This window comes from Heptranchias perlo, chromosome 27 (assembly GCF_035084215.1).
Source record: "Heptranchias perlo isolate sHepPer1 chromosome 27, sHepPer1.hap1, whole genome shotgun sequence".
In the NCBI taxonomy this organism is placed as follows: domain Eukaryota; kingdom Metazoa; phylum Chordata; class Chondrichthyes; order Hexanchiformes; family Hexanchidae; genus Heptranchias; species Heptranchias perlo.
Genome location: NC_090351.1, coordinates 34337869 through 34552127, shown reverse-complemented (window position 1 = coordinate 34552127; position 214259 = coordinate 34337869). Strand labels below are relative to the sequence as shown.

Sequence of the window (214259 nt, the reverse complement as noted above, 5' to 3'; positions counted from 1 at the left end):
CGGGGGTTAAATTGGTTAATCCCCGAATCCGGGCGTGGGCATCGCAGGGCGCGATTAACCTGCATCCGGTGGATCCTATGCGGGCAGCACATGAGATTTGTGCTGCCTGGTCATTTACCTGACTGTCGCGCAGCGGCCAGGCCTTTCTGCATTGTTCTCACTTCTCACCAGCAGGGGGGCCCAGATATCGCGCGAGTTGCTCGCACCTCTTACGAGGTGCAGGCTGCCTTTATGTGCAAAATATAAGATACGGGTCCAGACGGAGTCTGAATGGAGATCAGACATCGCACTTGTAAAACACAGATGCAGGTCCTATTCCTTTGTTCTCAAACTGTTGAGTTATGTTAAAACATTGAATAATGGTTGTGCACCACTAAATCCCACATCCTCCAATCTGCACAGCAGACCTCACCAATCTGCCGATCTGAGTTGGTACCAGGCCTGCGGGAGTGCATGCACCAAGGTTCTCTGTTGATGCACTAGAGGCCTTAGTGCAAGAGGTGGACAGAAGGAGGGACATCCTATATCCGCAGGGGTGCACGAGGCCCCTCCAGACATATGCTCAAAAGCCATTGGGAGGTAGTAGGGGACAATGTCAATGCTGGGCACACAGCACCACGAACATGGATGCAGTGCAGAAAGAAGTTCAATGCTTTGACACGAGTGGTCAAGGTGAGTGAGGTCAACTGTCAAGTGGCGTCTCCTTCCGACTGCACCACTGGCCGCATCCACTGCTCCGCACACTACACCCCCCATCACCCACATACCAACAAACTCTTTCCATCATTACTCAACTCTTCCAATCAGATGCTTCCTCTCACCCTCACACATTACCACTGTTGCAAGCCGCTCACCCACAGCTCACAGGTCACACAAGCTGGCAGCTAATTAACCATGACGGGCACATCACCCAAACATCCTGCAGGACACTCACCGACACACGTCCCGCTTTCTTGCAGGAGAAGGTGGCGCGTGACAGGAGGCAGCGAGTGGCGGTGGCATTTAGCCCCTCGAGCCTGTTCCGCCATTCAGTGAGATCATGGGATCTTCTGTGACCTATCTCCATATCCCTTAATACCTTTGGTTAACAAAAATCTATCAATCTCAGATTTAAAATTAACAATTGAGCTAGAATCAACTGCCGTTTGCTGAAGAGAATTCCAAACTTCTCCCACCCTTTGCCCGAAAAAGCATTTCCTAACTTCACTCCTGTCTCTAAATGTTAGGCTATGTCCCCTAGTCCTAGTATTCAAGTATAGGAGACCTCCAAAAACAGGTACAAATGCATCAGCAGCCAGGAGCAATAATACAGCAACTAACCTGTAAATCCTGCATGGTCCCTTTAAATAGCACTGGCGGGGAGTCGTCCAGGCCGTCTACGACTCGTTCAGCAGGTCGTGGTTAAGACAATGCGTTGGCCGGTGCGTTGAGTGCCAAAATGATATTGATTCCTTTAAATCAGCGTTGCACACTGATCTAACGTATATTCTCCTTACTTTACACGCTGCTGGCGTTCATTATCTGCGCAAACCCCCTCACCAAGATGGCGTCCGGCACATGCCTCGCTAGAAGCGTGCACGTGCCCTTCCGGACGCCAATTTGGAACTTCAGGAGGCCGCACAGCGCCTTCACAACGAATTTCTAGCCCAACATGTCACACTCAGGAGTTCCTATCCAAGGTTCTCCAAACGGTGAGCTCCCCGTCTAAAGTCTCCACAGCGAGTGGCATAGGGGAACTGCCACACCACACCATTGGCAGAGGATTAGAAACAGTCAATGATGTGAGAAGACGACTCTCACATTGAAGGTAGGTTGCCAACTCTGGTCAGATGTATTCCTAGAGGGTTCATCACATGAATTCCCGCCCCCACCATTGGTCATTGGTCGCCCGACACATCCATCCTCGAGATGCCCTGGCTTCCCACAGTCAATTAGTTAGCAAACAGACTCTACATCACCCGATTGGATAATTCTTGATTAATTGGGATGTTTTACTACGTTAAAGGCACTATACAAATGCATATTGTTGTGAGCAGTTATATGCAGAATCTCATCGCCAAGGTGCGAGATGTGAACAACTGATTGAAACTGCTTGAAAACCCGACTTTGCCTGAAATCAACACAGCCTTTTAAATGGGTAATTACAGGGTAAGGACGTATTGAACTGCCCGAAATAGTCGGCGTGTTTAATACATTACAAACAGTGCCTTCGTCATGGACACCTATGGTACAGACTGGGCCTCGGTTTAACGTCTCATCCGAAAGACGGCACCTCCGACAGTGCAGCACTCCCTCAGCACTGCACTGGAGCGTCAGCTGGGATTATGGGCTCAAGTCTCTTGGAGTGGGACATGAAGCCACAACTTTCTGACTCAGAGGAAAGAGTGCTACCCACTGAGCCTGGGCAGACGCCGTGAGGGAAAGTGATGGGGAATGTATATCTAAAGCAAAATACATTTTTGAGGCAATCTCTGTCCATTTTGTTCATTCTTTGAGGTATCTCAGAGCATTCCGTTCATGCTTCAAGCTGTTGCAGACACCACAAGATGATGATAATACAACAGGAGCAAATAAGGTCAAATGAAGTTATTATTAAAAAAACACATTCCCAAACAACACATGACTCGACTGTTTCCCCCCCGAAGGGTTCAAGGTCTTGCTTGTTTAAATACTGCTACAGCGTGAGCTCGTGTGGCATTGCCCTACAATGACTGGTTTATATTCCAAAAATAATCTGTGATACGAAAAGACAGTATTAATATTTTATTTTGAAGCTTTAATTACAGCGTGAAACCTTCCGAGATAATAATCACTGGACTCCAAATGTTTCAGACTAATGAGTAGGAATCATTTCTGGTGCACTGCTCTTAAAGGAAATAAAGGAATTCGATTTATAAAGCACCTTTCACAACTTCGGGACATCCCACAGCCAATCCACGTACTTACTTTTGAGGCGCAATCTGTTTCGCGAAACTTGGCCGTCAGGCTGCTTAGTTATTGAATTGTCAATCGAAATCAGTAGAAAGGCACAATGGGAGCATCCCATACGATTGGGCAATGACATCCAGGTCTGTGATAGTCAGGAAATGTTAATACTGACACAGTGTGAGCTGGCTCCAGTCACAGTATCTCTTTACCCCATCAATCAATTAGCAGATCGAAGATTTGGACCTGACCCTGTTCTCATCCGGTGATCTTGAGAGAATAAAACAGCATTTATTTCAACACTAGCTGGTTCATAGAGCTGGTTCAGCTATTCCCGACAGGTGGAATTAAAGAGTAAAGGAAGAAAATGGCAATACCACAAACTTGAAATATCTTTGTGGGATCTTGCTGAGCGCAAATCGGCTGCCACGTTGGTCGACATAACAACAGTGACTACCCTTCAAAAGTAATTCATTGGTTGTGATGCACCTTGGGACATCCTGCTATAAAAATACAAGTTCATGATTTTCCCATTCCAATCACCAGCTGCGAGAACCCAGATTTCCCACAAGCACTCCTCTCAGGTGAGGTTCTCCACCAGCAGCCAGACTTGTAAAATTAATCCCTAAAAGTCACTGTTTACATCAGGCAAGTCATTTAATGGTAAGCCACCATGGACTAACTGGGGACAGCCTCATTATACGTAGGAGAGATGCATTCGGTTTACGCCATTGCCGACCCATCCTGACCCAAACAAGGGTTTAGAACTTATAACTAATTTGCTCAGTAAAAAAATCCAGACTGTTACAATGTGCATATTGGACTTATTTTTAAAATTATTTACTCTACTCATTTTAATTCTGAAATTAGTAAGCAGCACTTTGGAAAACTAGGGGAGCATCTAGTAAAGATAATATGGTAACTTTTAAACTAACCATATAACGTGGTACCATTTATTGAAAGTGTCTGATAGATACAACCCTACTTTTGACAACACTGAGATAACTGGCTGCCAGTGAGCTGCATTTACAGGTTGTCTTGTAATTGACTACACTACCCACCAGAGGTCAGCATTGCCTCAGTCCCTCAGTCAGCTCTGCACCCAGCATTGGAAAGAAAAGGAACTTTTTTTCTGAACTCTATTCTGGAGTTAACGGGTCACATTAAGGAGTTCAGATCCAAGGTTCTCTGAATGGCGAGCTCCCCATCTGAAGTCTCCACAGAGAGAGGCGTGAGGGAACTACCATTGGCAGAGGCTGAGAAACAGTCAATGACATGAACAGACCATTCTGCACAGTGAAAGTAGGGTCGCCAACTCTGGTCGGGCATATTCCTGGAGGGTTCATCACATGACCTCCCGCCCCCTCCATTGGTCGCCCGACGCATCCGTCCTTGTACCTTCCCATGGCCAATTGAATAGCGAACAGACTCTTCATTATCCGATTGGATGATTCTTGACTGTCAGTCAAACAGCCTATTCTCCCCCACCTCCAATATTTTTATAATTAATAAACAAAAGTGATAAAAAAAAAACCACAATTTTTTTAATGCTGCTACGATTTTTCTCCTGGGCTGCTCACAGCAGTGCCCATGTGATCGATCTTTAATTTTTTTTTTATTATTCGTTCACGGGATGTGGGCGTCGCTGGCGAGGCCAGCATTTATTGCCCATCCCAATTGCCCTTCTCAAGGGCAATTAGGGATGGGCAATAAATGCTGGCCTCGCCAGCGACGCCCACATCCCATGAACGAATATTAAAAAAAAATCCTGGAGGGTTGGCAACCCTAATTGAAGTTCATCCCACTCATACCCTAAAGAAAGAAGGAACTTGCATTTATATAGTGCCTTTCACAACCTCTGGATGTCCCAAAGTGCTTTACAGCCGATTAAGTACTTTTAAAGTGTAGTCACTATCGTAATGCAGGAAAAGCAGCAGTCAATTTATGCACAGCAAGGTTCCACAAACAGCAATGAGATAACTGACCAGATCATTTGTTTTGTGATGTTGATTGAGGGATAAATATTGGCCAGGACACCGGGGAGAACTCCCCTGCTCTTCTTCAAATAGCGTCCCGGAATTTTTTTACGTCAACCTGAGAGAGCAGACTGAGCCTCGGTTTAACGTCTCATCCGAAAGACGGCACCTCTGACAGTGCAGCACTCCCTCAGTACTGCACTGGAGTATCAGCTTCGCCACATGCAGAACAATAGTACTCCAATCACACCTGCATAACCTACCCCACTCAGTCCTGTTGTATCTGCACTTCTACGTACACATCGTGTGCCCTCTCTGCTTCACTCTAATTGCACCTCTTCCTTATCTGCTTTCTATTCTGATCTAGATTTCTATTCCCGGCGCATTGGGAAATAGGTTAACAATAGTTCATCTCAAAGAGGCGGGTTACTTGACACCGCCTTTTATTTTAAACACGTTTATTAATAAACAATACTTACAACAAAGAACATGTGGGACTAGATCAGACTGGCAGAGATTCCTGTTTTGGTCGACAGTGATTTTTCCTGGAGCTGTGTTCCAGATGTGTACTGTAAACTAACATCAGGAAATGGCCGTGTCCTCAAACAGAAACAGGTGCTCACTCTTTCACTTCTGTGTAAATCACCAATTTGCTTTTCATTATTTCACCAAGTGTCACACAAGCACAGTATTGAAGAGAATTTATGATGGTCATTGTGTTAAAGAGATTAAATACCCATTTCCAGTTTCTAGTTCAGCCAGAGACAGAGGAACAAACAAAATAAAGACAGAAAGAACTTGCATTTATATAGCCAGCTACATAAACTAAAGTGAAATTAACACAGCGTCAGTATCTTAGCGATTCCCCTAAATGGGGGAAAACTCCCCTGCTCTTCTTCAAAATAACGCCACATGATTTTTTACATGCCACATGTTGGTAGAAGTTTGGAACTCTCTTCCGCAAACGGCAATTGATACTAGCTCAATTGCTAAATTTAAATCTGAGATAGATAGCTTTTTGGCAACCAAAGCTATTAAGGGATATGGGCCAAAGGCAGGTATATGGAGTTAGATCACAGATCAGCCATGATCTTATCAAATGGCAGAGCAGGCACGAGGGGCTGAATGGCCTACTCCTGTTCCTATGTTCCTACATCCACCTGAGGGGGAAAACTGGGTCTCATCTGAAAGACGGCACCACCAACAGTGCAGCACTCTCTCAGTACTGCACTGGGCGTGTCAGCCTAGATTTTGTGCTCGAGTCTCTGGAGTGGGGCTTGAAACCACCAATTTGATTGAAAGCGCACATCCTTGAGGTCGACAGACACCCTCGATATATTACTCATGGCAACGTGACCGTCACCTTCAACAAAACCACCGGGACGGAATTGTTCCAAAAGCCTGTTTACAAGAGGCGAATCGGAGGAGAAAATATTGGGAGCAGTTTAGATCACAGCCAAGATATTAATTGTTAATAAGTCCACCACATAACCAGAGAAAACAACCCCCTTGAATAGTGGAAAATTTCCTTTCTAAATAAAGGTGTCAACCTCCCAGATCCTTCACCGAGGTCTTGACACTCCACAAAATGTCAGTTGGCCACCTCTTGTTATCTCAAACCAATAAAGAAGGGGCCAGAAGCCAGGGTCACACAAACCACTCCCCTGCTATAGTTACTGAAACCCAGGGATCTCGATTTGTTAGCAGTAAAAGGACGGCCATTTTGCCTCAAACGGACAGGTGGCAGTTCTAAGATGGCGGCCTGTACTTGGCCACCCTGAGCGTTTCAACCCTAACTTTCCCTCAACTTGTTTCACTAAAAAGCCGTTTCGACTTGTAAGGGAACTGAAACGAGCTTCATCTTAAGATCTACCAGAACTGGATGTGCCGGAAAATGGAATTCCCTCTTTATACATGAGCATAGGTGGTGAATGTTGTCAGCGCTGCTTTAAACCCAAAATTCATAGATGGGCCCACAGAACTGGCCAACTAGGGCACAGCAGCAACTGTATCGTGGGTGGCATCTTAGGCTCAATCCTGGGGACTGGCTGCTAACCTGGACTGCTTTGTGTGGACAGGGTGTGATTTGGAATTAAAAACAGCACCACAGCCCGATGATAGCAGGTCTTAAAGGGTTAAATGGCATAAACGTGGCTTGTGTTCTCCAGTTTAGAAGATCGAGGGGGTGATCTGATCGAGGTGTTTAAAACGTTGAAAGGATTCAAGAGGGTGGAGACGGAGAAACTGATCCCCTCTGGTGGAGGAAATCAAGAACAAGGAGGACATAGTCTTCAAATTAGAGCTAGGCCATTCAGGAGGGAAGTCAGGAAACACTTTTTTGACACAAAGGGTAGTAGAAATGTCGAATTCTCTCCCCCTCAAGCCTGTGGCTGATTCGAGCTTTCAAGACTGAGATCAGTAAGATTTTTGTTAGCTTTATATCCCTTGATAGCAATTAGCTACGGCAGGTCATTGGAGCTGAGGTACAGATCAGCCATGATCTAACTGAATGGCGGAGCAGGCTCGCGGGGGCTGAATGGCCTCCTCCTGTTCCTATGAACAAATGCAGTGGCTGGTGTGCTATTCGACCATACAGATCAGCGGTTCCAGGGTCAATCCTTGGGCCGTGCTGGGGCAGGCGAGCACTGCGATTGGGCTCGACGTCGCTGGGCCACAGAAGAGGCAAAAACGAGCCAAGCTTCCCGTTGCTGATCGTTCTACGGCTGGAGTGTGAGCGTGTAGGCCAAGTGAGGACAGGAATAATACACGGTCGCTCCCGTGGTCAACACTTACCGTCGAGGCTCGTGTAGAAAGAAGTCACTGGGACAATGGACCAGAGGGCTTCCAGTACTAGTGAAACTGTTCCACAGAATAAGTCTGAACTTTCACGATAGTGAAGAAAACGAGAGGGGGAGTAGCACATTCGGAAGGGGAAAGAAAATGCTACATTTGGTGAAGGGGAAAGTAGTTCATTTGGAGTGAAGGTGATGGGGGGGGGCAGGAGGGAGAGGTGTTTCTTACGTTACAGAGAAACATAGGAACAGGAGTAGATCATTAAGCCCCTCGAGCCTGTTCTGCCATTCCGTTAGATCATGGCTGATCTGCACCTTAACTCCATCCAGCTGCCTTGGTTCCATAAGTCATGAAATAAAGAGAGTTGGGATAAATGGTTCATTTTCGGACTGGCAACCAGTAACCAGTGGTGTTCCACAGGGGTCGGTGCTGGGTCCCCAACTCTTTACAATCTATATTAACGATTTGGAGGAGGGGACCGAGTGCAACATATCAAAATTTGCAGATGATACAAAGATGGGAGGGAAAGTAGAGAGTGAGGAGGACATAAAAAACCTGCAAGGGGATATAGACAGGCTGGGTGAGTGGGCGGAGATTTGGCAGATGCAATATAATATTGGAAAATGTGAGGTTATGCACTTTGGCAGGAAAAATCAGAGAGCAAGTTATTTTCTTAATGGCGAGAGACTGGAAAGTACTGCAGTACAAAGGGATCTGGGGGTCCTAGTGCAAGAAAATCAAAAAGTTGGTATGCAGGTGCAGCAGGTGATCAAGAAAGCCAACGGAATGTTGGCTTTTATTGCTAGGGGGATAGAATATAAAAACAAGGAGGTATTGCTGCAGTTATATAAGGTATTGGTGAGACCGCACCTGGAATACTGCATACAGTTTTGGTCTCCATACTTAAGAAAAGACATACTTGCTCTCGAGGCAGTACAAAGAAGGTTCACTCGGTTAATCCCGGGGATGAGGGGGCGGACATATGAGGAGAGGTTGAGTAGATTGGGACTCTACTCATTGGAGTTCAGAAGAATGAGAGGCGATCTTATTGAAACATATAAGATTGTGAAGGGTCTTGATCGGGTGGATGCAGTAAGGATGTTCCCAAAGATGGGTGAAACTAGAACTAGGGGGCATAATCTTAGAATAAGGGGCTGCTCTTTCAAAACTGAGATGAGGAGAAACTTCTTCACTCAGAGGGTGGTAGGTCTGTGGAATTTGCTGCCCCAGGAAGCTGTGGAAGCTACATCATTAGATAAATTTAAAACAGAAATAGACAGTTTCCTAGAAGTAAAGGGAATTAGGGGTTATGGGGAGCGGGCAGGAAATTGGACATGAAGCTGAGTTCGGATCGGTCAATGCCCTGTGGGTGGCGGAGAGGGCCCAGGGGCTATGTGGCCGGGTCCTGCTTCGACTTCTTGTGTTCTTTAGATTTGTGGTTGGGATCAGATCAGCCATGATCTTATTGAATGGCGGAGCAGGCTCGAGGGGCCGATTGGCCTACTCCTGCTCCAATTTCTTATGTTCTTATGTTCTTAACCCTTAATACCCTTTGCCTAACAAAAATCTATCAACCTCAGTTTTGAAATTTTCAATTGACCCCCCCAGCCTCAACAGCTTTTTGGGGGGAGAGAGTTCCAGATTTCCACTCCCCTTTGTGTGAAGAAGTGCTTCCTGACATCACCCCTGAACGGCCTAGCTCTAATTTTAAGGTTCTGCCCCCTTGTTCCAGACTCTCCCACCAGAGGAAATAGTTTCTCTCTATCGACCCCATCAACTCCTTTAATCATCTTAATAAAACCTCAATTAGATCACCCCTTAATCTTCTGTACTCAAGGGAACACAAGCCTTGTCTATGCAACCTGCCCTCATAATTTAACCGTTTTAGACCCGGTATCACTCTGGTGAATCTGCGCTGCCCCCCCTCCGAGGCAGATATACCCAATGCTGAGGTGCGGTGCCCAGAACTGAGTGCAGTCCTTCAGGTGGGATCTGAGCAGAACTTTATACGACAATTTTACGAACATACGAAAGTGATGGGCAGGAGAAGACCAGCTGGTCTATCAAGCCTGACCCACACCCCCTGACGGCTGGAGCATCATCGCTAAACATTCCTCCCCCCCCAACAGCCAAGTGATCTCCGGGGAGGGGTAACATTTTTAAAAAAAAATCTTCCAGATACTCAAGGTGGGTCTCGCTTCATAAAGTCATGAAATAAAGACCAGAGAACCAGGCAGTGTGATCGGGATATTCCACTTTATTCTGATGTACTAATAAATTTAAATCACCCCTAATGGGAGATCTTCTGTCCACTTGTTAACAGAAACATGGTCATATATTACACTGTATAAATCAAAACAAATTCACATTGTGTTTTTTTTTAAATTTCTTTCCTAAACAAAATCCCATTGCACCATAATGGTACTTGAAAAAGAATTCAGTACGATCCACGTACAGCCATATGTCTGGGCCAATGGGGACCAGGTCACTCAAAGAAAGCTAATGTACACTGAAGGTAACTTAAATTAAAGTTCGATAATATTGTCTTACTTTAAAGGAGGAATCATGATTTTCCCTCCCAACTCAATATTCCAAAACGAGGACCAGATTCCAAGGTACGTGAATTACATTTCACAATTTCTTTCCAATTCCCCACCCCTCAATTAAGAAAAAATAAAACACTGAAAAAAGTTGATTAAAAAAGTATTACAATAAAAGTTTCACACTTTTGTAACATTATCCTGCAATGACTTGCATTGAATGGTCTCTACATCACTATTGCACACACCTTGGACAGGGCGATTAGTGTGCAAACACACACACGGAAGAAAAGAAAATGTGGTCCATGAACTTGGCAACTTTGACACGGAAGAAACGGGGATGAAATGTGCATCAAGTTTTACCTTCCGGGCATCGTGTGCGGAGGACAAATAAGATTAATGGGTCTTTGAAAACAGAGCGATATCCAACAATGGACCACTCGTCTCCAGGGTTCGACTCAGTCCCGTCAGGTGGTTGGGAAACAGTGTAAGAGCTTCTTGGTGGTTTTCAAGCTCTGTTGTGTATCACAGGATCAGCGCAATTGTTCACGCTAAGGCAGGTAGGTGTGATGGTGGTGGGGGTGGGGGGGTAAGAGAAGAGAGAGAGAGCGCGCCAAAGAGAGAGAGAGAGAGATAGAGACCAAGCCAAAGAGAGAGAGAGACAGAGACCGAGCCAAAGAGAGAGAGAGAGAGAGACAGACAGAGACCGAGCCAAAGAGAGAGAGAGAGACCGAGCCAAAGAGAGAGAGAGAGACCAAGCCAAAGAGAGAGAGACCGAGCCAAAGACAAAGCGCGAGAGCCAGAGAGGGTGCCAAAGAAAGAGAGAGAGCGCGAGAGCCAGAGAGGGGCCAAAGAAAGAAAGAGAGAGAGAGAGAGAAAGCGCGAGAGCCAGAGAGGGTGCCTAAGAGAGAGAGAAAGAGAGAGAGAGAGAGAGAGAGCGCAAGAGCCAGAGAGGGTGCCAGAGAGAGCGCGAGCGCGCCAGAGAGAGAGAGAGCCAGCGAGGGCGCCAGAGAGAGAGCGCGAGAGCGCCAGAAAGAGAGCGGGTGTGAGAGGGCGCCAAAGAAAGAGAGGGAGAGCCCGTGCGGGGGAGGGGGATACATGACACAATAGAATGGTCACATGGCCCTGTGCGACTTTCCTGGGTGCCTTATAGAGCTGCACTTTTACGCCGTGATCTGTGATTGGTGCATCCGCCATTTCCAGGCTGCTACTCATGCCAGTGCATCACGGACGTAATAAAAAAAAGCCTCAACAACAACAGCTTGCATTTATATAGCGCCTTTAACGTCCCGAGGCGCTTCACAGGTGCGCTATCAAACAAAATTTGACACTGAGCCACCCTTCAAACGACAGCGCTCTATATTTGTTAATTACCAAGTCATTTTTTAACCCCCATTTTCCCTGAAAATATCACCAACCAAAAAGGGGGGAAGAGAGAAAAAAAATAATTCGGAAAATGCAGAGCGCGGCGAAAACGACCCGCTCGACAGGAAATCCCTCTCAAAGGGGCAGGTGACTCTTACAACCATAAAACACAGGCAACATTGGTGACTTCGCCGGTCAGCACTGCGGATCAGGAAACAGCGACTTTAATACGGTCGAGGACGCCCAGCAGTCAACGTGAGGAGCACCCGCTGTCTTTTGAGCCCAGTTTGTTCACTTAAAGATGAATTCAGGGCGTCTCCGGACACTTGTCAATCATATTATGTACCTGTCTTATAGTACAGCGCCACTTCAGAAACTGTCCCCCGGAACACCTTTGTCGAGATTTTTCTTCAAAATGGAGCCCCTTTTCCCCTTTTACTACATACGCCCTTCAGTGTGAGGGACTCCGAGGGTTTCACTAAGTAGCTCGAAGCAGCTGCTCTAATTGCAGCCACCCTCATCTCCCCTCCCAATTCCAACTCATTTCAAAAAAGGACTGGTCAAACCCTCAATCGTTTGAACGCACTGGGAGAATTTCCCATGGCCAAACTCTCTTGGACTCTGATCAAAAAAAATAAAGTCTCGAGGCAGGAAAGAAAAACAGTTCTTGGAAACAAAATAAATTATACGTCCTGAAACACGTCACCAGTCGTTTCTCAGCTGAGATCAGCGTGACCTTTGATGAGAATCTCGAGAATATTCATGCTATTAAAAAACACACACTCAGTAAACAGATTGTAATGTTAATTTTTTTTTTCCTTTATACAAATATCGACATCTATTTCAAAACATACTACCGAGTACCTGAGGGAAGAGAAGTATTTGAGAAGAGTCATCAAGTCTGGTACAGCTAAAACCTTTCCCTCCCAGGCGGGCCAGCCTGTCTCTTGCGTAGAGTCACCAACAGGGCAGGTGCCCACATCCCGGGGCAATTCCCGATCAGGCAGGGAGCAGGCCGTCGACTAAACTGCGCTGATCTGTGCAATCCATTATTGCAAAGACGGGCTGGTCCCTAGATTGCAAGTCTGATGAGAGAATAGCAATGCTCATTTATCACGTGTGGTTTTTTTTTGTGGGGGTAGGGGAGGAGCAAAATTGAATTTGCCCAGCGCCTGAAAGCTATCAATGTATTAGAATCGGACACAAACAGTTGGACCGACCTGAATTAGCTCATTAGCGAGAGAGTCGAGTAGGAAGTGTCTAGTCCTGATGCACCGGCCATCGTGGTGTGGGGCAGGCTTGATGGACCAGCTGGTCTTTTCCTGCCTGTCAATTTTCATAAGTTCATGTGGGTGTGAGTGTGAACAAGTCTCTCTATGGTGTGAAAGAGTGAGTTAAGTGTTTTCACTATCTCACTTGGGTTGGGGCAAGTGAAAGGACCAAATGTGACTGCGATTTTACAACCATCTGAATTACCAAAATTTGTTTTGGGTTACTAAGATCGATGAATCAGTAGTCAGACCATAAATATCCAACCCTGATCCCAGCGTCCAGACTGGTGCTGAGCTTTCATTAGCTTGCGGCTCAGACAATGAGATCCCCTCGCTCACATCCAGCAAGCTGAAAGTGGGAATTGTCCACCTGGTCCACAATAAGTGCAGTTCCCGTTAGACGAAGACGGAATCTCATCAGTGTCTCAACTCATGGGGCAGTTGGATGGGTGGATGGCCCGCCCACCCCCCTGCCCGCCATCAAAACCGCCCGTTTGACCCCCACCCTTCAGCGCACTGCAGTCTGAGCCCCCAATCCATCCTCGCATTCTCTCTTCTCTTCCCACAGTAGCTTATAACGGGAGGGAAGACAGGAGAGAAACAAACGACTCCCAACCTTATTATGGAGATCCTTTATCTCAGTCGCTATATTCCGTGCCCAAGAGAACAAGTCAGCAATCTACTTTTGGGAACCCTGCAGCTCAGCAACAGCGACGAGCTATCCAAATCCCCCCCTTATAGAAACTGCAGTACTAATCCTGCCCCAAGGAGACCTGAATGATAATGCACTGGATTTGATGGCATACATGTTAAGAGAAGCTTCTTAAAGGATTGAGCCTTTAAGGGTTTTGATAGAGTAAATAAGGAGAAACTGTTACCACTGGTGGGTGGGTCGGTAACCAGGGGACACAGATTTAAGATAATTGGCAAAAGAACACAGAGGGGAGACGAGGAGAATTTTTTTTTGACGCAGTGATTTATGATCTGGAATGCGCTGCCTGAAAGGGCGGTGGAAGCAGATTCAATAGTAACTTTCAAAAAGGGAATTGGATGAATACTTGAAAAGGAAAACAAAAAGCAGGGCTATGGGGAAAGAGCGGTGGGGGATGGGACTCATTGAGTAACTCTTTGAAAGAGCTGGCGCAGGCACAATGGGCCGAATGGCTGTATGATTCGGTGATTAAGGAACGGAATCTGAATCAGTGCTGAAGGCAAAACCCACAAACTATTAATACACTTGGGCAGTGTGTACTCTCTTCCACCCCCTCAAAATAGAACTGGTGACAATGGAACCGTGACCTGAACTGAAGGAGGACAATGTAGACCATGGTGGCTGCGCCCTTAGGGGACACGTATTGTGAAGTTGCTGAAGTTCAGTGTTTGTTCCCTATAGGCACTGATACCATTCACATCGGTCCAGTCCAGCACAGGCTTGCTCACCTCTACCTTCCACCCTGGTGAATTTTAGCAAAAGGTCCGTGAAACGGGCACCTTTGGGACGAGGCCTAGGGTGGTCGCCTTCTCCCCACCCCACCGTGCTCCCAAACCTGAACAGCGAGACTTCCCTCAGTAGGTCCGCTCAAATGGTTGGCCAGAACTCGACAGGACATACGTTGGCCCATCTGCGCGGGAAAGGTTAAATTCTGTAACCTTGGCGGACAAAGTCACGGGTGCGCGTTAGTCGGCGAGGACCACCAGCTCGCCATCGCTGCGATATTCCACGTCCGAGTCGTCGTCTTCACCGTACTCGTACATTTCTCCATTGGCATCGTTGAGATGCATTTCCTTCATGTCTGCCTGTTCCGATTTGAGACTCCGTGTGTTGAGGATGACAGGCATGTTGGGATCGGGGCTGCAGGGTCGATAGTGTTCAGACACCGGTGCCTGTACGGGGATGGAGGTCATTCCGATCTGTCCGGGGAACATCACTTCTGAGGGGTGCATGTGAACTTGGCCCTGCTGCCTGCACAGGGGGAGCAATAAGAATCATGATTAATTCTTCATGTCAAGGTTGAACAACGTGTAATGCAGAGCAGAACGATGGTGGTTCTGTGCCGAACAAACATTTCAAACTTAAAAAGGGGCTTCTCGTCTCATCGCACGGTGTGCCAGCCATGGCTCAGTGGTTCGCACTCTCACCTCCGAGTCAGAAGGTCATAGGTTCAAGTCCTACTCCAGAGACTTGAGCACAAAATCCAGGCAGACACTCCCAGTGCAGTACTGAAGGAGTGCTGCACTGTCGGAGGTGCCGTCTTTCAGATGAGACGTTAAACCGAGGTCCCATCTGCCCTCTCAGGTGGACATAAAAGATCCCATGGCCACTATTTCCAAGAACGGCAGGGGAGATCTCCCTGGTGCCCTGACCAATATTTATCCCTCAACCAACATCACTAAAACAGATTATCTGGTCATGATGACCTTGCTGTGCACAAATTGACTGCCACGTTTCCTACATTACAACAGTGACTACACTTCAAAACGTAATTGGCTGTAAAGCGCTTTGGGACATCTTGCAGTTGTGAAAGACGCTATATAAATGCAAGTCCTTCTTTCTTTCCAGGAGGTTATTCAGGAAGAGCCCTTTGGTGACATTTTTGTAATTGCAGGAGCGGTTCTGATAATAGATTAGCACCCGGGGTACTAGCTTTCCACTGCCAACAGTGTTAAACAACATGAAGTCTCTTACCATTGGAAGGGGCAAAGCACTCCACTTGTAGCCAGCATGCAAGTCACCAGAGCAGGGAGACAGCACAACCATTGAAAGGAAGCTCTCTCTGCACTGCAACCCCGTATGCCAAGGACACCATAGGGAGGTGCCGGAGAGGGCCCTTCATGGAAAACTCAAAACTGTGGGAATTCCTTACCTTCCTTCCTACAACCAGCAAGATTTTAAGGGGTAAAGTCCAACTCCCAGTGATGGAGCTATCGGAAAATCTGGGACGCACCGCACGTGATTTTTAAATGGAGCAACGCGAGCTGGAGTTTTGGTGGGGGAGGTTCTTGGCCAGGACCACGAAATTGGAAACAACTCCATTTAATGCCCAAACTTCATACCACCTGACTGCCACTTCTCTCCTCCTTCCATCCAGGTTGGTCCAAGTTAGCTTCGAGTCTGCCGCATGATTGTGGGACAGTGATGATGATGATGAAGTTGTAGTTAGTTCTTTGCAAACGTAGCTGCACGTCCTCGAGCATTAGAGCAAGCACAAGAGGAGGACCATCTCCAAACCACCAAAATTATAACTCCTTGGCGAATGAAGTATCACCGAGCATTAATACTTTGTGTGCAAAACCCTATTCTTTACTAAGTTGGCATACAGAGGAACATAGAGCATTCAGGCCCCTCGAGCCTACTCCACCATTCAGTTAGATCATTTACTAGAATTGTACCAGGGATGAGGGACTTCAGTTATGTGGAGAGACTGGAGAAGCTGGGGTTGTTCTCCTTAGAGCAGAGAAGGTTGAGAGGAGATTTAACAGAGGTGTGCAAAATTATGACGGCTTTTGATAGAGTAAACAGGGAGAATCTGTTTCCACTGGCAGGAGAGTCAGTAACCAGAGAACGCAGATTTAAGGCAATTGGCAAAAGAACCAGAGGGGAGATGAGAAGGAATTTTTTTTAGGCAGTAAGTTATGATGATCTGGAATGCGCTGCCTGAAAGGGCGGTGGAAGCAGATTCAATAATAGCTTTCAAAAGGGAATTGGATAAATACTTAAAGGGGAAAAAAATTGAAGGGGAAAAAGAGTAGGGGAGTGGGACTAATTGGACAGCTCTTTCAAAAACCAGCACAGGCACGATGGGCTGAATGGCCTCCTTCTGCGCTGTAAGATTATATGAAACCATGCAGCTGTAGTTGCCACTTGACCACCGGAAATACTTGCCCAACAGAGTAACACTGCTGCACTTCCTGCCGTCGGTACTTCATCAATGCTTTGTATTCCCCAACCCGCAGTCTCTTCCCGTCCACGATGCAGGTCCGCTTCGGCCTAGGCTTGTACTTGTAGTCTGGATATTTCTCCAGATGTTGTCGACTCAGTCTCGCCTGTTCCTCGTAGTAAGGCTGTTTCTCAACATTTGACATCGATTTCCAACGGGACCCTAAAAGCAGAGATACCACAACGTTAGCATCAAACAGCGCAGGTGTTAACGAGACCATGGCATAACTATTCATTAAACAGCACTCATCCAGAGAACAGCTGGGAAAATTAGTTCGATTCCGACCAGGATATCACAACAGACAACAATCACTAGCAGATTTCTATTGACTGCAAAATTACTCCCAGCAATTTTAATTGAGAGCTTACTGCAAGTGTTGTAAACTGGACATACCCGGGCCAGCAATTAATAGATGAGGTTATCTTACTTCTAGTCAGCTTGGCTCAATTAGTAGCGTGCTCATGTCGGAGTCGGAAGGTCATGGGTTCAAGCCCCACTCCAGGACTTGGGCGCATAATCAAGGCCGACACGTCAGTGCAGTCCCGAGGGAGTGCTGCATTGCCACAGGTGCTGCCTGCCTTTCAGATGAGGCATTAAGCTGAGGTCCCAGTCTGCCTGTTAAGGTGGATGTAAAAGATTCCATGCCAGGGCAAGGAGTTCACCCAGCACCAGTCAATATTCACCCCTCAACCAACACTCATGGTCAACATTCTCCCCCCTCAACCAACACTCAGGGTCAACATTCTCCCCCCTCAACCAACACTCATGGTCAACATTCTCCCCCCTCAACCAACACTCATGGTCAAAATTCTCCCCCCTCAACCAACACTCATGGTCAAAATTCTCCCCCCTCAACCAACACTCAGGGTCAACATTCTCCCCCCTCAACCAACACCCATGGTCAAAATTCTCCCCCCCCCCCCCACCAACGCTGCCAAAAACAATTTCAATGTCCATTCACCTCACTGCCACTGGAAGGACCTTGCTGTGCACAAAATGGCCACTACATTTGCCGAAATATCGGTGACTCTACTCCAAAAGTAATTCATTGGTTGTGTAGAAAGTTGGGTTGCCTGAAGTTGTGAAAAACACCTTTGTTTCTTTCATGTGGTAGCAGGCGTATCTCAGCTGGTAAAGAGAGCATAATCCACTGCCTCACCTTTGCACATCCTGATCATGTCCTTCATGCACAAATATACAGATGCATGCAATGACTTCACTGACGTGCACGTCACACATTATTTTTGAAGTAATCTTTCTAGTTTCTCCCCAGCTCCCTCTGGATCACGTACTGCCTGGAGCCAACAGGACAAGTGCCCCAGCTCCAGACCCATGGCACTGCTGCTCTCATCCAGCCACTAGGGGGGCATGTGACAGTGGCCAAGCGATGACTCCTTCTCTCCCTCCCCTGGAGGGACACTTGGCTGCAGCAGCACCCCCCCCCCCCAAAATTGGCAACTCCGTGCCAAGGGGGAATATCAAAGTAGTGATGCTCCCACTGCCATGGCACTGCATGTTGGCACTTTGTCTCCTACTTTAATTCAGTCTTTTCAAAATGGTGGAAGTGCTAACCTCCATCAGTTTTCCAATGCTGTCGTACAAGCTTGTAAAAACCACGCTCGGTCTCACAACAGTGACTACACTTCAAAAAGTACTTCATTGGTTTTTAGGGGCTTTGGGACGTCTTGAGGGCGTGAAAGGCACTATATAAATGCAAGTCTTCCTTTTTACTTAATAATTTATCTACTCTTTACATCTTGCTAGTGTCCTGCACTATGGGCTTTAACCCTTCACTTAGGTTTCTACTTTTTTTTTAAAAAGGGACCAATGTCGTGAGACACCTTTGCTGCATTCTCATCCACATAATTCCACTCGTCACAAGGGAATGGAATAGCTTTGGGCTAATGTGAACTCACAGGGGTAAGAGAATATCCGTCTTAGGGGTTTTACCCACAGGAACATCCCCATCCAGATGGGATTCTTATTTAACCATTTCCTAGAATCTCGAGATGGGTTAGCCTCTGAAAGGTAATGGCCCCTGATAGGCAAGGAACCTAGACAAACCCGGAGCACGCTTCTGTTCAAATGGTCTATTTAATTCAGGAATTCTACAAACTGCAGATAAACAAAGGCAATTGGCAGCTCTTTGTATTCAGCCCATTAATCATTCATCCCAGCAGCTCGATGGGAACAAAAGCCAAGGGAAAATACCGCGCGCGCACAAAAAAAAGAAACAGGTTCTACACAACACTGATTTGATTTCTAAAATGTGCAGTTGCCTCCGGGCACAGACAGCACAGGTTAGATGCAGGGTAAATCTGCTGTAACATTGCGCTGACAAAAGTGCCTTAACCTCCAGCCTCAGTGGAGCACTCCTTACTACATGCGTCTTTGAAATAGTAAAACATCTCAAGGTGCTTCACAGAAGCGTTATCTGACAACATGTGACGCTGAGCCACATAAGGTGGTACCAGGGCAGGTCCTTGGTCAAAGAGGTAGCTTTTAAGGAGCGTCTTAAGAGGAGGAGAGAGAGGGAGGCACAGAGGTTTAGGGAGGGAATTCCAGAGCCCAGACAGCAGAAAGCATGGCTGCCAATGGAGGGGCGAAGGAAATCGGGGATGTGGAAGAGGCCAGAATTGGAGGGGCGCAGAGATCTCGGAGAACTGTATCATAGAATCATAGAAGTTATAACATGGAAACAGGTCCTTTGGCCCAACATGTCCATGTCGCCCAGTTTATACCACTAAGCTCCTGCACTTGGCCCATATCCCTCTATACCCATCTTACCCATGTAACTGTAGGGCTGGAGGAGGTTAGAGAGATAGGGAGGGGGCGAGGCCATGGAGGGATTTGAACACAAGGATGAGAAGTTTAAATCTGTGGCATTGCCAGACTGGGAGCCAAGGTAGGTCAGCGAGCATAGGGGTGATGGGTGAACAGGACTTAGTAAGATTGGCAATTTAGTGCCAATTTGTAGGTGGTTTTATGCTGTGTCGACCACTGCCACAATGGAATCAGATCTATCCCCTAAATTTCAAGGACTGCCATGCCATTGGGCTGGATTCAACCCAGATCAGAGAGGCAGCAGAATGTCATGCAATAACCAGTATGCTACACGATCCCTATGCAAATATTAATGGATTGACACCACTTAAACTATCTACATAAATTACAAAGTAATAGACTGCACATCCTGAACAAAGGCCGGAACAGGTTTGATGACTTGATCTTGGGCTGATCGACATGCTCACAGCAGCCAGACATTGATCCTCGCACATTAGCCGACTGCAAATAACGTTCGTCCTGTTTGCCTATTCCTGTCACCGGTTGGTGCTGGTATATTCTGCTTTCTGCGCAGTGCATCGATGTGGTACTTACTCGGCTATTATTAATATATTTTTATAATATTTCACTCTCCCCCTTTTCTATTGAAAAAGCAGAACCAGAGACACACTTGGCAGGAACTCAACTCTGGAGGATTTAAAGGAAACAGTGTGGAGGAGGGGAAGAGAGTGCTCTCAATGCCCCTCCTCCAGCGGCATGGCATAAGTAACATTCCATTCGTACCCTTGTGTCTTCACTCATCTATTTAACCTTTGATCCTCTTCATACTCATTTATTCACCCAGTAATTTTCTACTGACATAGCTCCTATTAGTAGGGAGTCCTTTCGCTTATCAAATACTCTTTCAGGGAGGAGGTAATTTTGCTGATCTCTCATCTCATTTGTTCTCTTCATCATCCCGTTTTGCGCTGTCCTCTGGTTGCCATTTTAAGTTACACCATCTGTTTGTACAGGCTCCGTTGGTTGTTAGTAAAGGATGTCCATGGACCCTCTATTGCAGAAAGATCTCGGTGCCCCCGCACAGCTCAGTTACTAATGACACCCCCCCCACCCCCCCAAACCTGGGTCCCCTCTTAATTCTAATCTATTGCAAACTGACCCACCTCACCACTCTCCTCAGTAAAGAAAGAGTTTGTATTTCTATAGAGCCTTTCACAATCTTAGGATGTCGCAAAGCATTTCACATCCAATGAAGTCCTTCTGAAGTGTAGTCACTGTTGTAATTTAGGGAAATGTAGCAGCCAATTCGCGCACAGCAAGGTCCCATAAATGGCAGTGAGATAATGACCAGGTAATCTGTTTTAGTGATGCTGGTTGGCCAGAACATGGGGAGAACACCTCTGCTCTTCTTCAAATAGTGCCATGGGACCCACCCGAGAGGGCAGACAGGGCCTCGGTTTAACGTCTCGTCTGAAAGACGGCACCTCTGACAGCGCAGCACTCGTTCAGTACTGCACTGGAGTGTCAACCTAGATGGTGTGTTCAAGTCTCTGGAGTGGGGTTTGAACCCACGACCTTCTGACTCCAAGACGAGAGTGCTACCACTGAGCCAAGGTTGATGTCTAAGAGCCACCATTCCACAGATATACTTTCCCTCAAGTGACCAGGTACACAACCAAAACACATTCATCCCTCAACCAGCACGACCAAAAACAGAATAACTAACGATTCATCTCACAGCTGTTTGTGGGATTGTACTTTGCATAAAATGGCTGCCACTTTTGCCTACCAACAACAAACAATGCGCTTCAAAGTTAATCATTGTGTATGAAGCACTTTGTGATGTTTCTGAAAGATGCATTAAGCAGCGATACAAATACAAGGCTTTGTGCTTTCCAAATAGAGGAAGAAGGTCAGACTTCTATTCACAGCAGTGGCACATTGGCAGAGGTGGTTTTATCAGACAATAGAGAGATTTGGTATCCATGGGAGAGGAGGGAAGTCTCCTCAAAAGGTCACACCCAAAGATAGACAACAAGGTAACACAAATACCTTTCTGCAGTTGTGCAGTAAGGCCATGGAAAAAAAAGTTTACATTCGTTAAAATTAGCATGGAATAGGTGTTGATAAAATAATTTATTGCACTGATTCATCACTTATGCACATTGCACCCAATTGGAGCAACTCCAGCAACTGGCTTCTAAAATCTTTCCAAAGCCACAAGCTTCACAAACTTAGAAACTGCTTTTACATTAGTGGGTGCTGGGGCTCCCAACAACTCGAGACTTGAGCACAAAATCTAGGCTGACACTCCAGTGCGGTACTGAGGGAGTGCTGCACTGTCAGAGGTGCCGTCCTTCGGATGAGACGTTAAAAATTGAGGTCCCGTCTACCCTCTCAGGTGGACATAAAAGATCTCATAGCATTATTTTGAAGAAGGGCGAGGGATTTCCCCCGTTGCCCTGGCTAATATTTATCCCTCAACCAACACCCAAACACAGATTATCTGGTCGTTGTCACGTTACTGTTTGTGGGATCTTGCTGTGCGCAAATTGGCTGCCACGTTACCTACATTAAAACAGTGACTGTACTTCACTGGCTGTAATGCCCTTTGGGACGTCTCGAGGTTGTGATGGGCGCTATATAAATGCAAGTCTTTCTTTCTACATTGGAATCAAACCCCTAACTGCTGAAGCTGCCACCACTCATCCTCTGCAAACCAGAGAGTTGCCGAAATGCCTTCACATCGCATCAATCCTACAAAGCAACATCCAATTTTAATGAAAGGCTATGTCTGATAATGTCATTGTCCGGAACCTGTCTTTGTACAAAGACGCTCAAATGTAGAGTTAATCACCACTCATCGCAATACCCATTAAGTTATCGGAATGGGAACGGTCTTGGTTTCCCGTTCACCATCCTGTGGAGGGACACTGTTCTATAGGTGCGGAGCCCCCTGCGGAGAGAACTGTGTGCTCAGAACCCCAGTGGAGGGGACTGCGTGTTCTAGATTCAGATTCCCATGGAGAGGACCAATTGTTCCATAGGTTCAGATGGTATAGTGAGTTCTACAGGCTCCGGGCCCATTGGGGAGAGGAATACATGTTCTATTGGTTCACAGGCCCGTGGGGAGGGGCCCGTGCCTTCCATAGGTTTGTGTCATTTCTAAGTTTTATAGCAAAAGCCGCTAGATTCCAGGCTGCCCTCTTACCCAATATCTTGCTGATGCTGGAGTTGTGCATGTCAGGGTAAGTCTGAAGAATCTTTCTTCGCTCGTCCTTTGCCCATACCATGAATGCGTTCATTGGTCGCTTGATGTGCTCGTGGTTGCTGCCACCTCTGGTTTCGTAGCCTTTTGACCCCGATAGAGTCAAATTTCCTGATGCGAACAGATAAACAAATGAATGAACACAATACCACTGGGCTTTCTAAAACCTGGAATGGAACAGACATTCACCGTGATAGGGAGATTAAAATAACGAGTGTTATTTCAGAAAGAAATACCGACTAGCACAGGTGGATATTATAGAAATCAGTGAGGTGTATGGAGCAGCCATTTTATTTAGCCTCCTGCGCATGGAGGCAAATTAAAATGGCTGCCCATACACCTCATTGATTTCTATCACTGGGAAGAAGGATCATGTTGCACACCTTCAGAGTCATTGCTGCTGTTAAAATCTTCATTTCCACTTGTGGCTTTTCCATCATCTCCTTGTTTTGTGAGTGGCGACTCTGTTACTCTCGAATCCTGAAAAGGTACAAGCAGGAATGTCACGGGATTAGAGTCAACGATTTCAGGATTAGTTGACAGTGAAGGGAAATTGTTGCAGGAACACTGTGACCTCCAGCCCCCACACCCACGGACAAAACAAAAAAAAAATCAATAGCGCCACAATTATGCAACAACAACTTGCATTTATATAGCGCCTTTAACGTAGTAAAACATCCCAAGGCGCTTCACAGGAGCGATTATCAAACAAAATTTGACACCGAGCCACACAAGATGATATTAGGACAGGTGACCAAAAGCTTGGTCAAAGAGGTAGGTATTAAGGAGCATCTTAAAAGGAGAGAGAGAGAGGTGGAGAGGTTTAGGGAGGGAATTCCAGAGCTTAAGCCTAGGCAGTTGAAAGCACGGCCACCAATGGTGGAGCGATTAAAATCGGGGATGCGCAAGAGGCAAGAATTAGAGCAGAGCAGAGATCTCAGAGGGTTGTAGGGCTGGAGGAGGTCACAGAGATAGGGAGGGGCGAGGCCATGGAGGAATTTGAAAACAAGGATGGAAATTTTAAAATCAAGGCGTCAGTGGGAGTCAGTGTAGGTCAGCGAGCACAGGGATGATGGTGAATGGGACTTCACCCATCACCCCTGATGCGAGTTACGATACGGGCAGAGTTTTGGATGATAAAATAAAGTTCTTTTTTTTTTTGAAACAAACTGAATGGTTATAATAATGAGAAACTGAGCTCACAGTGAGGCCTGGTGGCCTGTTCCCAAACTCCACTACACAGCAGAATCCCTCCAGGCAAAAATATATCACCTCACACCGCTCAATAAATAATAACATGTCCTTCCTCACTGGGCGTCAAGTGGAGGTTGCCAAAGGCCTCACTGTGAGCTTAGTTTCTCATTATTATAACCACTCAGTTTGTTTTAAAAAAAAAACTTTACATCATTAGAAAATACTTGTAGAAATTTAACCCCTAAATTCTGAAAGAGTTTCAGGTAAGTTTGTTTGTTTTTACTTATATGCTTTTATCCTTCCACTTCGTATAACTCAAGCTACCGGGCATTGCCGAAAGGACTTTTGAGGCTTTCATTCCGCTGGTACCATACGGCAGTGGCGAGGGAATGAATCACAGAGGGCAGACAACACAAGGCACTCAGGGTGAGAAACGGCCGAGCACCTGGGGAAGAGGGGGCCCAAGGAGGGAGGGGTTAGCCAGTTGTACTGTGGGAGCAAGCTACAGAACACTTGAGCCTGGGGAAAGAGGGCTTAGGATTGAGCCAGCTGTAAAGTGACGGTGTACCAGGAGTAGGGGGGAGAGCAATCTGCACAGAACCTTGCATCCGGGTAATTGAAAATGAGTGGGTTGTGGGGAGGGGATGACGGGGGTGGGGGAGGAGAGAAAAGAGACTTTGGGAGAGCAGGCATCCAGCCGGAGAACACACCCTGCTCCTCGGAGAGTAGCACTGACCCAGTTGCACAGCATCTTGCTCCAAGTGGTGGTGGGGGGTTGGGAGGAGGAGGAGAATGGGGTAAGATAAATGAGCTGCACAGCACTCTGGTGGGAAGGGCGTGGGGGAGGATGTAGCGATTAACCTGACACACAGCGCGAACAGTCATCGTTAAGAGTAAGAGTTTTTCCTCAGTCGAACTCTTCCTTGTCTGCCCAGCACTGACCTTGTCCTTCTTGCTATTATTTACAGCTGGACTTTCCATAGCCCGGCTCTTCCCAAGAAACATCTGCTTTGGACTCTGCATGGCCTTCCCGATGGCATCCTGGTCTATTGGATAACCTGGAGAAGACAAAACAAACCAAACATAAAGTCAGATAGACATTTCACGGCCAGATTTTATCATTCCAAACAACTCAAATTAAACTCATTAGAAGAGGGAAGGAACACTCCCAATCCTCCCACAGCAGGTGCGGAGACAGAAGCTTCTGGGAACCACTTAAAAGATTGATTTCAGTCAAGGCAGTAGGATGGATTTTACAGCTGGGCCATGGGGATCCTGGGGCAGGAAGGCGGTCCTGATCATTACGCAGTGACACGTGCTGGAACGTGCATGTCTATGGACGGCTGTTGAGGAGGGGGGTCAGGCTGCAACACTCTCCACAGTTCAACATCCTGCTTTACCCACTGTGTAGGCTCACATGTGAAGGACGACCACTTAGCACTTCCTGGCACCTGTGGATCTGTACCCCAGTGGGAGGTAGGACTTTAGAAGGGGGCATGAGAAAGGGGTGGAGTAGGGAGAAAAAGCATCAAAAAATGAAACACGTGCCCAGATTTGGTAGTGCAGTGGTTATGTTACCGGACTAGTCATCCAGAGGCCCGGACTAATAATCCAGAGGACGCGAGTTCAAATCCCACCATGGCAACTTGAGAATTGGAATTCAGTTTCAAAAGAAAAAAAATCTGGAATTAAAAAGCTGCTACCAGAAAAGGCACCACGAAGCTGTCGGATTATCATAAAAACCCAACTGGTTCACTAATGTCCTTTAGGGAAGGAAACCTGCTGTCCTTACTCGGTCTAGTGTATAGCTGACTCCAGTCCCACACGAACGTGATTGACTCTGAAGTGGCCTAGCTAAGCCAGAGTTTTATCAAAATCGCTACCAGTGGTTCAAGAAGGTGGCTCACCACCATCTTCTCAGGGCAACTAAGGATGGGCAATAAATGCCGGCCTTGCCAGCGATGCCCACATCCTGAGAATGAATATTTTTTTTAAAAACTGAAATAATGCAATAATTTAAAAAGGTCCTGAAAGAACAGGCCCACGAATGCCAGTCATCCAAAACAACCCAACAATCAATCAAAGTTACCAGCAGCACAAATATTGCTAATCTTTGGTGCCAATTACACGAGTAACATTTTCCAAATGTAGTTTATATTTTACGATGAGCATTTCAGCAAAGATAATTCCAAAAAGAACCCAGTGCCCCTCAGGAGGGCGGGGTTGGTTAAAATCTGGGGAAGAATTTTGGAAGTTTATACTGGAGATTGACGAATGGGTGCTGCACTCAGGGGGGGCGATGGGTTTGTGGTTGATCTCTACATTAAATTATATATATATTTATTTCATTCATTCTCAGGATAAGGGCATCATTAAGCAAGACCAGCATTTATTGCCCATCCCTAGTTGCCCTTGAGAAGGTAGCGGTGGGCCTTCTTCTGGAACCGCTGCAGTCCTTGTGGTGAAGTTGCTCCCACAGTGCTATTATATAGGGACTTTGAGGATTTTGACCCAGCGACGATGAAGGAAGCAAGTCGGGACGGTGTGTGACTTAGAGGGGAACTTGGAGGTGGTGTTGTTCCCATGCACCTGCTGCCCTTGTCCTTCTAGGTGGTGGAGGTCGCGGGTTTGGGAGGTGCTGCCGAAGAAGCCGTGGCGAGTTGGGGCAGTTATATTGTGATTGATCAATATATAAGCTCCATTTATTTCTGATTGAAAAAATCTAAGCAAAGGAACACAATACAATACAGGGCACCATCAAGATTGAAAAGAGCAAGAGAGAAGACAAGGTATGTCAGGAAGTAATGGCCTGTTGATACCAAGTTTGGGTTTCAGAAGCCTGAAGATTGTCGGAGCATTTAGGAACTAGAGGAGTCAAGTTGATCCACTCTTTCGAGGTCCTGAGGAAGAATGAGTTAGAGTAGAAGGGAGAGCAGTGAGCCGCGATCTCAACACAGTGAGGATGGGGGAGGAGAACGTGTGTGCAGAACAGCATATTTACAGCGGAGGAAGAACAGAGGGAAAGTTGTTCCGAAACAGTGACCATAATAACACTGATAAAATAGAGATGGTCAGAAAAATGTGTGATGGAGGCAGAGGTTGGAGTGAATGTTAGAGGCAAGAGAAGGAATATCCATCAGAAAACAAGCTTTTTCTTGTACCTTGTCCAGGAGTTAGTGAGATTAAGAGAGCCTCTTCAGATATGGGAGCCAGGCTCAAGTCCTTGGTAGATTGACTTATGCTTTACAGAGAGTTAATAGTGGTCGAGAGAAAATGTTCAGGACTAGAAAGGAAACCAAATATTTTGGAGGAAGCATTCGGATTAGAGATTTGGGTTTCCATTGGCGATCAGAGACAGTAAGGTCAGTCGGACCAAATCCATATAACAGAACAAAAATGAAATCGCATTCAACAGTTCAAGTCTGTACTTATAACCATTTTACACTCAATCTCATTATCAAGTTCTCCAGTTATAAAGATGTTGATATTAGTGAATGAGTTGCCAGACCATGGTAGGTGGTGAGTTGAGGAGAGGGGGAACATAGCGAGGGGGAAGACAGACGACAGAGACAGACGACACCGACAGAGACAGACGACACCGACAAGGATTTTGCAACAAACACATTTTACTGTCTTGTACATCTTTTACAGTCATGAAGGGTTTAGATAAAGTAAGTATAGGGAAACTTCCCTCTGGTGGAAGGGTCGAGAATCAGAAGAGACAGATTAAAGGTGCAAAAAGAACCAAAGGCGACATGAGGAAAAACTTTTTTTTACGCAGCGAGAATTTATGATCTGGAATGTGCTGCTTGAAAGGGTGGTGGAAGCAGATTCAGTCGTGGCTTTCAAAAAGGAATTGGATAAATATTTGAAGGGAAAAAATTTGCAGGGGGAATGGGACTAATTGGACTGCTCTTTCAAAGAGCTGGCATGGGCTCGATGGGCCAAATGGCCTCCTTCTGTGCTGTAACCATTCTATGATTTCCAGGCTAGAAGTTTCCTTTGTAAAACTTGAGAAATCCAGAAGACCGACCCAGGCCTATAGTTGAAAAGAATAGGAGAGTAGAGGAGGGCAAATCAAGAGGGGATTAGGCCACACTAAGTATGCACAATGATGAGCAGTGTGTACTATCTGTTCAAGTTTGTGGAGTCACTGCCTTTATTCTTCTCCCACTTTCCTTCCCAATGCCCCGTCTGCCATATTCCCGCAGAACATATAACTCCCTCCTCCTCTCTATCCTGTTCAATTTGGCTTCATAAAGTTAGGCCTGTTGTTACAGCCCACATTTCTAATGGTTTCAGACTTTTCTCCCCTCCCCAGCGCCCTTGCTGGGAAAGTCACCCATATTTGGGGGTAATTGGTCGGTACAGTAGTTTAGATGATGGCCTTTGATTTGATGTTGGGGGTTTGTGCTACATTCCTAATACATCATCAAAATAACAGCCAAAAGTTGATCTGTCCAACTGGCTTTACACACAAGGTTAAAACATAAAAATGAAAACAGTTACTGACCCCAGTGATTCCTCCAGAAAACTTCTTTACTTATAATTTCTATTGAAGAAAGGCAGTTGAAAAGGTGAGTTAGTATCCTATTAAACACAGAGCTCTGAGCTATTCCCCACCCAACATATCAGCACCTCGGTCACGTACAAAGGGAGAGCCACGTCTGTTGGGCACACTGATGGTCACTTGTACATTCGACTTTGCATCTTCTCTGAACATGGTTAAAGCTCGTGACTCCAGCTTAGCTTTATTTCGAGAAAGGATTTGAAAATATAATGAACAGATTTAAAGACACAATTTGTGTTTTTAACTGTAAGAGCAATAACCTTCCTGTGGGGATTGTCTATGTGCATTATGGGGAGCAAACGGTGATAAAAGGGGTGATTTTAAACCCCAAGAACAGATGGGTTGGGGGCGAGTGGGAGTTGAAAATAGTTGTTTTTTGGGTCGCGACCGCATCCCGGCTTTATTTCCGGGTTTAACGTCGGTACGGAAAAGTACAGGCTTCCCACTGGGAATGCAAAGTCCGAAAATTTTGCAGTTGGGACCTAAAGAAACAACTATTTTCAACTCCCACCCGCCCCCAACTCACCCGTTATTGGGGTTTAAAATCACCCCCCCCCACAAGAAAGAGGTTTGCAATTTCATTACACGCACAGAGGAAACCTCCTCTCTCTCGGTGAACGATAGTTTTAAAGCGATGGGATGTGGATTCACGGCCACCAGCCCCTACACAGAGACGTCACATCAACCGTGTGTCACTGCATGGTGATTTATCAAGCACAGAGCAAGCACTCTCTGAGGGAGGATGGAAAAACATTAAGAACGCCAGTCAAGTCCACGGGCATTCGTTTCCACCTGGAGGAACAGAGTGCCCTGTATCCAGCGCCGAGTTCGACAAGCAGGAGAAATAAATTGCAGGACAGCCCATCAAAAGAAACCCGCCAACCAGCCACAGTAGGTCTGAACGATGACGTTTGAGATCATTAGCATGCAGCAGACCAGCTTCAACTGAAAGAATCCAGGCCCTTGGCAAAGCAGTAACGTTCAGCAACTTTCAACACACCTAACTAGCAAGTCTACACTCTGTGGGCAGTTCCCCTGGACTGCAACAACATTCCCCACATCATTGGTTAAACGTCCCTTTCCCATGCTGCTCGTTTCTTCTTCCATTCTCCCTCCCAATTCCTACAGAAAGGAGGTGCCTTGTCTCTTGTGTTCCTGCATAACTCAGTCTGTCTTCAGAAAGGTAGGCCTGTTAATTATTCCTTTTTCTCCCCTCCCCAATGACCTTGGGAGGAAGGTCAATAATTATGGAGAGGGGCTGGGGGGTGGGGGTTGGTGGCACACTGGGTGTTACAGTTGGTTAGACAATAGCCTTTAAACTCTCAAACCAGAGTTCAAATCCAGCCCAGACGGATAGGATGAAAGTTTCCTCTGTATTCTGCCCTCGGTGTGAAATCAGTGAGACGTCTTAATACCACCATGGATATCTCTAAACGGTCTCTAAATTGACTATGAATTGGAGAGACTATAGAACGGTTGGCATGGGAAATGGAAAAAAAAAATCACACTGGTTGGGCTCAAGTACATCAGGGCAAAACAGACTTAGCTTTACACTGCATCCAACAACGACACACTTGATCTGGGAGTGCCTATTCCTGACACTGGGAACCGTAAATGGAAATATTCCACTTCCCAGTAATAATGGGGGTAATTTTAACCTAACTCGCCAGGCGGGAAACCCACAGAATCAGGTGGAACGCCAGTTTTACACTTCAATGGAGAGTGAAAATTGGGTGGGGTGTAAAACTATCTTTATACCTGAACTCGGCAGTTTCCCGACAAGCGGCCGAGGCTAAAATTGCCTCCTCTATCTCTCACCTTGATGAGCACAAAGGTCGCACAAAATATATGTTTAAAAAAACAGTTACAAAAGACCATTTATCTTACCATTCCAGGGGAATCAACAGAGCATGTTTCTTTTTTCTACAATTAACCTCGGTAAAGACCCATAGTCCAGGTACCATCAAGATTGAAAAGTGTGAAAGATGAGTTAAATCAGAAAAAGTGATTAGGTGACACCAAGCCTGGGTCTTATAAGCCTGAAGAGTGCACAAGTTTTGCGGTCCTAGGAAAAATGAGTTGGAATTAAAGGTGCAATGAACATTGACTTAAATACAAAGGGGTAAAAAAAAGGAATAGGATTCAGGTCCGTGCATTTACCGCAGAGGGGTAACAGGAGAAAAATTCAGAGGAGCATTGGATATAACATCATTGATAAAACAGGAAAGGTGGAGAGAGAAAAAGAGTGAGTAAACAAGAGAATGAAAATGAGCGCGAACTAGGGAAAGAGCGAGAGAGACACCTCAGGAGACAGAATTGTCTATCACCTGACAAGGTTTTTCTTCCATCCTATCCAGGAAAACGTGACCGAGGACTTTAAAAGAACCTTGCAAGATTTGGTGCAGTGTTCAAGTCCTGGACGGATCGAAGAGCTTTTGAGGGAAAGTAAGTGTTATGAAGGAGGAAATGGATCTTCTTGAAAGCAACTTTAGCAATAGAGGAGATGTAGGAGTTCCATTTGAGATCAGATGAGATAGCCAAGAATGTCAAAAGACATAAGAAATATGAGCAGGAGTAGGCCATACGGCCCCTCGAGCCTGCTCCGCCATTCAGCAAGATCAAAAGATGACTAAAAGGTGGATTTCATCAAAGACAAGAAAGATGTTAGTTAGACTTGTGAGAGACATGAAGAAACATGTCTTTGAAGGACTGAAAGAAATGCAATTTTCATTGTCCCAAAGGGAACGAAGCAGATCAAGATTATAGTGATGTGGCCATTACACTGTGAGAGAATTGGAGATCTTGAGAACTGAAGGTTTGTGATCTAAAGGAAGTTGATGAGAGTAAGGAACCTAGATGTATGCTGGTACTTGGAGTGTGGATGTCTCTGGTGAGAGACTTCATGTTCCAACTCTGTTCAGTTAGCTGACGTATTGTAGCAAAACTGCCTTTTAAGCCAAATCTTCTGAAAGGGTCCTGTTTAAAACTGACCATTATTGTACTGGGCCCTGCTGCAAACTACTGCAACTTCACCCAGGGAAGCAACATTGTTTGCTTAAATACATTTTGACAGATTTTTGAAGTTGAGGTTCAAGTACACATAGTCAGAATGAGTGAAGTTTGCGTAAGGAGCTGTTTTATAATGGGCCGCTCTGTATAAATCAGTACTTTGATGATCACTAAGTTTGCCCCAATCTAATTCAAAGGCTGCTTTTCAGAAAGGTTATGTTAAGCCAGCTTGTTTTTCAAACAGACCCAGTGGCCCTTTTCTCACTGTGCTTCTCTCCGCTGCAGAAAAAGAAATTTAAACAGTGTGCAGCTGTTTAAAGCACAAAGTGAATGTTTTATTTAAACATGTGTAGCAATTTCTCTCTTGGAGGCACTGGCTAGTGTTGGGGTGCTGGTTCCACAAGCCCTTCAGTACCTTGCCCACACTGTCCACTCTTCATGTGTGAGCCGAGTGACGGGGACAAGCTATTTGACCACAGAGGGCATCACAGCCAAACCATCTGGCTGAATGCTCGTGCAGTGGTCAGCAATGATCTCATGGCCAGGTGCAAACGCCCCCTCCTCCCCAATCAATCACTCATCAATGGATCAAAATGTCTTGATAAACAGCGTAATAAACCTATAAGAATAGAAGACAAGGAATCGTTCGTCATGAAGACCTGTGCAAGTCTCCCCTTACCTCTGGTTAACAAGGATGTTGGTGTGCTGGATTGTAACTCTGCTGGGATCACAAAGTTTGACGGCGAGGGGCCTCTCCGGAGTTTGGCCTGTGGCGACGAGGGAGACTTCGAAACGTCTGTGCCTTTGGTCTTTGCGGTGAGATTCAACGGCTGAGACGCTTCCTCCTAAAGAGGGAGAGGGATTAAAAGGAAAGATTACATTTTCCACCCAAAGCACGGCTTTTTCACAGATGTACTGGAGTTGAGGGATATTGGAGAGAGTCAGTCTGTCAAAAAAATTCCTTCTCAACACTCTAGAGAAATCTCCCTGAATTTGAGGACCTCTCACAACTCAGCACCAAATTCTACTCAATTTCCCCACGATCAGAATCACCCTACCAGTGAGCTTACATTTAAACAGAGGACCATCGGTAACTAGACTACAACAAATGGATCAACTGCAATGGGACATCCTGGATGCAGCTGGGATGGGGGGAGCACAGACACTGAAGGAGGAGAAGACAGTAACTCTGACATTCAAAATCTTACTTCGGATTAAGACAAGCGGTAATGGGGTTGGGGAGTGGGGAGGCGGTGGCCTCTAAGCAAGTCATTCAAATCAAAAGCATAACAGTTTCAAAACACTGTTCCGACACAGAGTGGTCACGGTCATTTCTTCAGCACTCAGCCAATATATTTAGGACAGAAGTGTCAGATCAGCCATGATCTAATTGAATGGCGGAGCAGGCTCGAGGGGCTGAATGGCCTATTCCTGTTTCTACGTTCTTCCCATGTGTCAGCGGAGATTATGTGCAGAAGCCCCACTCCAGAGAGTTAAACCCTTCATTTCATGCTTCATGGCAGTACTGAGGGAGTGCTGCATTGTCGGAGGTGCCATCTTTTGAATGAGATGTTAAACTGAGACCCAGACTGCCTGTTCAGGGGGATTTGAAAGATCCCATGGCACTATTCGAAGACAAGCAGGGGAATCCTCCTGGTATCCTGGCCAAAATTTATCCACCAACCAACAGCATCGAGATCGATTATCTGGTCATTTATCTCATTGCTGTACGTGGGATCTTGCTGTGTGCAAAATGGACGTCGCACTTGCCTATATAACACTTAAAAAAGTAATTAATTGGTGGTGAAGCACTTTGGGATGTGAGAGGCGCTATAATAAATGCACGCTGTCTTTCTTTGACAGTTATCTGTGCTAACATGACAGGGATGTGTGTGGAAGCAGTTAGTTCCTTCCATGCTTGAAAAAAAACATGAACCAAAAGCAAACCCACAGTTTGAACTATGGACCAAACACAAATAATGCACAATACAACATTGTGTTTCTGTTTAAATATCCAGAGACTAAAGCAATTTAATAGGAGGTGTTCAAAATCATGGACGGTTTTGATCGAGTAAATAAGGAGAAACTGTTTCCAGTGGCAGAAGGGTTGGTGACCAGAGGACACAGATTTAAGGTGATCGGCAAAGGAGCCAGAGGCAACATTTTTTTTTTTAAACGCAGCGAGTTGTTATGATCTGGAATGCACTGCCTGAAAGGGTGGTGGGAAGCAGATTCAATAGTAACTTTCAAAAGGGAATTGGATAAATACTTGAAAGGAAAAAATTTACAGGACTATGGGGAAAGAGCAGGAGAATGGGACTAATTGGATAGTTCTTTCAAAGAGCCGGCACAGGCACGATGGGCCGAGTGGTCTCCTCCTGTGCTGTACCTACTATGATACTATGACATTTCTGATCCTAAAGGAGAGCAAGGCTTCAAGTAAACAACATTGCCAGAGGCACAGATCTGGTGTGAAGGATTCTCTTTTATAAAGGAAACCAAAGCCCACAGCATTGATCAACATCACATGGAAATATCTCAATTTTTCACACAATTAATTACTTTTGAAATGCCAGACAAACTGGACAGCCATTCTAACACAGCACTGTCCCACAAACTATAAGAGAGGCCATTCATCACGTTTATTTTCTGGTGGTGTTGTTTGAGGGAGCAACGCCAGCCAGATCGACAGGAGAACTTCCCTACTCTTCCAGGATCTTTACTGTCTATCTGAACAGGCAGACAGGGCCCTGATTTAATACCTCATCTAAAAGGATGGGAGAAAGATTCTTGGTTTCAAGATAGCAGTAAAGGCACAGAGAGGAGGATGGGGAGTAGGAAAATTGGATTTGGAGTCTAGGAAAAATGAGCTGGGTTTCACCCATTTATAGTCAATAGGTGGATAATCAAACCAGGTTACCTGAAAAGCTCAGTTTCCTCACTTTTCTTGAGCCACTGCAACATTTGGTACATGCGGCTAACCATCACTGCCAATTGTTTCACCCCAGGGCTTTTGGTCCCTTTGGCTGACAATAGGAATGTTCCCTCTAGTAAGGTCCTATGAAGCACCTTGGGACGTTTTACTACGTTAAAGTCACTGTATAAATGCAAGTTGCTGTTGTTGTAGTGCGAGGGAGATGGGTTATCAGGAATGATTTATTTTTAAAAACTCAATCTTTACGGACTCCAGAGAAGAATCTCACATTATCCCACTTCAGTCACAGCATGGATTACCTACTGAACTCACCTGTGTATGGGCAGGGCTCGGGCCTGGAGTCCTCCTGGCTACTGGGGGATTTGGCATCAGTTGCAGCCCATAGTCACCTGGGGGTAAAAAAAAAAATCAAATTTATAAAAGTGGCATCATTAAATTTCATAACATGAATAAAGAAGCCAATGAGATACCCAATTACCGATCATCAATTATACAAATTAAAAGGAAACATCTAAGCTACTGAACTTTTTTTTTAATCCAATCTTCTCCCCTTTCGAAGGTGCTAGGTTAAAAATTCCATGGGCAATGGTTGTCCCCAGTACCTCACCCAATGGGCCAGCTTTAAGCCTGGACAGGGAGGCCATTCCAAATTGGGTCATCACAAATTGAGCTCAATCCTGGTCCTCATCCAACACTTTCCAGCAAGAGTCACTGGATAATAATCATCAGGAGTGGGAACCCTTGCTGATTTCCTTCTCTCTGGTCCAGGAGCATTAGAAGTCCAATTGTAACACCTCAAATACCACCCCAGCTGAGATCAGCTAACTCAGCACAAATTTGGAACCTTCCTGGTCGCTGTAGTTCATTCCGCACTGGGTAGAGAATTTACGGCTTGAATCACCAGTAGAGCTGTGTAATCTCTTTTTAATATTCATTTGGAGCCACTTATATGGGGCTCAGTTGGTTTGGCAGTAAAACTGGGCCTTGGTCAGTGTAGTAGTTACAAAGCAGCTGGTAAACCTGGGAGTGTGAGGATTTTGAATGTTTGCATAAATCCATCAGCGAGGGCAGTGGAATTAAGATACAGTTGGATGCTAGGGGTGAGCATGATGGACCAAATGGCCTTTTGTTTGTTTCCATAAGTTTTCAATTCTGGCACATAAGAGGTCATTTTAAGAAATTGCAGTCTCAATGCAGAATGTCACACATACTGAAAAGTCCTCCCTCCAAGGCGGGACCGCGCAAAACTTCTTCCAGTTGGAGAACAGGAATGCTGCTTCCTTCTGGCATGTTTATTCTAAATTTCAGCCTTCAATATATGTATTAGCCTGTGATTTTCTACTCAAAACAACTGTATAAAATTTCCTTATTTGCATTTGTACCCAGAAAAATACACTTGCCAGGCTTCCATTTTCCCTTCTTCCACAGAAAGCTTTTTGCCACAGCTCAGGAGAGGGTCATTGCCAGTCTTCAAAAAAGGGAAAGGTGCCATTCATCATGTTTTCCCTCACCACGATGCTCTTGGACACGCTCTGACCTACTGCAACGCAAACTGTCCATAGCTCCCTCCCTAATGGTAGAACCCACAGAGAATATGGTCTCCAACGTGCCCTTTTCTGGGCAATTATCTCAAGATATCACAATTACAGATATAATCTACATTCTTTATGACTCCCTCACTATTAACTATGTAAACCAGGGTCCTCGTCACAAGAATCATTTGTACTCTTAGAGAACAGCATTTTAAGAGAAACTCTACTGTGCAGGATGAGTTAAGAGTATACTGGGACTTCACATCAGTTCTGCTAGTGAACAATGTTTGAGCAGAATTACCAGCTGCCAAGATGATCACCATTAAGTAAAGGACACAATTGAAGGCCAGAAAGCTGCACATACATTATAAATGAGATCTGCTGCGAGAGCCAGATCTCCAGACAGCCTGCCGTGCCTTCATTGTAAACACACGGCCTAATGTGAGATTGAAGTGAACATACTTGGCTTACAGGAGAGTCCTGGTTGCAGTTGAAGTCCGAGCTGGGGGTCACTTGTGACTGGAAGAGGCTGCGGACTATGAGGAAATGCTGGAATCATCACAAAAGGCAAGTTGACTTGCTAAAAAAAAAGGAGACAATCCATTCTCAAACAGAGCCCAGCCATAATCAACAGTAGTAAAAGAACACGACTCACAATCACTACAGAAAGTTCAATGCTGTTTGATTCTACAAACATCCAAAGAATACTACTAAATTTTTCATCACAATTAAAAAAGGCTTTGGCTCTTTCTATGCTCTGACCCAGAATCGTGCATCTCTGGCCTCAAGTCATGGGCAATGCCTTGTGCCCCCACCCTCTTGGGCCATGACCACATTGTGCAGCTACAAGTTCCTTACTGAAGCACTCAGGTTAGCGAGCTATTGGCAGCCAGCTTCACCAGTACATCTCCAGAGGTGGCAAACTGGCATCAGAATCGCCCAATACCATACCAAAACTAACAGGAAAGAGGCAGGTCAGCAGGACATCCCCAACAAACCCACTGGACATCCTCAGCAAAGCCCACCAGATGCCCTCGGCAAAGCCCAAGCCTGAAACAACACCGTTACCAAATGCCGCTTGAAGTTTTCAATGGAAACAAGCACCTAACTAAGAAACCGAAGAGCAACTGTCCACACGTTAGTTTTAGGGTGAGCTGGAATGGTTTTTAACCTATTTGCACAATATCCTGTAGATTGCATGCTGCTCAAGCAGGGGCTAATTAACCCTTGACATAAACCAGTCAGTCAGTTACCTCCCCTACCCCCGCACCCCCCCCCCTCAAACAAACCAAATCTTAGAAACAAAGGAACAGGAGTAGGCCATTTAGCCCCTCAAGCCTGTTCCACCATTCAATGAGATCTTGGCTGATCTGTGACCTAACTTCGATATACTCGCCTTAACCAAAGGTATTAAGGGATATGGGGCTAACAAAAGCCTATCAATCTCAGATTTAAAATTGACAATTGAGCTAGCATCAACTGCCGTTTGCGGAAGAGAGTTCCAAACTTCTACCATCCTTTGCGTGTAGAAGTGTTTCCTAACTTCACTCCTGAAAGTTCTGGCTCTAATTTTTAGGCTGTGTCCCCTGGTCCTCGACTCCCCAACCAGCGGAAATAGTTTCTCTCTATCTACCCTATCAATTTCCCATAATATCTTAAACTTCAATCAAATCATCCCTTAATCTTCTAAATTCCAGGGAATACAACCCTAGGTGGTGTAATCTTTCCTCGTAATTTAACCCTTTAAATTGCAGGTAACATTCTAGCAAATCTACGGTGCACTCCCTCCAAGGCCAATATATCCTTGCTAAGGTATGGTGCCCAGAATCTTAACACACACTAAAATGTTTAAAGCCAGCCTTACAGGTAGCAGCTGAACAATCACCCACCAAAATTCTATACCGGGTCAAACTGTCAAGAGGCAGAGAGCAAGCAGAAACTTGGTACTGTCATCATGAATGAAAAGTACATGGGGGGAATCCAAGGGACAGCACTAGTACAGTGAGTGTGTTTATAGCCCAGCACAGGTTCAGGGATTTCAACATCAAACAGTAGCTGTTGGGTCTCTTACCTGAATCTGTTGTTGGAGGAGGTTGATTTTGTGCTGCTGTTGGATAAGTTGCTGTTGTTGCCTTGCTATCTGTCAACAGTAGAAACTGGCAATGATTTTAATTCTCAATGGCACAAGAAGAGCTTTAGCTCTTCAATCAAAACTGCTACGTAGGGCTGAGCTTTGTAAGAGGAAGCTGAGTGTTAAGGGTCCTTTGCTTTCACTGTCATGGCAGACTCACTCATATCCCATTTCAGCGCTCGACTCCTCACCTACTCAAGATTTTATTACCAGCGTAGTTCTTTTCCAAGAATTCTGGACATAAAATCACTAAAGATTGGAAATCTCTATAAAATTTGCCCTGTGAAAAAGGCTTGCATTTACATGGCGCCTTTCATAACCTCAGGACGCCCCAAAGCACTTTACAGCCAATTAAATACTACTTTTTTTTTTGAAGTGTAGTCACTGTTGTAATGCAGACAATTTGCACACAGCGAGGTCCTACAGATAGCAACGTGACAATGATCAGATAATCTGTTTTAGTGATACTGGTTGAGAGATAAATATTGGCCAGGACACTGGGGAGAACTCCCCTGCTCTTCTTTGAAATAGTGCCATGGGATCTTTTACATCCACCTGAGGAGGGAAGACAGGGCCTCAGTTTAATGTCTCATCCAAAAGATGGCACCTCTGACAGTGCAGCACTCCCTCAGTACTGTACTGGGAGTGTCAGCCTGGATTTTCTGTTCAAGTTTCTGGAGTGGGACATGAACCCACTTCTGACTCTGAGGCATGAGCGCTACCAAAGTCATGAGAATAGGAGGAACAAGTCCTCAGTGATGTCATGCTCAACACAAATGCGAACAGAAACAGCAACTAAAGAACTTGCATTTATATAGCACCTTTCACATCCTCGGAACATCCCAAACCACCTTATTGTCAGTGAAGTACTTTTGAAGTGTATTCACTGTAATGTAACCAAATACCTAAATTCCAAGGGTAAATGATCAGTCCCCCTTCCCACCCCCCCCCCCAAAATAAAATTGGCCTGCTTTCAGTTACTACCAGAGTTCAACTTGAGCGAGAACATCACATAACACTTTAAGCCGTGCTAACCAGTAATTTTCTTCTAAACTCATAAATGTACACCTGCCGCATGCTGCTGAAACTATTCAAGAAGGCATGAGTGTCGAAGTTCATCTTTTTTTATATAAAAGTGTTACTGTTCTGGGTTATAATTAAGGCCACTTGTGTATACTGCATTATGCTGCATCAGAACCAGTGCTCTTGTGTAGAGCAGGATCCAACTATCTACATTAGGTGCGTACAGTGTACTCCAGCATCATTCCAACTGCATCCACACTAATATAAATGAATTATTTATGCACCAGGACCAAATTCCTTTTAAAAGAAAGAAACACCTTTCACAACCTCAGGAAATCCCAAAAGCGCTTTACTGCCAATGGAGAATTGAGGAGAAGCTTCTTTATGCAGAAAGTGGTTAGAAAATGTGGAAATCGCTACCACAAGGAGTAGTTGAGGCGAATAGCATAGATGCATTTAAGGGGAAGCTGGATAATCACATGAGGGAGAAAGGAATAGAAGGATATGCTGATAGGGTGAGATGAAGTAGGGAGGGAGGAGGCTCGTGTGGAGCATAAACATGGACCTGTTAGGCCAAATGGCCTGTTTCTGTGCAATTCTACGCAAGTACTTTTTGAAGTGTAGTCACCGTTGTATTGTAGGAAACAATGCAGCCAGTTAGTGCATAGCAATGTAATAATGACCAGATTAGCTGTTTTAATGATAATAGTTGAGGGATAAATATTGGCCAGACTTCCAAATAGTGCCATGGGATGTGCCCACCCAAGACGACAGACAGGGCCTCGGTTTAATGAATCGTCTGAAAGACGGCACCTCTGACAGTGCAGCACTCCCTCAGTACTGCACTGGGAGTGTCAGCCTGGATTTTGTGCTCAAGTCTCTGGAGTGGGGCTTGAACCCACGACCTTCTGACTCAGAGACGGGAGTGCTACCCACTGAGCCACAGATGCAGATGACCTGGAACGAGCTGTTGCTGGAGCATGCGGCGGTGCTGCATCGATGGGACACATCGTTTGATTCCTTTCCTTGCATCAATGCATTGGGAGGCAGTGTGGACCACAGAGGAACTGTGCTGTGCTGGGCCTGCCCGACAGGTTTTTCATGATTTTGGAATGGGGTTGGGGGGGTAAAAGAGGTGGGGGAAGAAAAATCTATTTTCAAATTAGTGATTTACATATGCAAATTTGATTCAATTAGCACACTATCAGCAGACTCCCTCTTTTGGACAACAGTGATGTGTCGAAAAGAGGGGAATCAGAGTACAGTTATTAATGAAAATGAAAGAATTTTACACAGCTGTTCACAAGAACACTCCCCCCTGTACTTCATCATTATCCAGAGAGAGAGAGAAAAAATGAAACCAACATAAATAGTAGCAATGATTAGATCTTCTCCAAATCTAAAAGAAAGACTATTGTACAAAGCTCATCTTTCTGGAGCTGCCGTTGGTATAAGATTAGGTTGAGTGTTGGGCCCTGGCTGCTCATTAACATGAGGGGCAATGATATTTGATGGTTGCATTAGGGAATTCTATCCAATAGAAACAAATGGGATGAGCTCCATTCAACAGCATTTGCTGTTCAATCAGGTTCTATATTTGGAATCAACTTTACAGAAAAAAAATTAATGTTGATGACAAGCTGTATATCCACATTGAAGGGCTTGGATTAGCTGTGAATGGTGTTGGGAACATAGGAACAGGAGTAGGCCATTCAGCCCCTCAAGCGTGTTCTGCCATTCAATAAGATCATGGCTGATCTGTATCCTAACTCCATCCACCAGTCTTGGCTCCATATCCCTTAATAACCTTTGTTAGCAAAAATCTACCGATCTCTGATTTAAAATTATTAATCGAGCTAGCATCTACTGCCTTTTTAATGGGAGGGAGTTCCACACTTCTATCACCCTTTGCGTGAACAAGTGTTTCCAAACTTCCCTCGTGAAAGGCCTGATTTTAAGATTATGTGCCCTTGCCCTAGATGCCCCCACCAGTGGAAAAAGTTTCTCTCCATCTACCCTATCAATTCCTCTCAAAATCCTAAAAACCAAACCAAATCATCCCTTAACCTCCTATATACTGTTAAAACCCACAGCCTCCTGGGTCAATGGACCAGGGTGCTCTGTCCCAGAGTGGGGGCACCTGGGTCTGTGACTGCATTTCGTCACAGGGAGGTTCTGAGCAGAGGATCGTCCATACGTTAAGGGGAGCAAGTTAGTAGAGAGTCACCCTGCCCCACACTCTCACACCCTCTGGTGCTGGTGGAGCAGCAGCACCAGCACTCGCTTTGGAGCAGTTATCTGGTCAACTTGCTTAGTTGAATGGGGTTTTGAGGGGGGATTTTTCTTTTAAAGACATGTGGCGCAAGAGGGAAGGGGGGAGGGGGGAGAGAGAGAGAGGGAGAGAGAAATAGATAGACTGTGTGCACGTGAGGCTTGGCTAAGTTTTAGCCTGTTTCAAGTTTCAGGTCAGCCCAGCGTACTCTCAACCCAAAGTCATAATTGGATTCAAGCCCCGCCACACAGATTCAGCACATAAACTAGGCCGACACTTGAGAGCAGTACTAAGAGAATGCCATATTGGTGGGAGGTGCTGTCCATCAGATGAGATAGTAAACTGAGATCACTTAATGATTCAGATGGACACTAAAGATGTGACACTATTTGAAGAAGAGCAGGAGTTTTTCTGGTGTCCTGGCCAACATTTCTTCCTCAACCAAAGACAAATGAACTGGCCATTCGTTGTTTCATTGTTGTTTGTGGGATAAGAATGCTCACAAAATGTGGCACATTGACCACATAACATAAGAACATACAAAAATGACCGGCAGGAAAAGACCAGTTGGTTCATTAAGCATGTCTCAGAGTCACGTGGCAATTAAGCATCACGACCACCAAAAGTCACTTGGCTTAAAAATAAGTTAATTGAATGCGAGGCCATTTGGGATATTTCTGAGAGATGTGTTAAGATGCTGTATAAATGCAAGTCTTCCTTGCCTTCCCCCAAAAAAAAATCTTGCAAAGAAAATTCAATCTTTGAAGTGAATAATGAAATGATCCAAAGTCAGTGCCAATTCTGACTTTGACTGAGGCCATGCTGATCTTTTCGGCCTACCTGCTCCTGTTGCTGTCTGGCGAGTTCCATCTGTTGCTGCTGTTTCTCAAACAACATGGCCGCCATGTTCTTCTGTTCCGCATGGGCCGTCAGAAGCTGCTCACGGAGACTGGACAGCTGGTTTATCATCACCAACAGCTGCAACTCTTTCTCTGCCAGACTCTCTGCGGTTCCTGGCTCATCAGAAAACACACAAATACGGAGTTACTCCAGGTTAAAAACCAACAGTACAGCAGGGACCATAAAACCTCTCTTTAATGGCTTTAATTAACAATCTACTCTCGCCAGTTGCCCTTCAAACTCATTTTGGCGTCACCATTGGTTCCAAGCACAGTACACCTAGAGCTAGGGTTGCCAACCCTCCAGGATTGTCCTGGAGTCTCCAGGAATTAAAGATTAATCTCCAGGTCACTGCTCTGAGCAAACCAGGAGAAAAATCATACGGGCATTAAAAAATGTTTTTAAAAAAAATCTTAGAACACATTTGTTTATTAGTTATAAAAATAGTGGACAGTCAAGAATCATCCAATCGGGTAATGGAGAGCCTACTCGCTTTCCAATTGGCCGTGGGAAAGCGGTGCACCACGAGGGTGGGCGTGTTGGGCGACCAATGGCGGGAGTGTGGGGGGCGGGTCGGTTAGAGGCAGGTCATGTGATGACACCTCCAGGAATATGTCCAACCAGAGTTGGCAACCCTACCTGCAACCATTTTACCGAGGTTATCCATATAACAACCTCCCATCAAACAGGATGAGCTTACATAAGGAGAAAATGTAGAATGCTGGCATCAGAAATAAAAGACAGAAAATTCTGGAAATGCACAGGTCAGTCAGGATCTAAAAGAAAAGCAGGATTAACAATCGTGTGTGACCCTTGAGGGAGTGAAAATCAGGCTCTCTTCCATGCGTCTCTCAGAAAAAGGCAGTTTCTATAAGCAAACTTTGTCTCTTATGAACTGTACCCTTCCTTATGGGCTCAATGAAAGGAAATTATGTGCCAAAAAAACTAGCAATTCATTTATTAATCACTGTATTAGGCACCGGGCACCATGTGGAATGCCTAGCCAGTAAGCATCACTATCAAACCATTAGGGTCTGGCTAACACAAATAAACAGATTTATTTACAAGTTGGACAGAAGCAGAAAACCACAATAAGTTACTGATGGAACAATTACTTAAAAGACAAAGACTGAATCATTCCACAAGAGTTCAAACATCTTCTTCAGAGTGTATTTCTTACAAGGTCCAATTACTGTAAGACTTTGAGGACACAGTCGATTGTCGACTTCCTACTGCGATTATACTTGGGTACGGCGATATTCCTGCCCATTCCATGAAGTCCAGGTGTCAACTAAAACTGAACCAAATATTACAGGAAAGACTGCAGTGTGAAGCAGATTAACAGGCCCTGTCAGTCAAGCCATTTTAAAAGGCACGATTAGTGCATAGAATCACTCGATGAGTCACACACACACAAATCAAAATGGCTCGCCTAGCCCTGGCAGATGGTTCTGCTCTAGCCCACATATTATAGATGACCAAGTGAAGACAGCTTCCATCTTAACCTTAGATACTGAAATGAAACACATTGGCCTACAAATTCAGGCGCGCCGGCTACCTCAAGGCAAACCAATATTGCAGAGTGGGGCCTGTTTCAGGAGTGGACACCACACGCCGATTTTTTGGCCTTTACCAATATGGTGGGTGGCGCACTTCCGGCTCGTAATGAGCTTGCGCTTCCTGCCCGCCATATTGGAGGCTTCAGAAACCATTTAATGCCCGAAAAACAGGTGTTGCATGGCCGAATGTATAGGCCATTAACCATATACCATCTTCAGCTAGAAGTGTCGAGTGGATGATCCATCTCGGCCTCCTCCCGATATCCCCACCATCACAGAAGCCAGTCTTCAGCCAATTTGATTCACTCCACGTGATATCAAGAAACGGCTGAGTGCACTGGATACAGCAAAGGCTATGGGCCCCGACAACATCCCAGCTGTATTGCTGAAGGCTTGTGATCCAGAACTAGCTGCGCCTCTAGCCAAGCTGTTCCAGTACAGCTACAACACTGGCATCTACCCGACAATGTGGAAAATTGCACAGGTATGTCCTCTCCACAAAAAGCAGGACAAATCCAATCCGGCCAATTACCGCCCCATCAGCCGACTCTCAATCATCAGCAAAGTGATGGAAGGTGTCGTCGACAGTGCTATCAAGCGGCACTTACTCACCAATAACCTGCTCACCGATGCTCAGTTTGGGTTCCGCCAGGACCACTCGGCTCCAGACCTCATTACAGCCTTGGTCCAAACATGGACAAAAGAGCTGAATTCCAGAGGTGAGGTGAGAGTGACTGCCCTTGACATCAAGGCAGTATTTGACCGAGTGTGGCACCAAGGAGCCCTAGTAAAATTGAAGTCAATGGGAATCAGGGGGAAAACTCTCCAGTGGCTGGAGTCATACCTAGCACAAAGGAAGATGGTAGTGGTTGTTGGAGGCCAATCATCTCAGCCCCAGGACATTGCTGCAGGAGTTCCTCAGGGCAGTGTCCTAGGCCCAACCATCTTCAGCTGCTTCATCAATGACCTTCCCTCCATCATTAGATCAGAAATGGGGATGTTCGCTGATGACTGCACAGTGTTCAGTTCCATTCGCAACCCCTCAAATAATGAAGCAGTCCGAGCCCGCATGCAGCAAGACCTGGACAACATCCAGGCTTGGGCTCATAAGTGGCAAGTAACATTCGCGCCAGATAAGTGCCAGGCAATGACCATCTCCAACAAGAGAAAGTCTAACCACCTCCCCTTGACATTCAACGGCATTACCATCGCCGCATCCCCCACCATCAACATCCTGGGGGTCACCATTGACCAGAAAGTTAACTGGACCAGCCATATAAATATTGTGGCTACGAGAGCAGGTCAGAGGCTGGGTATTCTGCAGCGAGTGACTCACCTCCTGACTCCCCAAAGCCTTTCCACCATCTACAAGGCACAAGTCAGGAGTGTGATGGAATACTCTCCACTTGCTTGGATGAGTGCAGCTCCAACAACACTCAAGAAGCTCGACAGCATCCAAGATAAAGCAGCCCGCTTGATTGGCACCCCATCCACCACCCTAAACATTCACTCCCTTCACCACCGGCGCACTGTGGCTGCAGTGTGTACCATCCACAGGATGCACTGCAGCAACTCGCCAAGGCTTCTTCGACAGCACCTCCCAAACCCGCGACCTCTACCACCTAGAAGGACAAGAGCAGCAGGCAAATGGGAACAACACCACCTGCACGTTCCCCTCCAAGTCACACACCATCCCGACTTGGAAATATATCGCCGTTCCCTCATCGTCACTGGGTCAAAATCCTGGAACTCCCTTCCTAACAGCACTGTGGGAGAACCGTCACCACACGGACTGCAGCAGTTCAAGGCGGCGGCTCACCACCACCTTCTCGAGGGCAATTAAGGATGGGCAATAAATGCTGGCCTCGCCAGCGACGCCCACATCCCGTGAACGAATAAAAAAAAAAGCTGGATATAAATTTGATGTAACAGACATTTTCCTTATTTGATGCCCAGCGAAACTCTGCATTTGTCACAAAGACTTGAGCCCGAATAAAAAATAACACCACCTTCTTTCCGACACTGCCTAACCTCCTGTGCAGTTCCAGTATTTTTTGTGCGTATTGTAGGAACGAGCAGTTACCCCTGTTTGACTGCCACGTGACAATCACAGCAGGTTTCCACGTACCCAGCTCCCTCTCTCCGGTCGGCAGCAGAGACATCATTCGTCAGAAACACGTCAAACCAATTTACAGCCAACTGTCTTTGCGCACCGACAAAGGGGATATTACGCAGAGAAGAGTTTTCAAACGCAAACAGCTGGAGGGACTGCACACAAGCAGAGTTCAAAAGTTCGATCACAGTGCACAGAAAATATTCGACAGCTAACAGAGGGAGCATACGGCAACCGCAAAAGTTACGATGCTCTTCACTGAAGTTGTACCTTTGATATCTTTGGAGTTCAACGAGCATTTTTCCAGCAGCTTGTCTTTCCAATCGCTGGACAGCAACTTCTCAATATTTGGCATGACTGCAGGAAGACAGAGGAACAGTTAGAAAGGATCCTCTCAGTACTGGGTCATAATTAATGCCGACAGAGGCTCCTGATATTCCCGACATCCCTTAAACAAACTGGGGGGGGGGGGGGGGCGGGGGGAGAACAGACAGAGGAAGAGGAAAAGCAGACGTTCCAAGTGTTTTGACTGCTGGACTTTATAAGGAAATTAGTTCATGGACCTCTAAGTAGGGGGTTTTGGGAGAGGGCCAGGGCTGGTTATAGGTTATGCTTTTAGGACCCTGGAACCTACAGGAGCCAACTCTCTGGGAGTTCTGCATAGGAGCTCCTTTGGCAGCAGACTTCCTGGCCTGCATTATGTTGTCAAGGACTATAACCAGGATGCATGCACATGGATTTGCCAGGGAATTGTTTGTTAGTTGGCCCTGTTCCAAGCAGAGGTCCCAATGGACCTGCTGTCCTGCATTTAATTTAATGGAGACAGTTCAAAGTTCATCCTTACCTTCCTCTGGTCATGATTTATTGTTTGGGCAACAAGTGGTTGTTATCACTTAGAAACCACCATCCTTAGGATTTATTATGCAAAACAGAAGTACAACAGCAGCAAATCACACATCATGCAGCAAGTGTTGAAGTTCCCAGGAATCCCTGCGGGATGTTGCACATCACTGACCTCCTGTCAAATACTTCATCAGAATCAGGAGGTTGACCTTTGGAATTTATGTTCGAATGCACGATGTCACCATTGGATGGCCTTGCCGTTGATTTTTGGTTGCACTGAATTCCGTGTATTCGGCAAAACAGAAACAATCTCCATTGCTGTGAAGACCTCACTATAATGGACAATTGTAAACAATTTTACAACACCAAGTTATAGTCCAGCAATTTTATTTTAAATTCACAAGCTTTCGGAGGCTTCCTCCTTCCTCAGGTGAATGTTGTGCAAATGAAATCCTCAAAATGAAATCGCATTTATAAATCACAGAACAATGCTTGGTGATTACAGACAGTCTTTTCAACTGCCCGTTGCCAAGGCAATCAGTGTGCAGACAGACAGGTGTTACCTACAAGGTCTCCGAATACACAAATCACCAAAAAAAAAGATAGAGAGGTAGAAACATAGAAAAGACAGCAACTGACCCGTTATATTAAAAACAGATAACATTTGTTCGCTGGTGAGGTAACGTGTAGCGTGACATGAACCCAAGATCCCGGTTGAGGCCGTCCTCATGGGTGCGGAACTTGGCTATCAATTTCTGCTCGACGATTTTGCGTTGTCGTGTGTCTCGAAGGCCGCCTTGGAGTACGCTAACCCGAAGGTCGGTGGCTGAATGTCCTTGACTGCTGAAGTGTTCCCCGACTGGGAGGGAACCCTCCTGTTTGGTGATTGTTGCGCGGTGTACGTTCATCCGTTGTCGCAGTGTCTGCATGGTGCGACAACGGATGAACAGACACCGCGCAACAATCACCAAACAGGAGGGTTCCCTCCCAGTCGGGGAACACTTCAGCAGTCAAGGACATTCAGCCACCGACCTTCGAGTAAGCGTACTCCAAGGCGGCCTTCGAGGCACACGACAACGCAAAATCGTTGAGCAGAAATTGATAGCCAAGTTCCGCACCCATGAGGACGGCCTCAACCGGGATCTTGGGTTCATGTCACGCTACACGTTACCTCACCAGCGAACAAATGTTATCTGTTTTTAATATAACGGGTCAGTTGCTGTCTTTTCTATGTTTCTACCTCTCTATCTCTTTTTTTTTGGTGATTTGTATATTCGGAGACCTTGTAGGTAACACCTGTCTGTCTGCACACTGATTGCCTTGGCAACGGGCAGTTGAAAAAACTGTCTGTACTCACCAAGCATTGTTCTGTGAATTATAAATGCGATTTCATTTCGAGGATTTCATTTCACATCGTTCACCTGACGAAGGGGGAAGCCTCCGAAAGCTTGTGAATTTAAAATAAAATTGTTGGACTATAACTTGGTGTTGTAAAATTGTTTACAATTGTCAACCCCAGTCCATCACCGGCATCTCCATATAATGGACAAGGATTCGAACCCACTGTCTTGCTGCAACTTGGGCCTTCCCCCGACGTCCTGCCAAACATGCCCCCAACCTCCTGCCACGTGGTGCCTCTCACCACCCGCCCCCCACCCCCACCCCAACTTCCGGCCACGTAGCCCCTCTCACCCTCCCCACCAATCTCCAGTCACGCGGCCCCTCCCCCCCCCAAACCTACAGCCACGTCTGTTCTCCCCTCCTACCCCCAATCGCCAGGCATGTGGGTTTCCCCCAAATCACCAGGCACGTGGGTCCCCCCCCTCCAAATCTCCGGGCACTGTCAGCCGCCTAGTTTACTGAGCACTGCGGGATAATCTCCAGTTTCAAAGCCCTCATTTTTTTTTTGTTACATTCGCAATCACGTGGACAGATCGATTTAGAAGTTCAAAGGGATTGAATTACAGGTGAAGTTGAAAGGAAGCCAGGCAGGAGACAACTGGAAAGGCAAAGGAAAGGCCAGAAGAGCATGTATCTACCCACGGTGGAGAGACACAGACAGATGAGAACTCGGAGGCGTGGGCACAAAACTAAAGCGAACAGCAGCCCGTCAAACATAAGCAAACAAGAAGTGATGCCTTGGAGTTAGCACTTGACTTGAAATAATTGCCTCAAAGAGGAGGTGCCACAACTGCCAGCTTTCACATCCTTTTGCGATGCTGGCATGAACAGCGGCACAGAATGACCAGATATTGGGTGGGGGGGGGGGGGGGGGGGAGAAAGAGAGGAGTTGAAAGAGAGAGAGAGAGAGAGAGAGAGAGAGAGAAAGAAAGAAAGAAAAAGAGAGAGAGAGAGAGAGAACGAGAGAGAGAACGAGAGAGAGAACGAGAGAGAGAACGAGAGAGAGAACGAGAGAGAGAACGAGAGAGAGAACGAGAGAGAGAGAGAAAGAGAGAGAGAAAGAGAGAAAGAGAGAAAGAGAGAAAGAAAGAGAGAAAGAAAGAAAGAAAGAAAGAAAGAAAGAAAGAAAGGTCAGTTCAGTCAGTTTTGAACTAGTAGTTCAAGCACAGCTTGCCAGATTTACCAATCACATCAGCTTAGAAATAACTGCTTGCGATATTAGCATATGAACGCTTAATGCCTTCATAGGACATTCACTTACCCGTTATTTTAATGATGATGTTAAATATTCAGCTGCTATTATTGCAATAGTAATTTCTTTAGGAATCATGTGATCTATCCCCTCCATTCTCTAACACAAATGGATCGAATCTGCGCAGTGCGGTACAGTGTGAGGATGTGTTAATTCCGCCATCTGGTATTTAAACAAGGGTATTAACCCACTTAAAGATTTATACCAGTGCCACTGTTCTCATTGCAATCAGAATAATCTGTACAAATAGTTGTAGAAGTTTAAAGTGATCGAAATACAGGTTAAATAGAAAGGGAGTGATACGGGAGACAATCACTGTTACACTGCACGATTTCACCTCAAAGGAGTGGCTGTGTGGGTTTCTCTCTCTCTCTCTTTTCCCTCCCTTCCCCTCCAAAGTTAGCTAATACTTGGGCCACCTCCATCATCTTCCACCCCTTCTCCAAATTAGTGGTCAGTCTGGTCTTCCTCGACTGCTCATTCAGCAGCGGCATGGTTAGTCTGTCTCTCTCCCCCCTACTCGCAGCAGATACCTGTGACATGGAGTGAAGTACAAACAAAAACTAAAATCCAGGAAAAGAAAAAGGTTGAGAACAAAGAACAATGAAGTTGGGTTTTTTTTTGGGGGGGGGGGGGCGGAGAAAAGAAAATCAGAGATCGGAAAAAGTCCGAGAAGGAAACACGAGTGGAACACCGACCAAACCTTTGTGGAATGCAAGGGAACCTCTGCACCCAAAGAGACTCCCACTTTTCTTTCTTTCAAGAAACTCGAGAAATTCAGCAATGGTTTTGTTTCGTATGTTTGCTGCCCCTCCCCCTAATATATTTTCAAACCCAAGGAGTTTATAGGCCCGACACGTTGCAGAGAGTTTGGACGGGGCTCCATTCTGCTGCACGAACTTTCCCTTCAGCTGAGTTTGACCGAAATGCGGGATAGTCACATGACCAGTTGTTTTATGTACACGATATAGAATATTATTTTAATATCTTCACAGGGAGAAGTTATCTTCATTTGCAAAAACAAAACAAATATAACCAAGTAACGTTGTCCATAGAATTACACAGAGCCGACAGCACAGAAACAGGCCATTCGGCCCAATTGATCTATGCCGGTATTTATGCTCCACACAAGCCTCCTCCCACCCTGCTCCATCTAACCCTATCAGCCAACCCTTCTATGCCTGTCTCCCTCATGCGCTTTCTAGCTTCCCCTTAAATGCATCTATGCTATTCGCCTTAACTACTCCTTGTGGTAGCGAGTTCCACATTCTCACCACTCTTTTGGGTAAAGACGTTTCTCCTGAATTATCTATTGGATTTATTAGTGACTATCTTAGATTTATGGCCCCTATTTTTGGTCTCCCCCACAAGTGGAAACATCTTCTCTACATTTATCCTATGAAACCCCTTCGGAATCTTAAAAGATCTCTATTGGGTCACCCCTCAGCCTTCTCAGTCCAAGAATGCAAACACTCATCAGCCCATCAGAACCAATCTAGAGAAAAGGAGCAGATAAATCGACGAGACTCACTCGAAGCGGTCGGTTTCTCGGGATCAGTGAGTGGGCTGCCCCATTGCGAGTGACAATAACTCGAGCATCTCAAAAAGGCCAAAGCGGCCCCCTAAAACGGCTCAAAAGGAACATGTGCCTGTCGATTCACATCTGTCTGCTGATTCATCACTCCCAGTTTGTTCACAATTAAGTGGCACAGCGCACCACCAGGCTGGTCGCACCAGTGATTCCTCAAACAAAGCATTCCCAGGGAGTTATCAGGAAGGGAGGGATAACCAGCTACAAATCACCGAGGGCTGCCTCCTAACGCCCAGTTACAGTGCAGCATTGGCAGAGGTCTTGATGCCAGATGCAAGCTCTGCTCCCTTGACCAAGCAATAGCGCACATAAGACTTGAGGAGGAGGGAGAAAGGGAAAGAAAGATGAGCCTTTCTACAATTCCAAACAACAACTGAAGCCCAATGGAGAATTACTTTAATTACTGATGCGAATTCTCGATTAGCTTCCAAGCTTTTACACCCCTTTCTGGGTCTCTGTCAGAGTCCGTACTCACCCTCAGTTAAATTCTTACTGAAATCCATTCTTTCTAGGTTGCTCAATGCAATTGTGAATTTACTGTGGTCCTGCTGCCCCTCGTCCCTTGGTGAAGATGAAGCCTGGGTTACAAATAGAAGAGCTCAGTTAGTTTGCAATTGTCAAGACACAGTACCCTAAACAGCACAAATGCAACACTAGATCCCAGTCACAAACATGCACAGCAGCAACCAGCTTAATAGATCACTGTTGGGGTGGGAATATTTTCAATATGAACTACTCTTCCTCCCTAAAAAACAAGTACCCCTACTTTGTAATCTAAATGGCATTTGCCCATGCAAAGGACACTCAACCCAAAATAGTACTGGTGTTGATTCATGTGACTTCCAACAGTAGAGTTTCATGCCAGAGCTCATACTAGACAGTTAGACACTTCCCCAAATATGAAGACCCAAAAATGGCATCTTCCTCCAGGAAATAGGAATACCACAAGAACCAGGAATATTTCAGTCAAGGTCGGTGCAGATATCTATCAGGGGAGGAGAGGGGGGAGTGGGGTGAGGGAGAAGGGCCTATTGAAGGTATCCCTTTCTCCATTTATTTTGTCCTTTAAGGGCAAAATGCACTCTATTCTCTCAGACGCCTCACATATTCGTCCATCCAAAATCTAGTTTGCTTGGTTACAGAGCCGTGACGGGTTTCCAAACTTAAACTTCCATGATGCACAACATTCATTTGTAAGATTTACGGCTCGTGTTATTCAGTGACAGATGGAAAAATAGTGTCAAAGAAAGTTGTTAATTCAGAGTCTAAGGAGGCTTCTTGAAACTTTACGGCAGTTCAGAACCTCTCATTGAAGTACTCAGGATTCTCCAGCTCCAACCACCCTCAGACCAAAATAATACTGCAGAAAATGAGTTATATTATTTTGTACAACTCTACAGGAATGTATGTTAGTCATTAAATCAGTCTCTTCCCCCAGTGGCTTGTACACTCTTTGTACTTCAAACAGACTAATTAAAAGGGAAGGAAAGTAGTAATCCAACATATATTTAAGGACTATATAGGTGTATGCCTGTAGTACGTGTTTCTCCCGAGCCAGGTGGCTCAAAGTTACAGAATAGAACCACAACAGGACTTGGGGACATTGGACCCCTTCAGTGTCCTCAAAGAGTGACAGAGACAAGGAGACACAAAATGGCAGGGCTCTGTTGGGATAAGAAATTTGTCATTTAAATATTTATTTTAGAAAACACCCACGGGGGAGCACCGAAAACAGCCAGGACTCCCTTCAGGCATATCCTCTCTCCATCCGTGAACTTTCCTTTCTCTTTTAAGTGAATGCCCGATGTATTCTGGAAATTTCCAATTTACCAGGCAACACTGGCTGTTGTCTAATGTAAGGACCAGTCACACCTACAGATATAAAACACAAGAGAGACAACACCTTGCTTACTTAATTGTTGGGGATGGTCTTCTATTATTAGTGCTGCATCCAGACCATGGCCTGTAAGCTGAGGCCCATTTTAAACCGAGGGCTAAATAGACTGAGGTGGAATGAATAGAAGGAAATTTCATTTAAAAAAAATAGAAAAAAAAAAGTTAAAAACACCATGAAGATGGTAGAAAAATGTTCAACTGATATCATAACTCAGACCCCTCAAAAGAAACAGGGTGTTATCCTTGTTCAGTGACTGCACCAATTGAAATTAAAGTTACTTATAAAATACTCACCATGGCAACAGGAAAAAAGAACAGCCAAGTCTTTCTTAAAATTAATTTTAAAAATCACAAAATGAAAAAAATACTGGGAAAAAAATATACTTTAAATTGAAAACTATTTCAATTTCTCTTTAAACATACCGAGAAACAGAAAAAAGGCCCGGATATTAATCTGCAGTGCCCTGGAGCAACGAGATAAAACTTTATCTTGCAATTTAACAGTCAGACTGTTTCACGTGGCAGCTGGGTTGTAGAAATTAACATGCCGAGTATTGTCTCATACTCTATGAAGGATGTCAAGGCCTTGGAGAGGGTGCAGAGACTGGAGAAGCTGGGGTTGCTCTCCTTAGAGCAGAGAAGGTTAAGGGGAGATTTAATAGAGGTGTTCAAAATCATGAAGTGGTTTTGATAGAGTTAATAGGGAGAAACTGTTTCCAGTGGCAGAAGGGTCAATAATCAGAGGACACAGATTTACGATAATTGGCAAAGTGTTGGATGGGGGGTGGGGGAGTGGGGAAGGTGAGAAAACATTTTTTTAAACTTAGCGAGTTATGATGATCTGGAACGCACTGCCTGAAAGGGCGGTGGAAGCAGATTCAATAGTAACTTTCAAAAGGGAATTGGATAAATACTTGATGGGGAAACATTTGCAGGACTGTAGGGAAAGAGCAGGGGGCAGTGGGACTAATTGGATAGCTCTTTCAAAAGAGCTGGCCCAGGCACGATGGGCCGAGTTGCCTCCTTCTATGATTCTATCCAATTTTCTATGATACTCTGTTTTTTGAAAGAGGGGGCAGATTGTGGAGGGAATGAAATGGCCTTGTGGAACCAATGTTCTAAATGCGCAGTAATTTGGCGTGTGAACATTGATGGGGTGGCAGCACAGTTTTTCTTAAACCCCTGAGGCGATACATGCACAGATCCCACATTAACTTCTTTTGAGCTCATTAAGTACCAACTGCAAGGCAAACATGCAAATTTGCTCATGATTGGCTTTCCAGCTCAAAGCACATAAATGATACCTCCTATAACTGTTGTGTTGAGGCAGTGGAAAGAATTATAAAGCAGGAAAGGAGATATTGTAAAGGGGTGACTCAGCCGGTTCAGTCCACGCAGCAGTATGGATGGAACAGCAAGTCTTACTTATGATGGAGATGGAGGTCCAAGTCCATAAGTGAAGGGCCACCAGGGTCCACTATTACTTCAGGTAGCATGCCTACTGCTTTGATATGGTTACCCGTACCTCACCCAGAAATTGACTGAACTGTCCCAACTTCTTGAACACAAGTGACGGACGAGCAACCGTCAGTAATGGCGACAGGAATGAGGACACTCAGACGTTATGTCACAGGCCCTTACGCAACAGCAGGAGGCCTGTCGAGGATCAATCAGTTTGACGTCCATTGCTGCATCACCCACGTCTCACATGCCTAGTTTCAACATACTATTGAAATGCATTAAAATCAGTACTCCATACAGCAACGAGAGGCAGACAAGTTTTCTGACTATGCTGTGGTATTCACTGGGTACAAACGCCCTCAACTGCATCCAAGTGGTCATTCAAGGAGCTGTGCAACATCCTAAAGCATTCATCAACAGAAAGGATTTCATTTGATGGGCATCCAAATGGTCTGCCAGCAGGTCATTATGCACATGAATGTATGGTTTCCAGGGAATACCTATGATGTACAAATCTTGAGAATTATGGGTTCCAGGGTGAGAACAAGGTGAACATTTGGCAACTCAAGAGATATGGGTTACCTGCTCAAAGCACAGTTCACGGCATAGCTACTCAGTCGCCATACCATCCAGCAAAGAGCAAAGCACAATCAAGTGTGGATTAATAAAGGAAAGCCAGCACGGCTTTGTTAAAGGCAAATCGTGTTTAACTAACTTGATTGAGTTTTTTTGATGAGGTAACAGAAAGGGTGGTTGAGGGCAATGCAGTTGATGTTGTGTATATGGACTTTCAAAAGGTATTTGCTAAAGTGACACATAATAGGCTTGTCAGCAAAACTGAAGCCCATGAAATAAAAGGGGCAGTGGCAGCATGGATATGAAATTGGTTAAGTGATAGGAAACAGAGTAGTGGTGAACGGTTGTTTTTCAGACTGGAGGAAGGTGTACAGTGGTGTTCCCCAGGGGTTGGTACAAGGACCACTGCTTTTTTTGATATATATTAATGACTTGGACTTGGGTATACAGGGCACAATTTCAAAATTTCCAAATGACACAAAACTTGGAAGGGTAGTGAACAGTGAGGAGGATAGTGATAGACTTCAAGAGGACATAGACAGGCTGGTGGAATGGGCAGATACATGGCAGATGAAATTTAATGCAGAGAAGTGCGAAGTGATATATTTTGCAGGAAGAACGAGGAGAGGCAATATAAACTAAATGGTACAATTCTAAGGTGGGGGGGGGGTACAGGAACAGAGAGGCCTGGGGGTATATGTGCACAAATGTTTGAAGGTAGCAGGACAGGTTGAGAAAGCGGTTAAAAAAGCATACAGGATCCTAGGCTTTATAAATAGAGGCATAGAGTACAAAAGTAAGGAAGTTATGTTGAACCTTTATAAAACACTGGTTCAGCCACAACTGGAGTATTGTGTCCAATTCTGGGCACCGCACTTTAGGAAGGATGTGAAGGCCTTAGAGAGGGTGCAGAAGATTTACTAGAATGGTTCCAGAGATGAGGGACTTCAGTTACGTGGATAGACTGGAGAAGCTGGGGTGTTCTCCTGAGAGCACAGAACGTTAAGAGAAGATGATAGAAGTGTTCAAACTCATGAAGGGTTTAGATAAAGTAAATAAATAAAGAGAAACTGTTCCCAGAGGCGGAAGGGTCGAGAACCAGAGGACACAGATTTAAGGCGATTGGCAAAAGAATCAAAGGCGACGTGAGGATGAACTTTTTTTAGGCAGTGACTAGTTATGATCTGGAATGTGCGGCCTGAAAGGTTGGTGGATGCAGATTCAATCGTGGCTTTCAAAAAGGAATTGGATAAATATTTGAAGGGAAAAAATTTGCAGGGCTACGGGGAAAGAGCGGGGGGATGGGACTAGCTGGACTACACTTACAAAGACCCGGCACAGGCTTGATGGACTGAATGGAACCCTTCTGTGCTGTAATGATTCTATGATTCTAGGTAGGAACCTCAAGCAGACATCTGGCATGACAAAACAATAGCTCCACTGCAGTGGAAAGAGACGACAGAACGATGGTGGTGTTCTACATGCTACGCAACATAAGACAGCGAAAGAGGCATGCATACGTTTGAAGAAGAGGAGCAGTAACAAGCCATGGAATGGGGATATAAGAAGTGTGCCCAAACAGTTCTCCTTCATGGTCTGGATTTCCTAAGCTTTTAAAGATCTACATGGGAGGTTGTTTTGCAGCAAAAAAAAAAGGAAAACGGTTGCAGTAAGGGATGGCTCTGGCGTATACTGACCGGTCCCTCAACACCCTGGTGGGACGAGTCAGCCTCGTGGTGGGCAGGCAACTTGGTCAAAATCCCTCACAGAAGGACCTGAATTAAACAGGTGGTAAGTAAGCCTGGTATGTGACATGAGACTTGGATATCTGGATCAAGGTGGCTGCCACATCACAAACACACTGAAGGCTGGTACCAGGTATATAGCTGATGAGGAAACACTGAGGTAGTTTACTGTAGGCTGGTTCAGAGCTCATTCTAATTGAGTTTCAGAGTGGCAAGCAGTTGCTGCTAAAGCTTCAGACCTCCAACTGGTGGGGCTGCCATTCAATGAGGTATTGTGCATGTCAATGAACTCACTTTGTGTCATTTTATGGTGAATTGTGCTGTCCACCATGCCACTCGTGACAATATCCCAGTACCTGCTGGAAGTCAAGTTTTCACATCGGACACTGCACTGTTTTAGTACATTGAGTTGCACTTCTACGAGGTCTGGAATTGTTCATTCGTGGATTCTCTCTCCATAACACTGAAGCTGGCGTTACTGCGTAATTTAGCGTGGACGTCCAATATCTCCAACTGTGCTTGTTTGCCTCAGTGCCTGAGGTCTACCTTACAGATGTCACTAATACTGAATGCTGTTTAATAGCAGCGCTCAAATGAACAGTAGTATCCACAACACAGTTTGCGCCCATGAAGTACTCTTCATTTGACAGCTGGCCCCATCAATGTGAACCAAACTCGATAGAGCCCATGGGACTGTTATACTTCTGTTCTACGGCAGCCAGCCCTTCTTCAGCCTCCATCTCCGCCACTTCCATACAAGAAAGACGATTCACCCTATATTTCTCCCGCCAAAATCTATAACGCTCTCCAGGGTGCCCATCTCTGGGCTGCTGCCTCCTCCAAGTGCTGTGCTACAGCTTACTCGTAAAGAAGCCCCATTTGCTGCTCCTGGTACTGTGCCACATCTGTAACATGAAGGTTAAGTCGATGTGTATAGTAAGGTGTGTTCTTCCTGCGCAGATTGTATCTGCCACATTTTGTGATGCCACAGTTCCTATTTTATACCCGCTATAACGTAAGGCACAAAGACAGCTTGCATGAATTATACAAACCAGTAGTATATTCATCTCCTCCAGCTCGTAGGAGACCCATGCTGAGTTCAGCGCCCCAACTGTTAACCACCATCTTCAAAGGGCGAGAGAGGCTGATCTGCTGTTGAAGGCAGCTTTTTGCGATAAGAAGATGAACAAACAATTGAATGAGCTGATATTTTAGGCTCTGTATTTTAAGTAGTTGCCGTTTTATTGCCTTGTGCAAAAGTTACCTGAATACAAAGTGCTATACCTACAGAAAGTCGGTGAGGATGTGTGCGAGCCGACTGACTGCATCGTATTGCCGGCTGTACTACAGTCAGTCGTCAGTCTTCTCAGCTGCAACGTTGTTGTAAAGAAGAAAGACTTACATTTATATAGCACCTTTCATGACCTCAGGACGTCTCCAGATGCTTTACGGTCAATGAAGTACTTTTGAAGTGTCATCACTGATGTAATGTAGGAAACGTGGCAGCCAATTTGCGCACTGCAAGGTCCCGCAAACAGCAATGTGATAATGACCAGATAATCTGTTTTTAGTGATGTTGGTTGAGGGATAAATATTGGCCAAAGCACCGGGGAGAACTCCCCTGCCCTTCTTTGAAATAGTGCCACGGGATCTTTTACGTCCACCCGAGGAGGCAGACGGGGCCTCTGTTTAGCGTCTCATCCGAAAGACGGCACCTCTGTCCAGTGCAGCACTCCCTCAGTACTGCACTGGAGTGTTAGTCTAGATTTTGTGCTCAACTCTCTGGAGTGGGGACTTGAACCCACGACCTTCTGGCTCAGAGGCAAGAATGGTACAATTGAGCCACAGCTGACACCAAAGCTGCAACATTCTAGATTCTCTTCTATTGGTCCTGCTGTGCAAGTTCTCGGCCATGTTCATTATCTCCTTTTGTGTTCCATTTGCAGGTTATTGGACTCATTCAGGTTAGATGTACCATGAAGCTCAAAACAACTCTGCCTGAGAACTGCAACTTGGCATCACTGGCTACATATAGCCATGGCAGCTTCGATATAGGGCAGGCTTAGTTTTACATAGAAACAGGCCATTTGGCCCAACAGGTCCACGGCGGTGTTTAAGCATCACACGGGCCTCCTCCCTCCCAAGTCATGCTCAATCTCATTCCGCATCTTGGCATTTTTCAAGTGTGACACCTTTGTCCAGATATTCTACCAGTATCTTCTGGTATGTGTCTCCTAAGCGATGACCTCTCTCACCTGTTCCACCATTGGTTCCTTACCCTCCTGCTCCACGCCCTCACACCACCTACCATGACCTGTAAACTCTTGTGCTCTCCCTCCATTTCTCACAGTAGTTGCGCGCTCCACAGCTATACTGGTTAGACCACACCTGGAGTACTGTGTTCAGTTCTGGGCACCGTACCTTAGGAAGGATATATTGGTCTTGGAGGGAGTGCAGCGTAGATTTAATAGAATTATGCCTGGACTCCAAGGGTTAAATTACGAGGAGAGGTTACACCAATTAGGGTTGTATTCCCTGGAATTTAGAAGATTAAGGGGTGAAGTTTTCAAGATATTAAGGGGAACTGATAGTTTCTCTCTATCTACCCTATTTTCGCTGGTTGGGGAGTCTAGGACTAGGGGACATAGCCTAAATATTAGAGCCAGGACTTTCAGGAGTGAAATTAGGAAACACTTCTATACGCAAAGAGTGGTGGAAGTTTGGAACTCTCTTCCGCAAACGGCAGTTGATGCTAGCTCAATTGTTAATTTTAAATCTGGGATTGACAGATTTTTGTTAACCAAAGGTATTAAGGGACATGGGGCCACGACGGGTATATGGAGTTAGGTCACAGATCAGCCATGATCTCACTGAATGGCACAACAGGCTCGAGGGTCTAAATGGCCTACTCCTGTTCCTATGTTCAATGAAGGACCGGCTCATAGTGAGTTCTTTGACTGGTAAGTGGCTGGTTGGTTAGCTAAGCAAAATTATTCCAGGTTGGCCACTCAGTTGTGCATTACCTTTACCCCATATTAAAATACTCGAGTTTCCAAAACGTGCACAGATTAAAACCGTCTGTTAATAACAAAACCTGGTGAAATGTTTAACTCCCATTTAATGCATTGCCTGTACAGTAAGAGGAATTTCACTCACCAGTTGTTTTAGGAGATGGTGATGGGTGCATTAAGCCCTCGCTCCAAGTCTGTGCGAGATTTCCGGAGTCAGAAAGTATCAATGTGCTCATTCCCACCCCCCATTTACTTTCGATTTGAATATAACATTGATTAATTCTTGGCTGCCTGCCACCACATGACGAGCCTCACCTGCCACTTGTGTGAAACAGTCCAGACTTCAACTAACGTTTGGACTGTTTCAGGGCTTTAACCAAAATTTATTCACAAGGGAACAAAGGTCTACTTGACTAGGATTCAACTCAAGTTCAAGTCAGGTTTGACTAGAGGCCACGCAGTCGCGTTTGTAACTTACATGCGTTTGTTTCACGACCCCTGACCTTTCAAGGTCAGTGTTCTCTCTCCCCGGTTTGTTTTGAAGCCCCTCGGAGTGAGGATTGTTGGGAAATGAAGCACTGTGCGATCCGTAACAGCTCCGCTCTTCCTCCACCTCCTCCACTTTCACCTGGTCATGGACCATGATCATGTCTCCATTCACTTCCATGCAACAAGAAGCCAGTTGTCGTGCGGACATTCTGCAGGACGAAGGGAAAGAAAAACGTGACATTTAGCTCAATCTTGGTTGAACTCCACGCTCAAACCTGAAACCAAATCGAGTCCACCTGAAAACTGACACGGTCAACCAAAACCACAGAAACGGAGAAGTGGGGGGTCCCCATGTAAACAGAGAGGAAAGGGAGAGGGGGCTGCACCTCAAGGAGTCAGTCATGTGCATTTAGAACAACTAATCAGAAAGGTTCTCAAGCGGCGAACTAGAAGGTGGCGGTTTGCCTTTAACTTCTACAAACCCAACAGCTCAGGCAACAAAACACTTCTGTATCCAACTCCCCAGGCATCACCAGAATTCTTTTGGAGCTGAGGATTCTGTAAGCGAGAGGCCGTCCACGAGAATGAATGCGAAATGGATTTTTTGCTGGGAACACACAAGCCCATTCTGCACTCAACAAAAGGGAATATTGGATTCATCTCCTCACAGATGACAAGAGACCATGTGATGTTCTTCAAGCAAACGGTGTGTAGGTGCGAAATCGATGTGCAAAGATTTCTGGCGATAACAATATCACTGCAAACAAAAGTAACTCAAATAATTCAACCTACAAGTCAAACAGTTCTACGCAAAGTGGCAGTTCGAGGAGCTTCAAACAAAAGGTAGTAAAACAACAGAATCTATTTTGTAATGGAAAGGGAACGGAGAGAACTGGGGACGAAAGGAAGTGGAACAATGGGCCCCTGGACAAAAGAAATCAAACAAAAGGGAAATGTGACAAGGGGACAATGGCATACAGTTTGCTCCGTCGTTCCTGCTTTCACGGCAGGTTTATCTCTCTTTCCTTCCCTTCCCAAAGCCTCCTGTTTGGATTTCATCATTATCTCGTTTCCTTTCAACAAATTTCTTTGTCCGCTGGACTGGATTTAATCTGTGATCGAGTTGATGCGAGTTTTAATTTAAGCTCTGTGTGAGTCAACAGCAACCACGGAATTGAAGGCAGTCATTAACTCTTTCCGTACCGAAATGTCTTGTGTTCAAGAACACATAACTGAAACGCAACCCCTCAACACACCACATCCCCGGCCCCTTTTTAAGCTTTTTAATATTTCCTCCAAAACCTCCAGTGAATGAAGGGCCTAGGTTTTGGATTTTCCCACCCTTTTACTATCTACTTCTGCCCATTCTGGTCACTAGACATTTCCTACATTACAACAATGACTACACTTCAAAAGTACTTCATTGGTTGTAAAGTGCTTTGGGGCGACCTGAGGATCGTGAGAGGCTCTATATAAACGCAAGTTCTTTCTCTCTTTCTTTCTTAAACACCAGGCTCTAAAAACGGAAGACCTTTTGCTGCAAAACCCTTTCACTCACACGTTTTCCAAAATACTGCAGAGCTTCAAACTGGTAACCATACCACACTGTAGCTGGTGTAAACAAGCACAATAGAAAAAGACAACAGACTTGTACTCATCAGGACGTCCCAACTTGCTTCACAGCCAATGAAGTACTTTTAAAGTGTAGTCACTGTTGTAATGCACAGAAAAGCAGCAGCTAATTGGTGCACAGCAAGGTCCCACAAACAGCAATGAGATAAATGACCAGTAATCTGCTTCAGTGATGTTGGTTGAGGAATAAATGTTCACCAGGAGACCAGGGAGAACTTCACCTGCTCTTCAAAAAGTGCCAGGTGATCTTTTACACCGTCCTGAAAGAGCAGACGGGGTCTTGATTGAACATCTCATCCGAAAGACGGCACCTTCGACAGTGCAGCACTCCTTCAGTACCACACTGAAGTGTCAGTCTTGATTATCTGTTCAAATCTCTGGAGTCTGGCTTGAACCCGCAACCTTCTGACTCAGAGGCGAGAGTGTTACCAATGTGCAAAAGCCAACTCAAAAGCAGATTATGGTATCAAAATTAAATTGAATATTTAAAAATAAAAGCATTGCAATTAATTCCAGTAACCAACCACAAAAAGAACATTGGAACAGCTAGACAAAAGACCAAGGTCCATCTAGTTTGCCGTCTGCCATCCTGGTGGGTGCAAGGACATGGAGAAGTTGCTAGATTCTCATATGACTTTGATTCAATGTTTCCAGGATTCCCAGAGCTGAAATGTAGCCTTTATCCGTCCTTTAGAAAATTTTCAGTACAAATGCAATATATTTGTCCTCTGCCAACTGCACCATCATGATACAGTTTGCATAGTAGCCTGACTGCACCTAACCAATTGCCAAAACAGATGCAAACTAAGAACTGCACAAGCTGCAAAATAACACCAAGCAATTGGCACGGCCATTGTATGTCTGTTACGACGGTTGTGATGTCCGAGGCTAGTGTTCGAGTTGGATCCTTCAGTATGTTGTGGAGGGGCGACGACATTCCTTGGTGAGGTAACAAGGACAGTGATTCTAAGGTTGGTGCAGGGGCTGGGGAGTAGATGACAATGATCCAAGCATTGGGAATATGGAGGGAGGGGAGCAGAGTGCACCAGAGTCTGTACTATCCAACAGAAGTAGTGAAGGTTCTCCAACAATATACGGCATTCAAAAGATTTCTCTCTCCATGGATGATGTAGAACCTGAGACCAGCTTGAATCCAGATCATGGAGAAGGTGGTAGTGATGGCTGTTACCCATCATCTGGAGACCGAAAGGGAACTAATCTGAATCCAGCCCAGAGTGATGGCATCAAGATCTTCTCCTTTCATGCTGCAGGAGTCCTACAATGAAATCAGTGTCATAGAATCACAGTAAGTTACAGCACGGAAGGAGGCCATTCGGTCCCTCGTGTCTGTGCTGGTGGTTGTCAAACCAGTTGCTAGTGAGAAAGAGCCCAAAGCAGAAAGACGTCCATGATTCTGCAGTAGTCAGCAATCTCCTTTACATAGGGCCATAATAGGAACTTGTGTGAGGAATGAAACTGTCATACTAGTGCAGAAGTAAGAACTCTACCAAGGCAAACACTGAGGTGCACGGTTACAGTAAAACAGAGGAAGAGCTAGTCTGCCTCAGCCAAGCCATTGCTTACCCGACATTACTTCATGCAGACACTTGTGCTGGAATTTCCTCGGGAGTCTCCCGATCCCACGCTGCAACTTCGGCAGAAACTCCGTTTACGCCCCTATCCAGGGTTTACAAAGCTCCAGCTGCCGACCTTGAGAAGCCCCCCCCAAGAATTGGTACCAGAGGTGGGAAAGTGTTCCCCAGCACCAATAGTCATTAATAAATCCAATAGGGAATTCAGGAGAAACTTCTTTACCCAGAGAGTGGTGAGAATGTGGAACTCGCTACCACAAGGAGTAGTTGAGGCGAATAGCATTTAAGGGGAAGTTAGATAAACACATGAGGGGAAAAAAGAATAGAAGGATATGCTGATAGGGTGAGATGAAGTGGAGTGGGCAGAGGCTCGTGTGGAGCATAAACACCAGCAAAGAACAGTTGGGCCAGAAACGAATGGTCTGTTTCTGTGCTGTAAGTTCGATGCAATTCTATTTCTTTCACCTCGATGAACATAAAACTCAATCCCTCCGAACATATAAAATGCAGAATGATATAACTCGATTTTAATTTTCCCCCTTAGGAACAAGAGGAAGGAGTACTCAGGAGTATAACCGAGAACAAGCTTCCTTGAGCAGAGGTGCAGGGAAATTCAAGGAAACTGTTGACAAGGCTAAGTGGAAAAAAAAATGTTTACACAGCCAAAGCAGCTCAAACCTACGAACAAGAGAATAGATTTGCCATGAAGAACTTGCTCAGTTCCTGGAATCGCCTGGTCATAAATGTACAATCTGCCTCTACGTTCTTTCCATAAATTGGGATAAAGTTACTGTTTAGTCAAAATCATTGCTAAAAAGACAGTACTTTGCGGCTGAAGAGAAAGGTTTCCTTGCCAATGATCACTCAGCTCGTGTGAAAGGGGAGCTTCCTCTCACCCAGGGGCACTTTAGCCATATGGGAAATCGGGAAATTTCCCAAATACCCTGCGAAAGGTTCCATCACGCTGTATTATCGCACCCCTCTCCTCCTCCTCCTTTTCCCATGAGAATCTTGAAGGATGCTGCACTTTGGGGCAAGCCAGTGCACCCCTGCTCTCACCCTCCCCCACACTCTTTAATCAGATCTCTCGCCTGGCTGATGGATAAATGACAATGACTGTTGTCTGTGACAATGTCAGAAAACTGAAGTCCCAATGTGAGGAGCAACGTGGGTACTATGTGCGCGTGCGTAACTGCACAAAATACGTTACAAGATCAAACGCCATCCCTCCAACCAAACTGGAGGTGGAACAAAATTCAGTTCTGCTTCATTGTGAATTTTGTTTGGTGAGATTTTTCTGGAAAGAAAAATAACCCAACCCAAAAGGTGAGTTTTGACATCATTACCAAACCTGGGGAGCGGGCAGAAGTTTCAAGTTTGGTGATCTCCATCCTTTGAATGAGGCATTAAACCAAGGCCCCATTTGCCTGATACGGCGGACGTTAAAGATCCCATGGCACTTTTCAAAGACGTACAGTAAGGTCCCTTCATGCCCTAGCCAACTTTCCTTAGTCAACCAAGAACAGTTCAACTGCTGTTTGTGGGGCCTTGTTGTGCACAGAATGGCTGCTGTGGTTACTTGCATAACATGGATTTTCTTCAAAAAGTGCTTTGAGACATTTGAAAAATGTAATAAGTTGTTATATAAATGCAAGTTTTTATTGTAACGAGCCAGTTGGGATTCAAAATGAGGTGTTACTCAGACTGTTTGAACATCACTATTCCAAACACAGACTTAATGAATCCTGAGAGACGAACGAGACTTAGAAATCAAGGCCCCTACTCCAAGAAATAAGGTACTGGTGACCATATTAGAGATAATATGGTCACTGTGCCCAACATACGAGCTTTGTAATGAAAGCTCAGGGTTGACAATATGCTATCAATCCTTTGTGAGCACCAAACAAAACAAACAAAGAGCAGGAGAGAGGAATTTGGCAAGAAAACACAATGGCCTCTCTCTCATACCCAGAACTTCCATTCAGTGCAGGACAATCAGGCATTGTCAGGGAAGCAAGAAAAGATGGTCTTCAGAAATGGACTGAAACAGAGGGTCTGTTCTGTGCAGTCAGTAAGAAACTCATCAATACTCTGAAAGCCTCTCGCTCTTTAGAAGAGCAGTCAGCCAATCTTCGGCTACAGAGGAGCAAATTGAAGAGAGACTCGCATTTCTGGTCGGCTGCGCTCACTTTAACGAATGGCGAAAAATGGAAGTTCAAATGTCCGGGTGTCTGTGGAATTGCGAGGAGCTGGAGGCGGTGAAATAATTTTTATCAGAACAGAGTCCATCGAAAGCTGCTAACTGCATTACAGAATCTGCCAAGCTCCCCGAGAATAATCTCTTTACGGTCTGCACTGCAGTTCCAATATTTCTAAATGAGTGGCACTTGTTTCATTGAGTGACAATAGGTGCACATTTTCCTGATCGATCGGCAAAAAGGTTCAGGCCGGCAAAGGATGTTGTTTAAAAACAAACAAAAACACACACCCGCACTTTTATAAACAACAACAGATTCATCTTCTGCAAGATTGAAAGCATCCAGTCACAAAATGGTGGCCGTGTCTTTGAGCAGCCCTCGTGACCAGCGAGGAGGAATTGTGAAGAGGAATCTTTTATCTCCTAAAATGTTTTCAGTACAAACATCCTTTTGCGCCTCACTCTGGGATGAAAATTCCTCATTGCAACAGGCAGGCTTGCTATCGTTCTCTCACGATGGAGAATTTGGCCTGGTGTTGGGAAGCTTACAAGTCTCCACGGTGAGTTCACAATCTCAGCCAGGTGGCTGGGCGGTCGGGAGGAGGGATCAGAACGGAGATAAATTGTTTCCACATGATGGGAAAATAGGAGATAGAGTTAATCCGACAGGCAGGCAGGCAAGTCAGAGGCAGAATAAAACAAGAACATTTGTTAAGATATTTTTTAAAGTGGATGGGAAACGTTTTTACTCCTCCCCACCCACAGACGGATCATTCCCGAGGGAACGAGGGGAAGGTCATACTTCAGCAAGGTCGTTATTTTAGTACTAAAACACAAAAAAGTGTATGCCCAGACCCGACTCTACTGCTTCCAATTTATAAATCCAATGCCTTTAAATGAGGCAGCAGCAACTTATAGTTAAATAGAGTCTTTATCTTAGCAAACATTTTCCATGGTGGATGAGAGAGGAGAAAATGGACAGTAGTAGAAGAATTAAAGGGATGGTGACCAAAGGTATGGCCACAGAGATAGGATTTTGGTACCGGGGGTGGTGGGGGGGGGCAGGGAGGACGAGGAAGAGGAAGGATGCAAACAAGACCAGTCAGAAGAGTGGAGGGCCAATGCTGCAACAAAGGGTTAGAGAACGTTGCAAAAGATAGAGTGGAGCAAAGCAGTGGAGGCATTTTTGACAAGAGTGACTATTCCGAATTCATAGCATTGGGGGGGGGGGGGGGATTATTTTTTTTTTGAAGTGGTGTTGGCTGGGTCTCCAACACACACTGAAACCCAGCACCATCTTTATAGAGTCTCCAGGGCAAATACAGAGGAGATTCATTAAGGTGATACTAGGGATGAGATGCTTTAGTTATGAGGCAGATTGTAGAAAATGGGGCTCTTTTCATTACAACAATGATGGTTAAGAAAAGATTAATAAAAAATGTTCAAAATTCTGAACAGTTCAATAAGGTAAATGAGGGGAAAACTATTTCCATTGGTCAGTAACATGGGAGCACAAATTTAAGATCAGCGTCAAAAGGATGAAGGGAAAGGTCACAGAGGGTTGCTAGGAGTTGAAACACTACCAGAAACAGTGGTGGAAACAGAATTTATAATGGCTTTTCAAAGGAGTAATGGGTAAATATTTGGAAAAGAAAAATGTAAAGGGTATCGGGAAAGGGCAAGGGACTATTTGGACAGCTCTTTCAGAGAGCCAGCACAGGCATAATGGGCCAAATGGCCTCTTTATATAAGGTAAAATTCTATGTTTCTAGAGGTCTGTTTGCCCAATATGGGCGTGCATTGCTGCCATGGGGACGTGCTCCACCAACTTAAGGCCAGATAGCTTAGGCATTGATTGGCAGAGTCATGGCTTAAAGAATCCCAAGGGATACTGCTGGAGTTAAACTAGCTTAGACCATCCAACTCACCAGCACAGAGCACTGGGAAGCATCCCACTGCTTATCCAAATAGGACCACCTTACCCATTGGGGCATTGGATTGAAGTCTTAGCTGGAGTCAAGTGGGAAGGCTTCTAGCTCCTGGTGGTGGGCCTACTCCTCTAGGTCCCATTAGTGAACCAAGCTGTCTGTTGAATCATCAAGGGTGCCATGGAGTATCGCAGACCTGCCTGGATTGGACATCGGATTACCGAATCTGCTACGTATAGAGTTGATTTGGTTCTGAACTTCCACTATTAGATACGTCATCTTGAAGCCACCTCCTCCCCACCAGCCCCCACAACGAGTGCGAGATGGGATGTGGGCAGTGGAGTTTCAGAATGAATTGGGGCAAATGCAGTTTTTATCACCTGAGACGATTGAGGGGAGTTCAAAAGAAGTTGAGCCTGGAGGTAAATGAGTGGCTGAAGGTTTTAATAATGGTGGTGGTGGTGAAAGCAGTGGGCGAGTGTGTGGGTAGGCGGTTAAAGCTACCTTCTGGTCTCTCGTCTTCCTGCTGCGGTGGTACAATGTGAACGACCTTTAGAACACCAAAATGCTGCAGGAACAGTTTTCCATCTGCCACAGATCCAAGAGTTAAATAGAACCTGCCCGTCAGACAAGAGTGAGAATACAACTGGCTGTATTACAAAATCCCACACAAGAGTCGGCTTAAACCGGCTTTATGTCAATTAGCTAATTAAAACTTAGAATGAAGCAGAGCCGCACAGTTAGACCTGCCACATTGCAGCTCAGTGTGTTAGGAAGTCATGACATAGTTCAATATTATAATGCAATGTCTGAGTTTTACCACAATATTAAGAAGGGGTGAGATCTGCAAACTGCACGGTTCTAATTTCCCCACTCCATTGGTGATAATTGGACTGTACCAATCAGGACTGTTGTAGGGAACTGGAAGTATCTTTCTTCTCAAACATTAGGTCCAAGTACAAGACAAAAGGCTCAACTGCATCATATTGTCATTTTTATATATTTTTGTACACACCTCAGATTTAAAATTCTCATCCGTGTGTTTAAATCCCTTCATGGCCTTACCCCACCCTCCATCCCTGTAAGCTCCTTCACCCCATAGTCGCCCCGAACTCACTGCTTCTCCGAGACCGGCCTCTTGAGCATCCCCCTCCCCCTTCACCGTGCCTTCAGGCGCTGTGGCCCCACGCCCTGGAATTCCCTCCTTAAACCCCCGTCTCCACCTGCCTCTCCTCCATTAAGACCCTCCTTAAAACCCACTTTTTGGACCAAGCTTTTGGTCACCCCTCCCACTATCTCCTTCTTCGGTGTGGCATCCATTTATTTCTGATTATGCCTCAATGAAGCGTCTTGGGATGTCTTTCTACATTAAAGGCGCTATATAAATGCAACCTGCAAATATCAAAGACAATTCTATCAGCACCTTTCTTGGCTGTTATAAAGAGCCTATATTTCTATCTCAAACTGGATGGATGTTTCATGGTGGGAGGGAGCTAAATCTTCATTTAAAAAAGGGGAGGATTTACGAATATCACAAACCCTTTACAAATGTTCATCTGTTACGACCTTTGCTACCACCAGATGTCACTATCACACTATTTGCACACAACACTATCTGGCTATAAAGACCATCACATTCTAATAATTGGAGAGTGCAGGCCAGTGAAGAACTCTGAATGATACACAGACAATGTATGGGAGCACAGGGGAAGTGCTGTCCCCAGATTTGGAGCAAGTGTGCACAATCATAGTAAAGGCTCTTCCCATACAAACACAGCTGAAAAGGAAGCTCAGGATCAGTGCTGCCCCGAGCTACACTCCAAACCATGCGGTAGCATTGTATCAGTGCTGCCTCAGGCTTTGCACAGCCATTGCAGGGGGCACAGAATGGGCAATGCCCTGAGCTGCACAGACACTTTGCAGGGTGAGGAAAGAAAAAAAAAGTACAGCACCAATACTATTGTCAAATTGTAGCCAAGAGCAAGGTTTGACCTTTCAATAAACAACATTTTTCCTTGGCAGTTAAATGAGGAATTTAGCTCGGTTAACTTCAGATGAGTTTGCAATTTAGTCTGAATTCCTTTTCTCCATAAAAAGCGCACTGTTGCTAACGTTCTAACCTTGGCCACTGCATGGTTCAAGGTACCTGGATATCCCTCAAGGCGCTCCCTTCGTTACCTCGTTCAGTTTATCATCTTATTCCTCCCCCTGAAAATAATTTTTAAAAACTAATCAAGGCCACTGAGACCACATGACCTTGAAAAGAATAAATCACAAAGAAACCTCAAAGACTGTCTTTCACCGGCAGATGGTTCTGTATCGCAAAGAACAAGGGTGCCTCATTCATGGAACGGATAACTGGGCATCAATTTTCCCAAATCCATACCCGGAGCACAAAGGATTATTTGCCAGGTCTGCTTGTCCTAAGCAACAAAGCTCAGTGCGGCACTAGCAATTCATCACCAAACGGAAGACTCCCAGCTTTTACTATCCATAGTCCACAGGTGTAAAGCGTTCAATGACAAAGGCTATCAAACACGTAGACAAGAAGCTCACGCTTGACAGTTGGTTATCACACACCAGCACGTGTGTGAAATTAGACCCGGGGAGGGAGGGAATGGAAGACGGAAATCCTCAGGCTTACAGGGACAGGTAGACTAGTCACACCACCGTGTTAATGAACATACCTCTTGAAAAAATGTGCTCCACATTCCTAGCTGGAATTTTGCTTTGGGCTCCCATTACACCCAATCATGGAATGCCAACCTTTGCAGGCCATTTTCTTCGTGGGGGGGGGGTGGGAAGGAGGAGAAGAGGTTCTTCTCATCATCTGCTCTAACTTCAGCGGGAACCCTGGATAAACCTAGATAGTGGGGGTTTCCATGGATCTCAGGCTGAAGTTACGACGGCCGATTAGGAGAACCACCAAAGAAATTCTCGCCATTAGTGTCCAGTAGCCAATTTTCTTTTAAATAAAACCAGGTCTTCAAGATAATTCGGAGGAGGCAATGTTTTCTAATGATGGGAGAACCATACCATGTAACCCACAAAGTGTTACTCTACTGCTACGGCGCATATGTTTTTAATCTAGGCTGTGCCTTTAAGGCCACACAGTCTAATTGCTATTAATAACCACATCCTGAAGTCCATTAGCGTTTAACTGCTGTTGGTGAGGGAAGTTTGTAGATTGGCAGGTGATTGTAAATTCCTGGCTCTAAGTCAGAAGAAACCAGCACAAAATGACTGCCTTTCTTTCTCTTTTATTTTTGAAACCTTGAAATGTGACAGACATGCCTCGATGTAAGATGGATAGATAAATACATTCTTGGTAAAAGTCGGAGTTCAAATTAAGGGGAACGGAACATTGTTCCCCCTCTTAGTACTCAGCACCCTCAAACACTCCCGGGCTAATTATGCCACGAACAGTATGAAGTGGAAAGTTCCTATTACACTAAGCCAGTGCACGAGCACTCCACTTTCCACACTCTCTTATGGCATCTGGGGAAGAGTCCCAATTAGTGTTTGGGCAGTTTTGTGCCGCGGACTCGAGCACAGCAAGAAGTAGATTTCGGTTGCCCCAAATTCACCATCACAGGATCCAGAGGGCTGCTGACATGGTGCATTTAGATGAAGTTCCTGGAACAACAGGGCAGTCAGGGGGTAAGGGAAAGACTTGAATTTATGCAGAGCTCATCGCTTCGCTCAGAAACACCCAAAGTGCTTCACGAACCTCAAATTATATTGGAGTGCAGTCACATGTTTTTAATGTGGGCATCATGGTAGCCATGTTGCGCACAGCAAGATCCCACAAATGACAATGAGCTGAATGACCGGTTAATCTGTTTTTCATAGTGTTGGTTGAGGGAGGACTGTTGGCCAGGACACCAAGAAATCCTTTGGGTTCTTCTTTGAATATTGCCAATGGGGTCTTTAGTGTCCACAAGAACAGGCAGCCAGCTCCTCATCTTAACATCTCATCCAAAGAATGGCACCCCCAACAGTGTAGCCATCCCTCTGTACTGCAGTGGCGGGTCACCTTACATTGTGTGCACAAGCAGCAAAAGAGCTTCCTTTGGTACTTAACATCGCAAAGCAGCAGCTGCAACATCTGCAGCACTAAGACTACAACTACAAGCATTGATAAAGTACCTATAACATAGGTAATGCCCCAAAGCCCTTTGCAGAGAAGAAGCTGACAGCCAGCAGTAGAAGAGGAGTCGTGAGGCCGGGTTGACAGGAGGCATCATCAAAGCGAAAGGTTTTGAGGAGACTTTGGAAGGAAGGAGGAGAGGTAGAAAAGCAGATGGGTTAGGGCGAGAAATCCTGAAGGCAGGGCGGAGATGTCTGAAGGCTTTGTCAGCAATGACGGGAGTTGAGAGAGGGAGAGGACATATACAAGACCTGTATCAGAAGACGCAAGCTTGCACATTGGGCTAGAGGGCTTGCAGAAGTGAGGTGAAGTGAGCTTGTGGAAGGATTTGTAACTAGAGCAAGGATTTTGAATTCAATATGCTGGAGGATGGGGAACGAATGGAGGTCAATGAGGATGACAGAACTTGGTGTATGGCAGGATGGGAGCAGCAGAGTTTTGGGCATGTTGGAGATTACATAAGATGATGATCAGGAGGCTGGTGGGGAAAGCATTGGGGAAGTTGAGCGTGGAATCAATGGAAGCATGGATAAGGGTTTCCTAAACAGTGGAGGCAAGATGAATATGGAGGTGGAGTGAAGTAAGTGGCCTGGGTGATGGGTAGAATGAGGAGGAGAAACTGAGAAGAGCAAGTAGAGCTAACACTCCATGGTCACCACCATTGGTCACAAAGGACACCAATGGGAGATTGACCCGGGTGATGTTGATGTTGTCGGCAGGATAGAAACCAGACGGAAGGCATTCCAACACAAAATGGTTGGAGAGTTGAGCACAGAGCTGGGGTGCAACAATGCGTTCAAGTACTTAAGAGGGAAGGGAAGTTAGAGATGGGACAGTAGTTGATGGGGATAGTGGGAATGAGAGTGTGCTTTTTGAAAAGTGAGGAAGTTGATAACAGCAGATTTGAAGGGGAAAGGAATCAAAGTGTGTGTGAAAGGAGTCATTCAGGCAGCTTCAGATATTCTCAGACTGCAAGTCAATCAATGATAAAAATAGAACAGGTCACAAGATAAAACATCTTCACTCACGAGTTATCCACTCATCATCACTTGCTGATATATCATACTGCAAGCTACAACACTATCAGAATTTAGTTACAATATTCATTTCTATGTCTGATCAGGGAGTTACCCTGTCGACTGAATGCCTTCCAGGATTTCAGACTTAGTGAAATCAGATTTTCTTCAAAAAAAAACTCCCGATCCAAAATGTTATTTCATCAGCTGTAACAATATTGGGAGGTTGGAAGGGGCTTTCTTTTTTGAGTGCCGTATTTAACGGCTACTTTCCTGTGGCTCTGACTTTTTCCATGTATTGGCTGGTGGAGCAAGTGCTGATGCCTCATAGGGTTGCAGTCACTAATGGTACCATTTTCTGCTTTCCGGCTAACCCAGGAGGTGCAGAACCACAAGCTCAGCTTCCTCCCCCACGTCGTCTCCATTACCCAGGCCACTTGCTTCCATCTTCACAACACTGCCCACCTCTGGCTCCGCTTCACCCCCTCAGAAACCATAGTCCACTCGAGGCCCGACTTTTCTGACGTACTTCTACATGACCTTCGTGTCTCCATCCGCCACAAACTTCGACTCATCTAAAATGCCATAGTTCACGTCTTTCCCACACAACATCTTGCAACCCCTTTTGCTCAGGTCCTCTCCAAGCTCCACTGGCCCACAATGGCATAAGTGAGTTTAAATTTAAAATTCTCATCCTCACCTTCAAGTCCAATCAGAGCCCAGCCTCACCTCACCTCAGCGATCTTCTCGTGCCTTATGTTTCCACACACATCATCCACTCCTCTAACACTGGGCTGCTTCGTATCCCATACACCACCACTGGTGGCCACTCGTTCAAGTACACTCCTGCCCTCCCTGCCTACCTCCCACTCGTTCAGCCACTACACTCCTGCCCTCCTTGCCTACCTCCCAACTATTGACAACCTCCAGAAAACAATTTTCCTTTAACCGCGTCATCGAGGCCCCAACCCAACCCTCTCCACTTCTCCCTTTCCCTCTCCCATTCAGCATCCAACATTACTTGCCCTCTAACTGTAAAGCATTTTGAGAACACGAGGAGCACGATTGAAATACAAGATCTTTTCCTGTTCGCATTCCTTTCAATTCTAGTTTTTCTTTCCTTGCAACTTGAGATACTTAAATAACAGACAGAAAAAACACCTAGAAGTCCTTACTAAAAAAGTACGCAAGTATCACACAGAGAATCTGCAGCATTTGTTACGTGGAGAGACTAGAGAAGCTGGGATTGTTCCTCCTTAGAGCAGAGACGGTTACGGGGAGATTTAACAGAGGCGTTCAAAATTATGAAGGTTTTTGATAGTTTCTCCTTATTTACTCTGTTTCTACTGGCAGAAAGGTCGGTAACCAGAGGTTGTTGGTAAAAGAACCAGACGGGAGAATGAGGTGAAATTTTTTTTTAATGCAGCGAGTTGTTATGACCTAGAATGCAGAAGCTGAAAGGGCAGTGGAAGCAGATTCAATAGTAACTTTCAAAAGGGAATTGGATATTGAGATACTTGCCAGGCTTTGGGGAAAAGGCAGAGGAGCGGGACTAATTGGAAAGCTGTTTCAAAGAGTCGGCACAGGCTCGATGGGCCGAATAGCCTCCCTTCTGTGCTGTAAGATTCTATAAAACCCGATCCGTAGAATATTTAAGTTAAAGATACTGGGAGAAATTCCATGAGAATTATCTCCTTTCAGGAGTTCAGAAACAGTTTAAAAAATGCACTTTGCTGAATATTCACAAACATAAATAAATATATAGTTACATAACAATCTCTACTAGTTTCCACATGCACAGTTCAGCAGGACCCTAGTATTTCCCTCCTCTCTTACTGAAGCACCTTCCAAAGGGCTGCATCTGCCCTTCACCAGCTGCTACACATCTGGATCACAGTGTCCTGAAGTAAATCAAAGTGCAAGACTTGGCTCAGCGGTGGCACTCTCTCATCTGAACTAGAAGGTCATGGGTTCAAGCCCCACTCCAGAGTCCCGAGAACACAATTTAGGTTGGCACTTCAGCGCAACACCAAGGGTGTGCTGCACTGTCGGAGGGGCCGTCTTTTGGATGCGATGTTAATCCAAGGCCCCATTTGCCTGCTTGAGTTCTATAAAAAATTCCATGGCACTGCTCGAAGAGGAGCAGGGGCGTTCTCCTGGTGTCCTGTTCAACGTTTCTCAACCAACACTACAAAAAGCAGTTTATCTAGGCTTTATCTTGTTGTTTGTGGGACCTTGCTGTGTGAAAATTGGCTACAGAATTTTCCTACATCACAAATGTGACTATCCTTCAAAAAGTACTTCATTGGCTGTGAGGGCACTTTGGGACATCCTGAGGACATGAAAGGATGTTCTTTCCATCACACTGAAGAACCAAACCAAACCTATATCTTTTCACCCAAACTATTCCAACAAGAAGCAAGAGTAAAGTTCTGGCCATCAACAAGTTTAAGTATTTACTGGGAGAATGGACATCTCAACTACAGTGACCAATAATATGTCACACATGCACACACACCGCACCTGTCAATGTACACACGGCATAAGGAACTGGTGTCGATTCAGCGTGTTCAGCCTATATACCGAAGTTGTCATCAATCTTATTTAGTTTCGTATACCAATACATAGCACCAAACTTGTAGAAATAGTCTTGGGTGGTTCATGTTTTGTGTTTCTTTAATTCAGGAAATGGGAGCCCAGCATCCATGCACCAACTCCCAGTGTTTACGTCACTACCGCCTGCTCCCTTAACCCAACAGTAGAATCCTAGCTCCACATTTTCGAGAGTCTGCAGCTAATTCATTAAACACCAAATAAAAGAATTGCTGGTAGTAAATTTCAAATACAAGAAAGTGCACTGAAAGCAGAAAAATGTATTCATCACCAAGATAATCTCGAGAGATTCTAGTCAGAATGGAAGGGGGAAAGTTATCAAAATTAGACTATGCCTTGTAGATGTTTCTTCAAAAGATTGCGGTGTCCATTTTCTGCTGATGCTCTAACATTTTGTTATAGTTCGCACGCTTTCTCTCTCCTCCGCCCTAGTTGGTTGATTCACTAAGATACTGGAATAAGTACAACCTAGCCACAGCTGGCCAGCCATTCATCTCATCATCTGTACTGCCTGTAGATAACCTAGATGTGGAGATGCCGGTGATGGACTGGGGTTGGCAAATGTAAGGAATCTTACAACACCAGGTTATAGTCCAACTGTTTTATTTGAAAATCACAAGCTTTTGGAGGCTTTCTCCTTCGTCAGGTGAGTGTGGGATTCCATGGAAGGTTACCGCATTTATAGTCAGAGAACAATACCTGGTGATTACAGATAATCTTTCCAACTGCCCGTTGTCAAGGCAATCAAAGTGTTCAGACAGAGAGATGTTACCTACAGGACCACCGAATATACAAACGGCCAGAACAAGAGAGAGAGAGAGAGAGAGAGAGAGAAACATCCGAAAGGAAGAGAAAGACAGAGAATGACCTGTTGTATTAAAAAGTTAACTTTTATTCGCTGGTGGGGTTACGTGTAGCGTGACATGAACCCAAGATCCCGGTTGAGGATAGCATAGCATATTTCACAATATTCAAAATCCTTTCCCCGACACATTCAACTATTTTTCCTCCTTTTCTTTAGGTTCCTTCTATACTGAGGGAGTGCTGCACGGTCAGAGGCGTCGCCTTTTGGATGAAACGTTAAACCGAGGCCCCGTCTGCCATCTCAAGTGGACGTAAAAGATTCCATGGCACTATTTCGAAGAACAAGGGAGTTCTCCCCGGTGTCCTGGCCAATATTTATCCCTCAATCAACATCACAAACAGGCTATCTGATCATTATCACATTGCTGGATTCCCTACATTGCAACAGTGACTACACTTCAATAGTACTTAATTGGCTGTAAAGGGCTTTAGAAAATCCAGAGGTCATGAAAGGCGCTACATAAATGCAAGTCTTTCTTTCTATACGTTGCATCCCCCATAGATTGAGGGCAGACACACTCTCTTCTCTTATTGTATACTAATTGGGGACACAGTGATTGAGATTTACCAACACCCTGAGACTTCAATCAGGAATTCATAACTAAGGATTTAATAAGCTATCGTCTCATACTTTGACTCAATCTTTCCCAGGGCTTCAAAATTGTGGCATTCCTCACCTCCTCATGTTTTTCTTCCTCCTACCATCTTCAAGCCTAGTATTACCGTACCTAATCAGCACTTCCCTCCTGTTCTTATCAACCTTTGGGGTTGCCCTGCTCTATTGGCTTCACCCAGGTTTCTTAATAAAAGGAAACAAAAAACAGTGACTTACATTAAAAAAAAATTGAAGAGGAATTCTCAACAGATCCCAACAGCAAAGAGATTCTTGTACAACCTCCAATTAATTAGAACCAAAGCAAGTTAAAACTGACTGGAATTGAACATCTGGAGAAGCAAAACAGTAGATTTGGAACTAACCGTCAGCCATGGCTCAGTGGGTAGCACTCTCACCTCGGAGTCAGATGGTAGTAGGTTCTAATCCCACTCCAGAGACTGGAGCACAAAATCTAGGCTGACACTCCCAGTGCAGTATTGAGGGAGTGCTGCACTGTCGGAGGTGCTGTCTTTCAGATGAGATGTTAAACCGAGGCCCCGTCTGCCCTCTCAGGTGGATGTAAAAAATCCCGTGGCACTATTTCAAAGAACAAGGGAGTCCTGGCCAATATTTATCCCTCAACCAACATCACTAAAAAATCTGCTCATTATCACCTTGCTGGGTGCAAATTGGCTGCCGTGTTTCCTACATTACAACAGTGACTACATTTCAAAAAGGTATTTCATTGGCTGTAAACCACTTTGGGGCGTCCTGAGGTTGTGAAAGGCGCTATGTAAATGCAAGTCTTTCTTTTAATGTATGACTTACCATATCAAGTGCTTAACAATTTCAGAATGAAAGCTTCTCACAGCTCAGCCTTTCATAGTGAACCATTTTTATATTTGATGCCTCACATAGAAACTTTTGCAGAAAACTGCAGAAGTGAAATGAATATTCGCCAAACACTGTATTTAATGTAAGAAGCAGGTGTTTATTGCAACCGCATGGCGGGTGATGGAGCATTCAACTTTCTTCAAGTTGCAACTCCATCTCCTTCGAATTTTGTTTCCTAATTGAAAGGGAAGAGACACTTTCAAATTAGCAATCTGAAAAAAAGAATTAATCTCCACGACACTGGTCTTTACTTCTGCAAGTACAGCTAATATATCTTTAAAACAAAAAGGGCAAAGAGTGCAGAAACAGAGTGGAAACCACCCCTCACCCCCCCCCCCCCTGCCACCAACTTCACAGGAATGAGTGTGGTGCCGGGCAGAATGATGTGACAGTAACTTATCCAACAACCATAGGTTGGCATAATGCCCGAGGTAAACGGCACACGAGCAGATTGTTTACCGGTTCACTTGTATACACCTACACTGCATCCGCACGCAACACCGCTTTTGCAAGCTGTACAAGGCCTCGACCATCGACAAGGTCTTTTATGTGGGGTTTTTTTTTTTGCTTTGACTGAAGCAAAGGCATGAGATATAAAAGTATCATAGGAAGGGGTGCAAGAGATATCATTGGGAGCGAAACAAAGCTTTGCTACTGCTCAGTAAAAAAAAAAGTGATGTTGCTAGAGATGTTCACTGATTTGATATTGGCACTATCGTTTGGTTACCATGGAAACCATATTGGAAATCATTAGGCAGAAGTGATTTAACCCACTTTGCCCTGTCCATTCTTTTTAATACAAGGGCTAGTCATTGCTGTGTAACTGAATGAAGCATTTGGTTATTCAGCAAAGTAATAGTTTAAAAGGTAATGGGAATGTGATGAAGGCAGAGCTCCATCAGGCCAGAAACAGGACTACTTCTGTATTACATTTGTTTTTAAATGGGACTTTAGAGTAGGCAGAATAATACGTGGACAAGCCCTCCACAGCTGGAAACAAATAGTCAAAGCAGGAAAAAAGTTATAGCTTTGATTTATTTTTTATGTTATCTCTGGTTGATCTGATCCAGATACTGTGGGTAAGGTGTGCAAATCTACAAGAGAATCAAACACGATATTGTATCACAAAAGCACAGGGTGCGACGTGAACTCTATTCCAAGAGGCACAATCATTTCTAAACTCCAGTTAGAATTTTTTTTTCCCCCCTCTCCTCTCTGGATACCCTGAACAGTATCAATGGGGCCAGGTCAGACATGGGATGATTCATTATTCCGTTTGCCTAACCACATGGTGCCAAGAGGGTGGGCAGAATGATCCAATAAAACCATGCAGCAATTCTGGCTCGCTCCGCTTTTAAGTTCGTCACCCACTGTTGGCGTTTTCAGCCTTCTCCCAACACGATTAACTCTCAGTGTCTGCAAATAAAACCGCTTCACTTGCAAACCAAATCTTGTAACGTTGTGTGAGATTCGTGGTATGGAGGTGGGGGGGGGGGGGGGGGTGGGAAGAAGAGAGAAACAAATAAATAAAGTAGCCAAGAGATGACCATTAGTTTCACGAGGAAGTGGCCAGCCACTGTTTTGTCGTTATGCCTGATCAGAAACGATTCAAGTCACATTTGTTTGGCCAATCCATCATTTCATTGAGGTGTTAATGCATGCAAGTTTGCAGTCTTATGACAGATATTTAGAATGGTTTCTGGTGCAGCTAGATGTCAAATGGCTCAGACAATCCAGACACTGCTGTTCACACTTCACCTATTTGAGTGGTAGAACAATTATATCCTGATTGTTTCTCAATGGTCAGACAATTTCTTTGATCTTCAGGTGAAATTTGCCCTTCAGAAGCCCAGAATAACTGTACAAGAGGTACTGATTTCCCCTGTGTCCCGAGTTCCATATTTTGACTGCCTATTTCCTGTTATGGAGGAGTTTGCTATGTAACATTTTATCAGAAACTCAGCTGAGAAACATTCTGGAAACAATGCAAAGAACTTGGTCTCATTATTATTGGAATACTTTAAGTATTGCATACGTCAAGGATTGTACAGCTCATTATTTGTTGGTGTATTGTCTGCTTCTGTGTAATTATCTCATTTGTAAATAAATTCAATGATTAGCTTAACCTGAAAATTGTCAGACAGTGGGCTACTTATTGACTTTCGAAGTGTTGGGCAACCAACTAGCCTCCAGTGTGCCACACCATGAAAATAATTAGTCGTGTGCCACACTGTCCCATTCAAATCACGCATAAAGTTACAACTTTTGGTTCATAAGTGACGCAGTTTTACTTGCGGAAACTGTGAGTTAAGAATGTTGGGTGAAAGCCAACAATGTCAACAGTGGGTAATGAACTTAAAATCTGACCAAGCTGAAATTGCTGCGTGGTTTTATTGAATTATTCTGACCACCCTCTTGACACCATGTGGGTTAGGCAAACAGAATAATAAACCGGAAATCACCACATGTCTGATCTGGCCTTATGGTATCGTTCAGGGTATCCAGAGAGGATGGCGGGGGGGGGGGGCGGGACAAAAGAGAAAAAAACCTAGAGTTTAGGAATGATTGTGCCTCTTAGAATAGAGTTCACATCGCACTCTACGTTTTTTTGGGCTACAGATCACATTCGATTCTGTTTTGGCGATTTCTACACCTTTGTACTGCACCTGGATCAAGAGCAGCGCCAAACCTGCTTTGTTATAGAATCCTTTTCACAGACCCTTGGCAAACAACTCCTCTACCAACCAACATCCTGGAATTCTTGTAAATGCCCATTCCTGTCAGGGCACCTCCCATCCTGTGCAGGCACCAAGTCAGATAGTATCATTCTTTACTCCAGAGAAAAACTCTGGCCAATGCCAAGTTCGCTTCCCTATAAATAGTTACAGGCTCACACTGGGCATGAGGCCAGGAATCAACCCCATGCCTGCAGAGACACGCTTGATACTGCCCTCCCTGTAACAAGGTTACTATTCAGATTATATGTCTCTTTCCTTTTCACTTTAGACCAAATGCTAAAGTCCACTATAATGTTTCTTTGATTAAGCCTTTGATACTTGCAGTAGAACTCGCACAAGGGATAGCTTTTGGAGTGAACTGTCCTTTGAAGACACTTACATCTATTTGCATTCAACACAAAGCACAGAGTGTGAATTCTGAGGTGCTGGGATACTTGGGAATATCTCCCTTGTCCATGGACAAACGTTTGGCAGTGTGGGAATACTACTCTCGTTGATGAGCAAGTGATTAAATCATTTCTTGTGTCAGCACAATTTCTAAAAGATACTGATTTTTAAAAAATTTGTTCATGGGATGTGGGCGCCGCTGGCAAGGCCGGCATTTATTGCCCATCCCTAATGGGCATTACTATCAGCAACAACAACTTGCATTTATATAGCACCTTTAACATCCCAAAGTGCTTCACAGGAGCGATTATCAAACAAAATTTGACACCGAGCCACATAAGGAGATATTAGAACAGGTGACCAAAAGCTTGGTCAAAGAGGTAGGTTTTAAGGAGTGTCTTAAAGGAGGAGAGAGGGGTAGAGTGTTTAAGGAGGGAATTCCAGAGCTTAGGGCCTAGGCAGCTGAAAGCACGGTTGCCAATGGTGAAATGATTAAAAAATTGGGGCTGCGCAAGAGGCTGCCAGTGGAGGAGTGCAGAGATCTTGGAGAGTGTAGGGCTGGAGGAGGTTACAGAGATAAGGAGGGGCGAGGTGACAGAGGGATTTGAAAACAAGGATGAGAATTTTAAAATCGAGGTGTTCCCGGGCCGTAGGTCAGCGGGCACAGGGGTTATGGGTGAACGGGACATGGTGCGAGTTTGAATACGGGCAGCAGAGTTTTGGATGAGCTCAAGTTTATGGAGGGTGGAAGATGGGAGGCCGGCCAGGAGATCATTGGGATAGTCAAGTCTAGAGGTAACAAAGTCATGGATGAGGGTTTCAGCAGCAGATGAGCTGAGGCAGGGGTGGAGCAACAAATTATCCAGTCATTATCACATTGCTGTTTGTGGGAGCTTGCTGTGCGCAATCTGGAGGTACTCTCAGTGTCGCCACACCGCTAGAAAAAACGACCCTATAACCATCCTAGATTGGGAATTGGGTCAGGCGGCAGCACAGATAGATAGAGAAGAAGTAGCTCAACCCAAATATGACTGGGGTCATAGTGGGGAACATCACACGACCAAAAAGACATTAAACAGAGGCCCCGTTTGCCCTCTCAGATGGATGTAAACGATCCCATGGTACAATTTTGAAGAAGAGCAGGGGAATTCTCCCCGGTGTCCTGGCCAATATTTATCCCGCAACCAACATCACTAAAACAGATTGTCTAGTTATTATCTCATTGCTGTTTGTGGGAGCTTGCTGTGCGCAAATTGGCTTCCATGTTTCCTACTTTACAACAGTGGCTACGGCTCAAAAGTACTTCATTGGCTGTAAAGCGCTTTGGGGCGGTTGTGAAAGGCACGATAGAAGTGCAAGTTCGTTCTTTCTTTGCCAAGACACATTAGTACAGCGCTACCGCAGAGTGATAGAAGAACACACTGTTACCTCGTGGTGGGGGGGGGGGGGTGGGGAGAGGGAAATAAGGGTTCATTATCCATTTCAGTGGGCATCTCAACCTCGAGGGCAGCACTGAGCAGAGAAACAGGAGAAAAATACATGGATGCTGACCCCAGGCCTCTCCACCTCTTTTAATCATTGCTGAGTGGCATGAGAACGGGGTCCATTCCTTGGGGATTGATGCATGAAATCGAGAGAGGAAAAAATGACTTGAATGGAAAGAGAAAACCAAAATAAAATGTTGCTCCAGGAGGTCATGACTGAACTGTGTATATCCATGGAGCAGAAAAAAATATTTCACAGTAGCCTCCCACAACCAACCAGTCAAGAAGTGAAAATAATAAGATGCAACCTATACTTTGTAACCATTCGAGACAGAGACAGTCGCACTCTCGCACACCATCAGTGATCTGAGATGTATTTACACATGTTAAGCACAGAGAGACCAGATCAACGTAACTTAAAAGTAATGCCGTAAATAAATAAAAAGTAAGACAAACTGATCAATTACAAGTCTCACTGCATCACAGGGGGAAAGAGAGGAAGAATTTGCATTTATATATAGCGCCGTTGACAATCTTAGGACCTTCTCAAAGCGCTTCAGAGCCAATGGAATACTTTTTGATGTGTAGTCATGTAGGGAGGGGAAGGGAAAGCATCTGTTTTTATGGTGTGAGGAAAGCGGAGTTCGGCCATGCCTCATAGAAAAATCTCTGTACTATATATTCTTAATCGGACTTTAGAATAGACAGAGTTGTGCAGTTTAAGCCAGACCTCAGGTATCTGTGGGCAAAACCAAAGCACTTTTATCTTAATGTTCAGGACACAAAACATGAAGCTGTCTAGAAAGCTATGCGTTTCACAGGGAGGTGACCAGCCATCGTTTCGGTATTTCTGCCTGATCGAAAACTATTCAGGCCAAGTTTATTTGACTAGTCTCTCATGTCTTTGAAATGTTATACATTTCCAGACTCACATCAGACATGTAGAATGATTTCTGTTGCAACCAGATGTCCCGAGCAAACAAATCAACAGACAGCCAAGAGATTGCACACCACATCTATTTCAGGAGAAGTAATTAATATTCTGATTGCCTGGCTATTGGACAAGAAACCTTTCGATCTTAAGGAAATCTGCCCTTTGGAGGCTTAGAAGGATTGTGTAAGAGTTACAGGGTTGTCCATAGTCCTAGAATTCTACATTGATAACCTATTTCCATACAAACAGTGAAAGTAGTACTGTGGTGTGAAATACTCACATGTTTCATTAGAGACTAAGTTAAAGCATAAAAATGTTGGACTCTTGTTTTTGAGATTGGTTAAATATTCTGTAAGTCAAGTATTGTACTAATAGTTTACTTGCTGTGTACGTTTTCTGCTTCTGTGTAATTTCCCTACTTGTAAATAAACTTGGCCATTAGTTTTAGCCTGCACCATAAAGTCCAACAATGTGTATTTCGCATCTTTCAAAGTAAAGAGAGCAACATAGCAGGTAGCCCGGGTAGTCACCACTGCAAAACACCATCGTTAAAAAAAAATGAAAGAACTTGCATTCATATAGTGCCTTTAATGCTCTCAGGGAATCCAAAAGCACTTCATAGCCAATTAATTACTTTTGAAGTGTAGACACTGTTTTGTAGGCAAACACAGCAGCCAATTTGCACACAGTAAGGTCTCACAAACAGAAAATGAGATAAATAGCTAGTCAAGCTGTTTTGGTGGTAACACTGAGGCATGAATGTTGGCCAGGACACTGGGAGAACGTCCCTGCTCGTCTTTAAATAGTGCCATGGGATCTTTTACATCCATCGGAACAGCCAGACGGGAGTCAATTTAACGCCTCATCCAAAAAAAATGACATCTCCGACAATGCTACATAGTACTGAAGGATCAGCCTGGATTATGTAATCATGTCCTGGAGCAGAACTTAACCCTACAACCTTCTTACTCAGAAGCGAGATTGTTACCACTGAGCCAAGCTGAAAAAGGTGTGTTAGTCCGATGACACAATATCCCATTCACATCACACCGAAAGGTCCAAATTTCAGTTTATAGGAAACGTGAGTCTTCTTATGGAAATCACCTTTTCTCCTGTGAATGTGAGCTGACTGTTGGGACAAAGTCTGAGATGCAACAATAGATGGCAGCTGGAAAGAGATAAATATCTGCAGGATGAATTTTTTGAGGACGTAACAAGAAGGGTCGATGAGGGTAACGCATTTGACGTAGTGTACGTGGATTTTAGCAAGGCTTTTGACAAGGTCCCACGTTGCAGACTGGTCAAAAAAGTAAAAGCCCATGGGATCCAAGGGAAAGTGGCAAGTTGGATCCAAAATTGGCTCATTGGCAGGAAGCAGGTTTCTGCGACTGGAAGGCTGTTTCCAGCGGGGCTCCGCAAGGCTCAGTATTAGGTCCCTTGCTTTTTGTGGTATATATTAATGATTTGGACTTGAATGTGGCGGGGCTTGATCAAGAAGTTTGCAGATGATACAAAAATTGACCGTGTGGTTGATAGTGAGGAGGAAAGCTGGAAGATATCAATGGACTGGTCAGATGGGCAGAAAAGTGGCAAATGGAATTCAATCCAGAGAAGTGTGAGGAAATGCATTTGGGGAGGGCAAACAAGGCAAGGGAGTACACAACAAATGGGAGGAACAAAGGGACCTTGGAGTGCATGTCCACAAATCCCTGAAGGTAGCAGGACAGGTAGATAAGATGGTTAAAAAGGCATACGGGACACTTTCCTTTATTAGCCGAGGCATAGAATAGAACAGCAGGGAGGTTATGCTAGAGCTGTATAAAACATTGGTTCCGCCACAGCTTGAGTACTGCGTACAGTTCTGGTCACCACATTACAGGAAGGATGTGATTGCACTAGAGAGGGTACAGAGGAGATCTATGAGGATGTTTCCAGGGCTGGAGAATTTTAACTGAGAAAAAATTGGATAGGCTGGGGTTGTTTTCTTTGGATCAAAAGGAGGCTGAGGGGCGATTTAATTGAGGTATATAAAATTATGACGGGACTAGATAAGGTGGATAGAGAGGACCTATTTCCCTTAGCAGAGGGGTCAGTGACCAGGGGGCATAGATTTAAAGCATTCGGTAGAAGGATTAGAGGGGAGCTGAGGAGAATTTTTTTCACCCAGAGGGTGGTGGGGGTCTGGAACTCACTGCCTGATAGGATCGTAGAGGCAGAAGCCCTCAACTCATTTAAAAAGTAGTTGGATGTGCACTTGAAGTGCCGTAACTTACAGGGCTACAGACCAAGCGCTGGAAAGTGGGATTGAGCTGGATAGCTTTTTCTCAGCCAGCGCAGACACGATGGGCCGAATAGCCTCCTTCTGTGCGGTAACTTTCTCTGATTCTACGAAAAGCAGCTTCTGAATGGTGGCAGTTCGGAAAAGAAGCAAATACAATTTCAAAACACTTCCTATTGCCCGCTCCCCAAAGAGTCTAAAATCAGATTTAATATCACAAGCAACCGATGGCATGGACCCAGTCAGGATATGTTACAGGTGAAGACTAAGGAAACAGTCAAGGCATTTATTCCTACATTATTAACAGTCGTAGATTTGTATTCAATGCAGAGTGCAGCGGCCGAGACCATTTTACAAAAAATACCCAACCAAACTCCCTTTACTGCAAGAAACGCCCATCTTTATTTCTCAAGCCAGGAGAATCAAAGCTTCCACAGAGGGTCCCTGAGCTGGGATGGAACCCAGTCAGAAAGACCAACTCGGGTAGTGCTTCACAGCGTGGCTTAAGAGAGAACAATGCAGGTCATTCTCTCTCGTTACCAGAAGTATTCCTCAGGAAATAGGAAGCGGAGACTGAGATAAACAAACAGACCCGCTAACCATTTGGTGCCTGTGTCAATTTAATAAAAACACATGATTTGTGCATTTAAGCATCATCAGGACAAGTGACGTCCTTACAGCCAGAAACTCGCAAACACACTGCCTCCCTAGTCTGTGAATGCACAATTACAGTACTCTGGCAGCACATTGTGGTGCACGTGGTAAGTGTAGGAATTTGTGGGATTGGTCACGCTATGCTCTGGGAGCAATGTAGCACAAAGTGGGAATACTGACCTGACTTCAATGGAGAAGAAAATGAGAGAGAGTGTAAAACGGGCTGTTGACTCCCTCTAGCCCATTTTACACTACTGTCCAAGACAAATTTCACCCACACTGCAGAGGTTTCAAGCGAGAGAGGGAGAGAGAGAGAGAGAGAGAGAGAGAGAGAGAGAGAGAGAGAGAGAGAGAGAGAAAAAGACTTGCATTGCTATCGCGCCTTTCACGACCTCAGGACGTCCCAAAGCGCTTTACAGCCAATGAAGTACTTTTGAAGTGTAGTCACTGTTGTAATGTAGGAAACATGGCAGCCAATTTACGCACAGCAAGGTCCCACAAACAACAATGTGATAATGACCAGATAATCTGTTTTAGTGATGGTTGTTGAGGGATAAATATTGGCCAGGACACAGAGGAGAACTCCCTTGTTCTTCTTCAAATAGTGCCATGGGATCTTTTACGTCCATCTGAGGGGGTAGATGGGGCCTCGGTTTAACATCTCACCCGAAAGACAGCACCTCCGACGGTGCAGCACTCCCTCAGTACTGAACTAGGGTGTCAGCCAGCATTATGTGCTCAAGTCTCTGGCACATTACATCTGGTGCTGTACACTAAGAAAATATGGTCTCTGCAACGATATCACCATATTGCTTAAGGTAACAGACCCGGTCTTTAATATTTAGATGTAATAGTGATTTTATAGTAAACCTGAGTAAGACCGCAGTTAGAGCAGTGTGCAGTTTTGAGCTCCATACTTTAGGAAGGATATTGAGGCAATAGATAAGGATACAGCGCAGATTCACTATGATGCTGCCTGGTATGAGGAAATACAAATAAGACTTGTAATGAAAACAACCCCAGTTTTTTCAACAGATTTGATAAGAGGTGATTAAAATCATTCCGGGATGGGGCAGGGGAGGTAGAAACAGAGGGTGGAACTTTCAACTTTGCTGTTTTACTTTAAAAACGGGCAGTAGCCGATTGGTTGCTCGTTGTACACCCACACGATTTTCGTCTCCATTGAAGTCTAAAGGAAGGAAAATTGGCCAGAGTGTATAACAGACGGCCAATCCACTACTGCCTGTTTTACTCCCCACCGAAAGTCCTGTCCAAACAGTTTCTGGCGATTGGGGGTGTTACAAATTGGATAGCCAGGTGATGAAGGATAGAACACTAGAGCCTGGTCTTCAGTTGCTTCCACACCTTTATTTACAGAGCTCAACATTATACGCCCTCCTATAAATGGATAGAGAATCCCCAGTTGATTCCCCCCACCTGAATACAATTAACACTACTTGCTATAAATCACAGGTACAATCAACAGGGGGTGGGGGTCCATAAGTGGACATAGATATAAGTTTAAATGCAAGAGATTTTGGACAGCGAGCAGGAGACACTTGTTTTTAAACCCAGATGGTTGTTGAGGCTGTGCAATGCACTACTGGAGTTAGTGATTAATACAAGAGACCAGATCAACATTTAACAATACGTTAGATGGATCGTTGAAGGAAAGGGGGAATAAAGGGCTATGGGAACAGGTCAGGCACATGGGATTAGGACTAGTGCTTTTGGAGGATAAACACCAACACAGACTGATTGGGCCGAACGCCCCCTTTCTGTGCTGTAATTTCTGTGTAATTCTTGAGACGCTACGATGTTCAATCCTCACTCTAAACCCAACGAGCCACAGTGATCATTCACTGGAGAAATTAACAGTTGCGCTGGATTGGCCTATAATTTCCAAGAGCTCGACCGGTAAAGATCCTGGGGAAGGCTGAAAGGAATTCAGTCCACAATGGGTTAGAGAGCTTTGCTCTGTGCAGGAAATCAATAACAATGATGTCACAGAGGCCAGTCAGTCAGATAGGCAGGGTCCTTCTGAACTATTGCACACGTGAACTCGTCTGCTTGAAAGGCCATCAACAGACGTCTGCCAGATTAGCATCCCCAGTCTGGTTAATATAACATTAATTCAGCACAGATCCCAAGACAGACAAGCCAATTCTGTCTGTACAAACAAGTATATATTCAACTCCAATGCTGCTGTGTCACCAGGTATATTGTAAACAATTTTACAACACCAAGTTATAGTCCAGCAATTTTATTTTAAATTCACAAGCTTTCGGAGGCTTCCTCCTTCCCAGTCCATCACCGGCATCTCCACATCACCAGGTATATTTAGTGTCTTGACACTAATACCAGACAGGGAGAAAAGCACAAACCAATTCACTTTAATGCTGTGTGATAAACTAGGAGTATAACACAAGTGTATCACCACTATCACTCACAACCAGCACTTCACCTCTGGGGATCATCTTAACCTAACCCACCCCTTGGGAAACTGATGGGATCTGGTCGGCCGGCCAATTTTACATTCCATGGAAAGTGGAATTGGGCAACTGATCCCATCCCATCAGTTTCCCAACGGGTAGGTTAGGTTAAAATTACCTTCGCCTGCAACCCCCCACCCCCACCTAATGTCACGTTCAGCTCAAACTGCTCTCTATCCACATACAGCCCAGGTTGGGTAGGACAAAATCCACAATCACACAGCTGGATGTTGTTCACAGTTCACGTTTACACAGCACCAACATTTGTACCTCACCTCCCCTTGCCCGCTGCCCCAGCACAATGACTGATGAGGGACTGACCAGAGATTGAACCTGTTCTATAGAAAGAAGGCAATTGCGTTTATATAGCGTCTTTCATGACCTCAGGTCATCCCAAAGTGCTTTACAGCCAATTAAGTGCATTTGAAGTATAGTCACTGTTGTAATGTAGGAAACACGGCAGCCAATTTGCACGCAAGATCCCACAAACAGATCAGATAATCTGTTTTTTTTTTAAAGTGAATGTTGGTTGAGGGATTAAATATTGGCCAGGACACCGGGGAGAACTTCCCTGCTTTTCTTTGAACTAGTGCCATGAGATCTTTTATGTCCTCCTGAGAGGGCAAACTAGGTTTAACATCTCGTCTGAAAGACAGCACCTCTCAGTGCAGCTCTCCCCTATTACTGCCCTGAAGTGTCAGTCTGGATTGTGTGCTCAAGTCTCTGGGGCTTGAACCCACAACCTCCTGGCTCAGAAGCAAGAGTGCTACACACTGAGCCACTGTTACCCATGGAACCAGCCTTTGAGGCAGGACCCAAAGAGTTTCAGTCTAAAGTACTGAACTCTTTTTTCAAATATCGTACAGGGGAGGGGGTGGGAGTTGAAGACATCAAATCACCAACTCTATTAAGGCCAATTGTTGCAAAGAATGTTCTGGGGAGCAGGGAGGGGAAAGGGGACAGGTCTCTATATCGACCCATCTGAGGCAATCCAACATTACAGAGTCACGTCAACTCTCTCTCATATGCACTCCCCTCCTCTCTTTACCCCACTCCACCCCCCCCCAGCCCCGCCCAGACACCTATCCAACGTATCCCCAGAAGAGATGCTTTCTAGATTTGCAGAGTTCAAAACCGTAAACCATAGAACGAGAGAAAAGGAAAGAGGGCTCCTCAAAGACTGGTCCTCATAAGTCATGAAATGCCCATCAGATATGGTGTTGATTCCCATTTCCATTGCCATTACACCAAGATACTGCAATGGTGTGGTCACAGCTGCTTTGTCTCTGCCGTCTGCTGCACCTCCACCACAACTTAAGACACAGTACTATTTCATCTGTCTTTTATGCAAAGCCGAACGAGCCTGGCTGGGATCCAAACCCAAGGCCTTCTGGCCTTTGGCCCAGCACTCAAGTCAACTGACCTTTCCAATCTCAAACAATAAGACGGTTCAATGTTGAATCTAACATTGGAGATATGCCAACGGTCGTCATTCTCCGTTGCACACAAGGCACACCAGCAACGAAGGAGCTGGTGGAAATCAGTTGCTTCCATTATTTTTGATAAGTCAGCTAAAGGTGAAGCATCAGGTCATTGTCCAAGAGTAAAAAGGAAAGAGATGCATTAATAAAATTTCACAGGCTATGATCCTAATTTACATCCTTGGAGGCTAGCACAGTTGCACCCAAGTGCCTGATCCTCAGAAGGGCAGTTATCAACTTTGGCCAAAACTAAAACGTTCCATAGTAACCCAGCCAAGATATAGTGCTAGCAATGGCCGAGCAAACCCTAGTAGAGTAACTGGCTAGGATACTTTATTCATTATTGCCAGGTGACCTCCAATATAGTGCAACCATCAGTACACCATCACTGCTGAGGCAGAAGGACTATGTCTTTTCCTATTCTGCTTTCTTTACGTTTTTTCCTCCAAGGTCTGAAAATCCAAAGGTAACAGAAGGCTGGAAGATGGACTTCCTAGTCCAGCAGGGCTGCTGAATGCACCTCCTCCCAAATAACAGACTGACAGAATTGGTCAGATATACACAGAACTAGATTGCCATGGAATAATATGCTGGATCAGCACAAAGACTAAGCACAAACCTACCAGACCACAAGAGATCATTTAATAAATACATACCTTTGCAGTTACCCTCAAGTCATGGACATAAGGAAACTCTGATGCTCACATCATGACAAGGCTCCAAAGCCAACAAAATTTGTCCACTACAATTCATTTAGTTTTATATTAAAACATCAGCCCACCTGCTGAATCAGAAGGGTCCAAACTGGGACAAACATCACTAAATTCTCAATGAACAAGAACCATTCCAATGGTTGGGTGGTTCAACACTGGTCCTTAGCAACCAGGAGGGTGAGAAAAAGAGAAAATATGCATTGGTTTTCCACTGATTCATGTCAGATGGGTGAGTTTAACCACAGAGCAGAGCTGTTCATTCCCACTGAAACTCTGAATACAGGTTCCCGCCCCAGAGTTGGCAGAAAGGACCTTCAATAGTGCTCTACTGTTTTCTGTGGGAATGGAAAATTGAACACAATTGGACTATTAAAGCACTACTTTCTGATTCACAAAGCCACAGTGTGTGACCTGTGAAATATTCCAGGAGCATCACTCCCCAGTCACTGGTAGTAGAGACCCACCCCAAAGATGGGCACGATGCAGGGACATTCTTGCAAGAGGATGACTGCCAAGAAACTGGCATGGAGGACGAACCCTCCTCGAGATGGTCATGGAAGAGGGTTGCTTCCCAGACACTGGAAGAGGGAGTCTCTCTCCAGAGATGGGCAATGGCGATGGGGCGCTTACAACAACAAAAACATACATTGAAGTATGCCGTACATCAAATCTGTAGTGTTTTATTTATTTAAGTACTATGTCATACCTCACAACAGAAGGCTATAACCTTCACCACAGAACTGAAGCCAACTTCACAGAACCAAGTCAAACACAGGAAGATGAGAGAACATGCAAGCTGCCTGGGTGAGTAATGGAAAATGGTCGGCATATCAAAAACTAGGCTCTCCAGCCAGGAGAAACAGCCTCTCCGCATCTACATGTAAGAAAGGCATTGGCGTGCCAAAGAGAGGGTGAATCAAAACCACATAGGGAAAGGGAGGTTAAGGAAAAGGAAAAACACCATAGAATCACTTATTACCGAGTACAACTTTTTAACACCTTTCTATTCAGTTGAATTAATTCAAGCTTAATTATCTCCATTTATGTATAATGTTCTTCCTGAAAGAAATTTAATAACATAAGAAATAGGAGCAGGAGTACGGTATACGGCCCCTCGAGCCTGCTCTGCCATTTAATGTGATCATGGCTGATCTTCAACCTCAACTCCACTTTCCCACCCTATCCCCATATCCCTTGATGCCCCCTAGAGTCCAAAAATCTATCGATCTCAGCCTTGAATATACTCAACGGCTGAGCACCCACAGCCCTCTGGGGTAGAGAATTCCAAAGATTCAACACCCTCTGAGTGAAGAAATTCCTCCTCATCTCAGTCCTAAATCATCCACCCCTTATCCTGAGACTATGCCCCCTAGTTCTAGGTTCCTCAGCCAGGGGAAACAGCCTCTCCACATCTACGAACGGCATCGCGTGTCAAAGAGAGGGGGAATCTTCCCTATTAGAAGCCCCGGCAGTAAATGGGAGTTTTTAATTAAGGCGCAATTATTCATTGGGGTGTCCCACTGGTCACTTGACAGATCCAGAAAGGAACAGGTAATCAGAGTTTCCTGCTGCTTCCATTATTCTTTCCCACATTAGATAAGGATAAAGCATTAATCAAATGGCAGCGTGCTCCTTTATTCTGGCCTGTATTCTCTGATTCTGTTAAAGAATAACCCACACGTGTCACAAAAAGATCGTATCAGGAGTCATCCCTTCTGAATGCTCATGGCTTTTCCCTGCATGTGAACAACTTTTCCCTTTTCTATTCCTAGCCAGCAAAAGGGGTACAAGAGCTATTTCAGTGATAGATAGAAAGCTTGCATTTATTTAGCTCCTTTCATGACCTCTGGACGTCCAAAAGCATAGCATAGTCAATAAATTAATTTGGAAGCGTAGACACTGTCGTTATGTGAGCAAAGACGGCAGCCAATTTGCACACAGCAAGGTTCCACAAACAGCAAATAAGGTAAATCTGTTTCAGTGGTGTTGGTTGAGGGATTGGAGACACAATGAAGCAAATAGTGAGATTACATACACTAGATGGAGAATCAGACAACAGAGAGAGATTTCAGACAAAGTTATATATTTAGGTATAATTTTATGTAACTTCATACTAGTCTATAACTGGATTATTGTGCTCTTTTTAAAAATTACTTAATTCGGACTGCTGGATAATGTGAATTTTTATTTAACAAAAGCAACTTTGAATTAACTACAGACTGCATTCTGTGTTTCAGATACCATCTAAACTAATTGCTACTTAATGCGGTGCAAGAGCAAGTGAAAGGCATGGAGCCATGTACGTGTGTAGGTGGGGTGGGTTAGGGGCACAGTTTATTTATGCTGTCAATCACAGAACCTTGCAGCACAAAAAGGGACCATTCAGCCCATCGTGCCTCTTTGAAAGAGTTATCCAATTAGTCCCACTTCTCTGCTCTTTCCCATAGCCCTACAGTTTTTTTCCCTTCAAGTATTTATCCAATTCCCTTTTTGCAAGTTATTATTGAATCTTCCTCCACCCTTTCAGGCAGTGCATTCCAGATTATCATAACTCACTGCGTAAAAAAAAATTCTCGCCATCTCCCCTCCTGCTCTTTTGCCAATTACCTTAAATCGGTGTCCTCTGGTTACCAACTCTTCTGCCAGTGAAAACAGTTTCTGCCAGTGTTATTAAAAATTTTATCTTGGGGCGTTCCACTAGCATTAAAAAAAAACTATTTGTTCCTGTGTGTCTAATTCTGATCTTGGAGTGAGAAGAAGCCAACATTTTTTGGGGGAGTAGTTGAGGTGCATTACTGGACCAGCATGAAAAAAAACTCAATAGCACTCATACAAACAGGCATTTGAACAGACAAGGTGGCTGAAGTTAATGATCCTGACTCTAGGGTATTAAATTTATCTGTTCTCCCAGCCAATTGCTCGAGGTCAGTGATTAAACAAAAGTTAATTATAACTCTCCAACTGTTGGACCTTTGAAAGGAGTGCTGAAAAGTATGTTGCCAAGTTACACTCTAATATCAGAAAGAGAGAACAGCTCTTAATGGGCTCCGACATTTGGGAAAACTGCTTTGCAAGTTTAGTGTGTCAGCCTCCAGCACAAGCCCATCATTGCAGATGGAAGCAATTTTATTGAGAAGCTCCTGCAACCACCAACTTGGCTAAAAGATGGTCATCAACTGTTCCACGCAGTAGCAATAACAAAGCTTCCTTAAGGGCTACCAGACCACACATGCAGCCGAAGTTGTGTCTCTCTACTTGGGTCCTACACTTGCTTGGAGTAGGTGGTTACTGTACTGTAAACTGTTTTATTGGAATTTGCGACTAAGAGGTTCCTTATTTTGCATTTAATCCCCATCATTCAACTATCCCAAATAAAACACCGATGTTCAACACAACTGTCAGAAATTCTTCTATGACTACAATGGTAAATGGGTTTCTGTGAAGAAGCGATAACGCTATAAAGCTGCAAACCGGTCTGGAGCAGGGGATGAAGGTAAAAGAGCTAATACACTCAATAATTACCTCCTTGAAGTGTTCACTAGAGAAAACATGAGTTGCATGTTCTTGATTATTGGAGGTAATCCAAAGAGACTTAACTTCAATATCAATGAGATGGAGATCCTGGTCAGGCTCGAAGAGCTCGACAAACAAATCCCCAAGGCTGAATGGTATTTATCCCAGAGAGAGACACAAGACAAGAACTACTAACAAGTAAAAGATAACGTGAGCCAAGTCGGTGAATGCTGGGGAGGTCCCCTGGATTGGAAACAAACTCATTCAGTACAGTCCACTCCTGTTCATTCAGAGTTGCTTAATTCAACTGATCTGGTAATTCATTTTTGTTAAGCACGAAATTCCTACTTTGTTATTGACATTGCTTATTTCAAATTACTGGATAATTCAAATTTTTAAATGCAAAAATTGACTGAATTATCACGAGTAGACTTTAGTCATAATTTCTTTTTAAAAAGGTGACAAACCTGACCCAGGAAACTACAGGTCAATTAGTCTTACATTAATAACATGCAAATAATAAAATCTATTATTAGGAACAAACTCGAAGGCTGCCTGCATGATAAGCTAAGGAAGTAAGTGGGTAGCTACCAAAACATCTTCAGAAGCGGAATGACCTGGCTGACCAACCTTCTTAACTTTCTGAACAAGTGACATCCCAAATGGACGGTGATAAACCATATGATGTGGTACACCTATACTTCCAGAAAGCTTCTAATAAAATTTCCTCAGGTAAGGTTGATGCATAAGGTTACGGCAATGGAAATTCAATTTGGACAAATAAGGGTAGAAACAAAAAACAGAAGTTGAAAGTAAAAAGCAACAGGTATTTTCTAGGAGGGGTAGAGGAGGGCTGGGGGCGGAGGTGGAGTGCTTCCGGGATCAGTCTAGGTTTCCCAAAGTTTTTAATTGAGATCAATGATTTGGATACAATGCCCATTCATGGACAACACTAACAGGACGGGGGCAGGCAAGGATCCTGGGTAAAATCTACAAATCGGTAAAACAGAGACAGATGAAGTACAAGGTACTGCAAATTGGAAGAAAGATATACATATACTATGAATGGTTTTAGACTAGCTATGGGTGATAGAGTCTCCTAGGGATGCCAGCAGAATTGACATTTAACATGTCCAGTTAATGTGAAGCACAAATCAACAAAACATATAGAATATTGAACTTCATTTCTAAATCAATACAGTTTAAGGTGAAGGCAGACTTGCTGACAACAGTCAAAGACTCCATCAAGACACAAAAGAGTGCAGAGAAGCGTAATGAGGATGATCCTTATTGTCAAAGGATTGATTTATGACCATGGACTGGAGAAATGTTGGCTCCCCAGCCTTCAAATGAGGTGCTCTTAGAGGTTATTTATAGGAGATATTAGAAAGTATAGAAAGGACAAATCCAGAGCACTACCTTAATGCAAATCATGAAAGCAGAACAAAGGTTTACAGGTTCAAAATGGTAAAAGGCAAATCTAGAATCAACATCAGGAAGTTCTCCTTCATGTAAAGAGTGATTAGTAACTACTCGGGTAGGTTAGTATAGGCAAAACTTCCCATAGTCTTCTAAGAGATAGTTGGACACTGCAATGGGGGATGGGGACAGTGGAGGTCACTGTAGGTTTTTCTAGATAGATGAGATGAGATGGGCTGAATTGTCTTCCTTGTTCATGTTTATCTCATGATCTTGTGAAATATTTATGGGAAGAGTTTATTTTTCTAAGTTTTCTTCCCTCCTCTCTTGCAGGCACTGACTCTTGCTGATTTACACTGATATTAACAACCCTCTGGTAGCTCACTCAGGTGACCATTCTTCATACATGAGCCCAGGCAGTGACTGGCAACACATTACTCAACAGCAGAGTGCATCACAGCCAACCCTGACCATGTCCTTAGAATAAATCCTCATACATACCTTCCAGCACTGTTCAGGAACCCAGAGAGTGAATCCCAGCTGACATTTTCGCACTCCCTAGGAATGCAGAGATCAACTATCACCATCATCCAAGTTGGGGGTCAACCAACTCAGCACAGATCAAGCACCATAGTGGAGACCTTCCATGTCTACATGACTCAGTACAGTACTGGGTGGTCCATTTATCCACTGAGTCACTTGGATAACTTCCCACACCCCAAAGTACATATGAAAACACTGCACTGATCATCCTCAACTGCCAATCTGAATGCAGAGTAAACTTCTGGAAACAGTCTCCCAGTTATGTTCCAACACCTGGTTATTAAGCAATGGTTTCGCCTAACTGACAAATTCAGGCACGATTGAAGAGATTATAAGACGACCAACGCGGTAACATCAAGGTAAGCCTCGCTCGTCACCAAAAGCGCAAATCACCTCATTTGTTGGAGTTAAAGTTTCAAAGCAATTTTCAGACAGCCTGGTACCCAAAGCAATCACTAACCATGGCCAGTAAATTGTACGAAAAACAATGCAGGAATTGATTTTACAATATCTTTTCCCAGTAAAAGTGAATTTGAAACATGGCATGGAGCGATGGCCCTTTTTTCTACTTGTGATGAATTTGAACCATCGCAACAGAAAGGTGCCACCTTCCCCTGCCCCTCACTACCCAACTCTCCATTTTAAAATTTCCACCTCAGCAATGCTTCACTTCAATGTGAAAAACACAAGGTCAATCAAAATGCTTTGGTTGCTTTTTCCATTCCGTTGTTTTTCTGAAAAACATGCTGACTGGTGAATTTATCACGATACCAAATCTCTACAACACACCTTCAAAACTAGAAGCGGGGACACATTTAGTTCCTTTACGCCGTTCAACCAACCCACAAGCTCTCTGTGACAGTATTTGGTCCCGTAAATTACTCACATGCCGGTAAGATTTTGAGTCACTTTGTGCAACTCCTGCGATCCTTTTCTATCGCGAAGTGACAAAACTGGTTACTTCTGATCTCAAAGCTGCCGCGATAAACAGTGACATTTCAAAGATGTAACGAGAATTATTCACATTTCCTTAAAGCACTAAAGCTGAATGTAGAAAACAGCGATTTTAATCAGCACACAATTAAACCACGGCATCAGCGTCTCAAAGTCAATAAATATTCGATTGTAGGAAAGGGAGACCTGATTTACATCTCACGACCTTTTGCCTAAACTCTGAAAGAGTTCAGGAAGTTTCACTTTCCGTGGGAATTTCCTGGTAACTTTAGGTACAATTATAAAATTTAATTCTTCTTCCAAACTTTTCGTATCTTTATTGAAGAAAAAAACATCTATGTTGCCGCATTTTAAGACTCTTCGGTACTGAAATCTCTAGGATTCAATGAAGAATGGGCAACATACATACTCTAAATCTAAAAAGTACCTGGACCTGTGCCTAAAAGTGCTGTAAGCTTCAGGGCTACGGACCGGGTGCTGGAAGGTGGGATTAGAATGGGCACCTGGTTGTTCTTAGAGCTGACGCAGACACGGTGGGCCGAATGGCCTCCTTCTGTGCTGCATCTTTTCTATGGTTCTAGGAATGGTGTTGAACTAGCCAAGGGTTACTTTGGAAGAGATCCATGGGAAGGTAGTAGAGTTGGTATTTAACCTGCCCAGTTACTATAGAGCAGCAATCGACAAAGAAAATGACAGTGTTGGGTGATACTGCTTAACCATATGAGTACAAGTCAGAGGAGGACACTCAAACTGTATAGTGCTCTGGTAAAACAGCGCCTCAAGTACAATGACCATTTTTTGTTACAAATACAAGGGGGACATTTAAACCCTGGAAGTGGCTCAGAAAACAGCCATGAGAGTGATCCCTGGCACAGTACTGAGTTTTAAGGGAAGACTGGAGAAACTTGGATTCTTCCACTTTGAAAGGATGCAAGTGAGAGGGAACTTCAGGAAGTATACAAAGTTTTAAAACAGTATAGAAAAGATTAATTTGGAAGGTCAGCCAAAGCAGTTCCTGATGCTACGTTCAATATTTGAAATGGGGAGATATCATGTGACAACCCAGCTCAGAGAGGGATGTTGAAAGTAATCCTTGCCAAATGGTGTCAGCCTTGGCTCAGTGGTAGCACTTCTATCGGAGTCAGACTGCCATAGGTTCAAGCCCCACTCCAACGATTTGAGCACATCATCTAGGCTAACACTTCAGTGCAGTACCGAGGGAAGTGCTGCACTGTCGGAGGTGCCATAATTTAGCTGAGACGTTGAAAGAGCAGCTGAGGCTTCGGTTTAAGTGGATATAAAAGATCTCATGGCCTTATTCAAAGAAGAGTAGGGGAGCTCTCCCATTGTCCTAGCCAACATTTATTCCTCAACCAACACTGCTACAAAACAGATCATCTGGTCATTGCTCTTTATGGGACCTTGCTGTGTGCAAATTGGCTGCCATGTTTCCTACATTACAAATCAGTGACGACAATTCAAAAAAGTACTTCATTGGCTGTGAAGCACTTTGGAAAGTCCTACGGTTGTGAAAGACATTATAGAAATGCAAATTCTCTCTTTCTTTACAATGAATGAAACTGCGATAAAGACAAGGGGGCACAGATCAAACTGACAAATTTGGGACAGATATCGTCACACAAACAGAGGTCGATACTTTGAATGAACCTCTGGATAGTGGAGTGAAGGCAAAAACCTTGGAATTATTTAAGAGGCAATTGGTTGAGGGAACTGAAGGTTTTTTTCTAGATAAGTGAACTAAGGTGGGTTACCTAGCCTCTCTCATCAATATTTACCCTAAGATCTCATAAGTTCTGGAACTTGGGTTTGATTCTAACTCAGACTGATGGGAGGAAAGTCTTTTTCGGTCAGCTGTAAAGGACCACGCGAGATGTGTCTGGGAGCGGTCTCAACAAGTTTCTACAGAGAGTGAGCCCATCAGATAAAACTGCACGATTCACTGCAAATTAGCACTAAATTGATAACCTCACTCAAAAAGAGATCACTGAGGCTGTAGTTGAGAGCTTCTGTGAGTTTGGGATTAAGACATATTGTTGGGGCAGAGTATAGAGCTTTACACTGCATTTGGTAATATTACGCCCGAACTTGGAGTGTTCGATGTCTGATGCTTTCATGAGGCTCCAAAAGGGTTTCATTCTCTGGCACTCTGTCACCCAGAGCAAATTAAATTAAAAATAAATTAAATCATTTCCAACTAGAAGGCATGACTGTTCATACAAAGCATAGCCCCCAAGCCGGCAGGCCTGATCAGTTTAGATCAGGTGACTCTCATAGGCACTCAGTCTAATTAGTAGGTTACTCGGGTGTCCTAAACTTACCCATGCAAATTGCTGCCTGCTCCCTCGCCAAGAATCCATTCAATTATAATAAGACCTTCTGTACATCTGAAATAAGTTTTATTAAAATTCAGGTCGTCCTGTTCAGAACAAAGTCCTTTTGCTCTGGTTACCGCACTCTGACCGTTTCATCTTAAAATTCTAACGCCGAATAAAATGGTGAAAAAATGTTAAAGCTCAAGAACAATAATTTACAGCATGCGTGTTAGGTAATAGTAATGGACCCTTCACATTTGGGACTAGCCCAAGCTGACGGGATGATGGTCTTCACTCTCTGGATGGTGTAGCTGGTTTGAATGCTATTGTTTGACCTTACAAAAAGGTGGATAGATTAATAATTTGTGACAAATGGCAGCAGCACAAATCACACTTTCATTGCGCCTTTAACACAGAAAAATATTCTACGGTGCTTTACAAAGAAAACAAGCCTACAGAAGGAAATGTTAGAAGGGGTGACCAAAAGCTTGGTCATTGTGGTGGGTTTTGAGGATCTTATAGCAGGACAGGGAGTTGGAGAGGCAGAGAGGTTTAGGGAACAAATTCCAGAGCGTGGAGCCTAGATTGCTGAAGGCACAGCCGCCAATGGTGAGGCGAGAGGGAGGAATAATAAGAGACTTCAAAAGGAATTCACGAGGATCGTTTGTTCCGATAGGAAGAAGAAATACAAAAAAATAACTTTAGAACGAGGGGAAGGGTGGATAGGAGCTTGTTAAATTTAAAAGATAAACACATACTCTTTCAACCATGTTTTTGTTCATTTTGTGCCACGTAACTAATAGCGCGAAGGAAACAGCAACCCATCCTTTACTTGTTCACACTTTTAACTATCTGAAATCTCATCTCCACAGCATCCTCTTGCAGTTTTCCGTCTCTATACAACGCTCCTACCAAGATGGTATCTGGCTCGTGCGAGATTATTCATTGATCTCCAAAACAGATACCAGAAACTATTATGGTTTATATCGCCCAACAATGCTCAAGAAACATCAGTTTCCATTGACAGACAGTTGGAAGGACAAGACTTCAGCTTCAGCCCCCAGTAGGTAACTGCACCATATGGTGTAGTACTGAACCACAAGTCACAAAATTCCCAGGTTCAATCCCTGGCACGTGCCAAATTAGCTTCTCTCAGCCAGTACAATACCGCAATTGGTCTCTTGTACATTTGGGCTGGGAAAGAGTGTTAAAATAAAGTCAGTGGCTCCCAATTGCTATTCAGGTGACCCCTTGGCTCTGATGGCCCCCCCACCACCCCTCGCCAACCCACAGCCTGCCAACAATTCACCATCAAGGCTCACGCATGAAGAGTGGCCACCGCGGAACTGTAGCCCCGTCCTCAAGAGAGGAGAAGGAATTATTCAGCAGCAGCACTGAACGAGAGTGGTACCCAAACAATAAGCTCATGTGTGTCATAAGCTGCTTCGTATTTTGCATCCAGCCCCAGCAGGCTGCTTCAGTTTGGAGTGTTATTGTTTACTGTTGGCAATAGTCAGCTCTATGTTAAAGCTGCAAAGCAACAGCAACATATATTATTGAATTTGCACCCAACCGAGACAAGAATCATTCTTTCAATCAACGTTGTTTCTAATAGGAAGCTTATTTAAGCAATGGCTTTTCTGCAGCACTTGTTTCCAATCACTGTAAGCACAATATTATTGCACAGTAGATCAAGGAGTAACAGCCAGCTGTGATTTTATTTCATCAGAGTCCAGTTTACATATACTAAAGGGCTGATATTCTACCGAGGGTTATTTTTAGCGTATTGGTTAACAGGGTTGTGTAAAATTCTCACGCGCATTAGTTAATGTAACATTTTGACCTCCTTCATAGCACACAGTGGAATTACAACCCTGAGATTTTCCAAGATCCCTGTAGGATAACTAAGTGGTCTTTTAAGCCTTTGTTAACTCTAGACTCGACTATTTCAATGCTCTCCTGGCCAGCCTCCAACCTTGCACGCTCTGTAAACTTGAGCTCATTCAAAATTCTGCTGCCTGTATCCTAACTCGCACTAAGCCCCGTTCACCCACCACCCCTTTGCTCACTGACCTGCATTGGCTCCCGGTCCAGCTCCGCCTCGATTTTAAAATTCTCATCCTTGTTTTCAAATCCCTCCATGGCCTCGCCCCTCCCTATCTCTGTAACCTCCTCCAGAACTACAACCCTCTGAAATCTCCGCGCTCCTCCAATTCTGGTCCGTTGCGCATCCCCGATTTTCTTCGCTCTGCCATGGGTGGCCGAGCCTTCAGTGGCCTTGCCCCTAAGCTCTGGAATTCCCTCCTTAAACCTCTCCGCCTCTCTCGCTCTTCCTTTAAGACTTGGAAATATATCGCCGTTCCTTCATCGTCGCCGGGTCAAAATCCTGGAATTCCCTACCTAACAGCACTGTGGGAGAACCTTCACCACACGGACTGCAAGAAGGCGGCTCACCACCACCTTCTCAAGGGCAATTAGGGACGGGCAATAAATGCCGGCCTCGCCAGCGACGCCCACATCCCATGAACGAATTTTTAAAAATGCTGCTTAAAATCTTGACCAAGCTTTTGGTCACCTGACCTAATATCAACTTATGTGGCTCAGTGTCAAATTTTGTTTGAAAAATCACTCCTGTGAAGTGTCTTTGGACTATGTTAAAGGTGCTATATAAATGCAAGTTGTTGATGAAGCATTCAGATCAGAGAAAAGGAGACATTTTTCAGAAAGCATCTTGGGGAATACTGATTGGACAATTTTAGTGTAATCTTTTCAAAACTTTTTAGCCAAAGGAATCCTGCAGTTCAAGAGTTTGGTGTTTTTTCATCTCGGCACAGCAGCAATTGGAAACCACTTCCAAAAAAATCTCTCGCCGATTCTCCTCCACCTTCCAACGGTGGGAATCTCTCCGTTCCAACCAGTGGCACTCGGTCCTTCCCCTCACTCGAGACAGTGCCAGTCTGCCACCATCCTCCAGACAACCCAAACATACGTTTGCTACCTTTACCCTCCCGCAATGCCACTGCCAATGCTAAGATGAACGCGGCTACAACCACATCTCTGGAGAAACCCAATTGCACCTCAGGCTGCGCTTTTTCCTCAATTTTTTTTTCTGGTTAAAAAGGCAGGTGGAACGTTCAGCCCATCCATGCTGTCCGTTAACACAGTTTGCTCAGCGGGAGCCTGTACAAATGGGGTAAGATGTGAAATTAGTTATTCATGGTTTCTGAAACCAGCATTGTGCAAACGTATATACCCACAGCTGTTCGTTATCACAAGCATCGTGGGACCGGCCACGCAATACAAAGAGGACAGATTCCACGGCGATCACAGGCAAGATCACCGCAGAACTCTTTCCAATTTAGTGTCCATCGCCCTCCAGTACCCCACACACAAGTGGTTATTCTTCATATGTGAGTCTTGCCAGCGAGTACGGGCATGCTATCTGATAGTCAGGGCATTACAGCAGAATCCAACCCTGGCCTCACTCAACGTCCACAGAGGTGCAATTCTAACAGAAGTTGCCGGATAGCAATAAGGAGCAGGACCACTGGTCAATTGTCCCCTCCCTAATATGGGATATGGAAGACAACTCTAGCTCCCACACTGCCACCCCTGGTCCAGTTCTACTAACTCAATCCAGACTGGGGATTGAACTTGGTACTTACCTGGTTGGTAGGATCAGCTACTCGTTGGATAAACCCATTGAGCCACAGGGAGAGCCTAGAGGCAGCTCTTGATCCTAGATGTAAGATTAGAATAGAGGCAATGGGGATAAAAGATACAGCATTTTACATTTTGAAAAAAAAAAATTCAGTAGCACACACACCATTCTTGGCCCTCCTCCGTTTCACCACATCCAACCGGTCGTCAACACTGCACTGGGCAGCTTTCAGGTAGATGGTAAGACCTGGGACCCACCCAGTCCACATATTCCAGTTACTAGACTGATTGTAATGCAGCAGACTTTGCCTCTGCTGCAGTATGAACTTTTACAACATGCATTTATTCAGTTCAGTAGCTTTCAGCAGAGGGGAAGAAATTCACACCAGAAATAATCAGTGACATGTTACTATATCGCCGAATACATTACTGCACATTGATTGATGAGATTACTTTCAATGGCACTTTGGCTCCACACTGTGAGTTGCTCTTTTAATACTACCAGATTCCAAATGTTTCCTTTCTGGCTCCTGAATTTAATGAATCATGCTCCAAATCCATCACTACTTCATCCACACATAATGCAACGTGGAAAAAAAGGCCCATTAATGCAATATTTTCACTCAAGGCAAAAAGTATGTAGAGATAAAAACAGAAGTAGGCCATTCAGCCCACTAAAGCTCCTCCACCATTTTGTTAGCTATGATGTGGAGATGCCGGTGATGGACTGGGGTTGACAATTGTAAACAATTTTACAACACCAAGTTATAGTCCAGCAATTTTATTTTAAATTCACAAGCTTTCGGAGGCTTCCCCCTTCCTCAGGTGAACGATGTGAAATGAAGTCCTCGAAATGAAATCGCATTTCATTTCGAGGACTTCATTTCACATCGTTCACCTGAGGAAGGGGGAAGCCTCCGAAAGCTTGTGAATTTAAAATAAAATTGCTGGACTATAACTTGGTGTTGTAAAATTGTTTACAATTTTGTTAGCTGTTGCAGCTCTTTAAATCTCAATATCCGTCTTTTCTGCATATCCCTTAATACTCCTGCTGCCCACAGAATTATCTATGATGGAATTAATCAAATTTTAGACGTAGAGAAGATGTTTCCACTTTTCGGGGTGAAGGTGGGGGGGGGCGGGGGCGGGGTTGGGAGAGGAAGACCCAAACTTGGGGCCATAAATATAAGATAGTCACTGATAAATCCAATAAAGAATTCAGGAGAAACTTCTTTGCCCAGAGAGAGTGGTGAGAATGTCGAACTCACCACCACAGGGGAGTGGTTGAGGTGAATAGCACAGATGCATTTAAGGAGAAGCTAGATAAGTAGGTGAGGGAGGAAAGAATAGAAGGTTATGTTGATGGGGTGAGATGAAGTAGAGTGGGGGAGGCTCGTGTGGAGCTTGGGAGCATAAATGCTAGCATAGACCAGTTGGGCCAAATGGCCTGTTTCTGTACTATAGACTTGATGATGAATATTCAAAAGGGGTAGAAAGCGTGTCTGGGATGAAAGAAACTCCACTTTAGCACTGGCCAGCATTAATCCTCAGGAGGCACACCGCACAACCCATAACCAAACAGCTAACCCTGAACTTTCCCCATTTAGGTCAGGGGAACAAATATCAAGGTTTGGGCACTGGATGAAAAACAATTCTTGTACCTAATATAGAGCCTAATCACACAATCAAAAGATCTCAAGGTATTTCACTCAATGAGCCAACTTTGAGTTCCGAGACTGTTATTATGTCGACATCTGTGGTAGCTTTCCTGAACCAGCAACCTCCCAAAAACAGCAACGAAATGGCTGGCCAGTTAACACTTTTTTTTTGGGTGTTATTAGTTGTAGGATAAATACTGGCCAGAACTCCAGAAGAATTTTCACCCCTTTACCAAACAGTGGATGGGATGTTTACTGTCCACCTGAACAGATTAGATGGGAACTCAATTTAACTTCTCGCCCAATGGATTTCAGCCCCCAACAATGCAGCATTTCCTCAGTAATCCACTGGAGTGTCAGCCGAGATTACGTTCACCGTCCTGCTATGGGCCTTCGACCTTCAACTTTTGACAAGAGGCGACAGCACTGAGTCCCACTCACATGATGGGATGGAAAGGCCTTTTGACAGAAGGTTATGCAAAGTTTTTGGAAAGAGATATGGGCATGACCTAACTAGGTGATATTAGGTCGATCTTATCAACCACACTGCAAATGATAAAAGGAGCGCCCACGGGGCAGGTCCAATAAGATGAAACAGCTCATCACGTTATCGCGGCTTGTCTCAAGCAGAGTTGGAGCATCGCTAACTTTATTACACGCCCAGGTATTGCAATTCACGGAGCTCCAGTAGAGCAGCTCGAGCAGATTAGAATAGTATAAATTTGATGTTCATTTGAAAAGGACAGTGTTGTCATGAAGTGCTGCACAAGACACTTCATAACTAAAATAAAGGCAATCATAATTAGTGCCATCTATATTAACAGCATATCACCAATGACACTTGATGCTGAAAATTTATCTTTGTTTTTAATGAAGCTGTATTATGTGAAAGCTCTCATGGCAGCATAAACATTGCACTATAGAATACCGTAGAATCTAACAGCACAGGAGGCGGCCACTTGGCCCACCGTGCCTGTGCTGGCTCTTTGAAAGAGCTATCCAATTAGTGCAGGGGAGTGCGACTTTCACCACAAACCTGCAATTTTTTCCCCTTCTAATATTTATCCAATTCCCTTTGCTCAACAAGACGGGTCAACAGTGGAATTTTACAAGCACTCAACCAAGCCAAGAACTCCCCAATGTGGCTACCTCGGAAACTTCTGGTACCTTTTGGGGACAGTGGGAATAAGTTTTTCCTTTTTAATTTCGCCCTCCTTTCTGAAGGTGCTGATTTCTAAAGTATGTTTTCATGTGTGGTACCTCACCCAAATTTTTAAAACATTCTCAGGATGTGGGTTTTGCTGGAAAGGCCAGCATTTGTTGCCCATCCCTAGTAGCCTTGGGAAGGTGGTGTCGGGCCTTTTTGATACAACCGAGAGGCTTACTAGGCCACTTCAGAGGACAGTTACGAGTCAGCCACGTTGTTGTGGGACTGGAGTCACATGTAGGCCCAGAACTGTTAAAGACGACACGTTTCCTTCCCTAAAAAGGACATTAGTGAACCAGTTGGGCTTTTATGCCAATCCAACAACTTCATGGTCACTTTTTACTGATTCCAGCTTTAATTATACTGAACTCCATGCATGATTTATAACTCTATTCCATGTATAATGCAGGGTACTGAGTAGGCTGTGCAGCTTTGGAGGGCATCACAGTCTAACTGGACTCTAATGTTTCGACCTGATACCCAAACACACATATGCACAGCGTCCCACTGGACAGCAATCACAATCCTCCCTGGCCCAAGGGCACTGACACCAAGTGCAGTCCACCTACAGCTAAATGTAAGACCTTGATGGTCAGTATGGCACAGTATAACACTGAGCAAAGTGGTACAAGTTTCAGTTGAAATATTATTCACAATTCTGGCATGAATTCACAGCAGCCTGTTTTAAAGAAAGGAAAGGAAGAACTTGTATTTATATAGTGTCTTTCACGACCTCAGGACGTCCCAAAGCGCTTTACATCCAATGAAGTACTTCTTGAGGTGCAGTAACTCTTATAATGTAGCGAACAATTTGCACGTTGTATTTAGAGGATACAATTAATATAAAATATAGTTTTGAGTAAATATAAGGTGCTTAAAGGGCATGCAAAAAAGTTTATTACATTTCACCCTCAATAGCAGGTTTCAATTAATTTCTGTTGGATAAATGGCAGCTGATTTTACACGATGGAACAATCTAGATAAAAATTTTAAATAAACAAGTTGACTTTTCTATTTAACGGGATGGTTGAAGACTAGATCTTACATAAGGATAGAGATACACTTTTGAGCACAAAGTATCTTTACATCTGAAAGGGAAACGGAAGTGGGGCTCGGTAATACAATTAAGAATAGCAGTTCAAGATACAAAAAAAACCTCACTCTCAGTGACAACATTCATTTCACTTCAAAACCCACTAAGAATCACACAAATAACTGAAATATTTAGCAAAACAGAATAGCTAACTGTCTCTCTTGTAACCTGCTACTGATCCGCATCATCACACACCAAGTCACCAGAGTGTGTGCGAGGTCTGAGAATCGTACAGCACAGAAGGAGGCCATTCAGCCCATCGAGCCTGTGCCAGCTCTTTGAAAGAACTATCCAATTAGCCCTACGCCCCGGCTCTTTCTCCATAGCCCTGTAATTTTTGTCCTTCAAGTATTTATCCAATTCCCTTTTGAAAGTTACTATTGAATCTATTTCCACCACCCTTTCAGACAATGCATTCCAGATCATCATAACTCGCTGTGTTAAAAAAAAAATTCTCATCTCCCCTCTGCCTTTTTTGGCAGTTATTTTAAATTTGCGTCCTCAGGTTACCGACCCTTCTGCCAGTGGAAACAGTTTCACCCGATCTACTTTATCAAAATCCCTCAATTTTAAATGCTTCTATTAAATCTCCCCTTAACCTTCTCTGTTCTAAGGAGAACAATCCCAGCTTCTCTATCCTCTCCATTTAACTGAAACCCCTCATCCCTGGTACCATTCTAGTAAATCCCCTCTGCACCCTCTCCAAAGCCTGGACGTCCTTTCTATAGTGTGGTGCAGTGCCCAGAATTGGACACGATACTCGAGCTGAGGTCCAACCAATGAAATAATATTCCACCTGAGTCCGACAATGTGTCAACAGCACTTCTACCAATCAAGTCCATAATGGTAACTAAAAGTTATATTCAAAAGGTCTTGCTCTCGATCAACGTACACTAGAATGTTCAAGCAGAACCAAGTGGAATCTTTCAGGGGATCAATGTAAACCTATGGCCTGATGGAGACTAAACCAGATGGAGATCCATCATTGCGTTCAGTAATAAATTATTTCCCGTGCTGTGGAATTGAGCTACGGAGATTAGGAATGTTCCAGATTCAATCCAGTCTGCACCTAGATCTGAGTGGTGAGACTGTCACAATCCTGTGAAGGGCCTTGGGACGTTTTACTGCATTAAACGCGCTATATAAATGCAAGGTTGTTGCCTGTTGAGGGGGGACATGATTGAGGTGTACAAAATTGAGGGGCACAGATAGGATGGATACTAAGGAGCTTTTTCCCTTCGTTGAGGGTTCTATAACAAGGGGACATAGATTCAAGGTAAAAGGCGGGAGGTTTAGAGGGGATTTGAGAAAACTTTTTCACCCAGAGGGAGGTTGGAGTCTGGAACTCACTGCCTGAAAGGGTTGTGGAGGCAGGAACCCTCACAACATTCAAGAAGCATTTGGATGAGCACTTGAAATGCCATAGCATACAAGGCTACGGACCAAATGCTGGAATATGGGATTAGAGCAGACAGGGCTTGATGGCCGGCGCGGACACGATGGGCCGAAGGGCCTCTATCCGTGCTGTATAACTCTATGACTCTATGACCCCTGCTGGAAGGCCAGACACTGTATAGATGTGTGGGCTTGGACTTGTGTTTCCAGCCATGCTAAGCAGGTGGGAACCAGAGTAACTAAACAGATGAAGCTAACATAACGAAGTATGTACCAACTCCAGAGCTACTGGCTTAATCAGGCAAAAAAAAAACTAAAACGAATCCTGAGCAGCGGATTAGCACACAATAAAGGGTATTACCTATAACGAGACCTAATTCTAACAGGTTACATCAGAACAGCTGCGGCTAATTGGAACTAATTTCTTCAGATCCGTATATTCCTTTAACTTGGCAGCTATTTTCAGTACAGTTCGATCGACAGAACGGAGCTGAAGCAAGTTCCTCATTCTCTCAGGCCTACTGTGAGATGCCAAAGTGGGCCTTCCTCCTTACAGCAAGTCACCTGGTGACCAGGATAATAAAGCTTGAGCATCCTGAGATGGACAGGAGAGGAGCTAAATGAGTAGCACTGATACCAAGTTTGGGTGTTAAAAGCCTGTTGATTGTCGGAGGACAGGAAGGCTGAGGGAGCTAAGGAGTTTCCATAGTTTTATCGTGTTTGGAAGAATGAGTTAGAATAAGTGGGTTGTTTTGGGGTTTTTAACGCTAAATATTTTCTCCGGTTCAGTCGCCAGGTCCTGTAAGCAGACCTTGCACCCCCTACAATCTGGAGTATACAGTTTTCAGCCTAATATCTCGGTAAACAATAGCGCGACTCTGCATTCTAGCCACTGTAATGTGTCACGCGCCACCATTTGATGCTCCCATCCTTGAAAATCGGACTGAACATACACTCTAACAGACTGAGACCCAGGCCCTAAACCAATAGAAAGTTTCAGTAAAACATGCAAGTGAACAGTATACAAGCTAAAACAATGGATCATACACTTCACTGTTCTTCTCAATACATAAAATAATGGACGCCACTCACTTTCACAATACATAGACTTTAAAAAAGCTAACTTCTTACGCTGTGAAACACGTGACAGCTTCAGAAGTTACCTCGCTTGTCGGCTGGTTGGCGTAAACTTTAAACTCAAAACCTCTCTGCTGGCTGAAAAGCTGAAAACTGTTTACTGGCATAAAGTCAGCTGAGATACATCATTCAACATCCTTTGAAGATGTCCCAAAACAAAAGGCAATAGACAACTGCTTCTCACAATCACGTTAGATCAACGGTGTTATCAATTATTTAGAATTTTTGTTCATCCATAGGCATTGCCATTTCTAGTAAATATGGAAACATCTATTAACCGGACTGTCTGTAACCAAAGTGTCAAAGCTGAGCGACTTGTGATACCTTGCTGCTAAGTGTGATTCTATACAAGTTTTTCTACAGAACAATGCATCAGAAGTGACTCTTCTGCGCGTCAGACAGTAATGTAAATTGCCACCATCTTGCAGTAAATAGCAAGCAATGATAGATCTTAACAGATAGATCTTAACCCCCACATGCGTTTCCAGTAATAAGATAAAAATTCAACACAGACAAAAATCTTTTTTCTTCCCGTCACAAGGACATAGAGTAAAGCATCAACACAGTGAGGACACTAGGAGGAGGAAGAACATGTAGGATGGCATATTCGAAACGGAGGAATAAGAGGGAGAAGTTCAGAGAAGCACTGACCATAGGAATACCATATAAGAAAATTCTCTTCAAAAACAGAATTACCTGACAGACCAATCTGTCCACACACACTGTGTTGCCCTGCGCATCGCTGAAGTTGGGAGTGTACTTCTGGTGCACTCCAGAAGTGTTCTCTATTTAAACACATTTTATCAAAACCCCAAATCTCAAAAACATCAACTTCAACATCACAGCTGTAAAACAGTTCCACGTGTTTACACAAGGTCGTAACCAAAAACGAACAAAATGCACGACTACTGCCAGGAGACAGGGTCAAAAAAATATTCAAGGCAAGTCTACTAAGAATCAATGAAAACTAGCAAGACCTTTTCTATGAAAGGCACAGAAATTTCTAACATTTGTGGAAGTAAAAACTGCTAACTGAACAAATATTAAGGTGTTTCAATAAAAGAACCACTAGTAAGATTTTTTTTAATTTAAAAAAAAGGATTAAACCACATCAGCATTTCATTGCATGAGGCAGAATCTATCTACTTAACTAGCAATGTGACTTTTAGGCTGTTTTACTTTCTATTATAATTATGTTGGCTGAACCCAGCGTCAATGCTGGGACAGTTTCTGTATAGCTGGATTACAAAATAAATTGAACGAAGGGGACCCTTCAGTCCATTTGACCTCATGCTCCCAGAACACCAGCCCTACCATGACTTTATCTGGCTGTTCCTTAAAAGTCCTGATCACCCTTCCTGACAACCTCTTCAACTGTTGGTCACCCTCAAAGTACTTCCTGGCGTCTATCCTTAACTCACCCTTCACAACCCTGAACCCATGGCCTTTTGCCCTGCTGCTCTGACCACGTATTATTCATGTTTACTTTCACTATCCAGTTAAATCTCTTATACAAGATCCCCTCGGAGATGGCTCCAGATGACGAGAAGGGCCCTGATAAAACCATTAATTTCTCTGGACTTCAATTCATTTCATTTCCAGGGAAAGAGTTTTTGTTATACAAAGTCCATTTACTATCTTTGTTATTTATTTGGCCCAAAGCTTTTCCTATTGAAAATAATAAAATGTCAATAGGACATGTTTACAGCATGCTAAGAATATCCCAATGGAGGTCAGTCGATCAACTACTTTTAATTGGCTAATTTAAAGACGGAGAGGCAGATTTTTTTTTTGGGGGGGGGGGGGGGGGGGGGAAGAGTCGTGATGATGAGAGTCCCTTTGAAGAGAGTGGATATTATCCAAAATATGGCATAACTTGAGGCTCCCCCCTAAAAATATGCAGGATCAATCCCACTTAGTTACCTGAAAGCCTTGTAACGGCCACATTTTGAGTCAACAGTCTGACTCAATCCAGGAATTGAAGTCTTAGTGTTGACCCTCTCGCCTGTGCAAAAACTTACAGTTCCATGCTTGAACAAACCTGCCCTCTAGATAATATCTACCTCGATTAACGTTGGCACACATCCCTTCATTTATTTTGGTTTAAATAACATTTCACATATCTGTGTCCCGGGCATCCATTTGCTGCAGATTTCATTCAATTATTGCATAATTCTGCTGGACAGCCTCTTCTCACTAACTACAAATCAACACAAAAGGAAAGCAAGGGCATCGATTGGCAGCGTCACAATAGACACATCTCGGCAGTGTACTGAGAGCATCTGCATCATCATCAGCGGACAATGGAAAGGTCATACCATTATTTACTGGAGTCTGTCTCCAGTAACCCCAAAACACAGTCAGAATACTAAGTTCCTCAGAATTCAAATTCAATGCCAAATTCCTGTGATAACTCTCCCCCGTTCTCACAAGCAGCCTCACATTGCACTAAGTCATCGATTTTATTACCAGATATGAGGAAATTCATTTATGTGCAAATGCTATCTGAGCACATTCTCATCAATTTGTTCCTGACCGAGTCCATCTGGTTATAGCCACATTGTCTCCACGATTCCCCCAAAGACGCTGGTATAAAATGCACACCCAACTTTTAAGACAAACATAGACCACTACCCATTGTACAAACATTAAGGAATTAAGCAATGGAATCCAGCCGAGTTGTTAACAATTCAACATTCCATTAATAAGTGAAAATCCAGCCTCTAAATATCTTCTATTTAAGATATTTAACATTCCCCTCATATCTGGGCCTAGCATCAATTTACTTTCGTTATTTCACCTCCGCAGGATAAATAAGTTCCAGAGCGTGGAGCTTTATTGCTGTAGACGAATCCTCAGCAGTTATCAGGTTGCCTTAGTTCTGTTCACTGCTGGATAAAATACACAAGGTGACTGGAATCAACAGCAATTAATTAAAGACTTTTCTTTAAAAAAGGTTAAGATAGAAGAACAGGGTGATGCAATGGGTTAAAGGAGCTTTGGCGGCAGTGACATTTTGTTAGGCAAGGTTATCGAGGGATATGGAGCAAAGGCCGGAAAAATGACTTGAGGTGCAGATCAGCCATGATCTATTCGAATGGCGGAGCAGGCCCAAGGGGCTGAATGGCCTCCTCCCATGTTCCTAAAGGCTGCCCTTTTTACCTCCGAGACCTGTATTCAAATTCAGCCCAGATCGATGTGGTGAAACCCTCTTCTTTCAAATGTCTGTAAAAGTCCTGGCGGTCTCAGTACAGCTCTTGATGGACATGGACCCATAGCATAGTGCTCTCAATTGGCACTCACTCAGCGAAGCCACAGGATGGCTGGTGTGAGAGTTTGTCGCACGGAGTAGTAGGGAGTGTTCTACTTTGCATCACTATAGCTGACCTGGCAGTGCTTGAGGTGGACACTGGAAAACAGCTTTCTGACTGTGCACACAGATGATATTTTGGGGAGCCAACCTGGAATTTCCCAGATGCACTCCTGGCAGTTGAGGTTCCCAACCGGGAATGCAATTTTGGAAAATCAGTCCTTACTTTGGTGACTGAAATGGGAATTGTTCCATTCCCTGGAGCTAACATTCCTCATTTTGATGGCTAGAAAATTTGCAAGATTTCATAAGAACTGTAGGGAAGGAGTTGACTTTAAATGTGCGCACAAAAAATTAAAACATGCTCAAGTCCTAGATTGCCATATAAATTCAGCCAGCGTGACACACTGAATTGGAGATTACTGGCTTTTAATCTCTGCCCAGTGATAAGCAAGCAGAAAACATTCACTACAAAACCAGCTTTTCCTGTACAGATGCAGCGATAAAACTGAATTGTGTTCTGCATATTGTACACAAGTTCTTTGGAGCCTAGGATTTCCCTTTAAGCGTCGCTCGAATTTTCCACAATTCTTCATTACTTACTGGGGATGTTAACTTACAGCAGGTGCAGCAATGGTCTGCTTGATGGGTTTGAAATTTTGTAATCTTGCAAACAAGTTGGTTTCCTTACAGAAAAAAAAACCCTGCTTCAAGGTGACGAGGAATGATGTGTAAGGATGTGTTGGGGAATGTTTGCTCACTTTGAACAGTGCAATCTCACAGGTCCTTCACAGAGCTACAAAAAGAGTCGGCCGATCTCTTCTTTTATGTAGAACCTTGGTTAGACCGCACTTGGCGTGCTGTGCGCAGTTCTGGTTTCCATACTACTAAAAAGGATATTGAAGCACTGGAGAAAATGCAGAAAAGATTTACAAGGACATCACCAGAATTGAGAGGATGCAACTATCGGGAAAGATTGAGCAGGCTGGGGCTCATTTCTCTGGAAAAGAGAAGACCTGATAGGAGGTCTTCAAAATTATGAAGGGGTTCGATAGGGGCTGGAACCCATGAGCTAGTCACTCAAAGGTGAGTGCGTTACCGCTGGGGCAAGCACTTGATGTGAAAATTAAAACCATATTCTACGCATACCAATTCTCAGATTACAAATCAGTATTTAAAATCTCTAATGATTGTAATGGTGCAAAAGTAGGAAGGCCAGAGAGTGAGTGTGAGAAAGAAAAGAAAGAGAAAAAAGGAAAAGGAGAAAGAAAGAATAAACTACAAGTTGAATTCTGACTTAGAATGAACAGTGCAAGTTTCTTGTAGATTAAAAGCCAGCTTTGCCAAGCAAAGCTACATAAATAAACACATACACCTGACTAATCCATTAAAAAGAACCTTCAGAATGTCAACCTACTTTTAAAAATAATATATACTTGTGGAACATTCCATTTGTTGACGAGGCCATGGCTTACTTAGGATGGAAAGAACAAGGAATGGGAACCCTTAACATAACCCAACTTGCCTTATATGAGTTTCCATCTTTATATACTGCAACATCAACATCAATAATTCCACCAAAACATCACCAACTCCATTCGAGTCAATGGCCAGCAAGGGAATACTTCTGGAAAGGGAAAGACCCAAATAATTTTCCACCTAACTTTTTGTATTTGCTTCCCTGTCACTGAAGTCCAGGTCATTCACCTGCAGTCCATAGTCAACAGAACTGAGAGGTTTCACTAGGGGAGGGGGTGTGCTGAAAAGCTTTGGCCCGTTTCTACTTGTCTTGCTTACATTTACCTCAGAACTAGTCTTCCGCTTCTGACATGAGAACAATTACATCCTGGAATACCGGTGCGCGTCCATGGACATGCTTCTGCATGCAGTTGCTCAATGGTGAAGGTCGCCAGGGAGACAGACTACATAGAAAAAAAAGAGTTATCGTATACACAGATGTTCTTTACACTACATTAATTTCACAATAGCTCCTCCATGCGCCTATAAGTGCCGCTCCCAATTGGTCAGGAACGGCATGGTTTAAAGCACCCTCGGTATAACATGTTGCATGCAGGATCCCAGCAGAGCTTGTTAGAGAGATCAGAATTTCCAAACAGGAGGCCTCTCCCTGATTTTGACGTGGTGCACCAAGTCATGTGACATTGACATCCAGAGACCGCACTTTGTTTCATTCTGAACTCCCCATTTCCAAAGCTCAGATCACTTTCTACAGTCAACGGTTTTACACTGTACAAAAATTCCAGTACTTAAAACTCAGTCACATCATTCAAAATGGAAACGCTGCATCAGTGGCTCAAACGTTCAGTCAAGCCGTTTACTGTTGTTTACACTCCACCGACAAATCATGGAAGCCACCTATTAACCCAGTCTGTACTTTGTTTGTGGTAGGTATTTGGTGATAGATTTTACGGCTTTAGTTATCCACGTGATGCTTCAAGATCCTAGATTTAGCCAAAGATTAACCAAAAAACATAGTTGCCACCAAACCACGAAATAAGCCAACCAGCGGCAATGCAAGTAGGCTATTTACCTGCCATATTTAACAAGCCAACTTAATCATCATGTAAAATCAGGCTAGTGTGCAACATTACTAATTACAAAGACCAATATGCAATACATGTACAGCGATGTGAAGAATTCTCAGATCAAACCAGTTATGAACCATCAGAAACATTTAGTATGTCAATGTTTGGTCCACAAACCACATCTCAATTTTTGTTTCTATCTAGCCACCTAACTGAGAAGAGGACTTGTCTCAATGTAACAGCATACTACCTCTTCCCATAGAACGCAGTCTTACTCCTGATAGTGTGACATTTTCTGCAGTAAAAAAATTAAATTCAATAAGTTAAATTAAACAATGTAAATAATGGAAAGTGGGGATTCAGTACTACAAATAATCAGATAATTTGAATTAAACATAATGGGATTAAGAGTAGAGGGCACTCTGAAGGTGATGTCTCATTGGACTTGAAGGAACATTCGACAGTTCTAGTTTCCTCTTCCACTTTCCAACTGATAACTTAAAACTGACTCTTACCCGGACCCCAAAGGAGTAACCCTGACAACCAAGGGAACAGCAAGCCTAGGAGAGAACAAGAGGACTCATTGAAAGAGTGTACATCCATTTGCTGACTGACCTCAAAGTGCTTTATTGAACTCATCAATGGCCCACTGACAAAATGGAGGCTTCAAATAGAGATTTTAGATTGGTAGCAAACGTGTAAAACAAATCATGGGAGATGCAGTTGAAACAGTGGCCAAGGTTTTTCTGACTAGACCACAACAAAAACCACAGGAAGTTCAGTTTGTTTCTGCAATTCCTCGGTCGTCCAAATGAACTTGAAGAGTCTGGGGAAGGCCCTCTCCATGCGGAGCACCTGGGTAGACCGCACAAAAAATATCCTCTGCACCTTCACACCTTGACTGGCTAAATGGATGGACAGGGCATGTTATAAAGCTGCTGGGAAACAGTTGTGAAGGGCCTGAAGTGGCACCTCAGATGGACAGTGCTCTTCATGTACTGATCTGCTTCCTTGCTGACGATTGTGGAAGTACAAGTCTAGAGAAGGTGTGAGAAAGCTTTGTTTGGCTATTTGACATAAGGTAGCTACGGCTAATGCAAGTACATTGATCTCAAACAATGTTCGACGTTAAAGACTAGTTCACTTATCTTTCTAAAAAGGGAAATAAAAGAAATGGTTTGACATTTTGGAATTCAGGATAAGCAGATGATAATAAAAGGCAGCTGCTTCCTTCTGTGAACCCAATTACTGTTGATTTAAGGTCAACCGGGGCAAGATGTCCTTCTGTTTACTACCAGCATGATTAATTTTTCTCCAGTCATGATTCTGATAGAATATTATGGAACTATACAGCACCTTTAGGGAATTACTTAGGAGACTCATTGCTTGGCTTAACAGTGAATGAATGTTTTTACACAGATTACCACTGGGTTGTGTTGAGAAGCTCATCAGTACAAACTCCTTGGGAGATTAACAATTCCATGAGGCCTTCACATGTACCATGCAGACGGTGGAATGGGAGTAAATGAATGGGAGAGCAGGAAAAACTCCTACTTGAAGCCAATCTTTCACCCAACCCTGAGACCCACTCACTACCTGACCCACTGCCTTTCTTCAGGAAACTGGGCTGATATTCCCAGTACAGTTCTGAGGGAGTGCCGTACTGTTGGAGGTGCCGTCTTTCGGATGAGACATTAAACCTAGGCCCCGTCTACCCTCTCAGGTGGATGTAAAAGATCCCATGGCATTATTCGAAGAAGAGCAGGGGAGTTCTCCTCAGTATCCTGGCCAATATTTATCCCTCAACCGACACCACCAAAAACAGATTATCTGGTCATTCTCACACTGCTGTTTGTGGGGCCTCGCTGTGTACAAATTGGCTGCCGTGTTTCCAACAACAGCAACCACACTTCAAAAGTATTTAATTGACTGTAAAGTGCTTTGGGACATCCCGAGGTTGTGAAAGGCGTGGTAGAAATGCAAGCCTTTCTTTTTTTTTACCTACTGAATAGATGTTACAAATGGAGAATAAGGAACAAACAAACTAACTTGCAATTTATATAATGTTTTTAACATACTGAACGTGCTGGATGCTTCTAGAGGAGTCTGGAATCAGCTGGAATGTGACGGGCGGAGGCGGGGAACATGGCAAAGGAAGTTTGAGGAATCAGTCCTTGGCACTTGGCAACTAATGGAAGCAGATCAGACTCTGGGGCAGAATGGGAAAGATCACATTCACACAATCATAGCTGTGTGCTCCCGAGTGTGTGAAATAGGGAACACATTATCCCCATTTGTAGTTATTACTCACTCCCAATTTTAACTGCTTGGTCTCTGTGCTGACACAAGCAGAACACCCTAAATATGACAAGATGTCACTCGCTCAAGCCGCTCTCTCCCTTCACCAGCAGTGAGCCAAATATAAGCTGCTTTACCAGTGGTCTTCAATTAACCCTGATCCGGGATCCCAGCATCAGTGAGCTGGCACCCTCCGTTTTATGCAGCTGAATCTGTTCACTGTAGCCAAGCAACAGTCATAGACCCACTTTCTGCCATTAAAAGCCTCTGTAGAACAGTCACTTCACTTGATGTCAGTCAAAAAGCACGGATGTGTAAACAGCATTAATCACTGTATGGTAGTGAAATGCTGCAATACACACATGTCAGCCAACCTCTTCTCCCACCCCCTCTTTTCCCAGCAGGAGCCTACACCTACAACTCATTCTCTCTTGCCATTTCACTAAAGGACTAACCTATCACAGCAGTTTTACGGGTGACCTTTATAAACAATACAAACACAGTAAAATATGCAAAACCCTCCAGGCGTCATCAGCAGCAAAATAAACAGTAAAGACGGCCAAGGGTAAAGCTACCACTTTCCAATGAGGGTAGGCACGAGGACCCACTTTTACTGAGTTAACAATCTAATGCTTAAAGCAAGCTTACGCATACTGGATAGCCAGTGTGCCCGACTGGCTCCTTTATCCCAGCAATGGAATTGTAGACCCACGTTATATGTCTTTGGATCTCTGATGCCATGAGGATGAGAGAGCACGGTTACACTATAAGAGCGGAGGTGACAGAGGGAGGCCGGGGATACACTTACATGGTGTGGCATTGGCTGCCGGTCTGGCAAGGCCTCGATCTTAAAATTCTCATCATTGTTTTTAAATCCCTCCATGTCCCTATAACCTCTTCCAGCCCTACAACCGAGACCTCCGCGCTCCTCCAATTCTGGACTCTTGCACATCTCCGATTTCCTTCGCCCCACCATTGGCAGCCTTGCCTTCAGCAGCCAAGGCCCTAAGCTCTGGAATTCCCTCCCTAAACCTCTCTACCTTTCTCTCCTCCTTAAAACCTACCTCTTTGACCAAGCTTTTGGTCACCAATATCTCCTATGTGGCTCGGTGTCAAATTTTGCTTGATAACGCTCCTGTGAAGGGCCTTGGGATGTTGTACTACGTTAAAGGCGCTATATAAATGCAAGTTGTTGTTGTTGTTGTTGAGCTTTAATTAGGTCACCGTGATGTAAAGGAGCTTTTTTTTCCCCCTCTAAGCTGAAAAGTAACTGACAGCAATGCTAACTTGTAAATCTGGCTCGACAGAGTATTCAGCGAGGAGATACAGCGCCCACTTGAGTCTGGTCCCGATTTGAAATCCCTGTTCAGGTGATGTCCGCCATCTTGAAACGTAGCCACTCAGCACACAGCTTATCCACTGAAGCAGATGTTCTTCGCGCAAAACAAAAAGGATGTTTGTTTTTGCTCTCAATGCAAAATAACTAACAAATGGAATCACTTATAATTTTGTTGCATAAAAACGTTTCGACCAATAGGGTCAACTTTTAGAAGAACTATGTGGTTTCTATGTGCAACCCAAAATAAAACAAATTTTAAAAAAATGGGAAGGTGGGAAATTCTCCTTTTGTTATTCAGTCCCCTCACGTTACACTGCCATCTCAGTTAGAATGCTGGCTGCATCCCAGGGTTTCCTTTGATGTCCTGATACCATGTCAGGCAAATCAGAAGATCAAAAGGAACAATAGGGGACTAGACCTCCCCTGGCACCAGAACCGACAAGAGTCTGCCTTTGGGCTTTGAAAGCCCAGTTACATTTTCCCATGTCTGTGAAGAACAACAGTGGATAAATTATCATCATCCAGGCTCGCTTTCCCACTCGATCCGCAACCACACAAAAGATACCGCAGCAGTTGGTGCACATGCAATACGCTGAAGTGGACAATTTTATATTATTGGCTCAGCTGGTAGCACTCTCGCCTACGAGTCAAGACGGTTGTGAGTTCAATTCCCACTTCAGAGACTCTCGAGCACAAAATTTAGGCTGACGCTCCAGTGCAGTACTGAGGGAACGCTGTATTGTCCGAGGTGCCGTCTTTTGGATGAGACGTTAAATCGACAACCCGCCTGCCCTCGCAGCTGGACGTAAAAGATACCACGGCACTATTTCGAAGAAGAGCAGGGGCGTTCTCCCCTGTGTCCTGGCCAATATTTATTCCTCAACCAACATCACGGAAAACAGATTATCTGGTCATTATCAAATTGCTGTTCGTGGGAGCTTGCTGTGCGCAAATTGGCTGCCACGTTTCTTACAACGGTGACCACACTTCAAAAAGTACTTCATTGGCTGTTAAGTGCTTCGGTATGTCCCGGGGTCGTGAAAGGCACTATATGAATGCAATTATATTATATAAATGCAAGTCTTTCTTTTAATTGGAAAAATACTCACTAGTAACAAAGTGGCCTAATCGTATAGACCAGGAGGGCAACTTACTCTCAAGCTCCATCAATGATGCTCTCCAGGCTTTTGGTTGAAGTACTTCGTTGACTGCAGAGTGCTTTGGGATGAACTGTGATCGTGAAAAGCACTATACAAATGAAAGTTCTCTTCCTTTCTTTCTAAATGACGTGGCCCAGATCAACTTTGAGCTTGAGCAGAATGTTTACTTGAGACGCAGGCAGTAAACAGGAACATTGGCTCTCCTCCAGAATCCTGTAAGCATTAAAAAAAAATGCTCGTGCCAGTGCGGCCCCCTCCCCCCCACCACCTTCGAATGGACATTCCCAGGCCTCTCCTGCTGCGCTGGGGCTTTATCACATTTTGGGGTAGATTTCCCCATTGCTGGGCCTTGGGGCAACAAATTACAGGAAAATCGAAGAGGGAGGAGTGCACGACCACAGGGGAACTCACTCGTTTTATCCGTCCATTCATTTCAACAGGTAAATAATCATTACGGGCACATGCTCTTCAGCACCCACCTTTCCTGTGTTGGCTGCGTGCGAGCCAACAGCAACAGGAACAGGAAAATCTGACCCAAAAAGTCTTGACGTTCGACCCAATCTGGTAGCATCGCATCTGCCAATCCCCATGGAGTAGCCAAGTTAAGCTGGAGTGGAGAGAGGAGGAGGGGGGCAGGGGGGGTGGTGAACACTTCTGAGGAGGCAAGAACAGATAGGGATGGTGGCAGCTCATTTCTGACCAACTTTTTGGGTTTGGGAAATGATCCCTTAGTATGGAGGTTGGATTCGTCAAAGGAGTCAGTCATTAATCCACTACTAGACCTGGATCACACTGCTCCAGTCTCAACCACCTTCATCCCAAGGACAGCAAATCTAAGATTGTATACACTTCCTCACCCCATGTCCACTGGGGTACATATTTCAAAGGGGAGGTGGGGACCTGAGGCACACTCTCCCAAAAACTTACATTAAAATGGTGAGATGTTTTTTACTTCATGAATGAAAGATTTTTAATCTAAAAATATTTATAGGAAAACAGGGTGACATTTGGCTCCATCCATATTCAACACATTAGAACATCATTTCTCCAAAGTTAACTGAATAGTCATTCTCTCCCCTTCATAAAGCCACTCCTCTCTCTCTCTCTCTCTCTCTCTCTCTAACCATTTCCCCCCAATTCAGAGGCACTCTCTCCCTCTAATGTCCTCCCTGGGTGGGTGGAAAATTCCCACAGTTGTTACGAGAAATCATTGGTTCCCAACCTTAGCAGAAGTCCTGCCTAGGGCAGCACATCGACCCTCAGGGCAGAGCGAGGGGCAGAGCTAGTTATCGCCACCCAAAAGGAAGTTACAAAGTGTACGCGGCCACATTCCCTGCATGTGCCTGGGTACACCCATATTCTCAAAGTACAAAACAACACTTGGTTAAAAAAAAAAATCAACCTTTGCCCTGCTAGTCGCAATTCACTGAAGTCCCCACCTACTGTCATCAAACAACCCTCCGCCTTATCAGTGATTAAAAGGCTCATACTTGATCCTTCACTGCTGTACTGAAACAAACCTGCAGTCTCCTACTGGCACTTACTGTAATTTTTATACCATCCCGACACAGTCATACTACAAGGCTCACCAGTCCTACCTTTTTTACGGTACTTTATGATTTGTTTATATCTCTAATCAGGCCCATCCTGAACTTGGCCACAGGGACCTCATTGTTTTTTTTTTCCTTGATACATACGGCAATCTTCTATAAAAAGACTTGAAATAAACAAAAATACAGCCACTTCCTGTAGCAGGTGAACACAGTACTTCCAATTCTCAGGCCAGGCAATTCCTGCCCTCGGGGATTGACGAGGAGCTCGGCCTTCTTGGCCACCGGCCTGGGTAGATTTACTCTGTGGGGACACCCGCAGGAGGCCGGGGAGTGCATGGGAAGCTGGCTGCACAAGGGGGGCAATTTACCCAATCGCCTCCAGGGCTTGGCCTGGGACAGGACAGGACTGTAACGGCAGAGGTCACGTAACACATTGCACAGCAGGTGGACCCGGGTTTTAAACTTGGTCAAAGTATCTAATCCGGCCAGAAGGTTATTCACCAGAGGAATTTGGGAAATAGGAACGAATAGCGAGTACCAGCACAGCACGGATTGGAAATTCTCCACTCCCTTCATTATTTTCATTTATGTTTTTTCAGTAAAAAGGAAACGAAAAACATCAAATGTTCACAAGATGGCGGTAAATGCACAATGTAAAAATTTATGGGAAAACTCTCGTTAGGTCTGTGGTGTGGTACCAAGTTGCCAGTCCTATCCTCACCCACGCTAAGGCCATGCCCCCTCACTCCCCGTCCTCCCCACAACTCTCACCAAGCTCCACCAACTCCTCAATGCCCAGTGAATTGTCTTTAAATATCCTGGTTGTCACCTTCCTCAGTGATCTCCTTCAGTCGTATGTCCCTGTACACCCCTTCCAATACCAGCCTACTCAACTCCCACTCCTCCACCATCAGTGATCTCCTTCAGCCAGTATGCCTCCTGCACTTTGAAAGTCTCTTTCCCAGTGCCTCTACCACCCTCGCTGCAAAAACCTACTCAAGACCCTTCTCTTTAACTGTGATTTGGTGCCCCTAACCCCTCCTCTGCTTGGTGTCCTTTCTTTGCCCGCCATCCTATAGACGTCTTTCTGCCCCTGTACAGTGCGACAGAGATGCAAATTGTGCTTCGAGTTCAGGTCGGAGGTAGCTGATCTCAGACGGGGTTACGGTGGGGGTGCAACAACTGGCTACAGTGCTCCCAGAAGAGAAAAAAAAAACCACAGCACCAGGGTCCCCGCTCTGAATTGTAATCTGGTGGCTGCTGCTGAAACGGGCATACGTGTTGTCATTGAGTAAGGACCGCATCAAGCTTGCACGTCATGCCCGCCACAGTCAAACAGCCTGTGCGGACTTACGCGCAAGGACTGGTCACTTGGGCAAGGAGAAGATTGCCAGCAAAAGTCAGCATGTTTGCAAGAGGAGAGAAATTAGGGTGGGGTGGGGGGGGAATGACAGGAAGGGATACAATGGCGTTCAGTCCAACAGGAAACATGAAGGTCTTTCTGGTGCTATAGTGCAGTAGCTGATCAGCATGTGCACTGCAGGCAGCCCATTATTACTGATGGTACAGTAGGGCAAGAACAGGGGGAATAGCACCAGGTGCTGCTGGCCAGATTTCCTGCATTTCTGCACACTGACATAGGATATCTCGTTCCTTTGAAGCTCATCTTCTTGATGCTCTTCGCTTGCTGTATTTTACACGTCACTGAAAAGGCCACTTTTGAAGAAAAAATAGCTAAAAAGGAAGCCAATGTTACTGGTATGTAGATATTGTTTCATATACAGGTTAGGAACTAGCCTTTCAAAACCGGCCCAGACTAATGGGATGAAAGGCTCCCTTGTCTGTACCTGTTCCACATGAAAATGAATTTGGGCAGTCCCAAAGTTCCCAGTGCGCGTGGACCTACAGCACAAAAACAGTCCTTAATTTAGCATTAATTGCAACTGACTCCTGTGTACGTTGGTGCAGTGGTTATGTTACTGGACTAGTGATCTAGAAACCTGGACTAATAATCCAGAGAGCACGAGTGCGAATCCCACCATGACAGTTTGAGAATTTGAAGTCAGTATTTTTCTAAATAAGGAAATAAAAAACTGGCATCAGTAAAAGTGACCATGAAACTGTCGGATTGTCGTAAAAACCCAACTGGTTTATTAACGTCCTTTAGGGAAGGAAACCTGTTGCCCTTACCCGGTCTGGCCAACATGTAACTCCAGTCCTGCACCAACATGGTTGACACTTGACTGCCCTCTTGCAGGGTGATTTAAAAGATCCCATGGCACTATTGGAAGAAGAGCAGGAGAGTTCTCCCAGTGTTCTAGCCAACATTCCTCAACCACCACCACCATCAAAACAGGTCATCGTGTCATTTATCTCTTTGCTGCTTGTGGGACCTTGCTGTGCGCAAATTTGCTACAGCGTTTATCTACATTAAATAGTGACTACACTTCAAAAGTAATGCGTTGGCTGTGAAGAGCTTTGGGATATCCAGAGGACATGACAGGTATGATAAATGCCTGTTTTTCTTTCTTCAACAACTAAAACCTGCTCCCTACATCCCTCACCAGCTAAAACCTCTTTTCCCTTTTACCCTTTCAGCTATGCTGGAGTCAGGATTCTTAGAGTGAGGGAAAGGGTGATATAAATGGTTCAAATCCAGCTCAGACTGATGGGTCAATCTATCTCTTCTTCCTTTGGTCTCTCTTGAAAAGAGCTCGAGACAACCTTAATCCAGTTCCCATGTTATTTTTTTGAAATTGAGAAACCAGGCTGAAGGGTCAAGGACAATGATTCAGGACAAGGTTGAAGACAGTAGAGAAAAGGCAGAAGGTGCATGTCCACAGCATGAAACTGATCAGCATTAAGTTGTAATGTCAGTCTTACAAAGACTACCTGTGTGAGAAATGGAAGGGGGAGGCGGAGCTCTTACCAGACATACTGCCGCCATAGAAGGAAGAGGTGCTATTGAGGAACACTGTTGAAGATGAGGAGCTGGACAATCAGTCTATGCGTTTGTCACACAAGCCATGCTATTCCCGAACCATGAGTTCAGGTCCAATGTGGACAATGGACATGCCCACACACACAAAAAAAATTCTATAAAAATAGAGCTTTAGCTTCTAAGCAATTTACGATTCAACCCCAGTGTCTCTTGGTTACGTCCACCATCCCCTCGTGCCCCTTTGTTCTCCATGCCTTCTATCTACTGGGCTGTACAGTCCTTGCCAGTTACACGGTTGATGCAATGCCCTGTTCAATGTGCAATTCTCCTGAGTTTGTACCGTGACGTCCAGGAGGAGAGGTTACATTTTAACCACACGTTCGGAGTGGTTTTCCAGTTTAACTAGATCGCCTGGATAAGAAAACATTTAAGCCTGCAGTTTAAAAAAACAGATGTGATGTACCAGATCATGTATTTACCAGGCTGCAGTGTGTGAAACAATCAGTAGTGCACACCCCAATATGGCAGAACAATAGGCAACCTTCACTCCAGTTGCGCAGGCTAAAATATAGTGGAGCGCACCTGCGAGCTACAAGTGGAAAGCCAGCACCAACGGGTTCAAAGGCCCAGTCTTGACATTTATAACATTTCTCACTCTAAAATATTGCAGCAGTATTCTGTGAAAACACGCTCCACTCCTTCAGAAAGGAAAGATAGTCATCTCATGTCTCCACGCTTCACCAGGGAAAAATAATCATAGATTTACGGTTGTGACAGAAAAATGTTGCTGTTCAGATTCTTTGGCGAGATAACATCTCTATTGTTGGTTAACAAAAGAAAACCTTCTTGTGTGTAAAAAAAAAAGAAAATGCTGTAACCCGGATATCACCGGGATCCTTAAAGGGGCATCGTCACCCGGAACCTTTGCACAACTGCGTGAAAGGCCATCCTTTAGCGAGCAAGAATAAAGGAGGGTTTGGATTGATGGAAAACCTTTGCGTGCATCTGGCTTTCAACGCCCAAAGGTCCAGCGCAAAGTTTGGCTTGTGCTGGCGGGCGATGGTGTGCCAGTATTTATCCCAGAATCAGCATCGCTGAAACAGATTTTCTGGTAATTGCTGGGACCTTGCTATGCGCAAATCGTCTGCTCTATTTCCCTACGTTACAACAGCGACGACACTTCAAAAGTACTTCACTGGTGGTGAGGTACTTTGAGATGTCCTGAGGTAGTGAAAGGCACCATATAAATACAAGTTCTTTATGCACAACACTTGGGTATGTACATGCTCAAGTAGGGTTGCGTTCCCTGGAATTTAGAAGATTAAGGGATGATCTGATTGAAGTTTTCAAGATATTAAGGGGAACTGATACAAAGAAACTATTTCCGCTGGTTAGGGAGTCTAGGACTAGGGGGCAAGTATGGGTAGGATACCAAATGTAGCTCCTGCAAGGACATCTGGAAAAGGAAATTCTTACTATTTGAAACAGGGCAGCAGAGCAGCCAAATACACAGGCCTTCATCTCTAGGCCCTGGTCCCAAGAGGATGGAATCGAGACCATATTCATCCACTTCCAATATGACGCAAGAGTCCACAGCATTTAAGCTATCCCACAACTCAGCAACAGAACAGTGAAACAACACAACTGGACTGAGTGCTGAGCCAGCGTTCAGTCTCAGTCCACCACACAACTTTCCAAAAGTGGCAAAACGTTTTTTAAAAAAAAGATTACAAGCCAGATGATCTACTGCAGATGAGTGTTGAGTCTGTTCTGGAATAAGGAAAGAATTTTTTTTTAAAACTGTAGTCTTTAATCACAGCTCACCCAACAGCTCAGTGGGTAAATGTACGATACAGTGTAGTACAGGCAGGTTCAATCGCCAGTTTTTGTTGAGTTAGCCGATCTCAGTCAGGGCAGCAGCTGACTATGGCGCCTTGAAAAGTGCCCATATGTAGACACTGCCCCAGGACAGGGCTGAAACACCATGCGCTCCATAAACGAATAGCTGGCCAACACCCATCGTCTCGGCTCACACAAGAAGAATGACCACAGGCCCATATCCCAATCCAGGAGCATAAATTTGTAATATTTACCCTACCATGCCCAGTTACTTTTGAGTCATTCTCTCTCATACACACAACCCCAAAAAAAAGTTCTTGAGTATTTGATGGAACAACAATAATGGAATCAGGCACACATGGGTCAGAGAACAAAGGACTAGAGATATCACATGCTCTCCTCCAATAGCCAGCAGACACTGATTTCCCAATTTACTACTCCGTTCCAGGGCTGACCCTTTCATCTTATTACTCCATTACTCATCAAATCATTTCTAGAACGTGTACGACTGCCAACTTTATAAAGAACTTGCTCACGGGCGATCGGGAGCAGAGCTGTCACATTTAGCCACAGCAGAACGAGCTGCATTTTGCCTGTCCCCATCCCTTTAAGGCCACTTAAGTCCATCATGTGGGGCAATGACCTAAATAGGCAAACCTATAGAACTGCGATAGCTTGCAAACTCCCGAGGTCAATCAGAGGGCAATTACAGCCGTTTGCAAATTTCTGCTTCCAGGTCAGAAGAACCCAGCATAAAACAAACTGGCGTTCCTTATTTTTTTAAAAAAAGGTTTTGTAACAGCAAACAAAATGTGGTACTTTGGCATTTGATGCAAGGCTTTATAATAAATCAGATGTATAATGATGGGTTTGGGGGGGGGGAAAGGAGGGCAGACATTACCCCGAAAACAATGCAAACATCTTGTGAAAATTGCAGTTTTATCTTTTGTGTTGAAACAACAAATAAGTCCGAAAAGATTTCAGAAATGCAATACAACCAGAAAGTTCTTGAAAAAAAAGAGAGAGAGAGAGAAAGAAAACACTCTTTTCTTAAAAATAGGAGTGCCGTGACACTCAATGAACAAATGTGAGTCAGGAATCCTCATTCAATGAAAATAATTCCGATAAAACAGGAAGGGCTGACCACAATATATTTTAAACAATCAGTGAAAAAAACAAAAATGCTAAATATTATTTTGTAATTATTTTTTTTTGCTTAAAATTAATTAGCAACAGGAGGAATTTTAGACCCCCTCCCAGTGGCACATGCCTTTTGGGTGTCAAGGAGCCAACAGACAATCACATTCACACAACTTACAACAACTTGCATTTATATAGCGCCTTTAATGTAGTTAATCGTCCCACGGTGTTTCACAGGAGCATTGTCAAACAAAATTTGACACCGAGCCACATAAGTAGATATTAGGATAGGTTGAGGTAGGTTTTAAGGAGCGTCTTAAAAAGGACAAAAGAGAGAGGCGAAGAAGTTTAGGGACGGAATTCCAGATCTTAGGGCTGAGGCAGCTGAAGACACGGCCGGCAATGGTAGAGCGATTAAAATCGGGGATGCGCAAGAGGTCGGAATCAGAGGAATGCAGAGATCGTGGAGGGTTGTAGGAGGTTACAGAGATAGGGAGAGGGCGAGGCCATGGAGGGATTTGAAAGCAAAAATTAGAATTTTAAAAATCGAGGTGTTGCCAGACCGGGAAGGAACGTAGGTCAGCGAGCACAGGGGTGATAGGTGAACGGGCTTGGTGCGAGTTAGGACACTCTCTTAACCACAGACAGTAAGAGGTTGATGGGTTGTATTAAATTCTAATTGACTACAGTTGGCACTCATGGTTAATGACAGACACGTACATGTCAGACTGCGGCGGACGCATGCACGGGTGGTGTAGCCTCGAGCGAAGGTACAACTCGGAGACCAGTCAAGAGTTCCCGCCCGGGCTTCTGCAATTCACTTTCTGAAGAGCCAGTCACTTTGTGAAAAGGGTGCAATTCCATTGTACTTGTGGTCGACCTCTGGGGAGAAATAAATAAGGGTTTCTCATGGAGAGACCAGAGCAAACGGGTTCTAGGGAGGCAATTCACCACTGGCTGAGAAAAGGCAAGAAAGTCGGTGAAAATGCTCTCTGCGTTATTTAGAATGAGCGTGTTTTTAAATCAAATTTGACCGGGTGTGCTATTTAATTTTAGCACATTTGTTTACTATAAAATGAGTTAAGGAAAGCATTAAAATACACAGTAGAATTTCACACAAACACACTACCGTGCTCACTAGAAGTGTGAGCAACTTCAGCCCCCTAGTAACTTGTCTTCTTGCCTCTCCTAGGAGACTACCTGGCTGCAGGGCAGGAGAGGGGAGGCGAAGGGAGGCAGTGTTTAGTCACGATGCTCCGGCCCGCAAGGTATGGGGCAGGCTTGGTGGGCCAGCTGGTCTTTTCCTGCCCATCAATTTTGTATGTTTTTTAAAAAATATATTTTAAAGCACTCAAGGTACAATCTGAATGCTGAAATCAGTGAAACCATCGGACACACTACCTTCCTTGCTCACCAACTGAATCCCAAAGGGCCTCTTTCACTTTTCGGCTGTCAATCTCATCAATCCACTGACGTAACCCGTAAACCCAGTTAAAGAAATGCAAATGGCCGCACTGCGGTCTCACAGCGGCTGCTCCACAGACCACGTTAGCACAGATGCCCTCCGCCACCACACTCGCCCTTTAATGGGATCACACAGCTATATACCGCATCACCGATCATTTCAAGTCAGAGCCAAATAATCAGAGACAACAAAAATTAGAGCTAGGCCATTCAGGGGTGATGTCAGAAAGCAATTCTTCACAATAAAGGGTAGTGGAAATCTGGAACTCTCTTCCCCCCAGAAAGCTGTTGAGGCTGGGGGTCAATTGGAAATTTCAAAACTGAAATTGATAGATTTTTGATGGGCAAGGGTATTAAGAGATACGGAACCAAGGTGGGTAGATAGAGTTTAGATACAGGTCAGCCGTGATCTAAATGAACGGCAGAACAGGCACAAGTGGCTGGATGGCCCATTCCTGATCCTATATTCCAATGTTCCTATGCTAATTTTGAACCTGAAAATTTTGCATAACTGACTTTGGTGTTCTGCATTCATGCCAACAAACTTAGAATGTGAACACCACATTCTCATGAAAGAGAGCCCAGCCATTGAAAGCAAAATACCCGACAAACAATCCATTATCCTACAGATACCCCATAACTCGGTCTGTGAGCTTGTGCTCTTTCTGGACGCTTTTAATCTCTCATACTAGAGTCTGAGGCATCGCCTACAACACAGTCTCTCACGTGGCCCCTACGGACTCGAGAGAATTGGGTTTCTCTTCTGATCTCCACTCAGTTGCTTGCGCGGGAGCCGCTCGTCACCCGCAGGCTCGCTACCCCCGTCATTTGCCGTCAATGCAAAGTGCGGCATCTCACGGCACATCGCCCAAGAACCGGCACTGCCCGCTCCTGGTGACGTCAGCTGAAGTGGAGTGACTGGCACCTCAGTCAAACCCGAGTGTAGCGCTTTCAGGAGGCAAGGGCTTCACAAATCGAGATAAATAAAACATTACAAAAAAAAAACGATAAATGTTTGACCTCCACTTGGAACTGGAGAAATACAAAGCAGTCTGGGGTCCATTCTTGAAGCCCCATTCAATGGAAACTCTTCCCCAAACCACCTCAGGAGGGGTATGCAAAGCAGCAACAAAGAGCCACCTGTCGGCAGGCAAAGACAACGTCAACCAATTAGGAGGGCAGGTTGCATAAACTTGCTTTGTATTGCCCTTGAGTTTAGAAGGTTGAGGGGTGAGCTAATCAAGGTCTTTAAAATGAGAAAAGGGAATCGGTAGGGTAGCTACAGAGAAACCATCTCCTCTGGTGGGGGAATCCAGAAGGTGGGAGGGTGGGGGGGCAGGTATAATCTTAAAATTAGAGCTTGGCCATTTAGGAGTCAAATCGGGAAGTACTTTTTCCACAAAAAGGGTAGTGGAGATCTGGAACTCTCTTCCCCCAGATACTGGGTCAATTAAGTTTTCAAGGCCGATCAAGGAAACAAGGACCAAAGGCAGGTAAATGGGGTTATGGTACAGGTCAGCCATGATCTAATAGAATGATGGAACAGGCACGAGGGGCTGAATGGCCTACGCCCATTCCTATGTTCCAACCAACAAAATTACTGGCAGTCAGGAGCCTCCCACCAACCCAACTGAAATCCAGACACCCCCGCTCAAAGCCACGAAACCGGAATACAGCAATTTACCCCCTGCCCCACACAAGTGCGGTGTCGTCAAAATGTGCAACGGATCCATAAAAAAAAACAGTATGCAAACTTTTCAAAACTCAACTAAAACACAAAAAATAACCCGACCCCTCCTTTACCCTATAATCTGGCTGCAATTTGTTTTGATTGGCGAAAAAATAAAAGAGTTCAGTTTTTCTTTCTTCCGCTCCTTTCCAAATTCCTTACTTTACCTGTCATTTTTATTCATTGCCATCAGGTTGTTTTTGAGCTGGCATACTTCGCACCCAGCTTACGCTTGGTGTTGTCCTCCGTTCCCATGTGAATTCACACAGCAGTCGCCCAGGTAGGAGAGGTGACGTGACTCACACGGATGCACCTGTGCCCCAGATCCTGCTCCAAATGATTTGCCCTCCCTCCCTGCTGCACAGAATGAGGCCTAAAACTGCTTTAATATAATAAAAATTATACCCCACTATCTCTGCCCCCTTTAATTCACTCGCTGTTCCCCAACCTCAGCACAGAACCTGCTCATTTGGACAATACGGCCATCTGCAACAACTGTTGTCACTCGGTCTGTGCAGACAGCTATCAGGAGACAAGATGGACGCCTGCAGTATGAACAAGATCGATTGCGTCTCCCCACGATCCATTCCCTCAGAACGGCTGACCGAAGACAAAAATCAAACTCCTCGCTGAAGTTGGCACCTTTTTGTTTATGATACGAACAGTGGAACTCTCAGGTTCTGGGTCATTTCCTTTCCTTTCCTTCCCTCCCCTCCCGCCCCATCACCACCCCCTCCCATCCCACCAATGTCTGGAGCATAGCTTTACTGGCCCATTCTAACATTTAACGCTCACTCCACCAACAACAAGTTGTACAGTCCCCTGAAACTTCCAAGTGAACGGCAACTCTGTACAATTACACATCGAGTAATCCTTATCCTTCTGAACAAACTTTCTTTTGAGTGGTGGGGAATTAAGAAAAGTGGGCACTTTGCTTGATGACTGAAACCCTCTTTTCCTTTGCTTCTTTCCCCAGTGGGGTCTCTCCCTCCGATACAATGACCACCTAAGAGGGTCTCCCCTCACACACTGCCCCGAGCTGTGAATGCCTCTCTCCAGAATGCACTCTTCCCCCATTAGAGGGGGGACAGGGACAAGTGACCTGCTCACAAGCACCTGCTAGTGCTCTTCTGAAGCCAAACACTAGTAACAGCATGGCAACACTGCAATGCGCGATTCCAGGAAGACATGGAGAATGATGGGGGGGGGGGGGGGGAATTACAGCTTTAAAACCAGCATTGCAAACACAAACCCATCCCCCAAAACACTGGTGCACATGTTGCACTCCTAAGCTCAGGTGCCACTCTTCTTCTTCCTGAATTGGCCACCATCTATAACCTGGAATTTCTGGCTTGCAACCCAGAAATTCCTCATGGCAAATTCCCACCTTTGTGGTTTGATGCAAACAGTACCTCCTCACATTTAGCACTGAATGGTTTCTTTGGCACTTCAGTTCTTGCACTTATCTCTACAGAATAGCCTCTTTCAACACACTATGGTTTCGGTGGTTACAAGAGACAGGTACAACAAACATTTTTCATTTCAATGCCTGAACAAAGACCTTTGCTTCACTGTCACAGACAAAGCAGGCATCCTCCCTATGCTTGATTTAAATGCTGCTCAGTCACGTAGCTGCCCCAAAGGGGCAACAGCCTTTGTTGTGTTTACTGAATAAGACCCTTCAGACCTGTAATGTTGGAAGTTGCTACCTTAAAACACCCAGGAACACACGTCCAATGGGACACTGAGGAATCAAAGAGGGCATAAATTGCACAGTGTGATTCTGATAGAATCTGGAGGTGTACAAGTACAGAGGCACAAGAGAAACTCAGTTCTTAAAGGCACAATTTGTCACTGCCTGCTCTCGAGTCTAATTGAACATGACTTGGGGACACAACTTTTTTTTTTAAAAAATCATTATGGGGATGTGGGCGTCGCTGGCAAGGCTGGCATTTAGTGCCCCATCCCTAGATGCCCTTTAAAAAGGTGGTGGTGGGCCTATTTCTTGAACCGCTGCAGTCCGTGTGGTGAAAGTGCTCTCACAGTGCAAGGAGTTCCAGGATTTTGACCCAGCAACAATGAAAAGGGAATTTGGGAGATGATGGTGTTCCCATGCACCTGCTGCCCTTTTCCTTCTCGGTGGCGGAGGGCGCTGTCGAACTTTGGACAAAAAGATCACAAAGGCTGTGACAGGTTAGATGATCCAAGCGGAGGATAAATAAAGCATTTTGTTAGTTTGGTGTTTTATACTTTTTTTTTTAATAAAAGAAAAAGGTCAAATTTAACTTCAACACAAACTAGAATCTGGATTATAGCGAAAAATAAGACAGCTGAACCTGGGAAATATCTGGTTCACCAGCTTAAAGTGGGCTTGCTTTTAAATGCAGTATTACGAATGGGGAATGGGACTAATTGGATAGCTCTTCTGAAGAGCTGGCACAGGCATGATGGGCTGAATGGCCTCCTCCTGTGCTGTACCTACCATGATGCTATGACCCAGTAAGGATCTTGGGGCATCGCCGCAGCAGCTGATGAACCATCTGAACTACAGCATCCTCGTACAACAGAAGGAATATGCAGGAAAAAGAGACAAACAATTTTGGGTCAAAAGTGAAGAAAAATAAGCTGCAGTACAATCGTGTATGTGTGTGTAAACCTAGTCATTACTGAATATTTAGACAGCATTAAACATTAAATGAGAGCAAAAATACTTAGGCTGTGGGAACCATCATTCAAACCAAGGCAATAGTTTAGGAAATGCGAACTGAAGCAAAACAACAAATAAAAACCATCTCCATTACCAGAACCATAGAAGTTTACAGCACAGATGAAGGCCATTCGGCCCATTGTGTCTGTGCCAACTTTTTTGCTTGAGCAAACCAAAATTGATCCCTCTGCCCCAGTCTCTCCACAAAGCCCTGTATCTCCCCCTGGTGTCAAATATTTATCCAATTTTCTCCTGAAAGCTAGAACGGCCTCTGCCTCCAGCGACTCCCCGTAGCAAAGCATTTCATGCTCCAACAAGACTTACTGCATCTAATACCGAGTAAATTTTTGGTTACCGTGCCAAGTAACACAATCACCGCAGCCAACTTCAGAAGACAAAAATCATGCACCACACTTAATTCACAGAGGGATGAGGGGCGCCATCAATTTGTCCCATTGGGTTTGGATTCTGCAATCCGAATGGGTACATCAGCCGAGAGAGACGTTTAGTTTTACACAACCTGCCTGCCTCACAGTCTGGTCGAAAATGAATAATGAAGAGCACAATTTCGGCAAAAAAGAGTTAGGCACAAGGCTGGCTCGAGGTGACATCTTATGCAACAAATAAATCAATCAATGTTAAATTTGAACTGCAGGCAAGGGTTTATTAAAAGCCGTCCATCCTGCATGTCGGGCTCAGAGCTTTGAAGGCACAAAAGCTCCCCCTGTACCCCGACAAATAATCGGTGACATTTCCCCTTTGTTGACGGCAGATTAAAGAATTAAAAACCAAAAAAAACCTACCACCTTTCAGGCAAAAAAAAGTCACTTGCTCGAACAGGAAGCGGCTAGACGTCTCGGGGTGCAAGCAGATACAGATAGAAGGCGTCTGAGTAACTGCGGCAGACGTCAGCAATCCACGCTCGCACTAAGGGCGGGGAAGAGCAGGAAGGGAAATATTTTTTAAAATCCTCTATCAGCTCACAAGTACGATCATTTTTATGTGTATGATAATCTATCGTTATCCCTTTTTAAAAGAATAAAAGTCACCCATTCCATATTAATTCAGGTCACTGAGCCTCACAACTGCCATGTGTCTGAGACACAAGTTGGGGTTAAAGACGACGAAGAGTTAAAAGCATTTCCTCATTGTCAGCTTCTCCCCCCACCCCCAACATGTTATTCGGATATTCAAGTCTTCCTAGTGCAGGTGAATATCAGGGTTTATAGTCCGTGCGCTGGGCTGGTATTGACTATTGCCACCAGAAACCAAATTAAATAATACCCACTGTCCTCACCTACCGTCTAAAACTAAGAGCGAGCTTTATAAACTCTGCTGCTGCGAGGAGATGCTGCTTAATTGTATCGAGGTTTGACAGATTGCGTACACATCTATCGCAGAGAATGCACGCAGACACAATCGAAGGAGAATGGCGCATCTTGTCGCAGTAAATAACTGGCGACAAAAATTGCACCACCGGTCCCCAGAAAAAAAAAACACCTTCGAATGAAAGAGTTTATTCCATTTGCAACGGGGAATTGTATAGTCTTGACTGGTTAGCAAAGTTGATCAGATTCGCTCTCACTGTTTAAAAAAAACTTATGATTTTTTTCCGACTGGGTCACGTACACAGCAACAAAAATATTGTACCTTACACTCACTGCATACAACAGCTGTGGTTTTAACAGTATGAATCGCACTGCCACCTTCACTGTGAGTCAAAATTGAAACATTAAAAAAAATTGAACAGTCAATAAATAACTGAAAGGAAATGAATGTTGCTGATAAGAGGCCGTATCGGATACCGTGTAAATAATGTACGCATATAAGCTCAAACTATGGACCTCTCTCATTGTACGCTCCACAATTCTTCAGTTTAAAAAAAAATCAATGTTACATTGTGTATCCTGGATTCCTTGCATGCACAGCTTTAACTCAAGAAGGAAGCTGTGCAGATACTTTTTTGGCTTCTAACTTCTAAAAGCACTCTCTTCCTCGGACTCCTCCACAGCGTTACCCCCACCTCATGTTTCAGCAGGCCACGGAGGCCCTGTTGTAAACTCAACTCAAGAGGCAAATCAAGCAATAGCACAAAGACTTTAGAGGCAAGCAGGCGAGGGTTTTTTTTTAAAAAGTTGTTCATATCATTTTCACTGCTACAGGTAGATCCCAAAAGGATTAAAAAGGCACAACTCACTCCCTCAGCCCCGATGGAAAACACTCGTCAGGCAAAGACTGCAGAGCCGAGTGTTTAAGAGGCTGCAGAGATCAAACCCCAGTCATGTTACGATAATGGCATTTCTATCTCCAGAATATTCTTTCGAGTCTACGGTGAGAAATAAAAGAATGATTTTGAGCTGCAAATGGTCATCAGAGGATCCAATCTCAAAGTAAGTGGCTCTCAGATGAACACGGAATCAAATTCAGATTCTTTTAGCAGTTAGAGAACAATCACAAGCTCAGTTTTTGATTTAGATTCCGAGAAAGGCGGGCAGAGGAGAAGAAAGAGAAATATATTTATTTAATTTTGTAACTTTTCAGCAGCCCAAAATTTATAAGATTAATTTGAAACAAATTCAGAGTTTAAAAAGGTACCACAATTAGTTAAATACCACTATATTATTATTAATAATTACAGCAGATTCAGTTCCACGTTCAATATATTTGAACAAGACTCATTGGCTCAACCCTCGCCTGCTGGAAACAAAACCAACTCAAAACGTTACCCTCTTTCCCCCTTCTGACTAGGATTTCAACACGAAGGTTCCTTCGAATCAACAGTGCTAGTCAGTCGATCAGGGGAGAGAGCTACTCAACTTTGAAATCAATCTAAATCTGCTGTTAAAGGTCCCACAGTCCCAGTGCTCACCGATAAGCCCACGGCACGGCACTAAATTAAATTCGGAGTGCGGCCAAGATCTCTTTGAAGTTCTCCCTTATTTATTGCATGATGGGTTCAGCTGATCATCTTTATACTGGACTGGTGCGGGTCATCATTTCATGTGTGTGTGTGTATATTTATGTGTGTGATTATATATAACACACACACACACACACACACACACACACACACACACACACAAACAAACAAACAAAAGCAGCAACGTAAGGGCCGAGCGAGCTCTGTGCCACCTGAGAGCCAGGTTATTGAGAGCCCGAGGCTGTGTTGATTGCAGAATACCTGCTGAGTTACTGGCCACGGTAAACAGGATGCAACCGTATACAATGTATAGCACAGTAACTGGGCCAGACAACAACAAATCCTGCAGTGCCTCACTTGACTCGATAGTATTTTTCAATATTAATCTACTAGCAGTGGTAAATCAGTTACTTACAGTCAACTCTCAGGGACAAACTGAGAAACCCACTCCACCCTACCACTTTATACATCATTATGATATTTTCCATCGATTTTCTGGTGACATCGTGCACTGACATACACACATTCCGTTTCCACCCCAACAGGAAACGCATTCTGTGCCGTGTCCATGTAACGATTAGCCCGCGGGTACCCGGCCCACTCAGCTTCCCTTTCCAGACAGTGCCAGCCACGTACATTTTACCCCAGTTGTCCCAACCTACTCCATTCACACTACTCAGCCCCTCATCCCACAGTTCTCGCCCATGCAGCATCGTGCCAACCTGCAGGCTTTAACCGCCCCCCCTCCCTAACAATACCAGCTTACGCACTTTACTCTCTCCCAACAGTACCAGTCCAATTTAGCAAGATAAATATCTTTGTTAAAATTAACATTACGTTCCATCAGAATCATTTGAAACAAGTGGCACGGACTAAGAATAATCACATCGCACACACCATTTCTCCTACCCTGCCCACCTGGACTTAACACAGTGCAGGGCAAAAGCCTTTGCTGGCATCTGCTGTGTAACGCGGTGCCCTTTAGAATCAACCTAAACCACCCTGAACCCTTCAGGGCTCTTAATGACATCTCAACTGGACTTTCCAATTTTCTATTACACACAATTCAAAACCCTTCTCCCTCCCTCCCTCCCTCCCTTCCCCACCCACGGCAGCAATCCTGGCAGTTAACGGAAGGCTACTCCACAGGCCCGACTGGGATCGGCGAAATTAAGTGCATCACCGAGAAGGGGAAAACAGGACAACATTTTAAATGAACCCAATTTAGGTGCAAAGTTAAACAGCAGCTGAATCCACGTAAAGACTTCAGATCTTTTTATTAAAAAAAATTCTACCCTGTTTGTTGCTGTTGCCAATCCAGCACCAGTGTGAAACCAAATCCCAAGACCAGACATAAACATTCTCACAACTGATTCCCATTTTCAAAGCAGAGCTCAAGCGCTGGATTTCACGACACCAGCATGCATGTATAGCGTTCGTGCGATTTCCCACTTATAATTTAGGCCAGTAAGATTTTAGTTTGGATTCAGAATGATCAAAAAGTTAACGCTTAATCACAAATTTGTCGTTCTTTAACACAAGCTAAAAGGCCTCAAATTTGACCAGTGTTTAGGAGGCGGATGAAACCTATGCCCTAGCTACGTATGAGCACAGAGGTTTCAGAATTGCACAGAATATACAATCCCATTCCTATTGTTCTCGGTGCTGAAGCGAGATTACTCCGTGACCTTTCAGACCATTATCCTGGTCTTTCAACACCTACCGATTTCCACAATAGGGAGGTCTTTGCAGCAACAACAAAAAAGTCCTGAAGTAATCACACGACAACCTTGAAACAAAAAAGCCTTCAAGCCGTAATGCAGACAAACGGGCACATAAGTTCCAAAAATATTTGTTTAGAGAGCTGTCGAGTGACAATTATTCTTTTTAAAAAAGGACATTTTCCAACCATTACTGTTGTCATTAGGATGGCGAACTGAATTGCCCTGAAGTAATCGGGTTTCAGCGACACTGAAGGAGAAAATCAAACTTTGGAATCGTGGAAACTCCTGGGTTTACAAAGAAAATCCTTTTCAACCTCATAAGCTTCAAGGTTTCAGGGCTAACACAGAGTGAGGCACAGAGCCCCAACCGAGCATTGAGACACACACATCCTGAGGCAGCATGCAGCAGACACTGGACTCTGTGCCGAGACAGCATTAACATTTATTAAGTTATAGCCCTTTTAGATTAGTCAACAAAACCTTACTCACAGAACCTTACTCTTCTTTTTAGTAGACTACAAGTATGCTTTCTTTGCTCTGCACACACTTGTACACTGCGATCCTTTTGTTTTCCTCAGTTTTTTTTCTAAGAAGGTCCCTTACTGTGGAGCCCTGTTGTAAATAAGTATGTCTCGTTTGTCCAATGGAACCTTAGCCGGATTAGCAACTCTTTGTTTAAGCTCGATAAGGGGCCCTGTGTAAACAGTAAATAAATAATTCTGAGAATGATATTCAGAAATGGAAATTTACAGAAAACTATCCGTTGTATGCAATGGATCTTTTTACGATAAAAAATGTGCACTGCATCTAAGTTGAGTCCAGATGTTAAAATGCCCTCGGCAAACTTTTTTCACTGAATATATTGTGATTTTAAAACAGCAGAGATGAATTTTACATGTAGCAATGATCATAGCAGATATCACACACTTCAAAATGCATGCTCCAACATTTGATGTATTAAATCCAATATTGGCTTTCATTGTACTCCTGTCCCCAACAGGTAAACTCACACCTTTGGAAAGGATTCAAGAATATCACATTTAAATTCAAGTGGACTGGCCACTTTCAAATTTCCCCTAAACGGACAGTTTCTGCTTCAAATTAATTGGTGATGTCCCTTACTCAGTTTTTGGGGGATGGGGGGGTTGTTTTCAGAGGTGGTGAGGGGGGGGCGAAAGAGAGAGGGAGGTGTCATTCACACATATATATATATATACATACACACAAAGCATTGGGATGAGGAATCTACTACTCCCACTCTTACTAGACAAATAAAACGCTGACTGACTAAAAGACACAAATCAACATTTCTGTCTGAGCGAGTACCCTTTTACAAGAAAGCAAGGATCAGGACAACAAAGCATTTCACGTTCTGGTGTGACTATCTGGACACAGCTCTTCCTGAAATTCCCTACATTCAGTCAGGCTGAGGAGATTCGATAGGTGCTCCCATTGAGTTGTGAACTACTCTCTCTGGCCTTCAATGCACTGGGGGACTACAATTTGCCCCACACAGCCATTATTGCAGTTAATTCACCAAATCGACAAGACATTTTGAGTGAATGCACAGCGTACATGGCAAAAATGTTCTATTCTTGCCGTAGAGTTAACAAAAGAAGGCAGAACTCTAAACCAGTCACAAAATTCATCAGTCAGTCATAATATAAAGAGCCAGCTTCAAGCAGCTGTGGGTTTTAAGCAGCGTTTACCACAGCATACCCAACAGGAACACGATATTGTCCGGTGCACATCCTGCTTCGGAGAAAAAGGGAAAGTACAAGGAGAGCAAATTTGGGACACAACAATGAATCTATACTCAACGTAATCTGTTGTACATGTGCAGGATTAAGCAGGCAGACAGCCATCAGAATAGAACAGGTACTAGTCATCGTCCCTTCCAGCTTCCCCGTCTAAAAGAAGGATATACCCTACAGTAAAACAGTAGTTTCAACCAGATGATGGAGCATCCATCAAAGAGAGAGATAGAGAGGCTTAAGAGGGGCCACTGCTTAATAAAAAAAAAACCTTTTAATAAAATAAGTAATTCACTCTCAACACTGTTTGGTCAAGAATTTAAGCAGTCTGCTAATATAGAGGGAAACTATGATCATCCAGTGTGGGTCTAAGGTGAAAATCAAATGATTGCAATAAGCACAATTTAATTTTTTTTAAAAGGGAACAGCAAGGCAAGAGAAAACCAATTCAGAGACAAAATGAACAGTGACTTGTATCTCCATCCTATCACTAACTTTAGCAGATCAGGAACCACCTGGCTACTTTATTAAACACAGGATTAATACGGTGACACTATATTCAGTCTTTGTGGACAACACACACAGCATTGGACCGAAATCAACTGAAAGCATATATAATTACCCAGAAACAGAGGCTGGAATGTCCTGTAGAACAGACTCACTCTGTGGTCTATCAATAGACCGACAGGAATGAACACACTAACAATCGCTCCATATATTCTATATACATGAGAGCGAGAGAGAAAAACGTTTTAATATATAAATAATAAATCGGTTCCTGTAGTTAATGTTGGCGCCAAATCTCCTGTCAACTTTCTTGGGTTTTTTTTTCCTTTGAGCCGCCTAGTTTATAAATAATATTTTTTTTAAAAAAAATATTTACGATTCTGAATTGTTGTTGTCTCCAGTTATAATCAGATCCATGCAACTGGGAGCCCCACTCACGAAGTGGGGGGGGGGGGATTCTTAATGTTTTGGTAAGTAGAAGTTTTCAGGGAAGAACTTTGTTGAAAAATAAAAACCCCCTTAAACAGCAACTGACCAACACTCAAGTCAGATTTCACTCTGGATTGTTAAAAGAGGCGACAGCAGCAAAAAAAAAACAATAATCTAAGAGAGAGAGAGAGAGGGAAAAAAAATAAACAATTTAATTTCGTAGATTGAGAAAGAGGAATTAAAAGTGCAGACGTTGTCAAAGAAGCGAGAGAGAAAAAAAAAAGTGTTGCACTGAACTTTTAATACGGACCAATAATGAAACAGTGAAAGTGAAAATGAAATGGACCGGAGCCCGGGGCTCGGGATCCAGCACTGGGATCGCGGAAACAAACACAGACAGACAAGTTTAGCAGCACCGAGTAAACCCACCTCTCCCACCCCGGCTCCCAACCACCGCCCCGGGCGTGTCCTCCAGACCCGATCCCTTCCCTTCCCTTCCCTCCCCCCCCGGGGGGTCCCAGCCCCACTTACAGCGGGACACTCCTCGCCTCCTATTGTTCCCTCGCTCCTTTGACTCGGCGTCTGTACAGCGGGCTCTGGGTCTAGGCTGAGGGGGGGGGGGGGTGTATTTTTTTTTGCTGCCGGTAAACGGGCGCCCCCTTGGTCCCCGGGGATGGGGTGGTGGGAGAAGAGAGTTATCCGGCGAGGGTCGGGGTCTCTTCGGCCTCAAACGATTCGCTCGGGGAGGAGGAGGTGGAGGTGGAGGAAGGGGGAAAAAAAAAAATCAAAGCTCCCGAGTGCGGAGCTGCTGCTGTCGGCGGCGCCTCTGCTCCGATCCCGGCTCCTTTTCCATTGTAACCAGCGGCGGAACCCACTCGCCGGCACTTAAAGGGGCAGGTCCGCAGCCCTTGGAACCTTTGGCCGACAGCAATCGAATTAAAGGCGCGGCATTGCTACTGTCATTACGGAAAGAAAAAAAAAATGCATTGCGGGGGGGGGCGGGGGGGAAACACACACACTGACCACCCCGAAATACTTTTCTTTCAATTAATTCTTTATTTGAACTTGCTATTAAATATGTAAACAATTTTACAACACCAAGTTATAGTCCAGCAATTTTATTTTAAATTCACAAGCTTTCGGAGGCTTCCTCCTTCCTCAGGTAAATGTTGAATATGTGTTCACTGAAAAAGCTTGTGATTTTCAAATAAAGCTGTTGGACTATAACCTGGTGTTGTAAGATTCCTTACATCTGAAAAATAACAACTTAGTCCTACATAGGGAATTAAGGGTTACGGGGAGCGGGCGGGAAATTGGACATGATTTTAGATTTGAGGTTAGGACCAGATCAGCCATGATCTTATTGAATGGCGGAGCAGGCTCGAGGGGCCGATTGGCCTGCTCCTGCTCCTATTTCTTATGTTCTTATAAACGAATTAACAGTTTGGCTGGTTTTCCTCCTGCTATGAATCATTCATTCAAATGTGTAGTTAGACATAGTTCCCTGTAATACAGAGCCTGCAGACCTGCCTGCAGGGATATTAGTGTCCACCTCTCTGCAAGGACTTGGGTGAATTGCTGTGAAGTCTGGTAGCCCAGTTATAGAAAGAAAGAACTTGCATTTATATAGCGCCTTTCACAACCTCAGGACACCCCGAAGCGCTTTACAGCCAATGAAGGACTATTCGAAGTGCAGTCGCTCCTGTAATGTAGGAAATGCAGCAGCCAATCTGCCTACAGCAAGGCCCCACAAACAGCAATGTGATCGTCTGTTTTTAGTGATGCTGGTTGTGGGATAAATATTGGCCAGGAGATCGGGGAGAACTTCCTCGCTCTTCTTTGAAATTGTGGCCATGGGATCATTTACATCCACCTGAGCGGGCAGACGGGGCCTTGGTTTAACCTCTCATCCGAAAGACAGCACCTCCGATAGTGCAGCACTCTCTCAGTCCAGATTTTTGTGCTCAAGTCTCTGGAGGGCGTCTTGAACCCACAACCTTCTGACTCCAATGCGAGATTTTAAAATTCTTATCCTTGTTTGCAAATCCCTCCATGGCCTCGCTGCCCCCTACCCCTGTAACTCCTCCAGCTCTACAACCCTCCGCGATCTCTGCAATCTTCCAATTCTGGCCTCTTGTGCATCCGCCATCTCCTCTGCTCTACCATCGGTGGGCGTGCCTTCAGCCATCTAGGCGCTTAGCACTGGAATTTCCTCCCTAAATCTCTCCACCTCACGACAGCTCTCTCCTTCTTTAAGACGCTGCTTAAAACCTACACATTCTCACCTGTCCTAATATCTCCCATGTGGCTCGGTGTCAAATTTTGTTTGATAACACTCCTGTGAAGCGCCTTGGGATGTTTTACTACTTTGAAGGTGCTATATAAATGCAAGTTGTTGTTGTTGCCAACTGAGCCATGGTTGACACTCTCCTATACCAGGCAGTATGCATGAAGGCCAAACAGTTTCACAAATCATATAGGATAATATAGGATGTGAAGTTGCCAGACAATTTAAACATTGAGCTCTGTACAACTATGATTGGTGCAAAGCAAAACATTTTTTTAAAGAATTGCACAAAGATGGATTTTGAAACTTTTAATGTTGTCTGTGGTGTGGACACCGCAAACCTTAAAATTCAACTGGCATTCAGATGCCGCTGAGTGCATAGCCCTGCTATTTCAGAGAGCCATGCAGCGCTAGCAGTATAACTCAGGTCTGGCAGCTCTGCATTGGCTATCAGCAGCTACCAGTCTCCAATATTTAGCATGACAATGCCTCAGATAACCTGTCTGTAGGGATCAGGGCATCTCCCTTTTGTCTACAGGGACCAAAAACATCTGTAGCTATTTTGATTAAGTGTACTCATCTTTAATTAAAATTAATTGGTTAGAATCACAGTTTACAGTAGTAAAACTAATTAAAACTCTTGCAGCCTCAGGTGAAACCCAGTCACTAATGCTACTAATTTGTTCATAGGAACATTGGAATTGCTTAACAAATAAAGTCCTCGGTCCATCCAGTTCACCTTCTACCGTCCTGGTACTCACATGATACAATGAGAATGGAGTTGTTGACTAATCATAGCAATCAATCTCAATCAATTAATCTACAACAGATCCAGACATGAGGCGAGGAAAACCCCAGTGTTGGAGAACTTTGGGAACCATGGGTCCCAAGTCACCTTTATCCTCCCAAGCATGTTATACATCCCACACATCATATCTCAAATTACTCATAAACTGTATCCCAAAATATTATTTTATGAAAGATATTTAATTTGCATTTGAGTGAATCAATACTAACTGTTTCCACCACTCGCTCACTGAAATCTGGTTTCCGTAGATTAGTTTTAAATTTACCCCCTTTCAAGCGCAGTCCTCTAGTTCTACTGATCAGCTATAAAAGTTTATCTTTCACATTTCATTCCCTTCCCCCTGTATGTTTCTTCCCTTCCCACTTCTGAACATACCAAAGGGTCATCGATAGAGCGGGCCAGCGACTGTAACCGAGGCTTCTGCCAACATTATATAGACGGCCAGGGATGGATGAGAATTTTTTTTTCTTTATTCGTTCATGGGATGTGGGAGTCACTGGCAAGGCCAGCATTTATTACCCATCCCTAATTGCCCTTGAGAAGGTGATGCTGAGCTGCCTTTTTGAACCGCTGCAGTCCGTATGGTGAAGGTTCTCCCACAGTGCTGTTAGGTAGGGAGTTCCAGGATTTTGACCCAGCGACGATGAAGGAACGGCGATATATTTCCAAGGGATATGGGGATTGGCAGGAAAGTGGAGTTGAGATCGAAGATCGGCCATGATCTGATTGAATGGCGGAGTAGGCTCGAGGGGCCATGTGGCCTATTCCTGCTCCTATTTCTTATGTTCTTACATAACTCAGGATGGTGTGTGACTTGGAGGGGAACATGCAGGTGGTGGTGTTCCCATGTGCCTGCTGCCCTTGTCCTTCTTGGTGGTAGAGATCGAGGGTTTGGGAGGTGCTGTCGAAGAAGCCTTGGCGAGTTGCTGCAGTGCATCTTGTAGATGGTACACACTGCAGCCACGGTGCTCTGGTGGTGGAGGGAGTGAATGTTTAAGGTAGTGGATGGGGTGCCAATCAAGCGGGCTGCTTTGTCCTGAATGGTGTTGTTGGAGCTGCACTCATCCAGGCAAGTGGAGAGTATTCCATCACACTCCTGACTTGTGCCTTGTAGATGGTAGAAAGGCTTCGGGGAGACAGGAGGTGAGTCACTCGCTGCAGAATACCCAGCCAGAATAGTTCCAGGTTGGCCAACCCAACCCCACCCACCAGATATCTCTGCTGTTCACCACAGGTATCCTCCTCAAACCTTTCCAGGTCAGATCTGGAACTCATAGTGTAACTGACCAGTCTCCTGATCCTTTCCAGAGCAAATCACCTGTGTCAGCATTGCCCTGTGTGGAGCACTGCAGCTGGGAGGTTTGCCTGCAGCATCTGGAGTTGGCATCTGGCAAAAGTGATTGGCGATCCTTCTGGGTGACTTGTAAGCCGCACTATGACACGGTGCAGTAAAACATTCTGCCAGTGGGCAGAGTATGGCACTGTATTTGTTTCGAAGAGTGTAAATCCCTGTATTTTCTCTTTGGACTCCCCCCTTGTTCTCCTCAAATTATCCCTTTGATTTCCAACCACCCCCATTACCCTGAAGAAAGTGCCAGCTCTTGCATTTGGCAAAAATCAGGAACTCAGTAGAGTTGGGGGTAATCAAAGTTCATCCCACCAACTGATGATGGTGCACAGTTGGTTTCAACTGTTGCAACACCCTACTTGGCTAATATTGCTCCAATCTCCGCATCACTTATTTGGTAATAAGCTGCATGAACCAGTTAATGTGAAGCCTGCTTAATGGTTCTATTTGTTGGTGATCATTTGCCGTTTACCTCACTGAAGTCCCAAGTGACTCGTTCCCAGGTGGCTCCATGTTTTAGAGTAAGCAAACTCAAGGAACGGAAAGTGAAAGGTTTATTTTGATTTGCTCTTCAGTTGAATCAGTTCATTCTCTTCAAAACTCCACTTACATTACAAATTACACGATTGCACAGACAACAAGCAAACCCATTAGCAATATTAAGTCTGAAAAAATTAATGCCCTTGAATTCCACAGAAACCATTGCACAAGCATTAGCAGCAGAGTATGGACCGCTCTGCTGTCTATATATGGGAGGCACATCTAATAAGGTTCAATGATATTGCGCTTGTCAGCTCTGATTTGTTCAGTTCCCATGGATCCAAGATCCAAGAGTGCCGCCTACCTCCCCTCCTCACTTGACACTTTTAATGGTAGGTATGAGTGAAAAGGGGCAAGTTCAATAGGGGCAAGCCCTATTTTTATATATAAATTATTTGCACAGGAGCCGAGAAGAATCGGTAGCAGAATTGGGAGCACTTGTATGTTCTGAGTCTTTTAGGTTTCTTTTATGTTGTCAACAGAATCGTAAATGTAATGTCACTAATTCTGAAATATGTCTGTAAGGGTTTGCAAAAATAGCACACTTCATATAGACTGGGCAAATCAAATTAGCAAAAGTAGTTTGGAGGAAGAATTCATAAAATGTATTCAAGACAGTTTCCTAGAACAATATGTTGTGGAATCAACCAGGGAACAGGCTATTTTAGATCTTGTCTTGTGTAATGAGACAGGGTTAATTAGTAATCTCATAGTAATGGATCCTCTGGGGAAGAGTGATCATGATATGATAGACATTTCACATTGAGTTCAAGAGTGACATACTTAAGTCCTAAACTAGAGTCTTAAACTTAAACAAAGCCAATTACATAGGTATGAGGGACGAGTTGGCTAAGGTAGATTGGAAAAGTAGATTAAAAGATATGACAGTAGATAAGCAATGGCGAACATTTAAAGAAATATTTCATAATTCTCAGTGAATATACATTCCATTGAGAAATAAAAATTCCATGGGAAAAGTGATCTATCCGTGGCTAACTAAAGAAGTTAGGGATAGTATTAGATTAAAAGAGCCTTATAATGATGCCAAGAAAAGTAGTAAGCCTGAGGATTGGGAGAGTTTTAGAAACCAGCAAAAAATTGAGGAAGAGGGAGAAAATAAAATATGAGAGTAAACTACCAAGAAATATAAAAACAGATTGTAAGAGCTTCTCCAAGTATGTAAAAAGGAAGAGAGTAGTGAAAGTAAACGTGGGTCCATTAGAAGCTGAGACAGGAAAAATTATAAAAATTATAAAGGAGAATAAGGAAATGGCAGAGACGTTAAACAAATAATTTGTATTTGCCTTCACAGTGTAAGACACAAAAAAATTACAGAAATAATAGGAAACCAAGGGTCTAATGAGAGTGAAGGACTTAAAATAATTAATATTATTAAAGAAAATGTACTGGAGAAATTAAAAGCAGACAAATCCCCTGGACCTGATGGCCTACATCCTAGGGTTCCAAAAGAGGAGGCTGCAGAGATAGTGGATGCATTGATTGTGATCTTCCAAAATTCCCTAGATTCTAGAACGGTCCCAGTGGATTGGAAGGTAGCAAATATAACCCTGCTATTCAAGAAAGGAGGGAGAGAGAAAACAGGGAACTAGAGGCCAGTTAGCCTGATATCAGTTGTCGGGAAAATGTTGGAATCCATTATTAAGGACGTGGTAGCAGGGCAATTAGAAAATCATAACATGATTAGGCAGAGTCAACATGGTTTTATGAAAGGGAAATAGTGTTTGACAAATCTATTAGAGTTTTTTGAGGATGTAACTAGCAGGGTAGATAAAGGGGAACCAGTGGATATAGTACATTTGGATTTTCAAAAGGCATTTGATAATGTGCCACACGAAAGGTTGTTACACAAGGTAAGGGCTCATGCGGTTGGGGGTAATATATTTGCATGAATAGAGGATTGGTTAACGGACAGAAAACAGAGAGCAGGGATAAACAGGTCATTTTCAGGTTGGCAGGCTGTTACTAGTGGGGTACCCCAAGGATCAGTGCTTGGGCCTCAGCCATTTACAATCTATATTAATGACTTAGACGAGGGGACCGAATGTAATGTATCCAAATTTGCTGATGATACAAAACTAGGTGGGAAGGTAAGCTGTGATGAGGACACAAAGAGTCTGCAAAGAGATATAGACAGGTTAAGTGAGTGGGTGTTGGAAATATGCTATTAATAATGCTACCAAGGGTTGTTAATCCTTCTTAATAATAACTTACATGATGATTCGGGCCTGAGTGTGACCGAACATGCAAGCTTTATTATAGACACAAGAACAACGTTCTAATGCGGTTATACCAAACAACAAGTATTTATATAACAATGTTCTAATACAGTTATATCAAATAAACAAGGATGTACAACCTGACCCTAGGAAATCTCAAGCTGATCAGACCTGGTTTGTAGGGTATCTGGACCTCCGTCGTCCCAAGAAGTTGCTTTTGCCTTTTAGTGGGACAGTGTCCCAGTTTATATATCTTTCTGAAGCATAGTTGCTTCTAGTAGCTTAACGACATTAGTCTCATGATGTCATCTGTCCCGGACATCTTCCCCTCAGGGTGCCCATTGTTCCAGACATCTTTTGGATATCCTTATATGGTGTTAACTATTGTCAATCCTATCTAGGTTATGAGGGTGGGACATACCCTTATCTTTTTGTGTATTTGGATTGTGCAGATGCAGACATTTAGGATATCTCATCCTATATATGCCAATCATGAAGGTCACCTGATTATCTGCACAAAGCTCCTGCAATTAACATAACAGGATTAGTCTGTGTCCAGGTCCTGAGTCTTTGGGACTTCTTGTTATCTGTTTCTGACAATTGGTATTCAGTGTGTCTGTTTCACGCTTCTATTGTCTCTGCAATATTCCCAATCACTTTGCCTGATGTCAGATAATCATTCCCTGTGGAATATTGCCTCCCTTTGTATTCTCACAGACGGAAGGTCTGCCCAAAGCCTGGCTTTTTAGCCAAGCGCCTGAAGCTTTTCATGATGGGATACATGATTAAGATTTGGTCTAGAAATCGTATTTCTTACAGTGGGCAAGAAGGTGGCAGATGGAGTATAATGTGGGGAAATGTGAGGTTATTCGCTTTGGTAGGAAGAATAGAAAAACAGAATATTTTTAAAGGGTGAGAAACTATTAAATGTTGGTGTTCAGAGGGATTTGGGTGTCCTTGTACACAAAACACAGAAAGTTAACATGCAGGTACAGCAAGCAATTAGGAAGGCAAATGGTATGTTGGCCTTTATTGCAAGGGAGTTGGAGTACAAGAGTAAGGAAGTCTTGCTACAGTTGTACAGGGTTTTGGTGAGACCACACCTGGAGTACCGTGTACAGTTTTGGTCTCCTTACCTAAGGAAGGATATACTTGCCTTAGAGGCGGTGCAGTGAAGGTTCATTAGATTGATTCCTGGGATGAGAGGGTTGTCCTATGAGGACAGATTGAGTAGAATGGGCCTATACTTTCTGGAGTTTAGAAGAATGAAAGGAGATCATTGAAACATATAAGATTCTGAGAGGGCTTGACAGGGTAGATGCTGAGAGATTATTTCCCTTCGCCAGAGAGTCTAGAACTAGGGGGCATAGTCGCAGGATAAGGGATCGGCTACTTAGGACAGAGATGAGGAGAAATTTCTTCACTCAGAGGGCTGTGAATCTTTGGACTTCTCTACCCCAGAGGGCTGTGGATGCTCAGTCATTGATAGATTTTTGGATTCTAAGGAATCAAGGGATATGGGGATCAGGCGGAAAAGTGGAGTTGAGGCTTAAGATCAGCAAAGATCTTATTGAATGGTGGAACAGGCTCGAGGAGCCATATGGCCAACTTCTGCTCCTATTTCTTATGTTCTTATGTACACCTGCCAAACAGGCAATACTGTATTTACTGGGTCAGACCACCTCCCCAACCTACACCCTGAATCCAATAAATGCCATAAATGTCAAGGACACGCTGAAACGTTTACATTTTTCCATACAGCCTGGGAACTATACTCCACTGGACAGATGTCATCTAAGTTATATAGAATCATAGAATGGTTACAGCACAGAAGGAGGCCATTCAGCCCATCCAGCCCACCTTACTTAGAGGTAAAAGGGGTCATGTAACATATATATTAAAGCTTAAGACTGTGGGATGAGGATGAATAGGATAAAATGTTTGACTAAGTTAAAGAAGGCTAATCAAGGCAGCAACCTTGAGACAGTAACGAATTTAGTACAGCTACCTCAAGACAATGAACAACAATCAAGGCAGTAGCCTTGAGACAGTTACGAATTTAGTACGGCTACCTCAAGACAATGAACAACAATCAAGGCAGTAGCCTTGAGACAGTTACGAATTTAGTACGGCTACCTCAAGACAATGAGCAACAATCAAGGCAGTAGCCTTGAGACAGTAACGAATTTAGTACGGCTACCTCAAGATAAGGAACAAAGGGATGTCAGTTGCTGCGGTCAGCTGAATTTGAGAAGTTGGGCAAACATCTTACATCCTGACTAGCCACAAACGAGGCAGTACAAGATGGTGGGCACTAGCCCATGTGAGGGGCTGCATGTACACACCGGGAAACCAGGTATAAAGATCGTCCCGTCCGTAATTAGAAACACAGACACGAGAGATCTAAGCCACTCAACATCGAGGGACCAATGCTGCCTTAGGGCTAACCTCGTGTCCAGTTGATCACTGAAGTCACCTAGATGGGTAATATAATGCCTGATTGACTATTAACTACTGATTGCTTGACTATAAATATTATAGTGTAATATGATTATGTTATTGCTCTCAATAAAAACTTTGTATACTGGACTTTACCAATATGATCTTGAGTCGAATTATTGGGCACTAATTGAGTCCTTGGAGTCCTAGCGGGGTACTTAATTACTAGTGCTCACTAGTACATCTGAGGGTCTCAGATCTTACAGAATTGGCGACCGCAACAGGACAACTCAAATAAGTCCAGTACTAACCGTGTGGCCCTGAAAGCAATAGACTCAGGCAGGCATGACTGATCACCATGTCGGTTGGGTAAGAAACCCAGGTAGGACTGGGAGCATCAGTAAACTTGTTGCTGACCAGCAGTCTTAAAATATCGCGGGGAAACCAAGGGAGAGGGAGGATGGCAGGGAAAGGAATGTGTCCTAACGTGCCATCAGATTTAAGTAAGAATTTAAAATCCCAAGACGTGACTTGGCTGCTGGCCTGCCTAAGCACTGAGGGTCTATTATACAGCACTGTTCGAGAGAGAATCGGACAGGAACAAGATGAAAAGAAAGTTGATAAGAAAAAGGGGAAACAGATGTCAATTTATGCAGCTCACTTTTGTGCTGCCGGGGGGGGGGAAAAACGAGAAAATAATTATAAAAAAGGACAAAAGCAGGCGGAAGAAAGAGAAAAACAAAATGAAAAAGAGATTACCCAATTACGAGAACAAATTCAACAATTGATAATGATGTTACAACAACAACAGAACAGTAGTTGCACTGCCTCTGCATTAACCATGGGGGCACAACAGACCAAAGTAGAACTGGTCAACCTCCAAGAGGAGAACATGCAACTAAAAGAACAATTGGAAGACGCTAGAGGAGCACTGAGGGAGATGGTTGGTCAGACCAACAGAGAGGCAGATCACGCTCAGTGTAAATCACAGACATATGAATTACAGGGCAAATTGGGATGACGGGGTGCGGTAGTGGCCGCAGTAACAGGGATTAAAGGACCCCGGGAATGTGATCAGGGAAAAGCCAACGAAGAAGTAAATTGGAATCAGCTGGCAGACCAAGCCGCTGGTTTTAATGGTTGCGGGGACCTGGAGGATTATCACCCCTCTCCCGTCAATCTGGTGACCACAGTTCACCACTTTGGTGGACAATAACCGCGAATGAGCCCTGAGAGAAAGTCATCCCCTAAACCCGACCGAAGTCACGGCCCTGACTCACAAACTAGGCACTATAGGGGAAACCAAAGACCCTATTAAACTGCCGACCAAATTCGGAAGTTTCCGGCAAGATCACCCCGACTCGGAGGATGCCGACCTCAGAAAGGTCCTGTTAGGATGCCTCTGTGATAGCCTGAAGGCGTGCCTCCCCGCCTCAGTTTACAAACCCCGGGCTAGATCAAGCGGGCTCCTTGACGAAATAACAAACCTACTAGGAATAGACAGCCTGACCCTGATGCTGTTGTGCGTCGAGACTCACCAAAAACCCACTAAACACCCCATAGCGTTCAGGAACCGCCTATGCGATTTATATGTTAGAATCCAGACAGTTCCTGGGGAACGGGGACCAGATGACCCCACCCCGAGAGACGACTGGCAGTACAAACAAATGTTCCTGAAACAACTCCATCCTGTAGTGAGAACCGCAATGGTGGTAACGGTAGGACCAGAGGACCGATGGGTCACTATCTTGACCACCGCCAGGGCTGCTTGGGAACAAATGAAAGAACACACAGTTAAACCCACCACTGCCAAGGGTAAGGTAGCAATGGTAGAGGGAGCTCAAAATAAGGGAGGGACTAAGATGGAACCCATGGGTAGAGGACCAGCTCCCTGTTTTAACTGCGGGAGACCGGGATACTTTGCCCGAGAATGTAGGCAGCAATGAAGGCAGGAAGGACAAGCAAAATACATCCCAAAACAGGGGACCACCTGGCCAAATCATCCCTGGACCGGAGCACGACCCCTACGCCCAAACCTTACTTCTTACTCCCTAAGGCCAGACCAGCGGTCATGGGTGCGTTCAGAGACTGAGGCATTAGCCAATGAAGTAGAAAAACTCAAAACGTTATATCGGGTGATGATGAGTTTAGAGGGAGGACCCTCTCTCTCCACAGGGAGGCAGTAATGCCCCTGACGTGACAACCACAAGTACGCTGGTGCTCCCAAGTGCCCCAGGTCCTGATAACTAGTCTAACCAAACATGGAAGGAACAGGCCCCTTACCAATCAGCAGTGAGGTTCTGATACGATAGTAAAGGACCTCCAGTTGTGAATGGGGGCCCACAGCAGATATTACTAGTAGATACCAGCTCATCTGTTACTATCATCCACACCTCATCGAATATACATATCAAGGGGATTCCAATTCCATTGACTGGTTTTGATGTTCCGTGTGTTTGGGTAAAGAACTGGTTATCGAAGGTGAAGACATTGTGATCCAGGATGAAGCGGATGAGTTGTAGGATGGCTTCCGGAGATTGGCTGTTGTTGGTGTTGAGTATTGATGCTGTCGCAGCGATGCCGTCATCGTGGGGGATACTGGTGTATAGTGCCGAGACGTCCATCGTGGTGAGAAGTGTTCCTGGTTCAACTGGTCCGTGGGTACTGAGTTTTTGTAGGAAGTCTGTAGTGTCGCGACAGAAGCTGGGGGTTCCCTGTACGATGGGTTTCAGGATGCCCTCGATGTATCCAGAGAGGTTCTCACACAGGGTTCCGTTGCCTGATACGATGGGACGTCCGGGTGTGTTGGCTTTGTGTATCTTTGGGAGGCAGTAGAAGTCTCCCACGCGGGGATCACGTGGGATGAGAGTGCGTAGGATGCTTTGAAGGTCTGGATCGAAGGTCTTGATCAGTTTGTTGAGCTGGTGGGTGTGTTCTTTGGTCAATGGGGACCAAATTTGCACCCCAATACGCCAACATTTTCATGCACAAGTTCGAGCAGGACTTCTTCACTGCACAAGACCTCCAACCAACACTATACACCAGATACATCGACGACATTTTCTTTCTATGGACCCACGGCAAGGAATCACTAAAGAGACTACACGATAACATCAACAAGTTCCATCCCACCATCAAGCTCACCATGGACTACTCCTCAGAATCAGTTTCTTTCTTGGACACACGAATCTCCATCAAAGACGGGCACCTCAGCACCTCACTCTACCGCAAGCCCACGGACAACCTCACGATGCTCCACTTTTCCAGCTTCCACCCTAACCACGTCAAAGAGGCCATCCCCTATGGACAGGCCCTGCGAATACACAGGGTCTGCTCAGACGAGGAGGACCGCGATGGACACCTACAGACGCTGAAAGACGCCCTAGTAAGAACGGGATATGACGCTCGACTCATCGATCGACAGTTCCGACGGGCCACAGCAAAAAATCGCATAGACCTCCTCAGGAGACCAACACGGGACGCAACCAACAGAGTACCCTTTGTCGTCCAGTACTTCCCCGGAGCGGAGAAACTACGCCATGTTCTCCGCAGCCTTCAACATGTCATCAATGAGGACAAACACCTCACTATGGCCATCCCCACACCTCCACTACTCGCCTTTAAACAGCCACCCAACCTCAAACAGACCATCGTTCGCAGCAAATTACCGAGCTTTCAAGAGAACAGCGTCCACGACACCACACAACCCTGCCACGGTAACCTCTGCAAGACATGCCAGATCATCGACACAGATACCACCATCACACGAGAGGACACCACCCACCAGGTACATGGTTCATACTCCTGTGACTCGGCCAACATTGTCTACCTCATACGTTGCAGGAAAGGATGCCCCAGAGCATGGTACATTGGCGAGACCATGCAGACGCTGCGACAACGGATGAACGGACACCGCGCAACAATCGCCAAACAGGAGGGTTCCCTCCCAGTCGGGGAACACTTCAGCAGTCATGGACATTCATCCACCGACCTTCGGGTAAGCGTACTCCAAGGCGGCCTTCGAGACACACGACAACGCAAAATCGTCGAGCAGAAATTGATAGCCAAGTTCCGCACCCATGAGGACGGCCTCAACCGGGATCTTGGGTTCATGTCACGCTACACGTTACCCCACCAGCGAACAAATGTTATCTGTTTTTAATATAATGGGTCATTTGCTGGCTTTCTCTGCCTTCCGGATGTTTCTGCCTCTCTCTGTTTTTTTTTCCTGTTTGTTTTTTTGTTGAATGTGTATTCGGGGGTTCTGCAGGTGACACCTCTCTGTCTGAACACGGTGATTGCCTTGGCAACGGGCAGTTGCAGGGGCAGTCTGTAAACACCATGTATTGTTCTGTGATGTATAAATGCGTAGGCTTCAAGGAGCTCCTGAACATTTACCTGACGAAGGAGGAAGCCTCCGAAAGCTTGTGAATTTAAAATAAAATTGCTGGACTATAACTTGGTGTGGTAAAATTGTTTACAATTGTCAACCCCAGTCCATCACCGGCATCTCCACAGCTCTGAATTATTGAGCATCCTCTTAAAAGTAGGACTGAGAGTCAAGCCCAAAAAGGCACAGCTCACGAAAGAGCAGGTAGTGTTTCTGAGCGTGTCATTATCAGCCAATGGGCTGACACCAGATCAACATAAAGTCGATATCGTCCCGCTGCCGACCTCTCAGACGGCCCTCCGGTCGTTTTTGGGTTCGGTCAGCTATCGGCAGTCATTCACACCTCGGTTTGCGGAGTTTGCTAAACCCTCACATGAGCTTTCAAAGGGGCCCCGAAGACGAGGTTACAGACCAGTGGACCCAGCTACACATTGACGCTGTCACACTACTGAAAGAGGGTGTTATGCAGGCCACCTGTCTTATTTCTCCAGATCCCGGTAAGACGTTTTGCCTCGAAGTAGGTGCCGTGGATCAGAGTTTAGCAATGGTTTTAAGTCAAGAAGTGCAAGGAAAGCTATTCCCTATTGCCTATGTGTCCAGGATTTTGACAGGGGTCGAGATTAAATACACTCCTGGTGAGGGTTATTTGCTTGCCACATTTTGGGCCATGAAACACTTCACGTATATTGTTGGACTCCAGAAAACTCCACTACATAGTCCGCACTCCTCGCTGAACTTATTAATGAGACCAGGAGACACATTAGTCTCATCTGCCAGGTTGAGCCACTGGACATTAATCCTGTCCCAGCGCCAATTGGAAATCACACCTAAATAAGCCACCTTGCTTCCCCAGCTGCTACTTTATGAAGGGGAACCACATGAATGCCCTAAACCCCCTGCTCAATCATGAACAACATCCGGTAACTAAGACTGTTCCCCAGGACGCCACAGACGTATACATCAACGGGTCATCATTTCACGAACACGGCAAGCCATTGACAGGGTTTCTGTAGTCCTCCCCGATAAAGTAATCCCACTCGGCTCAGTGTGCTGAAGTAGCAGCCCTCTTGACAGCTGCAATTGAAACCTCTGACCAGCCAGTAAATATTTGGTCTGACAGTGCCTACGCAATTAACGCAATGTTGTCGTTGCCTATGTATGTTAAACAATTTTGTTTCAGACGTCTGACGGTAAACCTCTTGTGCACGGGTCTCCCTTTAACCAGCTGTGGCTCGCTTTGAAAGACGGGACAGCCCCAGTTTACGTAGGGAAAGTGAAAGCACCCACCGAGGGAACTGATAACCATTTGAGACGACTCCAAGGCAGATAAGGCTACTAAGGAGGCTGGGGACCACCAAGCCAGTCTCAGCGCTCAAAGACAACGTAGATTTGGGCCTCACTCCAGGCCGAATATCCCCCATCTCAGGTAGCCATCGCCTGGAACCAGTCTGGTAAACCCCTGCCCCAGTCTACGGCATGGGCACACCTTACCTCTCCAAGTGGAGGGTCACAGCCCCTCTTGCTTTATCAAAGGCCCTTTGACGAACTCAGTCCGGTAGTTTGTGTTGCCCCGACGATGTGTGAGGAATTCTTTGACCTAGGGGGCCACTGTTGAGCTGAGAAAACCTATAAAAAGATTAGTAAGACTGTCTGGTAGCCAGACATGGAGGAGCAAATATCTGTCTGAAGCACTAATGAGGGGTCAATAAGGATATCTCCCCCTCAAGGTGGGGACTGTAAGTAAAGGGTAAAAGGGGTCTTTTAACATATACATTAAAGCTTAAGACTGTGGTTTGAGGGTGAATAGGTTAAAATGTTTGACTAAGTTAAAGAAGGCTAATCAAGGCAGTAGCCTTGAGACAATAACGAATTCAGTACGGCTGCCTCAAGATAAGGAACAAAGGGATGTCAGCTGCAGCGGTCAGCTGAATTTGAGAAGCTGGGGCAAACATCTTACATCCTGACCAGTCACAAACGAGGCAGTGCAAGATGATGGGTACTAGCCCATGTGCCCACGTACATGCCAGGAAACCGGGTGTAAAGATAGCCCCGTCCGCAATCAGAAACACAGACGCGGGAGATCTAAGCCATTCAACATCGAGGGACCAATGCTGCCTTAGGACTAACCTCGTGTGTCAGGAGGGACACGAAGCCTGGCTGTCCAGTCAATCATGAAAGTCACCTCGACAGGTAATATAATGCCTGATTGACTGTTAACTACTGCTTGCATGATTATAAATATTATAGTGTAATATGATTATGTTATCGCTCTCAATAAAAACTTTGTATACTGGACTTTACCAATATAGTCTTGAGTCGAATTATTGGGCATTGATTGAGTCTTTGGAGTCCTAGAAGGGTACTTAATTATTAGTGCTCACTAACGTTCATCTGAGGGTCTCAGATCTTACACTATGCCAGCTCTTTGTAAGAGCAATCCAGTTAGTCCCATTGCCCCATTCTTTCCCGGTAGCCCTGCAAATTTTTTCCATTCAAGTATTTATCTAATTCCTTTTTGAAAGCCATGATTGAGTCAGCTTCAACCATCCTTTCAGGCAGTGCATTCCAGACCATAACTACTCGCTATGTAAAAAAGTTTCTCCTCATGTTGCCTTTGGTTCTTTTGCCAATCACCTTAAATCTGTGTCTTCTGGTTCTTGACCCTTCCGCCAATGGGAACAGTTTCTCTCTATCATCTCTGTCTAGACCTCTCATGATTGTGTACACCTCTATCAAATCTCCTCTCAATCTTCTCTGCTCCAAGGAGAACAACCCCAGCCTCTCCAGTCTATCCACGTAACTGAAGTCCCTCATCCCTGGAAGCATTCTGGCAAATCTTTTCTGCACCCTCTCTAAGGCTTTCATATTCTTTCTAAAGTGCTGTGCCCAGAATATATATATAGGACAAAAGGGGGGAATGTGGAAAACCATAAAGAAATGCCTGACCAAATTAACTTTCTAATACACCTAAACCATAAAGCTGACCATATTAATTTCCTAATACCCTTAAATAAAAGAAGAAATGCATGATGGATAAGTTGACCATGTTAGCTGACCAGCTGAATATAATAGAAAGCTTATGTTTTAGTTCTCACCAAAAACATACAGAAGAGCTATTGTCTGCTTATGAGATAACTGTCTGACTAACAGAAATGAATGACCATATAGCCTTGAGACTAGGTACAGACCCACTGATAAGAAAAACTGTTACTAAGGAAACATGCTTTCCCAGACAATGTTAAAAGAATCACGAGGCAGTCATGAGGAACCAGAGGGTGGGTTCCCTATTTTGATTGACTAACCACTTGAACTAATAAAGAATGTACATGTACGCCCATATTCTATGATAGACAGACATTACTAATTAAACTGTATAAATGTGAACTGTTTTCCTATGTTCAGTGAAGAGGTTGTTCTGACCAGAATTGGACACAATACTCCAGTTGTGGCCGATCCAGTGTTCTATAAAGGTTCATCATAACCGCCTTGCTTTTGTACTCTATGCCTCTATTTATAAAGCCCAGGATCCCATATGCTTTCTTAACCACTTTCTCAACCTGCCCTGCCACCTTCAACACCCTGTGCACAAATACCCCCAGATCTCTCTGTTCCTGCACCCTCTTTAGAATTGTACCCTTTAGCTAATATTGCCTCTCCTCATTCTTCCTGCCAAAATATATCACTTTGCACTTCTCTGTGTTAAATTTCATCTGCCACGTGTCCGCCCATTCCACCAGCCTGTCTATGTCCTCTTGAAGTCTATCACTATCCTCCTTACTGTTCACTACATTTCCAAGTTTTGTGTCATCTGCAAATTTGGAAATTGTGCCCTGTACACTCAAGTCCAAGTCATTAATATATATCAAGAAAAGCAATGGTCCTAGTACCGACCCCTGGAGAACACCACTGTATACCTTCCTCCAGTCCGAAAGACAACCATTCACCGCTACTCTCTGTTTCCTGTCACTTAGCCAATTTCGTATCCATGCTGCCACTGCCCCTTTTATTCCATGGGCTTCAACTTTGATGATAAGCCTATTATGCAGCATTTTAATCAAACGCCTTTTGGAAGTCCATATACATCACATCAACTGTATTGCCCTCATCAATCCTCTCTGTTACCTCATCAAAAAACTCAATCAAGTTAGTTAAACACGATTTGCCTTTAACAAATCCGTGCTGGCTTTCCTTTATTAATCCACACTTGTCCAAGTGACTGTTAATTTTGGCCCGGATTATCGTTTCTAAAAGCTTCCCCACCACCGAGGTTAAACTGACTGGCCTGTAGTTACTGAGTTTATCCTTACACCCTTTTTTGAACAAGTGTATAACATTTGCAATTCTCCAGTCCTCTGGCACCACCCCCACATCTAAGGATGGAAGATTATGGCCAGTACCTCCGCAATTTCCACCCTTACTTCCCTCGGCAACCAAGGATGCATCCCATCTGGACCTGGTGACTTATCCACTTTAAGTACAGCCAGCCTTTCTAGTACCTCCTCTTTATCAATTTTTAACCTATCCAGTATCTCAACTACCTCCTCTTTTACTGTGACTTTGATAACATCTTCTTCCTTGGTAAAGACAGATGCAAAGTATTAATTTAGTATCTCGGCCATGCCCTTTGCCTCCATAAGTAGGTCTCCTTTTTGGCCCCTAATCGGCCCCACCGTTCCTCTTGCTACCCGTTTACTATTTATATGCCTATAGAAGACTTTTAGATTCCCTTTTATGTTAGTTGCCAGTCTATTCTTATACTCTCTCTTTGCCTCTCTTATTTCCTTTTTCACTTCTCCTCTACACTTTCTATATTTAGCTTAGTTCTCACTTGTTCTCTCTGTGTAAACTCAGTCTGTCTCTCTTGTTTGCACCTCCCCTCTGTGTGTGTATATGTGTGCATGTGTCTGTCTGTCTGTCTTTGTTTGTCCATATGTATGTATGTATGTGGCACTGTCTGTCTAGGTCTTTGTCTATCTCTCTCTCTCTCACTCTTTCTTCCTTTCCCTCTCTCTCTCCCTTTCTTTCTATGTTCTATGCCAGCATATTTTGAGTGTTGAAAATTTATAATCACTATATATACAATTAATGTGTTCCTTAAGCAAAGCGTGTGCCTGGCTTGGAACAGGGACTGGAATCGAGGTTGGGATTGGGGTTATGGAAGGGATTCATTGACATTGGCAATGTGGCAGTCTGGGAGTGTTTGTATTTTTCTTTTCAATTTATTTCCTGGTAGCTGCTTGTAAACTTGAACCAAAGGCAGATAAACAACAAGTGGGTTTTGTTTCAGGAACTAGAGGTATAGGTACTATAAGAAACAAACACTAGCCCTCCAGGATCTGGTGACACAGATACTGCAGCCACAGAGGCTTATTACAACAAGAGTATAGGGGCCCACAGTAAATGGCAGGTTCTCATAATAAACCACATAGCCACCAATAAACCTCAAGACTTCAGCAATAAACCATAGAAACCCTTAAACTGTGGGGTACCTGTGGTAAATTACAGGACTTTCCAGTAAACTAGTATTAAGCTCAGTATGTTTGTCGGCACACAGGAACGGTCAGAGGCAGTGAGGGCCACATTATTTCCTTTATGGGATTACCAGATTTACAGCCCACCAGTTCTACGCTGTGCCCTAATGATAAACAGACTTAAATCTGTAATCTATAAAAGGCTAACTTGGATCTTTGCAAAGAGTGGCAGCCATGTTAAGCATCTCTGATCCGTGAGCGTTGGATTCTACGAAGATCGAAAAAGGCATTGTTCTTCCCTCGTTTTAGTTTCTTCACCTACCTCCCTCTCTTTTGGAGAGCTCCGTGGGGATTAAAATGACGTAGAATATACGGAGAATTGTTTAGGCAGGTCTCTCTCGCCTTGATCGCAGTTTACATACATGTCAACCTAGGAAATTAGCAAACGTTGACCAACACCTGGGAAAGAAAGGTGCTACAGCCCCTGACTCAAAAACAGCACCGAATACGGCCTTATGACATGTGAAGACAAGAAGTTAGACTGAAAGTGTAATGGGACGTGACTTAAGCTGAGGTACACGTTTATTGCACAAAAATGTAGTTTGCGGCTTTACTAGTTTGCAGGTTTCAGAAATTACTGAAGGGGGATGCGAGCACTAAAGGTGAGAAATTTATTTTCCAGGGGAGCCTGGGGACATGCCCCCTACCCCCTTCTTCCTTCAGTAATTCTACCCATCGAGCCAAAAATATTTTATCCTGGAATCATTAGATGTTTTAAACAGGAAAATAAATTAGTTTTAGGAGCTTCAATAGAGTCCCTTTCACGAGGATCCTGACCCCAGGTACATTGTGCTAACTTGTCAATCGAAATCTTTTACAACACATCCCAACTGGCAGTGCGTTCTACGGCCACAAGACAAAATCTGTCCCTGTCCCAGACCCCATGGCAGCCCAGAGGCGGGAGGAGTTGGGTAGGAGTGGGGAGCGGGGCAAGGTATTACTCAGATTGATGATATGCTGATTTAATTAGAATCATACAATCATACAGCACAGAAGGAGGCAACTCGGCCCATCGTGCCTGTGCCAGCTCTTTTGAAAGAGCGATCCAATTAGTCTCACTCCCCTGCTCTTTCCTCATGGTCTTGCAAATGTTTCCTTTTCAAGTATCTATCCAATTCCCTTTTGAATCTGCTTTCACCTCCCTTCCAGGCAGCACATTCCAGATCAGAACAACTCGCTGCGTAAAAAAAAATTCTCCTCATCTCCCATTTGGTTCTTTTGCCAATTATCTTAAACCGGTGTGTTTTCTGGTTACCGACCCTCCTGCCACTGGAAACAGTTTCTCTCTATGTACTCCATCGAAACCCCTCATCATTTTGAACACAAATTTTGAACTTGAAAGAGTTTATTTATTTTAAATAAAAAATTTACATGTTTTTTACCTTCAGGAGGGACGAGGGCTGCACTTCACCATCACCATAGGATTGAATCAAAACACGAGATGCAAGTTCTGATGAAGGGTCACATCGAAACATTAACCCGTCTTTTCCTCTTTCAGATGCGGGACAATCTGTTATGCATTCAAATAGCGTTTTATTGAATTTTCTAAAAAAGTGCTTTAGCCTGTATGAAGGCATTGTACATCTAAGTGTATGCTCATATATATATTTTATGAAGCCCATTGTATAGTTTAATTGCACAGTGCTTGCAGTAGGAGTGCACCCATATATCCAGATTTCTTGGCGTGATTGTGCTTGCATTAAGAGTAATGCAGGTCAAAGGGTTGAGACAGCTTGTTTTGTCTCGGTTACTGGGACTTAGTGAGCTTCCAAGAACAGTTCCAGGCAGTGACCAAATATCATTCATTGGGACTGAGATCCGTCCCACGTGAGCTCCAGTGACATTGTTTGTTGTGCGAAGCTGCACTTCACCACAGGGAGGGGGGAGGAGAGGATGCACTTTCTTACTGCTGGTAATGAGAGTTGTATTCGTTGTGGGTAGCCCTCATTCTCCAGTGGGCAGGCCTAGCCAGCGTTGAGCAGGGTCCTCCGGGATTGCAAGATGGGTCATGGCCCTAGAGGTCTCCCGGCCAACTGTTAAGAACGGCTGGTTGCTGAGACGTGACCGGGATATGTGCAGGAATGAGCCGTTTGGGAAGCAGTCCCTCCAGAAGTCTGGTATGGAGCAATGACGTTAGTGGAGCTTGTGTGGGGTGCTGTATGTGTGATGTGCAATCTCAAGTTGGCCTTTGTGCATTTTGCTGCAGGTGCCAGTATTGAGGATCTGTTTCCACACCTCACGCTACTCCATACTCCCTAAATGGGTGGCCTAGCTCTCATTCCCAGGCTTTTCTCACACTTCCTGTCCTGTCTTTGTCCATGGAGGTGAGCATGGTGCACAGGGCGGAGATGGGACCACAGTAGGCTGTTGGGGAGCGGAGGAAGTGTCTCAAGGGGGTTGGCTCATGCTTAAGTCTGCAAAGTATTGCAGGGTTCCCTAGGTAGTGCTTCATCTGGAGATCGTGGGAGAGGCTTAATTTTTAGGCTAACTGGTGAAAGGGCATAATTTGGCCCCTGTGAAGGAGCTAGCCTAATCTGATGACCTGCTTCTCAGGCCACCTTCTGAATTCACCTGAGGTGAGGGGCCTTCTGGGAGTTCCCCAATGTGAAAGACTGAACGGGCTGAAAGATCCAATGGGATCTTCAGGAAAGCACAGACCCTTCTCCAGGTTGAGAGGACTGCAGCAACATTGGGATACTTCTGGTTGTCTATTGGTCTCTTCTGAGGGCGTCTGAATGGTAGGATGTGTCCGGTTTTGATTAGGAGGTAATATTTTCGGTGTTGATATTGACCAATTTCCAGACCCAAGATCCCAGATGCTTTCCTAAGGCTACAGCCACTCAAGTGGGAAGTGTGGCAATCTCTCATTAAATATTTCTCTCAAACTGCATTTAGACTCCCACTAGCAATTCTTCACATTATAGCTTAGGTTCTAATTTTTAAAAGATGCACTAAAGCATGCAACAGCACTAACAGTCAGAAACAAACTATTAACAGCATGCAACAATCAACAACAATCTGCAGCAGCACACAATTATCTACGACAATATGCAACAGTCAGCAACAATTCATAACAGCATGCAACAGTCAGAAATAAGCTGCAACAGCGTGCACCAGACAGCAACCACATGCAAGAGCATGCAACAATCTATAACAATATGCAACCGTGCGCAACCACATGCAACATTCAGCAACAATACACAATGGGGGGGAAAAAAAATTTGATAAAGGCCATGTTCGGGCGCGGGTAGCACAATACCCTAGTACCCCACCCCGATGGCCCCTACGGAGGCAGCACGTGAATTTCGAGCTGCCTGTTACTTACCATGATATCTCAGTGCAGCCAGCGCTACACATGCTGCTGAGAGGCTGCACGGAGAATGAGGAAGTCAGAAATAGGGCGTGCTCAGCGCACGTCATCGGCAGCCTGCACCTCCTAAAGGTGCAGGTGCACATTTTAAATGGGACATGCACAGTTAACGAGGAGGAGGGAAAGATGGCCGGAAGGATGGCAGGACTGGCCAAAGAGAGGGCCCCATGCTTCTCTGATGATGCACTGGAGGCCCTGGTGGAAGGGGTGAATGAAAGGAGAGCCAACATGTACCCACAGGGTGGCAGGAGACCCTCCAGACTGCAGCTCCGCAGGCATTGGCATGCTGTGGCACAAGAAGTGAATGCCAGGAGCATGGCACCATGGACATGGGTGCAGTGCCGAAAGAAGTTCAATGATTTGACACGAGTGGTCGAGGTGAGTGAATGCAAGTGTCAAGTGGCACATCCTACCAACTGCACCACTGCTCCATGCTTCACACTCCCTGTCACCCACCCACCAACAAACACTGCCCATCCATACGCAATGCTGCACTTGGCATGCTGCATCTCACCCGCACATAGTACCACACTTGCAGGCCACATAACCACCACTCACAGGTCACACACACTGGCAGCTATTCGACCATGACAGGCACATCACCCACACACCTTGTAGGATACTCACTGACACACTGTCCTCTATCTTGCAGGAGAAGGTGGCGCATAACAGCCGGCAGCAGGAGAGACCTGAGGGTGGACGGGGACGCTTACACGTCCTCAACCCCCTAGAGGAGACAGTGCTTCGGATCATTGGGCGGGCCTTCGCTGCAGCCGCGACAACATGCCGCGCTGGAGGTCCTGATGAAGTGGGTCTCTGCATATCTAATGCGCCTTCTCCTTTCCCACGTCTCACTCCTCCCATAATCTTTTCTGATTCACATGCTGCAGATGCTATTGGCACGCAGGTCTTACTTGCTCCTCTCCCCACTCCACAACTCAACCTATTTCCCTTTGTCATTGCAGATACCCAAGAACATGTGGCGGTACCGTCCAAGGAGGAGGAGGAGGAGGAGGAGGGGGACACTGAAGCATTGCATTGCAGCACAAACCAATATCATCAAAGGTCTGCAAGCTATGGTTGCTGCTCAAATTGCTGCAATGGAAGCTCAGACTTCCAGGGTGTCACAGCACTCCAGCAATCCGTTCTCCCGCTGATCACCAGGATTGCTGAGGCGCCACCCCGGGAGAGTGGCAGTGGCGCCATGGCAGTCGGACCTGCTGTCCTCTCTCAGGACAACAGCATTCCTGCTCCCACCCCTGCCACTCCGCCAGTGCCCTTGATGTTGACTATCGGCCAGCCAGGCCAGACTGATGCAGCCCATGCCGAGCTGGTGCAGTCTGAAGCTGGGCCCTCCCGGACCAGAGCTGCTCGAGGACGTCCTCCAAAGCCATATGCACGCTCCTCCATTGAAGGCCAGCAGCCTCCCACCACCCATGCTCCAGCCACTGGGGAAGCACCTCGTAGGAGCACTGGGATAGGTAAAGGCACACGAACAACAGGCACTAAGGCAATGCACAAGAGTGAATTGTCCCATTCTGTTTCAATAATTTCACTCTTTCATTGATAAATGTGATTTTTAATTTGCATTTGGTGGTGGTTTTTATGTGTGGAATGAGCTGAGGGGGAAACCAATGTGCAATCAGATGGAGGGCGATTTGATTGTTTTGTGGGAGTGGAAAGGTGGGGAGTGTAGGACTGTTGGTCAGTTGGGGGATGTAGTTGACATTATTGATACCCAGCACGGATCAGGCGAGCACGCAGAGCCCTTGCAGACAAGGCGTGTGGTCCCTGTTGCACCTTTGCGTCTTCCTCCAATTCCTCTTCTGGCTCCTCCCCCTCCTCCTCCTCCTCAGCCTCTTCCTCCTCAGCCTCCTCCACCTCTGGCTCAGGGTCTTTTCTGATCATTGGTGGCAAAGGCTGGTCCCTCATGATGGCGAGGTTGTGCAGCATGCAGCAGACCACCATGAATCTGCCCACCCGCTCAGGGGAGTACTGCTGGGCTCCTCCAGAGCAGCCCAGGCAGCGGAAGCGTTGTATGAGGAGTCCCGTGGTGCGCTCCGCGACATTGCTTGCGGCAGCATGGCTCTCTTTATAGGTCTGCTGTGCACATGTGCATGGGTTCCTGACCGGAGTCATGAGCCACGGCGTGAGGGGATAGCCCTTGTTGCCCAGTAGCCAGCCTTTGACTTGCCGAGGCGGGTGAAAGATAGCTGGCACGTTGGACTGCCGCATGACAAAGGCGTCGTTACTGCTCCCTGGGTAGCGGGCACGACCTCCATGATTCGATGCGTGTGGTCACACAACAGCTGCACGTTCAGGTAGCAGAAGCCCTTTCGGTTGACAAAGACGGCTGAGCTGATACGCGGGGCACGCAGGGCAATGTGCGTGCAGTCAATGGCACCCTGCACCATGGGGAAGCCAGCAATGCGAGCGAACCCCCGTGCTCACTTGTTCTGCTTGTCTCTGTCAAGAGGGAAGGTGATGAACCTGTTCCTCATCTGGTACAGTGCGTCTGTGACCTCCCTTGTGCAGCAGTGCACGGCATACTGCGAGATGTTGCACATGTCGCCAGCAGAGGCCTGCAATGCTCCTGAGCCGTAGAAATTCAGCACCACAGTGACCTTCACAGCCACAGGCAATGCTGTCCTCGCCCTGCTCTGAGGCTGCAGCTGTGGCCGCACCAGTTGACAGATCTCCGTCACAGCTTCCTTGGTGAATCTCAGGTGTCGGGTGCAATCCTCCTCGGTCATGTTGAGGTATGAGAATTGGTCCTGGAAGGCCCTCATTGGATAGGGACTCCTGCTCTGTGCCCTGCGCCTCCTCGTCCTACCTCTCCTTGCAGCTTGACATACTATACATGGCCTCTCTGCGTGCTCAATGCCCAGCGGGAGCCATGGCAGACCACCCATGGTTGCCAGGAATGTTGTTCAACCACAGTTGTAACTTTCTGAACCGTAAGGCAGTACCTGCCAAATCACTCTCAAATGTAGTCTAGGAACTCTCAGTAAGTATAGGGAGCTTCAAGAAACACTTCCTATTCCACCAGCAGCCAGAAGAAATAATCCAACAACTAACCTGCAATACCTGCCTGGTCCCTTTAAATAGCGCTGGTGGGGGGTCCTCCAGGCACTCTAAGACACGCTCAGGTGGTCGGGGTTAAGACTGTGCGTTGAGTTGAGCGTTAAGTGCCAAAATGGTGTCTATCACTTTAAATCAGCTTTGAACACTGATTGCATGAATTTTCTCCCTACTTTACATGCTTCCAGCGTTCGGCATTTGCGCATGCGCTAACTCCTGTACCAAGATGGCGTCCGGCACACGTCACGCTGGAAATGTGCATGCGCAGCCAAGACGCCATCTTGGATGTTGGAAAGGCCATGTAGCGCCGAAACAACGGGCGCTACACGCCCCAAATTAGTGCCCATAAACTTGCAATTAGCCAGCAACAACAAGGAAGTCAGCAACAGATAGTTAAAAGTGCACAAAAGGCAACAAGGTGCAGCAGCCACCAGCGATTAGCAGAAAAAGCATTCAACAGCCGACAACTACCAACAAACTTCAACTAACAGCCAGCAATTTTTTTTATTATTCATTCTCAGGGTTTGGGCATTGCTGACAAGGCCAACATTTATTGTCCATCCTTAGTTGCCCTGAGAAGGTGATGGTGGGTTGGCTTCATCTTGAACCGCTGCAGCAGTGAATGTGGTCCTACAATGTCATTAGGTAGGTGGTGCGTAGTGATCCACACTCTGCAAATAGAGGTTCTAAACCCAGGAGTCAGATCGACTTGACAGATTTTATTGGACAGCACATGAGTAACACAAGCAAGCTATTTGCCTGTACACTCATCCGTAGGACACATATCAGGAGCTAGAAACATCACCAATCCAAGCTGTTCCTAAAGTTGAGTTCACCTAACTAATAATACCATATTATTAACTTTTCTTGAAACACACCTACTTGTACAGTTTCTTTGCCTGCAACTATCACTCATACTGACTCAGCAGATGTCATGTGACTGGTTTTGGCACAAAACTCTCTTAAGTAGGGGCCCCATTTCTTATCTATACCAGTCCTCAAGGCTGACGAATCATTCCCCAATTATTATCTATACTACACTTTATACTAACTGTCCTTGTTTTGTTTTAACTCAGTCTCTCCAGTAATATAACATATTTTTGTGCAGGGAAATATGATTTTTGTTCTAGATTTGTATTTTCTGCACTGCAGCTCAAATCACAGGAGAACATGAAAGTACAGGACCGGTAAAGATTCTGCAGTCAATCTCAGCAGTCCCCCGAATGAATATCCCTCACGCCCTCAAATATCTATCCCATTCTCCCTTAAATGTTTCTGCGGTATCTGCCTCCACTGCTCCCTTGTGCAGTCTCTTCCACACATTCACCACCCTCGGCATAAAAGAGCAGAATCTAAACAGGCTGTGCTCCTTCGCTCTTCCAAACTCTGTTTGTCTACAGTTTGTGGACAATCTCAAACATCTTATCAGGGTCAATTGATCCATTCCCTTAAGGGTCTTGAATAGATGAATAATATTTCCTCTGAGTCTTCTCCACCAAAGTCCCACAAATCACACAATCCCAGGTTCTTGAATCTTTCCTCAGAGCTGAGATGCCTTAAGTTAGGCATTTGTTTTGTTCCCTTTATGTCATTGACTCCAATGGGGTATGATGTTCAGAGTTTTACACTCCAGGTAAGGCTATACCAGCGACTGGTACAGCCTGGTTATCACCATCCTGGGATTTGTATCCCTCTGGCTGTAAATCCTGAGATCCGGTTAGTTTTTCTTACTTCTGCCATACACTGGACTGTTGGTTTGAATGACCTATCCTGCAACACCCCCCAATTTCTCGCCTGTGTCCTGTAGCAAAAGAGCCATTTTGTTTCTATTTCCACTGTTTATTTCCCTTCCCGATTCGCACCAGCTTTATTTTTTTTACACGCGCATTAAATGCCAATTGTTGCTCAACAGTCCACCTTCCCAACCTGCCCACATCACTTTGTATTTCATTTGCTTGTTCCCTATTATGAGGTCATGCGCACACTTAGACAGCCTTGTTCCTGTTCTCAACTCGGAAACGTTTGTATATGCTGCAAAGAACAATGGGCCCAGCACTGATCCCTTTGGCACTCTGTTAGTGACCCATTGCCAATTCAATGCAGCTTCATCCACAGCCCCCTTTTCCTTTCTCTGGTATAGCTAATTTGCAATCCAACTCAGAAGCAGTTCTCCAATTCTGTGCCATCCTACATTGTGGACTAATAGCTTGTGTGGCACGCTATCAATAGCTTTGCTCAAATCTAAACATGCCACATCCACAGAATCTCCACTGTCAACAAGATCTATCATTTCCTTGAAGAACTCCAGCAAATTGTTTCACTCTAGTGCATTCCCATTTTACCTTACCATTGGTGGCTGTGCCTTCAGCTGTCAAGACCCTAAGCTCTGGAATTCCCTCCCTAAACCTCATCCACCTCTCTCTTCCTTTAAGCCACTCCTTAAAGCCTACCTCTTTGACCAAGCTTTTGGTCACCTGTCCTAATATCTTCTTATGTGGCTCGGTGCCATGTTTTGTCTGATAACGCTCTTGTCAAGTGCCTTGGAATGTTTTACTGTGTTAAAGGTGTTATATAAATGCAAGTTGTTGTTGTTATCCAGTGACCCCTGCTGGAAAATACACATACATGGGGTGCAGACAAAAATCGGTTCAGTGTGATACTCCCCATGATCAAATTGCCTGCCATTACTTATGGTTTGGGCAAGACCACCCTCCCATAATTCCATGTTGACTCCCTCTGACCATCCCAAGCCTATCATCTCTCTCAGGTGCCTCTGGCGTTTCCCAAACCAGACGTTAGGCTCGCTACCCTATAGTTCCCTGGGCCTTTCCTTTGCCCCTTTTTAAAGACTGCCATGTTATCTCCAATAATAACAGCATAAATTCCAGGAAATTGACAGCAACTGACACCAATATTATCCTCTAGCATTTCAAAATGTTGCCAATGCACAGGCTGGTGAATCTTGGTGAAAAGTCTCAACTGTTTATGTACACAGGGTAACAAGGATGTCATTATTCACTTCTTCCCCAGGCCATAAAGGTCATGGGGCTGATTTCCAGGGCTTCATGTCACTCAAACCACTTTCCTCAGTCAGATGCTGCATCAGGCCTTAGCTGGGTTATTTGATGGAACAGCTACACATTCATTCATTTTATCGGAAGAATTATTTTTTCTTGATGCCTCAGTGGGTAGCTGTACACATATAGTGCTTCGCTAAGCTGTCCAGGACAGTCCCTGGTTTGATCCCTGGCCTGTGCCTAGATAGCTGAATGTAGCCAACGCAACAGTGGGTCATTAAATCAGCCAGATTGCCCACTCTCAATTTCTATGCGATGACCACTGTTGGAAAGTGCACATACATGGACATGGCTTGAATATAGGATTGGTCTCCCCTGTGATGTTCTTCATGACCATATAGGCTGATAATATTGTCTAGTTTGACACAAGACGACTTGCCACTTGGCTGAGATAGACCAGAATGGGTTACCCATCAAAGGAGGGTGGAAAATTTACAGAAGAGAAGACCAATATTTGGGAGATTAGTAGACTTAGGGCTGGGGACTGGGTAACCCATTCCCTCAAAGGGTAACCTTTTTTTATTGAGCAAAATAGGTGAACTGAAAAGGCACAGAGTGCAGCACACCACAAGGCTTGTGAAAAGTAAAAGAAAACATAACGTAAATCAAGAAGGCCCCAAAACCCAACGGGCAGTAGTCCGGAAATTACGTCCCAATTGCCCTTGGTGGTGTCGTTGCAGTACTGAACGCTCTGAAGTTTGCGGGCCAGTGCAGGGGCAACTAATCTGCATGGGACAGGCAGGTATCAGCCACTGCGGGCACAGCTTTGGCCCCAACTCAGCCCATGTGCCTAAAAATTCAGCCGCCCACCCACCCGAGGAGGGGGCTGCCCAGCCCCGCCACCCCCCCAATACAAGCTCGGCACTGCTCCAATCGGCCAATCTAAGATTATCATTTCTTTAAAAAAAACAGTTTACTCCTCTTAGAGGCCCAGGCCACTTGCCAGAATGACAAATTGTCTACATGGATTCAGAATAGGGTCTACAACAGAAGACCATTCGGGTGGTAGCAAATGGAAAACGCTCTGCCCGATAAAAAGTAATCAAAAGGTATTTCATGGGGATCTGGTCAGGGACCAAAGCTGTTCACAATGACGGTGAATGATATGGAGCAAGGTGCCTATAGTCATGTTATTAAATCTGCTGATGACACAAAGCTATGTGAGCAGATAAGGAGGAGGAACGAGGCTGATTATCTCCAGAGGGATTTGGACCAATTCTGTAGATGGGCTGAGATATGACGATGGATTTGAATGTGGATAAATAAAGGGTAACGCTGAAAACAAAAAAGGGTTTGGGGATGATCTCTAATCACGGAATGAAAGCCTCAAGTCACCTTGAAGCAGTGATCAATAAAGTAAATTGGGTTCTAAAGTGCTTCCAGAGACCATTGGATTACAAGTCAGAATAAGTAGCACTGATATTGTACAAAATAATGGTGAGGCCAATAGCATGTAGTTTTGGTCACCCTATCTCAATAAGGATAAAGTCGAGTGAATAGAATGAGTTCAAGCCCCATGGGACTTAATTATAAAGACTTATTTTCGTTACAGAAAAGAAAACTGAAGGGAGACATGATCCAGTTCTTTAAAATAGTGAAAGGTGTAGATAAGATTGAAGCAAACGGGCTGAATTCACAAGCCTCAGACAAAGGTTAGAGATTGGGAAAAGCCATTTTACCCCATAGGATGGTAGACACGTAGAATAATCTCCCAGAGACACGGTCGATTCAGGGTCATGTGGCACATTTAAAAAGGAGGTGGATCGATATCTATCGAGAAGGGGATTTAAGAGATATTAAACTGCACCACTTGATTTTTTTAATCCAGGGGCTTAATGTTCTTTAAAGTAGGGAGATGTTGGCAGTGGTGTGGGGAGAAGGGGAGGGGAGCAGGGTGGTCCATGATAAAATAATCACAAGGAAGCTTGATGTTACCCACAAACATAGGCAATATGTTTGTCAGGCTTGGTTTGCTTTTCATTATTCCAGGCTGGCTTGGATTTTTTGGGTGCAAGTTGGCACAGGGAATCTCGCCCACCAGCAGCTCATATATGAAAATCATGGGCAGCATATGAATGTTTTTCTGATGTGCAAGATGGGCAAGATCTCCTGCTGCCATTCCTTTATTTTAACTCTTGACTACATGCTCTAGAATTAGGCTCCAATACTTTTCCCACTGTAGATATCAGGCTAATAGATGTACAATTCCCAATGTCATCCTCCTGATTTTTTTTTAAAGACTGGAATCATGTGAGACATCTGGAAGAATTTCACCCCAGGTATCTAATAACCAATTCAACATCCCTTCTAGATAATCCCCATAATCTCAAATATAGTATGTAAGTCGCTGAGTACACAATGCAACAGGATGTAGAAGGATAGATCTTATGATTGGTTACACCCAAGTAACAGGCATAAAGTGGATGTAACCAATCAGAAAATGTCATTATGCTCGATTTATGCACAGTTAGCATCCCATCCAGTTTTTGGGATCGGATTGTGTACTGGTACCAGAAATTCTAGCCAGCTTGCAGTTAATGGTCTCAAAATCAGCACCAATGCCATCATTCAGATGTCCATGCAATCTCCTGGGATTTAGGCTCGTATAGTGTTCAGTCATGTACCCAACCATACAAAATGGGCACCCAGGGCTATGAGAGTGTGCTGTTCATGCAAGTGTATTTATAAAGCATTAAGGTAATGTTTGTAGCAGCAATTTTGAAGCCATTTCTGAACCTTATTCCTACTTTTTTTGGTTCTTTGCTATTTCGACTTAGTTGGTCAGGAGGCTTTGTGCCACGTGTTTGGGCACTGGCATTTTTTGGGTATATCAGTGATCATGCACCCTTATTTATGTTTTTTTTAAGAGGAAGAGCAATGTAGGGATGCCAGGCAGACTGTGCCCACATGGCAGTGCCCTGCCATCCACGTTTACAGGAAGAGGGGGCAATGACTGTGAGGAACTGACTACGTGGGTTCCAAGTCAGCAGACAGCCAGATGCAGGTCTGCACCACCTGCTGCAAGGACACCTGCAGCAAACATGCGCCATAGGGCTGGCATTTCTAGTGGCAACAGCAGTAACAGTCAGCCGCACCCTCTTCCTCTGCCTCCCTCCTGGCATGCTGCAATCCTGTCTTATGAGAAGGGTGCCCCGGAGTGCCGCGCAGGGCTCGGTACCACATCATTCTGCATCTTGTCAGTCATCAGTCAGATTGGAATGCTGCTTCACTCCACTTGTCCACAGACTTGGTTTCCTGCCTCCATATTGATAGTGCCAGCCACTTGGGTTTTGCCAGGCAATTTTTGTTACCCAAACACTCTTTGCAAAGAATTAGTGTTAAGAATACTAGCAGCATTTGTAACGGCCACCAACATTTCTATTCCCCTGTAAGTGGCCACTTACCTTTAAGTGGCCGCACCCACTTGAATTTACCCTTCACCCCTTTTGCATGAAATTTTCTGCCCCCTCCCCAGCCATCTCCCAGCAACACGACCCAATATGGGCCCATGCTATATAAACAAAGTTGGCCCCATAAAATCAGGTGGGGTCAGGATGCCAATGATTAAAAGGGTTAAATTCCGGGGACAGGTTGCATGAACTAGGCTTCTACTCCCTTGGGTCTGGAAGATTAAGGGGTGATCTAATTAAGTTGTTTAGAAGATGATTAAAGAAGTTGATAGGGTACTTAGTGAGAAACTATTTCCTCTGGAGGGAGAGTCCAGAACAAGGGGGCATTACCTTAAAATTAGAGCTAGGCCATTCAGGGGTGATGAAAAGAAACACTTCTTCACACAAAGGGTAGTGGAAATCTGGACGTCTCTGCCCCAAAAAGTTGATGAGGCTGGGGGTCAATTGAAAATTTCAAAACTAAGATTGATAGATTTTTGTTAGGTAAGGGTATTAAGGGTTACGGAATCAAGGTGGGTAGATGCAGTTAAGACGCAGAACAGCCATGATCTAATTGAATGGCGGAACAGGCTCGAGGGGCTGAATGGCCTACTCCTGTTCCAATATTCCTAAGTTCCTATTAGGTGGGTGTTAATAAGCCATTATCCAACTAATGGTTGATGGAGACCCGAGTGGAATTTCGACCCGATAGACTGCAATGTAAAACATTACATCATCACACACCAATAGTATATACAGACGCCAATGTAACTTATCAATTAGTGCCCACTCCAATAGGTTTTATTGACTTTATTCAACACATACCCCAGTAGGGTTTATTGACTGCTATTAATGAAACACACACTCCAATCAGGTCTGTAGATTGCAAATAAAACAAGGACTCTCGATTATAAAGTAAAGAAATAGTTGGTGCTAGGAAAACCAGTCATCAGCACACCCTGTACAATAAGGTTCATAAACTGCAAGGTAAAGGATGGTTTCGTGCACAGCCCAATAGGGTTTCAATAGAGCAACGTAAAATACTCAAACTTCAGATATGACATCTTCCACCCTCCATAAACTTGAGCTCATCCAAAACTCTGCTACCCGTATCCGAACTCACACCAAGTCCCATTCACCCATCGCCCCTGTGCTCGCTGACCCACATTGGCTCCCAGTCCGGGAACGCCTCGATTTTAAAATTCTCAGCCTTGATTTCAAATCCCTCCATGGCCTCGCCCCTCCCTATCTCTGTAACCTCCTCCAGCCCTACAACCTTCCGAGATCTCTGCGCTCCTCTAATTCTTGCCTCTTGCGCTTCCCCAATTTTAATCGCTCCACCATTGGCGGCTGTGCCTTCACTGCCCAGGCCCTAAGCTCTGGACTTCCCTCCCTAAACCACTCTGCCTCTCTACCTCTCTCTCCTCCTTTAAAACGCTCCTTAAAACCAAGCCACTTTGACCGAGCTTTTGGTCACCTGTCCTAATATCTCCTTATCTGGCTCGAAGTCAAATTTTGTTTGATCGCTCCTGTGAAGCACCTTAGGACATTTTACTATGTTAAAGGCGCTATATAAATGCAAGTTGTTGTTGCATAGGGTCCTTCACTCTAGTTGACGTATATAATAATATTATTTGCTGTTTCAAGCAGCCTAAATCCAATGCAAGAAAATGCAGATTTTCTACGGAGAAAGAGCTAGCAGTCTGACAGGGTTCAGCTGGTTGGAAACATGTGCCCAAAAACGTAGAATAATTTCATTTTATTTCCCTTGTGGCAGTTTTTCACATTGAAGACAGCAGTCAAAAAATGAGTTGTTTTTTTTCAAACCTGAAACTGAGGATAAGCATAAAGATAACACAGCAGATGGATTTTGTTATAGCTGTAACCAAATTTAGCAAAAGGATGTCAAGTTTAGATGACGATAAGAACCTTCACCAGACTGTATATTTATTTAATGCGTGACAACAGGAAGTGGCTACACAAAAACCAGCATTGCAGGAGATTACAGAGATGGGGGGTTGCGACAATCAGTCGATGAGGGAAGGTCTGTTTAGCACCACCAGCCACTTTTATACCGGGGCCGTGTTAGTTCAGGTCCCAGGAGCAGGAGCTCGGCAACTATAATCTGGATTTCGGCACTTACACTGCTAAATCCGGCACAGACCAGTTGGGCCGAATGGCCTGTTACCATGTTGTGAATTCTATGTAATCCAGCTCCCTTACCCGGGCATCAAAGCTACTGACCCTCCAAAAAACAGTGCGATTAGTTGCTGCCTAATTGACTCCTTTAGTTTTTTTTTCGGCCTGGTTATTCCTGGCCTGCCACTGTGCCACGGGTTTGCCTGGCACAGACGCTGGAGATAGGATCATTATCCTAAAGGGGAGCAGGTGACTGCGGGGGTGCAAAATTTCAGCTGGAGGAGGTGGGGAACTTGGCTGAACTGGCAAAAGAGTGACTATATACAGCGGACGTGCTTCTTCCTTTAGTTGCTGCTTTCCTAATGGTAGTTCATCTCCGAGCAATCGACCACCATTGGGACTTGGCACCGTGGGCACCACATAAGCTGCTGAACAGCAAGTGCAGCTGCATCATAGAAAGAACGGAAGAATTTGCATTTGTACAGCACATTTCATGACCTCAGGACATCCCAAAACTCTTCACAACCAAAGAAATACTTTTGAAGTGTAGTCACTGTTGTAAAGTAGGGAAAAGTGACAGACAATTTGTGCGCAGCAAGGTCCCACAAACAGCAATGAGATAAATGATCAGATAATCTATTTTTAGTGGCGTTGGTTGAGGGATAAATGTTGGATAATACACCGTGAGAGCTCTCTTGCTCTTCTTCGAATAGTGCCATGGGATCTTTTACGTCCACTTGAGAGGGCAGACACTGGGTTTAACGTCTCATCCAAAATACAGCACCTTTGACAATGTAACACTGCCACGGTACTGCACGGAAGTGTGATATATGTGCTCCAGAGTGAGAGTGCTACCCACTGAGGCAAGGCTGACACCTGGCTCACTGGTAGGACATCAAGCAGACTTTCTGTAAGTTGGCCTGTACGATAGAGAGAACTGACGGAATTTCAGGCAGTAATCATCGCATCTCATCCTGCCAGTTCTGCCTCTTCCAGTAACATCAGCATAGGAGGGGGGATGGGCAGATGAATCGTCCACTTTTACTCCCATCAGAATTCTGCATCAGAGCCAGAAAGGGCATGCATACCTGGTGAAACTGCCTCAATGCCTCCCCACCACCCAGATTGCACGATTTCAACCAGAAACACAAAGGAATTGCAGGGCTTTTATTTTCGATCCTTGTTTCTTGCTGAATTCTTATGCACATCAAAAGGCTGGAGAAGGGGACAATTTTCTACTTTTGGTATCTGCGTCAAGTGCTCGGAAGTAAGCATAGAAGCTCTTTCTGCCCCAGCAAGGTTTCGTAATTCCAGTTTCAAGAGAACACGGGTAAAGAAAGAAAGACAGACTTGCATTTATATAGCGCCTTGGTCCTGTTAGAAACAGTTTATCTGGGGAATTGGATTGCACAGTGGGTTAGACACTGGCCTTTTGGTTCAAATCCAGACCCAAATGATAGGATGAGAGTCTCCTCTGTCTGCTGGCTATAAAGGGTCCCATGTGAAGTGAGATTGGGCAGAGTCAATCAACGTCCTAGTGAGCATGGGTCTATGGTACAAAACTGAGCCTAATTTGGCAATAATTGTCAATCTCACTTAGAACAGTCTACGGGTGGCCGATGTGAGAAATGGAAAGAAATGCCACACTGGAGAAGTTCCTTTGAGAATAAAGCTGAGGCACATCGTTGGGCACAGTACAGGGAGCTTCACTCTGCATCTAGCTCACTACACCTGACCTGGAATTGCTTGATTCTGACATTAGATGTCTGAAATGCAAAGTGTTCCATTCCCCAGCACTAACATCCCTCATATTAATGAGCCCAAGAAAGCAATTTATTCATTAGCACTTTTATAATAGGACAGGATCAGCAGTGACCATATAGTGCACCAATATCCATGACCGCTGTCTAGACATGTAATATGGCTTAGTAATGTTGTATGCTGTGGAATCAAGCTCTCTTCAAAATGGCAAATATAACCACACAGTTCAGAGATTTTCAGACCATAGAATCATAGAAAGGTTACAGCACGGAAGGAGGCCATTCGGCCCATCGAGTCCATGCCTGCTCTATGCAAAGCAATCCAGCTAGTCCCACTCCCCCGTCCTTTCCCCGTAACCCTGCAAATTTTTTTCTTTCAAGTACTTATCCAGTTCCCTTTTGAAGGCCCTAATTGAATCTGCCTCCACCACCCCCTCAAGCAGTGCATTCCAGATCCTAACTACTTGCTGCGTAAAAAAGTTTTTCCTCATGTCACTTTTGGTTCTTTTGCCAATAACCTTACATTTATGTCCACTGGTCCTTGACCCTTCCGCCAATGGGAACAGTTTCTCTATCTACTCTGTCTAGACCCTTCATGATTTTGAATACCTCTATCAAATCTCCTTGCAACCATCTCTGTTCCAAGGTGAAAAACCCCAGCTTCTCCAGTCAATCCACATAACTAAAGTCCCTCAACCCTGGAATCATTTGAGCAAATCTCCTCTGCACCCTTTCTAAGGCCTTCACATCTTTCCTGAAGTGCGGTGCCCAGAACGGGACACAATACTCCAGTTGTGGCCGAACCAGTGTTTTATAAAGGTTCATCATGACTGCCATACTTTTGTACTCTATGCCTCTATTTATAAAGCCCAGGATCCAGTATGCTTTTTTAACCGCTTTCTCAACCTGCCCTGCCATCTTCAATTATTTGTGCACACATACCCCCAGATCTCTCTGTTCCTGAACCCCTTTTAGAGTTGTGCCCTCTAGTTTATATTGCATCTCCTCGTTCTTCCTACCGAAATGTATCACTTTGCATTTTTCCACGTTAAATTTCATCTGCCACGTGTCCGCCCATGCCACCAGCCTGTCTATATCCTCTTGAAATCTATCACTATCCTCCTCACTGTTTACTACCCTTCCAAACCAAAGCAACCAATATCTTTATTTGCAATTAAATAATAACATGAAGCACAAAAATCATTGAATGCTAATACATGTAAACATACATATATTGATAAAGCCTGTAATGGGTCAATCACTCTTTGTAACAACAATTTAGATTGGATTTAAGAGTTCCTGTACATTGATAAACAAAGTTCTGTTCTGAGTGGCAAAATCTATTTGTTTTGTCTTTGCACAAAATTTCCGTTGCAAGTTAAACCCACAAACAGGGAATAAAAACTCCTTTACTCTGATCACAAAAATGCATTTCAGTGGAACTCTGGCACCGTTTCAAACTCCTGTTTATACCTCTTTAACTGTCAAAAATCAACATTTCTGTCAACCTCTTTGATGTAACAATTCCCAGCCCATGTCAACAATGCTTAACAATTAACAACAGTGAAAGAGATATCACCAATAATGAACAGATGCTGAATATCCTTGAAGATATGAACATTGCTCAAGTTGGCATCAAACAAACAAATCTTCACAATTAAATAAAACTGGTCCTTTCTCATCAAAGGAAAATGACTGCTAATTACATCAAAGAAACAATTCATTTTCATCTTTTAAGTGAATCGTACAAACAATTCAAATTGTGCCACACTGGTTGGCCTACTTTTCACAGACCATCCCACCAGAATCATCAGTGCAGATACAGTCCCAGATATGGATCGAGTACTTATTGAAACATTCATTTAATGTGAGACCTCTCCTCAGTCCCCCCGAATCCGGTCTGAAACACTAAGTGCGACAGATGCAGAAAAACTGTAAAAACAGAGACGGAGAGGTAGAGAGAGAGAGAGAGAGAGAGCGAGAGAACGAGAGATAAAGAGGACAGAAATATTTCACTGTGGAAACGAGTAGTATGTTTTGAATAAACCCTCAATTTATTCCTGGTTGAACAGAAATCGTTTATCTGCAAACACACAAAGGCCCCTAACAAAAGAAAAAGCTGGGCAATGTCAAACAAAGGAGCCATTAAAAATAGAAGCAGCAAAAATGGAACAGCCAGCAGCTGTAAAGAGATAATGTTGGAGTAAATATAGTGGGACCATTGTCTTGCTGTCATAGGGCCCTTTGTACTCCCCTCCATTGCCAATGGCTCTATTGTTTTATTTCCTTTGTCCATGGTCCCTTTTGTCTCACTTCAATTGTTAACCCATCCCTTTTGTCTCTTCAGTCTTTGTTTAGTGTCCTTTTGTTTGATTTGTGTGCCGTCATTATTTTTACTGGGTTTAACTGCTTCACTGCTGCAGGGTTTCGATTGGCCAGCAGTCAGTGTTCCGTGCGAGCTTTGGACAGTAGCCATTGCAGACAGGATTAGAGCAGCACCTTCATTCCCAGAGCTGCCTTCTTACCGTGCCCAGCTCGCATCGTACATTTGTACGAAGCCTCTCTCTTTTTTTTATATATAAGGTTGCACCCTTATGTCAATACAAAGGTATTTAACCACACCTTGCAAAAACATTCCCAGTAAAAATAGTCATAAACAGATGTACAACCCAGCACCAAGCACAACGCCACAGCCTTAGTGTACTGTACGAAGGTTTATAGCAGTACAGCAGTGAATCCAGTATACTCATGCTATAGCAATCTGGGTCCACTCACCCTAACTCCAGGTCCATTCTGGGATCTACTATTTACACAGAATACTCAAAGTGAGTCGTACCTCAGTTTGGCATTTGCACTATTTACACTTACACCGTGTATAACTCTAGTCCAGTCAGTCAAAGTCAAAATATTCACCTGGAGGTCCGCAGTATTCGCATTGATACCCAAGCATGCATCAGGAGTGACTGCAATACACACACTCAGGTACCATTTCCTACATTGCAACAGTGGCTACACTTCAAAAAGTACTTCATTGGCTGTAAAGCGCTTTGGGACGTCCTGAGGTCATGAAAAGGCACTAAACAAATGCAAATTCTTGGTTTGCCAGGTTGGACTGTGAAGGATTTATGCGGGCACTTGGCGTGAGTCCAACTTCCAGTGCCTGCCAGATGAAACTCTGCTCCTTAGGATGTTTGCAGCTGTGTCTTCAGAGACTGGTGCCCCTCGAAACCTGCGAAACCATCAGTATTTTCTTTCGTTGCCATTTCCCTCGAGTGCCCTTTTTTTTTTGCATAGAACTTTCCGGTCATGACACTATTCAAACAACAGGATATGTCAGACTCAATGCGAAAATCTCCACACTGAAAGCTTCTCCAACATACATCTAGGAACTGGTTGGTGTCTGGAGCTAAATGGTGTCATTTTGAATATCGCCTGATGAATTCAATAAAATGTGAATCAATAAATACCATTTTAATATCTTCCTTTCTCTCATACTACAGAGTATTAAGAAGATAATTTTTTTTCTCCTTCCGCTTTCCTCTTCTCCTCTCCTGAAGGTGCTGTCTCCTCCTGGTTTATGGATAGATCCAAGGTACTGACAGCCTTCTGCTATCTCACACGAGTAGCCCTTTTTCAGTGCAGTACGGAGGGGGTGCTGTCTTTGACATGAGATGCTAAACCGAGGCCTCATCTCCCAGTTCAGTTGGACACAAAACATCCCAAGGCACCATTCAAAGAAGAGAACGGAGCTCAGCCAGTCTCCAGGCCGATATTCATCCCTCAACCAATATCACCAAAAAAAAGACAGATTTACTGGTCATTCATATTATTTGCTGTTTGTGGAACCTTGTCGTGTGCAGACCAGCTTTCATATTTCCCTACCTCCCAACCGTGACTGTACTTCAGAAAGTAACTCATTCATTGTGAAGGGCTTTGTGACAATTCTCAGAGATATGATAAGACGTTTATATAACAACTTGCATTTATATAGCGTCTTTAACGTAGTAAAATGTCCCGAGACGCTTCACAGGAGCGATTATCAAACACAATTTGACACTGAGCCACGTAGGGAGATATTAGGACAGGTGACCAAAAGCTTGGTCAAAGAAATAGGTTTTAAGGAGAGTCTTAAAGGGGGAAGAGAGAGGTAGATAGGCGGAGAGGTTTAGGGGGGGAATTCCAGAGCTTCGGCCCTAGGCAGCTGAAGACATAGTCACCAATGGTGGAGAGATGAAAATCGGGGATGCGCAAGAGGCCAGAATTGGAGGAGCGCAGAGATCTCGCTGGGTTATAGGGCTGGAGGAGGTTACAGATAGGGAGGGGGTGAGGCCATGGAGGGATTTGAAAACAAGGATGAGAATTTTAAAATTGAGGCGTTGCCGGACATGGAGCCAATGCAGGTCAGCAAGCACTTTCTATGCAAGTTCTTTCTTTCTTTCATGAGCCAGCAGTGAGCCTTGGCAGGTTATTCAGCTATGGGGCGACATCACAGTCAAGCTCAATTCTATCCTCATCTGACATATGCATACACACATACATATACACAGCATGGGTCACTGCACGATAATGAAGAGCAGGATCTAATGTTAGAATTTTCCCTTCCTTAGCCAAGAAAGACTTGTATTTATATAGCATCTTTTATGACCTCAGGATGTCCCAAAGCATTTTACAACCAATGAAGTACTTTTGAAGTGTAGTCACTGTTGTAATGTAGGAAATGCGGCAGCCAATTTGCGCACAGCAAGCTCCCACAAACAGCAATGTGATAATGACCAGATAATCTATTTTTAATTATGTTGGTTGAGGGACAAATATTTGACAGGACACCGGGGAGACTTCCTCTACTCTTCTTCAAATAGTGCCATGGGATCTTTTACGTCCACCTAAGAGGGTAGACGGAGCCTCGGTTTAATGTCTCATCCGAAAGTCTGTACCTCTGATAGTGCAGCACTCTCTCAGTACTGCATTGAAATGTCAGCCTAAATTATGTGCTCAAGTCTCTGGAGCGGGACTTAAAATCATGACCTTCTGAGGGCCTTACATCAGCCCCAAACTTTTACCAGGAAAAAGTAATTGATCCTTCGGGAGTAGAAGAGACGAATAAACAAAGATTTTCATCACCCCTTGCAGGGTCTCCTCTCTGCCTTTGGAGCAGCAGGGCACCACTCTAGCATTCTGACAGTGGGTCAAAGTGGACACCACTGAAGCACCTGTTCAGGTATGATGTGCCCAACCCAGTCGTGCAAAATGATCCCATCTCCGCAATTTGAGATGGGGTCTGGGGCTTTGGGCTTGGGCGGACAGAGGTTCACCTCTGTCGCACTTGTGTTGGCGTTTTGAGGAACTACACGGCCCAGAGGATCATTTATTTAAATCAAGCTGCCAGTTTTCCACTTACTTCTGTGCCTCATGACGTGGAGGAGCTGGGGATTGAGGCTTCTCAGTGCCTTAGCAATAGCAAAGCAAACATCAGACCATAAGCCATGATTCCGACCCCCAATGCTCCTCTGCATGGTCTAGTTTTGGTCTTGGCAAAATGTGGCAATTCTAATTCAATCAAAGTTCAAGTGCTCTTTGATCCTTTTGTTTAGGTTTCACAACTTCCGGTTTATTTCTAATTTGATTATGACGAGGGCAGAAGCCAGACCGTTGAAAAAACAAATTAATATTTTTTTAATGTAAATACTTTGGTTTATACCCAGGCCTCCTTTTATTTGTTGCTTTTTGTATATGACTCATTCAAGTTAGCAACAAAGGCTGTTGACTTCAATGGAGAGTATTCCCAGGCGGGGTGTAAAATGGGAGACCAACTCAATCCTGACAGTTTGAACCTAGAACCCAATGTGGAGGTTGAACCTATAACCTTTAGCAGTAGATGATATTTAATCCCAGAATACTAAAAAGAGACAAGGGAGGAGATTAGTGATGCATTGGCGGGGATGAAGTCAATCAACAGTAGAGAGGTACTAGCAGATTGGTAAAAGGCTAACGTAGTGTCCATTTTCAGAAAGGGTGATAAAGCAGACATAGGAAATGACAGACCCAATAGTCTTACTTCAATAACGTGTAAACTAATCAAGTATCGGTGAGTCTCTGTTAGACACAAATGCCTACTGGGTAAGTTGCTGAGTCTGAGGACAGATATTGTGATACTGTAGCAAGCACTGCAGTCAGCCTTCTCCCCATATCCTAAGATATGATACCCATTTTATCCACCTCTAGGGGTTGAAGGTTTGAACGAACCCTAAACATAGAAACATAGAAACAGAGAAAATAGGAGCAAGAGCAGGCCATTCGGCCCTTCGGGTCTGCTCCACCATTCAAAATGATCACGGCTGATCACCTAACTCAGTACCCTGTTTCCGCTTTTTCCCTATATCCCTTGATCCCTTTAGCATTAATAAATATATCTATCTCCTTCTTGAATATATCTAATGACTTGGCCTCCACTGCCTTCTGTGGTAGAGAATTCCACAGGTTCACCACCCTCTGAGTGAAGAAATTTCTTCTCATCTCGGTTCTAAATGGCATACCCCGTATCCTGTTTGGGATTTGAGCCTTGGACCTTCGAGCCTTCAAGCAAGGTAGTTATGTTGAACTTTTATAAAACACTGGTTCGACCACAACTGGAGTATTGTGTCCAATTCTGAGCATCGCACCTTAGGAACGATGTGAAGGCCTTAGAGAGGGTGCAGAAAAGATTTACTAGAATGGTTCCAGGGATGAGGGACTTCAGTTACGTGGAGAAGCTAGGGTTGTTCTCCTTAGAGCAGAGAAGGTTAAGAGGAGATTTGTTAGAAGTGTTCAAGATCATGAAGGGTTTAGATAAAATAAACAAAGAGAAACTGTTCCCATTGGCGGAAGGGTCAAGAACCAGAAGACACAATTTTAAGGTGATTGGCAAAAGAACCAAAGGCAACGTGAGGAAAAACTTTTTTACGCAGCGAGTAGTTATGATCTGGAATGCGCTTCCTGAAAGGGCGGTGGAAACAGATTCAATCGTGGCTTTCAAAAAGGAATTGGATAAATACTTGAAGGGAAATAATTTGGAGGGCTACGGGAAAAGAGCGGGGGAATGGGACTAACTGGATTGCTCTTACAAAGAGCCGGCACTGGCTTGGTGGGCCGAATGGCCTCCTTCTGTGCTGTAACCATTCTATGATTCCATGATTCTAGTTCAAGTCGAGCACTCAACCAACTGAGCAATGCTATCCAACACTCACCCAAAAAGATTGGCCTAGCGAGTAAATGCTAAAGTGCTCCTCTACATGTAATGTGAGAAACTAGGTCACAGGTCCAATCCCTGGTCTTGTATTAAGGTGGGTGGCGGGGTGGGGTGGGGTGGGGGAGGAGGGTATGGCTGTGGATTGCTACAATTCACACGAGCGTTTCCAGGCTAGGGAATAGAAAATGCCTTGACACAAATCCTACACACAATCCAACGATTCCAGCTGGAAGCCTACTTCTGTGGCTATCAGCTGAGAACATTATTGCTGCTCCTCAAACTCAAAATGCCCTTTAACGTTCACTGCCCGGGTTTATATGTAAAGTCTCTTGGGTGAGGTACTGGAGAGTCGTCAGAGCTCCTCCTGAAAATATACCTCAGAATGAGTCGTCACCTTCAGAACAGGAGTGGTTGGAGGCAGAAACTGGTGGAGGGGAAAACACATAAATGATGGGTTGGTCGATATAATTCTTCTAATTCCTTATACTGTAAACCAAAAGACTTGCATTTATATAGCGCCTTTCACAACCTCAGAACGTCCCAAAGCACTTTACAGCTAATGAAGTACTTTTGAAGTGTAGTCACTGTTATAACATAGGGGAATGTGGCAGTCAATTTGCGCACAGCAAACTCCCACAAACAGCAATGTGATAATGACCAGATAATCTGTTTTAGTGGTGTTAGTTCAGGGATAAATATTGGCCAGGACTCCCCTGCTCTTCTTCAAAATACTGCCATGGGATCTTTTACATCCACCTGAGCGAGCTAACAGGGCCTCGGTTTAACACCTCATCCTAAAGACGGCACCTCCAACAGTGCAGCACTCCCTCAGCACTGTACTGGAGTGTCAGCCTAGATTTTGTGCTCAAGTCTCTGGAGTGGGACTTGAACTTACAACTTCCTAACTCAGAGGTGAGAGTGCTACTTACTGAGCCATGGTTGTACATCTACAGTTCTGGTTTTGATTGAAATATTTAATTTCTACAAATCAAAAAAGATATATTTTGCATGAGCCTTTGGGCAGTCTGTGCATCCTGTATGAGGGGTCTGACCAATCACCATGCAGAGCACAAGGTTCCCAGCTAACTAGTACTGCACATTATTCTGCACCAGTTACTGCATCTCACTTAAAGCTCTGAGATTGTTGCTGTGTTCAGATTCTGAGGGTTGGAGTCTGACACAGTTTTTACTTTGTGTTAGCACCGTTGGATTTGCAACTTGAACACAAAGCTGTGCTGTGAGACAATCAAAAGTGTTAGACAATAGATAATGAAATCTAGGTGGGTGCCCACACACCACAACAATATTGAAACTTCCTGCTCAGTGGAGTGCGGTTACAGATCACAGGATCTTAGAGGTTTCCTATACAGGGCCTATTGTGATTTCGCGATATCAAATGATTGCAGCTGGCCTTTCTTAGACAAGATTCAGGCAGGGACCTTTACCCAGAGAGTTACATTTAGAGAGAGGTCATCACCAAATAAACTAGCCAGTTATATTTGGAGAGAGACAGTTCCCCAACAAATAAAGAGAATTACATTCAGACAGAGTTTGTTACCTAATAAAACTCATTGGGCCGGATTTTGCTGTGAGCAGCGAATGAAACTTGCCCTTGCCCACAGACTATCTATGAGCCTTTTTGCATGGAAAATTCCTGTAAATTAGAGATACAAAAAGCACGGCGCCCTCTCCCGGGCATCTGGGACCTGTGTGAACAGGGCAAGCAGCTGAGTATCTCCTTAACCAATCAGATTGAAGCATTGCTAGTAACAGCGCAGACTGAACCAGTAAATTAGAATAGTGAATTCAATGTCAAATCAGGTACAGTAAGCAAAATAAAGAGAGGGGACGAAATATTGGATTAAGAGACAGAGTTAAAGGAGACAGAACAAAAAAGTAAGAAAAATATGTTTTAAAAATGTATTAGGACCACTGCTCTTTTTAAGATATATATTAATGACCTGGACTTAGATATAGATAGTATAATTTCAAAGTTTGCAGATGACATGAAACTCAGAAATGTAGTAAACAACAAGGAGGAAAGTAACAGACTTCAGGAGGACGTAGACAGACTGGTGAAATGGGCAGACACATGGCAGATGAAATTTAATGTGTGAAGTGATGCATTTTGGTAGGAAGAATGGTACAATTTTAAAGGGAATGAAGGAAAAGAGAGACCTGGGGGTGCACATACACAAATTTTTGACGGTGGTGTGACAAGTTGAGAAGGTTGTTAAAAAAGCATATGGGATCCTGGGCTTTATTAATAGAGGCATAGAGTACAAAAGCAAGGAAGTTATGCCAAACCTTTGTAAAACACTGGTTAGGTTGCAGCTGGAATATTGTGTTCAATTCTGGGCACCACACTTTAGAAAGGATGTCAAGGTCTTAGAGAGGTTGCAGAAGGGATTGACTAGAATGGTACCAGGGATGAGGGACTTCATTTATGTGGAGAGACTGGAGAAGCTGTGGTTGTTCTCCTTGGAACAGAGAAGGTTAAGGAGAAATTTGATAGAGGTGTTCAAAATCATGAATGGTTTTGATAGAGAAACTGTTTCAAGTGGCAGAAGGGTCAGTAACCAGAGGACACAGATTTAAGGTGATCGGCAAAAGAGCCAGATGCAACAAGAGGAAACATTTTTTTATGCAGCGAGCAGTTATGGCGGTCCAGAATGCACTGCCTGAAAGGGCGGTGGAAGCAGATTCAATAGTAACTTTCAAAAGGGAATTAGATAAATACTTGAAGGGAAAAAATTTACAGGGCTATCGGGAAAAAGCAGCGGAATGGGACTAATTTAATAGCTCTTTCAAAGAGCCGACACATGCATGATGGGCCGAATGGCCTCCTTCTGTGCTATGATACTATGGTTACTTAGTAAACATGGCATTATATTCAGAGAAAGGTTGATTGTTACTCAGTAAACACAGAGTTATATTCAGGTAGAGATTATTACTGAGTAAACACAGAGATTCCTCCACCCCCACCCTCCTTGTGTGTGCACAGGAGAGAAATCGTTACTAAAAGTCATAGGCCTAGAAATTGTATCGCGCCTAGATTGGGTCGCGGTGCGCTGCACAATCCTAATGAAGCCGATGGTGTCAGGGCCATGCAAGATTGGTCCGTCGCCCTCATTTGTTTACTGCCAGCGTGGTCTAAGTACCAGTCATGACCTCAGGGGTAGCTCACTGGTCCTCGGAAGAATGAAAATTGGCCGGCTTGGACGCTGGTCGAGGCAGCCAGCAAAATCTGAGGAAGGAATACTCCTCCCAGCAACGCAATTAGGCAAGTAAATAAAAACTTGTCTTTTGGGAGTCAGACACTAGTGGTCCCTTCAAGGACCACTGGTTTGGCCACCAAGCACCTGAGAATACTGACCGCAGTGTGCACAGCATCCATCTTCCTCTCTATCTCTCCCTCCTCCTTTAAGATGCTCCTTAAAACCTACCTCTTTGATCAAGCTTTTTGGTCACCTGTCCTAATATTGCCTTAAATGGCTCAAATTTTGTTTGATAACACTCCTGTGAAGCTCCTTGGGAGGTTTTTATTACGTTAAAGGCACTATATGATTGCAAGTTGTTGTTGTTATATGCTATATTAATAATAATCTCAACTTTATGGAGGATGAGAGTTTGGCAATGAAGGTAATAATGAATAAGTTTGATAGATACTGAATTAAATATGACACATGAAAGGTACAGATTTTTCATGTGCAGAATATGGGAGAAACCATTGATCAGTATGGACCTGAATTAAAAACTTGAAGTAAGGTTTGTGAATTTGGTAGTGGACAGAATGATTAATAAAGGATAGAATCATTTGTGGAACACCAAATAACTCTTGCCAAAATCATGTGTACACTGTGGAAGAAAAGTCACTCGAGGGGTTTTACGTCGATGCAGTAATGGCAAATCAAGCAAGAGAGACAAACTGAATGTTATCATGAGTAATGAATGGAAAAATCATATGATTTCAGTTAGATACAAGAGCACAGTGAATGTTATGTCTGAGTGAGATTACAAGAGATTGTAGAATAGTCAGGAGTGCGATGGAATATTCTCCACTTGCCTGGATGAGTGCAGCTCCAACAACACTCAAGAAGCTCAACACCATCCAGGACAAAGCAGCCCACTTGATTGGCACCCCATCCACCACCCTAAACATTCACTCCCTTCACCACCAGCGTACCACCAGCGTATGCCATCCACAGGATGCACTGCAGCAACTCGCCAAGGCTTCTTCGACAGCACCTCCCGAACTCGTGACCTCTACCACCTAGAAGGACAAGAGCAGCAGGCATATGGGAACAACACCACCGGCACATTCCCCTCCAAGTCACACACCATCCCGACCTGGAAATATATCGCCGTTCCTTCATCGTCGCTGGGTCAAAATCCTGGAACTCCCTTCCTAACAGCACTGTGGGAGAACCTTCACCACACGGACTGCATCGGTTCAAGAAGGCGGCTCACCACCACCTTCTCAAGGGCAATTAGGAATGGGCGATAAATGCCGGCCTTGCCAGCGACGCCCACATCCCATGAACGAATAAAAAAAAAATACACCTAAACTAAGATAAAAACGATGGGAGACTCAAGAGCAGACAGAGAAGTGAAAGGAAGCTGTGTTGCTAACGTCACATGTAAGGACACCAAATATACATTTTCATTTGCATTGGTGCCAAAAGATGTCCAGCCAATTTGACGTCTTAGTACTTGTGGAAAATTTTGATCTAGTGAAAAGACGACTCCTATAAAAGCTGAAAGTGACATGGGGAATGCAATACCTAAACCGAAACATAACAATCTATTTCAAGGCCTGGTTTCTTTTCCAAGGGAACATTGGGTCAGGGTTAATAAGCAAGTACAATGCTCTTACATTAGCCATTTGTATTTTGGGAAAAATTAAAAATAGAAAGAATGGAGGATTTAGAATCCAGTAGAATGCGTTAACAGTTACTAATAATTTCACCCAAAGAATAGTAAATTGAGAATTTTCTTAAGAGAATTAAACTATCAAAAAGGAACATTTCAAACCTCCAACTCATCTGGAAATGATGGCACAGTTTGCTAATGCAAAATATTTTAGCAAGTTAGGTGAATGCTGAGCTTTCTCTCAATGAGACTGGATGAAGTTCTAAGTTAGGCACATACAATACTCCTTAATGGACGTATGTAGTTTCATTCTGGCATTGCATCAACTTTAGAAGCATATTACAAAACCATCCACATGATATCTGAGCACGTCAATGGTGTTGATATATCAATTGATGACATAATTAATAGTATAGTCTTCTTCCAAAGAGGAACATGAGATCAGACTCTAGAATGTACGAGAAGACTCAATTTGAAACTTAATAAAGACTGAGTATTTGGGGTCACTGAGCTGGTATTTGTTGTTGACATCTTCACTATTGAAAGGATTAAAGCCCAACAAGATGAAAGTTTCAGCTATTGAGCATGACCAGAGGGCAAGAAAGATGTACACAGACTCCTAGAAATTGCCAATTATGTGGGTAAAGTCGTAAAAAAAAAATTTTGGAAAAAAGAATCATCTCTTAGAAAACTGCTAGGAAAGATTACTGAATGGGTCTGGAATTATGAACTGAAAAGAAAGAAAAATCTAAAAGGACAAAACCAGGTCTGAAGTCCTACAGTCCTGGAAGATCAATAAAGATTTGGTTAATGCATCACAGATAGGATAAAGGCTTTTCAACTTCAAAAGTATGGTGATCGATGGCAACCCATTACTCTTGCATCATGTTCATTAACTGATGCAGGCAAGATATACCCAGATTGAGTAGGAACTGTTAAGCAACATAATTACTTGTGAAAGGCCCTATCACTTTGTGTATAGTTATAATGTATTGAAACCATATGCCAGCAATTATGAGAAAAAGCTGGAGAAATCTGGGCTTTTCAGCTTGGAAACGAGGTGTCTGAGAGGTAAGAGAATGGAAAAGGCAAATCAGGAATACTTTTTGAAACTAAATTGCAGGATTAGGACCGGGGACGCAGACTCAACGAGTAAAAGATTAATTTAGGACGGATATCAGAAAGTTCTCCTTTATGGAAAGAGTGTGTCAATACTTGGAATGGACTCCCAGACAAAGTGGTGGAAGGGAAAGCTCTGGGATTATTTAAGAAACGATTAGATGCAGCAATGGGAGCTCATTAGGGGCCTTCATTGGCTGCAAAGCACTTTGGGACATCCTGAGGTCATGAAAGGTGCTATATAAATGCAAGTTCTTTCTGAATGAATGAATGAATGAAATAAAATGGGCCGAATGGCCTGCCTCACCTGTAATTAACTTGTGATCTTGTTCCAGATGTTACATTTTTGCATGTTTTTACTTTTCAAATACAAATAATGATAATCAGACTGCAGAAATATGACCTTAGGGTGTCATATACGCCAAACATATTTGTGTACTCAGCTCATGTACCGCCGAGCAGTGGATCAGAATGGATCAGTGCCTAACAGAAGATGAAGTTAATCAGAACTAAAACTGAAAAGACCTTTGAGAGTCCCAAATAAGTAGTAATTGAGGGAAAACCACAAGTAAAACAAGGTTGCTGTCCAGAAATTCAGGAGTACTTGAGTTATAAAGAGGAATTACCAATAGTAGCTGAAATAGTTGCAAATGGAGTTGGATTGTAATTACATAAAGAAAAACTGCAAAAGTTTTGTGAACAACATATGGACGTAGAAAGTTTTTTTTTAAATAAGCACATGAGGTCATGTATTGGCCTGGAATAAATCAGGACATTGCTCATGTTGTAGCAAATTGCTCATCCTGTATAAAATATCAGCCAAACCAACAAGCTGAACCACTAACCTCACCCAGCACCACAATGATTGTACCAGAAATGTCAGTGCTGATTCATTCACATGGCAGGAGAAGGAGTACTTTATAGTTCCCGACTACTATTCCACCAATGCCAAATGTACAAAAATACTGCATAATAGTTAAATGGACTCAGAGAAGTCACGTAAAGACTGTGAAGAATCCTATGAAGAAGTCATGAGACAGTGGGATTAGTGTGTGTAAGAGTCTCCTAGTTTAATGCAGTACTCCATTAGAGAGCGGGATTTCACCAACAACAACAACTTGCATTTATATAGCGCCTTTTGTTAAAATAGCCAGGTGGTGAAGGATAGAATACTAGAGCCTGGTCTTTAGTTGCTTCCAAGCCTTTATTCACAGAGATTCTCTTTACACACACACCACACCCTAGCTAAGCTCTCCTATAGAAAGGATACAAGACAGTCCTCAATTGATACCCACCACCTGAATGCAATTAACAACTGATTGATATAAATCATACAATTAACACCTTTAATGTAGTAAAACATCCCAAGGCACTTCACAGGTGCGTTATCAAACAAAATTTGACAGCAAGCCACATTAGGAGATATTAGGATAGGTGACCAAAAGCTTGATCAATGGAGTACATTTTAAGGAGTGACTTAAAGGAGGAGAGAGAGGTAGAGAGGCAGAAAGGTTTCGGGTAGGAATTCCAGAGCCTAGAGCCTAGGCAGCCGAAGGAAGGGCCGCCAATGGTAGAACGATGAAAATCGGGGATGCGCAAGAGGCCAGAATTGGAGGAGCGCAGAGATCTCGGAGGGTTGTAGGACTGGAGGAGGTTACAGGGATAGGGAGGGGCGAGGCCATGGATAACTAATCATGGGAAGGAGTCTAAGAGCTAATCCGTGAAAGCCCACTCTCTAATGAAAAGAATTACTGAAGGCAGGTCATTCAAAGATGGTAATGCACATAGAAAAAAACAAAAGTTTTATTTTGATAAGAGAACATTCAGTCTTTCTGATTGGTTATTGATTTGGTTATAAAGTGTGTCTTAGAAATGCACAGCTTGAAAGGGCGGTGGAAGCAGATTCAATAGTAACTTTCAAAAAGGGAATTGGATAAATACTTGAAAAGGAAAAATTTGCAGGGCTATGGGGAAAGAGCAGGGCTAATTGGATAGCTCTTTCAAAGAGCAGGCACAGGCACAATAGGCCTCCTTCTGTGCTGTGAGATTCTATGATTCTCTAATAATATGGACACAGAAAGGTAACATCAAGGAGCAAGTGGACACAAGAATATACTTGGTTACTTAGACATAATCATTGAACAACTCTTAATTGCCCTCTGAAGTGTCTTAACAAGCAACTCAGCTGTCAGCAAAGCACTATCAGTATGGTTGGGCAATAAATGCCAGTCTTGCCGGCGATGCCCACATCCCAAGAATGAATGCAAAAATAATTAATATCTGACAATATTGCAATTAACCAAACGGATGGATTTAGACTCCAAGTAGGAGGCTGTAGCCTAGCAACAGTTACTCATTGGTTAAGTTGTTGTGGTTCATTTCTAATTCAAGATTGGAACTTAATGAACCCTAAAACTAGTTTAATACAAGAACCCAACAGAGTAACTATTTTACTCATTAAATAATTATGGATGAGGAAAACCATTTGGCCCACATTGATTCATCCATCCAGAAGGATCCAAAAGTCTCCTCATTGCTACCGGGACTTGATGGTTTGACTTACAGGGAGAGGTTAGACAGACTGGGACTTTATTCCCTGGAGAGTAGGAGGTTAAGGGGTGATCTTATAGAAGTCTATAAAATAATGAGGGGCATAGATAAGGTCGATAGTCAAAATCTTTTCCCAAAGGTAGGGGAGTCTATAACGAGGGGGCACAGATTTAAGGTGAGAGGGGAGAGATACAAAAGGATCCAGAGGGGCAATTTTTTCACTCAAAGGGTGGTGAGTGTCTGGAACGAGCTGCCAGAGGCAGTAGTAGAGGCGGGTACAATTTTGTCTTTTAAAAAGCATTTGGACAGTTACATGGGGAAGATGGGTATCGAGGGATATGGGCCAAGTGCAGGCAATTGGGACTAGCTTAGTGGTATAAACTGGGCGACATGGACATGTTGGGCCGAAGGGCCTGTTTCCATGTTGTAACTTCTATGATTCTATGATTCTATGATTTCAGGAGCTCTGCTTCCACTACTCTGTCTGGGAGTTCATATATTCTATGTATTGATCACTCTTTGTGTGAAGAACTTCTGATGTCTGTCCTAAATTTTCCTTGTACTAGCTTGAACCTGTGTCCCCTTGTTCTACTCTCGCAATTTAATTTAAAGTAATATTCTGGATTTACCTTAACTATCTTATATACCTCTATAAAATCACCTCTCAGATATCATCTTTCAAGGCTGAAGAGCTCAGGTTTCTCCCGTTTTTCTTTATAATTCAGGCCCCTCACACTGGGGATCAGCCTCTTGGTACTTCTCTGCATTGCCTCCAGTGTTTGTATGTCTCCCTTGTGTCTCGCAACTAGAATTGGGCACAATACTCCAGGTGTAGTCTCATCGGAGCACTATACAATTTGATTGCAACTTTCTTTCACTTATATTTCACTGTTTTGATTATGTAGTTCAATATTCTATTAGGTTTGTTGAACATTTTGAGTGTCAAATCTACTGAGACTGTTAGGTCTCTTTCAGCTTTATCCTTAACTATTTCAATACCATTCATGGAGTACATGTGTTGCCTATTTTCCCTTGCTATGTATTCTACATTTCCCTGCATTAATTGTTCTGCCTACTCACATTCATGATCGCCTGCACGGGTCTCCCCGTACATTGTAAGCTTGGATTTCACTCTTTCCTACATTCCCATGTCTCATAGAGAAGTACTTTCAAAGCTTTATTGGATTCTATTGAGCTCATTTTGAGATATGGGGTTTAAAAAGTTATTTTGACCAATGCCATCTGCCATATGCCAGTCAGACTAAGTGTGGCCGATCTCCTGCTGTTGGCCATGCCAGCTTCTGCTTCTCAGTGACAGCTTCCATGACATCTATCCACAATGTATTCCCTCACCATAAAACTGTCCATGAAATGAGCAACCTGCTCCAGATTCATTCACTGGAAGACCATCCTGGCTACAAGAGTATTGTTACTTGATTCCTCTTGTGACAGGGGTAATTTTTGACTTTGGGTGATGGTGTAAAACAGGCGATATCGATTCGACCACTAGTTATACATCTCTCCCCATTTTCATTTCCATTGCCTTCAATGGGCTGAATCGATATTGCCCATTTTACACTATCACCCAAAATCAAATTACCCCCTCAGGTGTTATTCTCAGGCCAACACAGAAAATCGAGTGAGGCAGAGAACATTCAGGGTTTCAGGAAGAGACTGTTACCCAATAAGTAAAGAGATTTATTCAGATGGGGACATTCTGAAGGGGGGAGGGTGAACATGCCAGAGGTCGTGGTCCATATCGGTACCAACGACATCGGTAAAAAAAGGGATGAGGTCCTGCAAGCAGATTATAGGGAGTTAGGAAATAAATTAAAAAGCAGGATCTCTAAGGTAGTAATCTCAGGATTACTTCCAGTGCCACGTGCTAGCGAGAGCAGAAATAGGAGAATAGACCAGATGAATGCGTGGCTTGAGAGATGGTGTAGGAGGGAGGGGCATTGGGACCGATTCTGGGAAAGGCAGGACCTGTACAAGCTGGACGGGTTGCACCCAAGCAGAACCGGGACCAATATCCTCGCAGGGGCATTTGTTAGTTCTGTTGAGGAGGGTTTAAACTAGTATGGCAGGGGGAGGGAAACCAACGGGCAGGTACAGATAGGACAAATTCAGACCAGGAAACGGGAAGTAGAAAAGCAGTTAGTGACGTAGTTAGCGACTCAGAAAGGCAAAAGAAGCAAAGGTTAAATAGTGTTCAGCACAGGAATTTGACGGGGTTAAAGGGTATATACTTCAATGCAAGGAGTATTACAAACAAAGCTGATGAGCTAAGGACACAGGTAGACACATGGCAGCGTGATATCATTGCTATAACGGAAACCTGGTTTAATTGGCAGCTCAATATCCTTGAGTATAGAGTTTTCAGGCAGGATAGAGTGGGTGATAAAAAAGGAAGGGGGGTAGCATTATTGGTTAAAGAATCAATCACTGTTGTGAGAAGGGATGATATGCTAAATGGATCATCAATCGAGGCCATATGGGTTGAGCTAAGAAATAAAAAAAGGGGCAGTCACACTACTAGGAGTGTACTATAGACCCCCGAATAGTGAAAGGGAGATAGAAGAACAAATATGTAGGCAAATTTCTGAATGCAAAAATAAGAGGGCAATAATAGGAGGGGATTTCAACTACCCTAACATCAACTGGGATTCAAATAGTCTGAGGGGCACAGAGGGCGCAAAGTTCTTGATCGGTGTCCAGGAGAACCTTTTTAGCCAGTGCGTGACAAGCCCAACAAGAGGGGATGCAATTCTAGATTTAGTCCTGGGAAATGAAGATGGGCAAGTGGGTGAAGTGACAGTGGGTGACCATATTGGGGATAGTGACCACAATTCTGTTAGTTTCAGCATTATTATGGAAAAGGACAGAGTTAAATTGGGAGTAAATGTTTTAAATTGGGGGAAGGCAAATTTTACAGAAATAAGAGGTGATTTGGCAGAAGTTGACTGGACACAACTACTTGAGGAGAAATCAGTAGCAAGCCAGTGGGAGGCACTAAAAAGTGAAATTCTACGGGTACAATGCAGACACGTTCCCTCAAAGGAAAAGGGTGGCACTGCCAAATGTAAAGCCCTCTGTTTGTCTAGAAGTATACGGGGCAAGATAAAGCAGAAAAAGAAAGCTTATCACTGTCACAGAAAACTAAATACTGCAGAAAGCCTAGAGGAGTATAGAAAGTACAGGGATGACGTAAAAAAGGAAATAAGGAAAGCAAAGAGAGGGCATGAAAAAATATTAGCTAGTAAGATTAAAGAAAACCCAAGGATGTTTTATCAGTACATTAAGAACAAGGGGATAGCAAAGGAAAAGGTGGGACCTATCAGGGATGATAAGGGTAACTTGTGTGTAGAAGCAGAGGATGTGGGTAGGGTTTTAAATGAATATTTTGTCTCCGTATTCACAAAGGAAAGGGATGATCCAGACGTAGTAGTTAAAGAGAAGAGATGTGAAATATTGGATAAGGTAAACATAACGAGAGAGGAAGTACTAGAGGGACTGGAATCCTTGAAAGTTGATAAGTCACCAGGGCCAGATGGATTGTTTCCTAGGCTATTGAAGGAAGCCAGGGAAGAAATAACAGTTGCTCTGAGGATCATTTTCCAATCCTCACCAGATACAGGGGAGGTACCAGAGGACTGGAAGACTGCAAACATAGTACCATTGTTTAAAAAAAGGGTACAAGGGAAAGGCTGAAAAATTATGGGCCAGTCAGTCTAACCTCGATGGTGGGCAAACTATTAGAATCAATACTGAGAGATAGGATAAATTGTCACCTGGAAAGGCATGGTTTAATCAGGGATAGTCAGCATGGATTTGTTCAGGGAAGGTCATGCCTTACAAATCTGATTGAATTCTTTGAGGAAGTGACGAGGAGGATTGATGAGGGTAGTGCAGTGGATGTTGTCTACATGGATTTTAGTAAGGCATTCGACAAAGTCCCACATGGCAGACTGGTCAGAAAGGTAAAAGCCCATGGGATACAGGGAAATGTGGTGAATTGGATCCAAAATTGGCTCAGTAACAGGAAACAAAGGGTAAAAGTCGATGGATGTCTTTGCGAATGGAAATCCGTTTCCAGTGGTGTGCCACAGGGCTCAGTGTTGGGTCCCTTGCTGTTTGTGGTATATATTAATGATTTGGACTTGAATGTAGGGGGCATGATCGGCAAATTTGCAGACGACACAAAAATTGGACGTGTAGTTGATAGTGAAGAGGATAGCTGTAGACTCCAAGAAGATATCAATGGGTTGGTGGAGTGGGCGGAAAAGTGGCAAATGGAGTTCAACCCGGAGAAGTGTGAGGTAATGCACTTAGGGAGGGCAAACAGTAAAAGGGAATACGCAGTAAATGGGAATTTATTGAGAGGGGTAGAGGAAGTGAGAGACCTTGGAGTGCATATGCACAGGTCCCTGAAGATGGCAGTACAGGTAGACAAGGTTGTGAAGAAGGCATACAGAATGCTCTCCATTATTAGCTGAGGTATAGAATACAAAAGCAGGAATGTAATGATGGAACTGTATAAAACGCTGGTAAGGCCACAGCTGGAGTATTGTGCGCAGTTCTGGTCACCACATTACAGGAAGGACGTAATTGCTCTGGAGAGAGTGCAGAGAAGATTTACAAGAATGTTGCCAGGGCTTGAAAATTGCAGCTACGAGGAGAGATTGGATAGGCTGGGACTGTTTTCCTTGGAGCAGAGGAGGCTGTGGGGTGACTTGATTGAGATGTACAAAATTATGAGGGGCCCAGATAGAGTAGACAGGAAGTACCTGTTTCCCCTAGCGGAGAGTTCAAGAACTAGAGGACATAGATTTAAGCTGACTGGCGGAAGGATTATAGGGGACACGAGGAACAACTTTTTTACCCAGAGGGGGTGGGTGTATGGAATTCGCTGCCCGAATTGGTGGTAGAGGCAAGGACCCTCAACTCTTTTAAAAAGTACCTGGACCTGCACCTAAGGTGCTGTAAGCTGCAGAGCTACGGACCGGGTGCTGGAAGGTAGAATTAGAATGGACACCTGGTTGGTCTTCGAGCCGGCGTGGACATGATGGGCCGAATGGCCCCCTTCTGAGCTGTATCTTTTCTATGGTTCTATGGGGACCATTACCCAGTAAAGGCAGAGGGGTAGAGATTCAACTTATATCTTGCCAGTCCCTGATTAAAGTTAACTGTGTCCAGTGCAGATGTGGAATTTCAACCCCAGAGGGAGATGTTTAAAAGTAATAAACATAGAGCCCCTGAAATTCTGCATGGATTCCAGCAGACCCCCACCATATCGCTGGCAGGTGACCAGTGGAACTCCCAAAGAAACGGTGGAATTGGTAGTTTTCAAGCATTTGTGCAATTTCCCTGGGGCTCCGTCAGTCTCCCATCAGAGTTACAGTGGTACACCATCATAACACATACAGAAGTTCAGGGCCAGAGAGTAACATTTCAAGAGAAGCCGTTACCCGGTAAACGCAGAGAGTAACATTCAGGGAGGGACCATTACCCAATAGACAGAGAGAGTCAGGTTCAGACAGAGACTGTTATTCAATAAACATAGGAGTTACATTCAAATAGAGGATGTTTTCCAATAAACACATAGAGTTACATTCAAGTAAAGACAATTAACTATCTTAACATGGTACTCTAAGGAGATTAGGTCTATAGTCCCATGAGTCTGGATACGGGAAAGAGGGGGAAAAATTTGTTTAGGCCTGTTTTCGGGCGTGAAATGGTCGGCTCGTTCAGAAAGCGTACCAGAAACCGGATGCCCAAGGTTCATCCAAAATTGTAAACAATTTTACAACACCAAGTTATAGTCCAGCAATTTTATTTTAAATTCACAAGCTTTCGGAGACTTCCTCCTTCCTCAGGTAAATGTTCAAGAGCTCCTTGAAGCCTACGCATTTATACATATAGAACAATACATGGTGTTTACAGAATGCCCCTGCAACTGCCCGTTGCCAAGGCAATCACCGTGTTCAGACAGAGAGGTGTCACCTGCAGAACCCCCGAATACACATTCAACAAAAAAACAAACAGGAAAAAAAATAGAGAGAGGCAGAAACATCCGGAAGGCAGAGAAAGCCAGCAAATGACCCATTATATTAAAAACAGATAACATTTGTTCGCTGGTGGGGTAACAAATGTTATCTGTTTTTAATATAATGGGTCATTTGCTGGCTTTCTCTGCCTTCCGGATGTTTCTGCCTCTCTCTATTTTTTTTCCTGTTTGTTTTTTTGTTGAATGTGTATTCGGGGGTTCTGCAGGTGACACCTCTCTGTCTGAACACGGTGATTGCCTTGGCAACGGGCAGTTGCAGGGGCATTCTGTAAACACCATGTATTGTTCTATATGTATAAATGCGTAGGCTTCAAGGAGCTCTTGAACATTTACCTGAGGAAGGAGGAAGTCTCCGAAAGCTTGTGAATTTAAAATAAAATTGCTGGACTATAACTTGGTGTTGTAAAATTGTTTACAATTGTCAACCCCAGTCCATCACCGGCATCTCCACATCATGACATCCAAAATTGGGCTACGGACCTCATCAACACAATTCCGGCGAACTGCAGACGCCAATCGAGTGTCCTGATGCAGTTCACCTGTTTCAAGGACTCCAATTTGGGCCAGCTGTGATGCCGACAGTGGCCCTCACTTAGTTCCTGGAAGGGGGTGGATCGAGCACAGGCTGGCAGCGGCCCGCAGTAGCGTTGTGTAGCCAGGAGGCGCATTCCGTAGTAAAACGTCCCAAGGCACTTCACAGGAGCGTAATCAAAGAAAAATTAACACCAAGCCAAAGAAGGTGACTAGACGCTTGGTCAAAGAGGTAGGTTTTAAGGAACGTCTTAAAGGAGGAGAGAGAGGTGAAGAGTTGGCAAGGTTAAGGGAGGCAATTCCACAGCTTACGGCCTAGTCGGCTGAAGGCACGGCCGCTAATGGCGGGGGCGAAGGAAGTGGAGGATGCACAAGAGGTCAGAATTGGAGGAAGACAAGAGTTCTTGGAGGGTTGTGAGGCTGGAGGAGGTTACAGAAATAGGGAGGAGCGAGCCATTGAAGGATTTGAACATGAAAATAAGAATTTTATAAATTGAGACGTGGGGACCAGGAGCCAATGTAGGTCAGCGAGCACAGGGGTGATGGGTGAGCGGGACTTGGTGAGAATCAGGATACAGGCAGCAGAGTTTTGGATGAGCTCGAATTTATGGAGAGTGCAAGGTGGGAGGCCAGCCAGGAGAGCATTGGAATAGTCGAGTTTGGAGGTAACAAAAGCATGGATGAGGGTTTCAGCAGCAGATGAGCTAAGGCGGGGCAGAGACAGGTGGTGTTACAGAGGTGGAGTTAGGCGGTCTGATATGTGCAGTTTCTGCTTTGGGATGTAATTTGAAAAGAAGAACAGTGTGCTTTCAGAATCTGCTCATCTCCGTGTACAGCGTAGTTGAAAGATGGGTTTCAAGAGTTGAAGTCAAGAAATAAACAGAACCGATTGATGCAGCCGTGATAATGCTGATGATTTGGGGTTTTAAACCTGGATATCAAGATTTCTTTCAAAGCAAAACCACTGTCAAACTCAACATCTGTTTGGGAAAGTGCTCACAAAACTAATTACCATCAGATACAAGGCCTGGCAGATGTAACCAGAGCGGCTGCTCACGCCAACACATTCTTGGACAGAACCACATTGCAACGCCCTGCACTAAACAACATTGAGACATAAAACAAAAGAAACAGAAGTACCGAAACTTCCTCCCCCCTCCCCGCGCCCCCCAGCTCTGAGCAACGGCAGGGAAGCTGCTTGGGGGTAAAGTAGCAGAACAAGCAGGCTGGGCACCTCATTGTTGGTTGTTTCAATTTGATTTACTGTTAATTTATTTTTTTTATTTTATTTTTGAAATACAGCCTGTCTGTACCAACAATGGGGATCCTGTCACTTTAAATAAACACCCGACAACATGGGGTAAATGGGAAAATAAATCCCACTTCTTGAATGTCTATTTGAATTGGACAAACAACATAGATATCACAGAGTCTTTACTCTGCACAGCTGCTGATTCCAGTCCGTTCCCATGAAACAAAGAGGCAGCCATCGTTAACCCTTTACAGGATGAGACAAGTAGCTCAGAAAACAAGCTTTGCAAATGAAACTTGCGCTCTGTCCTGAGCTAGCGGCTCCCAGCTGAGATGGCAGCAGGTCATTTGCCTCAGTGCTCCTGGAGTGGAGAGAAGAGAAATCAGCCACGTGTCCCGCTCCCGACTGCTACGCAGGGACCCCTTGCTGATAGGTTCACACTTGTGGTAGCGGGTGAGGACAGGATCGAGCTCTGCTGAGATTCCACCCCCCCCACCCCGGCAAGTATTGTGCTGACGCTCATTGCCTTGCCCTAGAGCAACACGTGAAGAACAGCCACTTGGGTGAAGCAATGGAGAGATCCCAGCCCTCATGGAACCACACACCAGAATAATTTTCCATTTATCCCCCCCCCCCCTGCAACATAGCCAACCAGAGCGATCCAGGAAAGATCGTGACACAAACTGGAGGCTCATCGCATCCAAACCCCATCAATTTTCCAGACCCAACAGCAATGGGTTTTGAATGGTCTTGACCGTGTTGCTGACAGGAAGACTTCACGAAGAGTGGTCCACCTCAGGGAGAAGGAAGCAACGGACATGGCGGTTGAGGATAAAATAAGAGTCTTGGTGACGGACGTAGCTGTAATTGGCCTTCCAATGTAAAGATGGAACTGAATAACTGTGGATGAAAAAGCAACTTAGGAATGTAAAAATCTGTGACATGAAAAAAGACATAGGAACTTAGGAACAGGAGTAGGCCATTCAGCCCCTCGAGCCCGCTCCGCCATTTGATAAGATCTTATCAGACACTGGGGATAGTTGTTGGCGAAGGTGAAAATTCCACCACCTTCCCCCCCCTCCCCCATTAAGTTTTAACTGAGCCATACAGACCAAGAAAGTCCCAAGTTCAATCCTTGTGACCGTGATGCTCTAAACTGGGGTAGCAGTAAGGACATTACAGTTGACTTCACTGTCAGTGAGAAAAACATTGGACAGGGTTCCTCGTCCTGATTGCTATCCAGCAATTCCCGTTGGAATTGTACTTGTGCAAAGTTAGGATAGAGCTCGTCTGTGATGCCCCCATGGATAAATAGGCTGCTGGCACTCAGGGCTTCCAAATAAATAATGGTCCCTTTCTTGAGGTACTGGAGGGCGCCCAGCATCTTCAGAATTAAAGCCAGAAAAGAGGCAGTGGGTTGAGGAGAGGAAGAGAGGATGAGAGGAAAGATAATTGGTTTGAGAGGCATCAGGTCTTTCAGTCATGCTCCTACATACATCACCCAAATGCTTTAGTGTCTGCACACTTATATCTTACACATATTGCACGTCTCTCTGAAACAACATTAACACAGATTTTTTTTTAAAAATTGTCTCTATTCTGAGGGCAGTTGCATGGATGCAACTAGCCAGTATCTCACTCAAGCTGCAATTCTTCATGTGCATGTCTAGGCAGGCAATATCCACAGGCTAGTCAACCAACCAAGCCCAATCCGGTCTTCACCCACATACCAAGCACTTCCCAGCAGATGTCACTGACAGGTGATCAGTAACAGAAGCGTTAATTTATTTTTCCTTCCCCTTCCTTTCCCATCAATTGTAACACCTCACCTACTGTCGCAGTGGATGTCAGTTTAGCAGAGACTTAAGGATTGAACTGAGAATCTTCTACCTTGCACAGTTTAGCACTACGTTGTACATTCACTGACTGAGCCATCAAGGGAATTCTCTCGGTCATTTCAGTATAGTTTTGATGCGTTTGGCCATTATCCTAGGCCTTGAGCCAAGTTGCCCCTACACTCTGGCACTATCTCCCTAAACCCCTGCGCATCGCTAGGTCTTCCCTGCCTTTAAAAGCCTTCTCAAAACCCACCTCTTTGACTGTATCTACAGTCACCTCCTCTAATTTTCCCTCCGAGTCCTTTTTCGGATCTAACTCCCAACTGTGAAGCGTCGATATCAACAGCAACAACTTGCATTTATATAGCTTTTAACAGAGGAACATACAAAATTGATGGGCAGGAAAAGACCAGCTGGTCCATCAAGCCTGACCCACACAAATCAGCGTCTTAAAAGGAGCAGGAGAGAAAGATAGAGAAGCAGAGAGGTGTAGGGAAGGAATTTCAGAGCTTGTGGCCTAGGCAGCTGAAGGCACGTCCGTCAATGGTGGAGCGAAAGAAGTGGGGGATGTGTAAGAAGTCAGAATTGGAGGAACGCAGAGTTCTCTGAGGGCTGTAGGAGGTTATAGAGATAGGGAGAGGCGAGGCCATGAAGGTGTTATATATTAGCAAGCTGTTGTTGGCGGTGGTGGTGGTAAGTGTCCTACCCTGTGTAAGTTCTCCTGATTCCAATTTACATTGATTCACCCCCATTCCATATTGCAAGAGCTCTCCCTCTCACCCTCGAGGCGAGTTTCCTGTATCTTACCCCATGCGTGTTCTCCCTCGTGCTCCTTGCCTAGGTTTCCCTCATAACTTCTCTGCGTGCTTTTGTAATTATATCCGCTGCAGCAAAAACAGTTTGTAACCATCACGTTTAATTGTTGGGAAGGAGAAAAAAAGAATTAGTTTGGAATTTCAATTAAGACCCAGGATTTATGTCAGAATTCTGTGTTTAGTACATTTTCGATCCTATGTGAAGTTACTCATGTAGCCTTTGTTTTGCTGGCTGGTCTGAACTTTAAAGCCTTTCATCAGACTGACAAGCTCAATTACCAGCAAGATGTTATCTCTGTGTTTTGGATGGAGATGAAGCTGGTTCATGTAGCTAACACATTGGGACAATAGCCTGTGCTGCGCTAGCCAACCTGAACTAGCTAAAGCCTTTCATCAGACTGGCAACAATAATTAACACTGCAGTTCCAGTTATACTTTCAGCCCAGTGGAGATCACATTGAGTTGGGTCAGAATGACCTGAACTGAATGCAATCCCCCAGGGTTTAAACTGTGACCACCACCTCCCCCCACCCTTCCCCAATCAGTTAGGAATGAGAGGTATTAAATCAGCTTCTCTAAAAGCACCAGGGAGTACGGATTTTCATTTGAAATCCAAAGGAGATTTTCATCCAGCATATTATCTCTTCCAGCCGGATGTGAATCCCCCGAATCCCAGCCCCCAATTACTTCGACAGGAGGCCCTGGCGGTTTATCCCCCACAATCAGCTCAGAGTAAATAACCCCGCAGCCCCCTGCTCCGCATTCACAGGGAACACTAATTAGTAGCACAAGTATAATCAAAAATAGGAGGGAGCAACATGTGAAGCTGGGGATACAAACTAGGAAAGCTCTTGGAGACAATGTCAAGCTCAGTACCAGGTAAAAAGAAAGAACTTGCATTTATATAGCGCCTTTCACAAACTCAGGACGCCCCAAAAGCACTTTACAACCAATGAAGTGTTGCTGAAGTGAGCCACTGTTGTAATGTAGGAAACGTGACAGCCAATTTGCGCACAGCAAGGTCCCACAGACAGCAATGTGATAACGATCAGATCATCTTTATTTTTTTGAGGGATAAATATTGGTCAGGGCACCGGGGGAAACTCCCCTGCTTTTCTTCAAAATAGTGCCATGGGATCTTTTATGTCCACCCGACACCCGAGAGGGCAGACGGGGCCTCGGTTTAACGACTCAACCCGAAAGACGGCACCTCCGACAGCGTGACACTCCCTCAGTGCAGCACTGGAGTTTTAGCCTAAATTTTGCGCTCAAGTCTCTGGAGCGGGACTCGAACCCACAATACTCTGACACGGAGGTGACAGTGCTACCAACTGAGCAACAGCTAACATCAACTCAGGAAGAAACAATTGCTGGGCTGGTTGGTTGCAGAAGATGGCAGGAAGTTTGACAGGAAATTTGACAATATAAGATGGCAATGAAGCCTTAACAAGTTCATTGGAGTTTAGTTTCCGTGACACCCTTTTCTATGGCATCCAAAAACACGTAGGATTTTTTGTTGTTGTCCTATTTTCTCCCTCATCCCCGACCTTTACAGAAGATGGTGACAAAGCTGGAGTTCAGCTCGGAGATGCCAGCCACCTGCCAGCACCTCTCTAATTGACCAACTTTCATCCTCGAGCCTAGACAGGGAGTGTCAGCAGGCTATTCAACCGTGGAGGTCTATGGACGGCACAACTATCCTGGAATCTTTGTTCAGTTTTCCTCTCCTTAGCTTGGGAACAGTGAGGCCAGTTGTTATACCTTCGGTCCTGTCCTGGCTGTGGTCAACGAAAGCAGCACAGTCTAACACTCGACTCGGGTAGGGTGATTCTAGCAGTATCCAGAGGCACAGAGACTGTTGTTTTTCTGCCCACTATGATGTGTTTGTTGAAATATCCCAGGCTCTCAAATCTTCACAGTGTGTTATATAACGCCCAGTAGGCAGTGTATCAGAGTGCCATAGCAAAGAATACTAGAAGTTATAGAGAGGAGTGTGAGGTATAATCGAGAATGGTTATCTCAGAGGGAGTATGGAGTATCTGAAAGGCTCATAGTGAATGTTGTTATGTCAATCTTGATTTATGAGTTTATATTAAAAAAAACTGTGCAATTTTAATAACTTGATGTTGGCTGCCTTAAATATATGCAGATATTGTGATGCCAACATGCATTAACAAGAGATGGATTACTATAACAGCGAATTGTTGAGCAGAACAACCTTTGCTCCAAGTAAAGGGGACTGATTGACTTGGTGAACAAATCTGGTTAAAATACAAGCCAGGCTGGCCTCTCAGCTCATAGCTCTGCAGTTTTAAAAAAAAACAAAAAAAGTCCTTGATCTCCATCACATGAACCGAGACTTCACAGGAGAAACAAAGCAGCTGCTTCTCTCTGAGGGGGAAGTGCAGCCATTTCTACCACAGCCCAGCTGCATCACACTTCCTGCGAGAGCAGAGGAAGAAAGAAAGAACAAACTTGCGTTTATATAGAGCCTTTCAAGTCCTCAGTACGTCCCAAAGCATTTTACAGCCAATGAAGTACTTTTTGAAGTAAGAACATAAGAACATAAGAAATAGGAGCAGGAGTAGGCCAATCGGCCCCTCGAGCCTGCTCCGCCATTCAATAAGATCATGATGTGGAGATGCCGGTGATGGACTGGGGTTGACAATTGTAAACAATTTTACAACACCAAGTTATAGTCCAGCAATTTTATTTTAAATTCACAAGCTTTCGGAGACTTCCTCCTTCCTCAGGTAAATCCCCTTTATCCACCCTGTACGTTATGTCCTCAAAGAACTCAAGCAAATTTGTCAGACATGACTTCCCATTCATAAAGCCATGCTGACTTTGTCCTATTAAATTATGTTTATCCAAATGTTCCGCTACTGTCTCCTTAATAATAGACTCCAAAATTTTACCCACCACAGATGTTAGGCTAACTGGTCTATAATTTCCTCCTACCTGAGGAAGGAGGAAGTCTCCGAAAGCTTGTGAATTTAAAATAAAATTGCTGGACTATAACTTGGTGTTGTAAAATTGTTTACAATAAGATCATGGCTGATCTGATCCTAACCTCAAATTTAAATTCATATCCAATTTCCTGCCCACTCCCCGTAACCCCTAATTCCCTTTACGTCTAGGAAACTGTCTATTTCTGTTTTAAATTTATTTAATGATGTAGCTTCCACAGCTTCCTGGGGCAGCAAATTCCACAGACCTACTACCCTCTGAGTGAAGAAGTTTCTCCTCATCTCAGTTTTGAAAGAGCAGCCCCTTATTCTAAGATTATGCCCCCTAGTTCTAGTTTCACCCATCCTTGGGAACATCCTTACCGCATCCACCCGATCAAGCCCCTTCACAATCTTATATGTTTCAATAAGATCACCTCTCATTCTTCTGAACTCCAATGAGTAGAGTCCCAATCTACTCAACCTCTCCTCATATGTCCGCCCCCTCATCCCCAGGTTTAACCGAGTGAACCTTCTTTGTACTGCCTCGAGAGCAAGCATGTCTCTTCTTAAGTATGGAGACCAAAACTGTATGCAGTATTCCAGGTGCGGTCTCACCAATATCTTATATAACTGCAGCAATACCTCCCTGTTTTTATATTCTATCCCCCGAGCAATAAAAGCCAACATTCCGTTGGCCTTCTTGATCACCTGCTGCACCTGCATACTAACTTTTTGATCTTCTTGCACTAGGACCCCCAGATCCCTTTGTACTGCAGTACTTTCCAGTTTCTCGCCATTAAGATAATAACTTGCTCTCTGATTTTTCCTGCCAAAGTGCATAACCTCACATTTTCCAATATTGTATTGCATCTGCCAAATCTCCGCCCACTCACCCAGCCTGTCTGTATCCCCTTGTAGGTTTTTTTATGTCCTCCTCACTCTCTACTTTCCCTCCCATCTTTGTATCATCTGCAAACTTTGATACGTTACACTCAGTCCCCTCCTCCAAATCATTAATATAGATTGTAAAGAGTTGGGGACCCAGCACCGACCCCTGCGGAACACCACTGGCTACTGGTTGCCAGTCCGAGAATGAACCATTTATCCCAACTCTCTGCTTCCTGTTAGATAACCAATTCTCCACCCATGCCAGAATATTACCCCCAATCCAGTGATTCTTTATCTTGAGCAATAATCTTTTATGTGGCACCTTGTCGAATGCCTTCTGGAAGTCTAAATACACTACGTCCACTGGTTCCCCTTTATCCACCCTGTACGTTATGTCCTCAAAGAACTCAAGCAAATTTGTCAGACATGACTTCCCATTCATAAAGCCATGCTGACTTTGTCCTATTAAATTATGTTTATCCAAATGTTCCGCTACTGTCTCCTTAATAATAGACTCCAAAATTTTACCCACCACAGATGTTAGGCTAACTGGTCTATAATTTCCAGCCTTCTGCCTACTACCCTTTTTAAATAAGGATGTTACATTAGCAGTTTTCCAATCTGCCGGGACCTTTGCCTAGTCCAGGGAATTTTGGAAAATTATTACCAAAGCATCCACAATCCCGACTGCCACTTCCCTCAAGACCCTAGGATGTAAGCCATCAGGTCCAGGGGATTTATCCGCCTTGAGTCCCATTAATTTACTGAGTACCAATTCCTTAATGATTTTAATGGTATTTAGCTCCTCCCCGCCTAGAGCCCCCTGTTTGTCCACTGTTGGGATATTCTTAGTGTCCTCTACCGTAAAGACTGAAACAAAATATTTGTTCAGCATTTTTGCCATCTCTATGTTTCCCACCATTAATTTCCCGTTCTCATCCTTTAAGGGACCTACATTTGCCTTAGCCACCCTTTTTCTTTTTATATAACTATAGAAACTCTTGCTATCTGTTTTTATATTTTTTGCTAATTTATTTTCATAATCTATCTTCCCTTTCTTAATCAATCCTTTAGTTACTTTTTGCTGTCTTTTGAAGACTTCCCAATCTTCTATCCTCCCACTAAGTTTGGCTACCTTATATGTCCTTGTTTTTAGTCGGATACTCTCCTTAATTTCTTTACTTAGCCACGGACGGCTGTCATAGCTACTGTTGTAATGTAGGAAACGTAGAGCAAAAGCAAAGCTCGGAGAGAAAACCATTTGGTCCATTGAGTCGGCTTCTTCTAAAGTCCCACATACAATCTGCACTCTCATCAACTCCCAACAATTTATGAAATCTCCAGAAGGACATGAAGTGTCACAGGGAAAACTTTCGATAAGGCCTTAGAGAGGGTGCAGAAGAGAATTACTAGAATGGTGCCAGGGACGAGGGACTTCAGTTACATGGAGAGACTGGAGAAGCTGGGATTGTTCTCCTTAGAGCAGAGAAGGTTAAGGGAAGATTTGATAGAGGTGTTCAAAATCATGAAGGGTTTAGATAGAGTAAGTAAGGAGAAACTGTTTCCAGTGGCAGAAGGGTCTGTAACCAGAGGACGCAGATTTGAAGTGATTGGCAAAAGAACCAGGGACGACATGAGGAAGAAAAGTTTTACGCAGAGTTGTAATGATCTGGAATGCACTGCTTGAAAGGGTCGTGGAAGCAGATTCAATAGTAACTTGCAAAAGGGAGTTGGATAAATACTTGAAGGGGAAACATTAGCAGGGCCATGGGGAAAGAGCAGGGGAGTGGGACTAATTTGATAGCTCTACCAAAGAGCCAGCACAAGCACGATGGACCGAGTGGCCTCCTTCTGTGCTGTATCATTCTATGATTCTAGGAGTAGTCATATCATGTAAGCCTGGTCAAATACGCTCAATAATGAACCGGTGGCCACATCATCTTGGAGTTTCTTTACCTTATGATTGAAGTTCCAGTAAAACAAACAAAACATCCAATAAAAAGAATTGATCATGCAGCTCTGACAGACATAAAGATGAAATTCATTATCAAAAATGAAAAGTTCTTCAGGTCTCCCTTTAAGAACTCATTTGCTGAAAGCCCACACGATGGCCACGATTTCATCTTCGAAGTCCAGGTGCGTTGGGGGGGGCAAACAAAATCGGAGATTTCCGGAGCGGGAGGGAATCCTGGCTCCAACCTGCCAAAAAACGCGCACGACCCAGACCCATCTGGGTGCTGGCGTGCTTCAGGAAGCCGGAAGTCCCGTCGACAATTAAAGCCGGCGGGACGATATTTAAAGCGGGAATTAACGTCGTTAAAGCAGTTGAAATGGTGATATATATTGATGCAGGGAAATGATTTCAACGCTGCCTCAACGTGTTTCCCGTGCTGTGTGAAGCACGCCATGGGAAACTAGGCGGATTGCAGGGATTTGGCCATTTAAATCCTTGTTTGACAGATGGGGATGAAAGGTGAGTTATTGCAGCAGGGCACTCAGTTCTCTCAGACAAACTTTTGGCTGGGAGTTCTTTGTGTTTAGAATAAGAATTCTTAGTTCACACTCAGAATTGTTCTGTTTACACACATTTACCTACTTTTTGGACCCCCCTCAAACTGACAACATCAGGATGGGGGGTGCAATCCGAGGAGGAGAAGGAACATCAGCATCCGCGGCAGGTACGGCATGTCGTTCCCCCACTTGCAGCTCCACAAGACAGAGGTGCACCACGGGGACCTGCACAGCAGCAGAGAGGGGAACAACAGAGGGAGTGACGTCGCAGGAGGCACCAGCCTCGTGAGAGGGTCTACAGACCGAGGCTGAGCTTCCTGGACCTCTCTGAGGAGCAGAGCCTGCGAAGGCTCAGAGTGAGTCGCCAGGTGGTCGCAGACATCTGCGCGCTCCTTCATGCAGAGCTGCTCCCGGCTGGGCCTGGCGGCATCGCGTTGCCCGTGGCAGTTAAAGTGACCACTGCCCTCAACTTCTTCGCCTCCGGATCCTTCCAGGGTGCCACCAGTGACATCGCCAGAGTCTCTCAATCGTCTGCCTACAGGTCACCGATGGTTTGTTTCACAGGGCGTCCCACTATGTCGACTTCCCCATGGACGACCTCAGCCAGACTGAGAGGACGGTGGATTTCCACTCTCTGGCTGGCTTCCCATGGGTACAGGGCGCAATTGATTGCACAATCCGAACACTTCCACATGAGCCAGGAGTGTTCATCAACAGAAAGGGACATCACACCATCCACGTGCAGCTTGTTTGCGATCACCGGAAAAGATTTCTTCATGTATGTACCAGATTCCCTGGCAGCTGCCATGATTCCTTCATTCTGCGGGGATCTAACATCCCGGCCCTCTTCCACGCTCCGAGGGCTGGCTCCTCGGAGACCAGGGATACCCCATGCAGACGTGACTCATGACACCTCTGAGAAACCCTTTCAGCGAGGCACAACGACAATCACATCACCACCAGGTCTGTCATTGAACATGCAATAGGACTGCTCAAGATGCGATTTCAGTGCCTGGATCGATCTGGGGGAGCGCTTCAATACGCTCCAGCAAGAGTGGGTAGAACGTCTGTTGCGTCCTGCACGACATCGAGCATGAGAGAGTGTTACCGGTAGATGAGGCCCCATGCCCTCATCCAGCATCCACATCTGCCTTCAACATTGAGGAAGAGGAGGAGGAGGAGGAGGAGGAGGAGGAGGAGGAGGACGGGCAACCCATCGGCAGAGCAGCGGCTCACCTGGCTGCTCGTGAGGCCAGGGAGTCACTCATATTTAACCGATTCTCATAAGGACATCTGCAAAGTGAGGATAGTCCAGTCCTCAGACTACCTGGAATGAGCACCACCAACACCAGCCCCACCGCCCAACCCCCCCGCACGAAACAGTCCTACAACTGCGCACACACCCACTGTTAAGGCACCCATAGGGTGGCATCAAGTCTCGCTGTTCATATGAAGCTCATGAAAGTGCAGTATCACAAAAGGGATTCAACAATGGGCAAGACATGGTAGTAGTGGTGAGAATGATAACATTTAATGTGAATTTAACAAAAACCTTTTGTGATCACAAAACCTTAGCCTTTCGCTTCCTACTACTTCTACATTCCCTGTGGATGTAGCAGAGGTAGTGGCAGGTTGCTCATGTTCATGCCCTGACTGTTGAGATGCTTTGGGCCTATGCTTTCTGGGTTTTGGAGCCTGTGAGGGCCCCACCAAAGACTGCTCCTGTGCAGGGACAGACTCGCCACCTGGAGAGGAGGCAGCATTGTGGGTACTGGTTGAGGGGGGGCAATGGGTGAGATGTGGGGGCACTTTGGGTGGCGTCCCCACTTCCATGTCCCCTTTCGCCATCATCCCTCTCTTGAGCCAGGGCCACATCACTCCTCCCACTCTGCTGGACAACAGTTTGGAGGTACTGTATGATGCCTTGTAAGGCCACTTGTAAAGTATCTGTCTGCTTGCTTAAGATGGCAGAATATTGTTCACCTTGAGTCCGCATGGACATTGTCAGGGCCTTAATGGACTCATTTGTGAGCCATGCTTGAAGCTCAATGGAGGCAAACCTTCTCCCCATTGCAGACATTCCCGCACTTACCTGCAACACTATCTCAGACATTCCCTCCCGTATCTGTGCCACCATTCCACTAATGCAGGAGTTGGACTCCTCCATCCTTGCCGCTATTGTGGAGAGTGCGTGTGGCACCTGTTCCAGTACCTCGTAAACGTGCTGCTGTCCCTCGATCATTCTCCTTTTAAAGGATGGCCCTATCACCAACTGCGCCCAGCTGAGCAGAGCCTGGAGAGCAGTGCGCCCACCGACGCCGACTCTCCACAGCTGCTCCTGCCACCAGTGTCTGCTCGTGCTCACTTGTGTGCGGTGACTCACCAGGTGACAACCCAACTAACTGACTACCAGGACCCACCGAGGTGTGAGTATCTGCGCTGGTGGGTGGCTCACTAATATGTGATGGTGCATCCTTAGAGGCCTGGAGGTCCTCTGAGGAATCGCCCTCTCCTGTCACTTTGGTCGCTGAAGGTCCTGGAAGAGAACAGAAGGCAATATTAAGAATCATCACAGATGTGTCGTGTTGCGATGAGCATACTGAGGTGTTCAACATGCCAATCATTGTTAACATCAATTCATGTTGTGTGTGATGAATGTTAAAGTTGTGTCATCAGATGTTTGTGGGGTGCCAGTCTCGGCATCCCCAACGGACAGGCACTCGAGGGTGCGGCTGATCTCCAACACCTCCTCCTCCGCCTCTGTGAGGACCGCTACTTGTTGTGGCCCCCCTCCAGTCCGCACCCTCTCCCATGCATTTTGCACTCTCTTCTCCTACAATGGGAGAAAGTACAGACGTGTGAGTGAGTGATGGTGAAGTGGTCAGCCGATGAATGCGTTGCTTTGGGTGAGGCTGACCGTGAAAGAGATGCAGCAGAAGGTGAGTATCAGACAGAGACATCACATTGGATCAGGATTGAGGTGAGTGGTAGTGGTGGGGTCACAAATGGGGAGGTGAGGAAGAGCTCAGGAAGTGAAGGTAAGTTGACGATGAGCCTTAAGTGTGTGTGAGGAGTGATGTGATGGAGTAGTCTTGGCTGTGCAGAATGAGTTGGGGGGCGGGGGGCGGGGGTGATGTGCAATACAGAATGCAGGAGAATCAGTAAGTGTACTCACTTTTGCTGACCTAGTTAGGTCATTGAAACGCTTCCTACACTGCACCCATGTGCGGGACTTGTTGCTCCTGCTAGTCACCTCCTCAGCCACCTCGAGCCAGGCCTTCATGGTGGCAGAGGCAGGGCGCTTCCTCCTGTCCGCCAGGTCCAATAATTCCCTCCTCCTCCTCGCCCAGGCCAGCAGCACCACAAGTGAGGCATTACTAAATCATGGAGCTGGCTTGCACCTCTGCTGCTCCAATCTGCCCAGTTCTTCCTTTGTGCAGCAAAAGCCATTGATGCAATGTCCCTTTAAATACAGACACTCCAGCCGACAGCAGGTCATGCGGGTGCGCAGTCCGCCCGCTCTGCAGCTTTCAGACGGCAGACCCGGATGCCACGTTAAGGACCATCAATTAAAGTCGCGATCGCGTGGGGAAAGATAGGGATTTATTTTTCGGGTTTCCCGCGGGCCCATTGACCCCCCCCCTACCCCCGCTGCTGACATACCGCCGGCATTTTAAAATCATGCCTGATGTCTTTGACCATTTTTTAATGTGAGCTAGCTGAGCACATAGGACAATCCCATGAGAAAATTGGAATATCACACCAGCACTTACTAGCTTTCTGTTTCCATTGATTTTAATGTTTGAATCACCCCTGTGTTCGCTGACCTACATTGGCTCCCAGTCCCCGAATGCCTCGATTTTAAACTTCTCATTCTCGTGTTCAAATCCCTCCCGTGACCTCGCCCCTCCCTGTCTCTGCAGCTTCCTCCAGCCCTACAACCCTCCGAGATCACTGCGCTCCTCCA

General features: G+C 44.7%; 1 protein-coding gene across 3 annotated transcripts; it reads right to left on the bottom strand.

Annotated features, from left to right (window-relative positions):
• Positions 1 to 9931: 9931 nt before the first annotated feature.
• LOC137344575 (transcription factor SOX-13-like) lies at positions 9932 to 142157 on the bottom strand. Of its 3 annotated transcripts, none has more exons than XM_068007629.1 (15): positions 141809 to 142157; positions 60353 to 60572; positions 51661 to 51763; positions 46369 to 46455; positions 42367 to 42539; positions 38172 to 38240; positions 36563 to 36680; positions 34881 to 34957; positions 32313 to 32478; positions 28568 to 28606; positions 24997 to 25112; positions 23244 to 23340; positions 22804 to 22971; positions 16750 to 16970; positions 9932 to 14829 (listed from the first exon to the last, which is right to left on the bottom strand). In XM_068007629.1, exons 2-15 carry the CDS (start codon positions 60569 to 60571, stop codon positions 14548 to 14550), a joined length of 1935 nt encoding a protein of 644 aa, XP_067863730.1. In that variant the 5' UTR covers position 60572; positions 141809 to 142157; the 3' UTR covers positions 9932 to 14547. The 3 variants fall into 3 exon arrangements, with proteins under 3 accessions (XP_067863730.1, XP_067863731.1, XP_067863732.1); XM_068007630.1 differs by having other exon boundaries at positions 36572 to 36680; XM_068007631.1 differs by lacking the exon at positions 28568 to 28606.
• Positions 142158 to 214259: the final 72102 nt, after the last annotated feature.

Coding starts and splice junctions, on each gene's coding strand:
- LOC137344575 (XM_068007629.1), bottom strand. CDS start 60,571: ATGTCCGCACGACAACTGGCTTCTTGTTGCATGGAAGTGAATGGAGAC. Junction 23,341..24,996: donor ATAATAGCAAGAAGGACAAG/GTCAGTGCTGGG, acceptor GTACCTTTTCAG/GATTCGAGAGTAACAGAGTC. Junction 16,971..22,803: donor CAGCATCAGCAAGATATTGG/GTAAGAGGGCAG, acceptor CTCTGCTTTTAG/GGTCCCGTTGGAAATCGATG.